The sequence below is a fragment of the Gorilla gorilla genome, chromosome 12 (genome assembly GCF_029281585.2).
Source record: "Gorilla gorilla gorilla isolate KB3781 chromosome 12, NHGRI_mGorGor1-v2.1_pri, whole genome shotgun sequence".
NCBI classification, from domain to species: domain Eukaryota; kingdom Metazoa; phylum Chordata; class Mammalia; order Primates; family Hominidae; genus Gorilla; species Gorilla gorilla.
In genome coordinates this window covers 128,213,708-128,501,197 of record NC_073236.2, presented here as the reverse complement: position 1 = coordinate 128,501,197, position 287,490 = coordinate 128,213,708, and the positions used below count along the sequence as shown (strand labels likewise).

General features: G+C 46.6%; 3 protein-coding genes, 2 non-coding genes and 1 pseudogene across 19 annotated transcripts; 2 read left to right on the top strand and 4 right to left on the bottom strand.

The window, feature by feature from the left end:
• Positions 1 to 1,920: 1,920 nt before the first annotated feature.
• On the bottom strand, positions 1,921 to 48,569 carry E2F6 (E2F transcription factor 6). Of its 5 annotated transcripts, XR_010130057.1 has the most exons (8): positions 48,180 to 48,566; positions 39,509 to 39,563; positions 35,910 to 36,126; positions 33,977 to 34,132; positions 32,339 to 32,453; positions 29,944 to 30,091; positions 8,650 to 8,900; positions 1,921 to 5,108 (listed from the first exon to the last, which is right to left on the bottom strand). XR_010130057.1 is itself a non-coding variant. In XM_063696060.1 (7 exons), the coding sequence occupies exons 1-7, from the start codon at positions 48,285 to 48,287 to the stop codon at positions 8,749 to 8,751; spliced, it is 951 nt and encodes a 316-aa protein (XP_063552130.1). In that variant the 5' UTR covers positions 48,288 to 48,566; the 3' UTR covers positions 5,928 to 8,748. The 5 variants fall into 5 exon arrangements, 4 of the variants coding, with proteins under 4 accessions (XP_063552130.1, XP_063552132.1, XP_063552133.1 ...); XM_063696060.1 differs by lacking the exon at positions 1,921 to 5,108 and having other exon boundaries at positions 5,928 to 8,900; XM_063696062.1 differs by lacking the exons at positions 1,921 to 5,108; positions 48,180 to 48,566 and adding an exon at positions 37,674 to 37,806 and having other exon boundaries at positions 5,928 to 8,900; positions 39,509 to 39,564.
• Positions 48,570 to 65,277: 16,708 nt separating this feature from the next.
• On the top strand, positions 65,278 to 226,666 carry GREB1 (growth regulating estrogen receptor binding 1). Of its 11 annotated transcripts, none has more exons than XM_055377502.2 (33): positions 65,280 to 65,441; positions 139,282 to 139,525; positions 145,233 to 145,352; positions 149,255 to 149,431; positions 159,128 to 159,310; positions 161,070 to 161,204; positions 163,514 to 163,642; positions 167,983 to 168,096; positions 168,584 to 168,727; positions 171,549 to 171,734; positions 175,551 to 175,901; positions 178,033 to 178,161; positions 178,889 to 179,017; positions 181,085 to 181,282; positions 181,984 to 182,164; positions 184,098 to 184,290; positions 185,715 to 185,851; positions 193,848 to 194,187; positions 195,665 to 195,780; positions 198,257 to 198,456; positions 199,796 to 199,885; positions 201,520 to 202,151; positions 204,155 to 204,257; positions 208,386 to 208,544; positions 210,192 to 210,334; positions 213,172 to 213,333; positions 215,133 to 215,337; positions 216,121 to 216,295; positions 217,361 to 217,579; positions 218,499 to 218,634; positions 221,738 to 221,938; positions 222,697 to 222,835; positions 224,318 to 226,666. In XM_055377502.2, exons 2-33 carry the CDS (start codon positions 139,369 to 139,371, stop codon positions 224,479 to 224,481), a joined length of 5,847 nt encoding a protein of 1,948 aa, XP_055233477.2. In that variant the 5' UTR covers positions 65,280 to 65,441; positions 139,282 to 139,368; the 3' UTR covers positions 224,482 to 226,666. The 11 variants fall into 11 exon arrangements, with proteins under 11 accessions (XP_055233480.2, XP_055233481.2, XP_055233477.2 ...); XM_055377499.2 differs by having other exon boundaries at positions 184,095 to 184,290; XM_055377496.2 differs by having other exon boundaries at positions 139,208 to 139,525; positions 184,095 to 184,290.
• On the bottom strand, positions 123,636 to 123,743 carry MIR4429 (microRNA mir-4429). Its single transcript, NR_106461.1, has one exon. It is a non-coding gene; the product is annotated as a microRNA mir-4429 (primary transcript).
• LOC115933675 (uncharacterized) lies at positions 143,965 to 144,138 on the top strand (annotated as a pseudogene).
• On the bottom strand, positions 144,431 to 144,549 carry LOC115933582 (5S ribosomal RNA). Its single transcript, XR_004069460.3, has one exon. It is a non-coding gene; the product is annotated as a 5S ribosomal RNA (ribosomal RNA).
• A 15,554-nt stretch (positions 226,667 to 242,220) lies between the features above and the next one.
• On the bottom strand, positions 242,221 to 254,264 carry NTSR2 (neurotensin receptor 2). The gene is given in 5 exon segments (XM_031006674.3): positions 242,221 to 242,590; positions 242,592 to 242,766; positions 244,089 to 244,179; positions 246,014 to 246,287; positions 253,577 to 254,264. Coding segments are annotated over 5 exon segments (1,233 nt in total). The 5' UTR covers positions 254,201 to 254,264; the 3' UTR covers positions 242,221 to 242,521.
• Between the last annotated feature and the right edge of the window lie 33,226 nt (positions 254,265 to 287,490).

Here is a 287,490-nt window from a genome sequence, read left to right as displayed (position 1 = left end):
CACACCTGTAATTCCAGCTACTCAGGAGGCCGAGGTGGAAGGATCGCTTGAACCTGGGAGGTGGAGGTTGCAATAAGCCAAGATCATGCCATTGAACTCCGGCCTGGGCAACAGAGTGAGACTCTGTCTCAAAAAACAAAACAAAACAAAACAAAAAAAACTAGTGCTTTGGTCCAGAGAGTGAGCTTGGGTGCTTTTCATAAGTCATTAGCTTTCAGTTTGCCTGGCTTCTCTCCTTGAATCTTACTAGCTGTGGTAGGTTAGATTGTTGCGCCTGTTTTTGATTTATAGCCTGGCAGCCTCAAAACCATCCTTTTTGCCTGCTAGTGAAAATGAATCTGGGCCTTTTACATATTTTTTCTTCGCTAGCTGGAGCAATTTTAAGCTTTGTCAGTAGAGGGCGCTAGAGAGATGCTGCAGACGAAAAACTGTTTGCTTTCTGGTTCCCATAGGCTTGACCCGCAGCCTGCTTTAAGGAGTGGCTTCTCCAGCGAACAGCTCCTAGAGCACACACAGCTTCTCAAGCACACAGCTCCTGCACAAACTGTGGTGCATCTATGCAGTGGAAAATTATTCAGCAACAAAAAAAATGAGCTATCAAGCCACAAAAAGACATGGAAGAATCTTAAATGCATATTGCTAAGTTAAAGAAGCCAGTCTGAAAAGGCTACAACTGCATATCATTCTGGAAAAGGCAAAACTAGAGAGACAGTAAAAAGACCAGTGGTTGCCAGGAGTTAGGGGTAGGGAAGGGGAGATCAATAGGTGAAGCACAGGGGATTTTTAGGGTGGTGAAACTATTAGGTGTGATACTGTAGTGGTAGATACAAGACCTCATGCACTCAGCAGAACCTGTAGAGATGTACAACAGAAAGAGTGAATCCGAATGGAAACTATAGACTTAATAATAACGCATTAATGTCAGGTCATCAGTTGTAACAGGTGTACTACATCAATTCAAGATGTCATTAATAGTAGGGGAAACTGTGCACAGAAAGAGGGGGTTATATGGGAATTTTGTACTTTGCATCATTTTTCTGTAAACCTAAAACTGCTCTAAAAACATAATCTATTTTTAAAAGTCATTGAAGGCAAAAATAAAAGGTTCAGCAAACCCTGATTTTAGAATTTTGGGTCCCCCTCCTACAATTCTGCCTAGAGTATTTGATTATTTCTTTTCATATTTACAGTGGCACAAAGGGAAAATAATGGACACTTTACGTTTTACCTAAGACATTTTGCAGTTCTACATAGATACTCACATTTCATTTTCATTTTTATTTATTTATTTTTTTGAGACAGAGTCTTGCTCTGTTACCTAGGCTGGAGTGCAGTGGCGCAATCTTGGCTCACTGCAACCTCTGCCGCCTGGGTTCAGGCGATTTTTGTGCCTCAGCCTCCCGAGTAGCTGGGATTACAGGTGTGCACCTCCATGCCTGGCTAATATTTTGTATTTTTAGTAGAGACAGGGTTTCTCCATGTTGGCCAGGCTGGTCTCAAACTCCTGACCTCAAGTGATCTGCCTGCCTCAGCCTCCCAAAGTGCTGGGATTACAGACATGAGCCATCATTCCTGGCCTTATTTTTATCATATTCAACTCATCCATTCAAAATGCTGATGTATCAGCCAGGCACGGTGGCTCACACCTGTAATCCCAGCACTTTGGGAGGCCAAGGCTGGCGATCACCTGTGGTCAGGAGTTCAAGGCCAGCCTGGCCAACATAGTGAAACCCCATTTCTACTAAAAAACGAACAAACAAAAAATACAAAAAAATTAGCCAGGTGTGGTGGTTCACGCCTGTAGTTCCAGCTACTCGGGAGGCTGAGGCTGGACAATCACTTGAACTTGGGAGGCAGAAGTTACAGTGAGCTGAGATCGGGCCACTGCACTCCAGCCTGGGTGACAGAGCGAGACTCTGCCTCAAAAAACAGAAAAGAAAAAAGAAAGCGATCAATGTTTTTACTTTGTAAGCCATGGTTTTATGTACAGGGTGTACAAAAAATCTTCAAAGGAAAAGGAGAGTCCGTGGAAAAACTAAATTCTCCCTTTCAGATTTGTCCACTGTGTGGTAGTGGCAACAGCAATTTCTGGAAGAAAGGTCTTGGATAGCACTGCCAAGTTGCAGCTTCATAAACTATCAAGTGAGCTGTTTTCCGTGAGGACAACTCACACACTTGCTATCACCATACACAGTGAGCTACTAAAGATACCGCAGCTCTCAGGGCTGACGTCAAGCGGATATGAGAATGCGACACAGCTGATTGCCTGCTCCAAGTCCCAAATTGGAAACATGAGCTTGCCCACATAAGACATTCCAACTAACTCGACAAATGAATCCTCAAATGCTCCTCACAATCATTTGTTTTAAAAAGCTCAAGTGATTTTTCATTGTCTCAGACTGCTGCTGTGGAAGGTTGCCTATTAGAAAAAAAAAAAAAAACAAGGACAGAATCAAATGGAATATTTCCTAAGGCAGGGAGGAAAGAACAAAGTATTAAAAAGGACAAGAAGTCCCACTGCTGTAACAGAGATAGAGATTCCTGATCAAGAAGCCACATTTTTAGGAAAGTGGGATGTGCCGTTTTATTTTTAAAATGAGATGCAATCAATGACACATGCTGTACAGCATGTATTCTGTGTACTAGCCTCTCCCCTGGTTTCATATTCTTTTTCTACCCTTATTTACCCTTTGCCCCAGTTTTCTTAACTCTTTGAGAAAATACTTTATCTTTTCATAAGATGTTGGAAATCCTATTTGATACATTGTGAAGTGAAAATAAGTAGAAAATGCCATATTTTGAGCATTAATGATAACTTTCTAAATTTGCTGCAATGGATTATTTTTGGTAACTCTACTTAAATAACCTCAAATCAAATTCCCTACTTGAGTATAAGCATAAATATTCCAGATTTCTGAAATCAAGATTTAAAGTTATTCCAGCATACATGTATATACATACACATCCATGTAACTTTCATGAGACATGTATTACAAGCTGTTCGAACTACCGTTCCAGAGGTTCACTGACCAACGAAAATAACCTTAGTAGTGAAGTACAAAAAACCAAATCCAGAAAGCAGTCCAGGGGTTTAGTGAGATTGCTTCTTCTCACCGAGCAGCGTCATACAGTATGTATTCCTACCCATGCACACTGGTCAAGGGAAGAAAGAAGTGGTCAGTAGTAGGAGGAATGGGCTTAGGTAGTGATATGGTTTGGATTTGTGTCCCTGCCCAAATCTCGTGTCGAACTGTAATCCCCAGTGTTGGAAGTGGGGCCTGGTGGGAGGTGATGGGATCGTGGGGGCAGATTTTCCCCTTGCTGTTCTCATGATAGTAAGTGAGTGCTTACGAGATCTGGTTGTTTACAAGTGTGTACTGCCTCCTTCGCTCTCTTCCTCTTGCTCCAGCCATGTAAAATGTGCCTCCATCTTCTCATTCTGCCATGATTGTAAGTTTCCTGAGGTCTCCCCAGCCATGCTTCCTGAACAGCCTGTGGAACGGTGAGCCAACTAAACCTCTTTTCTTTATAAATTACCCAGCCTCAGGTCGTTCCTTATAGCAATGCAACAAGGACAAACTAATCCAGGTGGTATGGTCATCATGATTTGATAGTTAATGTTTGCCTGTTTGCCCCAACTGCTGAAGAGCTGTCTGACAATTAATACCATCTCTAGTAACTACAGCACGAGCTGAAAGAATTCCACACCTCAAATTCCATAGCCTGACAAGGGGTCACTTTCATTTTTAAAGGGAATATGGCTTGTGAACCGTACTGTCTGGGGTCCGAATCCTGGCTCTAGTATTTCCCAGTTGTGGAGTTTTGGGCAAGCATGCCCTCATCCTCCCGAGCCTCAGCAACGACACTTATCTGACAAGGTAACACAAATATTAACTGTTTCTCCTAGTCCAGGGGCCGCCACCTGGTATGGGCTCAATAAATGGCAGTCATTATTATGAGTAGATAATTATAACAATAATAAAGTGTTAGAAAATTCATGAAAGTACAAGAGGCTTGAAATTTCTATAAACCACTCCCCAAACATGATATAATGTTTACCTACAACCCGGTTTTTCCTTTTGCACCAACTAAAATCCAGCTGTGCAGCTGAGAGGCAATGAAATTGAGAAGAATGATTCTAAATTGTTGTAAATATATTTTCAAAGGATTGTAAATATACTTTCAAAGTTAAATGTAAAATGAGAGCCTGTTTGTAGACAACTGAGTTGGCTTGTGATGACATTTTTTACTAAAGCTGTCAGAGGATCTGAAAGAATTTTGCAAAGTACTGGACATGATGTTCAGCTTCTTTAGAAAGCTGATGAGCACTAAGCAATATGTTGCCTTGTTGTAAATAGCGAGTCAGTGTCATGGTCTTTACGCTCCTTCACCAGATTATGTGATCGAATAAGTAACCACATGTTAGGTGGAAACAAATTGTAAAAGGCTTTTAACTAAGCAACATTTCAATATTTGTTTGTTTTTTTTTGAGACACGGTCTCTCTCTGTCACCCAGGCTGGAGTGCAGTGGTGCGATTATAGCTCACTGCATTGCAGCCTTGATCTTCTGGGCTCAAGTGATCCTCCCACCTCAGCCACCCGAAGTGCTGGTATTACAGGCGTGAGCCCCCGCGCCCAGCTTCAATATTTCTTTTAAGTCTGGTTTGTTTTTTTCACTGCCAACACATTTTTATCTTAATGTTACCACCCAAGTCAACCAGAAGTCATTTAAGAAATAGCTGGTGTAGAAAATAATTTTGCAAAATCAGAAATCAGTTCAAAGGCTGGATTCCAAACCGGCATGAGCCTGTCCCCAGTGTTGGTGTCTTGTCTCCATATGGTCTTTTGCCAACTCATCTGCTTTTGCCCCCGACCTGCCCTTGGGCAGAATCCAGTGCAGATCCTCATGCATTTAAGGAAGGGTGTCTGAAGGCTTACTCAGCAGCCACCAGTCATCATGTCTTTTCTATTTTCTATTACCACATTCAGTTACAAACAGGTACACAAATATGAAGAGAAATGGAGGGCAAGGGACGTAAGATGATGTTTCTCCTGCCCTGGTAAAATGTCTTCTCTGGCAATATTATCTCCGTTGGTAGAATGGTTGCCTGTGGGGGTAGGGAGAGCAGGGTAAGGTTTTAAACAAATTCTTTTTTGCAATATTCACTGATTATTTTATTTTTTCTCCATTGAAGAGACTCTTTTTTCTTTTTTTGCTCTATTCAGCCATTTTATGCTTTAACTCTGCAGACAATAACAAAAAATACACTAAACTACATTTAGACAGATGGGAAGAAATGGAGAAAAGAACAATTACTCAAAACACTAAGCTGAAGCTGAGTGTTGTGGCATGCACCCACAGTCCCAGCTACTCAGGCAGGAGGATCGCTTGAGCCCAGGAGTTCAAGGCTGCAGTGAGCCATGATTGCACCACAGCACTCCAGCCTGGGCAACAGAGCAAAACCCTGTCTCAAAATCAAAACAAAACAAAACAAAAAACCCCACTAAGTTGATGAAAATGGTCAACTTTTTGGCCTATCGACATCTACATGCGCCCGCATCATTTGTTGAAAAGATTGACCTTTCTCCATTAAATTGTTTTATCAGTTACACATTAAGTTCCTATGAGAGTAAGAAGAACAATAGGTTTGGAAGAAGGTTTGAAGATACAAGTGAAAGTCTGAAAGAGACTTGTTCTAATGTGGAATAACTTATAAGTTTTTCTGACTAAACTGTTAATTTTCATAGAATTATAGACTCACATGTAGTTGTAAGAAATAATACAGAGAACTCCTGTGGATTCTTTACACAGTTTCCCCAATGGTAAACTTGGAAAGTTATAGTAGAATATCACAGCCAGGATATTGACACTGATACAAAGTACAGGACAGTTTCACCATCATAAAGATCTTTTGTGTTGCTCTTCTAGAGATAGCCACACCTACCCCACCCCACCACTGTCCCTGGCCTCCGGCAACCACTAATCTGTTATCCATTCTTTAATTTTGTTACTTCAATAATGTTATATAAATAGGACCATACAGGATACAACCTTTTGCAACTGGCTTTTTTTTTCCCCACTCCATCCCGTTCCCTGGAGATCCATCCAAGTTATGTGTATCAATAGTTTGTTCCTTCTTACACACACTGGGGCCTGTAGGGGTTGGGGAGGGAGAGCATCAGGAAGAATAGCTAATGGATGCTGGGCTTAATACCTAGGTGATGGGATGATCCGTGCAGCAAACCACAATGGCACACGTTTACCTACGTAACAAACCTGCACATATTGCACCTGTATCCCGGAACTTAAAAGTTGAAGAAAAAAAACAGTTTGTTACTTCTTACTGCTGAGTGGTATTCCATGATATGGATGTGCCACAGTGTGTTGAACTGTTCCTCCTTCTCAGGACATCTGGTTGTTTCCAGGTTTTGGCTGTTACAAATACAGCTGTTATGAGCTTTCATGCACAGGCTTTTGTGTGAGCTAAGTTTTCATTTCTCTGGAACAAATGACCCCCAAAAGTGTAATTGTTGGGTCTTACAGTACTTGCCTTTAGTTTTATAAGAAACAAAATTGTTTTCCAGAGTGACTGTATCATTTTACATACCCACCAGCAATGAATGAGTAATCCAGTTTCCCTGCATCCTCACTAGCATTTGGTGTTGTCACTTGTTAAATTTTAGCTGCTTTTTTTTTTTTTTTGAGACGGAGTCTCACTCTGTTGTCCAGGCTGTAGTGCAGTGGTGCGATCTCGGCTCACTGCAACCTCCACCTCCTTAGTTGAAGAATGTGTTGAATCAGGGAAAAGTTATTATAAAGTAAAAAATCTAGGAGTATCTGGCAGTCGTAATGGGGCTATATGCCCCAAAGGGAAGCAGTGGCTTTGCTTCACCAAAATTGGACAATGGGGAGTAAACACTCAAGTGCTAGAGGACATAAAGAGAGAAAAGATGATAGCCAAGGCAAAAGCCAAAGCCAACAACTCCCCTCCACAACCACCCGTAGTATTTCCAACCCTTTATTAAAAACTACAAGCAGACGTATCCCTTCCCAAGCCAGGAAAAAACCTGTTTGTAGATCTAGGAGAACTTACCGCGCTTACCATGAATGTGTCCAATTGCCGGGTATGCGGGAGAGCCCGCATATGAGTGAACAATGGCCATGGTTTGGGATAGACATTCCCCCTCACTTACTAGCATCCCAAAACCCCAGCCTCACTTTCACTCTTCAGGAACGCCCGCAGTCCTGGACACTTACCAACCCAGTAAGAGGGACGGTGTGCATATCCCGCAAGTGGACTGATAAAACCCATCGAGCCATATAGGTGCAAGCCCTTGTCACCAAACCCTAACAGTCAACGCCTCCACAGCCGAGTGGTGGCCAAGGTTACCCCACGGAGCCTGGTCTCCCTCTAACTTAAGCTGCTTCAACTGTGTTCCATCAAAAAGGGCCTGGAACTGTACAAACACCACTAACCCTTATGCCACATACCCCCACCTAAGTGCACGATGGGTCAGTCCTATGAATACCAGCCTACAGTGGACTGCCCCTGATGGATTCTTTTGGATATGTGGAACCCAGGCTTACTAATGGCTACCTTATCACTGGCGAGGTCCTTGCTTCCTAAGCACAATTAAACCTGTATTCTTTTTACTTCCAAAGCAGGCAGGCGACACCCTCGGAGTCCCTGTGTATGATAACTTAAACAGAGAAAAACGATCCTTAAAGGTAGGAGGAAGCCAAAGATGGCGAGAGGACGAGTGGCCTCCGCAACGGATCATCAAATATTATGGTCCTGCCACCTGGGCTGAGGATGGTTCATGGGGTTATCGCACTCCCATATATATGCTAAATAGAATAATTAGACTACAGGCTGTTCTAGAGATAATCACTAACCAAACCGCCTCAGCCCTGGAAATGCTCGCGCAACAACAAAACCAAATGCACGCGGCAATTTATCAAAACAGGCTGGTACTAGACACTTATTAGCAGAAGAGGGTGGGGTCTGTGGTAAGTTTAATATCTCCAATTGTTGTCTTAACATAGACAATAACGGAAAAGCAGTTCTAGAAATCGCTTCGAACATCAGAAAAGTAGCCCATGTACCAGTCCAAACCTGGAAAGGGTGGGACCCGGCAAACCTTCTAGAAGGTGGTTCTGTAATTTAGGAGGATTTAAAACGCTGTTAGGGACAGTAATCTTCATCACTGGGCTCCTCCTGTTTCTCCCCTGGGTTATAATAAAAGGTAACCCCTGGGTTACTCCCCTGGGTAATAATAAAAGCCATTAAAACTCTTACAGTTAATCGCCAGACAATCCAGATGATGCTCCTGCTACGACACAATGATACCAACCCGTCTCTCAAGAACACCCCCAAAAGTTAAGGTTTTCTTTTTCCAAGATGCCCATGCCACCCCCTATGTCACGCCTGAAGTAGTTATTGAGTAAGTTGCCCCTTTTCCTTTTTTTTTAATAACCAAATAGGCAGGAATGAAAGATTCTCCCCAGTGCCTGAAAGCTTGAAGGGATGAATAACTCCTCCCTTCTCAGGCCCAGTCCCAAGGCACAAGGCCACTTATGCCAGCAGCCAGCAGCGTGCATCAGCAAGACAGCAGAAGCAGGAAAACAGCCTGCTGGAAGACACTTACCCTGGCCGGAAGACATGTACCCCTGAAGATGGAGAAAGAGGCCATCCGGGTACTACGTAGCAGTCACGTCAGACTGGGACACTTCCTGTTTAGAGAGGACTATAAAACTCCGGTCCGGTAATCACTTGGGGCTGACGCCATTTTAGGCCTCATCCCGCCTGCACCCAGGCACTCATTAAAACAGCGTGTTGCTCCACACTGCCTTGTGTTGTCTGTTGGTGCGCTCTCGGGGTTCAAACCGATACAAGAACCTTTCAAATGGTAGTAAGATTAAAGGTTTTTATTAATTGAGTTGTTAATAACAAAAAAGGCACAGATCATAAATGTGCAGTTATGAATTTTGGCAACTGTATACATTCATGTAATCACTACCCACAACAAAAATAGAATGTTTCCACCACCACAAAAACTTTGCAACACCCCTGTACCTCTTTCTAGTGCATTTCCAATCATGTCCTCATACCTACCTACCCCACAACCATTTTTTAATTTCTTCCAGAGCTAAGGCTTAATACATTGAATTTTACATAATCTTAGGATAGACTGTCCCACATAAAGGAGACTATCTGCAATAATTTATGTTGGAAGAATAAGATATTGATGTCAATTAATACATTTTGTGTCCTGGTTTAAAAATGCTTCTACTACTAATTAAAATTTTAAAGACATTTTCTTGTGAAAGTATAAAGGGATACTTTTTTCTATTTTCAACATTATGAGTTCAAAAGTTCATTCTGATAGAAAATTTTATTTTGTGTTTCAACTATGTATGGATAGAAATAAAACTAGGAAGAAATATAGATGATTCTTTATACTTCTTTGCATTTTCCAAATTTTATGCTACAACCATGTATTGCTTTTATTGGTACAATAAAGCAATATCATCAGTGTAAAGTGTACTTATTTTTTCATAATTATGTTAAGTCTCTTTATATTTATTTTGATCAAAGTGTCTTAGAGATGTGTTTTCAATTAAGAAGTCCCAGGGTCTCCAAGCTCACTGGCACTGTCCTGTTTTTCCTCACACAAATACTAACTGCTATGGACAATGACACAGTTCTGGGAAAAACCCATGAGAGATCATTAGAGATAAGAGAGAATATTCACCATGTTTGTTTCACTCCCAGGAACAAGCAAAGTTTTGTTTCTCAAGGTTTTATTTTTATTTTTTTGAGACAGAGTCTTGCTCTGTCATCTAGGCTGGAGCAATTCTTCTGCCTCAGCCTCCCAAGTAGCTGTGATTACAGGCGCCAGCCACCACACCCAGCTAATTTTTTGTATTTTTAGTAGAGACGGGGGTTTCGCCATGTTGGCCAGACTGGTCTTGAACTCCTGGCCTCAAGTGATCCGCCCGCCTCAGCCTCCCAAACTGCTGGGATTACAGGTGTGAGCCCACGCCTGGCCTCAAGGTTTTAATTTACACTCTTTCCATCTCATGATACGTAGTACCATAAAATTGTCTTTTTCTTTTTTTGAAGAAAAATGGGTAGCAATTAAAAAAATAATGACAGCTTAGTATCATGACAACTATGATATGACAGACTTATCTGGCCATGTGCTGTTGAGATCTGAACACTCAAAATACCTCCAAAGTGTTATCAATCAATCAATCACACTTCAGACAGCAAGCTAATTGTTGAATTCATATTTGCTTTACACGAATTCCCTATTTGTCATTACCATAAAATTAATTGCTAAAGTGCTTTATTGCTAACCGTGCTTACATAAATAAGCATAACTATTTTAATCGCTTAATGTCTGATTAGAATCACTATCATTAATCTTTGACACCAAAACATTTCTGATTAAATATTTTAAATAAGAAACGTAATTGGTAGAGCTCAGTTACAATGTAGTAACCTTTTTGGAGGGGGCATTATAATGAAAGTTTACAGCAGCACTGTTCACGAGAACTTTCTGTATGACAGAAATGTTCTCTGTGCTGTCCAGTGTGGCAGCCACTAGCCATATGTGGCTACTAGACACTTGAGATGTGGCTAGTGTGACTCAGGAATTGAATTTTACATTTCATTTCATTCTAAATTAATTATAATTTTGATTTAAATAGCCACATGTGGCTAGTGGCCACCATATTAGATGGTGAAGGTTTATAGAATAAGGCTTAAAACCAAAATAAAAGTCTGCTCCTACTATACACAAGGTTTTTTTGCCTTGTATGAATTGGAAATTTAGTGTCTAAGAATCACTGATATTCATAAATTTGTGATAAACAACAGACTTGTTGAGACCAAAGTACTAAAAGGATACTTAAATTCGTTTTCATCTTCAGTGTGATTTATGGGAATATTAGGCCAAAGAAGAATGTTGTCCTTTTCTGATACAAAAGGAAGAGATCAATTCAGCAGAATTCATATTGTTTTAATTCCCATATAGTTAGGAAGTTATTATTACCCTCAAATGGCCTGAACATAATGACTAAGATGAATATTTATGTGTTTTGGTGTCAGACTTATTTCCTTGTAATTACAGTCTTGGGCCACGTCATGACATTTTGGTCAATGGCAGACCACATATACAATGGTGGTCCCATAAGATTGCAATACCATGTTTTTACTCTACCTTTTCTATGTTGAGATACGTTCAGATGCACAAATACTGTTGTTACAACTGTCTCCAGTATTCACTACAGTACAATAGCCTGCGGTACAGCTTCGTAGCCTCGGAGCAATACACTCTACCACACAGCCTAGTGTGTATGGGCTGTACCATCTAGGTGTGGATCAGTGCACCCCATGGTGTTCACACGACAGAACTGGCCAACAATGCATTTCTCAGAACACGTCTCTGACATTAAGCGACACATGACTGTACCTAAAAAACTTGAAGTACGACTTCTCCTTAACATTATTGAGAAAGGGACATTTTCCTTTTGAAAATTACACCAGGTCAAGAGCTGCACCATCCATTCTTTTTCTTTTCTTTTTTTTTTTTTTTTTTTTTTTTGAGACAGAGTCTTGCTCTGTCGCCCAGGCTGGAGTGCAGTGGTGCCATCTTGGCTCACTGCAACCTCCGCCTTCTGGGTTCAAGCGATTTTCCTGTTTCAGCCTCCTGCGTAGCTGGGATTATAGGCACGCCCAGCTAATTTTTATATTTTTAGTAGAGACAAGGTTTCTCCATGTTGGCCTCGACCTCCTGACTTCAGGTAATTTGCCCACCTTGACCTCGCAAAGTGCTGGGATTACAGGTGTGAGCCACTGCGCCCAGCCAGCACCGTCCATTCTTAATGGAAGACTTACTTTCTTACTTTCGTCTTTTTTTTTCTTTTTTTTTTCTTTTTTTTTTTTAGACACAGTCTTGCTCTGTCGCCCAGGCTGGAGTACAGTGGCGCCATCTCGGCTCACTGCAATCTCCGCCTCCTGGGTTCAAGCGATTCTCCTGCCTCAGCCTCCCGAGTAGCTGGGATTACAGGCACCTGCCATCATGCCTGGCTAATTTTTGTATTTTTAGTAGAGACCGGGTTTTGCCATGTTGGCCAGGCTGGTCTTGAACTCCCAACTTCAGGTGATCTGCCCGCCCCGGCCTCCCAAAGTGCTGGAATTACAGGCATGAGCCATCACGCCCGGCCTACTTTTATCATATTCTTCACACACTCTGACCTCTCCTTCCTACATTTTCTGTTGTATTCTCTATTGCAGGGATGGAAACAGCTTCTGGGGAAGGCTCGCTTTGTGTTATTATCAAGATGACAACGTTCTAAGCCTCCAAGTGCAGTTTTGCAGTTGGAAAGGGCCTCAGTCCTGCCACCCCCACCCTGGTTGCTTTGCATTCAGGCCGTTAGGCCTGGACAGCCCCATGGATGCCATTGCTTGGCCTCTGCCACCTTTCAACAGGGACTTGCAGTGAGATGAAGAACAGCCTCAAATCCTCACGTGTCATTCCACATACGGGTTCCTCATTTAGACACACAGAATGAAGAGCATCTGCGTTCACCTTCTCGGCTGCAGGTCTAGGTCTCCTTTGACTGGTAGGTCTAGGTCTCCTTTGACTGGTTGGCTCTCCTTCCCCAGCAGGGGCACATTTCTCAGCAGAGATTTATTTTTTCTTTTCCTTTTATTTTTGGAGATGGAGTCTCGCTCTGTCACCCAGGCTGGAGTGCAGTGGCATGATCTTGGCTCACTGCAAGCTCCGCCTCCTGGGTTCTCACCATTCTCCTGCCTCAGCCTCCTGAGTAGCTGGGACTACAGGCACCCGCCACCATGCCAGGCTAATTTTTTGTATTTTTTAGTAGAGATGGGGTTTCACCGTGTTAGCCAGGATGGTTTCGATCTCCTGACCTCATGATCCACCGGCCTCGGCCTCCCAAAGTGCTGGGATTATAGGTATGAGCCATTGCGCCCGGCCTCAGCAGAGATTTCTAAGGCAATCAACTGAAGACTTCACACCCGAGTAACCTACAAGTCCTTCCGGTTGGCTGCCTCCCAGATCTTGTGGAGCAAGATGCCTGAGCCTTCCCTGCTCCTGGGAATGGCTGGCTAGGAGGGCCTGTGCACCCACATTTTAAGTGTGGTTGAGAAAAGCCTTGGGCATCTTCAGAAGCCTTGACATAGTTTTGCTGCTTTCCTCTCCCTGGCAGGACTACAAGTATAGCCACAGAAAGCTCAGTGCACAAAGTAAAGACACACCCTTGAGGACAGTATAGCCACAGCAAACTGTACTAATTAACCACAAAACCAGCTCTAACATATCCACCTCTTGGGCATAATGTTACTTATACAATGGGCTTAACAAAACTGATATGCAGACAAAGACAGCTTAGGTAGGCCCTTTTGACACTTATTCCTGAAGACAACAGCACTATGGCTGCTTTAGGAAAGTGACAGCAAACGTGTGAAAATTTCTCACCTTCTTAAAACCTGTGAATCACCATCTACTTCTCTGGGAGTGGGAAACTCATTTGGTTTTGGCTGGGGCTTTCGCTGGGACAACAATCTGTTCTTGGAAGGTCCGAATGCTGCAGAGAGCTTGATAGGTCGCCTGTGCTAGCATGCAGATCAGCCAAGGATGCTTTAAAAGAAGAAGTGTGCCCTCCATCATGTAAAAAGACCCTATGGTGGATTAATGTAAGATTCTAAGTAAAAATATTCATTCAGTTACAGCCATAACTAAAACAGAATTCAGACTAGCTTTAATTCTACTAATTAGAATTTTAATCAAATACTTATTGATACAGTTTGAATGCACAATCCTGCCAAATCTCATGTTGAATTGTAATCCCCAGTGTTGGAGGTGGGGCCTGGTAAGAGGTATTTGGATCCTGGGGGCGGATCCCTCATAAATGGCTCGGGTCATCCCCTTGGTAATGAGTGAGCTCTCTGTCTGAGTTCACATGCCATCTGGTCATTTAAAAGGGTGTGGCACCCCCCGCCCCACTCTCTCCCCTACTCCTGCTTTTGCCATGTGATGTGCCTGCTCCTGCTTCACCTTCCACAATGATTGAAAGCTCCCTGAGGCTTCATCAGAAGCCAGGCAGATGCCAGCACCAGGCTTCCTGTAAAGCCTACAGAACTGAGCCAATTAAACCTCGTTTCTTTATAAATTATCCAGCCTCGGTATTTTTTTAATAGCGATGCAGGAACGGCCTAAAACACTTACATAGTACTTACTGTATGCCAGGCTCTGTACATTAAAAATACCTTAAAAATAAGTACTTAAAAATACTAACTCAGCCGGGCACGGTGGCTCATGCCTGTAATCCCAGCACTTTGGGAGGCCGAGGCAGGCGGATCACTTGAGGTCAGGAGTTCATGACCAGCCTGGCCAACCCCTTTTCTACTAAAAAGTACAAAAATTAGCTGGCGTGGTGGTGCATGCCTGTAATCGCAGCTATTTGGGAGGCTGAGGCAGGAGAATCACTTGAACCTGGGAGGTGGAGGTTGCAGTGAGCCAAGATCGTGCCATTGCACTCCAGCCTGGGCGACAGAGCGAGACTCCGTCTCAAAACAAAAACAAAAAAATTAACTCATTCAATCTTCATATAACAACCCTATGTATTTGAGTACTCTTTTGGGCACATGGTAAATAAATCTCCTTTTTATCTCACCAATCCAGTCCAGTTCCTAATGGATGCTAGAGCCAAACCATGAACACAAATCCCATTTGTGCTCCGAAGCAATCCTACACCACGTTTTGAAAATTAATCAGAATATTTGAAAGCAAAACGTCCTAGTCAATATAATCTGTACTTTTTCTAAAATGGCTGAACCAGTAAATAAAAATAATCTTGTTTCCTTGCTACTTGTCACTTCTCTCCTCAAGCGATCTTCAATCCTAGAAGGGACAAAGTTGACATTCACTGAACACTTATTTTAAGCCAGAACATGCCTCCCTGTACCCCCTCCCCACTTAACATTTTAGCGGTAAGCCTGAGGCTCACAGAGGTTCAGCAAAGGAATTATGGTCTTAATGCTGGTAACTGGAAGACGGAGAATCAAGCCCTATCAGTCTGAGGCCTTCTTCACGGTGGGACCTTGGTTGTTTATCTTTGCATATCTAACACTTAGAAAATGTGCAACACATATTTGTTAAAGAAATGAAAGAATGAACAGATTCCCATCTTGGTGACTGTAATTTAACGCTTTCACTAGATTACTCTGCAGCCATCTTTCTTTTTTTATATATTTATATTTATTTAATAAATTCTCTATTTTTGGACATTTAGGGCAGCTAGAGGTATTATTGTAGATATTGCTGAGATGAATGTCCCTCTGACAATTGTCTGATTATTCTTTTTTGAAATTTTACTTTAAGTTCTGGGATACATGTGCTGAACGTGCGGGTTTGTTACATAGGTATACATGTGCCATGGTGGTTTGCTGCACCTATCAACCTGTCATCTAGGTTTTAAGCCCCGAATGCATTAGGTGTCTGTCCTAATGCTCTGCCTCCCCTTGTCCCCCACCCCTTGACAGGCCCCGGTGTGTGATATTCCCCTCCCTGTATCCATGTGTTCTCATTATTCAGCTCCCACTTATGAGTGAGAACATGTGGTGTTTGGTTTTCTATTCCTGTGTTGGTTTGCTGAGAATGATGGTTTCCAGCTTCATCCATGTCTCTGCAAAGGACATGAACTCATCCTTTTTTATGGCTGCATAGTATTCCATGGTGTATATGTGCCACATTTTCTTTATCCAGTCTATCATTGATGGGCATTTGGGTTGGTTCCAAGTCTTTGCTATTGTAAATAGTGCTCTGCAGCCATCTTTCTAAAATACAACTCTGACCCACTAATGACTGGTTAGATAAAAATCATCACCACCACCCCTGAAACGACAACTCTTTATCTTACAGGAATTGCAGAGTTCCGGAAGCCCTAGCACCATGTTTTTCATACTGCAGCTTGTGACTGGTTAGGTCTTTACGTTGTCATTTTTGTAAATAAAATGGAATAAATAGAAAAGTATCTTGCAGGGCAGTTAGGTAATTATTTTGAGAAGTTCTTGTGTGTGCACTGGAAGCCACGGACAATGTCTTCCTCACTGTGGGTCATAGGCAAGTTTGGAAACCACTGCTTTAGCACACTGAGTCCCTCTGGACACTCTTTGACTCCTCTGTTTTTGTATAGCTTTCCTCCTCAACTGGAAGGTTCTTCCCTTTTCTATGCCTGGGGAGCTTCTAGTCATCTTTCAAGTCCTAATTTAAATGTGTTAGTCACTCTCTCACTCATTCTTTCCTCTGGTGGGCATCTGTTCCCATCGCGGGGTAGGTAGGTAGTTTTTCGTTTGCTGGTCTCCTCTCAAGCTGTGGTTAAAGGCAGGGAACATGCCATTTTTATTTTTGTCATTCAAGTGCCCATAACAGAGTTTGATCTATAGAACGGACTCTAAAATGCTTACTATTTTATAGAACCCTGTAATTAATTTTTATTGAACATACATTTAATCCATATGTTTTCTACATTTTTTTTAAGAGACAGTGTCTTGCTCCACTGCCCAGGCTGCAGCACAGTAGCGTGATCACAGCTCACTGCATCCTCGAACTCCTGGGCTCAAGCAATCTTCCCCCCTCAACCTCCCAAAGTGCTGAAATTACAGGTGTGAGCCAACACACCTGGTCCCAATTTCTCATTATTGTCATATTCAGATTTTTAAAAGCAACATCATTCCTATGTTACTAATGCTTAAAAACAGTGAAAAGTTTTAAGACAACTCACGTCCATTGACTGTGATGCTGGGGTCTGTTCTGAACGAGATGAACACTATGCAACATGATTATGATGCAATATCCTCCTAGTTTTTCCCAATGTGGATACAACCTCATTTAAATCAACAATGCCATCAGGAGCAGATTTCAGAAGATCCATACAGACCTGGCAAGGTGGCTCACGCCTGTAAACCCAGCGCTTTGGGAGGCCGAGGCGAGAGGATTGCCTGAGCCCAGGAGATTGAGACCAGCCTGGCCAACATAACAAGATTCCGTTTCAAAAAGAAAGAAGACCCATACACATTTTATTACAAAGAGCAATGCATCAAAAGGAGGCTTATTAACTCCTGGTGGAATAAAGCAGAACACAAAGATTAGTAAAACTTAAATGCTTTGATTTCAACTAAATTTCTGTCTTTATAAACAGGCATCAATGGGGATTTAAAGGAAACAAGCCATATACGACTTGGATTAAATCGGAAAATAATTTTCCCCCATCAATTTTGCTGTGTTCTTTAGATTTTCATTTAGTCATTTAGTTTTCCAGCTGCCTTTGGGAACACCTAGAATTCTAGAAGAAATGTGCAAAGTAGCTCAGTTCCTAATGTGACGGAGGGTGGGTGGTTTTCTTTTCTTTCCACCTACGCCGCACCGTGGGTGCTGCGCCTCATGACTGAAATGCTACAGAAATGCTTGGGAACAGCCCCCAGCCTCGACCACACAACCACTTCATGTGTGAGCTTCGCGGTTCTGTGTTGAGACATGTTCTGCTTCAAGACCAGTGGGTTTGCATTCTTGGCACAAAATTTCAGGACAGTATAAGCACTTGATGTTGCCACCTTTGTAGACACCACTGCCAGGTTTTAACCTGGCAAGTTAAAAGACTGTAAGGTTTTAACTTCTCTCACTATAGTTTCAGGCTATAAATAGAGGAGAACTAGGTAGGTGCTATTCCCTCAGCATGTGTGTGCACTGACTACAGTCGCAAAGAAAACGGAAGGTGACCTTGAGGACGAAAGGGCCATAAATCACGACGGCAAATTATTGTACTAAATAAAGGAGAATGAAGCTGAGGAAAACAGTAGTACATCCAGTGAGGCTGGTCTGTATTTACACAAGTCAAATCATGTGACGAAATGTACTATCTAAGAAACAAATATTCCAGTTATCAACTTGGACTTGCAATCATCTTGGACGCAGATCTCAATTTAGTATCACAGAATATGAAAACTAAAAAGGAATTTGGCCAGGCTCGGTGGCTCATGCCTGTAATCCCAGCACTTTGGGAGGCTGAGGCGGGTGGATCACCTGAGGTCAGGAGTTTGAGACCAGCCTGGCCAACATGGTGAAACCCCGTCTCTACTAAAAACACAAAAAATTAGCTGGGCGTGGTGGCCGGCGCCTGTAATCCCAGCTACTCAGGAGGCTGAGACAGAATTGCTTGAACCCAGGAGGTGGAGGCTGCAGTGAGCTGAGATCACGCCACTGCACTCCAGCCTGGGCAGCAGAGTGAAACTCCATCTCAAATAATAATAATAATAATAATAATAATAATAATAATAATAATAAATAAAAACAAAAAGGAATTTTACAATTATAATTTTATAATTTATATTTGTAAGATGCATCTAACATCATAGCCAGGGACAGAGCTGGGACTCCTACCCCATGGGGCCATGATGGGCAGGAAGCGGATGCTGGGTGTTTATTCTGTCTCAGATCCAAGTCCGCCCTTCTCGTTTCTATTCTGTGATCCTGGGACTGGCTCTCTGCAAACCCATTTCCTGTATTCCCTTGCTAGCTGGTGAGTTCTGACACGAGGAGGCAATGGTAGGAGAGTGGAAAGTGGGAGGAGGAGGAACTTTTCTTCCTTTTTCTAGTTCCCGTCTGTGTCCCTACAGCAGTAGAAGATTGTGATGGCTCCAGTTTCCAGATTGTTTTGGCAGCTCAAGTATGTGGCTGTACCCATCTGGGGTGGCACGCCAGCTGTGCCATCCCTCAATCAGAGGATTGGGCCCCAGACATTTGGTGGGTGTCTCCTTCCCCACTGGAAGTCCAAGCACTGTGGTGGCATCTCCTCCAAGGTCTAAGTGCCAGCCGCTTGGGGACCTCTCCTATGAGCTCCTCCGCGTGGGGACCTCTCCTATGAGCTCCTCCGCATGGGGACCTCTCCTATGAGCTCCTACGTTACGGTATCCCTACTTTTCCTAGGGGTGGTAGTCACTTCCTGAATTTGTTTTTATTTTTTAAATAACTGCTCCTTGAGGAGCAGGGCTAACTCATAAGCAGTGTACCCAGAGTCGGCCCCTGAATGTATTCATATCTGTTACCTCAATATCCCCTTTTTGCTTCTTAGCCTTCCAACATCTGAGTAACCCATTTCCTGTCTTCACTCACCTCTGCTGTAATACCTACAACGGTTTTCTTACTGGACCCTGACTGATACAGACCTTGCTATCAAAAGTGCATTTACTGCCCCCTTGGCACACGTATGTCTTACGAAGACATCTGGGGTACTTGCTCCTTCCTGCTCGACAGGTCCAACGTCACAGAACAGTGTGATGTCCTGAGGAGGCTCAAAAGAATCAAGATCCCTGCAGACCAGATTATGGCAAGAACAGAAAAAATCACATAGCCAGGGTATTACGCTGACTTCTTGAGAGCAAGGACTTCTTTCTCACCAAGTTGATTCATTTAGATTTGATATATAAAAATTACATGAATTCATTTTGTTAACAAGAATGTGATCCAAAAATGTCTTTTTCAAGTCAATGCTATTCTTCAGCAGCATCTGTTTAATTGAAAGCAAGTGAAGAAATCTGAATAATCGTGAATTCTCTGCCAGATGGCAATCATCACCCAAATTTGTGTTAGGCACCCATTATACGAGTAGCAAACAAATGCATTCAGAAGGCCACTTTTCATTGAGCGACTAGTGCTTCAACTTTGCCCATCATAAGCAACTGTCAACAGTTCCGAGTGAGCCGAAGGCATTTATGACACTAGTTTGTGAGGCTATTTTGACTGCATTATTCTTTCCCTCACTGACCTGCGGCAGAGACTGCTAGTTGTCCCCAGACATATTAGTTAAGATGGGCTAAGTCATGTTGCAGTAAAAATTAACTTCAAATAAATCTCAGTGCTTTGATACAGTTCATGTTGCATGTAGATTGGCAGAGGCTCCATTCCCATTCAGTCTCTGAGGGATCCAGGTCAGTGGAGGCTGCAGTGCCTTGTAGCAACATCTGGAACCTGTGGCTTCCTTGGCTGCCTTGGCAGGAGAGAGCTACTGGAGACTATAATCTTGTCACCACGTGTCACCTCCCGTCATAGCCAACTGGCTAGAACAAACCAGATGGCCTCACTAATAGGTTCCATCTTTTGGTTCCCAGAAGGGGAGGGGAACCAGAACTTGATAGACACTTGAGTATCTACCATATCCAGTTCCTATTCTTCCCTTCTTGAATAGCAACAGAATTCTCGGTCGTTAGCTGGGCACGTGGCTGTACCTCCCTCCTCTAAACATGACATTTCTAAGTCTAAGTGGCTAAGCTGTGACCAATGGATGTCAGTTAAAGTGTGGTCACAACCTGCTGGAAGTGTCCTTAAGGACAGGAATTGTACCCTTCTTCTCCTTCTTCATCCTTCCTGCTGGCTAGCATGTAAATAATACGTACTATTATGGGGTGGGCTCCAGCAGCTCCCTTGCATTTTGAAGTGACCTTGGGAATGGAAGCCAAGCATGAAGAACCAATACCTGGAAGGGGCCTTGGTTCCTGACCTCTTGGAGAACAATACCAACTCGGGACTGTCTCCTTCCTAAATGTGTGAGAGAAATAAACTTCTGTCTTGTTTAAGCCACCGTTGTGTGTTGTGTGCAGCTGAATTTAATCCTCACTAATATGGAGCCCCAGTGCAAAGTCTGTTCCGGATTCTTTTCTCAATAAGTAATATCCCTCTTCCCCTTCCATGGTCAGAATCAACTGATAGACATAAAAAGATAGAGGTAAAAATCTCCCTGCTATTACTAATAAAGCTGATGGGGATGTGGCTTTAGATTGGTGAGCAAAACGCTAGTTAGCACTTCCTCTTGAAATGGACAGATTATCTGCCTCTGTTACTGACCTAACTTAGGTCTCTTGGCCTCAGCACCATTGGCACGCTGGACCGGGTGACTGTCGCTGGGTTTATCCTGTACACTAGGTTTAGCAGCATCCCGTCCTCCACTCCTAGATGCCAACAGCACTCCAGTCATGATAATCAAAACTGTCTCCAGACATTGCCCAGTGTCCCCTGGGGAACAAAATGTCCCCAGCTGAGAACAATTGGCATAACTGAACAATTGCAGGAGCCCCCCTCAGGTCAATCCAGATGCGTATCTCCACAGGCAGGAAATTCCCGAACAGAGGAAAGCCAAAGCCACCAAGCCTTTCATGTCCAGTTCCCTTTTCCATACTCAGAGAAGCCACCCGCTTTGCTTCTAAAAGAGCGACTGAGGGAGTAGCAGAGGCCAACAGTGTCACTCTAATCCAGGTTCCTCTACACGGAAGCCTAATGCTAGCGTAGTTCTGAAAATGCTCCCTTCTTTTGTCATCAGCCCTGTGTACAGAGATTCATTTTTCCTGACAGCCTAAATTTTCACAAACATTAGCTAGAAATAATGTGAATGACTGGTTGGATACAATTACCTTCATTCGAAATAAAAGAATGGGAACTAGAAAGGCTCAATGAGCAAGAATAAAGACATTGGGTCCAGCACTATATTTTTTTAAAGGTGGCTGGCCACTGCTTTGAGTCCATGTGTTTATCCTGAGAGTCACTGTGGGTGTTTGGAGAAAGGAGGGAGTGTATTGTGTGGGGGTGTGCACACAGGCCCCTCTTCAGCTCTCTCAAGAGAAGGAGAGCTGCCTGTAGTTACAAGCCCTTGGATCCTTGGATAGAATAAGCTCGGGCCTCAGCACCTCCTTAAACTCTAAAACATTAAACACCCCACAAAGCTTTTGTTTATATATGTATTATACTGACTGATATGTAAAGTATTGCACATTAAAACTAGGAAATTATATAAGTATTGCAAATTAAAACTAAGAAATTATATAAGTATTTAATCCATCTAAAAATAAAAATAGTAAACACAATACATGTTAAATATTTTTATGGAAAAAACTATGTTTTCCAAGACAAAAACAATTTAGTGAAGATGGCACTATTTTACATTTCACAAATCTCTTGAAGTCTGGCCTAATAGAAGACAGATGGATTTTCCTGTCAGCTTGTGTGAATTCTGCTGTGATACGTTTTGGTTTACATACATAAAGAAAAACCCAGCCTCATATAAATATGTAGTTGGAAAATGGAAAGTTGTTTTAATAGCCTCTTCAGATCCCAAAGGCCATCCTTCCTTGAAACTACATCAGAACTTGCCAAGTGGTAGCTTCAAGGTGAGTTGCAACCCTCCACCTCTGGGCATCTCGCCTTCCAGACCTGTGGTCCGGGGCTGCTCCTCCGGCTGCGGTGATGGCCACCTTGCTTGACCCATGCCTTGGCTTTGGAGACTCACATCTCCCAGGCCATACTGTCACTCTTCATCACTTCTCCCACTGCTTCTCCTTTATACTGTGTCCCCCTTTCTTCTCTCCCTATCCTGTCATCCTGGCTCTTTCCTCCTTTTGTTTTTTGCTCCTTTCTTTACCTTCTCTCAGCAGATCTTCCCTTGCTTCTCTGAGCCCTCGCCTCCTGTCCTCCGAAGGCCAGGCTGAAAGCCCCAAATATCATCCCTTTCCCACCTGACTGGAGTGACAGTAGGGCCTAAGGCCAACAAGGCACCAGGTCTGTCTTTAGTAGTCAGAGAAACTACAAAAGCAAAACATAAAGCCAGGAGAAGGCACTGCCTTAATCTGCAGCTAACGCCTGGCAAGGCCGGGTTGCACCGCTTGGAGGGTGGGGTAAGCCAATCCTAATAGAATCAAAAAGCCAACTTTGAAACACTGTAATACAATGGGTTGCTTTTAATGACCCAGGTGGTTTTATTCTGATTTTCATTTTTAATTATGTTAATCGAGTGGCCCATTTCTGAGATATGAAGAAACAGTTTCATGTACGAAAGTGAAACGCTGGTTCTGTCTTAAGCCCCTCAAGCCCTCAGCGGCACCATCATTCACTTGCTAACCTTGGGCATTCACTTGACTCCGCCAATACATGCATCCCTGGGGCCAAAACCATCAAAAGGGAGGCACAAAAGGAGTCATAGCTGTCTCAAGTACAGGGGGGCTCATCTTTTGCTGAGGCAAAGGACAATTAGTTAGATGTGCTTTAACTTTTAGCAAAATGCAAATTTGGCAATCATTTTTTTTTCATTACAAATTCCGTTTGTTAGTTACTGAAGTCGTCTTTTTTATTTATTTATTTATTTATTTTTTTAACTTTAGATGGAGTCTCGCTCTGTTGCCAGGCTGGAACGCAGTGGTGCAATCTTGGCTCATTGCAACCTCTACCTCCTGGGTTCAAGTGATTCTCCTGCCTCAGCCTCCCAAGTAGCTGGAACGACTGGTGCGCGCCACTAGGCCCAGCTAATTTTTGTATTTTTAGTACAGATGGGTTTCACCATGTTGGCTAGGATGGTCTCGATCTCTTGACCTTGTGACCCGCCTGACTCGGCCTCCCAAAGTGCTGGGATTACAGGCGTGAGCCACCACGCTCGGCCTGAAGTCATCTTTTAAAAAAATTTCTCAGGGCCAGGTGTGCTGGCTCATGTCTGTAATCCCAGCACTTTGGGAGGCCGAGGCGGGCAGATCACTTGAGGTCAGGAGTTCGAGACCGGCCTGGCCAACGTGGTGAAATCCCGCCTCTACTAAAAAAATGCAAAAATTAGCCAGCTGTGGTGGCCCATGCCTGAAATCTCAGCTACTCTGGAGGCTGAGGCACGAGAATCACTTGAACCTGGGAGGCAGAGGTTGCAGTGAGCTGAGATCACACCACTGCACTCCAGCCTGTGTGACAGAGCAAGACTTCGTTACAAAAAAAAAAAAAAAAAAAAAAAAAAATTTCTTGGGAGTTGGGTCGAATGATGTAGTCAGGTCAGGTCACTTATCAACCACCAACAACTTACTGAACGTTGTATTACTCCATTCTCATGCTGCTAATAAAGACATACCCAAGACTGGGTAATTTATAAAGGAAAGAGGTTTAATTGACTCACAGTTCAGCATGGCTGAGGCCTCAGGAAACTTACAATCATGGTGGAAGGCGAAGCAAACACGTCCTTCTTCACATAGTGGCAGGAGAGAGAAGAATGAGAGCCGATCCACGGGGGAAGTCCCTTATAAAAGCATCGGATCTTGTGAGAACTTACTATCACGAGAACAGGATGGAGGAAACAGCCCCCATGATTCAATTTTCTCCATCTGGTCCCTCCCACAACACGTGGGGATTATGGGAACTATAATTCAAGATGAGATTGGGGTGGGAACACAGCCAAACCATATCATTCTGTCCCTGGCCCCTCCCAAATCTCCTGTCCTCATAATTCCAAACATAACCCTGCCCTTCCAACAGTCACCCAAAGTCTTAGCTCATTCCAGCATTAACTCAAAACTCTAAGTCCAAAGTCTCATCTCAGACAAGACAAGCCCCTTCTTCCACCTATGGGCCTGTAAAACCAAAAGCAAGTTAGTTACTTCCTAGATACAATGGGGGTACAGGCATTGGGTAAATACACCCGTTCCAAATGGGAGAAATTGGCCAAAACAAAGAGGCTACGGGTGCCATGCAAGTCCAAAATCCAATATGGCAGTCATTAAACCTTAAAGTTCCAAAATGATCTCCTTTGACTCTGTGTCTCCCATCCAGGTGATGTTGATGCAAGAGGTGGGCTCCCACGGCCTTGGGCAGCCCCACCCCTGTGGCTTTGCAGGGTACACCCCCACCCCCATCTTGGTTGCTTTCACAGGCTGGTGTTGAGTGTCTGGGACTCTTCCAGGTGCACAGTGCAAGCTACCATTCTGGGGTCTGGAGGACAGTGGCCCTGTTCTCACAGCTCCACCAGGCAGTGCACCAGTCAGGACTCTGTGTGGGGGATCCAACCCCGTATTTCCCTTCCACACTGCCCTAGCAGAGGTTCTCCAGAGAGCGAACTTCTGCCTGGACATGCAGGTGTTTCCATACATCCTCTGAAATCTAGGCAGAGGTTCCCAGACCTTAATTCTTGACTTCTGTGCACCCATAGGCCCAACACCATGTGTAAGCCACCAAGGCTTGGGGCTTGCACCCTCTGAAGCAACAGCCTGAGCTTTATGTTGGTCCCTTTTAGCCAAGGCTGGAGCTGAAGAAGCTAGGATGCAGGGCACCATGTCCCAATGCAGCATAGAGCAGGGGGGGCCCTCATAGGCCCCCAGGCTTGTGATAGGAGGGGCTGCTGGAAGGTCTCTCACATGCCCTGGAGACATCTTCCCCATTCTCTTGGTGATTAACATTTGACGTTACTTATGCAAATTTCTGCAGCCAGCTTAAATTTCTCCCCAGAAAATGGAGTTTTCTTTTCTATCCCATCATCAGGCTGCAAAATTTTCCAAACTTTTATGCTCTGCTTCCTCTCGAACACTTTGCTGCTTAGAAATTTCTTCTGCCAGATACCCTAACTCATCTCTCTCAAAGTTCCATGCATCTCTAGGGCAGGGGCAAAATGCTACCAGTCTCTTTGCATAGCAAGAGTGACCTTTACTCCCGCTTCCAATAGGTTCTTCATCTCCATCTTGACCACTTCAGCCTGGACTTCACTGTCCATATCACTATCAGCAATTTGTCAAAGCTATTCAACAAGTCTCTAGGAAGTTCTAAATGTTTCCCACATTTTCCTGTCTTCTTCTGAACCCTCCAAACTGTTCCAACCTCTGCCTGTTACTCAGTTCCAAAGTTGCTTCCACATTTTCGGGTATCTTTACAGCAGCGCCCCACTCTCTGTGGTACCAATTTACTGTATTAGTCCATTCTCAAACTGCTAACAAAGACATACCCAAGACTGGGTAATTTATAATGGAAACAGACTTAATTGACTCATAGTTCAGCATGGCTGGCTCAGGAAATTTACAATCATGGTGGAAGAGGAAGCAAATACGTCTTTCTTCATATGGTGGCAGGAGGGAGAATGAGAGCCAAGCAAAGGGAAAAGCCCTCTATTAAACCATTAGATCTCGTGAGAACTTACTATCACGAGAACAGGATGCAGGGAAACAGCTCCCATGATTCAGTTATCTCCACCTGGTCCCTCCCACGACACATGGGGATTATGGGAACTACAATTCGAGATTTGGGTGGGGACACAGCCAACCCCTATCATACACTACATTAATATGAGAAATACATATTAAGACATGACCTTACACTCTGACAACATGGAATGGCAGCTGGGAACTTAGCCACAGCAACTTATGAGGAAGGAAGATGGCCACCTGCGTGCTGTGTATAAACTGCATGCAGGGTAGGAGTAAAGGGGAGGCATGGGTGAAGCCAGGTCCAGAATAGGGATGTGATTTTGAAACACAGAGAACAGGAAGAGGATAGGATAAGAGCAAAGGCAGGGAGATGGGAAAGTTCACTGTGTGCTTCAGGTAGCGATGAGACCAATTTACTGGGGTGAAGGTCTGCAAGGCAGGTACCAAGGCAGGATTGGTAAGCAAGGCTTGGGCCCTTCTATATCCAGAGTCTGCACTTCGGCCTGAAGGAAACACGGATCGCTCAAGGTTTCTGAAGGAAAAAGCGGTGCACACAGAGATGGGACAGTGAGGTTGGAAAGGTTAGGGTTAGTGAGGAGGAAGGGCCCAGAAACGAGTTCATGGGATGCTTATTTTATCCGTTTTAAAAATCAGAGACCCAACGCCAGAAGATGGAGTGACTCGAGAGATACTTCATTTATAAGACACATCTGTAATTTACAAAGGATTTTCGTTTACATGATCTCATTTTACCTTCAGAACAATTTGTAAAGGAGAACATTTGCCACATTCACAAGTTAAGGAACTGCTGCTCAGAAATGATGGTATTACCTTTGGTAAAACCTTTGTTGGTTTTTGGGACACTGCCTTCTCCCTCCCCACCCGCCCCGTTATTCCTTCTCAGGAGACTTCTTCTGTATTTCTCCTTAAATATAGATGCCCTTAGGCCTGCCGTACTCTTTAGATGACCTCTCCTACTCCTGTGGCTTAAACTATCGCATCTAAACTGACATCTGCCTAACGTACTATACAGCTCAGACTTTTCCGCTGAGCACCTGACCTACATACACACAACAACCTGCTCAACTCTTGCTTTCATCAAGCATGTCCCAAACCTAAGTTTTACCCTAGGCTTGCTCTTCCTCCTGTATTCCCTATTCTGTCAAACAGTACGACCCACCGGTCCAGTGATGATCAGCAGTGCCCCCTGCAGCTTTTCTTTGGCTAATTTCAAATAATAAAACAGAGGGAGGAAAAGCATTGAGGCTAACCACTGGGGGAGGAGCACACTTCATCCCCAGGTGCACAGAAACACACCGGCGGGACTGCTGCAGGAAGGGGCTGGTGCTCAGCAGAGGGACAGGACTGGCAAAAGCCACCAGAGCTCAGAGGTATGTGAATCCTAAACACTCAGCATTATTTTTTAATACTTTGATTTTGGATTCCGATTTTAAATCTTTTTAAATACAGTCTGAATTTGAAGTCGCTTCAAATATTTCTTTAAAAGCAATATTCAAACGACACAGGAATCTTGTAAGATAGACAAACCAAATATTATTATTTTGATCTTACAATTCACTCACTCCACTCACTTATTTGTTCAGACATTTATTGAGCACTTCTTAAGGTCCAGGCATGGTGTGAGGCACTGGGATGTAACAGTGATTATGACAAAGTCCCTCAAGGAGCTCACAGTCTAATGGTAAACTACAGAGTAAACTGAGGCACAGAGTGGTAAATGACTTACCCAATGAGGTAGAAATAGCTAGGTATGTGAAAATGTGGGAGCAGAGCTGGAGAGAGGGCAAGGTACAACTTGTCCTAAATAAAACCCCTTGGACTGACTCAACAGCAAGGCTGCATACACAAACATTACAAAATCTACTTGCAAAAACCTGAAAGGAGTTTCCAATTATCACCATGACTGAATTCATGTTTCACAATGAATTCAGCTATTTCCTGATGGCATTTCTATTCTTGCCCCCAAAGCCACTGGGCATGCCACCAATCTGCTGGGAGACAGCAATTAGGTAGACAGCTTAAAACCAAGAAGTATCTGACTCCAATTTTAGCACTGAAAAGCATATTAAAATACTTTAATTAAATCCACAAACATAAATGTGTAGCACATTTATGATACTTCTACATGTAGAAGTTTGGAAAAAGTCTCTTCTAACCCTCATCCAGAGGATTCTAATAAGTTATAGATACCAAAGAGATTAGAGAATTTGTCTGTCACTTTCCATATATACATTATTTTGGCTGTACAAGGGTGAAAAGTGTCACTCAGACATATTTCGTAAGTAATCTAAACATTATACAGATATATACAAAGACATCACATTTAAATTCGCGTGTACATCTATGCAATGTACAACAGTAACTGCAAACATGAACCAGTGTAAGGCAATTTCTTTTGTGATATATGACATACTCCTTGAAGGGAAGGGTAGAGTCCACAAAGAACTGTCCATTTCAGCCTGACTGTCTGTCTTCATGACACTCTGTGATGAAGCTACTTCAGGAGGCAAGATGTCTATTTCACTGACAAAAAGCAGTGAATAATTATAAAAGGAGTTGTTCTCAAATGTGGAAACCACAATTACTCAGTAATCTAAGTGGTGAACTCCTCAAAGACACTACTGGCCATGATGCCGCTACTGAGAACGAGAGCACTTCATGGATAATTTATTGCTCTGAGAATCAAATTTGATGCGTAATTCTCCATGAAGATATTCCCAAAAAACTCAGTGATACATAAATTCTCAAATGCCTTCAGTTGCTTACTTCAAGCAATTCTTCACTTTGCTGAGGATTTTCTTCTGGAAAAGAACACGAGAGAGAAATACACCTAAGTGAATACACCTAAGTGAAGGTCTGATAGGCAAATACGTAAAAGAATACACAATCTGACTACTTCAGAAAACCCTGAAGATGCCTGGTCAAGAACACGTATTCTCAGGTTAATGGCATAAGGCTAATTTTTTCAGCCTCTCAAGAATAAACTGGAACTCTAACTTGTACCTGAAAGCACCCGTCCGAGAATGGAGGAAGCCTTCCCTTATTAGGGCTTTATTAGTTTCTTTTGGAGCCGTCATGACTCCCCCAGTCTTTGTAATCCTTGTGTCTTTGTGCTGTTGTCTGCATGTGGGCAACAGCCCCCTCTTCTGGTCATTACAGGTACTCTTCGTCAGTGAAAGCTTCCTATCGGTCCAGCCTGTGGCTCTGCAAGGGCCAGCTGAAGACCACCCTGGCCCGCAGCGCTTGTCGAGTTCTCCAGTTGGCTGGGTCTTTGTTCGGATGTCGGTGGAGCTGTTGGCTGGGTACTGTGATGGCTTCTGCCCAGGCCGGTCACAGGATGCTGGCCCCCTGCTCAGGCAATTCCACTATTTGGGATCTGCTGTTGGACAGCGCTGCAAGCTCGGTTCCGAGGTTAGATGGAGTCACTGCTCTGGCCAGATGGGTCCAGAGGCGACGTCCTTAGAAATGTGCAACTGAGGACTGACTCTTGTGGAGTGGGCTGTTGGCTGAGTTGAGTGGGTGTTTGACTGCCTGGGTCAAGCAGGTCTAGCCCCTTCCCTTCTCCAAGATGTGCAGAAGGGGAAGTCTCCCGGCCGGGTCATGGGCAGGCTCTTTGGCTGAGTGGAGCTGCTGTTTGACTGAAAGCCTGCCCTATTCAGAGGCCATCGCAAGTTGGTATCACCATGGGACCAAACAGAATTCTAAGTTTTCACTGCTACCAAAACTACAGAAATTTAACTATAATGTTCACAGAAATATTCTAAACTACAGTAAGAGTTATGTTGTAATTTTTTACTCATGTTTTTGTGGCTAGGAAGAGTAAAAATATCTTAAGGCCATAATACACATTAATAAAATTATGCATGCTTAATTAAAATACTGTCAGAATCACTGGTATATTTACCTTCCTCAGGGCCTTCTGGATGAGTGCTCTCAGATGAAGAGGTTCCGACACCTTCAGACCTTTTGTTACTGGTCTGACCCTGCTCCACTTCACACAAATAGACATCGATAGGTCCGTTGGTGCTCCTTATGTGCACTGTGATAGAGTCCTAGCAAAGGACACAGGAATCGTCAAGATGAATGAAATAATAAATCATATTTTTTCACTCACTGGAACTGCAAAAATTTCGAGACATTTGAGAAAATCACCTTAACTGTAGTCACATTAAAGCACTGGCCAATTCCCATGCTGAAGACAGCTACACTTGATCCTGCAGTAATGGCTTCAGAGCTATCATGTGAAAACCTCAGTACTCAAGAGCCTGTCTTTCTCTACTCAGGAGCTGATCCTTCAAGGAGGCCGTATTTCAGTCAAAAATCAGTGTTTTGATAACACAGAACTCTAGAATACCCTAGAGTCTCACAGGATAAATATGTGCTTGGATTTCCAGACCAATGAACAGGTCTTGAGATAATGGAAGGGCCATTCTTTTGTCCAGTTGAAAGAACAGGAAAAGATCAAAATATATCTCAAGTAAAACGTCAAAAAAATCGTTTAGATTATTTATAAAGGACTGTAATTAACTCATTATGATATTCACATTCTTTGATTTCAGATTTCCTCAGGATTAATCAAAATACTTTTTTTCTGTAAGATATCAGGCAACTTGAGTGCTTCTACTGGGAATTATGCTAAATTCTTAAGGAACAGCCCCAGTTATAAATGACTGCTTTAATTGGGAGCTGCTTCAACTATAACAAAGTCTGTTTTCTCCCCTTTAATGCAGTTAGGCCTGGGCTAGACACACATACACCACTGCTCCTTCCCACTCCACACCTCACTGTGATCTTATACCAGGGTGAGTCTGTGGAGATGCAGCCTCTCAGACGGTCTCAGAGCCTCACTTGTCCTTGCTATGACTTCCTGGTGCTACAAGTGGGCTAGAGAACATCTGTGCTCAGCTTCTAGAGTGCCAGGTCACAGCTGGTTTGAATGATAAATCCTGTACAATTTAATAGATATTTCTAAACAGTAACATTCCACTAAATTAGGTGTTGTCAAACTTCCATAAAGGCTGAGATGGTAAATATTTTTGGCTTTGCAAGTCACACTATCCCTGTCACAACCTTTTAACTCTGCCACTATAGTATGAAAGCAGTCAGAGACAATATGTAAACAAATGTGCATGTGGCTGTGTCCTAATCAAATTATTTCTAGGAACAAGGAGCAGGCCGGATCTGACCTGAGGGCCAGTTTGCCACCCATCACACTAGGTCCCCAGATCTTCACGGTCAGGCTCTGGCCAAGAGGGCCCATGTGCAGAGACTTTAAATAGGACTCTAAGAGAAGCCTCAGGTATGATCAAAGGCTCAGCCAGATTTAGCAATTACAGTCTGAAGCAGCTCACAGCATAGGGAAAAGCCAAAAATCCATTAGTCTCTGCAGAATGAATTATTATGCCCCAAAGTAAAGATGCGTTGATTAGCAGTTTCTTACTTAAAAATAAAACAACTAGGAAACATCACCAAGAAATCATAACTTGAGTGTGACTGAGGTAAATGAAAGCCAGCCCTTAACCCATACACTGTGGAGTAATACAGGGCTCACTTGAACAGTGGTCTGCTGGGGACAAAAGGAAAAACGGGTCAAGAAAATATTCTTCGCTAGGCAGGAGGCAAACCCCCAGGGCAATGCAGAGGCCCGCACTATGAGCACCGATGGGTCTATCAAGGCTGTCAGTCTTGAGGATGTGTCCCAAGAATGGCCACATTCCTTGGTTCTGATTCTGTCCTCATCAAGCAGCCTTCTGATGCAATTATCTTTCAATGCAAATTTTTCTGCAAGGGAAAGAACGCACTGAGCAGCTGGCGGCTGACAAAAATAATGTTCATTTACACAGAAATCCTACTTTTCCATTTTAAATTCAGAACCTAGCGTCCTGGTTTATTCATCAGTCTTTCAAGAGTTTGTTAATTCCCCAGTGCCTTGGCTGAGACCAGACCTTACTTTTGGAACTTTAAGACAGGCCAATTCTTGGTGATTCTTCTAAGAAGCACTGCAGTACAATAGTGAAAAGCAAACTATGAAGCCACACTAACTGGGTTTGAATTCTGGCGATCCTGAAAAAATTAACTCATCTTTGTGAGCTTTTGGTTCCTCATCTTTAAGATAATAATGACTACTTGACTTGTTGTGTTAGATGAAGCAAGTTAAAATGTGTGAAGTGCCTTGAGCAGTATCGGATGTACAGTGCATGTGCACACAACGGCTCTTAAGTATGACTGCAATAAATCACAGCCTAAGCAGTCGGCCCTCATCCCTCTTTAAATCTTTTTAAAAATGCAGGGTTACCTACTTCTCTGGGAGCTGGAACATCCAATCTGGTTTCTGCTGGAGCTTTAACTGCAATGACGATCTGTTCATGGAAGGCCTGAATGCTATGAATGTCTTGATAGGTCACATATGCTAGTGTAAAACTCAGTCAAGGATCTCTACACAGAATGCTGTTTACTGGGGAGGTAATTTACCTCTAGTAATTCAGTTAATGCAAGGGTAATGTCAGAAAGTTTTTAGTTTTTATGAGATACAAGTTCACCATTAAGGAAAGCAGTAAAAAAAAAAATAAATTTCCTTGATAATCTTTATTATTCACATAAAATTAAGATTTTTATGAAGGGTTTTACAATATTTACAACTCAACCTAAAGAGTTTCTTTAAGCTCTACTATTATGATTATGATGGCAATTTCTGGAGAAAAATATTAATAAAGTCTGAGTCCCTAACACAAATACACCACACGAAGAAATTCAAATTTTCACCCTATTCCCTTTTCAGGTATAGTAAGCTAGATCTTACTATAACTTTGAGAAAAAACACTCAGGGCTTTGACAAGAATCCCCTAAAATGAAAGATGGAAAAAAATCTATAAAAAGGCATAAATGACTTAGAGATTAAGTTTCTCAAGACTATCATGTATGATGTTACTTCATCCAAAATTATTTTCCATCTCACTACCTGAGTCTTTTTCGTCTTGTTTCACTGTGTTGCCTCAAATTTTACCAATTAAGTCATTTACTGGATTTCTCTAGCACTTTTTTTTTCTGATTGGCTGCAGTAATGTTGGTGCTTATTTTTTCTTTTCCTTCCAGTAACTGTACTGTGGGAATAGAGGTTTTTGACTGCTGAAGAGAGTTTTAAGTAAATATGAGGTATGGGATAGCTCAGAATCAGTGAGCCCCTCAAAGGGTGCCACAGGGAACAGCACAGCATACAGGTTTAAGACACCCAGGAGGTCAGTACCAAAGACAAGGCTCCCCCAGCCCCACCCCCCAGCTCCCTGAGACATTGAGTTTCAAAGCAAAACTGCTACTAAGCAACAACACGCTTCTGTGGACACAAATGGCAGTTTAAGCACCACTTCAATGGCAATTCACTGTTTCAGAAATCAACTTCCATTCACAAATTTCTAGGAAAAACATGAACTTCACAAAAGCCAACAAATATTTTATTATCCTTATAGTATTCAGACTATAAAAATGAATACTCACCATTTTAAGTGGTACCATCAACCTTGGTTTGGTACCGTACCCCTGAGGTCATCATCCAGAATTTAATCTAAGAAATGCCACACAGAAGTTAAAAAACCTACTGTTTGTGTATGTTTGAGGTTATACTACTACCAACTTTTACCTAACTTTTTTTTTTTTTTTTGAGACGGAGTTTCGCTCCTGTTGCCCAGACTGGAGTGCAATGGCGCCATCTCCGCTCACAGCAACCTCGGCCTCCCAGGTTCAAGCGATTCTCCCGCCTCACCCTCCCAAGGAGCTGGGATTAGAGCCATGTGTGCCACCACACCTGGCTAATTTTGTATTTAACTTTCAATGGTCTAATTTTATATCTTAAAGATATAAATTAAGTCCCCAAGCTGACTCTACTACTTCAGTAATCTGTTTTGGAGGCAGAAATTTTAAAAAGGTATAGACTTAAAGGATATCTTTCATTTTCTTTGTCATCTGTTAACTCAAACAGCTGCTGAGCACAATCCTTAATTAACTCATCCAAAGCATCTTCCATTGCTGATAAGTCAGAAAGCTCCTCCTGTAGCTTCTTTTGTTGGGGAACTGCTCCAAAATTGCTAAGATCAGATCCTCTTTAGAAGAAAAAAAATGTCAGCATCAATACCAACTAGGAGATAACAAAGTAATTTCAAGTTAGGTTACTGGAACTTCTCCAAATGTTTACCATAAGTGTTTTCCACAACAACAGAAACTAGGGACTTTTAACTTCTGCAGTCTTTGTTCTAGACAGCCATTATTCCTTCTGTACATAAATTATTTATAGTTCTTCATCTTATACAGTCTTTTTCAAAAAAATACATTACAATCTAACAGAAATTAATAACAGCAGAGGCAGCCTAAGGAAATAAAAAGGGCACTGAACTAAGAGTCAATAACACCCAGCTTCAGCCTCAGTCCTAGTACTTACAACGCAGCTTCTGATAAGTTATAATCTTACAGTACTTGAGTTCCTACACATGAAAACAAAGGGTTGGCTAAATGACAGTGCCTCTGCTAAAATGTGATGAGTCTGTATTTTTCCCTAGTGTACACATTCTGTCTGAATATAATGATTATATTCATCATTTAAAAAAAGACATTATTTTCAGGCCAGGCATGGTGGGTCACGCCTGTAATCCCAGCACTTTGGGAGGCTGAGGCAGGTGAATCAACTGAGGTCAGGAGTTATAGACCAGCCTGGCCAACATGGCGAAACCCCGTCTCTACTAAAAATACAAAAATTAGCCGGGCGTGGTGGTGTATGCCTGTAATCCCAGCTACTGGGGAGGCTGAGGCAGGAGAATCACTTGAACCCAGGAGGTGGAGGTTGCAGTGAGCCGAGATTGTGCCACTATACTCCAGCCTGGGTGACAGAGCAAGACCCCGTCTCAAAAGAAAAAAAAAAAAAAAGACATATTTTCTTTAGTTAGTAGTGCCTACTCCAATATGATATGACCAGGCAACAACTGATTTTCATTTTTTTCTTTCAATCTTAATGGAAAATAAATAGGGAAAGGTCCTTGCCTTTATCTTTTACTTGGTAGTTTTCAAATCTGATTCTAATTAGTGATTCACAATGCATGCCGATATAAACTCCTAAAGTGTTTTTTAGTGTTATTTAGTAAACATGCTCAAATTAGAATTCAACCTGTACTTCTGTACTATTGAAAAAATCACCTCCTTTATGAATCCCTTTCCTCTAATAACTAAGTTAATTATTTAGGGTCATTTTATGGTCTTTGCTGGTAGGTTTTCATTTGCCTGAGATGTCACTATGTACTTATTTGCTGTAACTATTTCTCCCTGTCCCCAAATACTTGCCTATTCTAGGTACAACAGCATTCTTATGTGTGCACACACAGATACCTTTATCTATGTCAATGTCTTAAGCTTCCCTTTCCATTGGATTTCTCCTCATCATGTCAAGTCTTTAGCAACTGTCTTTTAGACACTGTCTGATTTTTTTTTTTTTTTAATATTCAGGGCAGTATTTTAAACACCTCGCTACGTCATAATCTCCTGGGCTGCCTGTTGAGAATGTACTTTCCTGCTTTCCCTCAGACCTACCGAATTACAACTCCAGAGGCAGTAAGCCTCTAGGTGTTTACTACACTTCTGTGTGAAAACCACTGTTTTACAACCTTAACAAATTTTCCCAATATCAATAATCATTTGGAACTGAGGAAATACTTTTTAAAAAATTTATGTACTCTCTAGGATGATGCAAGAAAATTTTATAGAATTCTCTTCTAACAAGAAGTCGTACCTTTGTATTATATTGTCAAAACACTGCCACTATCTAGTTTAAGCATGGAATTGTCACTTGATGAGAAGGAACAAAAGCCACGAAAAAGTTTGAAAGCGACTCACATCCATCTAATATGGTTCTTGGATTTCTTTTCAACGAGGTCGATTCCATCTAAGACATTGGTGATGTCATACACTCTCCGCTTTCGGACTCCCAGTTTCATTGCAACCTTGTTTAAGTCAAGAATACCCCCGGGAGCAGATCTGACAAGATCCATAAATTTTCGAGTTAAATAAACCAGTGATACATCAAAACGAGGTCTCTTCACTTTTAGAGCTTCTGGGAAACAAAATAAACATATTTGTAAAATTTTAAATAACATTTCTCAACTCATTTTTAAAAAATCATCTGTTTCCTCTTGATCAGATAGCAGACATCTACAGAAATTCCTACACATTGACCAAATCAAAGCTGGTTTCTATGAAATAAATCTCTTAAATTGGAGAAAAAATTCACTGGCCTATCCTGGCTCTAAACAAAGGCTTTAGATTTAAATAAAGGAGTATTTGAAATATGCAACCAGTGTCCACCGAACATGTGGACTTTTACAAGTCTACTGTATCTTCTCGGACAAAGCAGTGAGATTAATTTGCATCCATACCACTCTCAGGAATAGAATTACACATGATTTTTAAAATTAAATTTCTCATTTGGTCTTCAAGTTAAGGAATTCTTTACAAAGCAAAGGCAGAGAATTGGCGGCTTTTTTTCCCCTTTTAATGACTCTATCCATGTCATAGTGTAAGTTGTCTGATGAACTTTTTTGAAAGAGCCCAAACTAGTCTTCTATTAAGACAATTATGACATACCTCGAGCAACAGTGGTATCTCTTTTTTTTTTTTTTTTTTTTTGAGAGAGTCTCGCTCTGTTGCCCAGGCTGGAGCTGAAGTGCAGTGGCGCGATCCTGGCTCACTGCAACCTCCGCCTCCAGGGTTCAAGTAATTCTCCTCCGGAGTAGCTGGGATTACAGGCATGCACCACCACGCCTGGCTAATTGTTTTGCATTTTTAGTAGAGACGAGGTTTCACCATATTGGCCAGGCTGGTCTTGAATTCCTTCCTGACCCTGTGATCCACCTGCCTCAGCCTCCCGAAGTACTGGGATTACAGGCGTTAGAGCCACCGCGGCTGGCCCAGTATCTCTATTTTTAAAAATATTCACTACCCTATATTAATTTAACAGATAGACAAAAAAAAAAAATCCCTTAATTCCCTCACTCACCTACTATAATGACTGGGGTTTTCATACACACACACACCTCTAACACATTCACACTTGTGTGCCAATCATATATATAGTTTTTAAAAACAAAAATAGGACCATGCAATTTTGCAACACGTTCTTTTAACTGCATATTGTGAACATCCTGACATGTCAACAAATGTATTTCAACATTATTCTTAATGGCTGCATGCTTAACTGTATGCAGTATTCGCTATTTATCCCAATATTAGAAATTCAGACCATCTCCAACTTTACGATTTTGCTTCATATTTCAATGAAACTTTCTGTTGCGAAACTATTGTATGTCCCCTTAACTGGACATTTTTAAGGAATTTTGATATGTGCTACTAAACTGCTCTGCAGGTTGTGGGTTCTATCCATTCTATGCAGTATACACGGGCCTCATCTCACACGCTCGCCAGAACTAAGTATCTTGTCATCTTTTCCAATTTGATACTAAGAAAAAGTTCTTATGGCTTGGTTTGCAGAAAAAATAATTTCTAAAATAACTTTGTCACTCTGGTGTGGAATATATGACTTTCTTTTTCTCTACTTCCACAGCACACCACAGTCAGTATGCCTCAAAGAAATGTCCATCCTACCTTCAGTCAGAAATGTCCTTACTCAGAACCTCCACAATGTCACATTTAGTTTAAAGACCACTGGCGGTTACTTCAGGAACAAAGGTACATATTTCATAATATAAATGTCTTCTCTCTGGAGCCCATTCCTACACTTAAGATTAAATAGGGGTAAATTAGGAATTTAAAAGGATTTTTAATTGGAAGTAGAAGGTCACAATTCTACAACAAACTCAGGAAGATTACAAATGAGAAATTCTAACTTTAAAAAGCATATATTTAATTATACTAATTATTAACAAGGCATGGTCTTATATGCTCAGGATAAGCATATTTCTATGTTATTTTATAAAGAACATGTACAACGGAACACCAAAAACGTGACAGTTGCTGAGGGGATGTGAATAGGATTACAGAGGTCTTCACACCAAAGCAACTCCGTAGTCTAATAAGGAACTCTATTATATGTCCTGAGGTAAGTGCTAAGAGAGGTATTCAAAGTCACCCGATGGCAAGAAATCAAACCTTCACTGGAGGGGGAAACTGGGAAGGCCTCTCGATGGGAGTACACTGGGCATAGGGAACAGGAAGGCGAATGGGCAGTGTTTGCCCACTCTGACAGAGGGTGAGGGGCTGAAGTGAGGGAGAGGAAACCACACCTCAGAAGACAAAGCAGCCTTAGAGAACCTGGGGTGCTTTGGGGATCACAGGTGGTGTAGCTTGTGCTGTGGAGGAGGGCGGCAGCATGCTGGAGGAAGAGGCTGCGGCATTAAGCAAGAAACAGCCTATAAGGGCCTGGTCTGCTCTGTCTACCCATTCTCTACTGCCTTGTTTCTTTTAATATGAAGTGGCTTATGAATTTAATGCAAACACTTAAAATCAAATATACAAGGAATCAGGGTTTTCTCTACATGTAAAAGAGCGTCACTGAAGAACTTAGGTTGAATGATATCATAATCCCATTTCTGTATTAGACAAATCCCCCTGGATTTTTCCAGCATCCAGGTTGGAAAGCCTGGAAGCTGACTGCCTTCTAAAAAGGAGACCCAGCAACTTCAGCTACAGAGGAAGTTAGACCCTGAACGAGAAGAAGCAATTCAATGTTGTGGTAAAGACTCTGGGCTCCTGCGTCAGAGAGGTAAGAGATTCAACCCTGACTCTGAGCAAGTCACCTCAGCCTCTCTGGGCCTTTATAAAGTAAGAATTCTAATCCATACCTATATTTTGAAAGGTCATTCTGACAATCCATGCAGAGAGCTTAATACAGTGCCAGGCACTGTATGAGCTCAATAAATGTTAGATATTATTATAAATTGGTGGTATGGGACAGATGCAAGAAACACATCAAAGGTGAAGCTGACCAAACTCAGTGACCAACCATGGGTGAGACCGGGGCAGGCACTGAGGCAAAACTAAGGGTGAGTATTTCTAAGATTCACACTGACTTATCGATGCACTATCTATCCACTGAGATTAGGAAGCTGAGGTGGGGCGGTCTATCATGGAAACTTCCAGAAGAGGGAACTAGAGCCATTTACATCCTATCTCCTCTAACAGATACCCTAAACATTAACCTAAGATAAGGGACAAGAAGGAAAGAGTACATTTCTCTCCCAGGAGGAATTCTGAGAAAATAGCCTTAAATACAGACTGTTCTATGGAGAATAAACTGGCATTTGTGCACGATTCAACCCATAACCTCAGGAGTTGTTACTAAAACTTGCAACTTTACATTTCAGTGTACAAATAACAAATTGTATTTCAGTTTCTCATCAACTCATACACTTAAACAAATCATTTTAATCATATGAAGTTCAAACTAACAAAACCTAAAACCTATTCAGGAATCAACTTACTTCTCATGGACACATATTGTACATTATCTTCTAAATTAATCCTTATTTTTGATGGCTGAAAAAAAAAGATAAAAAATTTAACTTAGTGATTTTAAAACAACAATGCAAACAAATAGCATTTTACTCAATAGTATAAAGGTCTGGGAATATGAATGTGATAATCACTGGCTGGGCACAGTGGCTCACGCCTGTAATCCCAGCACTTTGGGAGGCCGAGGCAGGTGCATCACCTGAGGTGAGGAGTTCGAGACCAGCCTGGCCAACATGGTGAAACCCCACCTCCACTAAAAATACAAAAATTAGCTGGGTGTGGTGGCAGGCACCTGTAGTCCCAGCTACTTGGGAGGCTGTGGCAAGAGAATCGCTTGAATCTAGGAGGTGGAGGTTGCAGCGAGCCAAGATCACGCCACTGCACTCCAGCCTGGGCAACACAGCAAGACTCCGTCTCAAAAAACAGAACAAAACAAAAAAACATGCACACACACAAAAAATATACTGAATACATCAGGTACGATCATTACAACACTGTCCCTGACTTGGGAAAGCTTAGTAGAGATAGAAGATCTATCTCAACCAACACATGCTCACTCCTTGCTATTATTAAGTATACACGGTTCCCCAAAATTTGCTCACAAGCTTTCATAGGCAGCTATGCATTCCCATTATAATTAATGTAAAAACAGCAGCATTTCTAACAATGGAAAACAATGCATGCTGTGGATAACTAGAAACTTTTGCATTAGATAAAAAGTTTCTTTTAAATTCCTGAAACAACCAGGAAATTAGTAGAAGCTCCATTATCAATGCTCACCATTTTACCAGCTATTTAGAGGCTCTGAAAGTTTGCATAAAACTGGTAGTAACATTTAGAAACTGTTTTTCTGTAAAAAATAAATAAAATGAAACCAAACCTTAAAATGAAAGCCTATGAACAGAAACTCCTAGTAACATCAATGTTAATGTGCCTCCAGACAGGCTGTCATCAGGTTTAGCTCTTATCTAAGAAAAAACTGGCCATAAAGCAAAACTGGGGCAAGTGAATTCATAGGTACTCTAAGAAGAGAATCAACAGTAGTACCAGGGATGCACCCAGACAGGGAAATCACAGAAGGATTCATGGTGAAGGCAGCCCTCAGTTGAGCCTAGCCCAGCAAGCCAGATTTGCCTGTATAAACAACTGTGGGGAGAGAAGGAAAAAGACAGGATTGTGGTACCGGAAATGAACAAAGGTGTGAAGATGTATATGGCACGGCATGTTTCTGGGAACCCACTGAAGTGGTCAGTGTGTACGTGACTTGACTTTGAAGCTGGGAGGACATGCTGGCACCACATAAAACTAATGCTAAAGAGTTTGGACTTTATGTCATAACCAGTAGAGAATCACCAAAGGGTTCTGAACCAGACTAGGACATAATTAAGTAAATGGTTTAGAATATAAGTATGGCAGCAATATGGCAAAAGGACTGGGAAATGAGGAAGCCTGAAGGCAAGGTGAGCAGTTAAGAAGCTCTTTGTTTATACTGGTGTTAACAATATCCAACAATATCCTTGGCACAATGATTTCCTTATCATCTATGACAAGATGATAGGATCTATTAACAAATCACCCCAATATGGAATACTCCCATCAAGACAGAATCCCACTGTAAAATTAACTTAGTTGTTAGAATTGAACACATAGACCTGCTAGGGCATGCACCACTGGAGCTGGGAATGCTGGCCTTGGGGGTAGGGACTAGGTCTGGCCAGCTCTCTCAAACAGTGCTGACAATGGTGACTTGCAAACATGATATCCAACAGTGAAACTCTGAAGCAGTCCTATCAAAGTCAGACATTAGACAAGTGCGACCAACTGCCATTGCTATTTTTACATTTAACCCCTCTGCTAATAGTATGAGACGGGCCAGCTACTGTAGCAAGATTCTTGAATGGAAAAAAAAAAATCCATCCTTATCACATTGATTTGAAACACACATAAACAAATATCCTAAATCCTTATATATAAGCTCAGAGGGGCCTTGCTGCAGAGGCTCCCATTCTTAATTCAGAGTAGCAGGCCCAGGACTTACATACTCTACTTACTGGCTCCCAAAGAGGCTGCCTCGCTAGCTATGCATTCTAGGGTGTCTTCTCTGCTACACACCTCCCTACCCATCTCATCTAGACAGTGGATCACAGGTTGGTACAGAAATAACACCTCAATTAGGCATAATATGAAAAAAGATGGCTTTGTTTTCCCTACTCTTTGCTATTAATGCAGTTCCATTACATATTGGCTATACTGATGTATGTGAGAAAACAGTCTCCAAGAGCATTCATTTGTTTTTTTTTCCTCTTCAAATACAAAAACACTCTCTTTATCTTGGAGGAATCACAACAGTACCATTGCCCCTCAGGGGCAGACATCATATACAGACATATAGATAGAAAGATAAGGCCAGGGGCGGTGGCTCATGCCTGTAATCCCAGGACTTTGGGAGGCGGGGTAGGGGGAGGAGATCACAAGGTCAGGAGTTCGAGACCAGCCTGGCCAACATAGTGAAATCCCTGTCTCTACCAAAAATACAAAAAATTAGCTGGGAGTGGTGGTGGGCGCCTGTAATACAAGCTACTTGGGAGGCTGAGGCAGGAGAATCACTTTAACCCGGGAGGCAGGGGTTGCAGTGAGCTGAGATCGTGCCATTGCACTCCAGCCCGGATGATGGTGCGAGACTCCGTCTCAAAAAAAAAAGATGATAAACAGGCAGATTGTTTGCATGCTAGCTGCAAAATGAATGGAGAAGTCAGAGGCTTACAAAATGAAAATCACTCAGGCTGATCTTGTGCCCTGACAGAGTATACAGCTCTCTAGGAACCAGCATCTTCTGGGGCAAGTCAGCACATTTTTTCAAATTCCAAGCTATTTCACCACTGCTCCAAGTCCCCTATTTAAAAACCTATACTTTATTGTGTAGCTTTGAAGAGCTGCTTCAAAGGTGGAAAAAAAAATAAAAGATGAAGTTTAGGGATTAAAATGCTAAGCATTGCCTCCAAGCTGGTTAAACCTTTCTCTATACGGATGTTTCTCTATACCAATTCTGTTTTGGGGAGCAATATTCCTTCAAGAGGTCTTCGGAAAGGTTATTGCATTCTCACCCATTCACATTTTCCTTATTTTTCAATATGCAGACCAAGTTCTACCTCCAACCAATGCTATTTTCTCCCTTCTCAAAAGTCCAGATTCTCTGGGACCCTCTTTCCCGTTTGTCCTTGGACAACAACTTCAGATTCTCTGGCCTTTGGACTCTAGGAGTTACACTAGCAGCCTCCCACGTTCTCATGCTATGGACTTGGACTGAGCCATGCTACCAGCATCCCAGGGTCTCCAGCTTGCAGCCAGCCTACTGTGGGGCTTCTCAGCCTCCAAAATCATGAGCCAATTTCCCTAATAAATTCCCTCTCATATACCTACATGTAATCATGCATCTTCTCAGAATCGTCATTAGGCGATTTTGTTGCGTGAACATCATAGAGCGCTTAAACAAACCTAGATGGTACAGCCCACTACACACCTAGGCTACACGGTATAGCCTATTGCTGCTAGGCCACAAACCTGTAGAGCATGTGACTGACTGAATACTGTAGACAACGGTAACTAACACAATGGTATTTGTGCATCTAGACATAGAAAAGGTAATGTTTGGTGCTATGACCATTATGATGGCTACAATGTCACTAGGTGATAGAAATTTTTCAGCTCCATTATAATCTCACAGGACCAGAAACCTAATACAGATTTGGGACCAGAAGTGGAGTGAGTCATACTTTGCACCTCACCTTTAGGGGTCTGCTGGGACTTGGGTCTAGTAATAGGTCTAGAAGCAAAGAGGGGTGGCGGGGTGGGTCCTGATGAGAATCAGCATTGTCTTGCCCGGGAACTGTTTCAGAGGAGGCCATTACTATCTCCACAGGCAATGCAGAATTAATCCCCTTAGACAGGGGTGGAAAGGATGATACCACTGTAGGTGGAAATGCTACTGCCCCTCTGGCAAACAAGACTCATCAGAATTTAGGGGCTCAATGTGTCCAGCCTCATCTTCCCACATGATCCCATCCAAACTTGCAGGACCCCACTCTTTCCCAGCCAATACCCTCACTTTAACAGTAGATGCTCTGTGAGGCTAAGAGAGTTCAACTTTCTATTTTATTTATTTATTTATTTTTGTGATGGAGTTTCGCTCTTGTTGCCCAAGCTGGAGTGCAGTGGTGCGATCTCGGCTCACTGCAACCTCCATCTCCTGGGTTCAAGTGATTCTTCTGCCTCAGCCTCCCGAGTAGCTGGGATTATAGGCGCACGTCACCAAGCCTGGCTAATTTTTTGTATTTTTAGTAGAAACGGGGTTTCACCACATTAGCCAGGCTGGTCTCGAAATCCGGACCTCAGGTGATCCACCCGCCTCAGCCTCCTGAAGTGCTGGGATTACAGGCATGAGCCACCATGACTGGCCAAGAGTTCAACTTCCATTGTAATTTGGCCAGTTGCATGATGAAGGCTTGTGTTTGATTTTCAGCAATTTCAGCCCCATGGCTACAGGATAGAAGATTCTAACCCAGGGCACACTTAGAAACTTTTAGGTCATTTATGTGGAACTCCAGCCATGAAATTGAATCCCTGAGCTCATCCTTTTCTTTCATCACTTTGTCCAAAGACAATAGGAGCAACCAACCAATGTCATTATAATCCTTGTTTTCCCAAAAATATTTGAAAATATCACGTATAGCATCACTAAATTCTTTGCCTCTTATAAGCAGTGAATTAGAATTAAAAGGCATTTATTTTGCATATCTATAAACAGTTTGTGTAATGGACTTCCAGTGCTCTCTCTACTATTAGAAGTAGAGCTCTTGGCATTTTTAGATTCTAATCAGATTAAAGAACCAATTCCAAAAACCCCAATTAAGGAAACTCATCTTCAAAATTCTGTTTCCCAGAACCATTCCTGGTACCAAAATCTGTATTAGTATTGGTCTGTCTCTCTGGAGAGCCCTGACCAATAGAGTAATAAATTCAATTCTGGATATAGAGTAGTCCACCGTTATCCCTGGGAGTTACATTCCAAGACCCCCAGTGGATGCCTAAAACCGCAAACAGTACCAATCTCTATATATACTATTTTTTCGTATACATACATACTTGTGATAACATTTAATTTATAAATCGGGCATAGTAAGAGATTAACAGCTAATAATAAAATACAATTATAGCAATAAACTACAATGAAAGTTATGTGAATGTGGTCTCTCTCTCAAAATATCTTATACTGTAGATCTTAGCGACCTCAGAATAAGATTTTTTTCTTTCCTTACTCAGTCAAGAACTTAGATCTTTTCACTTGAAGCACTTCATCAATTCTCTTCGGCATACTGGAAGCACTACTGGAAGCACACTGGAAGCACTACTCTTGTGCTTCGGGGCTATTACTGAGCAAAATAAGGGCTACTTAACACAAGCACCGTGACAGTTGGTCTGAGAATCAAGAAACAGCTACTAAGCGACTAAGGGCAGGGCGCAATGACAGCATGGGAACTCTGGACAAAGGAAGATTCAGGTGCTGGGTGGTACTGGACAGCTCGAGATTTCATGACACTACTGAGAATGGCAAGCAGTTTAAAAGTAATGAATTATTTCTGGAATTTTCATTTAATAGTTTGGGGGACCACAGGTTAACTTAAATAAAGAAAAGTGAAACCTCAGATGAGAGGGGACTAATAGGAGTTTGAAACCTAAGTAGGAAGGTCTAGTAGACAGCTGGAAAACCGTGAGGGAGATTTATAGATTTGGGAATTAGGACATGGTAACTGAAAATACCAGAAGTGTACGTCTAAGATTTCAAGGGATGTATCTGCTGATACTACATGCAAACTAAGTGGTTTTTCCACAGTGAGCTTAGAGTTTTTATCAAATTCTCAAATATTAAGACCACCAATACAGATGGTACCAATATACAGCTGACCCTCAAACAACACAGGTTTGAATTGTGTGAGTCCACTTAGAGGCCAATTTTCTTTACCCCCTGCCACCCCTTAGAGAGCAAAACCAGCTCCTCCTCTTACCCTTGTTCATCAGCCCACTTAGTGTGAAGACAAGGATGAAGACCTTTACGATGACCTAATTCCCCTGAATGAGTAGGATTTTCTCTTATTTATGATTTTCTTAATAACATTTTCTTTTCTTTAGCTACTTTACTATAAGAAAACAGTAACTAATACATGTAAATACAAAATATGTGTCAATCAACTGTTTACGGTATCAGTAAGGCTTCCAGCAAACAGTAAAGTTTTGGGGGAATCAAAATTATATTCAGATTTTGAATTTCATGGAATTTGGTGCCCCAATCCCTGAGTCGTTCAACGATCAAATGTAGATGGTAACAGAAGTCATGGGAGGAGTGAATGAACTCCCCTAAGAAGAATGTGTAGAGACGGTAGAAGAGAACCCTGAATAATACCAACATGTGGCCAGCTGCGGAGGCTCACGCCTGTAATCCCAGCACTTTGGGGAGCTGAGGTGAGAGGACTGCTTGAGCCCAGGAGTTCAAGACCAGCCTGGGCCCCATAGGAAGACTCCCATCTCTAAAAATAAAAATAATTAGCCAGTTATGGTGGCATGTGCCTGTGGTCTCAGCTGCTTGGGAGGTGGAGGCAGAAGGATCACTTGAGCCTGGGAGGTAAGGCTGCAGTGAGCCATGATGTGCCACTGCACTCTAGCCAGGGTGACAGGGTGAGATCCTGCATCGGGGGGAAGAAAACAAAAACAAAAACAAAAAAACAAATCAGCATGAAGGAATGGGAAGAGGATGAGGACAAGGAGAAGCCAGAGAAGCAGATGGAGCATCAAACGTCAAGGAAACTCAACGGAGGGTTTCTAACATGAGTGTTGTAGTCAAAACTACAACAGCTGCTGGAATTGACGAGATTGTCGGTGACCCTGGTTAGAATGGTCTTACAAGTGTGCTTAGGATAGGGGTCCCCAGCAGTGGGTTGGCTGGTAATAAGAGGCCATCAAGTGGAAACAGTGAGTGTAAATAACTTTTTCAAGAAGTTTAGCTGTGAAAGCACTTTGGGAGGCTGAGGCGGGTGGATCACGAGGTCAGGAGATTGAGACCATCCTGGCTTACACGGTGAAACCCCATCTCTACTAAAAATACAAAAAAAAATTAGCCGTGCGTGGTGGCGGGCGCCTGTAGTCCCAGCCACTCAGGAGGCTGAGGCAGGAGAATGGCGTGAACCCGGGAGGCGGAGCTTGCAGTGAACCGAGATCAGGCCACTGCACTTCAGCCTGGGTGACAGAGCAAGACTCCGTCACTAAAAAAAAAAAAAAAAAAAAAAAGTTTAGCTGTGAAGAGGAAGAGAGACAGTAGATGGGAGGGGACATGGAATCAAGGGAGAGATCTTTTAAGATGGGGATGGATTTAGAATGCGGTTTTAGTAGTCAAGAATTTATCATCTGGAGTTAGACATTTGGAGGTTCAACCCAAGTTTCTACACTTATTATCCAGCCACAGGCAAGCCGGCGTTACATGCATCTCCAAGTCTGTTTTGGCAACCGTGAAACAAGAATAATCTTTTAGTATTATAAAACACTGCTGTGAGAAATGAGAAATTAAATGAGGCAATAATCACAAACTATTTGGTAGGGGGACCAGGCATAATGACTTGGGAAAATGTTTAATTACTACTAGTTATAGAAAGAAAGCAGCAGAGAAATTGAAAATATGGGGAGAGGTCGGGCTCGGTGGCTCACGCTTGTAATCCCAGGACTTTGGGAGGCCAAGGCGGGTGGATCACCTGAGGTCGTCAGGAGTTCGAGACCAGCCTGGCCAACACGGCGAAATCCCGTCTCTACTAAAAATACAAAATTAGCTGGGTGTGGTGGCGCATGCCTGTGATCCCAGCTACATGGGAGGCTGAAGCAGGAGAATCTCTTGAACCTGGGAGGTGGGGGTTGCAGTGAGCTGAGATTGTGCCATTGCACTCCAGCCTGGGGAACAAAAGTAAAACTCAATCTCAAAAAAAAAAAAAAAAGAAAAAGAAAAGAAAAAAAAGAAAGAAAAGAAAAAGAAAATACGGGAGAAATGGGAAAGAATGCATTTGTTGAGGGCCCTGATAACCGCGGGGAATACAGCATCTGGTCCTGAACAAGAGAAGAAATCAGCCTTTGCAGGCAAGGGAGCCAAATTTCCTAACCATTTTCTCCGTCAAACAGGTGGGGAAATAATTTGATGAATGGGAGCTGTGGCGTGGGAAATATAAAGCGTGGACAAGGTTTTAAACGACTGCAGTAGAGCTGAAGGATGGGAGAGGAGGCAGAAGAACAAATGATAGGTTGCAGAGATACAGCTAGAGTCCATAGGAGGAGAAAAACATGGACTCTCTAATGCAAAGTTGAGCAATTTTCTCCAACAGTGCTCTGAAGTTCCAACGTAAAAGCCCAGAAGACTGACACCACGTCTGTGAGCAGATGCTGAAAGCAGAAGGCGGGAGAGCGCAGTTCGCAGCACGTGATGGGCAGCGCCTGGCCCAGGGGGAGCAGACGACCGAGACGACGGCTAGCGGGGTTGGCGGCGGCGCGGGGAGGAGGGGGCCGGATTTGGGAGACCACCGCCCGTCCCCGTCCCGTCCCGGAGCTTACCAGCAGGCCCTCCACGTTGATAGGGTCTCGGCACCGACGGCGAACCGTCTCCTCCGTCGGGTCCAGGAGGAGACTGGGTAACTTCCTCGCCGGCCGCTGCTGACTCATGCTGCCCGGCCGGGCGTCCTGCTCCCCTCGCACCCCACGAGCTCTCCCGCCCTCTCGCACTCAGCTCGAGCACCGCCCCCCACGCGCCGATTTCCAAGGGCCCAGCACCTAAGGGGTCCGCGGCCTCCTCCGAGGCGCCGCCCGGCTAGGCCGTCCCGCCCGCCAGTAAACGCGGCACGGCCTCACGTGCCCGAGAGCTCCAGACGCAGACGGAAAAGGAGGAGGGAGACCCACGGATCTCAAGTCGCCCGGCCCGCCATCTTCCCGCATGCGCAGTGCGCCGCCCCCCTCTGCGCATGCCCGCCGCTGCCGGAGCGCTCCCACGCACCGATCCTCTCCCGGCGGCTGCCGCCCGGGAAACCCGGACCGCGGAATCCACGGAGAGGCTGGCAAAGGAAAAGGAAGAGGTGGAGCCGAATTCCAGAGGAAGGGAACGGGGGTGAGAGAAAAGAGGCAACCGGGAAAACGCAGCGCTCGCCTGGAATTCTCGACGGTGATAACTGAAAGTTCTGAGGTGATAACTGAAAGTTGTGAGCCGCAGAGATGTTCATTTATTCCTTTTTTTAATTTTAATTTTTTTTTTTTGTCGCCCAGGCTGGAGTGCAGTGGCGTGGTCAGGGCTCACTGCAGCCTTGAATTCCCAGGCTCAAGCGATCCTCCCACCTCAGCCTCCCAAGTAGCTGGGACTGCATGCGCGCGCCACTGCGCCTGGCTAATTTTTAATTTTAATTTTAGTAGAGACAGGGTCTCAGTATATTGCCCCGGCTGGTCTTGAACTCTGGGGCTCAAGCCATCCTCCCACCTTGGCCTCTCAAGTGCTGGGATTATAGGCGTGAGCTACCACACCCAGCCTTCATTTATTCGTGAGCTCTGTTAGCGCATCTTACAGGCAGGTCAGTGTTGATGCTTAGTAAATGTGAGCAACCACACCATTGTGGAATCGTTTTACCTCTGCCTGCCCGCCTGCCCGCCTGCCCGCCTGCCCGCCTGCCCGCCCGCCCGCCCGCCTGCCTGCCTGCCTTCCTTCCTTCCTTCCTTCCTTCCTTCCTTCCTTCCTTCCTTCCTTCCTTCCTCCTTCCTGTTTGACGAATGAGTTATCGTTGACCTATAGTGTCAGATATTGGGGTGGGCACAGGTGATACTTATTCATTTGAATATGCCACGGGTTCAACCTCCAATTTCAGTGGGGACAGATAAGTAAACAGAGCATGTTAATTAAGCTGGAGCCAGAAGGTGTGTTTTCAAGTCCTGGCTCCCTCTACGTATAAACTAGAAGACCTTATTAAGCCAGTTACTTAATCTATCTGTGCCTCAGTTTCCTTATTTGGAAAATGCAAACAATGACAATACTTATCTGATAAGGTTGTTGTGAGGATTAAATGGATTAATGGATGCAGGTTGCTGTGATTAGAACAGAGGCCAGCACATGTTTGAAATAAAAAGGCAACACACCGTGGTATGTACAGAGTTGGAGGGAAACAACTGGTTAGACTGGGGGTTTCTACACAGCCTGAGGTGGGCGAGGTGAGGCAGGGAAAAATCCCCGAAGAAGCTGGTTCCCCACTAGACTGTGAGGTCAGAGGCCTTCTCTAATCTTTTTTTTTTTTTCTGTCACCCAGGCTGGAGGGCAGTGTCACGGTCATAATTCACTGTAGCGTCAAACTCCTGGCCTCAAGTGATCTCCCAGCTAAGACTCCCAAGTAGCTGAGAGTACAGGTGCATGCCACCATGCCTGGCTAATTTTTTTTTATGTTTTATTTTATTTTATTTTTTGAACTCCTTACCTTAAGCAATCCTCCTGCCTCAGCCTCCCAAGGTGCTGGAGTTATAGGCATGAGACACCCATGCCTGGCTTCTAATTTTTGTATCTCTATCATCTAGCACAGTGTCTGGCAAATAAAACATGTTCTATTAATGTTTGCTAAATAAACGATGAGAAAAAAAGAGAACGTAGCGGAGGTCTCGAGAAGACTGCATATTGTTGCAGAATGGAGAATTTCCCAGAGACGTTAGAAATGGCCATTTGAAGGCATTTATTCAGCATCTGCTATGTGTTTGGCATTCCACATACATTTGCTTATGTAAATCTCATATCAAAACTGAAAGATAGGTATTTTTCTGCCCAATTTGCAGATCAGCAAAATTAAGATCAGCAGGATTACAAAAATTTACTCAAGGTCCTAGTAGGCAGTGGTAGAGGCAGGCTTTGACCCCACAACTGATTAATTAATTTGGCATTCAGATCTTTAGGAAGATTCTTCAAGGACAACTAGATTCTCTACAACCAGAGATGGGGTTGGGCAAGTAAAAGTGGGGTGTAGATCAGGACGGAGTAGCAAGTGGTCCAGGCTAAAGAAAGAGCATGAGCACAGAGCTGGGGAAATGGCACAATCCTCACACTTATTGTGCCTGTGACCTGGCTTTTCCCCAAGACATAATCTTTTGCACATTTTTTTTTTGAGCATCTCTCATGGGCCGAGCAGTAGGGTAGGTGTTGAGGGAAGAACTGAATCTGATGGGGCCTTACCTTGTGTTCCAGGGGCTACTAGCCTGGGGGAGATACATAAGCAGAAAGCATAAGTACTAAATTAGAGTATGTCTAACACACAATAGCAGCACAGCAGAGGAAGAAAAAATAATAACTGAATTAGTTGTAAACTACAGGTGCTTTTCCACATCTGCCTGTGAGGCAGCTATTTCAAGAATACTTTATAGAAGGCCGGGCATGGTGGCTCACACCTATAATCTCAGCACTTTGGGAGGCTGAGGCAGGAAGCTCGCTTGACTGAGGTCAGGAGTTTGAGACCAGCCTGACCATCATGGCGCAACCCTGTCTCTTCTATAAATACAAAAATTAGCCGGGCGTGGTGGCAGGCAACTGTAATCCCAGCTACTCAGGAGGCTGAGGCAAGAAAATCGCTTGAACTTGGGAGGTAGAGGTTGCAGTGAGGTAAGATCGTGCCACTGCACTCCAGCCTGGGTGACAGAGCGAGACCCTGTCTCAAAAAAAAAAAAAAAAAAAAAAATATATATATATATATATGAGGGTACAGAAGCTCAGAGAAGTTTGTTCCAGGTTGGGGACTCAAATACCAGGACTTTGGCCACTACATCCTAGGCTTTGTCCACCATGGCCTTACATTGGTATACAGTCACAGTTCTGAGCACAGAAATTCTGGTATTTCCCAGTTCCAGCCCTGTTTTTGTGTATGCTTCCTGGGGCAAAATGGTGCTAGGGCAGAATGGGGCATGGGCTTTGGGACTTTCAAGTTAGGGCTGAAGACTATACTTCCCAGGGATCATTTTTAAAGTTAGGGCTGAAATATTAGGCCAACTGCACAGGTGTGCTTGAGCAATCCTGAAAGGCCTCATCTGTCAGAGGATATTTTACTTCCCTTCTACTTGAAAATGTCCTCTCCAGAGGTCCGTGAGGAAATGACCATATCCACTAGGGCTTTCTGTGATGATGGAAATGTTCCACATTGTTCCATATGGTGGCCACTGCCCCATGTGGCCACTGGCACCTGAAATAAGGCTGGTGTGTCTGAGGAAGTGAATTTCAATTTAATTTAATTTAATATAATTTGTAATTTAAATAGCCACATAAGTAGTTGCTACCATATTGGATAGCACAGGCAAAGAAACTAAAATTGTAGACATCATTGAGTCCAGTTGCCATGGTCAGAAGGTTTGTGTTCCCTCAAAATTCACATGTTGAAACCTAATCTCCAATGTGATCATATTCGGACATGGGGCCTTTGGGAGGTGATTAGGTCGTGAGGAAAGATTGCCCAGGAGTGGGATTAGTGCCTAAGCCAAAGGGAAGAGCCAAGCTGAGAACCGCATCATGCAAACCTGCCTCCCATTCTGTTCCTAAATTAGATAGCTACAACGTTAGAAAGCTACATGCTTCCTCCACATTTTCCCCACAGGAAATTCCCTGTGGGCCCCAAGATCTTTACCCTAAAACAGTTCTGTTGAATTTCACCCGGACAATGTAGATTGACAGCTTATCTTCATAGGTATGGACAGGACATAGACAAAGGACAGAACTCAGTCACCCCTCTGCTCACCTGAGACAAATGCATAGCTGATGGCCTCTTCTGCCATGTTTATTTTATCTTATGTAAAAGTGCAGATTCACTGAGCTAGGTGAATGCATAAGTGACTATTCCTCTACCCGCCTCTTCTGTGTGAACGGCTGATCAAAGGCTCAAAAGAATGCAACCACTTAGCTCTTATCTATCAACACCTTTTAAAAATTTCTTCCTCCTTCCCCAATATCTGCCCTTTCCCCTTTAAATATTGAAGCCCTCAAAATCATCTTCAGAGTAAGGTATAGACCTGTCTCTTAGGCATTGTCCTTAACCTTGGCAAAATAAACCTCTAAATTGATTGAGACCCGTCTCAGATACTTTTTGGTTTATGATGACCATCTGTATTAGTCAGGGTTTTCTAGAGGGACAGAACTAATAGGATAGATTTATATATGAGGGGAAGTTTACTAAAGAGTGTTGACTCACACGATCACAAGGTGAAGTCCCACAGTAGGCCGTTTGCAAGCTAAGGAGCAAGGAAGCCAGTCCGAGTCCCAAAACCTCAAAAGTAGGGAAGCCAACAGTGCAGCCTTCAGTCTGTGGTCGAAGATCCAAGAGTCCCAAAGCTGGAGAACTTGGAGTCCGATGTTCAAGGACAGGAAGCATCCAGCATGGGAGAAAGATGGAGGCCAGAACACTCAGCCAGTCTAGTCTTTCCATGTTCTCCTGCCTGCATTTTATTCTGGCCACACTGGCAGCTGATTAGCTGGTGCCCACCCAGATTGAGAGTGGATCTGCCTTTCCGAGTCCACTGACTCAAGTGTTAATCTCCTTTGGCAACACCCTCACAGACACACACCAGGAACAATACTTTGCATACTTTGTGGCTATTTAAATTAATTGCATCCAATTAAGTTGAGGCTCAATATTAACCATCACATTATCTATGAACCAGGAAGCAAAGTGGACCTTCACTGGACACTGAATCTGCCAGTGCCTTGATTTTGGACTTCCCAGCCTCCAGAACTGTGAGTTTCTGTTGTTTATAAGCCCACTCAGTTTACAGTGTTCTGTTATAGCAGCCTGAACAGACTAAGACACCAGTGGTATTCTAAGCGTGGTCTGTGGACCTCAGCATTGCCATCACCTGCAAGCTCGTTAAAAATACAAATTCTCTGGTCCTGTGCAGATCTACTTAATCAGAAACTGAAGGTTTGGGTGTACTCTGCAAGGCACTGGCCCAGTCCAACTCCTTATTTTCCAGATAAGGAAACTGCCCCCTGCCCCCTCTTCTAATACCCCTATATTACAGCCAAGTTAACTTTTCTAATGCAGTGTTTTGGGATTGAGGGCTTAGAACAAATACCAAAGGGCACCACTTGTCTCAGTCATTTTATGCCACTATAATAGAATACATTGGCTCACAGTCTGGAGGCTGAGAAGTTCAAGATCAAGATGCTGGCATCTGGTGAGGACCTTCTTGCTGCATCATCACACTTACTGCTTCATCACATGAACATCTCCCATTGGGCCCCACTTCCCAGCACTGTTGCATTGGAGATTAAGTTTCCAACACATGAATTCTGGGGGGCACATTCAAACTATAGCATCATTGTAACCTAATATTTGCTAGATGTTCCAACTCTCTATCTATACCTCTCGCTCCAGCATAGGCATTCTTAGATCTTACAGATTGTTCTGATAGGTAAAGGTGGATGGGGTGACGGTGCAGAGAATGTAGGAAGAGGAGTCAAACCGGAGGCAAGAAGAACGGTTAGGATGCTGCCATAGTCACCGAACAAATAGCCAAACTGTGTTGGGGCTGTGAAAATGGAGAGGGAATAGACTCAAGAGAGGGAAACATAGAAAGAACAGAGTTTGGAGGCTGTTTGGATTCGAGGGAAGACTTGGCCTGACAATGGCAATTTGGGTGCTTGAAGTTTAGGCATGGATCATTCAGGGAGCGTGAGTGAAGCAACGTGGGGCAAAACCGGAGGATGGAACCCAGAGGAACACCCAAATTTAAAGGCCTAGGCCAGGCGTGGTGGCTCACGCCTGTAATCCCAGCACTTGGGGAATGCTGACAGGGATGAGATGCAGACAGCTAATGGAGGAGGGGATGGGAGATGAGAGAAAGGACCCCACCTCCCAAGTGACGGGAGGAGGGGAGAAAAGTGTGAGGACAGATGCAGGTTAATTTGTAAGGTACTTTGGCAGGAAGTTGAGGGAATTCTTATTCTGTGAGGGAGGAGCAAAGGTCATTGGCTGAGAGTAAGGGGAGAGGGTAGAATTGGAGATTTGAGAGACAGCAGGTGCTCAGCACATATTTATGGATGGGCAGATGGATGGGGAACAGTAGTGGAGACTGACTTGGGAAACATGACAAGATTGTGGGGCCTCACAGGAGATTATCTGTGCCTGTCCGTGGCTATCTCACAGGATCTCTAAGTACACATCCTCCCATGATAACTGGAGTAGGGAGAGGCACTTGTGAAGCATGGCAAAGGAGAAAGAGTGACAGCAAGGATTGTTCCCCATCAGTTTTCTGTAATATGTAATAGTCTGGGTCCTAGAACCTTAGAGCAGGAAGAGATATTGAGTATACCCTCTTACTTTACAGGGGAGGTGTAGTAGTCTGCTCTCACAGTGCTATAAAGAAATACCAGAGACTGGGTAATTTATAAAGAAAGGAGGTTTGATTGGCCCATGGTGGCACAGGCTGTACAGGAAGCATGGTGCTGGCATCTGCTTGGCTTCTGGGGAGACCTCAGAAGACTTACAATCATGGCGGAAGGTGAGGGGAAGCAGGCGCATCACATGACCAGAGCAGGAGAAAGAGAGTGAGTGAGGGGCAAGGTACTATACACTTTTAAACAACCAGATCTTCTGAGAACACACTCACTGTCATGAGAACAGCATGAGAGTCTTATAGCATTTCCCAGGTCAGTCCCCTCTACTGTTCGCCGTCCATTCACCCATCTATAAATCTGTGCTGATTGCCTGCTGTGTCTCCCAAATCTCCAATTCTACCCTCTCCCCTTACTCCCTGCCCATGACCCAAGGGGATGGTGCTAAACCATTCATGAGAAATCCACCCCAATGATTCAGTCATCTCCCCAGGCCCCACCTCTTACATTGGGGATTACAATTCGAGATAAGATTTGGGCAGGGACACAAATCCAAAGCATATTAGGAGGAAACTGAGAACAGCGGTCAAATGACTTGCTTAATGTCCATAAGATGGTCCCTATCAGAGCTGCCACATGAACGCTGGTCTTATTCTTCCCAGATGAGTTCAACTTTTATGAAGGGCCTGGAACAAACACACTTGGCAGGAGAGGAGTGTGGAAGAGATGGGAGGATGCAGAAAGAGGAGGGTGGAGTGGCATGAGCAGATGAGCCCAGGCTGGAGTGTGTCCAGCACCAACTCCAATTATCCCTCATGGCAGGTAACCTCATCTTTAGGACTCTCAGTGTCCGTATTTGTAAACTCAAGGTAAACATACATGCAATTGTGTTGTATGAGAGATAGTAGGTGTCAAGTCCCTAGTGCAAAATCCATCTTCAATGGTCACTCAAGCTTCACAGTTTCACAGGAGCCATTTCTAATCGAGTCTTGAAGCTGTCTACCCCAGTGACTAAGAATGCTTCTAAAATGACATCAAATGGAACAAAGAGAGGTGCGGTGAACGCTTTGTCCTGAGGTTTTGTTCAGAACTTGACAGGTTATCCAGAGGGCTCCCAAGATGGTAGCTCATGGAGGCTTTCATTGGTCCCAGCACATGGATTCAGTCTCTGCACTTAGCAACAGTATCTGCCTCCCGCTTTGGAAAGAAAACAAAAAGGTAACCCTGTAGTCAAAGACACCCACGACAGCAAATCCCCATGACAGCCTGTCCACAAAGAGCTGCGGGAAAGATGAGCTATTGCTGTCCGCCTCAGTGAACTCCAATGAGAGGGTGACAAAGGGAAGGGGGTGGGCATGGGGGCTTGTCAGCTCTGCCTCCAAAAAGCATTTCAGCCTCCTCCTTGCCCTCGATTCCCGCTGCCCGCTACTGCCCTCCTCATCATTGTTCCTGGACTGTCACAGCTGCTTCCTAATTCATCTCCCTGCCTTTGGTCTCTCCACTGGCTCTCCACTGTCACTGTCAAAGAGCTGCTTTTTTCTTCTCTTTTCTTCTTCTTATTTTTTATTTTTACTTTTTGCAGCTGTTGACCTCACATTGCCAGAGAAATCGTCTCAAAATGCAGATCTGACCTCATCCGTCCTCTGACTGAAATCTGTTGTGTACCTTGTTTTATACTCCTTGTTAGTGTTTTCCCCTGTAAACTGGCCGCTTGCCTGCCTGGTGGTCTCCCCATCACGCTGCCGGCTGCTGGAGGGTTGCAGCTGTTTCTGAACACTCAGGAGCCCCTGGCCACCACCTTATCATGGACTACTTGGTGCATTGCACTCTCTCTGGTCCAGTCACACTAATATTCACTCAATTCCTCAAAAGCTTTTCCTCACTACTGAGTCTCCTCATGTTTTCTTTGCCTAAAACGTTATCCCTTTGCTGCTTCCTCTAGCAAACTCCTTATCCTCATTTTGGACATCATTCGCTCAGGGAAACCTTCCCTGGACCCCCAGATGAGGCTAGCACCCCAGCTTCCTCCCTGTAGGTAGCTCGATGACCCCAGCAACCTGGGCAAATGACAATAATGATGTTTCACTGTCAACACGTGCATTACATTATAAATAACTAAATTGAATTTGAAAAAGAGAATCTTAACTATGCTGACTTTGAAATATGAAGCAAAACATGATGACAAAATGTAATGTTTTGTCTTAAATATTCTAAGTAAATATTACAAAGGATTTTGTTTTGATTCAGCCCTATCAAATTATTGGTAAGTTTAGCAACTTCTATTTTCCCTCCTGCTTGAATTATATGCTGAATAATAATTTTTTTAGTATTGCTTAAATACTATTGATTCAAATTAGTTTTGTTTTGTAGAAAAAATAGTAGTTAGCCTTGGGAATCCTCAGAAATGAAAATAGTAAGGAAAACAGGAATACTCGCGCTCAAGTTGTGATAATGATGATAATTTATCTTGTATAAATTTGCAGAGTTCAAATATAATTTGTTAAAGATTTTGTTTTGTTTTGTTTTTGAGACAGAGTCTCACTCTGTCACCAGGCTGGAGTGCAGTGGCGCCATCTCATCTCTCTGCAATCTCCGCCTCCTGGATTCAAGTGATTCTCCTGCCTCAGCCTCCTGAGTAGCTGGGATTACAGGCGTGCACCATCACCCAGCTAATTTTTTTGTATTATTAGTAGAGACAGGGTTTCACCATGTTGGCCTGGATGGTCTCGATCTCCTGACCTTGTGATCTGCCCGCCTCAGCCTCCTGAAGTGCTGGGATTACAGGCATGAGCCACCGCACCCGGCCAATTTGTTAAAGATTTTACCAGGCCGGGTATGGTGGCTCATACCTGTAATCCCAGCACTTTGGGAGGCAGAGACAGGCAGATTGCTTGAGCCCAGGAGTTCAAGACCAGCCTGGGCAACAAAATAAGACTCCCATCTCTACAAAAAATACAAAAATTAACCAGGCATGGTGGCACACACCTGTAGTCCCCAGCTATTTGGGAGGCTGTAAGGTGGGAGGATCACTTGAGCCCAGGAGTTTGAGGCTGCAGTGAGCCGTGATTGCACCACTGCACTCCAGCCTGGGCAACAGAGTGAGATCGTGTCTCAAAAAAAAAAATTACCAAAGTTTCATTGGTAATAATTCAGATGAATCATTTCAATTTTTCTTTTGCATTTTCTGTGGTAGGGGTATATATTACAAAAATTCATTTGAATTAATTGTGTTGAAAGAGGAATATAGTCAACAAGCTTAAAATCTTTTGTTTTGCTAAGTAGTCATGTATCATTTACATAATTTAAAAAATTACAGTACCTTCTCCTAAAATAGAAAGAAAGTAGTCAAATATCAGAGAATTATCACATCATATTGGCTTCAGGCTCATGATACCAAGAAATTTTAAATATCATTAGACCTTGGAGAAATTTTGGTCAAGGCAAATTACACAAACAAAAAAACTTTAAATTTTTTTTTGAAGAGGTATATTTACATGGCTCAAAATTCAAAAGACACAAAAGAGTAACAGTGAAAAATCTCCCTTTCACTCTTGTCTCTCGGCAGTAATGTCCTCTCTTTGGAGACTATCATTGTGTTGGTTTCTCAGATATTCTTGCAGAACATTTATGCAAAAATGTTCATCTATGTTATCCTTCCCCCTTTTAGCGCACTAGTAATGTACTTTTTTCCTTCTTTCAACCTAACAAAATACCTTGCAGATTGCTCTCTGTCAGTGCAATAAATACCTTTCTTACTCTTTTTTTTTTTTTTCTGGAGAAGGAGTTTTATTTTTGTTGCCCAGGCTGGAGTGCAGTGGTGTAATCTTGGCTCACTGCAACCTCCGCCTCCTGGGTTCAAGTGATTCTCCTGCCTCAGCCTCCTGAGTAGATGGGATTACAGGCACCCACCACCACACTCTGCTGTTTTGTATTTTTAGTAGAGGCAGGGTTTCACCATGTTGGCCAGGCTGGTCTCGAACTCTTGACCTCAGGTGATCCGCCTGCCTTGACCTCCCAAAGTGCTGGGATTACAGGCATGAGCCACCACACCCAGCCCTTTCTTACTCTTTTTTATGTCTTCACAGTATTGAATTGTGTGTATACACCATAAATTAACCATGCTGTACCCCAAGACTGGACACTTAGGTTATTTCCAATATTTTGCTACTATAAATAACACTGAATATAGAATAATCTTGTGCAGATGTTACTTCATTTAAGGTTGAGTATTTCTAAAAGATAAATGGCTAGAAGTGAACTACCAGGTCAGAGATACATGCATTGATGATTTTGATCATTGGCAATTGCCAAATTGTCCTCCATAGATTATCCTACCAATTTACCTTAACTCTTTCTAGCAAGAGATAAAGGTGTGGAACTATGATAAAGCAAATAAATTTCCACTCAGCTTTTAAGAAACAGCATTGTTCATTTGTATTAACACATTTCTCCAACAAAAGAATCCTCATTCTTTTGGATAGACAGAAGCTCTATATCAAAGGCTGCTAACCGCCAGAACAGTAGTTTTCTTTGCTGGTGCTATTAAAGGTTTTCAATCATTTTAGCTTAAAGTCTGACGTGGTACTGAAATGTATATATGAATTTTGGGACACATTACAATCATTCAAGTATATTATATATGTATATAGGCTGGGTGTGGTGGCTCATGCCTGTAATCCCAGCTACTTGGGATTACTTTGGGAGGCTGAAGCGGGCCAATCGCTTGAGCCAGGAGTTCGAGACCAGACTGCGCAACAAGGCAAAACCCCATATCTACAAAAAATACAAAAATTAGCTGGATGTGGTGGTGCATGCCTGTACTGCCAGCTACTTGGGAGGCTGAGGTGGCAGGATCAATTGAGCCCAGGGGACCAAGGCCACAGTGAGCCATGATGCCACCACTGCACTCCAGCCTGGGTGACAGAGTGAGGCTCTGTCTCAGAAAACAACAAGCACACAACAAAACATGTATATAATGTACCTCGTGTATATTACACACTATCACGTGCCTTAAAGAATGAACTCCCAAGAGGTGTTCTTTGGAGAAAAAGAGAAATCGGATGATGAGGTTAAGTGTGATGGGTAGAGACATCCACTGTGATATTGTTTTCTACCCTTTGTGTTTTCTTGTCCTATGTAATTTGTTCTGTAACTGCCATTAGAGATCAAGAAGGTGGTCCTTAACTGTTGCTACACACCTGACAGAAAGGTGTATTTCTATGTATGTTATTGGAACAACAGAGTTTCTTCCTATTCAAACGTTTATATAATTTCATCTTCTTTGGTTATTGGGAGCCCAGGTCTAGTGTGCACCCACACTGCACCCAGATTTTTAAAGAAAGTTCCATCAGAGGTGAATTACTACCTTCTATTCTTGAATTCTATGCAAATACTATCTAGTTTGTTAGATAATGTCTTCTTGATTATTAAATGTTCACGTCTCATGCACTACCCCATGAACTATATTGGTTGCATCAAATTCATTTTGCCCCCTGATTCCTTCCTCTGTTTTATCTAATGTTTAATGTCAACCAAGATGCTTTTGGTAGCGCTGCTACCAGCTGGTCAATCATTTGCAAATGTGTAGTGAATTCAAAGTGCTGTCCACCAGGTGGCGCACTTTCACCTTAGGGAGTCCATTGAATGGAGCCCTTGAATTTTGGGTGACCAATATTCCTGATAAGATCCAGGTGAGGATCTTATCCCCTCCCTTACCCCCTCCCTTGGTGGGGAGAGGGGTGCAGTTGGATTTGAGTTCAAGGTTGCTAATGAGGAAGTGCCACATCTAGGCTTCAGATTTACTTCTGATCAAGATGGAGTTTAGTATTTCTGGTCTAAACCTCACTCAGAAACAAGCCAAACCCGAACCTTACTGCTGTGGGTCAGATTGTGTCCTATTTGTGCCAGGACCCTTCCAAAATTCATATGTTGCAGTTCTAACTGGTACCTCAGGATGTGACCTTATTTGGAGAGAGGATCTTTTCAGAGGCAATCAAACTAAAATGAAGTAATTAGGGCAAGTCCTGTCCCAAATGACTGGTGTGTCTTTATAACAAGAGGAAATTTGGACACAGATTTGCATAGAGGGGCCAGGCATGGTGGTTCATGCCTGTAATCCCAGCACTTTGGGAGGCTAAGGCAGGTGGATCACCTGAGGTGAGGAGTTTGAGACCAGCCTGGCCAGCATGGTGAAAGCCCGTCTCTACTAAAAACACAAAAATTAGCTGGGCATGGTGCTGCATGCCTGTAATTCCAGCTACTCAGGAGGCTGAGGCAGGAGAATCACTTGAACCTGGGAGGCGGAGGTTGCAGTGAGCTGAGATCATGCCACTGTACTCCAGCCTCACTGACAGAGTGAAGACTCAGTCTAAAAAAAAAAAAATTTGCATAGAAGGAAGACAATGTGGAGAGACTCAGGGAGAAAGCCATTTACAAGCCAAGAAGAGAAGTCTGGGACAGATCCTCCCTCACAGCCATGAGAAGGAACCAACCTGCTCACATCTCAATGCCGGGCTTCTAGCCTCCAAATGGGAGACAATAGATTTCTATTGTTTAAGCCCCTCCGTCTGGAGCACTTTGTTATAGCAGCCCTAGCAAACGAATGCACCTTCCCATCCACATTTTGGGACAATTTAAGCAAGCTGGGTGGAGGGGTGTGAAAATGTGTGGATGGCAGAAAGAAAAAGGTATGAGAAGTGTTGGGTCTGCACAAAACAGAAATACAGGTGCAAACAGACCGTATGTATCCAGCAGAGAACTGTTTGTGTGACAAGGTGTGTTTGTGGGTGAGAGTATGGATATGTGTGAAAAAGAGCCATGTGTATGCTTGAAGCACGGGTACTGCATGCATTTAAGGAAGTAGATATGTGTATGGAATCAACATGCATAGCACATGCACCGTCACGTAAGACACGTAAGGGGGAAATGTGTGTGAGAATGTGTATGTGTGAGGGAGAGAACAGTGTGTGTGTGTGTGTGTGTGTGTGTGTGTGTGTGTGAGAGAGAGAGAGAGAGATTCTTTAGGATAATGCTGGCAAAGACACAAAGGTCAGAAGAGAGCCGCCTCTAACTGCTTTGCCCACCCCGCCGTTTTTGGGGAAGGCCTCTGCTTATTGAATGGGCTTGGAGAGAGACGGCTCCTTTGCAAGTTACAGGTTGGCCACCAAAGTTTTTTAGCTCGGCCCCATTCTTGTCAACATTTTAAACCGGGCTAATTCAGCTCATTTAAGAAAATATCTTGAAATGACTTCCAAGTTTTGGTTCAAGTTCAATAAAGACATAAAACAAGTGGGTCAGGTTCCAGGAAAAACATAATCATTTGTACTTGTGTGCTTGTATTTAAATCAATGAACTAGGAGCGGGGAGGTGATTCATTAAATAAGAAAATAATAAACAACTTTTTCATCGAATCTCATTTCTTTTCTTAGCTGAGAAAAGAATTACATTAATTAGTTCTACCAAGTAATGAATTCTTAGTTGGTAGGAGTTTATGCATTTCTAAAATTCATTATAGATATTCAAAAATAGGGTTAAATGGTCTCTCTCAAAGTCATTGTATTAACTAGTTAAGGTATGGGACATCTTCCTAGGAATTTTTCCCTCAGTGTAACATCATATTCATTTTGATTCTTCTGTTGAGCCAAATTACACTTTTGTCATGATTGAAAGTGATTGCCTATTTAAAGAAAGAAATTCATTTATGTAATGAATTATTCTATAGCAGGAGTGGGAAATCTAACTATAGCCCAGGGGCCAAATCCATTCAGTTGACTAACTTTTGCTTTTTATTTTTGTTTTACAGTCCAAGAGCCAAGTAAGTATATTTTTACATTCTCAAAAGGTTACATTTAGGTGGGGAGCAGGGGCTCGTGCCTGTAACCCCAGCATTTTGGGAGGCTGAGGCAGGATAATTACTTGAGGCGAGGAGTTCCAGACCAGCCTGGGTGACAGAGTGAGACCCCCTATCTCTAAAAAAAAAAAAAAAGTTACATTTTAAATGGTTTATGTAAGCCTCAACTCTGCCTCCTAGAAGGCAATGCCTAAAATATTGGCCTCTTGCCGTTTAAGAAAAATTTGCTGACTTCTGTTCTATGGGATTTTATCTGCTTGGTAGGACACAGCTGTCAAAACGTAAAGAGGAAAAAATGTAAGGACATTTTTCACAGTGATTATTGGTTTAGCAGTTGCAGTAAGTAACCCAAACCATAGAGCAGACATATGGGCTAATGTTAATTCAACATCATTATTCTGCACGTTTTTACTAGAGTGGCTGAAATGAGCTATACCCTAGAAAGATAAATGCAGTTCAAGAATGCTCACTGCAGTCTTCTTTATAATCTCAACTCAAATGTCTATCAACAGAAGAATGTATATATGACTTGTGCCCTACTCATACAACGGAATACTATTTAATAGTTAAAATGAATAAACTAGAGCTATATGGATGATCAGATGGATCTTATAATCTTGAGCAAAACAAGACAAACCGACCGGGTTACAGAATGAAATAGGAACACACAGGAAGTTGTAAAAATCTTCTGTATGACTTATGAACACACGCATATGCAGTAATAGTATAAAAAACAGGAATGGGATGCTTTGGAAGAGTACTCGGGGTGACATGAGGAAGGCTTCCAGGGGCTTTAACTGTATTGCAATATTCATGTCTTAAACATTTGAAGCAAGTGTGGCCCGATGTTAGGATTGGCTTGTTCTTGAGCACATGGGCTCTTTACATTACTCTCCTAGTTTAGCGTGTGTTTGAAAATTTCACAATGAGAAAAGTCAAATGCGGGTGTTTGAGCTATTTCATGATGAGAAAAGGAAAATGACGGTGCTGCCAATCAGAGTATGGCGAGCTGCAGGGGTTCACTCACGATGCACTTTTACTGAGGACCTGTGTGCTGGCAGGTGCTGGGGGCTATAACCTCACTCCCCGCTTCTTTTATTTAACCGCCGAGATTCGTGAACTGTGACTTTTCAGGGTGTTTTCAAAGACAGTGGCTGTTAGGCCCAAGGCCCCACTGTGGGTCCTGGGGGTGAGTGGCAGGGGGCCCAGGGACGGTTTCCTGACTCCAGTTCTGCTTCTGGCTGCCTCCTGAAAACACAGGGGCCTGTCTTTTTATTAAAAAGAGAGAGAGAGAGAAAGAAAAAAAAAAAGAAATCTCTAGTTCTCTTTGTTTCTTGTCTCAGCTTCCTTCTTCACTGGGGGCCACCTCAGCAGCAGCCGCCAGTGAGGACTGAGGGACTCATTTGAGGTTCGTTCATTTCTTCCTTCCTTCACTCATTTTTTCCGACCTGGCTGTCACCAGGAAAAGCTGGCCGGGTTCCACCCGCAGGGGTCCATCGTTCCAGAATCTTCCTTTTCCTCTCTTGACCTCAGGCTGGGCCCCTCATGGGCCGCTCGCCGACCTCAGCTGTTGGGGACCGGGTCCCCCAATCTCCGCGTCCTGAGCGGTCGGCGGCGGTGGGGAGAGGGCGGCGGGTGCCCGCGGTCACCGCGCTCGGTCGGGCTCAGTCCCGGCGGCCGAGCGTGGGGATCCGGGGGCCCCTGGGGTGGAGTTGTCCGGAAGCCTGGGCTCCACTCCTGCTGCCTCACAGCCTTGCAGTGTCCCGTCTGGGCGCCTGCGTTCCCAAGTGACAAAATGACCTCGCTCCTCCGAGGGGTCTCCCAACCTCTGTCCAGATCTTCTTCCCCGCTAAGTGCCCTGTCACCGGAGGGGATGTCCAGTGTGACCCCGCGGGAATGTCGGGGTGCTTGGGCCCGGGGGTGGGACGGGGCTGCTGCAGGGAGGGCAGCCCCCGTAAGAGGAGGGAGGACGGCGACACCGCTGAGCGCAGACGGCGCACGGAGCCCGGGGCTGGGCGCTCAGGTGCGAGGTTCCTTCCATCTTTCTGAACCCACGCAGGTGGGCGCGGGAAGGGACCCGGCAGCCGCCAGGGCAGGGTCAGCTGGCGGGGCAGCCCCGCACGGTGACCTTCCTTGGGTCGCGGGGAGCCGGGCGCGGGAGTGGGGGAGCGCGTCTTTGCTGGGGAGGAGGGCGGGCGGGACAGGGTAAGACTGGGGTTCCAGGCCCGGGGCGCGAACCCGGGTGGGAGGGCGCGGGGGGCTCCCCTCTGTCCCTGTCACCTCCACCCATCGCCGGACGCCGCTAGGGGTTCCGGCCCCGCGCCCTCCCCCGACCCTTCCCCGGCGGAGGTCCTGGGGCGGCCAAGCCCACCGCCCGGCCCTCCTCCGCGGCCGTCCCGAAGACCCGGAGAAGTGGACCGCAGGGGGCGGCCGGTGTCAGGGGTCGAGTCCTCCGCGCTGGCCGCGGCTCCGGAGATCCGGGCTTTGCCGAGCGCCCCGCGCCGTGGCCGGGGCCGGGGCCAGGTCCGGGTGCGAGGCCTGGCGCTGCGGCCGCAAGCTCAGCCTGGAGGCTGGGCTAGCCTCCGTCGGCGGCGGGCGCTCAGGAGCGGGGCCGCGGCGGCCGGAGGACAAAGGGCCCGAGGTAGGAGCGGTCCCTCCGGGCGGCAGCGGGCGGAGCGGGTCGCGGGGCTGTGCGGGGCTGCTCGGGGCGGGCACTCGGCGCCCGGCGGGGAAGGTGCGCCCCGCCGGACGCGGGCACTTCCTGGCCCTGGTCCCGGGAAGGAGGTGGGAGGTGTCCGGGATCGGCCCTGGCAGCGTGTAGGGACCTGGGTGCTGCCGCTGCCGTGCGCTTGTGCGTGCGTGTGTGCGCGGGTATAGGTGTGCGCGCGCGTGTGTGCACGTGTGTGCGTGTATGAGTGCGCGTGTGCGTGCATGTGTACGCGTGTATCGGTGTGCGCGCGCGTGTGTGTGTGTGTGAGAGAGAGAGAGCACCCGAGGCTCCTGGCGCTTGGCACATGGTGAGCCCTCGGTAGGTGGGAGCCGTGAACAGTGACGGTGATAATCGTATTGCAAGGGTGTGTGTGTGTGTGTATCTGCCTCTGTGTTTAGGGAGACTGTCTGGAGCCCAGAGTGGCAGCCACATGTCCCCAGCACTTGGGACCCGGGAGAAAATTTTGGGGCATCTTTCCTGAGTGGCTCTGGGACGGTGGCTTAGGGGCCCCTGCACTTGAAGAGAATACTTCAGGGGAGGTGGGGACTTCCTAACTGGATCCCAGTTTGGGTCCTGGGAACAAAGGCTGCTTCCCCGAAGTACAAGAAGGTGTGTGTGTATGTGTGGCCCGGCCACCAGGGCGCCGGCAGCTGGAGACTGGGAGAGCCGCCATTCATGCAGAGGGACTCCGGGCCATTTTGCTGTCAACTCTCTTTTGATCCCTGGTCTTGAGGACCTGCAAAAAAGAACTACTTACTTTGTATACTGAAGCTTTTCTTTAATAAACTTTTATTAGAGAGTTAAGTGTTACTTCAGGGCTTGAAAGACTTTTTATTATCCCTTTAAAACAATAAATGTGTAAATTTAGCTTGAATAAACACTCTTTTATTCCCAGTGAAAGCACTTTAATTTCTGCATTTAACCTGGGAGTTAGACATGGGGATTCTGAGCTCCATCTTCTATAAATATTGTTATTGGGAGTTTTAAAGGCCAATTAGAATTCCACTTCTCGATCCTCTTAGGATTTCTTAAATCTCTGGGCAGATTTGCAGAATTGTTCATAAGCAATCCATTGTTTCCAGACCACTGTTTCTGAGTGCTTTCTCAGAAAAGTATGTTTCTAGGAAACAAAAACCAAATTTAAAATATGAAACAATTAAACGGAACATAGGTGAGGAGATCTTTCTACAGGTCTTTTTTCATGCCAAAATCTGGTTCATTTAAAGTTTGCAGTGTTATCTGTGGCATTTCCAGTTCCCAGCTGCAGTTCATGAGGCGTTCTGCTGTTCTTTCAGGGACAAGCATTCTTTCTTGAGTAAGAAGTTAACTCAGGAGGCAGGCACGGCTCACACCTGTAATCCCAGCTACTTGGGAGGTTAAGGCCAGAGGACTGCTTGAGGCCAAGAGTTCCAGACCAGTCTGGGCAACATAGCGAGACTCTCATCTCTAAAAAGATAAAAAAAAAAAAAAAAAGAAAGAAAAAAGTTAGCGAGCTGTGGTGGCACATGCCTGTAGTCCTAGCACTTGGAGCCTAAGCTGGGAGGGTCTCTTGAGCCCAGGAGTTCGAGGCTGCAGTGAGTTATGATCGTGCCACTGCACTTCACTGCACGTAGCAGGGGGTGAAAAAAGCTGAGGCTGAAACTAAATTCCGTCTTAGCCTTTCTTGTTATTGCAGATGTTTTAAATAGTTTTTTTTGTTTGTTTGTTTGTTTGAGACGGAGTGTCGCTCTTTCGCCCAGGCTGGAGTACAGTGGCGCAATCTCGGCCACTGCGAGCTCCGCCTCCCGGGTTCACGCCATTCTCCTGCTTCCTGAGTAGCTGGGACTACAGGCGCCCGCCACGGAGCCCGGTTATTTTTTTGTATTTTTAGTAGAGACGGGGTTTCACCGTGGTCTCCATCTCCTGTCCTCGTGATCTGCCCGCCTCGGCCTCCCAAAGCGCTGGGATTACAGGCTTGAGCCACCGCGCCTGGCCTGCAGATGGTTTAAATGGTTTATTGGTGGTTTAAAATGATTCTGATTCACGAAGATAGCCAATTGGACCAATATCTGAAATCTTTTGCTGGGTAGGTAATTAGAAGCAACATTTTATTTTATTTTATTTTATATATATATATGTATTTTTTTTTTTTTTTTGAGACAGAGTCTTGCTCTTTTACCCAGGTTGGAGTACAGTGGCACAATCTCAGCTCACTGCCAACCTCTGTTTCCTGGGTTCAAGTGATTCTTGTGCCTCAGCCTCCTGAGTAGCTGGGATCCCAGGTGTGCACCTCCATGCCCAGCTAATTTTTGTATTTTTAGTAGAGATAAGGTTTCACCATCTTGTACTCCTGGCCTCAAGTGATCCACCCACCTCAGCCTCCCAAAGTGCTGGGATTACAGGTGAGAGCCACTGCACTAGTCGGGAAGCTACATTTGAAACATCTGTGTTTCTCACTTGTCACTTTCAGTAGGAAAGATTTTGATCTCAAACAGCCTGTCTGAAAGGTTTCTATGCTTGGTACGAAGTTGATCACTGTTTCTTTCATTTAGTAAGCAATTTATTGAATACCTGTGGCATTATAGATGTTCATTCTAGTACTATCATTTTACTTGACATTAGAAACCCCCTTTTAAAGAAAACTGTTCACTTTGGGGATTCAAAATTTGAATTATTTAGAGATTCCAGAGTGTTCTGAGGCTATTTCAAAGTAGAGCTAATGAATGGTTAGAAAATCAGGATGGGAAGAAGATAAGTGTAACATAAAGAGAGAGGTCAAGCCCCCTGCATGCTACCCATGCCCAGGCACCATAATCAGGATTGAGAGTGACCAGGACATTTAAAGGAAAGGCTGTGGGATGGGCTGGTGACAAGAACTTGCTTTCAATAATCTCACCTTTCTCCTTTTAGCATTCTCTGTTCCAGACTTGGAAAGGAAGCAGTTAGGGCTTTCGAGGGGGCAACTAACCATTAGGGCTGACTTTGGGCAGTTCATAGAACTCTGGGCTAGCTATTCCAGAGCGTCCAGGGTGACCTGTAGTTCCTTCATAATGACTCCAGGCAGTTAACCCTCTCAGCTCTTACACTGCCTTAATGGAGAGTCTTGGAATCTATTGGTTCAGTTTCTGGACATACACATATATTGTAGTACTTTTTTAAAAAATTTAGTTTTAATTGTAATTTTTGTAAAGATGAGGTCTCACTATGTTGCCCAGGCTGGTCTTAAAGTCCTGACCTCAAGTAATCCTCCTGTCTCAGTCTCCTAGAGCACTGGGATTATAGGCAACCTCGCCCAGCCTAATTGTAGTACTTTAAAGCTAATTGCACTAAAAAGGCAGGGGAAGGCTCTCATAGAAGTAATATATATTTGTGACGTAAAATTTAAGAAAATACAGAAGAGTTAAAAAAAACAAAAAACAGCCAGGTGTGGTAGCTGATGCCTATAGTCCCAACGCCTATAATCCCAGCACTTTGGGAGGCTGAGGCGGGTGGGTCACCTGAGGTCAGGAGTTCGAGACTAGCCTGGCTAATGTGGTGAAACCCGTCTCTACTGAAAATACAAAAATTAGCCAGGCGTGGTGCTGTGTGCCTGTAATTCCAGCTACTTGGGAGGCTGAGGCAGGAGAATTGCTTGAACCCAGGAAGTGGAAGTTGCAGTGAGCTGAGATCACGCCATTGCACTCCAGCCTGGGCAACGAGATCGAAACTCCATCTCGGAAAAATAAATGAACAAAAAAACAACCACAGAAATCTATGATTTAGATATAGTTACTCTGAACACTTTGGTCTATTTTTTCCTGTTATAAAAATGAAATTCTATATGCTTCTAAAAGTTAGTTGAAATTATATTAGATGATATAATTTTATATCTCATTTTAATGTAATATATTATGGACATTGCTTATTTCAATATCAATATTTCTTTGACATTATTATTTTAAATAACAATTTCATGGTCTATTGTGTTGATAAATTGTCATTTCAGTATTTCTCTAGTGGATGCTTGAGCTTTGCCTATCATTTGTACTTTTAATGTTCTTTCTAATTTGGTAAAACGTCATTGATTGATGGTAGTACACATTTCTCAGACTTGACTGCTCTTAGGAAGTGACAAAAATATTGAATTTCAGGGACATGAAATGAAAAGAGATGAAGCCTTGCCTCAGTCCACTTGATCTCAGTGGGTATAATCTAGCTGACTCTTAACTGTCTCTGATGCCACTGTTCAACCCTGTAGGACAACGCTTGCTTTTTATTTATGCCATCATATTATGGGCTTCTTAGGAACAGATATTTATGTCTTAATTTTGTCTGCATCCCTTGAGTCCCCAGCCAAGGCTTGGCAAGCCATAGATGTTCAAAACACACTGTTTTCCTGAGGGAGAGGGTATATTTTAGGGGTAGTGTGAGAGACTGAGCCCTTCAGAAATGTGCAGTGACAAATCTTGATCCAACTGATTCCGATAACTTCTTTTTGATTATGGAAAATTTCAAACATGTCTAAAACATGTGCAAAAATAGAAAGATTGTGAGCCTCTGTGTTCATCATTCAGCTTCAGCAGTTGTCAAGATTTTGTCAATTTTGTTTCTTGTGTTTCCTCCCTCCCCACACCACAACCCTTTTGGATCCCTTTAAAGTAAATCCAAGACATGATATCATTTCATGCCCCTGGTGTTTTTGACCACGAGTTTACATCAGAATCCAATGAGAAGGGAATGTCTTCTGGGGCTCAACAAAAGGCGGTGGACTGGCTGGGAGGTTGTGGAACAGGAAAACTGGTGACCTGGGAGTTAGGGACCTACCATACTTATTTAGTTTTGACCTCGTCAGAGGTGGTTCTCCTCTCGGGGCTCAGGTTCTCATCTGCTCCTTGAGGAGGTTGGCTTGGGTAACCTAAAAGCTTCCTTTGATGTTGACTTTACTGAAGCATATGCTCTGCCTGTCTACTGTGGTGGTTCTCAAATTCTAGTACCTGGACCAGCATCAGTGTTGTCAGGGAACTTGTACAAAATACAGATTCTCTGGCCCCTCCTTAGACCAACTCGGAAACTCGGGGGGGTGGTGACCAGCAGTCTGTGGTTTAACGAGTCCCTCCAGGGGTCTCTGATGGGTGGTCAACCTTGAGAACCATGAATCCATGAAGGTGGCCGAGGAGTCTGTAAGCTCTTAAAATAAAAACAACAGAGACGAAACCTCCTGGAAAGTGCGCATTTACTTGCTTGCAGCTCTGTAAGTCAACTGAACGTTAGACTTCTTCCCTCTGTGCAGAATGATACTGGCTGTGGAAGGACAGTGAGATCTTTTGTTGATCAGGAACTCTGACTGAAAGTTAAAGTGATTCATAAAGATTTTGGAAAGAGGCTGGGCGCAGTGGCTCATGCCTGTAATCCCAGCACTTTGGGAGGCCGATGTGGGTGGATCATCTGAGGTCAGCAGTTTGAGACCAGCCTGGCCAACATGGTGAAACTCTGTCTCTACTAAAAATGTAAAAATTAGCTGAGTGTAGTGGTGAGCGCCTGTAATCCCAGCTCCTTGGGAGGCTGAGGCAGGAGAGTGGCTTGAATGTGGGACGTGGAGGTTGCAGTAAGCCGAGCCTGTGCCATTGCACTCCAGCCTGGGCAACAAGAGTGAAACTCCGTCTCAAAAAAAAAAAAAAGATTTGGGAAAGGAATTACCAGATAAAATCTATCTGAACTGGGGCATATGTAGGCAGTTTTCATTAAAAAAAAAAAAAAAGATTGAGAAGCCCTTTATATGACACACCGCATTTGCAGTGACATATTTATTTGTCTGATATATTGTCTCCTCCCAGTATGCAACATATGCGATCAGATCACTTTTGGTCGCCCTTGTATCCCAGCACTCAGTACAATGGCTGGCCCATAGGAGGTACTCAGTAAATACCTGATGAATAAATGAGCTTTTGTTCTTTAGGGAACTTACGAAACTCTGGATAGAATGCCAAGCCTCATACTGGTAGGAACAATTAGAGAACAATTAAGAATTCTACTTTGGGCCAGCCGGGCACAGTGGCTCACACCTGTAATCCCAGCACTTTAGGAGGTGGGCAGATCACAAGGTCAGGGGTTCGCAGACCAGCCTGGCCAACCTGGTGAAACCCCGTCTCTACTAAAAATACAAAAATTAGCCACAAAAATTAGCTGGGCGTGGTGGCGCGCGCCTGTAATCCCAGCTACTTGGGAGGCTGAGGCAGGAGAATTGCTTAAACCCCGGGGATGGAGGTTGCAGTGAGCCAAGATCGCACCACTGCCCTCTGACCTGGGCGAGAGAGCCAGACTCCATCTTGGGGGAAAAAAATAAATAAATAAAGAATGCTACTTTGAAGTCTTGCCCCCAAATGTAGGAGAACTTGAGACGAAAGATCATTTAGTTTCATATTTCTCAAATAACAGTATTCTATTTTGTGCTTAGCAATGTCTTAGACTCCGGCAGAGAACTATGGAGGCAAGAAAAGAGAAGAATAAAATAAGGGACTTATGCGTGTAAGAGTAGTTCATTGACTTACCTGTCTTTCATTCCATGGCCTTGCAGACTCAAGAGTTAGTTGAATAATTATTACTATTATAGCCACCACTTCTTGACAATCTACCATGTAAAAGTATTTTAGGTGAATTGCCACTCTCTTTACAACTCAGCAAAGTTGTTATTATCGTTCCCATTTTATAGGTGAGGAACAGGCTCAGAAGTGGCTTGTTAAGGCTGAGTAGTATCTGAATGTCAGAACCATATTATTATATATTATAATTGTAGTACAATAACGTAATATATATTTATGTATTATATTACTAGATATATAACAAATAATATTGTAATTGTATTACAATTATATATTCTATATTATATTACAATTATATATGTTATATATATAATTATAATACAATTTTACAGTTTATGTGCTACAAAAGTTACCTTTTTAGAGAATACAATTCAGTGCTTTTAAATATATTCAGAGTTGTGCAACTGTCACCACGATCTAATTCCAGAACATTTTCGTCACCCCAGAAAGAAGCCCCAGACCCATTACAGTCACTGCCCGCATCCTCTTCTCCCAGTCCCTGACCACCACGACTCTGCCTTTTGCCTCTATGGCAGATTTGCCTATTGTGGATATTTCGTATAAATGGAACCATGTAATATGTGGACTTTTGTGTCGAACTTCTTTTACTCGGCATGTGTTTTCAAGGTTTACCCGTGTTGTAGCATGTATCAGAACTTCGTTTCTTTATATGGCTGAATAATATTCCATTGTATGGATATACCACATTTTATTATCCATTCATCAGTCTGGTGGATGTTTGGGTTATTTCACTTTTTGGCTATTATGAATGATGCTGGTAGGAATCTTCATAAACAAATTTTTGATATGGAAATGTGTTTGTCTTTTTCTTTTTTGAGACAGAGTCTCACTCTGTTGCCCAGGCTGGAGTGCAGTGGTGCCATCTCAGCTCACTGCAACCTCTGCCTCCAAGGTTCAAGTGATTCTCCTGTCTCAGCCTCCTGAGTAGCTGGGATTACAGGCACGCAGCACCACGCCCGGCTAATTTTTGTATTTTTAGTACAGACAGGGTTTTGCCATGTTGGCCAGGCTGGTCTTGAACTCCTGACCTCAGGTGATCTGCCCGCCTTGGCCTCCCAAAGTGTTGGGATTACAGGCGTGAGCCACCACACCCGGCCTTGGAAATGTGTCTTTAATTCTCTTGGGTATGTACTTTAGGAGTAGAATTGCTGGGTCCTATGGGAACTCTAAGTTAACTTTTGGAGGAACTGCCAAGCTGATTTCCAAATTAGCTTCACCATTTTACGTGTCTACCAGCACTGTATAGGGGTTCCTTGGATGGGGGTTCCAGTTTCTCCACGTCCTTGTGCACAGCTGTTACTGTTGGTCTTTTGGTGATACCCATTCTAGTGGGTGGAGAGGTCTCTCACTGTGGCTCTGATTTGCTGTGGTGTGGATTTTCTGTGGTTTAGATCCATTGTTTTTATAGGTTTGCATTTTTCCTACTTACATTATATTCTAAACATTACGAATAAATGGATCAGTGCAGCACTGTCTTAATAATTTCCTTGGCATGGTACAAATTTCTGTATCTACTGTTTTCATGATTTAGAAATCTTAAAATGATATCTGCATATTAGTGTGTTCAAGTTGTGTTTTATTTCTTTTAATACAGCTTCTTTGGTAAAATATCCAAATCCTGACAATGTTATCAGAAGAATGACTTATTAGAAGGCTGAGTTAAAGCTAAAGAAATGGGCTAAATCACTAAAAAGCTTACTAAAGGTTTTTAGAATTAAGTCTGAGAGTAGGGTCAATGACTTAATTCTTACCTTTGGGCTCAGAATGTAATATGATATGATTGAAATCAGAGAGGATTAGAAGCATGTTTTGTCTCTAGCTGAGACTTGGAAGAGCTATTCCACCTTCTTATACCTCCATTTAATCATCTGATAATGACAATAATAATTTCCCAGAATTTTCGTAAGATTGAATATTTTGTTCATGAAAAGTGTTCTTGGCATGTAGTAGGTCTTAAGTAAACATTAGCAGCCTCCCTGTCTGGTTCCCAGGAGTGAGGCTGGAGGCCATAAGTGGCTTAACCTTCTAGTTCCAGGCCCAGCAGCCAGTTTTCTTCAGTTTCTCCTCTTCACCAAGAGCTCATTGACATATTTGGATGCCTGGTTTCTGCCTTGTTCTAATGCTTGGTTCTCTGTGCCCAGTTCTGCTAATTACCCTTCTACCGATTAGTTTAGTGCTCTAATCCACTATGTATGTGAGGCCTGGCCATCTCTGTTCCAACCTCTTTCAGTGACTTCTAGTGTCTGCACCCTGACTCGGTGACTAGTTCCCACTTCTTGGGACAAATGCCCTTGGTGCTGTTGATTTCACGGTCCTCTTCCCTGGATTCCCCATAGCTCTTCCAGCCGTCTGGTTGACTCCCTGCCTGGCTACCATGCATCGTTTCCATGGTCATTTAACGTGGCACTTTACTCTGGGATTGTTCACCTAGCACTGGAGCATCGTCATGGACACGCCAGGCCTGAGTGGGCTCTTTCCTCATGCCCACCCCACTTGCTAGAAGCAATCATGCCACATTTGGCTAAGTCTTAAGTTAGGACAAAAACATCCCTCATTCTTTCTTCTCCAAACCCTCAGTGTGCTCTATCAAGAAATGCTTGTTGGTTGGTTTGTTTCTTGGTCAGCCATTGAAGACTGAGTCAGCTGTACTCCTGGCCATGTGTACAGAATTTCCACAAAAGGAGGACGATAAATTGGGAGCTCAGCTGTGTTATCACAGTCTGTGATCTGCAGCCGGCTTTGCATGGCAGAGGCTCATTCCCTGCTGTGGGAAGTTTGGGATGAGGGGTGGGTTTCTGTGAGACCCTGACCTGGGTCCCCCCTAAGCTGAGTTCCCACTCACTGGGGCCTGTGAGTGCATGAATGGGGGTGGGGACAGTGGGAATAAAGTTTGCCAGAATCAATGTAAGGGAAGAGAAAAGGGTAAAAGTTTGTTTTGAGGAAAACAGTCTTTCGTCTGGACTGTGCCCTAGGGCAGCCCCCTTGAGACTCACACTGGAGGCCTCCTGGGGAGGGAACTGCAATGAGAAGGTGACCCCTAGTGCCTGTGGGGCCAGCAAGAGTCTCCAAGGCAGTTGTGCCAGGCAGTACCCACAGAGGGTGTGCCCTAGGAAAATGGCTCCTTATCTGCTGGGGGCTGGTCACAGCTGGAGCAGAGACCAGACAGGAGTAATGCAAACCAGCAAGACTAGGCTTAAACAATGGGAGCTGAGGCTCAGCAGCTGGAGATATCCTGTCAGGAAGCAGAGCCCAAGTCCCAGGAAGAGCTGATGGCAGCTGTTGGCCTTGAGCAATTGTCCCAAGATGATTGATTGTACAAACCTATCAATGAAGACACCTTGAGTAGCATCCCAACTATATGATTTTCAACTTGGTTAAACAATAAGCCTCCACTTCATGTTGACCATAGGCTTGTGGAAACTGCGACATGAAGGGAAATGAGGTATGTACTGTATGCCATAGGACTTGAACCTTGTTTATATCAATTAGCCCAGCAGCCCCCAACCTTTTTGGCACCAGGATCCAGTTTCATGGAAGACAATTTTTCCACAGACAGGGTGTGGGGGAGGGTGAAACTATTCCACCTCAGATCATCAGGTATTAGATTCTCATAAGGAGCGTGCAACCTGGATCCCTTGTAGGCGCAGTTCACAATAGGGTTCGAGCTCCTATGAGAATCTGATGCTGCCACTGATCTGACAGGAGGTGGAGCTCAGGTGGTAATGACAGCAATGGGGAGCGACTGTAAATACAGATGAAACTTCGCTCGACTGTAAATACAGATGAAACTTCCCTCGACTGTAAATACAGATGAAACTTCTCTTGCCCACCGCTTACCTCCTGCTGTGTGGCCTGCTTCCTAACAGGCCATGGACCAGTACCAGTCTGTGGCCCGGGGACTGGGGACCTCTGAATTAGCCTATGTAAAATTGGTTTCCTTATACAGTATGTTATACTGAGCCAGTATTAATGCAAGCTTATGTTTTTGAAGGTTGCATTTTTTTCCCCAAAATTTTTAGAGAGCAGATTTAGTCAGTTCTTTTGACCAGTATGCCCTTATCGAATGTTTGCTCTGTGCCAGGCATGGTAAGAGGCACACGAGGTATAAGCTGCAAACTCTGACCTCTGGGGGCAATTTGTAAACTCCAGAGATGTAAGGTATTGCTGTTATCCTTACAAATGGCTACAGACATGAGACAGGTTTAGAGAGGGTAGAATTTGAGCTGGTGTGTTTGGGGAGCTTAGGAGAAATGAATCTGATGGAGAAAAGATGAAAGAAGAAATGAACAGTTGCTGACCTTTTCCCGAGTCCAGGTACCTTACACAGTCTCCTTGACCGCTCCTTATGTGGTAAGCCAGAGTGTGGTACCCATTGTAAAGATGGGGAAACGGAGGTGCAGGAAAGCCTAAGGACTTGCCCAGGGTTGCATGGCCAGCAGATGGTAGGGAACCCATTTTTGTCTTACTCCAAAGTGGGAGAGAGGCTGGGCAGAGCCAGGCTGAGAAGATGGGCTACAGGGGCAGTCTGATCCGGGGGTGCCCCCAACACTGAAGCCGTCTTCCCTGACTTGTCACCACAGAGACTCATGAAATTTTGGAGTTATCAGACACCCTCTGGATCCTCTAGTGTGGTTTATAGATGGGCTGTGGCAGCATCACCTGGGAAATCAATGGAAATGTTCATTCTTGGGTCCCCAGACCCTCTGAATGAGAGTCCCTGATGGGGGTGCCCAGTGCCATCCAGGTGCATCTTATGGATGCTGACAGTTGAGAAGCATTGCTGTGGACACTGCTCTAGAGTTGTTGTCGTAAGAGACTGATGGAGGGGAACTTTGGTCTAGAAATCCGGAGTCCATTCCTGATGCAGCTGCTGACTTCTGATTTCCTTATTTGGCCCTGTCTTTCAATGATGATAATCCTACACCTTTTTTAATGGGAGTGATCTGAGTGGTTAAGCTAATGGGTGTGTAGTTAAGAGCTGGTCACCTGGAGTCCTATAGACTTGGGGTCAAATCCAAGCTCAGTGACACTTGGGCAGGCTACTTAATGTTCTCTAGATCTGTTTCTTTATCTGTAAGATGAGGTCAATAATAATCAACACCCATGGGGTGGCTGCCAAAATCCAGCGAGTTTACACAGCAGGTGCTTAGACCATTGCCTCATACATGAAAAGAGCCCCCAACTTGTTATGACTCTTATTATTAGTGTCATCATTACCCATGACCTGTCTTTGGGGCCTGGCCTTAGAGGTGCTCACCATTGGTGGTGTTCAGTTTTCATGGCTGTCCACACCTCCTGCTCTGTTCCCATGGTGGTTGCTCTGTGTCATTCTGTGACCTTTTGGGAGGAGGGTCTCCCCCGCTTGCCCCTGCCCCCGGTGACATTGATTGGTCTTCCTGGGGAATCAGGCCTGTTACATCGTCTGCTTATCTCCATGCCTCTTTCTATAGACATATTGCTCCTGAGCCACGTTGAGCATCTCACTGGGAAGAAGATTGGTGGTTTTACACCACCAGCTGCTGTCATTCACTAAGTCCCTACTTTGTGCCAACATTTTACATTAGCACTAAGCTTCACCGTAGCCTCAGAATGTAAGGACTGGGATACACATTCTACAGATGTGTAAACTGAGGCTCAGAAATTTACTAACTGGGTAGGACTATACGAACCTGCCATTTTTGTAGGTGAAAATTGCAGCATATTGGCAATTTCATTCGGTATTTTTTTCATACAACGTAATTGTTTTTCCACAAAATTTAGAAAAAAATGGCCTCAAGGAAGTTTTCTTATTTCTTCTAACCAAACTGTTATCTAAAAGGATGCATTAAAAAAAAATAAGCTGGGGTCATGCACTGTTCCAAGCACTTCACGTGTAACTCACTCAATCCTCATGACAACCTTACGAGGTAGATGGGATTTTTATTATCCTCGTTTTGCAGAGTGGGAAACTGAGGCACACAGATGTTAAGTAGCTTGTCTGAGGCCACACACCTGGGAGATGGCCGAGACAGAGTTTGGACACACACAGTTTGGGCCCGGGTCCGAGCGCCTAGCCTCCGCGTATACTAGTCCGTTGAATCTTGGTTAGGATAAGCCCCCACCCCCCTTTTTTTTTTTTTTTTTTTTTTGAGTGAACGGGATTTTCGGTGTTGCGGAACTCGGATGAGTGGGGGAAGGAAGGGCCCAGCGTCACTGAGCTCCTCCGTGAGTCTGTGCGTGGCGCTCCTCTTCTGTCTTTGCAGCAGCCTTGGGACGGACGTAACGGCAATCCCGTTTTCCAGGTGAGGATAACCAGACTGGGAGAGGGTAAGGAGGTCACAGCTCCAAAAAGCGGCACGGCTGGGGTTTGAGGCTGTGCCTGACTGTGAAGCTGGCTCTCCTTATCCGTGGTGCTTCCTCCCTCTCCGCAGCAGTGGAGCTGCTGCTGGGACTGTCCTTGAGTCTAGCAGATGCGTCAGCCTCTTTACTTCCTCCCAGAAACTCTCGACCTCCTGTGCTCGCTCTGTGGAGATCAGGCACCGGCCACTGTGCGCTGATCCCAGCTCACAGGGATGCAAATGCCTTTCAGATTTGGGCTGGGGTCACCAACAGGGTCTTCTTTCAATGATTCGATCACCATGGATGGGAACAAAAATGCCTTGTTAGGATGTGAACCCTCTCGGTTTATATTTGTCTCAGGTCATTTACATGAGTGAAAAGGACTGGCTCTGACCTGGCCCTTGGATGCTCCCTTCTAATCCCCATTAATATTGTATAAAGGTTTCTAATACCCAGAGAGATTTCTCACACAGGAGACAATGGCAAGCAGCAGCGACTTATCTTCCCCACCCCGCCCGCCCCCCTCACATGTCTGACGAACAAGGGGGAGGTCTGGATGAAAGGACGCTCTGCTTCTCAGGTCGCACAGCGTTATGGCAAGCTGCTAGCAAGAAGAATATTGTTAAAATGCTGATCTATAGTATTTATTAAATTTTAATTCAAATTTTTATTTCGAGATAGTGGTATATGTACATGCACTCATAAGAAATAATACAGAGGTCTCATGTACCCTATACTCAGTTTCTCCCAATGATAACATTTTGCAAAACTATCATACACTATGGCGACATTGATGCAGTCAAGATACAGAATAGTTCCACCCTGATAAAGACCCCTCATGTTGCTCTTTTATTTATTTTTTGTTTTTTTGAGTTGGGGTCTCATTGTGTTGCCCAGGCTGAAATTCAGTGGCGTGATTATAGCTCACTGCAGCCTCGAACTGTCATGCCTGGCTAATTAAAAACATTATTTTGGTAGCGATGGGGTCTCACTTTGTTGCCCAGGCTGGTCTTAACTCCTGGCCTCAAGTGACCCTCCTGCCTTCGTCTCCCAAAGCACGGGGATTACAGATGTGAGCCACCACGCCTGGCCTGTACTGCCCTTTTATAGCTGTGGTTAATTCTCTTTCCCACCCCTGGCAATTGGTGATCCGTTCTCTATCTCTATAATTTTGTCAGTTCAAAAATATCATATAGATGGAATTATATAGTCTGTGACCTTTTGAGATTGACTTTTCTTTTTTCCTACTCATTGTAATTCTCTGGAACTTCGTCGAGGTTGTTTTAAGTATCAGTGGTTCATTCCTTTTTATTGCTGAATTGTCTTTCATGATATTGATGCGCCACAGTCTGTCGAATCATGAACTTGTTGAAGGATATCTGAGTTGTTTCCAGTTTTTGGCTCTTATGAATAAAGCTAATATGAACACTTGTGTACAGGTTTTTCTGTAAACATATGTTGTAATGTCTATGGGATAAATATCCAAGAGTGCAATTGCTGGGTCTTATTTTAGTTGTATATTTAATTTTGTAAGAAACTATAAAAGAGTTTTCCAAAGTGACTGTACCATTTCACGCTGCCACCAGCAATGTGTGAGGATCCAGCTTCTCTTTGTCCTTGCCAGCATTTGATGGTGTCACTGTTTTTTATTTTAGCTGTTATGATAGATGCATAGTGATGTCATATTGTGGTTTTAATTTGTATTTTTCTATTGACTAATGACACTGAACGTCTTTTCATGACTTATTTGCCATCTGTATATCCTCTTCAGTAAAACATCTCTTCATGTCTTTCGCCCATTTTCTAATTGACTTCTTTTGCTTTGTTATACTATTGAGTGTTGAAAGTTTTAAAATATATATATTCTAAGTACTAGTCCTTTGTTGTATATGTGGTTTGCAAACATTTTCTTCCATTCTTTAGTTTGTCTTTTCATCCTCTTAACAGGGTCTTTTGCAGAGCAAAACTTTTTTTTTTTTTTTAAGACAGAGTCTCACTGTGTCACCCAGGCTGGAATGCAGTGTCATGAACATGGCTCACTGCAGCCTCGACCTCCTGGCAGAGCAAAACATTTTAATTTTTATGAAGTCCAATGTATCCACTTTTTATTTTATGGATTGTACTTTTGATGTCAAATTTTAAAACTCTTTAGGCCTAGATCATAAAAAATTTGTTTTTTCCAGAAGTGTTACAGTTTTATGTTTTATGTGTAGGTCTGTGATCCTTTATGAGTTAATTTTTGTAAAAGGTTTAGGTCAAGGTTCATTTCTTTGCCTGTAGATACCCAGTTGTTCCAGCACCATTTATTGAAAAAGCTGTCTCTCCTACAATGGATTGCCTTTGCATTTATTTATTTTAAGATTTTAAGAATTCCTGCTTTTTATTACCAAGTCAAATATATACGGACACAACAGTACCTAAAGTTTGCATAATAAATTATGATATTCACCGACGTTCACATAGCTAATTCTAGGCTTCAAGAGGACCACAAAGAGTGTTCAGCTTCGGGACACCGTGAGTCAGAACTGGGGGGCAGTGAGGTGGGGACGTGGGTCAGGGGATAGCCAAACTGGCCAGGTGATGGGAGTCGGAGTTCCTACACAGTTTTGCTGCTGGGCAGCTGGGCAGCCTGCCTGCCTGGGGAGAGGGTGGTGACACTTGGCGTCCTGGGCTGATCTGGGGCACGCTGACCCACGGGTGGAGCTGACCTTGTGGTAGGCACGGGCATGACTGGGCTGGGTGCCCATTTTGTCTCCTCTGTCAGCTGCAGACTCACCGAAACTGCTGACTGATTTCAGTTGTCAGCCCCTGTGACATCTCTCCCAGCCCCAAATGTGGCGTGCAGCTGCTGGCTGCTTAAAAACCTATGCAGAGAACATGTGGAACTCAAGTGCTATTTTGGAAGTGTGGGTTTTCATTTTAAAAAATGGTTATGATTTTAAAATGCTTAATTACACAAACATGTTCCTGGTGGGGCGGGGGGTGGAACATAAAAAGCGCAGATAAGCAACATGTATCTGCAGTCCCCATAAACACAGAATTATTATTAATTGTGGAAGGCAGATTGTCTTTTTTTTTTATTTCATTCCAAAACTCCATTCTCACTCCAGTTGGGTCATGAAGACACAAAGCTGGTTTGGAAAAAAGGAAATGTCTTTTCAATGGCTGAATCTGGAGAGAATGTTTGACACTGCTAACCATGCTGCAGATGAGGCCTTTGTGTGTGGGTGCAGGGGTCAGCCTGGGAAACAGCAACAGCAAGGGGTGGGCGCACACAGGCCGGCTGCAGCCAGTGCTACGAGAATGATCTTTTGTTTCCGCTGGTCAGCCGTTCAGGATGAAGGCTGAAAACATCAAAGACATGTCTAAACACTGTTATCTGGCCATGTCCTTTGCCCTGACTGTGTAAGGGGTCTCTCTCCATGGGGAATAGAGCCCTGAGCTTAGCTTCTACTGTGCTGTTAATTTCAGGCAAGAGCAGATCAATAATATTTGCATTAGCTACTTACATCAGTCTCTTTTGTTCTGAGGAAAATTTGTTGATTTATTTATCTGATGAAAGTAATTAAAAATCACTTTCTTCACATCTCAGAAATTACATGTGTTAATTGCAGAAAACTTATAAAGCATGGAAGAATACAAAACAAAAACAAATTCCTCTACCTGGACATGACTGTTGTTAGCATTTTGGGAGATTCTTCATATCCTTTTAATGTAGATATGCACATTTTACAAAAAAGGCTAGCATATTGTACATATAACTTTGCTGTGAGTCTGCTAGGAACCTGTATCCATGTCATGACTGTAAGCATTCTACTACTCAAATTTTAATATCTGCAGATATCAGATATCCTTTTACATAATTTCTTTATATTATAGAATTGTTGCTTTAAAAAAATTGAAATGGTATTGTTGCCCTTTCTGATTAGTAAAGTATACTTTTTTTTTTTTGAGGCGGAGTCTCACTCTGTCACCCAGGCTGGAATGCAGTGGTATCATCTCAGCTCACTGCAACCTCTGCCTCCCGGGTTCAAGCAATTCTCCTGCTTCAGCCTCCTGAGTAGCTGGGATTACAGGCGTGTGCCACTACGCCTGGCTAATTTTTATATTTTTAGTAGAGATGGGGTTTCACCATGTTGGCCAGGCTATTGAACTCCTGACCTCAGGTGATCTGCCCGCCTTGGACTCCCAAAGTGCTGGGATTACCGGCGTAAGCCACTGTGCCTGGCCATTTTTTTTTTTTTTTTGATTTTTGATAGAGACAGGGTTTCACCATGTTGGCTAGGCTGGTCTCGAACTCCTGACCTCAAGTGATCCACTCGCCTTGGCATCCCAGCTGGGATTACACGCATGAGCCATTGGGCTGGCCCTAATTAGTAAAGTATTCTTATTGCAGCAACAAAAATGTTGCAAATAAAATTACCTACTTGATTTACAGGAAAGGCTTAAATGTATCCTTCAAGTAACAGACTGTTACTTACTAGGGAAGATGGTTTCAGCAGTTGGGAAAGCAGAACCACAGAGCTTTACTCAGTTTTCATAAGCAAATAATGGGGACTTTACATATTGACAGCAGGGAATGGTAAGATTCCCAACCAACTGCGGCATTTCTGTGAGAGCAAGTCAGAGTAAGAGGAATGGCAGAAGAAACGAAACAGAAAGTGGAGAGAGTGACGGGCAAACTGCAGTTGGGTTAAATGAGATATGAGAAAGGTTAGCAGTTCAGGAGACACCATTTCACTCCCCAGTTCAAGCTATGATGTGACTTTAATGTGGTACAGAGCCAGGGTCCCTTCTCAGGGTCTTACATGAGGTAGTGACAAGCTCTGTCTTTCCTCCACTGCCCAGTCCCTTGAGGGTAGGAATCAGGGATCCATCATCTGGGCACCCATGGGACCTGAACTGAGTACTGCAGCTTCGGCCAGTGAACACATTCAGTTTTTTTTTCCTGGAGGGACACTCTTTAATCAGCTGTGTTCCCTACTGACTTTGCATTTATCAATGTCATGTCATAGGTATTTTGAGTACATCGAAGCAGTGGTGGTGGGGAGCTGAGAGGCAGAAGGGTGGGCCTGAGAGGGCAGGTGGGATTCTTGATCCTGAAATGTTTTAGACACATTTGCTGCTGATCTCCGAGTTACCATGACCCAGCTCATTAAAGACAGAAGGTGCTGCTTTTTTTTGAGATGGAATCTCTCTCTGTTGCCCTGGCTGGAGTGCAGTGGTGCGATCTTGGCTCACTGTAACCTCTGCCTCCCAGGTTCAAGCGATTGTCCTGCCTCAGCCTCCCAAATAGCTGGGACTGCAGGCACGTGCCACCATGCCCGGCTAATTTTTGTATTTTTAGTAGAGACGGGGTTTTACTTTGTTGGCCAGGCTGGTCTCGAACTCCTAACCTCAGGTGGTACACCTGCCTTGGCCTCCTAAAGTGCTGGTATTACAGACATGAGCCACTGCACCTGGCCAAGGTGCTGTTTTTATATGCTGTTTTGTATCTTTTAGGAAGATAATTTCAAGATGTGTCCAACCTCAAACACATGTAAAGTGCCTACTTCCTGCAAAGTCCTTGCTATGTTTTGTTAATTCTCAAGTATTGTACTCAGAGTTCCCTTTTTATTTATGTTTGTGCGGAACTGATTTCTTACTTATTAGAGCCTGGATTTCCTGGTTTTTTTTTTTTTTTTTTTTGAGATGGAGTTTTGCTCTTGTTGCCCAGGCTGGAGTGCAATGGTGCGATCTCGGCTCACTGCAACCTCCACCTCCCGGGTTCAAGCGGTTCTCCTGCCTCAGCCTCCTGAGTAGCTGGGATTACAGGCATGCACCACCACACCTGGCTAATTTTTGTATTATTAGTAGAGACGGCGTTTCACCATGTTGGCCAGGCTGGTCTCGAACTCTTGACCTCAGGTGATCCGCCTGCCTGGGCCTCCCAAAGTTCTGGGATTGCAGGCATGAACCACCACGCCTGGCCCTCTTTTTTTTTTTTTTTTTTTTTTTTTTTCCTGAGACAGGGTCTCAGTCTGTTGCCTAGGCTGGAGTGCAGTGGTATGGTAACAGCTCACTGCAGCCTCGACTTCCCTGGCTCAGGCAATCCTCTCACCTCTGCCTCCTCAGGAGTTGTTACTACAGGCATGCACCACCAGACCTGGCTAATTTTTTTTTTTTTTTTTTTGTAGAAATAGGGTCTCGCCATGTTGCCCAGGCTGGTCTTGAACTCCTGGGCTTAAGTGATCTGCCTGCTTTGGCCTCCCAAAGTGCTGGGATTCCAGGCATGAGCCACTGTGTCTGGCCGGATTTCTTCTTCAGTTTACAGAACTAGTGCAATTTGGGGTTTTCCTCAGTTCATATATTTGCTCCTTTAGTAGTTTATCTTTATTTGGATAAACTATTAAAGGAGCAAATAACTACAAGACAGTTTAACTTGCAAGGAGGAAGATAAACTTTTATCTTTATTATCTATTTATATACAAATATGATGAAAATATTTATTGACCTCAGATATTGTACCAAGTACTTTATATGTGCCTACATCTATTTTATATGTTATCTGGAGCACTTCATATAGTGATGTCACAGGTGGAAGGATTACATCATTTAACTGTGTTAACAAGTCCAGGAGGTGAGTTTTGTTGCTGTCTCATGGTTGAGGAATGGGAGCTTAGAAAGCCTCAGTGACAAGGCCACATAGACAGGAAGGGGGGGAATTGAGATTCATACGAAGTCCATCCGACTTCCAGGCTGTGTTGTTGCTATGGGGCTTCATGGCTCATGTTGGAAAGGAGAAAGGGAGGCTGCTGCAGAGGTGCCTGGTAAAAGTGACTTTCAGAGGATGAGGAGACCAATGTTCTAGTTGTGTGGGGCTAGCAGAAATCACTCTCATCTTATTTCCCCACCCGGCTTGGCTGTTGTACATGGCCCCAGAGAGTAAAAAGAAAGAAACGTTCCTGATGAGGGGAAGTCCCCTTTTCTCCTCCCTCATCCCAGAGGGACAATTCTCATGAGTGTGGCATGGCTTGTTTCTGCCCAGATTTTCACACGTTTATTACATAAATCTGTATCTATTGCTTCGAGTGCTTACATTTTTTGGGTTGTAAATGGCATTGTTCATATTCACATTATTGATGTAGTTCATTTTAGCTAATCTTTGGTATTTGGTAGTGTGAATATATATCACCGTTTTCTCTTTCTCCCTCTAATGGTAGACATTTTCATTGTTTCCTTTTTTATAATATTATGACAAATGTTGCTCTGATCATCCTTTTGTATCTCTTCGTGTCTCAGTAGGGGAGTTTCTAGGAGCGGAATTGCTAGGTTACGTGGTATGTGCACTTCCACTTTGTGTAGGCACTGCCAAATTGCTCGCTAGCGTGGCCAGACTAATTTACATGTCCAGTGGTGGCAGATGAGTGCTTCTTTCCTCACATTTTTGCCAACACCAAATATTGTTGGGCTTCTTAATTTTGGCCACTTTCCGAGTGTGGAATGATGATTTGAGCTTTGATTGCTGATGAGATTGCTCACGTCTGGTTATCTTAGGGTTAGCAGAGCAAGATAACCTTCCTGTTTATTGCATATTACATATTCTGACTTTAACAGGTTTTCCACAATATTCAGCATTCCAGTAGTTCCCCCTTGTCCATGGGATATATGTTCCAAGATTCCTAGTGGGTGCCTGAAACCATGGCTAGTACTGGACTATATATATATATTGTGTTTCTTCGTATACATACACACCTATGATAAAGTTTAAGTTATAAATTAGGCTCAGTAAAATATTAATAATAATAACTAATAAAATAGAACAATTATAGCAATATACTGTAATAAAAGTTAAGTGAATGTGGTTTCTCTCCTTCTGTCTCTTACTGTACTGTACTCACCCTTCTTCTTGTGATCTGCTGATATGAGAACTAAGATGGGTCATAAGTGACTAGTGGTCATGGGTGGGTGGTGTCCCCACTGTGGACACTCTGGACAAAGGAGATTTACGTCCTGGATGGGATGGAGTGAGAAGGTGGGAGATTTCATCATGCTGCTAAGAATGGCATGCAATTTAAAATTTATGACTTCTTTTTGGAATTTTTCATTTAATAGTTTCAGACCTTGGAAAACTGAAACCATGAAAAGTGAAACTGTGGATGGGGGTCTTCAGAGCAATTTTTTAATAGAGATATAATTCACATAACAGAAAACTCACTATGCTGAAGCGGTTTTTAGTAGATTTACAAAGTTATGCCACCACCTCCATGAATTCCAAAATATTTCCATTACCCAAAAAGAAATCTTGTGTCTATGAGCGGGTAGTCTCCATTCCTTCCTTGCTTGGAAACCACGAATCTACTTTCTGTCTCTATGGATTTTGCTTATTTTGGACATTTTGTATATTTGTGTGTGGGTTCTTTCACCTAGTGTAATGTTTTCAAGTTTCATCCATGTTGTAGCATGTAATAGCACTTTATTCCTTTTACTGGCTGAATAACATTCCATTGTATGGATAGATCACATTTTGTTTATCCAAACATTGCTTGATTGCTTATTTCTACTTGTTGGCCATTATGAATAATTTGACATTACTTTTGGTTTTCATTCCTACACTATTCATTGAGCCCTTTCTTGTGCCAGACACAGCACTTTGGGCCACCTTATTGGCTCTGAGTAACAACTGCCTTGCAAGATAGGTGTGATCACATTCTTTTAATTTAATTTAATTTAATTTTTTGAGATAGAGTCTTGCTCTGTTGCCAGGCTGGAGTGCAGTGACGCCATCTCAGCTCACTGCATCCTCCATCTCCCAGGTTCAAGTGATTCTCCTGCCTCAGCCTCCTAAGTAGTTGGGACTACAGGAGCATGCAACCACGCCCAGCTAATTTTTGCATTTTTAGTAGAGACGGGGTTTCACCATGTTGGCCAGGCTGGTCTTGAACTCCTAACCTCAAGTGATCCACCTGCCTCGGCCTCCCAAAGTGCTGGGATTAAGGCATGAGCCACCGTGCCTGGCAGGTGTCATCACATTCTACCGAGATGGGGACTGCGGCTAGGGGAGTGTAAGTCAGTTTCCCAGCCTGCACTTGATCATGCTTCTCCTTTGCTTAAAATGTCTCCTAATGTGTAATCCCAGCACTTTGGGAGGCCGAGGCGGGCGGATCACGAGGTCAGGAGATCGAGACCATCCTGGCTAACATGGTGAAACCCCGTCTCTACTAAAAATACAAAAAATTAGCCGGGCGTGGTGGCGGGCGCCTGTAGTCCCAGCTACTCGGGAGGCTGAGGCAGGGGAATGGCGTGAACCCGGAAGGCGGAGCTTGCAGTGAGCTGAGATTGCGCCACTGCACTCCAGCCTGGGCGACAGAGCCAGACTCCGTCTCAAAAAAAAAAAAAAAAAAAAAATGTCTCCTAATGGCTCTGCATGCTCTTGTGGTGGAGAGCACATTCTGTCATGGTGCCTGCCAGCTCCTTCCTGTCTCTCCAGCCACTGGTCCTCTGGACAGAGCTAGAGTCTTTCACACAAGCAGTTCTCTCCAGCTCTTCTATACCTCCCTGAGAGTTTGTCCCACATCATCAGGGATGTGAGGAATTCAATAATAATAAATCATTAAATTATAAAAACAATGAAAGTGTTCAGGCTGGGTACAGTGGCTAATGCCTGTAACCCCATGCTTTGGGAGGCCAAGGCAGGAGGATCACCTGAGGTCAGGAGTTTGAGACCAGCCTGGCCAACATAGGGATACCTGGTCTTTACAAAAAATAAAAACAAAAAATTAGCCGGGCGTGGTGATGGGCACTTGTAGTACCAGCTACTGGGGAGGCTGAGATGGGAGGATTGCTTGAGCCCAGGAGAACGAGGGTGCAGTGAGCTGTGATCACACCACTGCACTCCAGCCTGGGAAACAGAGCGAGACCCTGTTTTGGGGAAAAAAAAAGTGTTCAAACTAACTGGTAAACAGACTTTGGAAGTATGGCAGTAGTAAGGCATGCTGTAAATAAGTATTAATTCAGGAAAAAGGATAATGTTTAACATCGGCGAACTCTCAGTGGTGATGCAGGGTGCAGAGAGGCAGAGCAATTTACTAATGGTTCTACAGTGAAGGAGCAACAGGGCCGGGTATCAAAGCCTGGGTATCAAAGCTGGGTATCAAAGTTGTGTTTGTTTATTGCTACAACAGATATTTATTGAGCACCCGCAGTATGTCAGGCACCAAGAACAGACCTGTGAGCCCAGTGCACATGGTCCCTGTGCTCACAGGCCTAACATTCTCTGTGGTCTGGGAGTAATGTTTCTAGTCACAGCAAATCATCTCATGTGTTCTTGGTTGAGTATAGATGCTGGAATTTCCTGTCCTTGAGAAGCGTGGTTTGGTAATGTGTCAACAGGTAGTTACCATGCAGCTGAGCCAGGGTCAAATGGTTTATCTGGGGACTGGGCTTGTGGCCATAGCCTGAGGGGAACCAGTAGCACCTGTTCTTCAGGGAGGCCAATGGTAAGAGCACCTGAGGCCCAGAAATCAGAGCTTCTCTTCCCATGATCTCCTTGGCAGGCCTTAGCATATCCAGACCAGGGGGAATTTTGTTCATTAGGTGATGAGAAACCTAGGTGGCCAGGGGAAAAGAGTGGAGATTTAGTTGGTGTATTTATTATTTTCTATTAGACCATCTGCCTTTGGAGTTGGTTAGGAATTGGAGGTGGATTTCCCCAAATTAGTTAGAAATGATCATACAGTCCCATCTTCCTTTCCTTCATGTCTTGAAAGTTCATTATGCTAAAATGTGATGTGTGCTAGGGATGAGATCATGGAAGCTTGGGGAGGCTTGGGAACTGGCAGAATGACCAGAGTTGGAGCAGCAGAGCAGCGTGGAACCCTAAGCTCTGGACTCTCCATCCTGGGGAGTAGCCAACTTCCAGTCCCTAATACTGCACACACACTGCAGTGTGCAGTGGCAGACTGCACTGTACTGTGGGTATCACACTTTGTTTTTCAGAACTTTCAGGATCAAGGTTCCACCCACGTTAAATACAACATGCGTTACATCCCTTTATATTTTGTGTGAAGCAACGAAAGAATATTGCTGATTTTGATATAGAATTACATGATAATCAATAACTTATTATACAAAGAAATTAAAAAAGAAATAATCCTTCTCTGTATACCAGTTTTCTTGGTAGATGATATCACAAGCATTGGTATTTTCTCATGATTAATTATAGTAATAACAACAGTAACAGGTGGCTCACGCCTGTAATCCCAGCACTCTGGGAGGCCGAGGCGGGCGGATCACCTGAGGTCAGGAGTTTCAGACCAGCCTGGCCAACATGGCGAAACCCCATCTCTACTAAAAATACAGAAGTGAGCCAGGTGTGGTGGCAGGTGCCTATAATCCCAGCTACTCGGGAGGCTGAGGCAGGAGAATTGCTTGAACCCGGGAGGCGGAGGTTATAGTGAGTGGAGATTGCGCTACTGCACTCCAGCCTGGGCGACAGAGCGAGACTCCAGAAAAAAACAAAACAAAACCATAAACCGAAAAACAATAACGGCAACATAATAATAACAGCATCAAAAGTGGCCCTGTAGTGACTGCCTACTCTGGTGCAGGCACTAGATCAGGTAATTTATATTTGGTATCAAGAAACCAAGAGTGAACATGCAAACTGCATTCTGTGTTTTATTAGTTCAGAGACCTTGCCCAGCCCTTGCAGTTCTATCAAATGGGTATTATTTTGACTAACAAGGGAGTCTCCTGGCATGGAGTTGCTGCCTGTCCAGGCGCCAGCCTCCTGCTTCTCAGAGTCCTTCCTGCCCTTGGAGGCTCTGGGTGGAGCTGGTTGCCTGGTGCCCCCAACAGCTGTGTTCATACTGAGTCTGTCCCTCTCTGGTCCCGACTCTACCATGGAGTCCTGAGACCACAGGACTCAGGGGAGCTGTTGCTGCTGTCACCACACAGGCCTTGGAGTGGGTGAGAAGAAAGCTGCCTTTTCCTGAGTTATGTTAACTGAGGATTCTGGACCTTTCTTTAATTCTCTCCATTAACTCATCTAAACAGAGGCTGCAATGTTTACAGTAATATATTGAGGAAATTATCCCAGGAGGGAATTATAGCCCAAAAAACATAAAGACATGTACTAGATATATTGTTTTCAGAGACTTCTAGACAGCTTCTAGTCCATTTCTCCTATGGTAGAGGTCTGCTTTCTTCTTCTTCTGAGAGAAGGAGAAACAGACAGACAGACAGATAGACACTGAGCTCTTCCAGGCCCTTCAGCCTCTCCCCACTGTGGCCCCAGTCCCATGCCACAGGTCTGCACCCTGGTCCAATTTCTATCCCTAGATCTTCCTTCTCCAGGGGCTCATGGCAGTTGGAATTTCTATTTCCTCCAGGAAAACCCTCCACATTTTACATCCAGGGATTGGCCTCACCCTGCAGCCACCCTCACCATCCTCTGCATCTGGGACACACGAGGCTGGCGTTGGAATATTTCCCAGATCCTTCATTTTCCAACAAAGAACAGCGCCCTGCGTGGGTCTTCAGCAGAACGGGCTTTGCACACGCTTTGGCAGCCTCAGGCTGGGCTCCTTTCTGGCCTTCCCCCAGTGTGGCAAAGGTTTGTTTTGCATCCTTCCTGACATCTTTGCCTGGCCACTCCCCTTTTACGTGGCTTGCTGCTTGAACAAGAACGTACATAATCCTCCCAAGAACAAACAGTCATTTTCCAGGACAGTGTAGTCTACACTTGTATTTAGAATGAAACAAAATAAAACAAACATCCTTTTAAAGCCAACATAAACTTTAGAGATTTGGCTTGCACCGTGTTGAAGATTTTTCTTTCTAGATCCACAGCATTTCAAATCATTGTTTGCCAGAATCTCCACCATTATTGCCATTGCCTACCCAAAACGTCCACCGTGGTTGTCTTCCAAAACACAAAGACATCTGAGGCCTAAAGGTGAATCCAAATTTTTCTTTCTTTTCTTTTCTTTTTTTTTTTGAGACAGAGTCTCGCTCTGTCGCCCAGGCTGGAGTGCAGTGGCGCGATCTGGGCTCACTGCAAGCTCCGCCTCCTGGGTTCACGCCATTCTCCTGCCTCAGCCTCCCGAGTAGCTGGGACTACAGGCGCCCGCCACCACGCCTGGCTAATTTTTTTTGTATTTTTAGTAGAGACGGGGTTTCACCATGTTAGCCAGGATGGTCTCGATCTCCTGACCTCGTGATCCACCTGCCTTGGCCTCCCAAAGTGCTGGGATTACAAGCATGAGCCACCGCGCCCGGCCCCAGATTTTTCTTTCTATCAGAATTCCCCCTAAGTCCAAAGTGTGCAGGACCATATTCACTTTTTTCTCCTTTTTAAGGCTTTTATCATGGAAAAATTTAACATACACAAAAGAAAAGAGAATATTTTTATGAGCCCCCGTATATGTATTTCCCAGATTAAAAAAAATTAGCAACATGTGGGCGATTTTGTTTTATTACACTCTGCACACATTTTTTCTTTGTTAGATTATTTGAAGCAAATCCCAGGTATATCCTTTCATCCAAAAATGCTTTTATATGTATCTCTAAAGGTATTCTCTTTAAAAAAAATGTTACCACAATACCGTTATCACACCTAAAAAATATTAACAGTAATTCCTTATTATACCAGTTATCCAGTTAATGTTTGCTACGGTTTGAATGTTGGTGTCCTCCTAAAATTTATATGTTGGAGCCTAATCCCCAGTGTGATAGTATTAAGAGGTGGGCCTTTAGGAGGGGGTTAGATCATGAAGGCTCTGCCTTCACGAATGGGATTGGCACCCTTAGAAAAGAGGTTCTGAGGGAGCCTGTTTGCCCCTTCCACCATGTGAGGACGCAGTGAGAAGGCCCCATCTTTGAAGCAGAGACGGAGGCCTCACCAGACACTGCGTCTGCTGGTGCCATACCCTTGAAATTCCCAGCCTCCAGAACGTGAGAAATGAATTTCTGTTGTTTATAAGTTAGCTGATCTAAGATATTTTGTGAGAGCAGCTTCAATGGGCTAAGACAATTCAATTTCCCCTTATTTCCTTAATGTGTTTTTGCAGTTGGTCTGTTTGCTAGAATCAGGATCCAATAAAAAGTCCATGCATTTTGCTTTTTATTGGTAAGTCTGTTAGGTTTCTTTTGGTTTATAATAGTTTTTTTCTTGCCATTTATTTGTTGAAAACATCCAGTCACTGTTCCCTTGAAATTCCCTACTTGCTGGACTTTGGTGATTGCATCACTGGACTGTTGTTTAATGTATTATCTTTGTCCCTGTATATTCAGTAAATTAGTAATTTGATATAGGGACTGGATCAGATTCAGATTTAATGTCTGGTGAGAAGATGCCAGAGTGATGGTGTGTACCTTATATTGTACCAATGGCAGGATGCAATCTGCTTTTCTCCCTGTGTAATGTTAGTAGTTTCAATAACTATCAGCCTGATCTATCCATCTTAAAATTCCCCCTTCAATCTTTCATCGTTGGATTTAGCCACAATTGCCAGTCACTGCTAAGATCCATGATTTCATTAGGGGTTGTAAAATGATGATACCCTAATTTATAATTCCTTCTTCATATATTTGCTGGAATTCTTTTATAAATACATTTTCCTAATCAACGATTTGGTTACTTGAAAATACAGCTCACACAGGAAAGGTGGGAGGAAGGCTTGGTTCTTTTCCTTTATCCACCAGTTTTCAGGATAATGAGTTCATTTCCTCGCATCCTCCAAAGCTGACCCAGTGTTAGTTTCTTTTTCTTTTTTCAATATTATTATGAACATATAGATTTTTTTTTTTTTGAGACGGAGTCTTACTCTTGTCACCCAGGCTGGAATGCAGTGGTGCTATTGTGGCTCACTGCAACCTCCGCCCCCTGGGTTCAAGCAATCCGAGTAGCTGGGATCACAGGTGCCTGTCATCACGCCCGGCTATTTTTTGTATTTTTGGTAGAGACAGGGTTTCGCCATGTTGGGCAGGCTGGTCTCGAACTCCTGACCTCAGGTGATCTGCCTATCTCTGCCTCCCAGAGTGCTGGGATTACAGGCATGAGCCACCATGCCTGGCCAATTATGAACGTATGGATTTTTAAAAACACAGTCAGTGTGCCTGATCCGACAAAGTAATTATTTGTTTTGATGCTCAAATTGCCCAGCTTTGGCCAGCGCGAACTCTTCACATTGGCTTCTGCAGGGCCAATGGTGAGGGCAGGCATGGGGCGTCAGGCTCACTTCCTCCCAGCAGTCTTCACAAGAATGAAGCTTTTTCCTGGTGAACGGCCATGGGTAGCCAGGCTTGGATGAAAAGATCACTCTGTCCATCATCCAGTAAAGCATTTTTCTAGGGGTCATAGTTTTTCGGGTGCTACACAATCATCCCCATTTTATGGCTGGAGAGCTGGGGCCCAGAGAAGTTACATTTCTCCCCAGATTGCATAGCCAGGAAAGGCAGAACTAGGAAGACAATTTTTGGCTCCACATCTCTGAGAGTGAATGGGGAGTAAGAACAGAGCAGGGGATGGCATTCTAGGTGGGGTAAACTTTGGGCCAAGGCATGGAGACAAGATGGGAGTGTGAGTTCAGGGAAAGACTGGCTGGAACCAAAGCATATTAGGGGTGGGTGGAGAAGGTAACAGGAACTCCATTTTGGAGAACTTGGATGTCTCCAGGTGAGGAAGCAGCGTGCCCTCTGAAGGTGACCCGGTGAGAGGAGAGCGTCTGCACAGGAGAGCAGCATTCATGTCTCACTGCTCCTCATCCTCATCCAGGTACTCGCCTGCTGCTGAGACCCTGAGCTTAGGGGAGTGGGGTTCCTCTATACTGCACAGTGGGCTTTCATATAGCCCAAAGCAAACACTCAGCCTGTTTGCCCTGTATTTTAGATACCTAGTCTCACTGTGAACTGGGGAGAACAGGGGTCCTGCCTCTAGAGTTGATGTGGGGATTAAGTGAGATGACACACCTCGGATGCCTGGCCCAGCGCTGGTCCGTGGAGGAGACCTTGGTGGGTGTGACTGTTATTACCACCCACCGCCCCTTTCCTCTGATTGTTACTTTGCTGTCTGTGTTCCTGAAAAAAATCTCGGTCCAGTCTCATTGCTTTCTGTTACTCAGCGATTTCTAGCCTGTAGCGAGTGGAATTCCCAAGGCACTGGCAATGGAGTTATATTCAGAAACAGTGCTGGAAATATATTAAAACAATTGACATGAAATTCACACAACATAAAATTAACCATTTTAAAGTGAACAATTTAGTGGTGTTTAGTACATTGACAATGTTGTGCCACCATCACCTCTAGCAACGCTGTCTTCAAATTCTTTTATTTTCATTTTAAAAAGTTGACCACTAGCTCTTGGGGAGGAATTTGTGTCTTGGGAATCATCATTTAATTTAGTAAAACCTGAAGAGAGAAATTATAATTCTTATGGGGCTGAAGTAGAAAATTTTTTTAAAAAGCAGCTAAGTGCTTTCCTATTAAGTAAAAATTCACTTAACAAATATTTATTGAGTGCTTACTGTGTGCTATGCCCTGTGTATTTAGTAATGAATGCAACGGGTGTGATTCCTGCAAGGATTTTCCTGGCAACACTGAAGCAAGGGGAAACGTGTGTATTTCCTAAAGCTTTAGAAAAAAATGACTCGTGTGTGTTTAGACCAAGGATTGTTGAAGATTACTCTGTTTTGGTGGAAGGTGCGGTGAGCTTGGCGTGGGTCCCTGGGTTGGGCTGTGTGCTCCACACCCCACCGGCTAGTACAGGAGCTGGTTGCTCAAATCAACCACCAAGCCTCACTTTCCCCGTGTGACAAAGAGGATAAGACCTCTTGTCTCACACGGCTGTTGGAAGGCTCACTGTGCCCGACACATGGCATGTGCTCAGTGACCCTCGTGGGATCTGAAGAATCCTAAGAAAAGAATGAGACTTAGGAGACTTTTTACGCAGCTTAAGTAATTTTATGTTTTACTTAGGCGGATATGGCTTAAGACTTATAGACAAAGATAATCAGGTCAAAATGACCTTCCTTCAGTTGTTGGGGCAGTGAAGGTGGAGGAACCGGTGGGCTGGAAAGAAAGAGTTATGGATTCTTTCAACACACCGTCCGTCCGCCTGGGAATGGAGATTTTGATAAAGATGAAACTTCTCTGTTCTGGAGCTGAAGCGCAAAGCTTAAAAAAATGGACTTAATTGGGTCTGATTGTTTTCCTATTTGTATTCATAACGAAGACTATGTAAGCAAATGGGCTACGGTTCTAGAATGCCCCAAGGATGAATCAAATCTGTCTATCCTCTTTATTTTCCCACATAAGGACATTTTTCAGCTGTCCTGGAAGTCTGTTAGGGACTCGCAGCTCATATCCCTGACAGAGGCGGGTGGGTGTCTCTCCCTTGTCCTTGTGTGGGAACAGTAAGGACCTGTATGTCACCCTTATGGATTTCAATCCCAGAATCAAAGGATGGGCATCTCAGGGAAGGAAGTTCAAAGCAGCTCAGGGTCACGGTAATTAATTTATCCAGGAGCAACACTCAAGATCTTTGCCACAAATTAGATTCTCTTAGTCTAGCCCAGTATGGGGTTTATAGGGAAGCTCTTAGTCATCCTTCAAGGCCTACTTCTTTCAGGAAGCCTTCCCTGATCTCCTTAGCTGGTAGAATTTTCTCCCTTTTCTGAAATTCTATAGTCCTGGCTTGCAGATTTATTTTGACTTGCCAGAAACTTAAATTAGCAGCAACACCCAATTTCCTGATGATTCTAGTTAATTGATGGTTTTCAGTCTTGCTTTAAAAAAAAAAGAACTGTGGCTTCCTTGTAATAACTCACATTTATTTAGTCCCCAGGGTGTATGAAGTGCTCTTCCAGGCCTCGTCCTTCTTGGTACCGATATTGACATATTGGCTGGACATCCTGGCTTGGTAGGATGCACTCACATGGGCTGTAGTAATACTGGTATCACCAGCATAACTTGTGGTTCTTCAGCCAGTAATTTCTGAGTAATAATCTGTGGCAGGTACTGAGCTAGGCTTCCGGGTTGTAGAGCTGCATAAGTCCTGGCTGCTGCCCTTAGGAGCTCACATCCTAAGAGGGGAGGATGAAGATTAATCTCCTACTCACTGCAACAGAATAGGAGCTGGATCAGTGCGGAGAGGATGGGGATGGGTGGAGAAGGAATATTTTTGACTGGGAGACTGGACCAGATGGGATAGAGTTGAATCTACATGACAAAAGGCAATGGAAAAGAAATGGTGTCTCCAAATCCCAGGAAGCAGGAAATAGGCGATTAACATTGAGAGCCAAATGTGTGTGTGCCAGATATGGTGCTGGCTTATTTACATAGAGTTCTTATTCAGTCTTTTAAACAACACTGCTCTGTACGTATTACCATGTTACCTACGTAAATATGGAAAAAGTGAGAGTCAGAGAAAATCAGTTATGTTCCCAAGTTTGCTATTGCATTGTTGAACTTGGGATTTACCAGTTGGAGACTCTGGCTCCAGATCCTACACCCTTTTCACTACACCCCTTTGCCAACATCCACTACCATGCCACACCATGTTTCCACGATCAGATGTCAGTGTTGTGTCCTCAGATGTATGTACTATGTAACTGCTGTCTTGGGGAGAAGTTTGACCCTCAGCAATGTTTGTCAAGCCAAAGAGGAGGGGTGTTGATTACAGAGGACTCTTTAGAGGGAAAGAACTGGAATGAACTTTGGAGGTTTCAGTTGGGCCAAAGGAATGCCACTGCAGGTTTGGGAAGGCACATGCTGAACCCAGTGCCAAGAGATCTTTTGCATCTTTTGGGGCTCAGTCTGCACAACCCCTCTGTGCTCAGTCCATTGCTCTCTCCTCTTTGTTATAGCATTTATCATGTATTGGCTTAGGAATATGGCATTTCCCCCTACTAGGTTGTGAGTCCCTCTGAAGTTGAGAGCAGGCATCAGTCATCTCTGTATGCCAAGTGCTTAGTGCTGTGCTTGGCACAGAGTGGGCACTTAAGAGCTATTAGTTGAATCCATCCATCCACACATGTATCCATCTTCCCATCTCTTCCTCCACTATCCATCCATCCATCCATCCATCCATCCGCACGTGTCCATCCTCTCATCTCTTCCCCCACCTGACCATCTATCCATCCATCCATCCATCCATCCACGCATGTATCCATTCGCTCATCTCTTCCCCCACCTGCCCATCTATCCATCCTTACATCCGTCCGTCCGTCCGTCCATCCATCCATCCATCCATCCACCCATCCGTCCATCTATCCATCCATCCATCCATCCATCCATCCATCCATCCATCCATCCATCCATCCGCGCATGTGTCCATCCTCTCATCTCTTCCCCCACCTGACCATCTATCTATCCATCCATCCATCCATCCATCCACGCATGTATCCATCCTCTCATCTCTTCCCCCACCTGCTCATCTATCCATCCTTCCATCCGTCCGTCCGTCCATCCATCCATCCATCCATCCACCCACCCACCCACCCACCCACCCATCCGTCCATCCATCCAGCCATCCATCCATCCATCCATTCATGCACGCACCCACTCACTCATTCAGTCTTTCAGTAGGTGTTCTCTGAACAGTACAACATACCAGGTATTATGGCCAGTGCAGAGGGAACAGAGATTGAATTGGATAGAGATGATGTGCTCAAAGAACAGAGTCTAGGCGTAGTGAGAGGTAAATGTGCTAAGTAGGAAAGAATGAATGAATGAAGATGTCATTATCTGCAAGCCTGAGACTCTCCAAGAAGAAATTAGGTTGTTATTGTTGTGTTTTTTAAAAGTCTTGAATAATGTAGATGTGAGTGAGGCAACCTCTCACTCTGTCTTTTTCCATTGTGTTTCTGCCCCTCCGAGGTTTTCTCTGGCACCATCTGGCTGCTTCCTCTGCTGGAAGCCCTGTGAGATGTGAGGCTCTCCCTGGGAGCCTGAGGGCGGGGGGAGGGCAGGGGCACTGACCTGGTGGCTTCAAGGTGGTCACAACCCCGTCCCCTCCTGTGTCTCCCAGGAGGAATGCTGCCTAAAAGGGCAGAGCAGATGTTCTCAGGCCAGAGTGATCCTTCATCAGCCCCTCCTCCGGGAACAGGAGGTGACAGCATATTTCTCTGAGAGCAAAGGCTAAAATCCTCTGGCATTCTTCTTAATTCAGCCTAGTAGGGTTTTGTGAAACACTTCAGACTCCTAGGGGTAGAGTAAATTCTTTCACCTACTCCAGGCTTTGTGCTTAGAGGCCCATGTGGAGCTCCTTAGGGAGGCAGATTGAGCCAGGCAAGACAGCACTTCGGGCATGCCGCAGAAACACAGCCAGAGAAAAGCTCATTAGAGCTCAGTGGCTTATTTTCAAACTGGCTTGGCAAATCCAGAATCTGGGCATTGAAAGTGAAAATGTGTAGATGGCCTCTGTGGCGGGACATGGTGGATGTCACATGAACCGTAGGAACAAGTGCTGTCTGTCTCACACCCGATCTTTGGACTTGGACATCACTCTGCTTGCTGGAGGTCCTCCCAGAGCATCACGTCCAAAATGAACCCAGCTTTTTCTCCTTAGTCCAGTTTCTCCTCAACTCTTTGATGCCATCTACCAAGACTTGGGTATCTTTCACTGCCTCCAAAACCAGGTAACTACCAAGTGCTGTAGATTTTCCTGCAGGGGTGTGTGTGTGTGTGTGTGTGTGTGTGTGTGCGCGCACAATCCGTTCTCTTCTATCTTGCCCTGATTGCTCTGGTGCCGTCCTCAGCTGGACTGTCATAACTGACTTCTCCCAGGTCTCCACACAGACCAGATTCCCACCAGTGCATCCTCGAATGTCTTCTACAACATAGTCACATCACCCAGGGGCTTCAAACCCTGCAGTGTTTCCGTTTGGCCTCGGGAGCTAATAAGTGACTCTCCTCTTCCCCACCCCAAGTCCCAGCTGTAGTTGACGTAGGAGTCAGGCAGATGGAGACCAGAATCTCACCTTTCTTACTAAGGCTGTGGGCCCATGCGGTTGAGGCGTGAGGGCCAAACGGCCTTACCCAAGCTCCCCGCCCCAATTCCTGACTCCCTCCCTGCAGGATAGACCTTGGCGCCGTCCATCTAAGGGAAAGACCTGCACCCAAATTACCTAGGAAGCTGCCACACGCAAGCAAGGAAGAGAGACAAAGTCTCTGTGCTAACAGGCTCTCACTGGATTCATTCTACCTAGTGGAGGAAGGAGGAGCAGCTTCTGTCTCCTACTGAGACAGACTTTTCTCTTCCATGGGCAATGGGTTGGCGAGGGCTGTGAGGCGGGGAGCATTGTTTTGGGGAAGCCCTTCCAGGAGCAGAGCAGGGGATTAGGATCCAGTCCAAGCTCCTTAATATGGGACATGGATGATGTGACCACTGCTTATTATTCCAGTGGCTGTCTTTGCCGCTGTGTCCGGAAGGTTCCCTGGTGTGAGCAGTGGCCCCAGGGTCACTTGGATGAGTGAGATTTTGGGTGTAGGCTGGGGTCATGTCCTGTGGACCCCTCCAAGGCCAGGCTGGCCCTCTTCCCTGCTGCCCCCGGCCTCCCTGCCCTTTGCCTTCCAGCAGCACCATCCTGTGTGCCTTGTCTGAGTCGGTGTTGCGCAGTCGCTGCCTGAAGGTGCTGATCCTGCCTTGTGCCATTCGGCTTCCTCCGCTCCAACCCAGGCACCTGCTCTTTGGACTGCCTTTTGTGACCACCTCCCTCCCAGCTGGCTCAGGTGCTTTTCCTTACAAAGAGAAAGGGATCGATGGCTGGACCGACCTGAATGTGCCTGGTCTCAGAAGCTAAGCAGGGTTGGCTTGGTCAGTACTTGGATGGGAGACCACTGGGGAGACCCGGTGCTGTAGACTTGAAAAAAAAGGAGGAAGGGGCTTGATCTGAAGGTAGATTGATGTTAGCTGTGGGAACAGGGTCTTGGCTATGAGGTGTGGGAGCCAGAGTGACTTTGTGCTAATGAAATTCTTGTTTGTTACATTTCACAACTAGTAGTGAAGCATTTTTTAAATTTTTTTTTTGAGACAGAGTCTCACTCTGTCGCCCAGGCTGGAGTGCAGTGGTGCGATCTCGGCTCACTGCAAGCTCCGCCTCCCGGGTTCACGCCATTCTCCTGCCTCCCGGGTTCACGCCATTCTCCTGCCTCAGCCTCCCAAGTAGCTGGGACTACAGGCGCCTGCCACCATGCCCAGCTAATTTTTTTTGTATTTTTAGTAGAGACGGGGTTTCACCGTGTTAGCCAGGATGGTCTCGATCTCCTGACCTCGTGATCCACCTGCCTTGGCCTCCCAAAGTGCTGGGATTACAGCAGTGAAGCATCTTTAACAGCAGTTTAAAGATGCTGGTAACTTCACAATACCCGGAGAGTTTTCCAAGGAGTGAGTTTGTTTTTTGTTTCCCCTTGACTGTGGGCATTTTGCTACAGAGGGTAATTTAGTGCTATTCCTTAAGAGCAAAGGAATAAACGATACAATAACTAACAAAATGGAATATGCATGCTAATTTTTAGGCAATAGTTTTCTTTTGTGGTCTGCAATGGAGTGGACAACCTGCTGAGAGAACTGAGGCCTCCTTCCAGTTGTTTGACGTCAAGGTCAGGAGGAGCATGGAGATCCATTTGGGTGGAATTTATGACTTTGCAATCATTGAAAGTTGAACACATTAAAAAAATTCGTGTATAGGAGAAAGTAGTCGTGCTCATTTAAAGGTATTTTGGGCTGTTTGGGTAAGGTGACTGTGTTTTCCTTTCTTTTCAGTAGGAAAAAGTTGCTATTTTTCTCTCTGGAGCTTGTCATTGTATCTCAGACACTGAGTTTTGAGTTCCAGAAACCTAGAGTCAGGGCATCGAATGAGAATGCGGCTTTATCTGTGCACAGGGCTGCTGCTGCTGCAGTGGGCAGGGGGCGGGTAGGGGGTGGGGGTGTGTGGCATGGGCCTGGTTAATGCAGACAGATCCATCCAGTCCTGGCCTCCAGATGCATTTGCAGCATCTCCTTTAATCAAGGTTCAAACCTGCTAAAATGATTTACATTAGATTCTGATGATATTTTGATGTCAATTTGAATAGAACTTGGGCAAGTTCTCCAGGTCTGTAGAGCAGTAGATAGGGCAGTAAAGTGAAATACAAAAAAAAAAAAGAAAAAGAAAAAGCGCATATGCGTAAAATATAAGCATGTGTCTTTTTAAATGAAAAAATCCCGCCAGGCGCGGTGGCTCACTTCTGTAATCCCAGCACTTTGGGAGGCCGAGGCGGGTGGATCACGAGGTCAGGAGACTGAGACCATCTTGGCTAACACACGGTGAAACTCTGTCTCTACTAAAAATATAAAAAATTAGTTGGGCGTGGTGGTAGGTGCCTGTAAGCCCAGCTACTTGGGAGGCTGAGGCAGGAGAATGGCGTGAACCCAGGAGGCGGAGCTTGCAGTGAGCCGAGATCGCGCCACTGCACTCCAGCCTGGGCGAAAGAATGAGACTCCGTCTCAGAAAAAAAAAAAAAAAAAGGAAAAATCCCCTCGAAAGTCTTATCTTTTTCCTTGGCAGATATCTTCCAAAAATTGTTTTGACAGAAAGGTACCAATTACTTTCTCTTTTAATCAGACTAGTAGTTTAATAAAATTTAGATAGACATCGTTACCTATACTGTCGGTAATAAGGGCTATCTGGATGTTACTGCTTGTTGGATTATTAAAGGCTGGCATTTTGAACATACGAAATGACCATCTGTGAGGGTCTTTATTAGGTCTCTGTGAAGTTAGTAAGTCCCCCAGGTATTCTCTGATTATCCTGTAATTTCCTGGTCTTAGCCTTTTCACATCTTATGATTACTTGTTTTTTTGTTTTTTTTTTTTGTTTTTTTTTTTGAGGCAGAGTTTCACTCTTGTCGCCCAGGCTGGAGTACAATGGCACGATCTCGGCTCACTGCAACCTCTACCTCCCGGATTCATGAGATTCTCCTCCCTCAGTCTCCTGAGTAGCTTGGATTACAGGCACCTGCCATCACGCCTGGCTAATTTTTGTGTTTCTTAGTAGAGATGGGGTTTCACCATGTTGCCAGGCTGGTCTCGACCTCTTGACCTCAGGTGATCCACCTGCCTTGGCCTCCCAAAGTGCTGTGATTACAGGCGTGAACCACTGTGCCCGGCCTGATTACTTGTTTAATTATTTAGCCTCTCACCCTCAAGACTAAAGTTCTGTGAGAACATGAAGTGTACTTATCTTGTTCACCATTAAAAAATTAAATGAGGCCAAGCGTGTTGGCTCACGTCTATAATCCCAGCACTTTGGGAGGCTGAACGGGGGTGGACTGCTTGAGCCCAGGAGTTCAAGAGCAGCCTGGGCAACATGGCCAAACCCCATCTCTACAGAAAATACAAAAATTAGCCAGGCATGGTGCCTTGGGTTTGTGGTCCCAGCTACGCAAGAGGCTGAGATGGGAGGATCACTTGAGCCCAGGAGATCGAGGCTGCAGTGAGCCGTGATTGTACCATGGCACCCCAATCTGGGAGACAGAGTGAGACCCTGTCCCCTGCCACCAAAAAGTTAAATGATTAATTAAGTACTTACCATAATACTCAGCCTTGTTTTAAGCTCTTTTTATAGATTAAGCTCATTTCATCTTTATAGCAACCCTTTGAGATAGAGTATTAGCTTCCTATTGCTGCTGTAACAAATTATCATAGATCTATTGGCTTAAAACAGCACGCATTTATTATCTATCTTCCAGTTCTGGAGGCCAGAAGATCGGTTTTGGTCTCACTGGGCTAGATTCACGATGTCAGCAAGGCGGCATTCTTTTCCTGTGGCTCCAGGAGGAATCTGTTTCCTTATTTGGGTTGTTGGCATAATTCAGTTCCCTGTAGGGAAGGCCTATCAGCTGTTGGCCATTCCTAGCTTCTAGAGGCCACTCACATTTCTTGGCTGGAGCTTCCTTTCTTCTACCTTCAAAGCCAACAGGGTTGGTCAAGTCTCTCTCATGCTTTGAATTTCTTCTCCACCCTTTCTCTCCTCTTTCCTTTTCCTCCTTCTTCTTGTATTATCCCTGATTACAGATGGCAAAATCTCTTTCTTTTTAAAGACTCACGTGATTAGATTGTGCTCCCCAGGTAGTCCAGCATTATCTCCGCATCTCAAAGTCTGGAACCTGAATCACATCTGAATCACATCTGCAAAGTGCCATTTCCCACTAAGGTCACATATTGACAGGTTCCGGGCCTTAGGGTGTGGCTGTGTTTGGGGAGCCATTATCCTGCTTTCCATAGGTAGTTACTACCATTCTCTTCCTCTTACAGATGAGGCAGCTGAGTTGCAGAGAGATTAACTAATGTTTTCAAGGTCACACAGTTAGCAGGGGGCATCTGGGATCCCACTGCGGGCAGTGCTAGAATTCTTATGCCCTCTGCTGCGTGGGCTCCATGGTCTATCAGGACCTGAGCCAGGCATGTATAGGCAACTCAGCACTCACCCAGGGAGGGATGAATTTATGCTGGTCTTTTCTCTTCTTTGTCTTTTTCTTTGAGCGAGGGTCTTACTCTGTTGCCCAGGCTGGAGTGCTCTGGTGCGACCACAGTTCACTGCAGCCTTGACCTCCCTGGGCTCAGGTGATGCCTCCTGCCTCAGCCTCCTGAGTAGCTGGGACCACAGGCATGTGCCACCATACCAAGCTAATTTTTGTATTTTTAGTAGAGATGGGGTGTCACAATGTTGCCCGGGCTGGTCTTGAACTCCTGGGCCCAAGCAATTGGCCTACCCTGGTCTCCTAAAATGCCGAGAGTACAGGCATGAACCATTGTGCCCGGCCTAGTCTCTTTTCTTAGAACAGAAGTGATTGATATTCAAGGATATTAAAAAAATTGGCATGTGTGAATTTCTAGAACTTTTAAAGGATAAAACAATTTGTGTCCCATGTAGATGAGTTGCTTTTTAACTTTGCAACTTCTCTTGATTTGGGAAGCTCCCTTGCTATAAACTCAGCTGTTTCACTTCCACTCATCTTGTGCTCCTTAACCCCAGTGAGAGTTCTCTGTCAAATATGAGGCCCAAAAAATCAGCTATGGAGCCTCTCCTTTGTCATCAAAGAACTCATTCCGATTCAAAATAAATTTTAACGTGTAAATAAATCTACTTGAAAATCTTGCAAAATGCTAATAACGCAAACCATTTCTGGTTGGCTACTTTGTGCCGTATTTAGAAATATTCTGAGCCAGTTTTCACCACACTGTAGTTATTGCCACAAAAGACTTTAGTGGGTGGCACTGATGCTCTTCATCTTTGTACAATGTACTCCATTGTACCAGGCCCTGTTCCCACACGTGTCCTGCAGCGATCTGTGGCCTACACGTTGTGATCTCTGCTTTTCTCCCGCTGGGTGTAGTTAATCTCGGCTCTTTAAACTCAAAATACGGAGTTGTCTGCAGGAAGTCTCTGCTTTGTGCCTGGTAGACGAAGAGGAGCACAGATCATCCCCCAGGGGCATCTGTCTATCTGTCTGGCTTTGTCAGGCATTCTGCACAACTCCCAAGTTCCAGGGTTTTGCACATTTGCATTATAAGATTTTCAAGTAGATTTTTTTTGGGTGTTAACATTAATTCTAAATATGAATGAGTCCCAGGAGAACAATTAAACCCATTTATGCCTAGTGTTCCATTATTGGAACACTAAGTATGTAGGAATTATTTATATCCTACTGCTCAATGTCATTGCCAAGGTCTGATTTTTCACACACGTCTGCAATTCAAAAAATTGCAACCGACAGCATAAATGGGTTAAAGTAGAGTGTTTTTGCAGCTAATGCTTTTTAAGCCTCTGTATTTGAAAGAGGCTTACTTAGGAAGTTGAACTTGGCTGGGTCTGTCACAACTGTCGCCTGAATACTGGTTTTTGTGCTGGACCCTGCACACTGCTGCAGGACTCTCAGCAGGAACCTACAAATCATGGTCCCTGCCCTCCCGGAGCTTTTGGCGTTGAAGAGGACAGCCATTGAACATGTGGTTCTTACACCCGTGGCAGGTGTGGTTCAACTCCTGCTTTAGGGAGTTCAAGTCCATAGACACATCCGCTCTGTCTGATAAAACACTTCTGATGGGACACAGAATGACACAAGCAGAGGGACCTGGGGAGGCTTCCGCTGGGGAGCATCTTAGCTGTGCAGACTCAGGGATAGCAATGTCATGGGATGTCTGATATATAGATCCCCTTTGCCTGTGCAGGCTTGAAACAAAGGTTTTGTTGTTTTCAGCACATCTCACCAGGATTCCCAAAGTGCCTGTCATCCATCGTGTGCACCTTGTTTGACATCTTCCAGTTAGAAAAATATCATCTTCTTGCAGCACTATTCACAATAGCAAAGATATGGAATCAACCTAGATGCCCATCAGTGGTAGACAGGATGGATAAAGACAGTGTGGTACAGATACACCATGGAATACTATGCAGCCATAAAAAAGAATGAGATCATGTCTTTTGCAGGGACATGGATAGAGCTGGAGGCCATTATCGTTAGCAAACTAACACAGGAACAGAAAACCAAACACTGCAATGTTCTCACTTATAAATGGGAGCTAAATGATGAGAACCAATGGACACACAGGGAGGAACAACAGACACTGGGGCCTACTTGAGAATGGAGAGTGGGAGGAGGGGGAGGATCAGAAAAAATAACTATTGGGTACTAGACTTTGTACCTGGGTGATGAAACAATCTGTGCAAATCGCCCCCCGTGACATAAGTTTATCTGTATAACAAACCTGCACACGCACCCCAAACCTAAAATAAAAGTTGAAAAAAGAAAAAATATCATGTTCAGTGGATTCTATGTTTTAATGTCACTTTTTTTTGGAAGCTAATTGCTATTGGTCTTGGGGTGCCATGGTAGATGGTCCATAAAACTCTGTTGATTGGAACGGCTTCTGTAATGTGTGTCTTTCCTTGGACGCAGTAAATGGGCATCCTGTCCTCGACACAGAGATCTGCAGAGCTCTTAACTGTCCTTGAGTTCTAAGCTATATTTTGGATAGATGTCTGGTATGCCGAGCAGAAGTCTTAATGTTGTGATTCAAATGAAAACCAGAAAGACGGGAGGACCTGCAAACAACCCTGGTTTTCAGTCTTTCTGATCAGTCTCCTTCCTGTTTTCTTTTCCAGTGACCATAGACAGGCCATGGGAGGCTTTAGCTTCTTTGCCCCCGGCTTACTGTGTTCACAGCCTGTGCAGCTCATGATTTGGGGGTCTCCATCAGTTACCATGGTCTTTGCTCTCTAGATTGGTTCAAAGTGTCTGGCACAGAATGGAACTGCTTTCTAAGCAGATGGTACCTATGAATTCATACTGGGACAGGTCTTTTCTCAGGCTCATTCAGGCTCAGCCCAAGGACTCTTTATTTACAGGAAAGGGATCACAGTTTATCATGTCTGAAGAAATGCACACACACGCATGCACACTCACACACACACACACACAGAGTACACATTGCATTTAAATTTGCCAGTGCAAATTTGTACTCCTCGTAATGAAATTATTAAGCACTTCAATATAAAATTCATCTTTTTTCTCCCTCCTCTCAGTAGAAGGTGTTAGTTGTAGAAGACAAGTTGGACATTATTGATAAGGCTTGGTGAAGAGGAAAGAGCTTGTTCAACAGTCTGAAGGAGGTGGGCTGGGGCTCCTCATGGCCAGGCCCAGGAGACAGGTTGTAATGCTAAACAGGTTGCAGTGCAGTTGCTAGTTGACAGCCATTAGGTTGGGTGACATGACAGAGGGAGGGGACATGTCCATGACTCTTGAGGACAGGGCCAAGAGTCATAGGACTGTTTGAGGGTGAAATGAAGTGGCATGTGAAATGCTGACAAGAGTACCCTCTAAGGGAAATCTGTGTGCCATACTTAGGTGGAAATAGCCACCTCTGCAGGATTGTAAAATAACACTTTGATATTTTTGTGTTTCCCTTGCAGTACCAAGTCCTGTCTGAACATCCTCTTCTTCTCAAAAGGTCATCATGACCTTATTGTCTGGGACATATTTGGCCTTGCTCTGTTTTGTTCTTTCGTTACTTTTCATACTGTGCTTTCCAAAACACATCAGTCATCTTCTCTTCACTGGTTGCATGGATGCTGGAGTCTGTGTGGCCTGTGGCAGACAACCCTGTCCATCCCCCCACTTCCTGGCTAGCAGAACTCTGATTTTGTTAGGGATAGCAGAGTACCTGGCTAAAAGCTTGATTTCCTAGGGTCTTTTGGAGTTAAGGTGGCCAAAAAACTAAGTCCTGGCCAATGTTTTGTAAGCAGACATCTATGGGCAGGTCTTCTAGAAACGCTGTTGTTTTTCTGGTAAAGTGGCCATGTTCTTTTCATCCCTCATGTTTCTCTCTTCTGGTTTGGAAAGCGGACTACACTTGCTGCCTTCCAAAAGGCAGAAGGAGCTTTGATCTTGAAGTCATTGCAGACTTGCTGTTCCATGGGAAGAACAGACCTCTACTGGGTTAAGCCATTGTGGTTGGCTGTGTTACATGCAGCCAAATATGATTATTGATACGTGAGGTGCTTCTCTGAACTCATACTGATATGAGCCAATCAATTTAAACATGTTTAATGGGGCCTTTAAAATGGCATCCGGGCTGGGCACGGTGGCTCACGCCTGTAATCTCAGCACTTCAGGAGGCCGAAGGGGGTGGATCACTTGAGGTCAGGAGTTCAAGACCAACCTGGCCAACATGGTGAAACCCCATCTCTACTAAAAATATAAAAATTAGCTGGGTATGTGCCTGTAGTCCCAGCTACTTGGAAGTCTGAGGCAGGAGGATCGCTTGAACCTAGGAAGTGGAGGTTGCCATGAGCTGAAATTGTACCACTGCACTCCAGCCTGGGTGACAGAGGGAACTCCATCTCAAAAAAAAAAAGGGATTCAGGTCATATTCTCTTTCCTTTTGCCTGTTTTCTTTTGGAATGACCTACTCTGTTGATTGACTTGGGCCTCAGTTGGCCAAGACATGGGAGGCTATTCTCACACAGAAATTCTACCACTTTTGGTGATAGGGAAGCACCAACTGCAGGGTGTAAGACACCACTCTCCAGGCCAGGACGGCCCTACCCAGAGACAGACCAGCCTGGCAGGATGGAGCATGAGGTGGGGGCTCCAGCAGTCAGAACTTCATATGCCTGGTTCTGAACGACCCATCTAGATTCTCCTGGCCCCGGCTCCATCCTGCTGTGAACTCAACTCCTGCCTGGACTCTCAGCATCATTGCTTTCCCCATGCTCTGCCGTGCCCTGATGGATCCTTTGTTGTAAAGCTTCGGGCTGCGTGGAGTCAAGTGCCTTCTGAGTTTAACTTTGCCCGGAGAGTAACTCTGCTGTCATCTGTGGGTGGTGCTTCTAAGGCGTATTTCAGCTTGGCATAGAAGCATCAGACATTTGAGAGGGTTTCATCAAAGGCTTTCTTTTATCAATGCTAACTTAGCTTGTTCTAGTGCAAGAAAAATCCATAGAGGGCTTGAGTTCACGCAGGTTAATTATGGATAGAGCACTAGTTTTATGAATGGTCTTAAACATTGTCCTTCGTTCTTCCGCACTCATCTTTGCCACATTTCTTTCTATTTTACATCATACGGCACTTCATGAGACTCTGTGGCTCTAAGCTTTCTTCCTTTATATCACTAGTCCTCTTGGAGAATAAGAGAGGAGCAGAATGTAGTAGAAAGATTATGAGCTTTGGATTTCAGTAAAGCTGTATTAAAATCTCAGCTTAACTACTTAGTAGCTATGTGATCTTGGTTACTTAATATCTATAAACCTTAGTTTTCTCATTAGTAAAACAAGAATTTTAGTGAAGATTAAATAACATTATGTATTCGGTACTAATTGTGATCTTATTCTCTATAGCTACTCATGCCTTCTTCCCTTATCTTGTTCTCTGGGGGCAAAAAGTTTAAATCCTTTTTTTTTTTTTTTTTTTTTTTAAGAGACAGAGTCTCACCCTGTCGCCCAGGCTGGAGTGCAGTGCCGCCATCTCGGCTCACTGCAACCTCTGCCTCCCAGGTTCAAGTGATTCTCCTGCCTTAGCCTCTCGAGCAGCTGGGATTATAGGCACCGGCCACCACGACTGGCCAATTTTTGTATTTTTTTAGTAGAGATGGAGTTTCCCCATGTTGGCCAGGCTGGTTTCAAACTCCTGACCTCAAGTGATCCACCCACCTCCGCCTCTCAAAGCGCTGGGATTATAGGCATGAGCCACCGCTCCCGGCTTCAATCCTTGTAACTGATTCTTTTGGTAATTATCTTGATATTTCTAAATAACATATTTTGCTACTTCTTGATTTTTGAATTTTAGGTAATATTCTTAAACTTTCTAATATGGAAGATAAGGATGTTGCTCTTTTTCACACATGCCTCATCCTCCCTATGCAGACACCCACATCCTGCCCTCCATCCTTCCACTACAGTTATTTATGATTTAGATAGCCCAATTCAATGTATACATCACTATAGTCATGTAAACACTTGGACAGCAGAGCCATGTAGTGTACTACTATTAGTTTTTTGTCCTGAATAGTTTTTTGCTTTCCCTGAAATTAGTCATTGTTTATTTTTTTAATGCACCTATTGCTATCATGTGGTCAAAAAAAATGGGGAAGTGATAAGTGCTACTAGTCATATCATTAGAAAGAAAGAGGCATGTCACTTCTTCAAGGGAAAAGATGTTTTCTCATGGCATTAAATTCTCAAAGTAACTTTGGTTGTGGGACCTCATATAAATGATACAGTGGACTTAATTTGTTAGGAAATGCCAAAGCCAATTCCATATGGCTGTTTTCTGTAATGGTTTCAGAAAATAACCAAGGTAATAACATTTCAGTGCAACTTTGGAAAGATAACTTCACGAGGGACCAAGCTGCTCAGCCTAAAAATGCTTTGTGGGGAAGCTTAGTCCCAGAGTGGGACCTGGGCATCTGGTGGATTGGCTGGACAGCCCATCCCCTGGACAGCCTTTCCTGAAGGCCAGCCTCTCCAAATAGCAAGACTGCACTCATTCATTCAACCAGGAGCTATTCAGTGACGCAGCCAGGCACTGCCTAGACTCCAGAGATTCTATAGTAAAACAGATGTGGACTTAGCTCTCATGTAGTTCAGGGTCCTATGGGAAGACAGACACCGAAGCATGAAGAGCTGGTGTGACGGGTGCTCCAAAGGAAAAGTGCAGGAGGCCTGGGAGGGTGCCACACTTGACCCTAATCCCAGAAGCATTCTAACAAAGTCCGCCACATTTGTTGTTCTGCTGATACAGATCCTCAAACTGCTTTAAGACCTATCAATATCCCTAAGTCCCTTAATTTCCTTTCCCTTTAACTTTTTTGAAGGCTTATCTTCTTTCTGCACTGACAATCAAATAACTGCAGAATAAACACACAATATCTCAGAATCAGCCTTTCTCAGGTTGTAAAACCAAATTCCACCAAACCCAAAACATCCTGAGGAAAACAGTACACCAGGGATTATGTCAGACCTTCCTGGTCCTAGCTGTTCACACCAGGAAAGGGCCCTGAATTCATAGGCTTGTGACTGTCTGAGGAACTGATCACAAAAATCTAGAGATCACTGGTGAAACAGAAGAATGATGACTTTTCTATCACTTCACATCTACTCCAAATCCACATTTATGTGAAAGCTCATTTGTGGCAGAAAGATCTTTCAAATCTATCCATACAAGGCAAGAATTTATACAGTGCAAATACCCTCGTTGAAAGTAGCAGAATTATTTACTCCGATCAAATGTTCTTCTATTCCTTGTCTTTAAAATGATATAACAGTTTCTTATTATGAGTCAGAGGGTTAGACTAGGTGAGAGATTTGAGTCCCCTCTGAGTTGTAAAATCTATGGTTATAGAATTTTCTTTTTTGAGATTGAGTCTCGCTATGTTGCCCAGGCTGGAGTGCAGTGGCTATTCATAATCACAATTATAGTTCTCTGCAGTCTTGAACTCCCAGGCTTAAGCAACCCTCCTGCCTCAGCCTCCCAAGTAGAATATTTTATAAAGTCCTTTACCAAGTTATGCTTCATCTGTAAGCATTAATTGGTACCAAGTCTGTATTTCCTGGGCAAACTCCTTAATACCAATACTCCTATGAAATAATGTATGTTTGTGAAATGTTTCCTTTTTTTTTGCTACCTATAGATGTTTATTCTAAAAGAATAACCAGACAATATTTTTTAGAAGTCATTCATTAATTAAATTGAATAAAGAATGAGCCCTTGGCAATTTTTTCAACTAGCTTTGGCAGTTCTCTACATTATTAAAATGTGACTTTGATTACTTGAAGTGCAGAGTTGCATTGCAGCAGTTATTATCTTCAAAAAAGAGAAGACTTTATTTTCTCCTGGTTTATATATATTTTTTGCCCACAGTGACTTTGAAAGTTCCCATTCACCAGAATTCAGAGAATCTGCCTCATTTGAAAATAATGGGAAGAGTAATCTAAAGAATATTTAAGGTAGTGAAATTGACAAATCTGTATTAAACCTGTAAAGATGGAAGAGTACCCCTCACCCCCATGAGAGAAAAGAGCCTGTAAAACAGTAAAAAGACACATTGGAATCTATTGTAGGGCAGGGATGAAAACTAATTAAGAGCAAGATATGACTATCCACAGAAGGTTCTTTTGGTTTGCTAAGATAAACTGAGGTGCTGGCTTAGGAATTGGAAAGAAACGAGAAACAGATAGTTAATACCCATAGGACAAGATGCGCAACTTCACTAGTAACAAGGGAAGTGCAAATTAAAACCACAATGAGATACCGTTTTACACCCACCAGACTGCCAAAAATTCAAAAGTCTGACGGTGACAAGCATGGATGAGGTTGTGGAACAGCCAGAACACTTACTTACCTGATGATGGGGGTGTAAGTGGGTACCACCCCCTTGCTCTAGGGGAGCGATTTATGTAGCCCATAGTGTGAGCCCCCTGGAGTTCCCTGGCAGCTTTGTGACTTGTGTGTGTTAACAGGAGACAAATAGTAATGTTGATTGATACAAGTTATATGTGTACCCTCCTGACACACAAATGCTAGAAATACCACAAATAGACATAATATGTAGATTGGGAAGAGAAAGTGGTATATTTATATCATAAAATACTATACAGCATTGAATGTGAATGACTCACAGGTACAGGCAACATTGTAGATGAGCTTCAGGAACATTGTATGAGGCAGAAAAGCAAGTCTTAGAAAATTCATACAGCATGAGCCCATTCATACACAGTTAAGAAATGTAAAACTAAACAAAACTAAATGTAAAATGAAACAATATGTTTCTTAGTTTAAAAGTTAAATGAAAATTAAGTTAAATTGGCTTGTCAGAAATGCTAAATTTGTAGGCTGTAGCCCAGAGGTACTGAAATAGAATCTGCATTTTAATAAGACCCCTAGGTGATTTTTTATTTTATTTTATTTTATTTTATTTTATTTTATTTTATTTTTTTCTGAGACAGACTCTCGCTCTGTTGTCTAGGCTGGATGGAGGACAGGGGCACCATCTTGGCTCACTGCAATCTCGACCTCCTGGGCTCAAACTATTCTCCCACCTCAGTCTCCCTAGTAGCTAGGACTACAGGTGCAAGCCACCACACCCAGCTAATTTTTGCACTTTTTGTAGAGATGGGGTTTCACCAGTTTGCCCAGGCTGGTCTCCAACTCCTGGCCTCAAGTGATCCACCCACTTTGGCCTCCCAAAGTGTTGGGATTACAGGTGTGATCCAGTGCGCCCGGCCCTAGGTGATTCTTATGCACACTAAAGTTGATCTTTGCCAAATAGGAAAAAAAAAAGTAAAATCTATGTTAAAATTTAGGTTAAAAGTTAAGTTACCAGGAGGTTGAGGCAGGGGAATCACTTGAACCGGGAGGCGGAGGCTGCAGTGAGCTGAGATTGCACCACTGCTCTCCAGCCTGAGGACAGAGCGAGACTCTGTCTCAAAAAAAAAAAAAAAAAAATTAAGTTACAATTAAATGATCATGTTGTTAAAATCATGAAGAGCAAGGGAAAAATAAACATAAAATTCAGGATGTGAGTTATGGGGGGCAGGGATGGAGGATGAGAAGGGGGCTTCAAAGACGATGATGAAGTGCACCTTCACCAGAACCTGCACGTGGTGCGTGGTGTTCATTATATCATGAGTCTGTGCGACATACATACCAATATTCTTTTGTATCTACTTAAGTTTAATACACACAATTTTTAAAAAGGGGTTAGAGTGAGTGTTGGCCAATGTGGGAAGGCTGTGTGGGGGAAATAGGATCTGAGGCTGGCCAGGAAGGGTGGGGAAGTTTGGTGTTTGTGGAGCAGACACCGGCTCTCTCTGGCCAGAGAAGCCCTTTGTACAAGGCTGCCCATCCCAGTCCATAACTCCATTAACCCCCCCAAAACTAGCCTAGTGCCAGGGAGAAAGAGTTCCCTAGGTAGGTGGGCCTGTTTGGAGGGTGTGGGCAGGTGCCCTGGCTGCTTCCTGAGTGGCCTCAGGCCCTGTACTGGAGGTCAGCTCAGTCAGTGTCACCCAGGCCTGAGGATATTTGCTTCTATTTAGCTCCCAGTAGGTTCCCAGTTTACTGTGGGAGTGTAGTTGCTTGACGCATACAAGCAGATGTTGAGCTAGAGCCTAGGCTGCCAAGGAGCTGGTTTAGTTCAGACCACTAATTGTATAGAGGTTAAGTGACTTGCCTGCTGGAGATTGGCAGAGCCAGGTTGGTGCGACTCCAGCATTTGGTTCCTTTCATCTCTTCCACTTGTGCAGCCTACAGAGAGATTCAAGCTTGACGGAATTTCATGATTATAATTTACCCCCAAAAAGCTGTTTATAAAAAATGCATGTGATCATTTGTAAAAAGTTTAGAAAATACAGATGATTAGAAACAAGAAAAAAAAATTGCGTATAATTCTTGTTTTTATTTTATTTTTAAAAATTTAATTAATTAATTATTATTATTATTATTATTTTGAGATAGAGTCTTGCTCTGCCATCCAGGCTGGAGTACAGTGGCACCATCTTGGCTCACTGCAACCTCGGCATCTCGGGTTCAGGCGATTCTCCTGCATCAGCCTCCCAAGTAGCTGGGATTATAGGCACCTGCCACCATGACCAGCTAATTTTTGTATTTTTAGTAGAGACAGGGTTTTGCCCTGTTGGCCGGGCTGGTCTTGATCTCCTGACCTGAAGTGATCCACCCGCCTCGGCCTCCTAAAGTGCTGGGATTACCGCGTGAACCACCGTGCCTGGCCTAATTCTTGTTTTAAAATACCCACTGTTAGCATTTTAGTGTATTTCCTCCCAGTCTTTTTTCTGTGCATTTAAGAAAATTACAATTAGATTAGGTGTTAAAGATGTGAATGATACCGCTTTCTCTCTTTATATATACTTTTCTCTGCTTTCTACTATTATTTCGTACTTTCTGTCATTTGAATATGCCATATTAAATATGTTGAAATTATCTTTGCTAAGGAGTCAACATTAGCAAGAATAAAGTGGGAAATGTTCATTTATTCCTGAAGAGTTTAGCAAAGATCATATATTCGAGTCATTAATTCTTGCTTCTTAACTGCTTGAAAATCAACCCGCGTATAGGAGCACTTCATCAGTCAACACTCTCATGGCACTTATTTCTGGTAGGGGCCGGGAAACAGATGGGAAAGACAACTTCCTAGGAGCTCTGGTCTTGGAGCGAGGGAGGTTCATGAAAATTATACGTATGTTCAATTGTGGCCAATAAAATAAAGAAAATCAAGTGTGAATGGTTTCCTTGATCAGGGCTTGCTTCTGAAGGGCAGAGCTGATAACGTCCTCACTTTGAGCAAAAGCCACAAAGTAGTTATCTTTCCTTACGCCTTTAGTTTTTGTTTAAAGGTTCATTACGAACTTTAGCAGTGAAAAAAAGTGTGGCAACTGGGTCATTCTGACCTAGAAGCAACCAAAATACTTCTGATTGCCGCAGCAGACAATGATGAATCATACCTAAACAAGTTTGCTGCCTTTTCATTTCTGTGGGTCGTAATCAGACTCATTGTTTTGTAGCCAGTGAAACATTTGCAGCAGCATGTTTGGGTCTGTGGGAGGAGGGAGGCTTGCAGATCTTCCCAGCGATGTGTGTGCTTGTCCCCACTAGCGCAGTGGAAACAGTGTTCTTGTTATCCAGGTTTAAGCCCTGTTAGGGATATGGCTTGTCCATTGTCATCGTGATGATACTGCTTAAAGATATCCTTTGTTGAGCACCTGCCATATGGCAGACGGTGTAAAAGGTGCTTTACGGTCCTGGTGTCATGGAAAGCCTTCCAACAACCTTATGACAGAGGTATTATTATCTTCATTTTGCCAAGAAAACTGAGGCTCTGGGAAGTTAAGTCAGTCACATAGCCAGTAGATACCAGGCACCCATAAATGTTTGTTGAGTGAATGAATAAATGAAGGAATGAATGGCAACTCCAAACTAATGGGAGAGAAATGCAGGAAGAGAGAGACTGATCAACATGAGACAAAAAACTTGGTGCCACAAGTTAAGGGGTTTTGCACATCCCAATTATTCATTTTTGCAATTTTTAAGCTCCACTTTCAAATAGAGATGGGGATTGGGATGGGATTTCAATGCAGGCGAATAACACAAGACAAATGGAGGAATATGTTTATGATTAGCAAAGAGATCACTCATCTTGAAAAAAACAGATAAATGGGAAAACACTGAAGTGCCAGCCACTGTACTAAATACTCTACTACATTATCTCATTTAATCCTCACAAAGTCAGCTTTGAAGTCAGCACTGTTATCTCTGTTTATGGCTGAGGAAACTGGAGCTCAGGGAATGAGGGAGGCTGTCCAAGGTCACACAGCTCCGGTGGGTGAGGGGGCAGGGACTGGACCCAGGCACACCCAGCTCCACAGCATCCCTGAGACTCTGTAAACAGAAGCCGGGAACAACAATTTCATTATTTATGCTTGAATTTAATTTTGTGTTTGATGGAGGAAAAAATGGATGATACACAGATTGCTACCAACAAAACCCAACAATTGGTTCTTTCCTGGGAAGAGATTCTAGCTTAGTGCAGGGAGAAAGGCAAGCAGGTGATGAACGTTTTGGGGTAGCCAGAAACAATGAACTAGGGGTGACTGGTGTGAAATTCACTTGTGTGGACCATATTTTCTAAACTAGAATCTGCGCACCATGCTCTCCCGCCCTGTTCTCCCCTAGGAGAAAGTTGTAGCTTGCAGGCAGAAATGTAAACACATAATCAATTCTACTATAACTTGATATATGTGTTCCTAAAAATTATTGCACCATGCAAGATTGGGCAATAAAAACCGCAGGGTTTATGACGAATACAGGCTTAGGGCAACAGCTCTCAAAAACTTCATCAATGACACATTTTTTAAAAAGATAAAAACCTAATAAAAAGGGCAGCACCATTTTACACATGCTAAATGGTTAAGAGATACATAAATACTGTGGTAGAGATGGGATTTTACCTCGAGGTGCAAAGGTAAATGAAATAAAGTTTTTTCAATGGAAGGCTTGCAGCTCGTGAGGACCTGCCAAATGGAGGAAGGACAGAGACCTGGAGTCCTATGGAAAGTTCTGACACCATGTGTGGAAGGACATGGCTTTTAACACGTGTGGTGACTGGAGGTAGGTGGTAGGTGCTTGAGGCTGGTGTGTATGCGCCTTTTGTATATTCTCAAGCAGCTGGGTTCAGTTGGGCACCATTTTTCTGAACTTACTTTTGTGTTTCTTGCAGAGGAGATCACCAGGCACACACAAAACCCACAGGGTATTCAAATTGTTCTGTAATATGTCAGTCTGTCTGTACAAATTTGCAGTTTCAAAACAAGCGTTATAGCTGAACTGGCTGTATATGGGAACATCACTGCAACTCTTGCTGATCCTGTGTGCTGAAGTGGGGAGCGGGCGGCTTTCATACCCCCAGCCTTTCTGCACAGCTCTTCAGTTTACCCGGGGGCCCCTCAGCGGTAAAGCCAGATCAACAGGCTCACCCGTGAGAGCTCCTCTTGTGTGATTTTTGAGTGGCTCAGTGATTGGGTTGGTTGGGAAACAGAGTGTGGCCCTCAGTCTTCCTGAGGATGGTAATTAGAGGGGGATATGTGTTTCTTCTTCACATATCCCTGGTTGTTCTCTGATTGCTTTGGTGTCTTTTCTTCTGTTTCTTCTCCTGGATGTTGTTTTCATGTTTCCTTCCTTAAGTGCTACATGACCCTTGGATTTTCATGTGTGTTTAAGAATGAGGCAGAGAAGGGTGACTGGGAGTGTTGTGTCCACAGGGGGCGCTGGTGTCTGGCAGGCATCACTTTTGGGGTGCTCAGGACAGAATCAGCTGGCATTCTGGAGGCCTCTGAATGCCAGACTGTGTGTTAGTGGTTCTAGTTCTTGTTGGTTGATTCAATTTGTATCAGAAGAGCTTTCGGTATTTTTTGCCTGGGGTGAACGCCTGGCTCCTGGGAGATCTGCATATGGCCCTGGGGTGGGAGGTAGAGGAGCTACCTGCCCTGTAGACAGGATTTCACAGAAGACCCCCGGTCCCAGCGCTGCTGTGCACTCCTCCCAACACTTGTCTGGTGTATCTGAGTCTCTGCATTTCCTCAGAGCCAGTTGGTCCTCCCAGGTATGCATCCTTCTCCTGTGTCAGCTCCACATTCCCTCTCTAGTCTGGCTTCTGGAAGTTTATGAAACCTGAACCTCTAGTTAGCTAATGGCATCCCTTCCATCTTTTCATCACCGTGGCTTAAAATACATCACCCCACTTATTTATTTATTTATTTTTAATTCAGTATCTTTTGAAGGTCATCTCAGGAAGGGTCAGGTACCATGTTGAATTAGAAGTTAATTCTCATACCATAATCTAAATGTCTGTTTCCATTAAACAGCATTTTTACAAGGAAAGGACTTTTCCTCTACTCTTTGAGTTTCCAGTGCCTAGCACACAGGATGACACTTAAAAAATAATAATAAATAAATAATAGAGAAATAAGGTGTGTGTTGATTGAAATACATTGATTGAGTTCTTTGGTTACTTCTAGGTCTGAGAGTCTAGGATTCGGTGATTCAAGGGGAGAGGCTGAGGAAAGTCTTTAACTAAATGGGAAGGCTTGGGTCCTTGGGTTTTCACGAGTATAGAAAAAGGTTGCATTAGCCCCACTTACATGATTTGTTTTATCTTCCCCACTTCCTGACCGTGCCCACTAAATCTCTGAAATCTCTGGGCTGTCTACATTTTGCCTGGATATGGATGTCGGAATTGTTCATCTTCTTTCTTCTTGCTGCCCTGAACTCTTTTTTTTTTCCCCTGTAAAATGCAAACACTACCTTGTAAATAAACTCTTATCAGATACCTTCTATTTCCTAGGCACTGTGATTGGCCAAGGGCGTACATCTCCATGTTCTCTGCTCTCCTGGGGATCCCAGGCAGCAGGGGAGAGAGGGAAGCACACAGATTAACCATGGTCCTGGGAGACCACCGCAAGCCTGGAGCATACACAGGAGTGGTGGGGACACAAAGAGAATGCCCAGCTCAGTTTCGGGAGGCCAGGACCACCACACAATAGAAGAGATGCTTGAACTGGGTCTTGAGGGATGAGGCAGCGGGAACACAGCATGTGCAAAGAGTCGGAGGTGTGACAGGATACGGAGGCACTGCTTGTGCCCCAGGCAGTCAGCAACCAGGCAGTGCCAGCAGCACCAACCCCGCATGATTTGTCCCAGTAAAGCTTTGTCTTCTCTAGTGATCTGGAAACCTCTCAGGGAAACATTTTGTAAAAGCCAAGCCATATTTATTTATTAATGGTGGTTATATAGTTTCTAGAGCATTTTGTTGGATAGGTAGAGACTTTTCTGCTTTTTGAAAGTAATCACTCCTAGCCATTGTGGCCAAAAAGAGAAAAATGCCAAAAAGTGCCAAACTGTGGCTATGATTGTCATGTTTAATGTGGAGAGGATTTGGCCAGGGGTAGAAGAGCATTATGTATACAATAGAACAAAGAGATTTATGGCAAGAAGAGATACTGGCATTAAGCAAAGAATTGCAGATTTAAACTGAGAAGAGAGCCGCACAGCAGATGGAGTTAACACTGGAGGTGAGCTCTCTCCTCTTTAGGTACCTCATTGCTATTTTCACATCAAAAGCCTGTTTTTGACAGTAATTAGAAAGCATAGTTGGTTCAAAGTCATTGCAATTCACACCTAATGAAGGCAAACTTTGCTAATTTTCTCCTCATAATAGTAAGTTACATCAATTTTAAAAGTTAGCAATTTACAGCACAGTTGAAAGAAGCATGTTTTAAAAAACCTTGAATTCTTTCACTTAGAGGCAAGTACCATAGATATTTTCTTTTTTTTAAATTTTTCTTTGAGATGGAGTTTCACTCTTGTCTCCCAGGCTGGAGTGCAGTGTTGGAATTGTGGCTCATTGCAACCTCCTCCTCCTGGGTTCAAGAGATTCTCCTGCCTCATCCTCCCAAGTAACTGAGATTACAGGCACCCGCCACTGCGCCTGGCTGATTTTTGCATTTTTTAGTAGACATGGGGTTTTACCATGTTGGCTAGGCTGGGATTGAACTCCTGACCACAGGTGATTTGCCTGCCTTGGCTTCCCAAAGTCCTGGGATAACAGTCGTGAGCCACTGCGCCCGGCCAGCATTTTCTTTCAGTCCCTTTTACACATTGAATTTATTTATTCACAGGTTGCAAGCTTAGTATTGGTAAGAATTGTTACTATTATCCTGGCATGTATAATATTATATATGTGCCAGGTACCATGCTAAGCACCGTATACATACTAATTATTAAATCCACACAACTCTAAGAAGCAAGTACTTTTCTCCCATTTTTCAGTTGGGGAAACTGAGGCACATAAAGGTTAAGTAACTTGCTCAAGGTCTAATATCCAGTAAGTGAAGATTCAAACCCAAACCTGGCTCCAGAGCCCATCATCTTAAAAACTCTACTGCTTAAACTTTCTCCCCTTCTCTAAAAATATAATAAATAATATATACTATTTTAACATATTATAAGTTTATATATTATATAAAAATATAAAAATATTATACATATTATATAAAAATATAAAAATATTTTATATATTATATAAAATATAAAAATATTTTATATATTATATAAAATATAAAAATATTTTATATATTATATAAAATATAAAAATATTTTATATATTATATAATAAAAATATTTTATATATTATATATTACATATATATAAATATATGATATTTATATAATATATAATAATATATATTTATATGTATATTTTATATATTTATAAATAAAATATACTATTTTAACATAAAATACATATATGTATCTTAATATATATGATCTCATATATAAGAATTTAAAATTATCCGCAGGATCTACCTATCTTTCTATACAGTAAATGTATCTTGCTGAATGTTATATCCTAAGTGTGTCTGCATCATTGACAAACTCTTCATGCACATAGCTTTTATGCATTTATTGCAGGCTGTGTTAAGTATGCATTTCTTGCTGGGTATTTTGTTAGTTTCCAGTTTCCCACCGTCACACACGGTGCCCTGAGTCGCAGAAGGCACGGGGCACTCCACGTATAGACCGCGTACAGTGTGCCTCCCCGACGAGTAAAGTCCTGGCACTAGGGATGCTTCAGAGCTGCAGATGCTCGCTCGGGCAGAACCTCCAGCGGGTGCCGCCCCTGCCTGGCGATGAAGGTGCAGGGATGGGTGGGGTCTCCACTGCCCTTTCTAGGGAGGCACTGCCCAGCCTGGGAACGAAGAAGCCCACCACAAAAGTTCTACCCTTTAGCGCCTGGCAATTTTGGGGACTGAGCCCAGGAACAGCTGGGAACTCTCCTCGCTGACTCGGGCACCAAGAGGAGTAATCCACCTCTTCAACCTTTGTTACAAAAGATAAATGACCTTGAACCCTCTGGGTCATATTCAAGTCACTTTTGCAGGAAGTTAGTGATCCTGGCAAGAAGAGAAAAAGCAAAGTTAAAGGTATTTGCACAATTGGAGTGGGCTCTCATGATTTATTTTCTTTCCTTTTTGAATTAGGATTTGATCAGGAGTCCTGGATTCGTTAAGAGTCAATTGCAACAGGGATGTAAAGAGAGAGCTCTGGACAGGAGCTTGTGTTTCTTTCTTTCTTTCCTTCCTTCCTCCCTCCCTCCCTCCCTTTCTCCCTCCCTCTCTCTCTCACTTTCCCTTACTTCTTTCCTTCCTTTCTTCCTTCCTTCCTTCCTCCCTTCCTTCCTTCCTCCCTCCCTCCTTCCCTTTCTCCCTCCCTCTCTCTCTCATTTTTCCTTCCTTTCTTCCTTCCTTCCCTTCTTCCTTCCTTCCTTCCCTTCTTCCTTCCTTCCTCCCTTCCCTTCTTCCTTCCTCCCTTCCCTTCTTCCTTCCTTCTTTACTTCCTTCCTTCCTCCCTCCCTTTCTCCCTCCCTCCCTCCATCCCTTCCTTCCTCCCTTCCTCCCTCCCTCCCTCCCTTCCTCCCTCCCTTCGTCCCTCCCTTTTTCCCTCCCTCTCTTTCTTTTCCTTCCTTCCTTCCCCCTCCCCTCCCCTCCTGTCCCCTCCCCTCCCCTCCCCTCCCTTCCCCTCCTCTCCTCTCTTCTCCTCCTTTCTCCTCCTTTCTCCCTTCTCCTCCCTTTTCCTCCCTTCTCTTCTCTTCTCTTATGATAGGGTCTCACTTTGTCATCCAGGCTGGAGTGCAGTGGTGCGATCACAGCTCACTGCACCCTCTGCCTCCTGGGCTCAAGCGATCCTCCCATCTGAACCTTCTAAGTAGCTGGGACTTCAGGTGTGCACCACCACAGCCAGTTAATTTTTATTTTTTGTAGAGATGTGGTCTCACTATGTTGCCCAGGCTGGTTTCCCACTCCTGGGCTCAAGCAACCCTCCCATCTCGGCCTCCCACAGTGCTGGGATTACAGGTGTGAACCATTGTGCCCAGCCAATAGCTGGTGTTTTCTTGAAGATTTCTATAGTGGTAGAAATGGTTTACATGAAAGAAGTGTAAGAGTATGCATCCTGGGCCTCTCCAGTGGGTTTTTGTTGTTGGGGCATGTTCCATGGTATTCACAGCAGAGTTGTTTGAAGGGGCACGTGCTTGCTTATGTGGCTTAGGTCCATGCTACCTGTAGTCCTTCGGAGGCAAGCCAGGCTGCCAGCTGACTGTCTTCCACCACAAAGCCCGTGTTCTTCTCCTGACCCTTTGTTCTCTGCACAGCGTACTGTGGCTCCAGTCCAAGTACACGAACTTCCATGTAGTTTAAAAAGAATCAGTTTAACTGTTGGTGGTTAGACGGATTGGTATGTACCTGTGTGGAGAGCACTGTGACCCAGCAAAACACTTCAGGGCTAAGAAGACATGAAACGGTGGCATTTGCCATCTGACCCGGCAGGCGCTGGGGCAGATGAAGCTCCAGTTGGAAGGGCTACTGCTGATTTTTTTTTTTTTGGTTGTTGTTGTATCTCTGGGAGCAGATACTAGCTCTGAAACTTTTCCCCTGGCTGGCTTGGCTGCCTCTCCCTGCCGGGCAGGGGCCAGGAAGCCTGGGTGTCAGGCAGACCCGAGCCAGGCTCTGCACAGCAGGGCATTACGCGCCCCACGCATCCTCTTCCATCCCCAGGCACAGATCAAAGGCGCAGCCCAGGAGGCGGGAGCCCCTGCACGCTTTCCACCTCTGCTGGGCTTAGCCTCTTGGCTGGTTGGTCTGTGGAGTGCCTGAAATGACCAGCTTTTTGTAAGGTACGGTTTATTTGACTTTGCAAGCGAGCACCTGCTTTGGGGGTTGGAGAGGTTTGTGTTGACTTATGAAGACAGCTGTGGCCTGTGTTCAGCAGAATAATGGCAAAGCATTGGCCCCTCTAATAAGGTGCAGGGGAGCAGTAAACCGAGACAAGTCCACTTAATGAACGGGTGTCCTTATTTTTATTGTTTGAAATGATATCCAGAGGGGTTGCAGATAATTAGTTTGTGTTCTTATGAATGATAGGCTAAGGAGATTCAAAACACTGCTTGGGCCCTGCCTGGTTGGTTCCAGAGAGAAGGTTTTCAGTGGTTTCTGCTTCCCTGGCTTTATTCTGAAGGTCCTTCTCTTCCATTCAGTTCTTACTGCAATCGGAGGGGACATAGCTGATGGCTCTGTAGTTCCATTTGAGAGCACTTAAAGATATTCTCCAAAGATACACTCTCTGACATTCTGTGCACAGATGTAGAGCAGCTCGGGGCTGAGCTGTGGCTGTGGGCCAGGCAGTCTGAGTTGGAGAGACAGATTAGACACCAGTCGCCTCTCAGCCCAGCTTTTCTCCCTTCAGTAACACCTGTGGAGTTTATGAGTTCCTCTAGGGAAAATCGGAGAAATCTACATGAGAATGATGTCTTGTTTCCTGCTAGGAGGACCGTCAAAGAGTTTATAGGAGACCATCCTGCAGTCTCAATGCGTTTATTGCCGTGTCATATATTGGGGGCCGACTATTGCCACATTACTGGAGCACCCCATTCCCATCCTTCCTCAGCTGTTGAAAATGAGACAGGTTGAGGACGCAGTCCTGAGAGTGTTGCTTTTTTCAAGTCTTGTTTTCTCAAACTTTGGACTCACCAGAAGTAAGTCACCATGCTTCTGTGTTGGCTGGGGAATTCTTCCAGTTAGAATTTAGTTGTAGGGAAGTTAGAAGAGGAGGGAGCATGGGTCAGTGATGTCTGGAATTTGGGGTGTTCTAGTGAGATTTGGGGTGGGGTCATGTCCCTGTGGCTGGCCAGGGTAGTGGCCCTGAAGGGCCAGGTTGGCAGGGCTTCTAGGAGAAGGCCATCTCCCAGAAGGAGATGGAACCCCAGGTTGGAGGGTATGTGGTGTATTTTGGATGTGATTCAGAATGGAGGCAGTGAGGCAGAAAGGGAAGGGAAAGGGAGGCCGGGCAGGAAGCCAGGGTTGGGGTTTTGTTCTTGTAGACTTGACTCCAGACCATGGCCCTTCCTTCTCTGCCATGGATCCTTCTGGAGGAGAGGGTATCACACCACTTGAGGCTCTGTGCACAGGCGGGTTCTGTGGGCATCCACGAGTGAGTGGATGGCAAGCGAGGAGGGGGGCCATGGGGATCGGAACACTTGGCATCGTGACCTCGCAGCTCTCTCTTCAGACCCCCATGCACTGCTCTTCTCTATGACAGTGAGACCACCACTGCCTCCGACTCTTTCCAAAGCCCGAGGTCAGCTAGGCTTCTCGTGCTACTCACCCTGCACAGAGGCAGTCTTTAGTCCTCCTTGAGTCTTGGTCTATTGCAGTATCCTCCTAGAAGCCTTCCTTAGGAAGCCGCAGGAATCTCTCAAACACAGCCTCATCAGCCCTGCCTAACTCCTTTGGTGGCTTGACATGGTTAATTTCAAACACCTTAGCAGGGCTTGGGCTGAACGGGCCCCTCGTTGCCCTCCTACCCCGTGTCCCTGCATACACCTCATGCTGGAAGGACCTGTGTTGCCCAGGCACACAATAGGTGTCTCGCCCTTGGGTCAAGCCGATGCCTTGTATACGTTCTGCCTGGAAAGCCCCTTCTTTTCAGACAGCAAACCTGTACTCAACTTTGTTGACTGAGCCTTCATGAGGCCCACCAAGACTCACCTGATATAATTTTCCATTCCCTTCTCTGTTTCCCTCCAGGCCTTCTTGCCTGCATCTCTTCTATTTTGTATTACACTGCTGACCTGCACTTCCTGTGTCTCGGTGAGGTTCTTCAGGGCAGGAACTGTGTCTAGTTCAGTTTCACCCTTAGCAACAAGTGGTAATGAAATATTTCTGCCAAGGATCCAATTTAGATTATGTAAGCATTTACCTTTGTTTAAGGCAAAATCCTGATTCTGGAAGAGGAAAGTTCTTTGCTTCTCACAGTGCAGGCATAGAACAGGCCAGAAGCTGTCCATATGTGGCTTGGGAGAGACCTGGCTATCTGTACTTGAGCCCTGAGACCCCGAAGGCCCCTGGCTGCATCTGCTCTTGGAGCTTGGGGTGGCCTGGGTGGTGGTGGAGTAGGATCTGTAGCCTGGGATCATCGGCAGAGTCAATGCCATTCCCTTGCAGATCCGCTCTCCAGTAAGAAACTGTTCTGGGCTCTGAGGGGAAGGAGGGGAAGAGGGGAGATGGGTGAGCCTCCTTGCTGCATTTAGCAACTCAGTCCCTGGGGGAGGTGTAGACACTGACACACTCCCTGTGGCCCCAGGGAGAACAAACCCAGAGCCCAGTGAGGGTGCAGTATGAGCAAAGTGCTGGGGCGGGGGGAGGGCAGAAGAGGGAGCAGTTGATTTTGGCTTAAGTGTAAACTGAAGAGAGAACAGACACGGGGCGGCCGAGCAGCAGTGTGTTCATGGAGAAAGAATCAAAGCGCACATCTTGTACTTTGATGCCCATAGGAAGGGCTCTCCTCTGGCCCCTCTGGCTTTGTTTGGAGCAGAAAACAACAAAGTGAGTTCAGGTAATACCTGGGGCAGTGGGAATTAGCTAATTAGTTTTCTGGAATTCTAACAGCGGTGGCATCCCAGGGGCCTAAATTAAAGCCTCAGATGTGTTTATTTGGTACACCTGGGGCTTTAAATGCTAATCCAAATGCTTTCAGACAGGACCTCAGTCTATTTCTTTACAATCCTCTCTGTAACCTTAAGCATATGGTCTTCCTTTTCCTCGTCTACTGTCTCTTTTTAGGGGTTGTTTTCTGGGGACCTGCAGTGTTCCGGGCACCATGGGAAGTAAAGAGGTGACTGGAATAGTCCCTGCTGTCAAAGCCCTTCAAGTTTAGTTGGGAAGCTGGCAGAAGGGGGGATAAGAGACTAAATGATATATTATCTACTCAGAGAGGCACGTTTCAATAGGTGTACTCCTAAGGAAGCCAGAAGTTTAATTAATTCGATTGGATAAACTACTCTGTGATAGTGAATAAAATTAAGTCAAGCTTAAGACTTAAAATTAAGTCTCTAGTTAACATCTAGAAATTAGAATTATGGGCAGTTAATTCCAATTTTAGAGAGGAAACTGGAACTTATTAACATCTATTTTATGCCAACTGCCCTACATGTTAATTTAGTCCTCACTACAGCCGTGTAAGGTGGTTCTTAGTATCTCCATTTTATAAAAGAGGAAATGGAGGTTAAGAGAGGTTAGGTAACTTGCCCAAGGTCACACAGCTTGAAAGCAGCATAACCATGAATCAAGCCCCTGGTGGTCTTATTGAAAAGTGAATGCTTTTACCACTATAGCAGACAGATTATGAACACTTTGCGAAGCCCAAGTTTGAGAACTTTTTTGACATTGGTGAAGTTCAATGATAATGAGAAGTTTATTATCTCATAACTTGAAGAGACCTGTAAAACCTTCTCTATCTCCAGTCCTGCTGGTTTTGATCTAGCTGGATGTTGCAACTGGGAACCCAAGAGCGCTGTGTTCTCAGCACCTCGTGGGCCTCAGTGTCCATGTTCGTGTGCAGGGGTGTTGAACCCCTGATGTGTGCTGCTGGGTGGTGTGAAGAAATGGGTATTGACGCCCGTCTGTGAATGGACCGGGGAGTGGGGAGGAGTTGGGTCTGAAGGGTAGGCAGTACAGGGAAGCTGTGGCTTTATTTTTCTGAGCAAAATGATGAGTGTGCAGCACCCAGGAGCACCCAGAGCCAAGTGTTATCTTAGGAAGTGAGTTCCAGCCCATTCTGGGACTCAGCGCTGTTGTTGACAGATGGAGGCTTCATTTAGACAGAGGTGCCTCATTGCACGACTGGTAACAGGTGGAGTGAAGGGACCTCAGAGAGGAGTAGGAAAATCATTCAGACCCCGATTTTAGTTGGATGCTTAACCCTTCTAGTCTGAGAGACTTTTATTTATTTGTTTGTTTGTTTATTTTGAGAGGAAGTCTTGCTCAAGTTGCCCAGGCTGGAGTGCGGTGGTGCGATCTCGGGTCACTGCAAGCTCCGCCTCACAGGTTCACGCCATTCTCCTGCCTCAGTATACCGAGTAGCTGGGACTACAGGCTCCCATCACACCATGCCTGGCTAATTTTTTGTATTTTTTTGTAGAGGCAGGGTTTCACCATGCTAGCCAGGATGGTCTCGATCTCCTGACTTTGTGATCTGCCCACCTCGGCCTCCCAAAGTGCTGGGATTACAGCCGTGAGCCACTGCGCCCAGCCCAGCCGAGCCTTTTAAGAGAAATCCATTTTTCGCCTGTGGGCAAACCTTTGGTTGTTCTATTCTAAGGAGGGAAGAGGAGGGGAGGGGTTGCTCTAAGGAGAGGCCAGGGCAAGATGTTTTCCTTGGAATGGGCTGGAGTCAGAAGGCTCCTGCTCTCATCCCCAGGGAAGGGCCCATGGTGCTGAGGGTGCAGGTGGAGGAGCCAACGCTGGCCGCCTGTCTGTCCTGCCCCCCTGTTTGCCTGCTCACCTCCACGCAGGGGACGGGTCTGCAGGCCACATTCTTAGAATGCTTTTGGGTTTTTTTTTTTTTTTTAATTGAGACAAAGTCTCACTCTGTTGCCCAGGCTGGAGTGCAGTAGTGCGTTCTCAGCTCACTGCAACCTCCGCCTCCCGGGGTCAAGCAATTCTTGTGCCTCAGCCTCCCGAGTAGTGAGGATTACAGGCGCCTGCCACCATGCCCAGCTAACTTTTGTATTTTTGGTAGAGACAGAGTTTCACCATGTTGGCCAGGCTGGTCTCGAACTCCTGACCTCAGGTGATCCACTCGCCTCGGCCTCCCAAAGTGTTGGGATTACAGGTGTGAGCCACCACACCCGGCCTGCTCTCGGTTTTCTTTGTTTGGCTAGAAGTGTGTCTTTTTAGATGAGGCTAAAAAATGTGTCCCGGGCTAGAAGGCAATGGCACGATCTCGCTCACTGCAACCTTCGCCTCCCAGGTTCAAGCGATTCTCCTGCCTCAGCCTCCGAGTAGCTAGGATTACAGGCACCCGCCACCTCACCTGGCTAATTTTTGTATTTTAGCAGAGACGGGTTGCATCATGTTGGCCAGGCTGGTCTTGAATCTCCTGACTCAGGTGATCCACCTGCCTCAGCCTCCCAAAGTGCTGGGACTACAGGCATGAGCCACCGCACCCGGCCAATCAGCAACTTTCTATGGCAGCTCCCCTTTTGGCAAAGCACCATGACAAAAGAACCCAAGGCAATCCTTTTCCTAACCCAAAGTTTGGAGCATGGCTGGACAAGTGAACACCATTTTTAAAAAGCAACTTAAAAAAAATGCATCCTTTTCTGAAGGAAAAGGGATTAATCTTTCCAATGAATCTCTGCTTTCAGTAAAGCATACTGAGGGCCATCATTGGACATTCTAAAATTGTTCCAAATGTGTGACCTTGGACAAGTCACTTGAATGTCACCCAGCCTCAATTTCCTAATGTGTAAAATGAGAAACATGTTACCTAAGTTTTAGGACTGTGATGAAGATGAAGTAAGGTTACAAATGGAAAGCAAGAAAAATCTCTGCACAAAGTCGTCCTGACAGATAGCAGCTATTGATTATTACTTAAAATGTTTGGGGTTTGTGTTGCTAAAGAAAATAACAAAGATAGCCAGGCGCGGTGGCTCACGCCTGTAATCCCAGCACTTTGGGAGGCCGAGGCGGGCGGATCACTTGAGGTCGGGAGTTCAAGACCAGCCTGACCAACATGGAGAAACCCCATCTCTACTAAAAATACAAAATTAGCCGGGCATAGTGGTGCATGTCTGTAGTCCCAGCTACTCGGGAGGCTGAGGGAGGAGAATCGTTTGAACCCAGGAGGTGGAGGTTGCGGTGAGCTGAGATCGTGCCACTGAACTCAAGCCTGGGTGACAGAGCGAGATTCCGTCTCAAAAAATAAAAATAAAAAAAAATTAACAAAGATGTGAAGACAAAGAATGCTTTTACATCCCACGCCCCCTCCCTTCATCTGCAAAACCAAGACAATAATACTTTTGTCATTGAGCTGTTGGAAGAAAATTTCCTGGCACATAGTATACAGGAAAGAAATATTGGTTTTCTTATTCCATTCATACTCTCTTTCAGTAAATAAATACACACATATATATGTATACAACATATGTCCTTACTGATTTATAAGAACATGGACCACATGTTTTTATATGCTTATATGTGGTTTATGCATGCATGGACCACAGTATATATTATTTGCCTTATAAAATATATACATACATACTTGAAGTGAATAGGTAAATTAGCTATAAACTGAAGTTTTGGTATTTTTTATGTGCTCACTTGGAATACAACGTTGTAACATACAAGCTCTGTAACAGGGACTTTACAAACTTTCTCAGGTGGTTCTGGGAGAATAGGTAGCACCTGTTCTTGAAATAATTGCAGGACTTTCTTGGCTCCCAGCATGATGAAAACCCTGCTCTGCTCAGGAGCGCATCTCACTTTTTGTGTGAATGCAGGCTTAGTCTCCTTAGGCCGAGTCTCTAGTGCTGTCCTTTAGAACTTTAGAGGAATGCCTTAACTTTCTATAAAATCAGGAAGTGTCTTGTCACTACTAGAAAAGGCACCAGAAAGTAATGATAATACAGATTTATAACTCTGAAAATGAAGATGTCTGAGAATTTTACATTCTGCTAGTTTAAACTTTTTTTTTTTTTTTTTTTTTTTTGAGATGGCTTCTCGCCCTGTTGCCCAGGCTGGATTGCAATGGCGCAATCTCGGCTCACGCAATCTCTGCCTCCTGGGCTCAAGTGATTCTCCTGCCTCGGCCTCCCGAGTAGCTGGGATTACAGGTGTGCCACCACGCCCAGCTATGTTTTGTATTTTTAGTACAGATGGGGTTTCACCATGTTGGCCAGGGCGATGTCGAACTCCTGACCTCAAGTGATCCGCCTGCCTCGGCCTCCCAAAGTGCTGGGATTACAGGCATGAGCCACCGTGCTCGGCTGTGCTAGTTTAAATTTCTTAACACTACTTTTCATGGAAGAGATTCTTTGGAGATTGGCTTTTAATTCCAGACCAGGCACTAGCTGTGTGTCTTCAGACAGGTCCAACCTTTCCAAGCCTTATTTTCTTAGTTTCTTCATATGGGATAAAAGTAGAGAGAGAAATATCTAGAAGACAGGGTTGTTGGCAGGATGAAATTAGATAATTCTTCACACGTGTCCTTCCTTTAATACTGGGCTGCAGTCTACCATGATCTTCAGCTGCTCTTCTACTGAGAGTCCTTATAATGCCTGTCATTCTATTCTTCCCTGCCTTTCATTTATTTTTAAAATGTAATCATCGTTTTTCAAAAAATATAAATATACACACAGTCTAAAAGTTAAATTATAAGCTTTAAAATGAAAAATGAAAATGAAAAACCTATTTCTATCCCAATTCCTGCTTCCTAGAGACAGCCATTTTTAAATTGACGAAATTTAAAACCATTTTTAAATTATTTCCTTTTTTTCTTCTTCTCTGGAATTACCTCTTTATTTCCAAATAACAACTGGTGTTGCAATTTATTGTTTGTGTCTAGGCCATCTTTTCATTCTTACTGTAGAATATGAGAATTTAGCTTTCTTATACCTCTTTCCTTCTACCCCAAGAACATACTGTTAGCTGGGTGCAGTGGCTCACTCCTGTAATCCAAGTGCTTTGGGAGGCCGAGGCGGTAGAATTTCTTGAGCCGAGGAGTTTGAGACCAGCCTGGGCAACCTAGCAAGACCTCCGTCCTTACCAAAAAAAGCTATCTGGGCATGGTGGCATGTTCCTATAGTCCTAGCTACTCAGGAGGCTGAGGTGGGAGGATTACTTGAGCCCAGGAGTTGAAGCTACAGTGAGATGTGACTGCACCACTGCACTACAGCTGGGCAACAGAGCAAGACCCTGTCTCCAAAAAAAAAAAAAAAAACCCACCACATATTCTCACATGCACACAGCCAGACATGTGCACACATGTGCATATACCCAAACATATGTGCACACACATGCACAGCCAGACACATATGCACGCACATGCACACACCCAGACACGTGCACACATGCATATACCCCAACACAGATGCACACACATGCACACACCCACATACATACACATACACATGCCTTTCCCTTTTCTCATTCTTCCAAAATAGTTATATCAAAACTTTGTTTGAATCAGCACTCACCATAGACTTACAGTGTGCGTAACTAAAATTTCAGGCATTGTACATCTTATTCTTCCTGCACCTGTCAATAATACATCCCCATATTCTGATAGAACTTGCAAACTCCTTTCAATATTATTGAACACATCAGATAATTAAATCTGTTACCCTGTTTTCTTCTTGGAGACCTCCTTCCTGGAGCCTCCTGTCCCTGCTCCAGTGTGGATCATTTAGCTGTTCTCATCATCACCTTGTGAGTCCCTTCTCCTTCTACCCTCTGTTGGATCCCCCATCCTGGCCCCCTGGCTTCACAATTGTTAATTTACACCACTCCCCAGTAGTTTCTTGAGAAAGTGAACTTGGGAGATAAATTGCTTTGAGATTTCGCATTTCAGAAAATGGTTTTACTCTACTCTCACTTCGATTATTATTTTTGTTGAGTATTCTAGGTAGGGAAAATTTTCCCTTAAAATTTTCCGGGCATTATTTCATTATTTCCAATGTCCAGTACTGCTGTTGAGAAATCCAAAGTCATCCTGATTATTTTAAGCCCTTGAATGTGACCTGTTGTTTCTTTACCTGTTTATCTCCAGGGTTCTAAAATTTCATGGATGTGCCTCCATGTGTATCCTTTTCATTTGTTGTGCTGGGCTCTTCATTGGTCCTTTACATCTGGAAATCTATGTTTTTCAGCTCTGAAAAATATTCTTTGGGAATATCATTTTCTCCTTTTTCTTTATTTATTCTTCTAGAACTCCTTCTGGGCCTCATGGATTGATCTTCCAGTTGTCTTTTTTTCCCCCATGAACACCCAAAGAGTTTATTTTCTAATAGAATAAACACATTAAAAGGAAACATTAAAATGTTTTCTCTTTGTGGGTATTCGGTGTCTGATAAGTCCTTTCCTCGGTAACGTCTCAGTTGTCCTACTTTAAGACGAAAAAAAGAGAACGGTTAATGTATAAATAGGAGCCACATTAATGAAATGTTTCAGAATAGCCTTCAGTGTGGCCAAGAGTAGCTATTTTTGTCTCATTTTGGAAATAATATGGTAGGAAAATGACATTGAAAACTACTGAAAAAACTTCAGCTTAATGCTATAGTTGTCCTGTTATGCAATAACAAAATCATTTCAATGTTCTTCTCTTTTCCATTCTTTGTATCTTGATCTTCAACTTTGCCTTCTAGCCCTTCTAGTAAAGTTTAAAGTTCTGTTATTGTTTAAACAGTTTTTAAGAATTCCTTCTCGTTTTCTCCATGTTTACTTTTTATAGCATTCTGTTCTTGTTTTGTGGATACGTCATCCCTCTGAAGATATTAACTGTGGCAGATGTGTTTCCTTTGTGGTTTTTGTTTGCTCTCTTTTGTCTCTTTGTTTCTTTTAGTGTCTACCTTTTATGTTTAAGGATTTTTCTCAAAAGCCTTGTGATGCTGATGATCTTTGGATGTCTGCTTATTTTTAAGTCAAGCATAGAAAGTTGCTGATTGGCCGGCTGTGGTGGCTTATGCCTGTAATCCCAGCACTTTGGGAGGCTGAGGCAGGTGGATCACCTGAGTCAGGAGATTCAAGACCAGCCTGGCCAACATAATGCAACCCCATTTCTGCTAAAAGTACAAAAATTAGCCAGGTGAGGTGGCGGGCGCCTGTAATCCCAGCTACTCGGAGGCTGAGGCAGGAGAATCGCTTGAACCTGGGAGGCGAAGGTTGCAGTGAGTGAGATTGTGCCATTGCACTCCAGTCTGGGAAACAAGAGCGAAACTCTGTCTCAAAAATAATAATAATAAATAAATAATAAAAGAAAGCTGCTGGTTGACTGCTGGGCCTCACAGAAGGTGATTAGATATGGATCTGTTATACTGAGTACCCCCAATTTTCAACATCTGTCCATCCTTAAGCATGATTGCATTTTAGGGGAGCCAAATGGGAGAAAAGGAATGAGAGAAGGGACATTGCATCATTTGAGTCAATTTCCCTGTTTTCACCCTTGCATCTCATATCTGTTGCCAGCTATGTCCAAGAGTCCAGATTCTCTTTGGTTTAATTTGTCCTGAGTAAACTTCCAGACTTCTGCAGAGAAGGGGAAAGGGCTGCTCGGGAAGGGAGAGGGAGTCCTCCCACTCTTCAGCCCTACTTTTCACCTTGTTGCCTGGAATTCCCAAGCCTTCTCTGGGTTCTGTGCATTTGAATCAGTTTGCTCCTCAGGAGGCCTCACCCAGTTCAGGACTGGGCTTGGAAAGGACACTTTCCAAATCTAGCCCTACTTCTCGTCTGCTTTGAATATGCTAACTTTTGTTGGCATATCTTGTCTGCTGTGATTTTCTCTCCTGTCTCTTTGTCTTTGGGTCCTTATACCTGCACATTCCTTCACTGCCCTTCTAGTGAGGTTTTGAAGGGACTAGAGACAATGCATGTTCTCCATCTGTCCCATTTCACCAGAAGCCTCCTCTCCTTTCTTTGTCCCTGCCTTTAATAGTTCCTTATCTTCCTTGAAGCTTCTGCCCTGCACTTATTCTAGTTGAACTTCAACTCAACCTAAAAATTCTCATTCTACCCGAGTCCTCTAAAGGACACAGATTTACCGGTACCATGGGAAGAGAATAGCTCAGGTCAATGTCCCAGCCACCTAGAGCATGTTGAGATAGCTCACCGTTGCCGCTTCAAACTGACCTGGGTCAGTTGGCTTCATCTGGTCAAGCCCATGGGTGCTTCTGGGATCAGAAGGGCCAGTGGAAGTTAGATACTGGTGCTGGGATTTGAGCTGACATGGAGCTATGTTTGAGGTTGATATGGTGAAACAAACCCACATCTGATCACCTCCCATGAAGCCCACCAGGCAACCAGTTGAATCTCCACGTAGAGAGTTTCCAAGCAACTTTTTGTGCCTCACTCTTAAAGATAAGCAGATATCAAAGGTCCTATTGAAAGAGTGTCTGCCCGGCCTCCTGCCTGCAGGTCTTCCCTCCAGTTTTATCCCAATCGTTTCTGTCTGATTGACCGGCATTATCTTTACTATCATCGGTCTCTAGCCCTGCGGGTCCAGGGGGTGTCTGTCGCCTATACAATGTCTGATTTTCACCCTTGGGTTTGTTTTTGTTATTCTATCACTGTGTCATCTTGTAAACCATTTACTCTTAGGCAAATGAACTTACTTCTTTTTCTAGAGTATGTCTGTTCCCTTGGAGTTTTCGTACCTTTGTACGCTCCTGTCCCTTCCTCAAATGCTGTTCTTAGTTTTTTCCAAAAACATCGTACTCAGAGTTCCCAGTGGTCTAGTGGTTAGGATTCAGTGCTGTCATCGCCGCAGCCTGGGTTTGATTCCTGGTCATGGGACCAAGAAGTGGAACAGGACGAACCGTGGCCAAAAATATCCTACTCAGCCCTCCTGGCCTGCTTCCAGTACCAGCCCCATTGTAAACCAAGTTCTCACTGATTTCTCCCCTCTTTTAAGTTGTAGCGCTTATGGACAATAGTGCTTTTTTGTCACTTGTCGTTTATAATCTGAAATTCTTTTCCTGTGAATGCTCAGATTTAACTAGAAATTAATGATTACGCACTGACTATACTCCGTCTCTCTTACTCTCCGTAACGAGCAATCAGTTTTTCTAAGTGCCCATTTTACAGTTGAGAACACCAAGGCCCAGTGATTAAATCACTTTGTGTGGGGTTGCGCATGCTCTTTACAGACTAGTACAGCCAGGCTTTTGTGCATTAAGGTGAAGGCTGTTGTTCAGCCATCATCACTGCCCTGATGGGCACTGCTTCAGATTCTGTAGTTGAAGAGCATCACACACCAGCCTGGAGAGAAGCTGGTCCAGGCCTTGGAATGCAGGCGTTGGATGTGATGTGTTAGGGCGTGGAAGAAATCCCACAGGCAGTTTGCAGAGTTGAATAACTGCAGCAGGGGTCTAGCAAAGAGACCACGGACAGAGAACGAGTGGTCAGGGCCAGGCCAGGGAAAGAAGGACCATCCCAAGGAGGCCTTTGATAGGTGTTGTCTCCACTCCATGCGGCATTTGGGAGGATTGAAGCTTTAGTGTTTGACCTTGAACTAGGCTCTTCCCTGTCTGGGTCTTTAGTTCTCCACTGGTCAAATGAAGGATTCCAGTGGGTCAGAGAGCTCCAGATGTACCTCCACGGCAGGACTTGTCTGGCCCAAACCTTCCTCACCCAGCAGGTGTGGCTTTGCAGTCAGGGTCTGTCTGTAAGATAGAGCACTGCCATGGTATCTAGAAAGTCCCCACACTGTTTGGTTGTGGCCACAATGGAATAACAAAAAGAGCCGCAGATTTGAATACTGTTGCAATGCCTCCTCATTCTTCTTTAGTGGTATGTACTTATTGTTCTGATGTCAAATGCGTCATTTGGGATAGGGAGTGGTATTTATTTTTTCTTTCACTATTTGCTTACAGACATTAAAACTTTGATGTTTGTTTAGGGCTATAAAATAAAGTTTTAATTTTGTGAGTATGAAAACTTTACTGGGCGGGCATGGTGGCTCATGCCTGTGGTCTCAGCACTTCGGGAGCTCTCTTGAGCCCAGGAGTTCGAGACCAGCCTGGGCAACATGGTGAAACCCCATCTCTACAAAGAATGTGAAAATTAGCTGGGCATGGTGGCATGTTCCTGTAGTGCCAGCCACTTGGGGAGGCTGAGGTGGGAGGATCAGAGGTTGCAGAATCGAGATCATGCCACTGCACTCACTCCAGCCTGGGCAACAAAGTGAGATCCTGTCTCAAAAAACAAACAAACAAAAAACCCCACTTTTCTATGCTGTCTTGTTTTTTGCTTCTCTGTCTCTTTCTCCATCTTTCTCTCCTCCATTCTATTTCTTTTTTTTTAGTAAGCGTTTCTGCCGGCTATGTATCGCTAGATTCAAATGTATCATTTATAAAATGGGCTTCATCATACCTCTTCCATGGGCTACCATGTGTGTGAAGCAGGGAGCGTGCCCAGTGTCTTGCACGCAGTGGCTGGACAGTGGATATTATTTTTCCTTCTTCGTTTTTATTGCCCCGTCTACATCAGGCCTACATGTCCCTTCGCTGCTGGAGTCTCCTGGGTGCCAATCAGCTGTGAGGTCAGCTGAACAGGACCTTGGGCAGGGAGGGTCTGGATGCCCCGATGTGTTCTTTCCGTCAGAGGACACAATTCTTCAAGGGCTCCATGTAAAACGAGTCCACCTTAAAGCTTCTTCCTGTGTGCCTTAAGCTCTGTAGACAAAGATGCTATGGAAACAGAGGGCATTTGGGATGTTATTCGTTGGTGGCAGCTTTAAACACACCACCCTGAGTTGAGAATAATGCAGGTGTCCCCAAATGTGGCTGGCAACCCCTCAGTCACATATTAAAGTCTGTCACAGATCGAGAAAAAAGGCAGACGAGAGGACCCTGCAACCTCTTCCGCTCTCCTGTTAGGTTACTCCGGCTGCTGACCTCTGTCTCTCAGGAGCACTTTCTTTTTGTTGGGGCTAATTCCTGAAGCAATCCTCCCACAGCTCATTTCCCCAGGCTGTAAGCAGAGGCTGACCAAGGGGCTCTGTGGTCAGAAGTTATTGCCACAAGCAGGAAGTGGTTAATGCCTTCCATTTACTTTTAGTTGGAAGAGGAAAGGCTGAATCTTCCTTACAATAGGGGCGGGAAATCAACGTGACTCTACCAGTTATTATACCTTCGGGAGGGAAAGCAGAGCTCTTTCAGGGCATGAAGGATGACATCTTGAAGCTACTCTGCCACCAACAGAACAAGGACGAGGGGAATTTATTACACATGGCTTGAGTTAGAGTGAATGGGAGATCTCGCTTGGCTGGTGAAGCCAGTTTCATAACTGGTCTGTGTGCAGTAATTGTAGATGAAGGCAGGAAACTGCTATTCTGTGGTCATTTCAGTGCAGGCATCTGGTGCCATTTTGTAAGTCAAATGTTACTATAAAGATGAACAGGATAGTAGACAAGAGACATACAAGGATATAGAACAGTTGAATAATCTGATCGATTTCCTTGCATCCCTTGTAGAGTTTACGAATGTCTTTTCTCATATCTGTAAAACTCCAGCAGGTATATGTCAAAAAGACACCCTTAACAAGTTTCAAAAGTAGAGTTTCTAAAGACCACAGTCTTGATTATAATCTATTAAAAACTGGAAATAAATAATATGAAGCTGAACTCACCCCCCCATCACTGTCTTGACTGTTTAAAAATTAAACACACACTCCTGTATAATTAACGGATCAAAGAGGGAATCAAAGGGAAATGATAAACTGTCTAGAAAGAGATGAAAAGGAGAACACTTCATACTAAACCTTGTACCATAGCAAAGGAGGTGCCCAGAGAGTAACGTATAGCCTTAAATGTCTTCGTTGTTAATGAAGATGAAAACTAAAGGTGACAATAAAGTAACTATTTTGAAAAGTTTGGAAAAAGTACAAGTTAAACCAAAAGGAAATAAAGAGAAATATAACAAATAGCTAAATGTAATGAAATAGAAAATAAATGGAAAACATTAGGGACATATACACATTTAAATGCCTGTTCTTGGGAAGGACTGAAAATTGAAATTTAACCCTATGTATAATCAGGGAGAAATGTCAGAACAAATATCAGCATTTTCACTCAATGGAAGCAGCCATTAAAATTGTTCTAAAAACATTTGCAAGAGGGTTGAGCGAAATGCTTATGTCAAGGAAAAAAAAACAATAGAAATGTGTATTATAGTATGATTATAATTATGTGAATACAATCTCCCATCCCTTCCCACCCGCAAGTTCTGAAGAGAATTAAGTCTAAAACAATACATCAAAATACGTGAGTGGGAATGAAGTACTGATTCATGCTAAACAGATGAATCTTGAGACATTGTGCTAACGTTAGATAGAAGCCAGTCACAAAAGACCTCGTACTGAACAATTCCATTTATACAAAGTATCCAGAATGAGCAAATCTATAGAGACAGAAAATAAATTAATTGTTGCCTCCAGCTGGAGGGGTTGGAGGGTTGCAGAGTGATAGGTCTGGGGTTTCCTCTTGGGGTGATGAAAGCATTCTAAAATTGATCGTATGATAGTTGCACAACACTGTGAATATATGAAAAACCATTGAGTTGTCTACTTTAAGTGGTAAGGTATGTGAATTATATCTCAGTTAAGCTGCTACAGAAAAAAAATCACAGTGGTTCTCTGTGATTTTTGGGGGGATAGAAAATAAATCCCTTGGGGGATAGAAATGTCAGTGATTTTCCTCGTTTTCCCACTCCTCTGTGATTTCCAGGTTTTCCAGATATAATTCTGTATTACATGAATCATGGAAACATTTAGTAGATTAAAAAACATTTTAAAGGAAGAATGAGAATAATCAGCCTTTTACCAGCAAAGACAATGATGGGAGACCTGCTAGCCTATCTTCTGGGAAGGTGAGGGAGGCCGGCTCCTCTAATCCTCAAATCTGGGACTGGTTTTGGTGGATTGCTCAGTTGCCGTCACTTACAAGAGTGTTGGAGGGCCATTCGTCTGCAGGTCATGGAAAATGAAACGTCATTCGTCTGGGAACTCTCAGGGGCAGGACCACATCTCTGGGAAAAGTGGGAGTCCTGTGAAACCTGGGGATGGCAAAAGAGGCAGCTCCTAGTGAAACAGTCTAAGAGGTGTCAGGCTCTGCTGAGTGCCAAATTAGAGAAAGCTGTTACTTATATAACTTCCTGTAATTGCCCGGCAGTAGCTGCAGCTGAGGACAGCCACCCTCTCTTCGTCTCTGCTGAGCGAAGGCTACACGGCCCTTCTTCCTTGCAGCTGTTTCACCTTCTACCTTGCGTGGAGCCAGGCTTTTGCACCGAATCTGAGATGCCATTTTAAACAGAAGACTCCATCCTCTTGAAGATGGGAAATTCTTACGCTGGACAGCTGAAGACGACACGCTTTGAAGAGGTCTTGCACAATTCCATCGAGGCATCCCTGCGGTCCAACAACCTGGTGCCCAGGCCCATCTTTTCCCAGCTGTACCTGGAAGCTGAGCAGCAGCTTGCCGCTCTAGAAGGTGGGAGACGCACGTTGCTTTTATCTGTGTATTTCTTTTATTGTGCGCAGTTAATGTTAGCACCAGAACTTGAAACTCTTTTCTTTATGTAGATAACGTTGAATCTAGCAGAAAAGAATTATTAGAAAAAGAAAACTGGGTACAAGTTCTTACTTTGGCTAAAATGTAAATAAGTTTCAGCCATAAAATTGCAAGAAGTAAAATTATTCATTGAATCAGTAGGAGAAAGGAAGAGGACAAATTGTTCTCAATCGGTTGTTACTTATGCTCTTATTAGAAGGTTTGACATTTTCACTTGGAAAAGCAAGAAATTTTAACATGCTTTTGACCCTCAGCAATATATTCCTTTTCTTTGTCCTGTGATTTGTGGCTATATCTTTGCAAAGTAATAGTAGGTACGAGAACTCTCAGAAACTTTTAAAAACCAAAAGCGAATATTATAAATTTAATATATGCCAAGAATAAACAACTAAATTCTCTTCGGGCATAGGGATGACTTTTTAGAGTTTATTTAATTATGCAGAGATTGAAATGATTGTTTTTTATAGCTGTGTGTTTTCATTTCAGAAGTAACCCCTCACTGATCCATAGTATGAGATAGCTCTGTTGTGGAAGTTCTTTTTGTAAGTTGATATCTTTGACTTGAAGTTACCCGCAGACTTCTCTTAGTTATTGAAGTGAAAAGGGGCTGTACTTTAAAACAAAAATTAATAAACTAGAATTAAAGAAGAAAGCACTGAGTGAGCCAGGTCTTGTGCTGGGGTGGTCTTGCTGTGCGTGAGTGTGTATGTGGAAGGGGATGGTTGGGTTGGAGAGAATTGCACCTAGAGAAGAACAAGGTGTGGAGGTGCTTGTCTTCAAGGGGCCCCACACTGAGCTTGTGTGAGATCTGATAGTTCCTTATTCTAGCAGGGAGGCATTTCTGTGTCATTGTTTAAAACATCCTTACTAAATTAACCTTGCAAATGGCCCTTCTAAACCCCTGGAAGGACTGGATGTGGGTCTGAGAGAAACTAGACTGTGGTCAAAACCATGCATTAGGAAAACCGAGAATTCGCTGGCATTCACATCAAAAGCACTGATGTTTTCTGGCATGGGAGACGTCACTGTGATTTTATGGGGAGCCGAGAAATGGCTGGAGAGTATTTTATGGACTGTTTTTGGCCAGTTGAAAGACTTTGGTGGAATATGAATTACCTGGTCATCCTCTACATCTACAGTATTGAAGAGCTTTGTGGCTAATTATGGATTAATACTAGTGATATTGATGGTAATGTTTATTTGAATGATACCTTAAAATCCACAAAGTGCTTTCACCTCACAAGCTGAAGTCATTGAATTCTGTGATTTGGGAAGATGGAAGGGTGGCTTGCTGGAAGCTTGAGTGACTGAGCAGCCGTTGCATACTCAGCTTTGGCCAAGCTCTGAGATAAAAAGGGGACAGACAAGGGGTTGAGTAGACTCAGGGCTGCCCACAGGGGGAGAGAGGAGTAGAAAGCCCTTTGAGGATTCCAAATTAGCTTTCCCTCCTGTTGAAAGATCTTGATAGTTGCTTTCTGCCCACCTTTAACTGGGAGGCTGTGTCTGACATTCCGACAGCTCAGGGTGCCCTTATCTGCTGTTGGACATGTGGCACTGTCCAGGGACAGCGCTGAGGCTTAAGCCTTCATTCCTCCGGTGCTGCGGTTGAAGGTTCCCTGCCAGCTGTCAGCCGGCTTGTCCAGCTCCACGTTGGTAGGAAAACTGGAACAAGCCCTATGATTTTCCCATTTGTCCGACAAACAGAAGAGAGAAGTCCTCTGAGAGTTTGGTTTTCTAGTGCAGGAAAACAAGGGGGCTGATGGGGCTGGTGGGAAGAGACAGACTCTTTTTGGTTTGCTAAATGTTACCCTAAACCAAGCACTCAGCTAGAGGCCCTGCTTTCTGCATAGTCAAACCTGGTGCAGACAGGCTTATCCAGGCCACATCTCGCTGTGTCTGTTTGTCGGGGTTTCTTATCTCATTGCTGGCCTTCTTCAGACAATGACATTAAAGATGGTTTTTATGACCAGAGTGCTGGTATACTGAACACCCCTTGATCTGTTAACATTTTATGTATTTGTGAGGGGGATTTAACAGGAGTCTTACTACTTTGTTCTTTGAATTAGGGCTGTTAACCTACCACCTCCTTTAGGGGAAAAACCCTTATACATTCTTGATTTTTTTAAAAAAAGAGAGATCAACAAAACAGACACTGTCCAGCATTTTGGGATAAGTATTTATTCATTAAACAGGATGTAGGTAAAATCCTGTAGTCCCACCCACTTAGAATGCCATAGAGTTTCTGCTCATGGAAAGAAAACACAATTGCATGTCAACATTAAAAGCGGTAGCCTTGCACAGAAAGGAGGGAAGCGGCGCTCCAGGCCCCTGAGTTCCTGTGTTTTGTTATTAGGATTCTAAGCTCCCAATCCAGTTGGTTTTGTCTAAAGCCATTTTAGAGCTCTCATCCTGCCAGGAGACCTGGGTAAACATGGCTGGTTTAGTCTGCTCCCAGGCAGGAATGTCCCCTCGAGCTTGTTGCTGGCGGATCTTCCCATCACAGCCCCTGGAATATCTGATGTAGACCTTTGACCTTTAATCCTGCTTTCTTACTGACTGGATTTTGAGCTCTTTCTTTGACCTTTTGAGGCTTACGACCCTTTTCTTTCATGCCTTCTGAGAGTCTTAATTGCCGTTCTTAGCAACTTGGCAGAATCACATGCAGGCATTCCCGGGTGTGCCCTTGGCTGCGACGGTGCGGGCCTTGGGGGCTGCTGGTTTTAGTTTTCCTGGGATGTGTCTCCCTTATTTCACTGATAGTTGGCATCTGTGCCATCCCCTCTGAGCCTCTGTGGTGCTAGCTTAGAGACCAGAGTCGATTTTGCAGAGTCTTCTGTGTCCCCGACATGGAGACCTGTACTGCCTTGCTGGCGCCTGGGGTCTGGGCATGACTCTTTACACCTTCTGCTAAAACCACGCCTGCTGTATGTAATGGCAGGAAGAAAGCATCCGAAGCAGGCTCAAGAGTGTATCTCCCTCCCCACCCCCACTCTGGGTAATCTCTTCACACCTTTCCTACCACCTCTGTGTCCTCTAAGCCCAGGAAGTCTGAGAGATCAGGAGTTCTTGAGTCACCTCCTGCTATGACCTTCCCAAAGTCACGGTTCCCACCTGCTGGAAACGTTCAGCTTCTTCTGCCTCTTGTGCCACAAGCCCGTTTGAAATGGTAGCCATTGTGAGGCCATGTTTCCAGTATGCTCTACCGTTTAATCACATCTGGAACTCCCGTGCAGCTCTGAGGGCCACGTTTTTCCACACAGACCATCAGAACTCCAGGTGACCTTAGGGTTTGTCTGGATTAACCACCTCATTTTAAAGATGCAGGATCAGATGCACAGAGAGGTTAAGCAATTTTCCTGCGTCCACATAGGCAGTGGCCCAGGCTAGTACGGAAACTTGAGCTCCCTGATTTCCAGTCCAATCTCTTTCTACTACACATGATTTCATCATTAACCTAGGTTGCTTAGCCCTCTGGATGGATGGACGGTGTTAGAGCCAAGTTAAGTGAGAGTTTGAGACTTGACAGCAAATAAACCAACACTGGAGGAGAAGACAAAGAAATAAGAAGCGGGCCGGGCCCGGTGGCTCGTGCCTATAATCTCAGCACTTTGGGAGGCCGAGGCGGGTGGATCACCTGAGATCAGGAGTTTGAGACCAGCCTGGCCAACATGGTGAAACCCCATCTCTACTAAAAATACAAAAATTCGTTGGACGTAGTGGTAGGTGCCTGTAATTCCAGCTACTTGGGAGGCTGAGGCAGGAGAATTGCTTGAACCCGGGAGGCGGAGATTGCAGTGAGCCGAGATCGCACCATTTTACTCCAGTGTGGGTGACAAGAAAGAAACTCCATCTCAAAAAAAAAAAAAAAACAAAAGAAAGAAGAAGCAAAGAGTGCCTGTATCCTGGCCCAGTGTGTTTAAGGATGTTCATAATGACCCTGTTCCCTGAAGAACTCTGTATGCTATTTATTAAATGACATTTAAAGATAGAGAAGTTGAGAAAGATTTTTACCCCAAATGTCTAACTTACAAGAAGTTGGCAGGACTAAATTTCAACAGACTGAGATCCTGCCTTCTCCAGCAGTGCTTAGTGAATAAGGTACGATTCTGTGTACCCAGAGCCCCTGGGCTGCCCAACACACAGTCATACTTAGCTTCCTTGTGGGGTGCCTAGAATACAGGGATGAGTGAGGGCACAGATCCTGCCTGCCGGAGCTGAGAGAATTTCATTTCCCTGTAGTGACAGAGCATGTGTCCAGGGAGTTGCAGGATTTCCATGGCCACCCCTAGGCTCTCCTGACCCGTTCAACAGTGACTATTCCTTCTGAAATATTATTTCACTTATAAAAAGCTTCCTACATCGCTTCTCGGCCTTTTGGCTAAGACCAAGTGTAGTATCTGTTCTTATCAGTTTAAAAAAAGCTTCCTACATCCATACCATACCTGACCCTGTTATAGAATGGCTATTTGTATGTGTGTGTGTTTGTGTGTCTAGTAGTGTTTACATGCATTCTTCCCTTGGGGATAATTTTTTTTTTTTTTTTGAAACGGAGTTTTTGCTCTTGTTGCCCAGGCTGGAGTGCAGTGGCGTGATCTCGGCTCACTGCAACCTCCACCTCCCAGGTTCAAGCGATTCTCCTGCCTCAGCCTCCTGGGTAGCTGGGATTACAGGCACACACTACCACGCCCAACTAATTTTTTGTATTTTCAGTAGAGACAGGGTTTCATCATGTTGGCCAGGCTGGTCTCGAACTCCTGACCTCAGGTGATCCACCTGCCTCGGCGTCCCAAAGTGCTGGGATTACAGGCTTGAGCCACCGTGCCTGGCCTACAGCTCCTGGTATTCCCAGGAGGTCTCCCATCCAAGTGCTAACCGGGCCCGACCCTGCTTAGCTTCTGAGATCAGACGAGATCAGGTGCGTTCAGGGTGGTATGGCCATAGACAATGTGCCGTTTGACAGCTGTCTTGTATTGTGTAAAGCTGTTCATACTACCTATATTTTGTGTCCCAAATGAAGCAGTGCAGGTTAGGGGCAAGAGCATCAGCTTGGGCATCACACAGGACTGGGAACGTGTGGGCCATGCTACTAGCACATAGTTGAATAGCTGTGGGCCAATTGCTGGATCTCTCTGAGCCTCCATTTCCTGTTTTGTAAAATGGTCTTCATATGACACTATGGTACCATCTACACAAATATCTTTGGAACGCTACTATGTCCAGGCATTGCGCTCAGTCCTTATCAACCAATTTGATACATATTAAACCTCTAGTGTATGCACAGCTGTGACAGATGGAAGAGAAGTTAACCTGAATTTGGAGTCATGAGGCCCAGGTCTGTGTGCCGTGTGACCTTGGGCGAGTCATCCAACCCGAGCAAGCCTCAGCTTTTCCCTCCAGTAAAGAAGGTTGATAAAACCCGACTGACAGACTGTTTGTAAGGACAAGTTAATTTCCAACTAGCTAGACGTGCTGAGTGCTTGTTAGGGATGGGTGGAACCCATTCTGGATTAGTTCCGTAGGTCCTGGGCTTGTTGAGCCTGAGAATGCAGGCAGAGGAAAGCCCCTGGGGGAAGCTCTGAGGCCAGACAGCAGCTGCCTTGCTCATCACTCTTCTTCCCCCATCTAGGTGGTAGCCGAGTGGACAATGAGGAAGAGGAAGAAGAGGGAGAAGGAGGGCTGGAAACAAACGGCCCCCCAAACCCTTTCCAGCTGCACCCTCTGCCTGAAGGATGCTGTACCACAGACGGTGAGCCTCTGCCAGCTCCTGGCCAGGCAGTGCCTGTCATGCTGCCCGGAGGCAGTGGCCAGGCGGGTGACTGGGCCTGTGACTGTGTGCTGCAGGGGTCCTCTTTGCTCTTCCTCTTTGCTTTCCCTGAGGTGTGAGCCATGCCCTTGGGCCCGCAGCAGGTGCTGGCCCGGCCTGCCCTCCTGAAACAGGAGCTCCAGAGACACCATCCTGGGATGCTAAGGCAGGCCTCTGTGCCACTCCTTGGACAGCCTCAACTTTACCAGTGGCTTGGGAGCCAGACATTCATTTTTCTGTGTTGGTTGCTTGGAACCTAGAATACATTTTCCCTGCTCAGGCCTGTTTGCACAGCATATTGAACTCAGAAGTGATGAGGAGGAATAATCTTTCTTTTTTTTTTTTTTTTTTTTTTTGACAGAATCTCACTCTGTTGCCCAGGCTGGAGTGCAGTGGTGCAGTCTCAGATCACTGCAACCTCCACCTCCCGGGTTCAAGCAATTCTCCTGCCTCAGCCTCCCGAGTAGCTGGGATTATAGGCACATGCCACCATGCCTGGCTAATTTTTGTATTTTTAGTAGAGATGGGGTTTCACCATGTTGACCAGGCTGGTCTCGAACGCCTGACCTCAGGTGATCCACCCACCTCAGCCTCCCAAAGTGCTGGGATTACAGGCGTGAGCCCCTGTGCCTGGCTGGAATAATCTTTCATACCCATCAGTACGTCAATGTTGAACAGGCAGATACACATAATCTCAGGGACCCTGTACAGTCAGTAATGGTACAGTTTCACTGTTGAGGAACAGAGGCCTGGAGATGCTGGGTGGGTGGCAGCTTAGTCCTGTGCTGAGAGCTTGTGCTGTGCACTCAGGCTTGGTGTACACCCCTGACTCTGCCACCCATGAGCCACACGACCTCTTTGCTAGTGAGTTCATCTGTCTGACACCATGTCAGTCAAGTGGGGAGGCCAGTTAGTGGCGAGAACATCAGCTTGGGCATCAGACACAACTGGAACGTGCAGGCCATGCTGCTTAGCAGATAGTTGAATAGCTGCGGGCCAATCACTGCATCTCGCTGAGCCTCTGCTTCCTTATTTGTAAAATGGTTTACATATGACACTATGTTACCCCCATACAAATATTTCTGGAATGCCTACTATGTCCAGGCATTGTGCTCAGTCCTTAGTTATTTAAGATAACTAACTGGGTATTATTAAATTAAGCAGTAATTGAAGTAATTATTGAACTCTTTGCTCTGGAAATATGGAGATAAATGGGATGAGAGATCCCTGTTTGATGGGAGCTATACAGGGAATTGGATACTTTGCACACAGTTGGGAGCAAGCAGGGGTGCATCGAGCAGAGGAGGGGCTCTAACGCAGGTAGAGAGTTTTGGGAAGGCTTCCTGGAGGAGGTGGCCCTTTGGGTTTTGGAGGATTAGTACGAGTCAGCCAGGAGACTGTGGAGGGGTTAGAGGAAGCTGGGAAGTTCCAGACAGAGGGAACAGCATGTGCAAAGGCTTAGTGGGTAAAATTACAGCTCATTTGGAGGAACTGCTAGCAGATTATTTACGTAGGGGCCTGAGGTGTGGCAGAGCCAGGCTTGGAGGAGTGATGAGACGTGGTGTGAAGGCCCCATGTGTTCTGCCTTGGGGACTGGACTTGACCCTGAGCATGATGACTGGGAGGGGAGGGACTCGGCCCTCGCTGGGCTGCTCTTCCAGGCAAGGGGAAGGCAATATGGTGGCTCTTAGTGAGGTGGGACTTCCAGTGTCCAAGTATTTAAAAGGCCGCTGAATTAAATGGTAAGAGGTGAACTCTTCAGCCAGGCATGGTGGCACAAGTAGTCAAGTCCCAGCTACCGGGAGGCTGAGGCAGGAGGATTGCTTGAGCCCAGACTTTGAGGCCAGCCTGGGCATCATAGCAAGACCCTATCTCTTAAAAAAATAAATGTTAAGAGGTAAACTCTCCAATGGTCATTATATTTTCACATAATTTCCAAATAAATACAGTAAACACTGTGACTACTCATGGCCTACATCCCTCCAGCTCTTCAGAAGGCATGGACCACACTGGGCTGGGAGGGACCTAGGTCAGAGAGTTAGGGGACCCCCTGGGGATTGACCTTGACCTCAGGGAATTGACCTCCCTTTCCCAAGCCAATGCAAGGAACTGCCCTGTATTAGTCCATTTTCACACTGCTGATAAAGACATACCCAAGATTGGGCAATTTTCAAAAGAAACTGGTTTCCTAGACCCACGGTTCCACGTGGCTGGGGAGGCCTCACAATCGTGGTGGAAGGTGAAAGGCACATCACATGGCAGCAGACAAGACAGGAGAGCTGGTGTGGGGAAACTCCCCTTTTTAAAACCATCAGATCTCACGAGACATACTCACTATCACGAGAATAGTGTGGGAAAGACCCACCCCCATGATTCAGTTACCTCCCACTGTATCCCTCCCACAATATGTGGGAATTGTGGGAATTACAGTTTAAGATGAGCTGTGGATGGGGGCACAGCCAGACCATATCATGCCCCAGACCTGGGAGTCAGCTTGGCCTCCCTTCCTGGTCCACCTCTCTGTAGCTTGCAGCAAATCACTCAGCCTCTCTGAGCCTCAGTTTCCCTATCTTCAAAATGGGAACAGCCACACTTTGCTGCAGGTGATGACATGAGAGTTTTGCAGAGCCTGCCTCACTGGTGCCTGGCGTGTGGTGGTGCTGGCCCCATGCCTGCCAGCATCTCCCCCACAGGTGTTGCTTTCTCCTGCCCCCGCCCAGGGGCACATGGAAAACCACAGAGCAAATGATGGTGAGTGGGGAAGCACTGCACTCAGGAGGAAAGTCTTCATGACGTCCTGTAGAGCTCTGCTGGGAAGGCCTTGGCTTGTCAGGGCTCCCAGAGAGGTCTCAGTCGGGAGCTAAAGCTACAGGAAGCACAGGAGATGGGGCTGGGTGTGCCCTTACCTGGGACAAGACCCTGGAAAAGGCTTATCCAAATTAGTTTCAGCTGGCTCTCTATTTTACCTTTCCCCCCCAGATGTTTGTAGAAATGTATTATTTGAACAGGAAATGTATTTACAATCTCTAACACGCAAAAGGTTCTGAAGGGCATGGAATGAGAATCCCTGTGCTCTCGGCCTGCTCAGTGCCTGTGTCCTGGCCGCCAGTCCTCCCCATGACCCCCTAGAGGAAACTGACACTATCAGATTCTCAGCCTTCATTTTTCATGATGGCCTCTTTCTCATCCCCATAAAATGCAGCATGTAAAAAACATCAGAGGACCCTCAGTTTCTTATGGATTTATCTTGTTTATGTTTCCGTTTGCCATCATGTGTTTAAAGTTTCTTCCTGTTGAGCTTCATTTGCACATTAATGTGGCACCGATAGACAAATAACGTGTGATCTGTGTCGTGGATAACTATGATTATATATATATATATATATATATATATATATATTTGAGATGGAGTCTCACTTTGTCACTTAGGCTGGAGTGCAGGGGCACAATCTCAGCTCACTGCAACCTCTGCCTTACGGGTTCAAATGATTCTCCTGCCCCAGCCTGACGAGTAGCTGGGATTGCAGGTGTGTGCCACTACGCCTGGCTAATTTTTGTATTTTTAGTAGATGGGGTTTCACTACATTGGCCAGGCTGGTCTTGAACTCCTGACCTCAAGTGATCCTCCCGCCTTGGCTTCCCAAAGCGCTGGGATTACAGGCGTGAGCTACCATGCCCGGCCAACTAAGATTATAGTTTTATCTCTCAGGATTAATTTTGAGGTCAAGCACACCCAGAGGTAAGGGTTTCTCCTGAGCAGACCCAGAACATTTCCTCCCTTTGCCCCTGTGACCCCGCTTCTGGGAAGCCCTGGGCAGCGTGTGAACCCTGTCCACCCCTCCTAGGGTTCTGCCAGGCCGGGAAGGACCTGCGCCTCGTCTCCATTTCCAACGAGCCCATGGACGTCCCTGCCGGCTTTCTCCTCGTGGGGGCCAAGTCCCCCAGCCTGCCAGACCATCTCCTGGTGTGCGCCGTTGACAAGAGGTTCTTGCCGGATGACAATGGCCACAATGCTCTTCTTGGTAAGTACTGCTTTGTCATCCTCTGTGGCTCCTTCTGCATGGGGTAGAGCAGGGTCAAGGGAGGTCACGGTGGGGGGTGGTGGCAACAGAGGGACCATCTTTGGGACCCCAGGCGCAGCATGCAGCCCTGTTTCTGTTTTTTGGTAGACGAGTTCTTTGTGGAATGGAATGCAAATGAGATGCATTTACAGTATGACTGCATCCCTGCAGAAAGCTCATCATTTAGCATTCATTTTTCATACATTTATTCTTCAAACCTCCTTAAGTGCCTGCTTGTGTCAAGAATGGGTGACAAACCCTGTCCTAGACAGTCTCAGAAACAGCCTACAGAGGCAGAGGAGAATGAGGCCGAGTGTGTTGCTGCTTCCAGAATGTTCTGTCCTGAAGGACTGCCAGGCACCCTGTATCTGTTTTCCCTTTGGTTTATCACTCATCTCTCAAGACATGGTCTGTTTGTTTGCTTGTTTATCTTGAGACAGAGTCTCTCTCTGTCGCCCAGGCTGGAGTGCAGTGTTACTGTCTCAGCTCACTGCGACCCCCACCTCCTGGGTTCAAGTGATTCTCCTGCCTCAGCCACCCAAATAGCTGGTATTACAGGTATGCGCCACCACACCCGGCTAATTTTTGTATTTTTAGTGGAGATGGGGTTTCACCATGTTGGCCAGGCTGGTCTCAAACTCCTGGCCTCAAATGATCTGCCCACCTTGGCCTCCCAAAGTCCTGGGATTACAAGCATGAGCCACCACGCCCAGCCAAGAGGTGATCTTTATTACCCCAGTTTTATAGGTGGGCTTGGATCTGTTAAGTTGCTCAAGGCCGCGTGAGTAAAGAGGACAGAGCCGGGATTCAAACCCAAGTCTTCCTGGCTCCAGATTCTACCCGGTACCATCCCACGTGGTCTTGACCATGTTGTGGTCAAGGTCAAGGTGGGGGAGCCACCGTTTTCCCTTCCAGCCACCGGCACCACTAGCCTTTGATCTTTCCAACAACCGCTGGCCCACTAAGGCTCTGAGTGCAGAGCTGAGGCCAGGCCTTGCCAAGCCTGGCTGCCTTTGCTCATATGATGTAATTGAGTTCTTACTGTGTGCCGGGCCATCACTCAGCAGGCTCCCCCATTGTGGAGTAAAATGTAGGGACACCCGAGGTGTGGACTGAGAGCCCGGGGATCTGGGTTCCGGCCCTGCATCTGCCCACAGGTCGCTGTGTATCCCCCTGGGCTTCTGCGTCCTCATCCATGAAGCGGGGAGGTGACTTGCACATGTGCCCTGGCCCTTTGGCAGTCTGTTCTCATCCCGTGACTGTGGGTCCGGCCCCTCCGTCTGGCCTGGCATCTTCTTTGGAGGAAATCTGGGCAGGAGGCAGGATTGGTAATAATCCACTTCAGATGTAGCCTCAGGAACAGTCTTCATGCAGAAGCAAATTTGATTGTGAGAATTTATGGGAAAAACTTCTAAGTTGAAAACCCCCACAATTTCTTACATATTTTCCATGAGTATAGACGTTGAAGCCTCCAGTTTTGCGCTTGATACAGTTCCAAAAGCTGGGAGGATAAACTCACTCCACGGGTAGTTACTGAGCACACTGTATGTCTGAGGAGCTGTGCAAAGGATGAAGAATGGAGAGAGGGGAGAAGAAAACGCAATAGTTCCTGCCACAAAGGCGCTGGGGACACACACGTGTGTGAACTCTGACACGAGGCAGGTGAATGCTCACTCGAGGGACAGCACCACTAGACAGTGATGAAGGAGAGAAAACATTTTGGCCAACTCTTTTGAGGCAGGCTCATGGAGTCACTGTAACTAGTTCTCTAAAACAGAACCATTCCAGAAAACCCACTCTAGCAAAGAAGCTGATGGAATAATTCAATGACAGACTGAACGCTTACGACAGTCGCCCAGGATGAAAGTGAGTACGCAAGGCCATGCCTGGTGGCCGCCTTAGCGTTTGATCTGGCGGTGGCCGGGAATTCATCTGGATCCCACCACTTTGTGACTGTAAAGGAATTGCCAGGGTAGTAAATCAAGGAGGCTCTGCCTCTTGGCCCGCAGAGAGGAGGATCTTCCAGTTCCTTCACCACCAGCCCAGTAACAGAGCCAGCTCATCGAGGAGAGGAAGTGTAGGAGCTTTGTTAATTGCTTGCCAAAGCCATCTGAAATGGGTGACAAGGCCTGGTTGGTAATAACCATTGCTTTCTTCTTTTAATAAAATAACTTTATGCTCTCAGCTTGCATACTTAACACTGTTTAGGTTTCCTGCAATTAAGTCTGATGGCTATACAGGACAAGGTGGTCCGCTCCAGCCCTGCAGCGGCAGGGCTCAGTGCTTTTTAGTGATCTATAAAATACAGGCTGGGTAATACCTTGAGGGAAGCAGCAGTATTAGGAGACTTGTTTTCGTGACTTTTAATCAACTCAGGTATTTTATCTGAAAAAGCTGAAAGACTAAAATCTAGGTGTGTGTTTCAGTTTATTGCCCGGTAATTTATCTAAGTGGGTTGACAGCTCAGACATAAAAAAGGAAAACATATTCTGCTAGATTGTTTTTTCTTAGATGGGAGTAAACAAATCCTTTGTTCATTCAGCAGGCAAAGAATTCAGCATGCATTTACGGAATATATAACGTGAAATGAAAGCCTGGACCTTCAGTTACGTCTAGGGGCAGGGTGGGGAGATGCAGGCACACCAAGAATCAGCCTAGAAGTCCACAACCAACGACTCTGTCAATAAATCTTACAATACATCCATGTGCGACATGGTCCAGCAGAGACGGTAAGGTGCTCCGGCAATCGGAGGAGCACACCGGCTCCCAGTGAGGATGGGAATGGGAGGATGTGGTATCTGAGTTGGGCCCTGAAAAATGAGTGGAATTCTGCCAATTGGAGAATAACAGCAACAGAAACCAAGCACTAATAGCAGTCGGCACTTTTTGAGCATTTATCGTATGCCAGAAACTGCACGAAATAAGTTAAAATAGCCAATGCAGTGGGTCTATTATTATCTAGAGTTATATACAGAAATGAAGGCACAGAGAGGCTAACTGACTTGCTCAGGGCCACCCTGCTGTTTGAACCCCGAGGGTCTGGCCCTGGTGCCCAGGTCCTGGAGGATGAAGGGCATCTCAGCAGAGGGACCTCCCTGTACATGACAGCGTGGCACACTGGAGAGGTGGCGAGAGTGCTCTGTGGCTGGAGCGGAGGCTGGTGGAGAGCGTGGCGGGGTGGGGTGCCCAGCTGGGTTCTGCTTGGAAAAGGAGCTATTTTCAAACTACGGAAGTACAGAGTCTCATGGTATGAGGTGATCTAGCCTTCTTTAAAGTTTATCAACACGTGGCCAGTCTTGTTTCATTGATAATGTCCGCCTCTTCTCCCTTTCTGGGATTATTTTGAAACAAATCCCAGACATTGTATCACTTCATCTGTAAATATAGCGGCAGGGCATTATCTCTAAAAGATAATGGGACCAGGTGCGGTGGCTCATGCCTGTAATCCCAGTACTTTGGGAGGCTGGGGGGAGTGGATCACCTGAGGCCAGGAGTTTGAGACTAGCCTGGCCAACGTGGTGAAACCCCGTCTCTACTAAAAATACAAAAATTAGCTGGCCGTGGTGGCACATGCCTGTAATCCCAGCTACTCGGGAGGCTGAGACAGGAAAATCACTTGAACCTGGGAGGCGGAGGTTGCAGTGAGCTGAGATGAAGCCATTCCACTCCAGTCTAGGCGACAAGAGTGAAACTCCATTAAAAAAAAAAAAAAAAAAAGATAACGGCTTTTCATTAGAAATCCAATACCATTATCATATCTAAAAGATTTAACAGGTATTTAATATTATCAAATATTCAGGGTGTTCAAATCGTATCTTACGCTTTTTTTTTTTTTTTAAAAGCAATTGGTGCATTTGTATCAAGATCCAGACAAGGGTGTTCTAAAGCATTTGGTTGCTGTATCTCTTCAATTTTTCTTTATGTGTAGGTCCTTCCTCCCTAGTTTTACCCTTATAATTGATATTTTTAAGGATATTTAGCGTGTTAGATGTTAAATTTAGATGACTGTTTTAATTTGTGTTTTAGGAAGATCTCTTAGAAGTCAGATACACAATTGATTTTTATGCAAAGGGAGAAACTGAGGCAGAAGAACTAGTTATGAACTTATTGCAGGATTCTAGAGGAGTACGATGGCCTGAGAATTATATGTTTCAAACCTCCCAACATCATACAATTTACCACCCCTGAGTGCTTCATCTTCCGCGGGAACACCTGGGACCCCTGCCCCACTTCCTGTCTCACCTGGAATCCTGGTACGGCTCCTTAGGCTTCCCCAACACAAGGAGGTCATTTCTACACTTGAGCTGGGATTTGGCCAAAATACCAAGGCAGGGGCTCTGGATATATATATATATATATAACGTTGTTTTCCTTTCCCATGGTCTTTTCCTTTCTCCATCCAGGTGGGGATTTAAAATAATGTTTCCCAGATTTTGTTTTTTCTTTTTTCAATTAATATGGCACACAATGAGCCAAAGATGATCTTATTTTTGCCCCAAGTAACTGTTTATTTTCAGGCACGGGGAGGGTGGTCATTAGTTGCTAGGTATAGTGTGTGCTCATCTGAGCTCATGAGCTTTCAAGGCTCATTATTTGGAAGGAACATAGAGTTGCTGTTCAGGCCCAATTTAAATCCCACTTGCCAGGATGTCTTCCTGGAATTGCCTTCCTAAATTACTCCTGCTGTTTCCTCATTCTTCTCTGCAGCACACTGTGCTGGAACAGCCAGTCCCATCTTGGCAGAGAAGTACTTCCTGCCTTGGGGCTGCAGGTTTGCCATCTATAAAGGGGATAAAGATGTACGTGGTACCTGACTGCGGTTTTGAGGATAACTCCGCTCTTTATATGATGATCTTTATAAACTCGAAAATGCTGCCCAAATTTGAGGAACTACTGTCGTTGCTACCGGTACTTCTGCCTCAATCATGGGATTATTTAATTGTGTCTGTTCCTTCTTCCTAACAGGGACCATTTCTTTTTTTAACCAAAAACAATACCCAATTAATGAACCATGCATTTTTTTTTTCTTTTTTAGACGGAGTCTCGCTCTGTCTCCCAGGCTGGAGTGCAGTGGCGCGATCTCGGCTCACTGCAAGCTCCACCTCCTGGGTTCACGCCATTCTCCTGCCTCAGCCTCCTGAGTAGCTGGGACTACAGGCGCCCACCACCACACCCAGCTAATTTTTTTGTATTTTTAGTAGAGACAGGGTTTCACTGTGTTAGCCAGGATGGTCTGGATCTCCTGACCTCCTGCTCCGCCCGCCTCCGCCTCCCAAAGTGCTGGGATTACAGGCGTGAGCCACCGCGCCCAGCCGAACCATGCATTTTTAATCTATGTCTTGCCCAGAGCATGTGGTTTGTTTCCTATCAGATTTTCTTTCTAACCATATTTGTGCATAAAAGTATTTGTCAGATTTGCATTTTTTCATGGAGTGTTGATGACTAGGGCCAAGTGGCCCTCTGCGCAGGGACAGTGGTCTAGAGTAAGGCCCTTCTGAGCATCCACTCTCCTGGGAAGGCACTGGATGGAGGCATCAGGCCTGGGGCACAGGTTTGTGGCTCCCAGCTCTGGTGCAGTGGCTGTCAGCGAGATCTCCTTGGACTGTGGTTCTAGAAGAAAGGTCAGGTGCAGGTGGGCTTCTAGAGGCATCCCTGAGGTTTTGTGGGAGGACTCCTCTCTGCACAGGGAGTGGCCCCAGCAGTAAACCTGGGCCATCTCCAGCCTGCTATGAGCCAAGTGCTCAGAGACCACTGGGTCTGAAGGAAGCCACCTACGGATGCTTCCAAGAAGAATCATGTCACTTTGGTCCTAGAAGGAGGCATAGGGCCGATTTAGTCATAGCCTTCCCTTTGATGGTTGGAACATGGAAACCCAGAGAAATGGAGCTGCTTCCTGCACATCTCACACTGTTGTGGGGGGCTATATATTTGCTCCCCTAGGGCCACATGTGAGTGTCATGACCCCCACTGTGCTCTCTCCTTCCTAATACACTTAGTCCAGGGTAGAGGAAGGAGGGATGCTTGCAGAGTGCCCCTGACATGTTAGATATCTCGTAGGCACTTAGCCCGCATAGTGCTCCTACAAGGTGGGTTTTTGGGAGGAGATGGGTTCAAATCCTAACTCCAGCACTTTCTACCCTGTAGCCGTGGCTTGGTCACCCTGTACCATGGATGGGTTTCTGTTTCTCCCTCTGCCTTGCTGCTTTCATCTGTAAACTGGGACACTGCTACCGATTGTTTTGTTGGGCTTCATGAGGTTTAAATGAGAACATTTATAATGTGCTTGGCACAGTGCCTGGCCCATGATAGGTGCACTACGAAGCCGCTGTTGTCAGCTTGTTGACAGATGGGGAAAGCAAAGCTCAGAGGTGTTAGTTACCTGCCTCACATCACCTAACTGTAGTTAGGATTTGAACCCAGGCCCCTCAGACATCCAGGCTTATGCACACTCCCTTGCAGGGGCTGGGGGAGTGGATGTAGTTGTCCTCTCAGCAGAAGGGGAGAGGCTTGCTCAGTGGCCAGCACACATAGCTGCCCAGGACGTGCTTGTTAAACAAATGCTACCTGCAGCTGCTGAACTAGACGCGGGAAAATCACAGGGTGTGGCTGTGCGTGGTGACAAGAGTCGTGTTTAAGATGGACTGTTTTCCATGGTGAGGACACTGAAGGAAGAATTTCTATTCTGGATATCCACACCCGGCAGGAATTTGAGATTTCAGGCAGGATCCCATGCTTTCTAAGCCTATCATGTAAAGAAAACTTTCTAGACTTTCAAGTCCTAAGGTAGATTTCTGAAGAGAACGGCTCATTATTTTCCTCTTTCTCATGAACATTTTTGTTGCCTTTCCCATACCTTCTTGGAGTGTTGGCATTTCCGGTCTCTCCCAGGGCCGGTTGGGAAGCTGTCTGTGGTTTTCTTGGTTGGCCTCTGTGGCTATCTCTCCAAGACACCTCACAGAAGAGCAGCTGGGTCTCCTGACCAGAAAGTTTTTGCCAAAGCAGAAAAGCAGTTTGCTTGCTGAGTCCCTAAATGTTTCCTGTACCAGCAAGACCCAGGGTGTCCACCCTCATTTCTGAATCACAAAGGGCTCCCTGTGCTTCCCATCCCAGCGGAGGAGATGGAGACGGCCTCTGCAGCACAGCGACGGTCCCCAGCCCGTGTTTCTTATGGGACAGAGGCCTGTAACCTGCTTAGCTGTCTCTGGAGAGGTTTGACAGCCTGGCCTTGGCAAGTTGCTCTTAGTTTCTTGCAGTTCTGTTCCCTGTTCATCCATCTTTTTAACACCAGGCTTAGAAGCCCTTCCAGGGAGCTCTGAAGGTTTCTTCGGGCCTCGTTCTTAGGCAGCAGTTGAGCTGGGTTTATCTCAAGCGTCCCTAAGTTGGAGGTGAAGGAATAAACAAAGACATGAGGTTATTCCTTCAGAGTGCTTACAGAAACCCTAACAGGCTGTGTTTACAGTTACCCTGTTTCCTCTCTTCTTTCTTCCCTCTCGATGTTAACCGGCTGCCTGCCACGTGTTGGGTATTAGTCAGTACCTGTATACTTGCACACACACAGCTCACACGTGCAGTCATGCTGCGAGCTTAGAGGAATAATGATGGGAAAAAGACACAAATTTCAGTCACTGGGATGTTCAGAGGCCCCTGAGCCACAGGAAGAGTCTGGAGGAAAGTGCCAGCCAGCCTTTGGGTCACAGAAGGCTCTTGGGAGTAGGCATCGGAGCAGGATGTTGAGTGAGGGCTGGAGGTGTACAGGTGGGGCCCCCAGAGGAAAGGATGAGCCTGTGGGTGGAGGGCAGTGGGAGCGGCCTGGGTTGAAAGGCAGGGGAGTCCAGCTGGGAATTAGCATATCAGAGGAAGGACAGGAATAAAGCTGGAGATGAAGGCTAGGGGGCATTGGGGCAGCCTCGGATGCCAGGCCTGTGGGTGAGAACATCATCCTCAGGCTGGAGTTGAATGCCACACTTTCTGTACCTATGGACTGGAACAGTTGGCCTCTCTGGTTCTTTGATTTCACAAAGAAGGACTTGCCCTCCAGGTTGACTGGCTCCTGTGTCACTTGTGGGTTGAGATGAATGACAAGAATGGCCCTGGTTCCCTGTGAGTGTTAGTTCCCTGCCTGTCCCATGGAAAGCGAGCACATGGAGAGGACAGTGTTTCACGCCAGGACCTTACTGTTTGTGCTGGCACAGAGGGAATAGGACTGTGGAAGGTAAATTATCCTGTAACTGTCCTATGGCGAGGCCAGGAGATCTGTCCTTATTTCTAATGCCTTTTGAGGAAGACTAGATGTGCTCAAAGTAGATCAGGGAGTCCAGTAGGCCTCTGTAATGTAGATGTCTTATTTATCTGTGGAGATGTTTTTAACCTTCACTAACTGGAGTTATTCTGAACACTAGCCAGAGACCTTAGGGAGACTGTTTTAGAGCAGAGTTACACACAGAGCCGGGTGGCCCTCACGGCCTAAGGCACAATGACCTTTGTAGACTTATCAAATGGAGAATATGATACATGAGTCTTAGCTTCAGGATCTCCCCAGCCAAAGACCTTTGAACCCAAAGAAACCAGACATACCAGTGGGTGAAACAAGGCCGTCTTAAGATCGTTTAAATAAAGCAGTCAGCCCGGGCAGAAGCCCAGTCTTCACATTTCTCATCTTAACCAACACTCCCAATCCCTATGGTCTGAATAGGCTTTACAGTGTATGAAGGTCTTTTCAAGCACATTCTCTGGATTTTAATAGCTTCCAGGAGGTGGTTTGGTCGTTGCCACTGCGTAGGAAGCCTGCTTAGAGTCTCACAGCTGATGGAAGCCTCCATCACCTCCCAGAAAGTCAGTTGTAGGCCTGGTGCAGAGGCCAGCAGCAGCAAGATAGTCACATTCTAGCAGAGTGTCTCCATCCACTGGCTGCTAAGCCACGGAATTCACTCACCAGCATGCTGGCCAGATATTGCGGAGCGCTCCTGATTTCTTTTCAGAAACTCACGGGATCAACTTGATAGCAGGATGGAATTTTGGACTCTTAGGAGGTCTCCCAGTGTAGCCCATCTCACTAGTCACATTGCTTTGAGAGTCTGTAACTAACCCACCCCCACGGAAATAAGAGCCTGTCGCATCATTTCAGGTGCCTGATCCGTGTAGACAGTGGAATGGGATGGCTCTTGTCTTGCAAAGTTTGCTCTCTACATAGGTGTTTAAGTGGGCCCTCAAGCACGTTAAATCTTCCAAGTTTGCCCGGGCCCATCTCTATCACTAAGTCTTCTTGGTCCTCTTTTATTCGAGTTGAGGCCGTCTTCACCTCTGGGCTAGTCTAAGAGGGTGGGGTGCTTGCCTTGTGGCATTCTCTGGCTGGTGGTGCAGGAAGTGAACCTTCAGAGTTTGGATGAACTCTGTCTTATTTGAAAAGGACCAGCCTGGCCAACATGGTGAAACCCCGTCTCTACTAAAAAATACGAAACAATCAGCTAGGCATGGTGGCAGATGCCTGTAATCCCAGCTATTCAGGAGGCTGAGGCAGGAGAATCACTTGAACCTGGGAGGTAGAGGTTGCAGCGAGCCGAGATCGCACCATTGCATTCCAGCCTAGATGACAAGAACGAGACTTCATCTCAAAACAAAAAAAAAAGAAAGATGTTTATGGTTTACTTCCTTCTCCAGGTTTCTCTGGGAATTGTGTTGGCTGTGGAAAGAAAGGCTTCTGTTACTTCACGGAATTCTCCAATCATATAAATCTGAAACTGACCACTCAACCCAAGAAGCAGAAACACTTGAAGTATTACCTGGTCCGTAATGCACAAGGGACTCTAACCAAAGGACCTTTAATCTGTTGGAAAGGCTCAGGTGAGCAGGTTGGCTGTGGAGGAGGTGTGGGAGTGCTGGGCCCCCAAGTGGGCCGTGGCGCCTGTTGGTGTGATGCTGGGGAGAGGCCCCTGCATAGCAGCACACATCACAGGCAAAAGGCCAGGCCTATGAAATGGAAAATGCTCCTTTGCGTTACGGGCGTTAAGCTGGTTGACAGTGACAGTCTAATTGGATGGGATGTTTAAAAGTCGACAGAGGGCCAGTTGTGGTGGCTCACGCCTGTAATCCCAGCACTTTGGGAGGCTGAGGTGAGGGGATCACTTGAGGTCAGGAGTTCAAGACCAGCCTGGCCAACACAGTGACACCCTTCTTTACTGAAAATACAAAAGTTAGCCGGCCATGGTGGTGCCCGCCTGTAATCCCAGCTACTCGGGAGGCTGAGGCAGGAGAATCACTTGAACCTGGGAGGTGGAGGTTGCAGTGAGCTGAGATGGTGCCACTGCACTCCAGCCTGGGCAGCAGAGCACGACTCCATCTCAAAACAAACAAACAAACGAACAAAAAAAAACGTTGACAGAGGGCCAGACTGTGCATTACCTCCTATGGCAAGTATTTGGGGCAGTGGTTCTCATCTCCCCAAATTGAGTGGTTCATCCAAGTGGTCCTCAACCATGGGTGACTTTTGTCCCCTAGGGAACGTGTGGCCATAACTCAAGACAAGTTTGATTGTCATGACTGGATGGTGCCACCAGCATCTGGGGTAGGGACCAGGGTATGGCCGAATATTCTGCAGTGCACAGGGTGGCCCCCAGCACAAAGAAGCCCCCCCTGCAAATGTCACTGGTGCCAAGGCTGAGAACCTGACTTAAGACAGCTTGGCTTGAACAATGCCCCACCCAAGCCCCTGAACCCTGAACTATGGCCAGAAAGACCAGCTTCACGTTGCTGGTCTCTGAAGAAGTGATTGGGATGCAGCTTTCAGAAATGTTGGGAGCAGGCTGCCCTCCCACCCTTCTTTGTCTCAGCTTTGCCCTTCATGGCCACAGTCAGCAACGCAGGGTGAGGAGGAGGCTGGATCCTCAGCGGCCTGCCATGGGTGGAGGGCAAGTCTGGGGTGTGAGGTGTCCCTCCCTTGTCTGTGTTTGTTCCCATCTTGTCTTCCGGACGCTCCCGGGCAGGTCCTGGGAGTAGAAGGAAGAGGCCTTAGGCTGGGTGGCTCTGGGCACGCCCCGCTCACACCCTACTCTTCCTTCCTCTCTTGCTTTTCTTGTTTTGTTCAGTAAATGCCTCCTGAGCCCCTACTACTTGCCAGTCATTTCTCAGGCCCAGAGGATGCAGTGGTTCTGCCCCGTGTGGGACCAGTTCACCGTCTTTGATCACCTGCTGGGTCCAAGCACCTCAGAGGTTCCCCACCTCACTGGCCGCTGGGGATGGCCTTTCCCAGAGGAGGAAATAAGGGTGGAAGATGGTATCATTTCTTTATCTTCAAGTAACACTCTCGTCTATGGCTACGGGTAGCTGTAGGGTGACTTATTTGTGTAATTTTTCCCTTTCTTCTAAATACTCACCATTGCTCCCACTCTTGACAACCAGAGCTGCCCCTTGGCACATAGCCACAAGTAGAGAGTCGCACCCCTGCCCTGGCTTCACGCTGAAACAAAGACCAGGATGTGGTGGCAGCTTGTGTGGCTGTCTCCATAGCTCACTGTCCTGTAGGACACGTTCCACTCCAGGAACTCATTTTGTAGTTGTTGGAGAAGAGCGAGTTGGTTTTCACGTGTGCACCTTGCCCCCTTAGAGTTTAGAAGCCGGCAGATCCCCGCCAGTACTTGTTCCAGTTCCCTCTTCCCAGCCCTGGAGAGCGCGGCTGCCTTCCCCAGCGAGCCTGTTCCTGGGACGAACCCCAGCATCCTGATGGGAGCTCAGCAGGCAGGTGAGGTGGTGGAGACACGCCAGAGCTGCTAAATCCACAGAGCTGGCACTGTCTCCGAAGTGTCTGGTTGACTATGCAGTCAAGCATTCTTCAAAATAAATCAGGGGGCTGTTATCTTTTTCTATAACACCTTTACTTTCATCTTGAATTTGTAATACTTTTCAACAAAGAATGCTAGGTTTTTCATTGGGAGTTTCTTTCTTCCTGTTTGATATGAAGTGGGATCCCCTGGTGGGGACATATGCAGGGTCCCTCTGCACCACCCCCCACCCCAACCCCCGCACAGCATAGAGCTCTCTATGTAAAGATGCTGAGTCAGGGTTTGAATGATTTGCTCTGTATGTAAAGGTGCTGAGTCAGGGTTTGAATGAATTGCTAGAAGGAGTGGAAAAGACCAGATTGCTGCCATTCACCCCGTGCTCAGCACTCCCCAGCTCCATGAATGCCTTGAAGTCCAACAACCACGCTGTGAGCAGGCGTCAGTTTCCACATTTTACTGATGGGGAAGGTGAGGCTCATTGAGGCTGGGTCCTTGCCCTCGTGGGCAGGAGGAGGTGGAGGCAAGAGGTGACATTAGATGTGAACCCTGACGTACATGCTTGGCACTTCACCATGTTGCACAGACTTCCTAAGCATGGCGATTGTTATCACGGTGGACACCAGCCTTCCCGTGGACGCAGGAAGGTCGCTGGTTGTTTTCATGCCTCCTGCCCAGAGGGTCTGTAGAGGCACATTGGCCCTGGGAGGGAGCCAGTGCCCTTGTACCCACCTGGCCCATCCATCGCCTGGGCAGGGGACTGGGATGTACTCTCCTCCAGAGGCCCAGAGCTCCTTGCTGCTTCCCCATGCCCAGGCCCCCAGCGCCTCTGCCATCATGGCCTGGAGAGCCTGCTGTTTTTGCTGTCGGGGTGCCTGGGTGTAAGCTCCAGTGCTGCTACCTTTTAGCTGAGTGATTTGGGGCAACTCAAAACCTCTGAACCTCCATTTCCTCATCTGTAAAGTTGGGCAAATCTCTTCTGTCTAATTTGTAGGACAATTGTAAGAATTAAATAAGATGATAGTATGAGCAAGTACTCGAAGCGTGTTACACACCAGGCACTGTTCCAGGCACTTTCTTCTGCTAACTCATGTCGTTCTCACAGTGGCTCTGAGTTGCTACAGTGACCACCCCCATTTTCTAGATGAGAACACTGAGGCATAGGGAGGTTAAGTAAGTGTCCAGGGTTACACAGCTGGGAGGTGGTGGAACTGGCTCAAACACATGTCATCTGGCTTCAGAGCCAGCCTCTTAAACCCACAGGAAACATTCAGTGCTACTCCTGACCCGAGCTCTTTCCAGACCATTCTGGCTGACATGGGCAACTTAAGCAGTTCCGTCAGCCCCAGGAGACCAGAAGCCATGATTGTCCCCAGAATTACCCTTAGACCTGGGGAGCCCTGGGCCCTATGAACAGCCTGCACCCAGGTAGCTGCAAACCCGACTGCTCTCCTGGACTCCAGATGTATTAGTCCATTTTCATACTGCTATGAAGACATTCCCAAGACTGAGTAATTTATGAAGAAAGTGGTTTAATGGACTCACAGTTCTACATGGCTGTGGAGGCCTCACAATCATGGTGAAAGGCAAAGGAGAAGCAAAGGCACGTCTTATATGATGGCAGGCAAGAGAGCATGTGCAGGGGAACTGCCCTTTATAAAACCATCAGGTCTCGTGAGACTTCTTCACTGTCACGAGAACAGTATGGGGGAAACCACCCCCATGATTCAATTACCTCCCGCCAGGTCCCTCCCACGACACAGGGGGATTATGGGAGCTGCAATTCAAAGTGGAGTTTGGGTGGGGACACAGCCAAACCATATCAACCACAGGTCTTGAGAGAGAAGGTAGAAGGAAGCAGAACAGTTTCAGGTGTGGTCCTGGAATTCAGGAAGTCCCCCGGTCCTTCTTTAACTCAGGCTGTGTGTCCAATGTGGTGTGAGCAGGAGGGTGCATGTTCCTGGGAGTGCATGTATATAGGCATGTGTTTGTGCATGTGTGTGTGTGTACATGTTTGTGCATGTGTATCCTTGTGTGTAGGCAGAAGTGTGTATGTGTGTACACGTGCATGGGTGTGTGTGTGTGTGTATGCATGTGTCTGCATCTATCTTCTCAGTGTAGCAGAATCACTGTTGGGCATTCTGACCTCCTGATGAGACTTGCTGGGGAAAAGCTAGTTTGTGAAACTGCAAGGAAAATGATTTCCTCCTTGCCTGGCTCCCAGGGCATTCTTGTGAGCTGACCCTCCTCTTTGCCTTCTATCTGTTTTCAGGACCAGCTTCTGATCACCCCTCACTAAACGCAGCAATGGGTCCGGCTGTTTTCAACGGCAAAGATTCCCCGAAGTGCCAACAACTGGCAAAGAATAACCTGTTGGCCCTGCCGCGACCATCAGCTTTAGGTAGCTCTGCCTGTCCTGGCCGTCCTGGGGATCCTGCTCTTCTTTGGGCCAAGGCCAGAGGGGGCATGGGAGCTGCTGGGCTGGGGCCGCTGAGCCTCCTGGAGTCTGGTGTGGCTTCCATGAGAGTCAGGCCAGGACCACAGGTGCCTCCTGAGTCCGTGGGTCTGGGCCCAGGCCCTGGTGCTCTATGAGTGACACTTGGGAGTTACCATATGTGCCAAGGAGCAGTGAGACACCTGTGGTAATGGCGAGTGACCTGTCCTATGGGCTGCACAGCTGGAGGATGGTAGAATTTTGGAGCAATAGTGGGCAGTGTGTTGTTGGGGAAGAACATGGGCTTCTGAATCAGAAAAATATGAATTCAAAACCTACCGCTGTCTCTTGTTAGTCAGGGGACCTTGGCCAAGTCTCAGTAAATGTTTCTTCATCTGGAGATGAGAATTCTGCTCCAAGGGTTGTTAAGAGGGATGAGGTGCTGTATGAAAGGTCAGAGCACATCTGGCAGCTCACTAATCGGTACCGGCTGTTCTCATCCAAATCAGCCTCATTGCTGAGGCTCGTCTGCTCAGGGAAGGCTTCCTGGAGGAGGTGATAACTGAGCTGCAACTTAGAAGCTGGGGAAGCATCATGTAGAGATGGAAAGGGACAAAGGGAGCAAAGAGGGATGAGGAGGTGAGGATATGGATGAGAGGGGTGAGTGAAGGGGCTGAGCAGACCTCCTGCCAGAGGAGGGTTTGAGGGAGCTGTGAACGGGCGGAGCAACCTGGGGACCTGCTCGTGGACTCCCAGTCCAGTGCTCTCCCCACCATGCTCATCTGGAGCCACATCATAAGCCATTCTCGTCTTTCTTTCCTCCATCATGCACTCAGCTAAATTGGATTTGAAGATCTAAGACATCAAACTGGAGGAGCCCTTAGAAACCATCTAGGCCAGTGCTGTTTTACAGAGGAGGAGACAGAGGTCCAGAGAGGCAAGGCAGGTCTCCATGCTCCCACTCCACTGTGCTGGTGGAGGACCTCCCTGGTGAAAATCTTGTGAATTGTCTAACTCTTCACTGAAGGAGCAAAGGTAGTTTCTGAACAGAATCCGAGGCCTCCCAACCAGCGCCTCCATCCTGGAGTCCGAAACCCACAGCAGCGAAGTCCCAGGCAGTAGCTGAGTCCCGTCCTCCGCAGCAGCCTAGCCCCAGGCAGCCTCCTGCTTTCATCCAGGGACTGCTGCTTCTCTGCCGGGTGCTGCATTTGGGGGCAACCCTGTGGCTGCAGAGCTGGACCTCTGGGGATGAGGATGCTGGGGATGCCACGCTGCTGCGGCCTCCCTTCTGGGCTGTCTGTGGACCCCCAGCCTCCGCCCTGAACAGCAGGGAGATGAGGGCCTCCCTCAGCCCGGGAACCTGGGAAGGTGGCCTTGGGAAGCCTTCTGTGAGGGACTGACTGTATTTTCCTTGCCATGCTCCGTGGAGGGGTGTGGGAGATGGAGCTCCTCCAAATTGCCTAGGGGAACACTCGAGCCGTTCCAGAATCTGGCTCCAGCCCACCTGCCGAACCTCATTCCCTGCTATTTTGGCTGCCCTGGGCAGTTGAGCTCCCCCACCCCCATGGCCCCATCCTCCTGTCTCCATGCTCTGTGCCTGCGTCCCGGCTCTGGGCTGCTCTCTCCACCCGCCTATTAAATCGCATTTCTGAGGTTAGTTCAGGGGACACCTGCTCTGTGCAGGAGGGCCCCCTGTGAGCTCACGGGGCTCCCAGCCGTCCCAGGCTCAGTCCCGCAGCCACATGTGGCCATCGGGGCCTCGGCGCTGTGCAGTTCCCGAGGGCAGCGCCGTGGTCATGTGCATCTTGGAGCCGCTGGTACCAGCTGCTGGGGAGCTCCGCCAGAGGGCATGACGCTGGCTGGGTTGAGTTGCGTTGAGCACAGCTGAAGTGTCGGAGTTCCTGGGCCTTCTCCTCTGCTCTGGGGAGAGAGCTCAAAATCAATTTTTAAGAAACTGCGTCTAATACCACATGGAGTTTACTGAAGCCTAGAGTCCTGTCACTCACTGGTTCGCAATGGAGAAGTGCTGCCCCCTGGGGGCGGGGGTAGGAAATGTTCTGGTAAAGGATGGATTTGTTGTCCCAGGCCCAGGGTCTTACCGGCATTTGGTGCTGGGACAGAGCGGGCAGGATGCAGAATGTCCCGCACCAAACAGGCTACATAATGAGTCATCTCCAAAAAATGCCAAATAGTACCTCCCCAGGAGACATTTTGAGAAATAGTTGATCCACATTGGTACCATGGGAGCAGCTCCTGGTGACATCATTTGGGAAGAGCTCACGGGCTTAGGGTCTATTTAGAACTATTTATAGGATTATCTTCCCAAAGTGAGAAAACATCTGCGTCTCTTCAATCCTTACTGAGATCCAATTCCAAGCCCTGTTCCCTTTGGTCAGGGCTTTTAGAGGAGCTGGCTGCTTAGCCTCTGTGGGGGGTCTCCCATCGCAATTGGGGACAGATGTTTGCAGAGTCTAAGGCCTCATCCCTGCAAACAGGAAGGAGGAAAGCAGCAGCTGCGTCAGTGGTTGTTGGGAGGGCCAAAGGAGCCCACGGGTTTGAAAGCTCTTTGTAAACAAAGTACTTTATGCTTTTAACTTTTTGTTTACTTTCAGTCAGTCAAATGAAGTGATAATTTTTTTTGTTTACTCTTGAGAGACTCTAAAGCAATGATTCTCACCCTGCAGCGTGCTTAAAAATTACCAGGCTGGTCGGGTGCATTGGCTCACACCTATAATCTGGGCGCTTTGGGAGGCTGAGAAGGCGGATCACCTGAGGTCAGGAGTTCGAGACCAGCCTGACCAACACGGTGAAACCCTGTCTCTACTAACAATACAAAAATTGGCCGGGTGTGGTGGTGCGCGCTTGTAATCCCAGCTACTCGGGAGACTGAGGCAGGGGAATCGCTTGAACTCAGGAGGCAGAGGTTGCAGTGAGCTGAGGCCGCGCCACTGCACTCCAGCCTGGGCAACAAGAGCGAGACTCTGTCTCGAAAAAAAAAAAAAAAAAATCACCAGGCTGGCTTACAAAGGATGGTGTTTTTTTACTGTCGTTTCCAGAGATGTGATTCTGGAGGTCAAGGCAGGGCCCAGGGACACACAGGTTTAGTAGGCACAGATTTAATAGGCCCTTGCGGGTTCTGTGCAGTGCCTCGGGTCACACCTGGAGAACCGTTGCTCTGATTGGTGTTTCTCCACCCGGGCTGTGCGTTAGAATCAAGAAGAAGCGTTGAGATATTGGGATGCCTGGGTCCTGCTCCCATGCTGGGCTTCTGGTTTACCTGGGATGAGACTGCATCCAGACAGAGTTTTAAGTTTCCCGGTTGAGTTTAATGTACAGTTGAAGTTGAGACATGAATCTCTGCATGTAGGGGAAATTTTGTGTCTGGTTAGTCAAGAAACTATGGAAACCAATTCTTGATATTTTGAACCATTCACGAAGATAGTTTGAGTCATGAGCATGCTGTTGTGTAGAGTGGGCGGGGATGACTCACTGGAGTGGGTGCGCTGCTCTGTACTTGATTTTTTTGAGTCTGAAATTAGCTTTCCAGGCTGGGGCAGGGAGGGGAGCACAGGTGGATCAGTACTGCCCCCAAGCGGTGGAGCTGTGGTGGTGGATCAAATACTGCTGCCGCCTGTCGGCACGAACATATTTCTCTCTTCCAGCCCTTCAGAAGTGTATTGGAATATGTCGATAACAATAACGATGGTGGTGAAGATGATGATGATGTGGGTAATTCTGGCTACCTTATTGGGTCCAAGCTCCCCACAATTCATTGCACAAAGCACTCTGCATACATTCTCTTTAGTCCTGATCAAACCACCTTTCAGAGTAGGGTTTAGTGTCCTATTTTAAAGATGAAGGAGCTCGGGCTCAGAGAGAGATCGTTTAGACACACACACAACTTTGGAATGAAACATTTACAGCCGGGCGCGGTGGCGCGTGCCTGTAGTCTCAGTTACTCGGGAGGCTGAGGCTGGAGGATCGCTTGAGTCCAGGAGTTCTTGGCTGTAGTGCGCTATGCCGATCAGGTGTCCGTACTAAGTTTGGCATCAATATGGTGACCTCCCAGGAGCGGAGGACCACCAGGTTGCCTAAGGAGGGGTGAACCGGTCCAGATCGGAATGAAATATTTACAAAAACTGACATTTCCTTATGCCTAGATATTTCACTAGGTCCTTAAAACCCATGTGAATCTGTGATTAGAAAAACAACAAAACAAAACAGATCATTGTTCTCCAAACCAAGGGTAAATTTTATTGGAGCCCTGTCCTGGTGATAGCCTAATCCACACTCTGAATATTGTCTAGGTGTCTTGTCAAACTCCGGGCCCCCCAAAAAACGCCACAAAGGGTGGTCTCCAGAATCTCCATCAGCTCCAGATGGTGGCTGCCCCCAAGGTGGTGGGAACAGAGCTAAGTATGGTAAGTGATGGCAGCCTTGCCCAGAATTCCAGACTTGGGTACTGGTGGTAGTGCTGCTGCCAGTTGTGTGTATGTGTGCGTGTGTGCGTGCGCACGAGTGTGAATGTGCGTGTGTACTGATGAGGGAGTTCTAAGGAGGCAGAGTTTGGTGTAACAAAAGACCTCTTTCTCACATGTTAAAATTGCTTTGCAAGGTCTAGGATCCGTGTATGATAGTGAGTTCTCTGATCCTTGAGAAATTTTAAAAGGGGCTATTTATGACTTGGCAGGGATATCGAAGAGGAGACTGAACTACTGGGGGAAGGATGGGCGGAATGAACTTAAAGGTGCCGTTGACCTTAGGAATCTGTGACTCTAAGAGTTTGGTGCTCCTGTAATCGGGGACGTTGGTCAGGGGGTAGCAGATTTGCTGGCTGGCCTGATGTCAGGTGTGTGAGAGATGGATGCCTTGTCTGATGTTTTTACTAATATTCTTGGGTGTTCCTAGAGAGCGCAGGCATGTCCTCCGTGCCACAGGTTGGCTTGGTGGGACCAGCTTCAGTCACCTTTCCAGTGGTGGCCTCTGGAGAACCAGTGTCTGTTCCTGACAACTTGCTGAAAATATGCAAGGCCAAGCCAGTGATATTTAAAGGCAAGTACAGCAGTGCACCGAGTCGTGGGGATGGGACAACCTAAAGGAAGGCATGAGAAACAGGCAAAAGCGAGACCTCATCCCGGTCTGACTCCAAGGGTATCCTCCTGAGACAAACCTAAAATGCTTTCCAGGGCAAGGAAAGAACAAGGCAGATCCAGTCACTAGTTCAGCCCCTGATCAGATGCCAAGAATAATGGAGCTTGTCACAGCTTTCCACAGTGGGTCCAGGTGAAATGATTCCCTGCCATGAAGTCTATTTGCCTGTTCACTCATTCTTTCCTTTGTCTGCTCAGCTTCATTGAGCTTCTGCCGTGGTGCCAGACCCGGTGCTGAGTGCCGAAGATTAGGAAAAAACAAATCACTCCCTGGCTGCAGGAGCCCTGCTCTGGTGGGTTGTCTACTGTTGTCACCCACGCCACTAGTATTTTTTGACTATGAAATCTACTTTGGTTGGGCAAAGATAGCCATGGTCACCACTGTAGAAGCATCAAACAAAATTAGATTTGATCTGTTTTGTGCAGTGGGCTAACGTATGCTACGTGGGGGTAGACTTTTGGCTCAGCTGAAGGAATCTCTTTGATGAAGCTGGGGATGTTGCAATGGGAAACCCTGGGGGGATTCAGCAGGGCTTGGCTGGTGATGTGTAGGCACTAGAATGGCTGGCACATGGCAACACACACATACATACACACGTGGGCACGGCACACACACACCGTGCATGCAGGCCCCTCTTAAATACGTTATTATTGCATTTGGTATCATGCTTGTAGATAGAGTAGAGAGGATTGTAGGAAAGTGGGAGAAGCACCCTACTGTTAATTAAGAAATAAGAAAGAGCATGTCTTTTTCCTAAAAAAACAAAAACTGGACAGGGTATTCAGGAAGTAGAGTGCAACTCTGAGTTTTGACCTTAGCATGACGCAGGACCAATGACCGAGGCAGTTCCACTGGGCCCCACTGTCTACCTCAAATGAAGACCAACATTCTTTCAGTCATGTTGTGTGTGTTTTTTTATGTGGCCATGATGTGTCTGTGGTAGGCCCGAAGACCACGGTGCTCAGGAAACAGAGCTAGGACAGAGTGCAAGGCTTGGAGATGCAGGCAGGGCTTCACCTGCTTCTGCTTTGAGCCAGGAACCTCAGAAAAGAAAGCCCAGCAAGTCTACGTTTCACACGAACAATCTCAGAATAGAGACTGTCCTCTCGGTTCTCAGGTGTGCTCTGTTCCCTCCACTGCCTCTCTGTTTACACTGCACCCCTCGCTGTAAAGCCCTTGTCTCCCTGACTCCTGTTGCCCACAGCCATATGTCCAAACCCTCCTGAGGCCTTAAGACTCAGCTCTGTGCCTTCTCCATGAAGTTGTCTTAGATTCCCTTTCCTCTGCCCCCCTTGTCACTTCTCTGTCCCTCTTTTATGACAAATGTCACATGCTTGCTTTTATAGTAACTCTTTACCTTGCCTCTTGCCCACTGCAATATTTGTAAGTGGTGCTACCCAAATGGTAGCCCTTGGTCCCGCAGAACCTGCATCGCCCCGGAGCTTATGAGAGGCGTGAATTCACGGACCCATCCCGGAATCAGAATCGGGCCCCAATTCTGCATCAGAAGCCCTGGGTGGCACCAGCAAGTGTTTGGCAAGCCCTTGAGAAGCAATGTCTTTGAGAACATGACCTATGCCCCAGGCACCAGCTTTACTCCCCGAGCCTAGCAGGACATCTGCATATAACACACAGCCGAAGTCAGAAAATATATTTTTGGTGACTAAATGGAGTACCTGGAGTACAAGATAACACACACACACACACAGACACACACATGCCACCTTTGGGAGCTCAGCAGCCCCGAGAGGATTTGATAGCTTCACCGCTTCACCTGGTTTTACAAATGCGGAGACTGAGGTTTAGGGCAGTTAAGCTTCTTGCTTAGCATCATGTAGCTAAAGAATGGTGGAAAGATATTTGAACCCGACCTGGGCAATTCCACCTCTGAGGGCTGTCCTCAGAATGAATCTTCTAATGGGCTGGGCATGGTGGCTCACGCCTGTAATCCCAGAACTTTGAGAGGCCGAGGCGGGTAGATCACTTTAGGTCAGAAGTTCAAGATCAGCCTGGGCAACATGGTGAAACCTTGTCTCTACTAAAAATACAAAAATTGGCCGGGTGTGGTGGTGATGTGCACCTGTAATCCCAGCTACTCAGGAGGCTGAGGTGGGAGAATCGCTTGAACATGGGAGGCAGAGGTTGTGGTGAGCCGAGATCACGCCACTGCACTCCAGCCCGGGGACAGAGCAAGACACTATCTCAAAAAAAAAAAAAGAATGACTCAGTCTTCTGGTCTCTGTGGTGATACATTGTCGCAACTCACCTTGCCAGACAGCCCTGGGAGGATGCAGGGCAGAATCCTCCCTGCTTGGAGTCAGGGAGGCAAGACCTGGCAGGCAGCACCCAGTGAAGCTCTGGAAGGTGCTCTGCCCACAAGGTGTCCCATTGGTGGTGCTGGAGGAGTGACGGGTGGCGGCTGCTTGGCTCTGGGCAAGTCCCTCCCTTCAGCTCCCTCACTTGTAAAAAATAAGAGGATTGGATGAAATGAACCAGAAAGTGGCACAGCCCCATTGGTTAGAAAAGGTGACTCCTCTCATCCTAGGCTCCAGGAGGGTGAGCAGGTGCACTCAATGAGCAAGGCTTCCCAGGACAGGGCACTCGAGGGACCTGGTGCAGCTCACCTATCTCCTTCAGTGCCCTCACCCCCAGAGAACCCACATGTAGGGGACCGTAAGCTGTGCACAAGACCGGGTGCCAAGTCGCTGCTGTTCCTCTGCAGGCCACGGGAACTTCCCTTACCTCTGTGGGAACCTGAATGACGTCGTGGTCAGTCCCCTCCTGTACACGTGCTACCAGAATTCCCAGTCTGTCTCACGGGCATATGAGCAGTACGGCACCTCTGCCATCCAGCCCATCTCCGAGGAGATGCAGCTCCTGCTTACCGTCTACTACCTGGTCCAGCTGGGTGAGTCACCTCCACCTCCCGGCCCAGTGGCGGGGAGTGGCCACAGCCCGAGCACAGACCTGGCCTCGGCCCTCGTGGGGGCTGACTTGGGCTGCTGGAATTGAAATACATGGGGAGAGCTTATGGCTTCACTGGCAGGATGTCATGAGGTCACTGTGGGCGTCCCCACACTAGGGGGCTGAAAGTAGGTTGAGGTTGATGGAGACATTTCCAGAACTCTTTATCTGCCATTCTAGGCACAGGGATACAGCAGGGAATTGAGCAAAGACCCTGTCCTTGAGGCGATTCTAGTCTTAGTGGGAGAGAGAAGCAGTAAACCAGTGGAAAACAGGCAGGTAAAGATGGGTGCATGCATTAATGTGTGTTTGTGTGGGGTCAGTTTAGGGTCATGAAGAAAGGCCTCTGTGAATAGAGACCTGGACCCTGAGAAGGATTCAGCCTTGTGATGATCTGAGGAATGAGGACAGGTGGGGCCCTGGGGAGAGAGGGAGGCCAGGTGAGGGCTGTGAGGTGGAGGAGCAGTGAGTGTCCCAGGTCGCTGGAGAGGCCAGCGTAGCTGTAGCAAAGAGAGGGTGTGAGTGAGAGGTGTGGTCAGAGGGGGCCGGCTCCGGTCAAGAGTGTGATTCTATGTAGACACACTGAGAAGCCACCGGAGTATTTTTAGACAGGGGATGGAGGTGATCTGATTTTCACTTTAAAAACGCCACCCTGGCGGCTATGTGGAGTCAGATGGGGCAGACGCAGTGGCGGAAATGGAGAAAGAGTCAGTCGTTGCCTATTAAAGGCACACAGTGGCTTGGGCCACTGAGGGTGGCAGCAGTGAGCTGGAGGGGCTATTCTGAAGGTAAGGCCCGCTGGAAATCCCTTTGAAGGGCGTGGGAGCAGATGGGGCCTGGGTTTCAGCCTGAGCAGCCAGGTGAATGGTGGCAATGAACCTGAGTTCTGTCTTGGCGTGAGTTTGTACAAGATGCCCACGAGACAGTCAAGTCACCTGTGTTTATTTGCATGGACAGGCCTTGAGTCCCAGGAGAGGTGGAGGCTCTAGGTATACATTTAAGACACATTGGCTTACAGATGACTTATATTAAAGGCGTGAGACCAGCTGCGGGTGGCTACGAGGAGAGGAAAGTGCCAAGGTTTGGGCCTGGGGACCTCCAATCTTCAGAGATCCAGAGGAGGCAACTGAGATGGAATGGGTGGGAAGGAAGGAAAGGACAGTGGAGAATCTGGGAAACCCAGCATTATCGCCCTTTCTCATAGTCCCCACCTGTCCGTCAGTAAGCACGGCTTCATCCTGAATCCAGCCTCGCTCACCCTCTCTGTGGCTGCCGCCTCACTGGGGCACCATTCTTGCCCTGTTTCCCACATCCCTGAGAACTGGGAATCCGATTGCATCTCTTCCCTGCTCAGAGCCCTGCCGCGGCTTCCCATCAGTCGCTCACTCCACCCCTTCCCCAGGGCCCAGCCTGCCTCCTGGTCCCACCTGCTTGCTCTCTCCCAGCCCACTGTCCCCCTCAGCAATCTTGGTCCCACCTGGGCATCCCACACTTGCTGTTCCTTCCCTGTGACATGCTCTTGCCAAAGACATTTGTGTGGCTTGCTCCCTCATGTCCTTCAGGTTTCGGGTCACTCATCATCTCCTCAGCAAGACCTTCTTGTTACTGTGTGTAAGACAGCTCCCGCCCTCCGGGCCCCTATCCTATGCCCTTTATCTTTAGGCACCAGGAATTAGGGTCTGTGATTGTTCCCTTTAAGTGTGTCTCCCCCAGCTAGGGTGTAAGCTCCATGAGGCCAGGCATGGTGAGTCCTTTTCCAGATGCCCCATAGCATCTGAAGCTGAAGTCGACAGTCTGCCAACCTATATTGAGGGAATAGTTGAGGAATGGGTGAATGTTGATAAGAAGCAGTGAAAAAAAGCATTCCCAAGGAGAGGGGCTGATCAACTGTGCCAGTGTGGCCGGGAGTTGAGTGGAGGGAAGACTGGACCCTGACCATTGGGTTTGGCCATGGGAAGCGGTTGGCAACCTTGATGATGATGTATGCGAAGATTGGAGATAAAAGTCATATTGGAGTGGGTTAGAGAGATTGGGGGCGAAGAGACAGTATGGCCCGTGCAGACAGCTCTGGGTAGGGGTTAGTTCTGGAAGGAGATGTGGACTCAAAGGAAAGTTTTTAAAGATGAGAGAGATAACGGCTAATCTAATTAAATTCTAATTTGATTAGCTAATTCAAGTAGTGAATTCTGATTAAATGCATCCAATCAAAGAGGGAGATATAAGCTAATTTAATCAAATTCTGGCATGGCCCACAGAGCAGGTGGCATGAACCCCGTGTTATGCATCAGGAAACCGTGGGAGATAGCTCAGGGCTGCACAGCTGGTGCTGGGTAGAGCTGGGCTGGAACCCACCTTCTAAATGGAAGCCTGACACACTTTCTTCCAGCACATCAAATACGAAATCCGGACGTATAAACCAGACAATTCATAAAAGAGAAAATACCAGAAGGAAACAAATATTGAAAAGTATTCAGTCTCACTCATCATCAAAGACATGCAAATCACAAATCAAGTCATCTTTTTCTGAATTAATAACCCAAATGATGGTACCCAGTGATGCTTAGGTGCGGTAAAACCAGCGCTTGTCCAGTGCACCGTTGGCGTGGTAAACTGACGCATTCAGGCTGTTGGGAAGCAAGCTGATGATATGTAGTAGCTGGTTCTGTAAATCCACCTTTGAGAATTTAGGCAAAGGAAGTAATGTTCTATACGTCAAGATGTGCATTGCAGAGGTATTTATAAAGGTGAATATTTGGAAGAAATAAGAGAATCCACAATAGAGACCTTGCTAAGTAAACGGTGGTGCTTACCTATGATGGGACATGATGGACACACTAACAGCACTCTTTATGATGGCTGAAAATGGCACTGAAACTGATGATAGGGTCATGGTTAAGGAAAGAATGCAAGACCCAAAGTTTATACTGACAATCATTGCAGCTATTTGTAAGGACAGTTTTAATACTAATTCCAGCAACACATGTTTTTATTCCCTGTCCTGGAGTAGGAGAAAGCCTATATTCCCAGGCTGAATGTTCTACACATTTACCACTGTATATGCACATAGGGACAGTGTAACCTGTCTATACCACCGTAGTTCCAGTCCTAACTTTCTGAATTCTTATTAAAGACCTTCTCTAATAAGCTATGGGAATTTGGCTTCTTACTTTTTTTCTTTTTTTTTTTTTTTTTTTTACAACAGCAGTGTTTTGGGTGATAATTCTGGATTGATACTTATCCTTTTTCTGGGTTTTGTTGGCTTTTTGAAAAATTGTCTTTCCAACTTATAATTGGTGAGTGGCTTGATAGCAAAGTAAGATTTTTTTTTTTTTTTAAAGAGGACAGAAAAATTGAACTGCAGCTTGAGGACATATTCTTTTTTCCTACTTTGTCATTGAAAATTGAGGAATCACGTTTAACTGTTTTAGGTGTGTGTGGCCAAAGAGTGAGCAAGGACTGTTTCTGGATTGTCAAAGAGGATGCTTAATCTTAAAAATAAAAATAAATGTACAAATCATCTTATAATTAAAAAAAAACTTTCATATGGAAAAAAAAGACTGAGAAATACACGTAAATAGCGTGGCTCTGTTAGGACGGTGGTGAGATTGTGGCGGATTTTATGCCCTCCTCTCGTGCTCCAGCCGTCTGTGATACGATTTCACAGTAATAACTTAGGTGGGTACTTTCACATCACTGCACCCGTGCGTCCCCGGATGCCGCTGGCATTTGTGGCAGGCCCTCCGCCCGCATTGTGTTGCAGCCGCGGACCAGGTGCCCTTGATGGAGGACCTGGAGCAGATCTTCCTGCGCTCTTGGCGCGAGTCGCACCTGACCGAGATCCGGCAGTACCAGCAGGCGCCGCCGCAGCCCTTCCCGCCCGCGCCCAGCGCCGCGGCACCCGTGACCTCCGCGCAGCTTCCCTGGCTGGCCAGCCTGGCCGCCAGCTCCTGCAACGACAGCGTGCACGTCATCGAGTGTGCTTACTCCCTGGCCGAGGGCCTCTCCGAGATGTTCCGTCTGTTGGTCGAGGGCAAGCTTGCCAAGACCAACTACGTGGTCATCATCTGCGCCTGCCGCAGCGCGGCCATCGACTCCTGCATCGCCGTCACCGGTGAGCGCTGGGCCGCGCGGCTGCGGGAAAGCCCCCTGAACGGCGTTCCCGGTCCCCTCCTTTGGTAGTTCTCTCCCTTTCTGTCTAGGGTGGCCCGGGTTTGCAGCAGCAGTTAGCACCTGCGGTTTGTGCTCAGTAGCTGGCTTCAGAAGGCAGCCTTGACTAATGACTTAGTTACAATCTCATCCCTGCTCTGAGTGGCTGGTGAGGTTAGCCCTGGGGTCAGCTTGGGAATGTGGAAAGACCCTGTTGAAAACCTGGCTCCACCACGTGGGTGGTCACTCACACCAGGAACTCTGGCCCTGTTTCTTCACTGATCTATTGGAGATAAGAAACAATGCCCTTGTTGTGTTGTCTGTGTTCAGGAGCCAATTAATTTTTTGAGACAAGGTCTCACTCTGTTGCCCAGGCTGGAGTGCAGTGGCCTGATCTTGGCTCATTATAACCTCTACCTCCTAGGTTCAAGAGATTCTCCCACCTCAGCCTCCCAAGTAGCTGGGACACGCCCAGCTAATTTGTATTTTTTTATAGAGATGGGGTTTCACCATGTCACCCAGGCTGGTCTCAAACTCCTGAGCTCAGGTGATCCACCTGCCTAGGCCTCCCAAAGTGCTGGGATTACAGGAATGAGCCACCGTGCCCGGCCAATTGATTTAATTTTAAAAACACCCATTGAGGCCCCACATGTACAGCCACTGTTCTAGAGGCTGGGGGCCCACAGGGAGCAGAGCAGTCTCTACTTGCCTGGAGTGTTCTTTTAGGTGGGGGAGGCAGACACCAAACACGTGAGCTTTCCTGGCCTGCTTAAATCTTCACAAGTGTTGTGCATTTTCAGCCGGAATTTTTTGTACCTTGTAAAATTTACTTTAAAAGTGCAGAATTTAATGCACTTTTTTTTTGAGACAGGGTCTTGCTCTGTCACCTGGGCTGAAGTGCAGTGGCGAGATCTTGGCTCATTGCAGTATCGAGCTCCTGGGCTCAAGTGATTCTGTTGCCTCAGCCTCCGTCCGGAGTAGCTGGAACTACTACAGGTGTGCACCACCACACCCAGCTCAGTTTTGTACTTTGGTAGAGACAACGTTTTGCCATGTTGCCCAGGCTGGTCTCAAACTTTTGGGCTCAAGCAATCCACCCGCCTCAGTCTCCCTAAGTGCTGGGATTACAGGCATGAGCCACTGTGCCTGGCATTTAATGTACTTTTTAAGTATAATGTCTGAGTTGTCTTTTAGCATTTTTTTTCTTTTTTTTTTTGAGATCGAGTCTTGCTCTGTTGCCCAGGCTGGAATGCAGTGGTACAGTCTCGGCTCACTGCAACCTCCGTCTCCCAAGTTCAAGCAATTCTTTTGCCTCAGCCTCCTGAGTAGCTGGGACTACAGGCGTGCAACACCACGCCCAGGTAATTTTTGTATTTTTAGTAGAGATGGGGTTTCACCATGTTGGCCAGGCTGGTCTCAAACTCCTGACCTCAGATGATCCACCTACTTCAGCCTCCCACAGTGCTGAAATTACAGGCAAGAGCCACCGTGCCCGACCAGCGTTCTTTAATCTTAAACCCATTCTGTATTTTTTGTTGTTGTTGTTTGTTTGTTTTTGAGACAGAGTCTCACTCTGTCGCCCAGGCTGGAGTGTAGTGACGCTTTGTAGGCTCACTGCAAGCTCCGCCTCCTGGGTTCACACCATTCTCCTGCCTCAGCCTCCTGAGTAGCTGGGACTACAGGCATCCGCCACCACACCCGGCTAATTTTTTTGTATTTTTAGTAGAGACGGGGTTTCACCGTGTTAGCTAGGATGGTCTCGATCTCCTGACCTTGTGATCTGCCTGCCTCGGCCTCCCAAAGTGCTGGGATGGCAGGTGTGAGCCACTGTGCCCGGACTTTTTTTTTTTTTTTTTAATAAATTATTTACCTTGATGTGAGTGGGACTTGCAGTAGTAGACCCTGAGCCTCTGCCATGTGTCAGGCACCATTGTCTTGTGTCACCTGACAGCAGGCCTGGGAGGTAGATCCAGCTGTTAGCCACAGATTTCACATGGGAAATGTCAGTCTAGAAGGGTTAAGGGACTAGTCTAGGGCTACACAGCCAGTAAGCAGAGAAGATACAATGGGTACTGTGAAATCTGTTTGCTTTCCAGGAAAATACCAAGCCCGGATTCTTTCCGAGAGCCTTCTCACCCCTGCAGAGTACCAGAAGGAAGTCAATTACGAGCTGGTTACGGGGAAGGTAGACTCGCTGGGGGCCTTCTTTAGCACCCTCTGTCCAGGTAGGCTTATCGCAAGACAGGTGCACATGCGTATGTTAATAGGACAGTAATCAGTGCCAGGGGAGGTCATCTCTGCCTCACCCTGCCTGTGACCCGCTAAGGCTGGCCTCCACTGCAGAGTGCCCCTCATTCTGTGCACTTGCATTTCTGTCCCTTTCTTTTCTTGAGTGACAGCCACGGGTTCTGGCTGGCCATCTCTTCCTGCTTGAGCTGTAGCGTTCTCCTGAGGGGTGGAGGGCACCTTGTGGGTTCTTCTTCATGGGGTACACAAGGCCCTTGTGCCTGTTCCTCTCCACCTTTCCAGCCTTGGTGGCCTCTCTTCCCTGTCTCCCCTTTTGCTGGAGAGTTCCGCATCCCTCATGCTCTGGGCTGTGAGCATCCTTCTCCCTTGCTGGCCTAGCTACCCACCCCTCAAGACTCATCTCATGTCCCCCTAGAAAGCTTCTCAGACCCTTCGTTTTCCAGATGGGCTTGGGACCTTCCCCTTCATCCTTTACCATGTTGTTCTTCCTTCTGCCCTAGCACCTGCTGTGTCTGTGTAGGGGGAGCTCACTCTGGCAGTGTGTCTTCATCCTGACTAGGCTGAGACCCCTTGACAGGATGGGCCATGTCCTCTTTACCTTCATGACTCCAGGCCTCAGGACAGTACCTGACACTAACTGCTCTGTAGATGTTTGCTGAATTTCACTGACATCAAAAACCCATTTGTTTATTCTGTCTTGGGCAGAGGGTGACATTGACATTTTGCTGGACAAATTTCACCAGGAAAATCAAGGCCATATTTCTTCCTCACTCACTGCCTCTTCTGTCACTAAAGCAGCATCCCTGGATGTCAGTGGGACACCGGTGTGCACAAGTGAGTGGTGAAAAGGAATCTCCCAGGGTGGAGAGGGTACAAAGTAGTGATAAGGGGCAGGGTCAGTGGGCGCAGGTGTGCACAGTGAGAGGGGCCATGGCGCAAGTGTGCACAGTGAGGGGGCAGGGGCACAGGTGTGTATAGTGAGGGGGGACAGGGGCACAGGTGTGTACAGTGAGAGGTGGCAGGGGCGCAGGTGTGCACAGTGAGGAGGGGCGGGGGCACAGGTATGCACAGTGAAGGGGGCGGGGGCACAGGTGTGCACAGTGAGGGGGCGGGGGCACAGGTGTGCACAGTGAGGGGCAGGGGCACAGGTGTGCACAGTGAGGGGGCGGGGCACAGGTGTGCACAGTCGGGGGGCGGGGGCACAGGTGTGTACAGTGAGGGGGGCGGGGGTGCAGGTGTGCACAATGAGGGGTGTGGGGGCGCAGGTGTGTATAGTGGGGGGTGGGGGCACAGGTGTGTACAGTAAGGGGGTGGGGGTGCAGGTGTGCACAGTGAGGTGGGCGGGGGCACAGGTGTGCACAGTGAGGGGGCGGGGGCACAGGTGTGCACAGTGAGGGGGGCGGGGGTGCAGGTGTGCACAATGAGGGGTGTGGGGGTGCAGGTGTGTATAGTGGGGGGTGGGGGCACAGGTGTGTACAGTAAGGGGGTGGGGGTGCAGGTGTGCACAGTGAGGTGGGCGGGGGCACAGGTGTGCACAGTGAGGGGGCGGGGGCACAGGTGTGCACAGTGAGGGGGCGGGGGCACAGGTGTGCACAGTGAGGGGGCGGGGGCACAGGTGTGCACAGTGAGGGGGCGGGGCACAGGTGTGCACAGTCGGGGGGCGGGGGCACAGGTGTGTACAGTGAGGGGGGCGGGGGTGCAGGTGTGCACAATGAGGGGTGTGGGGGCGCAGGTGTGTATAGTGGGGGGTGGGGGCACCGGTGTGTACAGTGAGAGAGGGTGGGGCACAGGTGTATACAGTGAGAGGGGGTGGGGCACTGGTGTGTAAAGTGACGAGGGCAGGGCTGCAGGTGTATACAGTGAGAGGGGGCAGGGTCACTGGTGTGTACAGTGAGAGGGGTGGGGGCACCGGTGTGTACAGTGAGAAGGGGTGGGGTCACCAGTGTGTACAGTGAGAGGGGTGGGGGCACCGGTGTGTACAGTGAGAGGGGTGGGGGCACCGGTGTGTACAGTGAGAGGGGGCGGGGTCACCAGTGTGTACAGTGAGAGGGGGCGGGGGCGCAGGTGTGCACCGTGAGAGTGGGCAGGGGCACAGATATGCTCAGTGACATGGGGCAGTGGGCATAGCTGTGTGCAGTGAGAGGTGCCACTGGGCACAGGTGTGCACTGTGAGAGAGGGCAGTGGGCACAGGTGTGCTAAGTGGGTGCTGAGGGGACAGAGGGCTCATGTGTGCTCGGTGGGCGATGAGAGGGCACTGGTGAGGGCCTGGGTCTGGCCTGGGAGGCAGCATCCAAGGACTCAGATTGGAGGTAGCAATGTCAGAGGCACATCCACAAGACAGGACATCTTTTAGTGTCACAGTAGACCTGATACCTAATTTAAAATTCAGTCTTTAATTATGACAATCTCATTTAATCTTGAATTGCACATCCATCACTGTCTCTGAGGTGATAGATTTTTCTATGCCAATTTCCTGCCTCTGAGTCTGTTGCTGATGTTTTTTATTCATACGGAGTTCCTAAATGACTGTCGTGTTAGTTTTCTTTTCTGGAGAGTTTGCAGTCCTCTTCCAGAGTCCAGTCTCAGCATCACCTCCCCTGGGATAGGCTCCTTGTCCCCTCTAAGCAGAAGAGACCACTGCCTCCACTGTGCTCCCCAAGTGCTTGGTTCTTATTTTTATTATTAAGTGAAAGATGGTGCATACAATGATCGCTACCCCCACACCCGCCACTGCTTAGCTGAGAGCAGGGACTTGATAAACGTGAGTTATTCCCCTTTCCCTCATCGCTTTGTGCATGGGGCCGTCTCCCCTGGACAGGTCTCACTGATTCTGTGGCCAAGGGCCTGGCAGTAGCCGTGTGCCCTGGAGCTCACCTGGCATCCTGGGGCTCTGGTTCCAGGTTACCATCTGGAGCCACACAGCATCCGGCCCTTCCAGCTGGCAGTAGCGCAGAAGCTCCTCTCCCATGTGTGTTCCATTGCGGATTCCAGCACCCAAAATCTGGACCTGGGATCCTTTGAGAAGGTGGACTTTCTCATTTGCATTCCACCCTCAGAAGTGACCTACCAGCAGACTCTGTTCCACGTGTGGCATTCAGGTATGGGGCATTTTGGGGAGAAGTCATGTGTGGAGAAGCTTTGATCTGCCGAAATCCATGTGTGGGTGTTGACACTGTTCTTTGCTATAGAGTGAATAGGGCAAGTATTGCTGCTCTTGTTTTATAGATTGTGAAACCGATGTTCAGAGACAGTGACTTGCCCAAGATTTTAGGATCTGTTGAAGATAGAGCCAAAACTTGAACTTTCACCATGTGCCACTCAGGCTAGTGACCTAACCACATGTTGCTATCTAGCGTCATTGATGTCCTTGTACTTTCAAGGATATCATATTTAACCACAGAGTACACAGATGTCCAGTGTCTTCACTGAAAGGACTCACTCTTTAGTGGCGTCATGTATAGCCCTGTGGCATTCAGACTGAGAGAGGGATTTTGCTGCTGCCAGGACCTTTCGGTTCCCTCTGTCTTACCACGCTTGGGATCAGCTGCTTCATGAAGCTGGTGCCCCTCGGGAGGGCTGCTGTACACACAGCCAAGGCTTGCCTGCGCCCCAGCTCCTGTGCAGGACAGTTATGCAGCTGTAACCTGTGTGGGAGTTTTTTCCCTTCCTTTCCCTACTCTCGCATCTCTGAGCCTAGCTCAGGACCTGCTGTATAGGAGTCGCTCATCAGGTGTCTGTTGAGTGAATGAAACCCAGTGAGCATGTTTGGAGTTACTGATGTATTTTCTTTGTGTTGCAGGGGTTTTGCTGGAGCTTGGTCTGGAGAAAGAGCACATGACGAAGCAGAGGGTGGAACAGTATGTTCTGAAGCTAGACGCGGAGGCACAGACAAAATTTAAGGCTTTTCTGCAAAACTCCTTCCAGAACCCGCATACACTTTTTGTCCTAATCCATGACCATGCGCACTGGGATCTTGTGAGGTTAGATCGACTTGATATATGACAAGTTGACATTTTCCTTCTTTGAAATGATATATGTGGATGTTCCCGGGGGCTGAGGGTACAAATCCTGAAAAGATGGATGATGTTTGGGCTTGGTGTTTCTAAGCAGATGCCATGGATGTTTCCCACAATCTTGAGCTGGAAGTTATCTCAGGGATTATCTAGTGCGACCTCTGAAATTTACCATGGTGGAATTTAAGGGCTGGAGAAGGGAAGCGTGTCTCCCAGAGTCACAGGGTGGGGTGGAGTGGGAGGGTGTTAGTGGCAGAGCTAAGACCCCGAATCACAGCCTGATGCCTGATGTGTTTCTTTCATAGTCCACTCAGCAACGAGCCATGCTGATGTGGGGTGCGGAGGGTCCTAGCAGGAGTAGCTCAGCTTAGCCCTTCCCTGAAAGAGGCTCCGTAGGGGCTCTGGTACCGTGGGTCACCACTGATGCCTGCCCTTCTTTTTTTTTTTTTTCTTTTTTTGAGACGGAGTCTCACTCTGTTGCCCAGGCTGGAGTGCAGTGGTGCGATCTCGGCTCACTGCAGGCTCAGCCTCCTGGGTTCATGCCATTCTCCCACCTCACCCTCCCGAATAGCTGGGACTACAGGCGCCCGTCTCCATGCCCAGCTAATTTCGTTTTTGTATTTTTTTTTTTTTTTTGAGACAGAGTCTCACTCTGTCGCCCAGGCTTGGAGTGCAGTGGCACGATCTCCGCTCACTGCAAACTCTGCCTCCCGGGTTCACACCATTCTCCTGCCTCAGCCTCCTGAGTAGCTGGGACTACAGGCGCCCGCCACCACACCTGGCTAATTTTTTGTATTTTTAGTAGAGACAGGGTTTCACCGTGTTACCCAGGATGGTCTCAATCTCCTCACCTCGTGATCCGCCCGCCTCAGCCTCCCAAAGTGCTGGGATTACAGGTGTGAGCCACCGCACCTGGCTAATGCCTGCCCTTCTTAAGGGGCGATTTGACTCATTCAGTTAAATTGAACATAAACCCAGATGAATTTCAGATGGGCCAAGCCAAGTGCCTGGCAGGATTTCTGGTGGTTTACCGGGATTGGTCATCCCTGTGAGACTGGCCTAGGGGTTGTACCTTCAGACACTTCCACTGATGTAGATGAGGAAGGAGGGGGCTCCTGGGCCAGGTCGTGGAGAAAGCCTTTGATTGTCACAGATCCACAGACAGCTAGTTAGGCTGGTCAGGACATGAAGGACCTCGTAAAGGGTTTACAATCCAGAATCCATGTGTGGGCTTGGGGGAAATCGGAACATTCCGAAATTATAGAAAGAGCTGTATTGTGAATATTCATTTTGGGAATAGGTTTCTCAGAGTGGCCTCCTGCCATCCAAAGGGTTAAGCACTGACTTTTTTTTTAATCCCCTAAACTTACAGGAGAGAATGCAAAGGCCTTTGCCCCACAGAAGAGTGCAGAGCTGGGCCTGTCTCCTAGACCCCTTGTCCAAAATGCTTCCCAATCCTTTCCTGCTGCCTTTTAAACTGACTATAGAATTTACTCTTTTACATCTTTTCTGGATCATTTCAAGGTCAGAAGGACTGTGTAAGGAGATAAGTACACAATCAGATGGGGCCAAAGAGGAACAAATGATTCATGGAACATCCCCAGGGTCATATCACTGTCTGACTGGGGTAGAAGGAGTGTGTGTCTTGTAAGAAATCCTCTCTGACTACCGTCCCACGCCAGACACATTTTTCCTAAGTAACGAATCTCGGGAGAGCCCCTGACAGCTACCTGAAGTCCAACCTTTTTTTTTTTCTCTATTCCTAGTCAGGGGCAGAGCCATAATCTTTAGTTGTTGGTAAAGTCAGGGGTTAGTTATAAATTTATTCAACTGCTTCACCTTGCAAAATTAGAAAACAATATAGTAATTCCACTGATTGTGTCTTCTCCTCCCTCAGTAGCACTGTTCATAACCTCTATTCTCAAAGTGACCCATCGGTGGGATTGGTGGACCGATTGCTCAACTGCAGGGAGGTGAAGGAGGCCCCCAACATTGTGACACTTCACGTGACCTCCTTCCCGTACGCACTGCAGACACAGCACACCCTCATCAGCCCCTACAACGAGATCCACTGGCCCGCCTCCTGCAGTAATGTGAGTGCCACAGGGCTGCTGGGCCCTTGTGTAGCAATGACACTTGGGTAGCAATGACACTTGGGTTTGCAGAAATTACATTTAGTAAAAGCCTTGACCAGTGTGGTTGAGGATAATGGATTCCAGCTCCTTGGATCTTTGGTTCAACCCAGAGTTAGGTGTAAACCCTTCTTGGTCTTTTTGGTAACCTTCCTGCAGTACGCCAGTTGGCTTCCTCATCTCGGAAGATGTAATGCAGTTTGTGGGACATTTTCTCTGGTGACTGCAGCTTTCTGAGCAGCATGTGGAAATGTTTGTTCTATGGCATCGAATGGAGATATTGAAGGTAGAGCCCTTAGGCGCTGGGGGGCTTTGGGCTGTATACAGAGCAACGCTCAGTGTCTCCAGAAGCCCTAGGAAGGTTCCTGTTTTCCCTATCCCTGCATCCTTAAGTAGTGAGATTCAGAATCTCCTTCCTCAAACTAAACACGTATCCTCAAAACTTGGTGAGTTTTTAGCTTATCACCTGGCATTTTCTCATCAAAATAGAAGACTAAAACAATCCTGGTAATTTGAGAATTCTGGGTGGTTTGCAGTTAGTTACACAAGAATAAGTAAACATAAGAGATAAGACTTCTTTGGAGTGTCTCACAATCCTCTGAGAAACTTTAAAAAATACCTGGCTTCCGTCCTGTGAGCTGAGAATCCATGGTGGGGATAGCCATTGTTCGTAAGGCACTTCCCATGAGCCAGGGAGGCCCTGCCCAAAGTGCTTCCTGCTGTGAGCTCATGCAAGAGGCAGGTGCTAGGATGAGTTCTCATCTACAAATGGGGAACATGAGACAAAGTGGCCAACAAGAGTTGGGCCACTTGCCTCAGGCCAGGCAGCTAGAAAGTCGTGGAGCTAGGATATGACCCGGGCCACAGGCTCCATGGCTCGGCCCTTAACCACTGTGCTATTTAGGGGTAGAGTTTTCATGCCTTAATATTTTCAACAAACTCCCCCAACTTTGGAATTTTATGTCTGTGTGAGTAAAATTGGCTAGATAAATGTTTTGTCTATTGATTTTTAGTAGCAACTGAATGCAAAATAATTGATTTGCCTATTCCTAAAACCAGCTTAACATTGTAGAAAGAAGCAAATTTAACAGAGAAATGTATATGTTAAAATAAGATAAGGCTGATTTTCTTCTTGGTAAAAACATTGGGACCAAATGAATGGAAAACTCCTGAGCAATGGGGACACACCATTTTTAAAGTATGGGAGGTACTTTGCTCTGCTTCTGCAGATGGAAGAAGTTTATAAAATGCCATCCAAGCCACTGCACAGTGGGCACGACTTAGATGAAGTTGCCAACCCAGGTCATCCGCAGGCCTGGCTCACGAACCTCTGACCGTCCCTGCGAATGCAATGTTGGAGTGACCGACGCTCTTCTTTGTTTTAGGGAGTGGACTTATATCATGAAAATAAGAAGTACTTCGGGCTGTCGGAGTTTATTGAATCCACCCTCTCAGGACACAGCCTCCCCTTGCTCAGATACGATAGCTCCTTTGAGGCCATGGTCACTGCATTAGGAAAAAGGTACTTGTTTCTCTTCTAAGTTACTAGAAGTGCTCAGTAGCTTAAAGGGCAACTTGAGGTGTGTTTAGCCAGCCAGGGAATTCCAGGAAGGGAGGCCTTTCCTTCCTGAGCAACTCCGTTTCTCCACTAAATGTACCCTGGTTTTTTCCTTCTCCTGTATTTGAATCCCTTTGGGTCAGTGATATCTTTGTCATGCTGTTGCTCTAGAAAATTTTAGAGATGACAATGAGCAGAAATATGCTGGAATGTGGAATTATGTTTTTGAGCCAATGGAGGGTAGGAAAATGGGAGGAAGATAACAAAACTTTAAAAGAAACTGGAGTGATGATCATAGTCAGCTTTATTTTTATTTCCGATGCATATCATGTATTGAATGTTTATTTTGTGCCGTTCACTCTTCCATGGACTTTACTTTCATTATCTGATTTGATCCTCACTGCCTCTCTGAGCCACTTGCTACTTTGCAAATGAAGAGGCTGAGGCTTGGAGAGGCCCCATAGCTTTCTCAGGCTACGTGTCTAGCAAGTGACAGAACTGGGTGAGAACCCAGAATCAATCTGACTGCACAGCCAGCCCCTTTAACCCTGTCGCAACAGACCTCATTTTATAGATGAAATTGAGGCTCAGACAGGCTAAGTGATTGCCAGGGACCACATGGTTTATTCGTGGTAAAGCCAGGCCAAGTTTTATAGACGATCTAATGCAAAGCAAAATGCCACTGAACAAAATACCACTGATTGTCAGCATGAGCTGGTTTCTACCCGCTTTTCTTATTGAACCTCATTCTTCTCATTTGCAGACCAAGGGATGAAGTTAGACATATCCTTCTCAAGCTGTGTTCCAAGGTATACTGCTTTGGCTGGATACTGATAGCTATTAAGCATAAAGGGGTTCCATGGTCAAACGTGTCTGAGAAACATTTAAGGAAAGGACTTCTTTTCCATGAGAGTTCTTGGAGCCTTCAGCACATCCATGCATGCTATAATTCTCCAGAAGGCTAGAGATGTGTCCAGTAGCTCGTGGGACTAGAATTTCCCAGAACACTCTTGCAGAAACTAAATCTCTTAGATACTGTTCGGTTCTGTGATACTGATAGAAATTAATCAGGTCAGTTCTCCAGCGCATGGATCGACAGCTGAGCTCTCATCAACTGGCTGCATGAAGTAGCCCTCCAAGATTTCACATTGAGGCAAGAAAACCGGCCTTTGCCTTTCCTCTGCTTCTCCTCAGACAGTGAGCACACATGATGTGTTTAGTATGTTGTAGACACTGGGCTCAGCACTCTATATTTATTACCTAAAATAATCCTCACAGTGACACAGTGAGATAGGAAATACTGTTATCTCCCTTTTTCAGTCGAAGAAACTGAGACTTAGAGAACTTAGGCTACTTGTCCAGAGTCACATGGGGGGTTTACAGTGAAACTGGATCCCAACCCTGCTTGCTTGGCTCCAAAACCACGTAGCCACCAAGCCACATTGACCAAAGTCTCACAGCTAGTAAAGGGTGGGCTGTGACCACCATGCCAATACATCTTGGTTTACCCTCTATTAGTTTTAACCTTGGCAAATCATCTAACCTGTCTAAACTTCTGTACCCTGACCTGTAGAAATCCACCTTCCTAGTGGCTTCTTAGAGTTTCATGAGCTAATGTACGTATGCACATTCAGTAACAGTTGCATGCTGAGAGCTCAGGCTCCAAAATCATCCTTCCTGGGTTTGAATCCTGAATCTGCCATTAACCAGCTGTGAGACTTTGAGAAAGTTTCTCGATTTTCTTTGGGGATGATAACACCTACATCATAGAGGTACTATAAGGATTAAATGGATTCATACACGTAAAGCGTTGGAAACAGGGCCTGGCACACATTACATGCTTCTGTTGGCTGCTAGCACCACCACCTCCACCACTATTCACCATCATCATCCTCTCTTCTCTCTCCCTCTCTGCTAAACTAGAAGTGTTGCAGAGATTAAATCTTATGTCTCACTGGGCAAAAAGAGAATTTCAAACCCTGGATTGTTGAAGTATGGAGAATCATAGGAACTTCTAGGAATTATTTGGCCCAACCACCTCATTTTATAATTGTGGGAACTGAAGCCGAGTGGGAGAGTGATTTGCCTGAGTTCATGCAGCCTGTTGGTGGCAACATGGACTGCAGACAGGTTTGACATCTTTCCACCATACCGCACTGCCTTTACTAGGAATCATTTGTCTGGAGAACTCTCTTGAAACTGGTAATTTGAACAGAAGGAGATAAAGGTTAGAACACGGGGTTACTGCCTCTTGCCACCATGTGTGCGGCCAGACTGTTAGTCCTCCATGTGCCATAAACGCCAGCATACGGCTGGGAAAACTGCTTATAGGACTGTCAGTTGGACACAAACCTACTGTGACTTAAAAACAAAAGATCTAGACCTTTGACAGCTCCTATTTTTATTCTAATATATTGTCTATGGAACTTTTTTCCTTTAGTACCTACCACAGAGGCTTAAGGGTGGGCATAGTTCTCTGCTGAGCCACAGCTAGGGTACATTTCTGTGCCTGACCTGGGGGTACTGTCTGGAGCTGGACACCAGAGCCTGCTTCTTTTTTTTTTTTTTTACACAGCAGCTTTAATGGGGAATAACTGACAGCCAGTAGACGGTATATCTTTTTTTTTCTTTTTTTTGAGACAGAGTCTCACTCTGTCGCCCAGGCTGAAGTGCAACGGCACGATCTCAGCTCACTGCAACCTCTGCCTCCCAGGTTCAAGCAATTCTCCTACCTCAGCCTCCCAAGTAGCTGGAATTACAGGCGCTTGCCACCACGGCCAGCTAATTTTTGTAGTTTTAGTAGAGACGGGGTTTCACCACGTTGGTCAGGCTGGTCTCAAACTCCTGACTTCATGATCCGCCCACCTCAGCTTCCCAAAGTGTTGGGATTACAGGCGTGAGCCACCGTGCCCGGCTGTGCATATTTAAAGTATTCAATTTACATTTTGATCCACGTGTAGACTGGTCACCAAAAGGTAATGAAAAACAGTTTTCTCCTGCCCCTTTGTAATTCCTTCCTCCTGTCCTTTCCCACAGTAGAAATGTAGTTTGCATTTTCTAGAGTTTTATATAAATGGAATTGTACAATAGGCACTCTGTTTTTGGCCTGGCATCTTTCACTCTGTATAATTATATTGAAATTCATCCATGTTGTTTTATGTATCAATAGTTTGTTCCTTTTTACTGCTGGTATTCTAGAATAGAATACTATCGTATGGCCATACTAGTTTGTTTATTTACTGGTTAAGAGGCAGTTAGGTTGTTTTTTGGTTTTGGCTATTACAGATAAAGGTGCTATGAACATTCATGTACAAAGCTTTGTATAGACATATACTTTCCCTTTTCATGGGTAAACACCTAGTTGTGAAATGGCTGGGTTATTTGATAGGTGTATGTTTAACTTTTTCACAAGCTGCCAAATTGTTTTCCAAAGCGTAGTTGTCCCTTGGTATACACGGGGGGTTAACTCCAGAACTGTCCCCGCCATACCAAAATCCATGCATACTCAAGTCCCATGGTCAGCCCTCTGGAACCCACATGTAAGCAAAAGTCAGCTTTCCATGTACATGGGTTTCACGTCTAGAAAATACTGTATTTTTGATTTGCATTTGGTTAAAAATCCACATACAAGTGGACCCTTGAAGTTCAAGCCCGTGTTATTCAAGGGTCAGCTGTCGTTCATTTTACATTCCCATCAGAATTTCAGTGGCTCCACATCTTTGTCAGCACTTGGTATGGTCAGTATTTTAAATTTTATTCATTCTAATAGGTATGAGGTGGTAGTTCGTAATTTTAATTTTAATTTCTCCAATGACTAATGATGTCGAACATCTTTTCCTATGTTTATCTGCCATTTGTGTATCATCTTTGGTGAAGTGTCTCTTGATAAGTTGACTCCTTTATTATTTCCAAATGACCCAAAGAATATTATTTATAGCTTTATAATCTCTTCTGATATTAATATCGTTATTCTAGTTTTCTTTTGACTAGTGTTACTATAGATTATAATTTTTTATCCTTTTACTTTGAGCATGTTTCTCTTTTTGTGTTTAAACTTCATTTCTTGTAGGCAGCTTATAGTTGAGTCTTGCTTTTTAATCAAATGTGACAATCTCTGCCTTTTAATTGATTGCTATTTGATTTTAGTTTCATTATTATTATTATTATTTGAGACGGAGTCTCACTCTGTTGCCAGGCTGGAGTGCAGAGGCACGATCTTGGCTCACTGCAACCTCCGCCTCCCGGGTTCAAGTGATTCTCCTGCCTCAGCCTCCTGAGTAGCTGGGATTACAGGCACACACCACCACGCCCAGCTAATTTTTGTATTTTTAGTAGAGACAGGGTTTCACCATGTTGGCCAGGATGGTCTCGATCTCCTGACCTCATGATCTGCTTGCCATGGCCTCCCAAAGTGCTGGAATTACAGGCGTGAGCCACCATGCCTAGCCTATTATTATTATTTTTTAGAGAAAGAATATTTTAGGGCTGTTGCCCAGGCTGAAGTGCAGTGGCATGATCATAGCTCGTTGTAACCTCAAACTCCTGGGCTCAAGCCATCCCCCTATCTCAGCTTCCCAAACAGCTGGGACTACAGGTGCATGCCACCATGCCTGGCCAATTTTTAAAAATTTTTCTTGCTATATTGCCAAGGTCTTGAACTCCTTGCCTCAAGTGATTCTCCTGCCTTGGCCTCCCAAAGTGCTGGAACATTTTAGTTTCTATTGCTGTGTTTTCAAGTTTATTAATCTTATTTTCTATGTTATGTAATCTGCTGCCAATTTCATCCAGTATATGTGTGTGTGTGTGTGTGTGTGTGTGTATATACACACATACATATATATACACACATATATACACACATATATACATATATATATACATATATACATATATGTACATATACATATACATATATTTATCTTATAAAAGCATAGTTTTATGACAGGATTCCTAAGAGAAAAAAGACAATTTCAGGTGTCACGTGCATTGATGTACATACATATTGATGATACATAGTTACTGTGTTTATTAATCAGGACTCTTTGTTGCAAGTGACAGAAACTCAACTTGAACTCTTTTCAGAAAAAGAGAGGGATGTATTGACTCGTAAAATAATAGGAAAGGTTGAACAAATAAACCATAGAACAGCAGAGATACCTAACAACTTAAGTATTCAAACACCGCCAAGACTGTGTTGTTTTGTCTTTGGTATCTGTATGATGGTTTTATTGTATCTCACTGCACAGTGTCTTCCTCCGTGCACTGAAAAACATTACCACTGCTTGATGCTGAGCCTCACGGTCTCTAGATTCCAGAGGGGGACTTATTCTTTCTTATTGTTTGAAAAATCCCAAGAGAAGACTGGCTCAGCCTGAGTTGGGTTTCCATACCTGAACCACTCTATTGTGGCTGGCAGGGCAAGGTCACATACAAAGATCATAGCTCCCATGAGAATTCAGGGTCTAGTTTATTTTCTATCTACGACATTGAAGATTTCATCTCTAGAATTTAATTTGTGATTTTTATATCTTCACTCAACAAGTTCAGTCTTTCCTCTAGATTTTTAACCATACAGAATATAGTTACAATAATTGTTTTAATTTTGCTGTCTGCAAATTCTGTCATCTGTGTCATTCCTAGGTCAGTTTCTACTGATGAATTGGTTCCCCCCCTTTATTATGGATCATATTTGCCTGCTTATTTACATGTCTGGTAATTTTTGAGAGAATACCAGATGTTGTTAATTTTACCTTGTTGGGTGCTAGATATATTTGTATGTCTATAAATACTGAGGTGTTTTTGTGATATAACTAAGTTACTTGCACACAGTTTAATCCTTCCAGGTCTTGGTTTTAAACTTTGTTAGGCAGGACCAGAGCAGTATTTAATGTAGCGCTAACTTTGCCCATTACTGAGACAAAATCCTCTGAGTAAGTACTCTACAATGTTTCATGACTCCGAGGTGTTCCATATTGGCTGTGGAAACAGGAACTATTCCCAGCCCTACATGAACTTGAGACATTGTTCCCTTTAATTCGTTTGCAACCAAAGGATTCTTGTTTTGGCTTTGGGTCATTTCCTTACATATGTGCACTGCTCATATCAACTGAAGACTTTAGGGAGACCCTCTGCAGATCTCTCCTCTTTGGTATTTTGCCCTGTGATCTCTAGCTGCCTTGGCTTTCCTGGAATCTGATACCTCTCCTCAACTCAGGGAGACCACCGAGCTTTGGCCGGCTTCCTTCTTCCTGAGTACATCCCAGAAACTGTAGGCAGAAGCTGGGGGACTCACCTAATTTGTCTCACGTTGTTAGGATCACTGTCTTTCACTGCCTGATGTCCCATGTATTGAAATGCAGTTGTTTCATTTATGTGTTCAGTTTTTCAGCTGTTTCAGATGGGAGGATAAACCTGATCCCGTTGCTCCATCTTGTCAGAAGCAGAAATCTCTGTCCTTTGAGCAGAGCCCATTTTCCCTACTGCACTTTCTTTCTTTCTTCCTGGGCATTATTTTATTTATTTATTTATTTATTTATTTATTTATTTATTTATTTAGAGATGGAGTCTCGCTCTGTGGCCCAGGCTGGAGTGCAGTGGTGATCATGATCTTGGCTTGCCGCAACCTCCACCTCCTGAGTTCAAGCGATTCTCCTGCCTCAGCCTCCCAAGTAGCTGGGATTACAGGCGTGTGCCACCATGCCTGACTAACTTTTGTATTTTTAGTAGAGGCAGGGTTTCATCATGTTGGCCAGGGTGGCCTCAAACTCCTGACCTCAGGCAATCCGTTTCCTGGGCATTATTTGACAGGTGCACCAGGGGTAGGTAGAGCAGTCCCTGGGCTGCTGAGTCCCCTTCATGCCAGAGTCTGTGGACCAGTTATACCTTCCTAGACAGCCCTGGTAATGGCAAGCTTGCCAGGCCAGCTTCCAGCTTAGGTGACCTGCGTAGTGGATGAAGTGCTGAAGGAAACATGAAGAAAAGGAGGAGGATGGTCAGGAAGAAGGAGCAGGGATGTCATCGCAATGTCAGAAATGCTATCAAGTGCTGTAGGAAGGCGAGCTGGCTGCCCTGATAGAACTCACAGGGTGGCATGGCCACGGTATGGTACTCATTTTTGTAGGTGGAGAAACTACCTTACCTTTGCTACAAAAAGCCAGAGTCAGGAGGACCCATTCCAGCTCAATCAACCCAGAAGAACATTGTGCATAAACTGGATACCAATTTATTTATTCCTGTTGAGAAACACCATCATCTGCAGGGACCTGGGCTTTTCCATTGATGCCCTGGGGTCTGTTTGACTAACGGGTCAGAGCCACTCTAGGAGAGCAGGTGGTTGCGGGAGCAGCCACCACCTTTGTGTGGGGACACATATAGTAACCACAGTTTCTGAAGCAAAAACTGGGATTCTTGATTTGGCTGGATATGTTCTGATTTGTAATTCGTCTGTCAAAATACGTTTAGTTATATTTCTAATAATTCACTGTGATCGAAGTGAACACAGAGATGGGCCTTTAGAACTCGGGCCTCCGGTAGCTGCATTTCCATATTGATTGCTGGTGGTTCTCCTGTTTCTAGTAGGAACCAGAGGCAACTTAGTCCCCTCCTCAGAGAGCTGCACATTGTGCTGATAGAGACAAAATAGGCATTTATACCATTTATTCATCTGCTCATTCATTGGACAAATATTTATTGAGCAGCTACTGAGTGCCAAATGCTGGAAAAACATAATAACAACAAACCTATGTTTTTGTTTTCCAGCTGGAAAAAACAAAGGACTGTATAATTTGGTTTCTAAAGAAGGCTTCTCATTCAGGTTCCCACAACCACCTTCCAGAGGCAACACAACTGTGTATAATGCCGGAGTTGCCTGTGCTAGAGTGACGGATGTCTTGGGTGACTTGGCAGCAGCAGGCCGGCGGGCGCGGCCGTCACAGGCATGGTCTCTCTGTGTTCCTTGCAGGTTCCCCCGCCTGCACAGCGCGGTGATCAGGACCTTTGTTCTCGTGCAGCACTACGCGGCCGCCCTGATGGCCGTGAGCGGCCTCCCGCAGATGAAGAACTACACGTCGGTGGAGACGCTGGAGATCACGCAGAACCTCCTCAACTCCCCGAAGCAGTGCCCCTGCGGCCACGGGCTCATGGTCCTGCTGCGGGTGCCCTGTTCGCCCCTGGCGGCCGTGGCCTATGAGCGGCTGGCCCACGTACGGGCCCGGCTGGCGCTGGAGGAGCACTTTGAGATCATCCTGGGCAGTCCCAGCTCAGGCGTCACCGTGGGGAAGCACTTCGTAAAGCAGCTCAGGGTAGGTGCTGTGCGCAGGGAGGGGCGGAGGGCCTGGGGGTACCTGGGAGAGCTGAGGGGCCCACCAGAGGCAGGGAGTGTCACAAACCCCACGGCGTGGCCAACGTGGCTTCCCTAGACCCAGCCACCCCTCAGCCTCCTCTCTGTGCTTCCCCACCTCTGCCCTCTGCCCTCTGCCCCAGCAGCACCCCCACAGCCCTGCAGCATTGCCTTATGACTTTAGACCTCTGGGCAGCCTGCTTTCTTTTTTCCTGGGCATCCATTTCCTCTCTTCTTTGTTTAGCTGATGCTTCTTTATTTTCCCCTTTGAGACAGGGTCTCGCTCTGTGGCCCAGGCTGGAGTGTGGTGGCGTGATCACAGCTCACTGCAGCCTTGAGCTCCTGGGCTCCAGGGATCCTCCCACCTCAGGCTCCTGGGTAGCTGGAACCACCAGCATGTGCCACCACACTTGGCTAATTTTTAAAATTTTTAAAATTTTCTCCATGTTGCCCCGGCTGATCTCAAACTCCTGAGTTCAAGCGATCCTCCTGCCTCAGCCTCCCAAAGTGCTGGGTTCCAGGTGTGAGCTGCCCTGCTTATTTTCTGCAGCACTTAGGTTGGTGTCTTTCCTCTTTCAGGAAGCCACCCTCCCCCTCTGCCATGCCCAGGGCAGTGCCATGCTCCCTGCCTGTCATCCAGCCCCTCTCCCAGATGGTGGGGGGCAATGGCCATCCCCACAGAACTCAACCCCCAAAGCCTAGCACAGCGCCTGGCCCATAGTAGGTTCTCACTCAATCTGCAGGTGACACAAAATGCAAAAGGTTTAGGGAAAGAACAAATGAGTGGAAAACAGGAATGAAAGGGAGGACACTGTCAGGAGAGAGCACAGGCAAGACATAAGGAACAGCTGGTTGGGCGCGGTGGCTTACGCCTGTAATTCCAGCACTTTAGGAGGCTGAGGCGGGCGGATCACTTGAGGTCAGGAGTTCGAGATAAGCCTGGCCAGCATGGAGAAACCCTGTCTCTACTAAAAATACAACAATTAGCCAGATGGGGTGGCGTGCGCCTGTAGTCCCAGCTACTCGGGAGGCTGAGGCAGGAGAATCACTTGAACCCTGGTGGTGGAGGTTGCAGTGAGCTGAGATTGCGCCACTGCACTCCAGCCTGGGTGACTCAGCGAGACTCTGTCTCAAAAAAAAAAAAAAAAAAAAAAGACTTAAGGAGCAGCTGACAACATAGACTTCCTTTCACGGAGCTGGTCAGCTGACAGAGATGTCTTGAACATGCTCTGGCTGGCTAGTCTACATGTTCTAGATGACTGAAAATACGGTGGCCAAGTGGATGGTGTGCTTATTTGCAGTCTAAAGAAATTTCCTTTTGGTCAGAAGATATAGTTCAAGGAGTTTAAATTGGTGTGGGAGGCCATCAGGGTTCCTCTGAGCTGGGCTGGTTGGGAAGGGAGGCGTCTGTGGCTTTATTTCTTTTTCGTTATCTGCAGATGTGGCAGAAAATCGAGGATGTGGAGTGGAGACCCCAGACTTACTTGGAGCTGGAGGGTCTGCCTTGCATCCTGATCTTCAGCGGGATGGACCCGCACGGGGAGTCCTTGCCGAGGTGAGTGGAGGGGTTATGCCCCTGGGGGTCTCTGAGGAGCTGGCTGCCTGGGCCCCCTCAGGGAACATGTTAGGGGGGCTGCTGTGCCCTGACGGTAGGCAGCACCACTCGCATTCACAGGCACCGTGGTTGGGGCCTTCATTGTGGCTTTCCCAGCAGGGGCCTGAGTGCGTCTGAGGCCCGTGCCCCTTTTCCTGATTCTCAGAAATGCACTGTTTGGGCTCGTGGTGACGGCTGTTGCCAGGCTCTGCGGGTGGAGGCTCTGCAGGTGGAGTCAGGATTTCATGCCTCCTGAGTTCAGTGTCTCCCCATGGGGCACTCTGTGTGCGCTGGGGATGGCAGTTCTGCTTGCGACAGTACGGCATCCTCTCCAGGACTTGCAGCCACAGTTCCTGCTGGTACCTAGGCTGCCGCAATGCCTGGGCCCTCCTGGCTTAGGAGGCGTTCTGGGAGTGGGGGCAACTGACGCTGCTCGGGAAGAGCTGGTTCTTCCAGCACAGAGTGGACTGTCTCAAAAGATGTGTCCCCCTGAATCCATCACAGCCTGGAAAGTCTCAGCCACACAGCCACTCGATGTCCCCTGGTGTGGGGGGTCTCTAGGCCACCACACAGACATGCAGACACTCGAGACTCAGGTCACTGCGCCTCCTGTAAGGCAGTTTCTTGGATTGGTAGTGACAGATTGGGTTTTAGAGACTTCATACCCGTGGAGAAGAGCAGACGGCCAGCAAAAGATAGCAAAAGCCGACATCAGTGGAATTCCTGTTATGTTCTGGGAACTGTCCTAGATTCTTCTTTTAGGTTTTATTTCATTTTACTCTCACCTTAATCCTGGGGAAAAGGTGCTATTTCAGTAGTCCCATTTTACGGATGAAGAAACTGAGGCTTACTGAGATTAAGCCAGTCTGGCCAGCAGTGGGCCTGGCTTCTTCCCCCACGAGCACCCCACACTTCAGCAAACGGCCCTGTGCATGCTGCATACTCATGGGCCAGGGGAAGGGGGCTCCAGAACATTTGACCGTGCTTGTTGCTATTTCACATGGATTAATTCTTTTCTTCTTCAATTCCTTAAGGACTGAGACAATGTCTTAATCTGTTTTAAATTTTAGCAAGCATTTGCTGAGTACCAGGTACCTTCTGGTACCTTCTTTGTACCAGGCATCATGATAGACTTTTCATATGAAACTTACTCCTTGCTGCAGTAGTATTACCATCCTGTTTCATGGTTGAGTCAATGAACGATCATTTGCCTGAGGTCACGAGCAGTAAGTTTCAGAGCCCCACGGGAACCCTCACGTACCCTTCTCTAAGCCCTTTGCCTTGGTTGTGTTTCTGCTGCGCAAGTCTGAGCACGGGGTTGGCCTTTCCTCTGCTGCTCACAGATAGCATTGCTTGTTGGTGTCCGACTTGATTGACATCATATTTCTAGCGTCTAGTACCCTGGCCTGTGTTCACTTGGATTGAATAATTAAATGCTTACTGATTACATTTAATCTTTATCACAGCGGACTTAGATTTTTTTTTTTTTTTGAGATGGAGTCTCACTCTGTTGCCCAGGCTGGAGTGCAGTGGTGCGATCTCAACTCACTGCAGACTCCGCCTCCTGGGTTCAAGTGATTCTCCTGCCTCAGCCTCCCGAGGAGCTGGGATTATAGGCACCTGCCTCCACACCCAGCTAATTTTTGTATTTTTAGTAGAGATGGGGTTTTGCCATGTTGGTTAGGCTGGTCTCGAACTCCTGACCTCAAGTGATCGGCCCACCTTCGCCTCTCAAAGTGCTGGGATTACAGGCATGAGCCACCACACCCAGCCAGATGGTTATTAATATTCATTCCCATCTTTCAGATGAAAAAATCAGAGCCTCAGAGAAGTTGTGCAGCTTGTCACAGCTTCTGTCGCTAGGAAGTAGCAGAGCTCAGGTTCAAGCCCCCCCTTTTTGTTGTTGTTGTTGTTGTCTGTTCTGTTTTGAGATGGAGTCTCGCTCTGTCGCCCTGGCTGGAGTGCAGTGACACAATCTCTGCTCACGGCAAGCTCTGCCTCCCGAGTTCACTCCATTCTCCTGCCTCAGCCTCCTGAGTAGCTGGGACTACAGGTGCCCGCCACCATGCGTGGCTCATTTTTTGTATTTTTAGTAGAGACGGGGTTTCACCGTGTTAGCCAGGATGGTCTCGATCTCCTGACCTTGTGATCCGCCCGCCTCGGCCTCCCAAAGTGCTGCAAGCCCCTTTTTTATCTGACCCAAAAGTTAGTGCAGCACAGAGCTAAATGCATAGTGGGTGTCCCCAAAGATTTACTATTATACTGAATTTGTTGCTGCAAGCTCCCAGTAACACTGTTGGCTTTTCCACTTGTACGAGTCCTTGGGTCCTCACCAGGAAGGTGGGGTGTGGTCCTGATCAGTGCTGCCTGCAGCAGTGGGAACAGCACTCCACTTGTGGAAGGCACTAAACAGACACCTTCTTCTGTGTCTTGCTAGGTCTTTGAGGTACTGTGACCTGCGACTGATAAACTCCTCCTGCTTGGTGAGAACAGCCTTGGAGCAGGAGCTGGGCCTGGCTGCCTACTTTGTGAGCAACGAGGTTCCCTTGGAGAAGGGGGCTAGGAATGAGGCCTTGGAGAGTGATGCCGAGAAGCTGAGCAGCACGGACAACGAGGATGAGGAGCTGGGGACAGAAGGTGAGGGATGGCTGCCCTCCGCCTACACGTCCCTGTCTGCATGTCTTTCTTGGCTTCTGAGCTTTGAGGCTGCCTGTGCTTACGGAGACAGCTGTCTCCAGTTCAGCAGGGTCCTGGGACCTGTCTGCTGGACAGCGGCTCTGGATGAGAGGTCTCCAGTGTTGGATGAAACGGCAGAGCCCTCACTGAATTCAGATTTTGTTTGTTTTCTCCCCATCTCTTTTGGTGGTGTGAGAAAATGGAAATCCCTATAGGTTTTTCCTAGTTCTAGAATTCTTAAAGAATGGGAAGAAAAATTAAGATTTCTTAGAGTTCAAGTTCAAAATTTCTTAGAGTTCCTCGTTCCACTCACTGGTGGAATTCCCACCTAGTGTGATTTGCTTGTTTATTTCCTCTGTGAATCAACCCAACAGCGTGCTGTCCATTTTTAAGATTTGTGAAAACAGGCTCATTTGCAGACTCTTCAAATCTGATGCCATCTTTTTAATAGGACACATAAATGATAACATCGCAAGGCATTGACTATAGTCAACAATGTGATGAGAAAGACGTAGACAATCATACAAAAACTAGAAAGCATTTGTGGAGTGTGTGGAATGGAAGGAGGTGGGTGTGGGCACCAGCGCGGGTATGTGCTCTGCCTTGTCTGTCTTGACTGTGGGACCGCTCTTAGCCTCAGCTTGCTCGTCTGTAATATGTAGATGGAAAGGCCTGCCCGCCTGTAGCCATCTTTTCAAAGCACGGCAGAGACTCTGATTTAATTCTTTCACTTGTGAGTATCTGCTGCACGTCTCCGTGCTCCCTGGCATCTCAGGACCCCCTTCTTTAGTTTCACCATCTGCTCCTCTCTACCCACAGCCCCCACTGCACCAGGCACTGGCCCACGTTAAACTTGCAGTGGCCGGGCTGTGCTCTGCCCTTCTGGCCTCTGCGCTGCACGGCTGCCCTTCCTGCTGCTCAAAGTTTTTCTTTCTCTACTTTACCTGCAAAACCCTGAGGTCCTTCAGGGCGACGGCCAGATGCCCCCTCTTCCAGGAGATGCCCTGCTTTTCCCCCAGGCTCCCCGACCCCTCTCTCTTTGCATCTCCTCCACCAGCTTGCAGCTGTGCCTCATGGGCAGGAGCCTTTGCTGCACCCAGAGTGCCTCTCTGCACTGCAGCCCACTCCCTCCTGTCTCCTCAGTGCCCTGTCCATGGTGGGGGCCTGGAAGATGGCAGTGAATGAGTAAATGGATGGGGAGAGGTGATGCATGGGAACACACTTTACACACTGTGAAGTGCTGGGCAAATGTCAGGAATGGTGATTTCGGTGCATTCTCAGCGTGTGTGTTTTGGAACAGGCTCTACCTCGGAGAAGAGAAGCCCCATGAAAAGGGAGAGGTCCCGCTCCCACGACTCAGCATCCTCATCCCTCTCCTCCAAGGCTTCCGGTGAGTCTTCCCCCACGGGAAGGACCAGACCAGCAGACTGATTTTTGAGGTTTCAGAGAATGAAAAGAAACCTATAGAGGGCTATTTGCTGCTCCTTTATTTTCCATCAGAACTGGAAAGATAAGGAAATCTTTGAAGTGCTGGACTCTAGAGAGTAAATGTTCTGGTCAACTTCGGATCGGAGAACTTGAAGACTGAGCAAGACTGTAGGGTTCTGCTGCCCCTGTCTTCAGGGGAAGACTGTGGACCCTGCCCCTCACTGTGGCTGGGGCCTCAGGCTGAGTCCTGGCCGTGTTAGGGGCGGGTCCCCGGGTGTTCTCCCTGCCGTTGTTGGTTTGGGAAAACCCTGTGCCCTGTGGGGAGAGGAGCTGAGCACAAGGAGAGAAGTAGACATGGAGACTTCACTGGGGGAAGAGCAACAAAAGGCAACACAAGCTCATGAGCCTTCCGTGTAGCCACAGCCGCAGCGGGTGGGCAGTGCCAACCCCAGGCTCCACACGGTCTCTGCCCTAAGGGGTTCCTCTGTCTCCGAGAGTAGTCAGGATCCCGCAGAGGAGGGCAGAGCCCCTGGTGAGAAACAGAGGCCCCGGGCAAGTCAGGGGCCACCGTCGGCCATCAGCACGCACAGTCCCTGTCTTTCCGCCAAAAGCATTCTGAGGGCCTACTTGCTATCTGGATCAGCACTGAAGGATAAATGAGATGTAGACCTGACCTCAGGGAACAAACTCATTGTTCTCATAAAAGACGTGTTATTTTGCAGTAGTTTTTGCACACATTTTCACTTCACATATGAAGAAGTCTATAATTTTGTCCCAAGGCAGAGGGCAGATTTCAGGGTAGGTGAGGTTACCACAGGTTTGAGAGAGCAGCTGACCCTCAGTCGTGCCTTGCGGAAGGTGTTGCAAGTGCAGGAAGCCTTAAGGGCCGAGAGGCTCAGGGGCGAGATGCACAGGGCCTGGGTGCGGGGACGGGTGTGTGCGGTGGCCGCAGGCTCCTGTTGTTGGGGGCGGGGGGGTGCCTAGCTGTGGCTGAGGGAGCGGCTGAGAGTCACTGCTGTTTGGTCTGGGTCGGGGAAAAGTCAGAGGTCAGAGCCCACCAGGAGACTGGCTAGGGGGCATCTGGGGCCGCCCTTCTTTTCCCCTCACCTCCCGCGCCTGAGCACAACAGTGAGCTGGTGGTTGGGGTCTCCCTCCCAGAAGTCCCCGATGGAGTCAGCACTGAGCCTCTTCACCCTCAGCCCAGAGCTCGGGGACTGAAAGAAGCCCTGCCTCATAGGCAGGAGCTCAGTCAGAAAAGCCAGCACCGCAACCACTGGGTCTGTTTGCCTGAAACAGTACAGGGGGCCTGGGGCAGAAACAGGAGCCGCCGGCAAGTTCTGGGACAGCTCACTCCTGGGACAAGTCACCCCTGAGATGGGCCACTCCTGGGACGAGTCGCCCCTGAGATGGGCCACTCCTGGGACGAGTCGCCCCTGAGATGGGCCACTCCGGGGACAGGTCACTCCTGGGATGGGCCACTCCTGGGACAGGTCACTCCTGGGATGGGCCACTCCTGGGACAGGTCACTCCTGGGATGGGTCACTCCTGGGACAGGTACCTTCTAGGACGTCCCTGACCAGGTTCATCTCTCCTCAGGTTCAGCGCTCGGTGGCGAGTCCTCGGCTCAGCCCACAGCACTCCCCCAGGGAGAGCATGCCAGGTCGCCCCAGCCCTGTGGCCCTGCAGAGGAGGGCGGAGCCCCTGGTGAGAAACAGAGGCCCCGGGCAAGTCAGGGGCCACCATTGGCCATCAGCAGGCACAGTCCCGGGCTGACGCCCCAGCCCGACTGTGGCCTCAGGACCGGCCAGAGGAGCGTCCAGGTGTCGGTCACCTCGTCGTGCTCCCAACTGTCCTCCTCCTCAGGCTCATCCTCCTCGTCCGTGGCGCCCGCTGCCGGCACGTGGGTCCTGCAGGCCTCCCAGTGCTCCTTGACCAAGGCCTGCCGCCAGCCGCCCATCGTCTTCTTGCCCAAGCTCGTGTATGACATGGTCGTGTCCACTGACAGCAGCGGCCTGCCCAAGGCCGCCTCCCTCCTGCCCTCCCCCTCGGTCATGTGGGCCAGCTCTTTCCGCCCCCTGCTCAGCAAGACCATGACATCCACTGAGCAGTCCCTCTACTACCGGCAGTGGACGGTGCCCCGGCCCAGCCACATGGACTACGGCAACCGGGCCGAGGGCCGCGTGGACGGCTTCCACCCCCGCAGGCTGCTGCTCAGCGGCCCCCCTCAGGTGAGTGTTACTCGCTGCCCCAGCACAGCCCCGGACTGGGGGGGTCCTCACACTCCCATCTGAAGGGCAGGCCTGGGGGTGACCGCACCCACGTCTTCACTTTTCACCATTCCCGTGGTGGAATCTTCTCCGATGGCCTGGGGTGGACCGGAGGGAGGAGGGCAGGACTCATCTGCCACTCAGGGCTGGTGGCTTCCATTCCTCCCCTGTGTGATGTGGGGGGCGGACAGGAGACCTTTCTGGGTGTATCAGATTACGGTTCCTCAACCCACGTCATCTCACTCGGCCACTGCACGTGTTCTCTGACAAATAGAAACAAAACTCTGGGTTCTCCACTGGAAGGTTTCGGTGAACCATGAACGGAGAACTAGGGGTTCTGTTTCCCTGTCTCAGCCTTCCTGCAATGCATGGTGTTTCCTTAACAAGAAAAGTCCATTTCACCTCTCAATGGCAGAATCTCCTGCGCGTGAGCCTGTGGGGAGGAGGAGGGCTGGGGACTGGAATCTGCTCTTTGGAACAGAGCTGGGCTTTGGGGCTGGGATGCGGTTCAGTATCCTTTTGTTTCTTAAACTTGTAGAATGAACAATATTACTTTTTCTGATTTAAAAAGGACAAAAGAAAATGTTTCTTACCAAGGAGTCTCCCTTCTTCCATACCCTCACGCTATTGGATATTATTAGTTTAAAATCGTTGTCTCTTTGATGGGTGAAAAATAATACATTACAGTTTTACTAGTAAGATTGACATATTCTTGTATTTTTACTGGTCATTGATACTTCTTTTTCAGTGATTTTCTGGTTTTTCTTATTTGTTTTTCCTTTAGGCCATTTGACTTTTTCTTGTTGATTTGTGGAAGTGCTTTAGATATTACAGATTTTTGTCCTTTGTCTATCATCTGTATTGCAGATATTTTCTCTGAAGCTTCCCTGTGGTTGGGTGTCATATTTTCCTCTGTAAAGTTAGTTATTTCCATTCATTGGCATTTGCTGAGTTGTAGCATGAACCAAGCATTGGGCTCGGTGCTTGGAAAGCACATCCCTGGAGTGGCTCTTTTATTTATTATTATTGTTATTATTTATTATTATTGTTATTTTTCAGACGGAGTCTCGCTCTGTCGCCAGGCTTGAGTGCAGTGGCATGATCTCAGCTCACTGCAGCCTCCGCCTCCCGGGTTCAAGCGATTCTCTTGCCTCAGCCTCCCGAGTAGCTGGGACTACAGACGGATGCTATCATGCCCGGCTAATTTTTGTATTTTTAGTAGAGATGGGGTTTCACCATGTTGGCCAGGATGGTCTGGATCTCTTGACCTCGTGATCTGCCTGCCTCAGCCTCCCAAAGTGCTGGGATTACAAGTGTGAGCCAGGAATCCCACGCCTGTAGTGGCTCTTTATACAGTGGTACAGGGAGGGTACTGGGCCAGACCATAGGTACTTCTCAATCAGTAATAACCAAAATGGACTAAGATTAATAGGAGGTATGCTAGCCTGAAGCTGGGCTGGGGAAGCAGGGAACTCTATGTTACAGGAAGCAGGAGAAGGAAGAAGAAGAAAGTTGTTCTTTTCCTGGGTTTAGAAGGAGAAATACGAGAAGCACTTTTTTTTATGTCTTATACAATGAATTTTGCTGTCTTGTACAGACATATTGATTAAGACAAGCAATTTGCAAGATTCATAAGGCATGTTTATAGTATCCTATTTTTTTGAAGCAGCTTTCTTTGGCTTATGATAAACTTCTATTTCTAACAGCTTAAAAATGCGGCTGGTTAAAATCTAGAGATGCGTTTGCAACGATATTTAAGCAGGAAGGCCTTATGCTCGTGGGAGTCCATTTGTCCACCTGCCACGCTTCTTCCCTTCAAATATCTTTGCATCCACGGGGTTCTCATTTTAAAGACAGGATCTTTAAGTGAGGCAGATGTCAGGAGCCATGCCAGGTGTTCAGCCAGTGCCTGGCACGCAGATGGGGCTTCCTCACTAGGGGTTTTAACTCCTATACCTTTACAGATCGGGAAGACAGGTGCCTACCTGCAGTTCCTCAGTGTCCTGTCCAGGATGCTTGTTCGGCTCACAGAAGTGGATGTCTATGACGAGGAGGAGATCAATATCAGTGAGTTATCTGTTTGGGGATATGTGGGCTTGGAGCCACCTTCATCACTTTCTCAAGTGACTTTAATTTTATATTTCACTTTCTAGATGGAATTCTCAGATTCATGATCAGACTCATCCCAAGGACCCTGTAGGGGGTGCTATTTATCTTGTAGTCATTTTTCTCAGTATCAGGCCTTTGCTGTAGTGATACAATTATGATTATTAGCTGACTGTTTACTGAGTACCTTCCACATGTGGAGCACTGACCTAGATACTTTGCACAAGTTACCATGTTAATTTCTTAGGCCCAGGGTGAGATAGATGTTCCATTCTCCTGATAAATCACATGCTTGGGAGCCCAGCTGAGTAGTGGCAGGGCTGGCTGGAATTAGATTTGACTGCTGCCTCTGCAAAGCAGACTTACCCCTCAGGAGAGGTTTCCTGCTCAGGCAGCTGAGCAGGGAGGTCAGTGTCTTGGGGCAAAATAGAAATACGTGAAATGTGGGGAAAATCCTGTTCTCATTTCCAGAACAGAGTTTACCCTGATTAAGTTCAGCTTCTTTTTGAGCACCCCTTTTGTGCTCATGTAAAATAACCTCCCTTGTTTCCTCCTCATCCCTCCTCCCAGTGGCTCATAAACTTGGTCTGGTCAATGAATCTGCTGTGCTGGGAGAGAGAGCTTGTCAGACGAGTCCTGTCTGTGTTGTGGAGAGGTTGCCAGCCAGCTGCACCAGTGTCTGAAGGGCACTTGGTGAGATGCTGTCGACTGTGCTTCAGTTTTGACTTGGAGAAAATTTGGAGCCAAGGAAGCCAGTCCAGCCCTCGGCCTTCCCTCCCAGGAAAGGAGAGGCTCATCAGCTGGCTCTGAGTTTTCTAAGGTTTCCCCACGGTTTGGAACCACATTTCAGATGAAGTCTGCAGCCGTGCTGAATTTGTCTCCTTGCTTTCTTGGACATACCAGTGATAAAGACAGGATTTGAACCCAGTTTGTTCAGTGTTAAACCCCATTCTTTAAATTTTATCTCTTTTGTTGAATAGGGATAATTTCTCTTTTATAGGGTTTTATGGGGATTAAATGTGACACACACAGAGCACCAAGACTGTTTTTTTTTTAGACAAAGTCTAGCTGTGTTGCCCGGGCTGGAGTGCAGTGGCACCATCTCGGTTCATTGCAACCTCCACCTCCCAGGTTCAAGTGATTCTCTTGTCTCAGCCTCTGGAGCAGCTGGATTTATAGGCATGTGCCACCACGCCTGGCTAATTTTTGTATTTTTAGTATAGACAGGGTTTCACCATGTTGGCCAGGCTGGTCTCAAACTCCTGACCTCAAGTGATCCACCCGCCTCAGCCTCCCAAAGTTCTGGGATTACAGGTGTGAGCCACCGTGCTTGGCCAAAACCTATTAAATACTCATAGGCATTTCTCCCCTGCCTTCCTATGGACATGCACTCTGCCCATGTGTGTACTATAGTAGGACATGTATTTAATATAATCAACATGTTTTATAATTTGAATTGGGCCATCTAGATTTTTCTACCTTAGACACTTAGTAAGCACCATAGACTACAATGATCACCATGTGAGATGAGACTTGGCAAATGGAAGAGTGTGGTTTGGGCTACAAATGTTGTTGGCATCAGAAGGGAGAAGCCCCTGGGCTGGAGCACTCCGAGAGGCTTTCTATAGGTGGAGTGACAGGAGCTGAGCCGTATTGGCTGGGGGGCATTTAGATAGAGGCAAGAAAGGAAGCTATGCAGGTTTTGCTGGCATTGGCCACCAGTGTGGTCACCTGGGGGGATGGTACTGGGGTGAAGCACAGGGCTGAGGTCCTCTGGGTCAGGACTCTGGCCGGAGTGGAAGTCAGACTTAGGGACAGGAGAGCAAAGCCATTCTCACAGCAAACAGCACAAGGCTGTTGCTCTGGATGGAGATAGCTCTGAATGCACATTCTTGCCTCATTAGAACATTCCTGAAAATCGAATATGTGTCAAGAGCCTTGCAGATACAATGGGGTTTCCCAGCAGCCCACGGACTCAATAACAATTCCACTCCAAGCATCATCCTCTGTGCGCATTTAAAATTTAGTCGTGCGCCACATAATGACGTTTTGGTCAACGGACTGCATCTGTGATGTTGGTCCCATGAGATTCTAGGGGAACTGAAAAATTCCTATCACCTAGTGATATCGTAGTCATCGGAATCTGTGGCAAGAGGCATTACGCAAGTGTTTGTAGCGATTTGGGTGTAAATTAACCTGCACTGCCAGTACTATCAAAAGTCTAGCACATGCAATTATGTACAACACATAGCACTTGATAATTATAAACAACTGTTACTGGTTTATGTATTTACCATACTTTTATTATAGTATACGCCTTCTACTTATTAAAAAGCAGTTAACTGTAGAACAGCCTCGGGCAGGTCCTTCAGGAGATGCTTCAGAAGAAGGCATTGTTCTCATAGGAGATGACAGCTCCATGAGTGTTGCTGCCCCTGAAGACCTTCTAGTGGGACAAGATGTGGAGGTGGAAGACAGTGATATTGATGATCCTGATGCTGTAAAGGCTGGGCGAGTGTGTGTGTGTCTGTCTTAGTTTTAACAAAAAGTTTTAAAAGTAGGGCCAGGCGTGGTGGCTCACGCCTGTAATCCCAGAACTTTGTGGGGCCGAGGTGGGTGGATCACTTGAGGCCAGGAGTTTGAGACCAGTCGGGCGAACATGGTGAAACCCCATCTCTACTAAAAGTGCAAAAATTAGCTGGATGTGGTGGCACACACCTGTAATTTCAGCTACTCTGGAGCCTGAGGCAGGAGAGTCGCTTGAACCCGGGAGGCGGAGATTGCAGTGAGCTGAGATGGTGCCACTCCAGCCTGGGTGACAGAGCAAGACTCTATCTCAAGAAAAAAAAACAACAACAAAAACAAATAAAAGTAGAAAAATTATTAAGCTCATAGAATAAGGATATCAAGAAAGAAGACATTTTTGATCAGTTGTACAATGTGTTTGTTTTAAGCTAAGTGTTATTACAAAAGAGTCAAAGAGTTTAAAAGGTTATAAAGTGAAAAAGTTATAGTAAGCTAAGGTTAACTTATTAATGAAGAAAGAAAAATATCGTTTATAAATCGAGTGTATCCTAAAAGGAGAGTGTCAAGTCTCCAGTAGTGCACGGCCACGTCCCAGGCCTTCACATTTGCTCACCGCTTACTCACTGACTCACCCAGAACAACTGCCAGTCCTGCAAGCCCCATGCATGGTGGGTGCCCGGTACAGTGCACCATTTTACATTTTTTATGCCATATTTCCCCCATGCCTTTTCTATGTTTAGATACACAAATTCTTTTTTTTTTTTTTTTGGGGGGGGATGGAGTTTTGCTCTTGTCGCCCAGGCTGGAGTGCAATGGCGAGATCTCAGCTCACTGCAACCTTCGCCTCCTGGGTTCAAGTCATTCTCCTGCCTCAGCCTCCCGAGTAGCTGGGATTACAGACACCCACCACCATCCCTGGCTGATTTTTGTATTTTTAGTAGATACGGGGTTTTACCGTGTTGGCCAGACTGGTCTCGAACTCCTGACCCTAGGTGATCCACCTGCCTCGGCCTCCCAAAGTGCTGGGATTACAGGCATGAGCCACCACGCCTGGCCAAGATACACAAATGCTTCACATTGTGTTACAATTACCTGCAGTATTTAGTGCAATAATGTGCTGTATAGCAAGCTTGTCCAACCCACGGGCTGCATGTGGCCCAGGACAGCTTTGAATGTGGCCCAACATAAATTTGTAAACTTTCTGAAAACATTATGAGATTTTTTTTGCAATTTTTTTTTTAAGCTCAACAGCTGTCATTAGTGTTAGTGTATTTTATGTGTGGCCCAAGACAATTCTTCCAAAGTGGCCCAGGGAATCCAAAAGATTGGACACCCGTGCTCACAGGTTTGTAGCCCAAGACCAGTAGGCTACACCACACATCCTAGTGTGTAGCACGCTGTGCCGTGTAGGTGTGTGTAAGTGCACTCTAGGATGTTAGCACAGTGACAGAATCGCCTGTTGTCACGTTTCTCAGAACGTATTCTGCGTTGTTTAACGACGCATGACTGTAAATCATTTTCACTTCCTATTTTGTCACATCTGTGTTTCTACCAATCTTGTAGACCTCAGAGAAGAATCTGACTGGCATTATCTCCAGCTTAGCGACCCCTGGCCAGACCTGGAGCTGTTCAAGAAGTTGCCCTTTGACTACATCATTCACGACCCGAAGTATGAAGATGCCAGCCTGATTTGTTCACACTATCAGAGTATAAAGAGTGAAGGTCAGACTTTGAATCTCTTGTTTCACCTTCCAGAGTGCCTGGGCACAGCCTCTTAAAGGGATGAGCTGGATTTTGTTAGGTATGAAATCAGGTGGTGATGAATTAACCTGCCATACCTAGTACAGAACTGAGGTCACCACCTCCCTGTATAAGGAAGGGAGGAATGCGAAACTTGTGAATTGAAGAGTGTTGCTCAGGAAGTGCTAAGTGACAATGACGACACCCTTGCTGATTTGTCACCATTGGAATATTCTGAAGGCTGTGGTTAATAGAGGATAAAAGATGTGTATGTTTATTAATTTGGAATTGTCAAAATGAGTACACGTGTTCACCTCTCCTCCCCCGGTGTCTTGATTTTTCCCTCCCCCTTAGGGATCACCAACATCCATGGTGTGCTGACGCTGCAGTGTACCGGGGCCATTGCAATTATAAACTTAGACTAGAGAAGTTTGGTAAATGTCGTGAGAAAGGAAATGACTGTATTAGTCCTTTTCACGCTGCTGATAAAGACATACCCGAGACTGGGTAATTTATAAAGAAAAAGAGGCTTAATTGACTCACAGTTCCACGTGGCTGGGGAGGCTTCACAATCGTGGTGGAAGGTGAAAGGCACATCTTACATAGCAGCAGCAAGAGAGAATGAGAGCCCAGCAAAAGGGGAAACCCCTTAGAAAACCATTGCATCTCGTGAGACTTACTCAGTACCATGAGAACAGTATTAGGGAAACTGCCCCCATGATTCAGTTATCTCCCATCAGGTCCCTCCCACAACATGTAAGAATTATGGGAGCTACAATTCAAGGTAGATTTGGGTGGGGACACAGACAAACCATATCAATGACCCACCAGTCTCCATTTCAAACCAACAACCTTATTGTCCTTGCTCTCAGAATAGATCCCTTGCGCTGAGGATCCTTCTCATAGGCCAGTCTCTAAAAAAGGCTGAGTGTTAAAATCTTAATCGGTGAGGTCATTTGAAAAACAAGCAGGGGCCGGGTGTGGTGGCTCACGCCTGTAATCTCAGCACTTTGGGAGGCTGAGGTGGGTGGATCACCTGAGGTCAGGAGTTCAAGACCAGCCTGGCTAACATGGCAAAACCCCGTCTCTACAAAAAATGCAAAAATTAGCCAGGTGTGGTGGCGTGCACCTGTAATCCCAGCTACTCAGGAGACTGAGGCAGGAGAATCACTTGAACCTGCGAGGCGGAGGTTGCAGTGAGCTGAGATTGTGCCACTGTACTCCAGCCTGAGCGACAGAGCAAGACCTTGTCTCCAAAAAACAAACAAAAACAGAAAAACAAGGGGCAGTTCATCTGCATTCAGAGCTGGCATGTTAAGTTGGCAATCAATTTAAATTGTTGTATAGCGGATCTTTACATAGGTGCTGATGAAATATTTTTAGTCTACAGTAAGACATGGTATGGACAGTGCCTTAATTAGTTTATTCCACTGACACTTTGTGGTCCTTCGTTGTCTCCTTTGACCAGCTGTCATGTCAGGGCCCAGGGAGGTGAGAGGCAGTCCTCCCCAACCAGACAGAATCCTGTTGTCTGGTAATTTTGAGCATTTTTGGTTTCTGTTTGAGCAGGCAGGGGATAATGTTTGCTTTGCTCCCTGCTGCTTTTTAATCCTGGGGAATTTGGTGCAGACAGAGGGATGTCCCGGAAGCCGGAGGACCTTTATGTGCGGCGTCAGACGGCACGGATGAGACTGTCCAAGTACGCAGCGTACAACACTTACCACCACTGTGAGCAGTGCCACCAGTACATGGGCTTCCATCCCCGCTACCAGGTAGGCCCCAGCAGCTCCCCACCAGGCATTTCACCTTGGCTCACATTGTCCGTTCCCCTGCTCTCTCACGCGTTCATTCCAGAGTGGGAGATAGAGTTCTGGAAGGCCTGGCTTCCTGGTCTGCTTGCATCCTCTGTTCCCTTCAACTGTCTGTGAAATGATTGCTGCAACTAGAGCACCACGGTTCTCCGGGGGTTGTGTGTTTATCAGTGGCCAAGTTACCCGACCATGGAGGTGGTCGTCATCTTTAGGTCCCAATGCTTTCAGAAGTTAGTCCAATGCAGCAGATGCTCACCAGGTGCTTATTCTGTACCAGGCACTGGGGGTGCAGAGCTGAATCAACTCTGTCCCCATCCTCTACGCTCAGTCTAGAAGGGAGATGTGCACATAAGCAAAACCTAACAATATGAAGCAGGCAAAAGGAGTACTATGGTTGAGGCACAGAAATCCATTGATAAGAGGAGGAATTTGCATTTATTGAGCACCTACTGCATGCCAGGCAATGTGCCTAGGCACTTTTTATATATCAGTCTCTCCCAACCTTTTATGCAATAGAAAATATTTATCCTGGACACATAGAAATGGATAAGGCTCCTGACCCAGGGCTCTGGCTGCCTCAGGCCCTGGTGGGTCACCTGAAGCCACATCTGCAAGCCACCCAAGGTGCGCTGGATGGGAGCTGTCCTGTCTAGTGTCCTATTTACTTCACACTAAAATTTCATTGTCCCTGTTTTATAAATGAGGATCCTGTTTGGGTTGGGAGTGGAAGAGAGAAGATTTGGAAGAATTAATAAGAATTTGCCAAGGCGCCAAGAATTAATAAGATGAAGGGAGAGGGACAGCATGTGTGGGAGAGGGGAGGTGGGGTTTCCGGGGCATGGGAAGTGATGTGGGTTGGGTGTTTCTGGAACCCAGACTTTGGGGTGGGTACACTCAGCCATGAAACTCGGAGGGCAGGCAGAGGCCAGACCACAAAATGCCTGGTGGGCACTGTGGGGAGGAACGAGGACTCTCTCAGCGGGAACTCCAAGTGGAGCCCAGTGTGGGCAGAGCTGTGTTTAGACTGGTCTCTTAGTCCCATAGAGGTGTATGGAGGGCCTGTGAGGCTGGTTATTTATAAACAGGGCAGAGGATTTATTTTACATTGAATATTTCTTTTCATTTCAGACCCGAGCAAGGGAGAGAGGGGTGGAGGGAGAGAGCCAGAGTTGGTGGGAGCTAGTCAGATGCCTGGCTGGGGAGCAGAGGCATGTAGGGTAGCTGATGTCCTGGGCTGCTTTCAGAAAGGCCTGAGGCAAGAGCACTGGCCTCTCTTTCCATCCCTTTTACAGAGGGAAACAGCCCCTGTCTGCCTGGCCTTGAGCTTGGCTGCCGGGGGCGCAGCACTCATTGTTTGAGTGTGCCATTGTACTGTAGATGAAAGAAAGAACATATGAGCAATTTTTTAAGGGTCAAAATAATCAGTAATCCCATTTGTTCCAGATAAACTCTCCTAACATTTTGTTTCTTGGAGATGTAGTTTTTCTTTCAAGGCAAACAAAAACATACGTGAAAACACGTCCTTGATTTTGAAATGTAGGGAACTGCAAGGGACTGAAGGGTGTCAGTCCCTACTCATCCTTGTCAGTGTCAGGAGTGGGTGGTGCCATCAGGACCTCAGGCTGCATCAACAGACACCAGAGTGCAGAGGAGGAGGAGAGGCAGCCGGCTGGGCTGCGCCTGGCCTGTGTTCTCAGGGGTGCGCAGGTCTGGGGGCCACAGTGGAAGAGGAGCATGCCTGGGACGGTGAGGGGGCTTGAAACCAGCTGGTGCAGGTGCAGAGGCCGCGTGGCCCCCTGGCTGCCCTCTCCATGTGGCCTGCGCCTGCTCGTTCTGTTTTCTCTTCCTTTGCCTCCCAAGGCTCCCTTGACCTTTTTTATGAAACTGCCTCAGTGTGTCCTCCTTAACTGCCTCCCCCAGTCAAAATCCCTTTCTCCCTCATCTCTGCTCCCAAAGAAAGAGCTCTGTGGGTCTAGAAGAGCCGTGGCAGAGATTAAAGCAGTGTGTGCTCGTCTGCCTCCTTCCCTGCAGACCCTGGGATGCATGCATAGCACATGCTAGGAGGGGATGTCAGTAGGAAGGGCCGTGGGTCGGTGGGGTCCTAAGAGGACGTTCAAGCTGAGGGCAAAGCTGCACTGGAGGTCACACCCAGAGCAGCACGTGCACAGATGTGGGGTGTGAGGCTCCTGGGAAGTGGAGGCTGGAGGAGGTGACTAAGGGCGCAGCCAGACTTGGTGACTTGGTGACAGAGCCCAAGGTCTCTGAATGTCAGTTTTCACATCTGTAAAATGGGGATGATGACAGTACTGCTTTGTAGGATTGTTAATCGCAGCACACAGGACAGAACGGTGCCCGGCGAGCCGTGTTATAGGAGTGTCCAAGCATATGTCGCTAGTGTTAATATGCGATTGCATGTAACTGTGATGGAGAAATACATTTATTAGAATTAAAAATGAGCTCTGTAGCATGAATGCTTGAGTTGGTGACCCAGAACAGGGCTCTGGTTCAAAGCCACGGGGACCAGAAAGCTTGATGCCTGCGTGGCACAGCTGGGTGAGGCCCCATGCGGACTGAGGATGGGAGCAGGCTCTCGTCGTGGGTGTGTGGCCTTGGGCGTGCTTGCCCTGTCAACAGACCTGGGTGTCTGCACTTTGCACTGGAGTCACCCCGTGGATTTCTTGTGCTGTAGGGAAGTGGTGACTGTGAGCTGCACATTGTCACAGCAGAGTGGGCCTGGGGTCTTCTGGGAAGCAGGCCGGACTCTGACGGCAAGCTCTGTCCTTTCCCCCACACCCCAGCTGTATGAGTCCACCCTGCACGCCTTTGCCTTCTCTTACTCCATGCTAGGAGAGGAGATCCAGCTGCACTTCATCATCCCCAAGTCCAAGGAGCACCACTTTGTCTTCAGCCAACCTGGAGGCCAGCTGGAGAGCATGCGACTGCCCCTCGTGACAGACAAGGTACTGGCTCAGAGACCTAGTGGGACAGATCCAAGTGGCTTCAACTGGGGACTGAGCTGGGGACTAGAGACAGAGCTTCCTGTGAGGGAGTGCAGACACCGATACAGGGACTGAACTTGGAGGAGGCTGGTGTCACACACGGGCTCTGGAGTCACTCCAATTTAAGCCTCAGCCTTGCTCTACCATTTACTAGTTTTGTTATTTGAACATGTCACTTAACATCTGCAAGCCTTGGTTTCCTCATTGTAACGTTGGACAGTAGCAACTTGCAAAAGCTTGTGGTGAGAACAGTTTGGAATAACTGATGAAAGGCCCTATCTTCTGTGCCCGGAAGATAGCAGGAGCTGGGTAGATGTTCATCCCCTCCCTGTCTTTTCTTGAATGCTCTGCCAGGTAACATTTTGTGTAGGCTTAGGTAGATAGGACAGCACAGTGAATCCCTAGGGCCCATTACCAACTCCAGCAATTGCTAACTCATGGCCAGCCTTGTTTCATCCGTCCCTCTCTCCTCTTCTGCCTTCCTGTTTTGTTTGGAAGTAAATCCCAGACCTCAAATCATGTCATCTATCTATACATATTTATACCTATAGATATAGATATTTCAGTGTGTCTCTCTAAAAGACACATTTCCTTTATCTTTTGAAGAGGTCGTTCTGAATGTTCCATTGTCTCTCACCATTCTTACAGAGATGCTCCTTGTAGAGCTTTTGGTTTGACAGTGCTCACCTGATCACCTCAGAGTCAGTTGGCTGCTCTTTAACCAGCCCCGCTCAAGGCAGGCCATGTGGAGAAGCTGCTTTTCCTTCTCCAGAGTGCTAGGCACCTGTGGAGTTGCCCCTGGCCTTTCAGACCTGGCAGCCTGTTATTAAGCAATGAAAATATTTGTAATGTACCCAAGAGGACTTCATTGTTAGGTACCTCCTACCCCACGGGCTGGGGTTGGGTGTTGCGGTGAAATTCCAGGGGTGAAATATGAGAGCTGGGGTTTCTCCACCACTCCACTCACCTTCCAGCCTTCCTGGCGGAGCTGGCCATGAGCACCAGCTGCATGCACAGTGTTGTGGCAGGTGCTCTGAGGAATTCAGAGGGAGCAGAAGGCCTAGCTCTGCCAGTTGAACTTATTGTTAAAGAAGGAGTTGAAGAAAACAGTTATTTACATAAAAGATATAACAACCCGAGTGGATAGCTAAGCTCTGTGGGGCAGTGATTGGGGGGTGTTGTGTGTTCATTTGCATGGAAAATTAAAGACATACAAGAATAATGTGTGCTCTGGGCACCATATTAGATTCTAATATGAGAGGGTAATGAATTTGGTTAATTGCTATATGCCAGTTAATTTCCGTTGCCTAACTATTCCCAAATAAGCATTAGCTTTGGGATCTGTGGGCTAGCAGTTTGGGCTTGGTTCAGCCGGATGATTTTCTGGGCTCCATTGTACTCACTGACTCGTGTCGATAGTGAGCCAGCAGGTTGTCTGCAGGCTGGCTGGTGGCCTCAGCTGGGCTGTTCAGCAATCCTCCATGTGGTCTCTCATCGTCCAGCAGGCTAGCCCGGGCTTGTGCATGGGAGAGTTCTGAGAGGGAGTGGAACATGTAAGTCCTCTTGAGGCTATGCCCAGGACTGGCACAAGGCCATTTTTCCTCCCTTTTACTGGTAAAAGCAAGTCACAAGGCTGAAAATTCCAGCAGTATGGGAATGGTCATCATTCTTTGACGGAAAATGCTGCAAAGTCACATATCAAGGGAATAATTGCAGCCACATTTACAAACACTCTACCTCATGATACCTGTACTTTGCAGAGCCATGAATATATAAAAAGTCCGACATTTACTCCAACCACCGGCCGTCATGAACATGGGCTCTTTAATCTGTACCATGCAATGGACGGTGCCAGCCATTTGCACGTGCTGGTTGTCAAGGAATACGAGATGGCAATTTATAAGAAATATTGGCCCAACCACATCATGCTGGTGCTCCCCAGTATCTTCAACAGCGCTGGAGTTGGTGAGTGTCCTTTAACATCATCTACTCAGTCAAACTCCTGTGAACGAACACTTGAGAGAGTATTCCAGAGACAAAAGTTAAACATGTGACATCAGGCCTTTTACTTTTGGACTTTTAAAGCTATTTTCATTTTGTTTGACTTTTTTATGCAGTCTTCCCCCGCTACCCGCACCCAGTGTTTGGTTATCCATTTAATCGATATTTTCTTTCTTTCTTTCTTTCTCTCTCTTTTTTTTTTTTTTTTTTTTTTTGAGATGGAGTCTCGTTCTGTCATCCAGGCTGGAGTGCAACGGCATGATCTCGACTCACTGCAGCCTTTGTCTTACGGGTTCAAGAGATTCTCCTGCCTCAGCTGCCCGAGTAGCTGGAGTTACAGGCACCAGCCATGACGCCTGGCTAATTTTTGCGTTTTTGTAGAGATGGGGTTTCACCATGTTGGCCAGGCTCGTCTTAAACTCCTGACCTCAGGTGACTGGCCTGCCTCGGCCCCCCAAACTGCTGGGATTATAGGCGTGAGCCACTGCGCCTGGCCAAATTGATATTTTCAATGGTTAGAGAAGAAAGCATAAGAAAGCAAATTTGTGTTCCACCTGGAGAGGAGTGTTTTCCTCTCTGTAGTCTTCTCTCCCTAGCCCATGGGCCGTGTTTTGTGACAGGTGATTCATGTCGGGAAGGTTGGAGCTGGCTTGTCTGTGCGGCCCCGACAGCAGGTCTGCCTGGGGTCTGTCTGCTGTGGATGTGGGTGCAGGTCAGCCCTGAGTCCAGTTGCTTTGCCCACTGCAGGTGCCGCTCATTTCCTCATCAAGGAGCTGTCCTACCATAACCTGGAGCTCGAGCGGAACCGGCAGGAGGAGCTGGGAATCAAGCCGCAGGACATCTGGCCTTTCATTGTGATCTCTGATGACTCCTGCGTGATGTGGAACGTGGTGGATGTCAACTCTGCTGGGGAGAGAAGCAGGTGAGGTAACCTGAGAGCACCACCTCCTGCCACCCTACGAATGATGACCGAGTGAGTGTGCCCTCTTTGTATGGGGAATGCGCCCACCCCTGGAAGACCGGAGGGCCTCTCATAGTAGAGGGGGTGGTTGTGGTTCCCAGAGTCCTGGGTGTGGTAAAAGTGAGCTCATGTGCCAAGCCTGGCTTGCTTTTAATTTTAAAAAATTGTTATTGGGCCGGGCGCGGTGGCTCTTGCCTGTAATCCCAGCACTTTGGGAGGCCGAGGCGGGCGGATCACGAGGTCAGGAGATCGAGACCATCCTGGCTAACACGGTGAAACCCTGTCTCTACTAAAAATACAAAAAAAATTAGCCGGGCGTGGTGGCGGGCGCCTGTAGTCCCAGCTACTTGGGAAGCTGAGGCAGAAGCATGGCGTGAACCCGGGAGGCGGAGCTTGTAGTAAGTGGAGATGGCGCCACTGCACTCCAGCCTGGGAGACAGAGTGAGACTCCGTCTCAAAAAAAAAAAAAAAAAAAAGAAAAAAATTGTTATTGAAGTATAATGCAGAAAATCACACTATCCATTTAGTATAACATATAGACAAAAAGGAAAGTATAATACATATACAGAACTTTTCCCAAGCTGAGCACATTCATTTAACCTACTCCGATATTAAGAAAGGGACATTGCTGCCCCCCCAGAAACTCCCTTCCTGCTGCCCCAGCCCCACCCCTCCTCACTAGCCTGACTGCTGACTCCTAGCTTTATTTTTATTTGCTGTGTGGCTTTAGGCAAATGGCTAAATCATGTTGGGTTCTAGTTTCCTCATCTGTGATTAATACCTATGCCATGGGGTTGTTGTCGGAATTGACTAAATTATGGTCTGCAAATGTGTTCAGCACATAGCAGAAATGAGCGCCCGTGGGAAGCGCCCAGCAGGGTGCCTGGCCCCGGGGGGACTGTGCGGGGCACCGGCCCGTCCAGATGTTCATGGCAGTCTGAGAGCCGGTGCCACACTGCCTGGTCCCAAGGACCTTGCTGCTGCTCGTGTGTCATCCTGGGGACTCACTCTCCCTCCTTGGAGCAGGGAGTTCTCCTGGTCGGAAAGGAACGTGTCTTTGAAGCACATCATGCAGCACATCGAGGCGGCCCCCAACATCATGCACTACGCCCTGCTGGGCCTGCGGAAGTGGTCCAGCAAGACCCGGGCCGGCGAGGTGCGAGAGCCCTTCTCCCGCTGCCACGTGCACAACTTCATCATCCTGAACGTGGACCTGACCCAGAACGTGCAGTACAACCAGAACCGGTGAGCTCCTGCACCTGGGGCAGAGGAGGCGGCAGCCCTGGGGGCGCAGAGTCCTGAGTGAGGGCAGCCTGGGGCTGCAGAGGCGTCCTGGCTGTGAGCACTGACCTGGCCTTGCTCTCCGTTGTCCCAGTTTTTTAGTGCTGAATAATTTTGAGTATTCGCAGATCATTCAGCTTCATTCACCAATTCTCATGATGCTTTATTGAGTGAGTTATATTGGACTGTGTGTTTTTCTTGCCTTTTTGGTTCATTCTCCCAATACATTGCTTTTTAGGAGCTTTAGCACCGAAGAAAATGATAATTTCCGTAGGTTTCTGTACATATCTAGTCACAGAAGTGCTCACATCTCCAGAGGATTCAATTGCTCAGTGTTCATGGAGTACCTCTCTACTGGGCAGTGGGCCACGGCCTGCGTCAGCCTCTCAAAGAGAGTGGGTTTTGGAGCCAGACTGACTGCGCCTCCAGGAACCGGGGTTCTGCTGCGTATTAGCTTTGCAGCGCAGGCAGGCCACTCACCTCCAAGCCCTATTCTTCTTAGCTGTAAAAAGCAGCTCATGTTTTTACCCTGGGAGGTTTTTTGTTGCTTTCTTTTTCACCGATGCGTGAGGTCGTGTTGGTAACGTTTCTCACGTGCACTTGGCCCTTGGCCTCTGGTCACCACGGGCAGTGCTTTTGTGGTTTAAGCATGAGGTACACACTGCCTTTCCTGTGCAGAGATGGCCCCGTCTGTCCTGTGGGTTTTCCTTGTCTGTGTTGCCTCATATTTCCCCTAGAGTAAGGAAGGTCTTGAGGCAAGAATGAAGCCCAGTCCACCTTCATAGCCCCCTACGATGGGGACCCACACTCTAGGTGCTGGGGGCAGTGACGGAGGGTGTGAGCTGTGCCCCATCAGACCCACCCCTCCTCTGGCCCTGAGTAGGTTCCTGTGTGACGATGTAGACTTCAACCTGCGGGTGCACAGCGCCGGCCTCCTGCTCTGCCGGTTCAACCGCTTCAGCGTGATGAAGAAGCAGATCGTGGTGGGCGGCCACAGGTCCTTCCACATCACATCCAAGGTGAGCTCCTCGCTGCTGGGCAGGCCTCTATGTCCACCGCCTGGGCCGCCCTGGCACGCACACTGAGGGTAGGAGCCATCGAGGGAGGCCATGTCTCTTTCAAGCGCATGGGGCAGGGCCCTACTGGGTGGGGTCAGTAAAGGTTTTTAATCGGCATTGAGCCCTGGGAAATGACAGGGTCCATGGGGTCTCTCTTCTACCTCTGACATTAACCAGTATCCTGCAAGCTTCCTCTGGGTGCAAGGCTACAACCAAGCCTTCCTGTGTGTTCTCACCTGCCCCAGCTGGGTGAGGTCTCAGGCCACGCTCTTCCTTGGGCCCCCGGGATGGTGCCTGGTTGCATAACTATTTGAATGGCTCTGCAGGCTGGCCACATAGTCATACTGTGTGTCCACTGGGCAGCCTTGGGGTGGGGAGAGACCTGGTATGATTATGTGTGTTCCAGCTGAGCAGGCCTGGGGAATTAAGACGTAAAATCACAGCAAGTCTTGATAGCTCTGTGTCTTCCAGGAAGCAATGCAGCAGGTGTGTCTCTGCCCAAAGTTCTCCCCAGTCCCGTGGGCCAGAGCCCCTTTCTCTGTCACTTCTGTCTGTCTTGATCCTGCCCTAATGCCACCAGCTGCCTTTCCCAGCCTCTATTCCTGCTTGTCTCTGTAAACTCCTGATGGAGTTAGCCACGCTGAGGTTGGCTGGGTCTGAATTGGGACACCAGCTCCATCTCCACTGACCCCCCGAGTCAGGGATTGCCCCTTTTCCGGGAGTTGGGGGCCTCTCCTCGTTGCTCTTGCAAAGTAACAAGACCTTTAAATAAAGGCCCCCACTTACAGCATCATTGAGATCTTACGATTGTGTGAGGTTTGTTGTTTAATCAGGGAGAACAGACACCTTTACCAGGTCTCCACCAAAGGGCCAGATGTGGCTTTAAAACGAACTTTTCTTTTATGTCCTTCAGTGTCATTTTTAAACTCTTAGGTATTTTATCTTTATTATTGGAACATAATCTTAATTTTCTATTATGTTTGATTGCATATTGGTTATGCATAAGAAAGCTAGTCATGTCTTATAATCTTTCATGTGAGTGAAATCACTGCATTGTTTTCATTTATTCACTAAATATTTAGTGAGCAGCCAATCCCCATGCTCAGGAGTACACAGCCCAGCAGCTGGGGCAGATGTTAGACACATGGCTAGTTAAGGACCATCGGGAGAAGCACCACAAAGGTGAAGTGTGTGTCGCGGGGAGACCTGAGTCTGTGGGAGTCCCCGGGGAAGTGATGGTAAAGCAGACATGGAGGAAGAGAGTGAGCCACGTGCCCAGGCAGGGGCAAGGGCAGGGGTAAGGGCATGGGCAGGGGCACGGGCATGGGCAGGGGCAGGGGCAGAGGCAGGGACATGGGCAGAGGCAGGGGCAGAGGCAAGGACAGAGGGAGGGGCAGGGACAGAGGCAGGGACATAGGTAGAGGCAGGGGCAGGGACAGAGGCAGGGACATAGGTAGAGGCAGAGGCAGAGGCAGGGGCAGAGGCAGGGGCAGGGACAGAGGCAGGGGTATGGGCAGGGGCAGGGACAGAGGCAGGGGCAGAGGCAGGGACAGAGGCAGGGGCAGGGACAGGGGCAGGGGCATGGGCAGAGGTAGGGACAGAGGCAGGGGCAGGGACAGAGGGAGGGGCAGGGGCAGGGGCAGAGGCAGGGGCAGGGGCAGGGGCAGAGGCAGGGGCAGAGGCAGGGGCGGGGCAGAGGCAGGGGCAGGGGCAGAGGCAGGGACATGGGCAGAGGCACGGGCAGGGGCATGGACAGGGACTTGGGCAGGGGCAGAGGCAGGGGCAGGGACAGAGGCAGGGGCACGGGCAAGAGCAGGGGCAGGGGCAGAGGCAGGGACAGAGGCAGGGGCAGGGACATAAGCAGGGACAGAGGCAAGGGCAGAGGCAGGGACAGAGGCAGGGGCAGAGGCAGAGGCAGGGACAGAGGCAGGGGCAGAGGCAGGGGCAGGGACATGGGCAGGGACAGAGGCAGAGGCAGGGACATGGGCAGGGACAGAGGCAGGGGCAGGGACATGGGCAGGGACAGAGGCAGAGGCAGGGACATGGGCAGGGACAGAGGCAGGGGCAGGGACATGGGCAGGGACAGAGGCAGGCGCAGGGACATGGGCAGGGACAGAGGCAGGGGCAGGGACATGGGCAGGGACAGAGGCAGGGGCACGGGCAGGGGCACGGGCAGGGGCAGGGGCAGGGGCACGGGCAGAGGCAGGGGCAGGGACAGAGGCAGGCGCAGGGACATGGGCATGGGCAGGGACAGAGGCAGGGTCAGGGACATGGGCAGGGGCAGGGACATGGGCAGGGACAGGGGCAGGGACATGGGCAGGGACAGAGGCAGGGGCAGAGGCAGGGGCAGGGACATGGGCAGGGGCAGAGGCAGGGGCACGGGCAGGGACAGAGGCAGGGGCAGGGACATGGGCAGGGACAGAGGCAGGAGCATGGGCAGGGGCAGGGACAGGATGCCTTCAGTGGGTGAAGGTGCAGAAGGGTAGGAGCGAGGAGGTCGGTATGGAGGAAGGGGAGGAGGGTGGCGGAGAGGAGCTGAGGAAGTAGGCAGGCCTTCCCAGCTATGGGAAAGTTCCAGACTTTTCTCTAGGACTCACGGGAGGGAAGCAGCGAGAGTCTGATTTACGTAGATGTAAACGTGTTGGTGATGGAGCAAGAGCCTGGGGCTGGGATGCTGACTGTGGGTGGGAAGAGCCCCGGGGCTGGGCGGGACGGGGACAGGACCTTTGGTGGGGAGCTGGCCACTCCCAGAGGCTTGCATCCCCCAGACCCACGGGTTCTCTTGTTTTCTCTAGACCAGAAAGCTGGTTTCCTGCATGGAATGATCAGTGTCTATAATTCTTACTGATTAGGGTGGTTCGTTTTGACATGTCTGTTTCATGTTTCCTTTGAGTAAAACCTAATCTTTCTCAACAGAGAAGTTTATTCTTGAAGTATGTGTTCTCAGTTCATTCCCCTGAGCGACACAAGCTCCCATGCCTGGTCCACCCGTGCAGCCCAGAAGCCATGGGAAGGTCCTCGCCCCTCAGGGCAGTAGTGGCCTGACACCCCCCTTCCTGTGCAGGTGTCTGATAACTCTGCCGCGGTCGTGCCGGCCCAGTACATCTGTGCCCCGGACAGCAAGCACACGTTCCTCGCAGCGCCCGCCCAGCTCCTGCTGGAGAAGTTCCTGCAGCACCACAGCCACCTCTTCTTCCCGCTGTCCCTGAAGAACCGTGACCACCCAGTGCTGTCTGTCGACTGTTACCTGAACCTGGGATCTCAGGTGACTTTCAGAGGGGGTGCTGTCGAATCCCTAATTCAGAGAAATCTCTAGAACCGATGGGCTGGAATCTGGGACTCTGAATCCTAAGTCCTCAACTCCTTCGTCTCGGGGTTGACCCCACTTTGTAGGTTTTGCCATTCAGCTGAGAGAGCTGAGATGCTTTGCCTGGAAATAAGACGATAGGAAGCCAGCCCAATTCTGATGCCCAAACTTTTGTTTGTTTGTTTGTTGTTTGTTTGTTTTTGAGATGGAGTTTCACTTTTGTCGCCCAGGCTGGAGTGCAATGGCACGATCTCAGCTCACTGCAGTCTCCGCCTCCCGGGTTCAAGTGATTCTCCTGCCTCAGCCTCCCAAGTAGCTGGGATATCAGGCACATGCCACCACGCCTGGCTAATTTTTGTATTTTTAGTAGAGACAGGGTTTCACTATGTTGTCCAGGCTGGTCTCCAACTCCTGACCTCAGGGGATCCACCCGCCTCGGCCTCCCAAAATGCTGGGATTACAAGAGTGAGCCACCGCACTCGGCCTAAATATTCTGATTCTCAGATGAACTCATGACTAGATAAATCTGGATAAAACTTCCAGAATTTATTTTTCAGATACAGATTTGGAAATAACATGAAAATATTGTCTCTGGCCCCCGCAAAAATCTTGAGCTGGACCAAGCAGTTGGTATTTACTAGGTGCAAACCTGTAGTATAATGTTACTGAGCATTTCATAGAAAACGGTGCCCTCTCTTGGATTTCTTCTTTTTCAGATTTCTGTTTGCTATGTGAGCTCCAGGCCCCACTCTTTAAACATCAGCTGCTCGGACTTGCTGTTCAGTGGGCTGCTGCTGTACCTCTGTGACTCTTTTGTGGGAGCTAGCTTTTTGAAAAAGTTTCATTTTCTGAAAGGTAACTTTTGTACTCTTAACTCTGCACCTTGTCTTCAATGGCTATAGTCACCGGGTACCCTGAGGAGGGGACCTTTGGTCCTAGTCCTTATTTGCCCATGGGTAAACTGAGGATCAGAGAGGGAAGTGGCTGCCTCAGCCACCCAGGGAAGTGCAAGAGAGCTGGGATTTGATCCCCGGGGGCTCTCTTTCCCCTATACCTGTTTGGGTAGAGGCAAGACACATCCCCCTTTCTTTTAGATGAATTGCAGACATTTTTTAGCCTTTGTGTTTCTTTTCTTTCTTTCTTTCTGGTTTTTGAGATGGAGTCTCGCTCTGTCACCTTGGCTGGAGTGCAGTGGCACGATCTTAGCTCACTGCAACTTCTGCCTCCTGGGTTCAAGTGATTCTCGTGCCTCAGCCTCCCGAGTATCTGGGATTACAGGTGCCCGCCACCACACCCAGCTAATTTTTTATTTTTAGTAGAGACAGCGTTTCGCCATGTTGGCCAGGCTGGTCTCGAACTCCTGACCTCAGGTGATCCACCTGCCTCGGCCTCCCAAAGTGTTGGGATTACCGGCATGAGCCACCGCACCAGCCATGCGTGTTATTTTCCAACCCAAATCCTTCACATCGGTGTCCCAGTCGTTGCTGACACTCTTCCTCCTGGTAGACGAGTCTTTCTCCTCGTCCTGGGAGGTGCCACACCACCTTGGCTTTTACGCCAGTCTTCCTCCTGTCTGCACCAGCTTGGTTGAGAATGACAAGCACTTGTTCTGCATGACTTGAAAACACGATTTCCAGTCTGCATTTCCAGTCCTGCTCAGATCCCTAGCTGACCTTCGCTTTCCTTGGTGGCCCTTGGCTCTGACCTTCCCCTCTAGCAGGCACTGAATGAGCACCAGCAGCATCTAAGGCCTTGGGAAAGATCAAGAGGTTTCTACAGCAGTCTCTGCCTTGGGAAACATTTCATCTAAAGGGAGGACTGGACACAAAGGTGGGGAGGGAGCAGAGAGGGAAAGTGTGGAGGAGACCGGGTTGAGGTGTCGCCAGGTGCTGGGAGTTGAGAGGAAGGGGAATTCCTGTGGCTGGCACGTGGGACAGTGGGGGCTGCCCCAGGCCTGGATGGGTGGCAGAAGAGGGGGATGAAGCTGTAAGGTGGGGTAGGTAGGGTGGGGTATGTGAGCTACCGGCTGGGGCTGAGGATGCTTAGTTTGCGATTCCACCAGCCTCTCTCCTTCCTCTCCGCACCTCGGTTCAGTCCCTGCTCAGCTTTCCTTCTGCCTCCGTGTTTTCTCCCCCGCACACCTGCCACATCCCAACCACACTCCTGTCTCGCTAAGATTGTACATCATCCCGAAAGAAGCAAGAGGCCGACTTGGATGCCGCCTCTGCCCTTCCCAACAGCTCCCTGTCTTGTCATTGCAAGTAGAATCTGGGTAGCCGCTTTCCTCTGGATAAAGTCACCCTTTCCCTTCCCACACCTCTGCCGTTGTCCACGCAGGTGCGACGTTGTGTGTCATCTGTCAGGACCGGAGCTCACTGCGCCAGACGGTCGTCCGCCTGGAGCTCGAGGACGAGTGGCAGTTCCGGCTGCGCGATGAGTTCCAGACCGCCAATGCCAGGGAAGACCGGCCGCTCTTTTTTCTGACGGGACGACACATCTGAGGAAGACAGCGGCGAGTTTTCTGGAAGAGATGAGTGCTCAGAGCCCTCATGCTGTTGAGGCTAAAGGGAGGCCTGGAACTGTGGGGCGTTTGACTGGAATGGACCCCAGGGACCGTCCAGGTACAGCTCCTCCTAGTACACATGGGCCCCCGAGGCCGTGGTCCTGGAAGCCAGGAAGACTCCGCAGTGGGTGAGAATGAAAACTTGAGACTCCCAAGTTCTGGGCCAGCCCATTGCTCTGGGCTGTTTTAAAGCCTATTTCACGAGGAGCAAAGATTTACTTCCTGTCCTGCCATTCGTGTGCTTCCATGGACAAACCTGATTTTTTTCTCTTAGTTCTAAAGAATCTTGGGTTATTTTGTAGCGGTGCCAGTATTTCAGTAGATGGGATTTCAGCCAAGTAGGTTCCCCTGTAACCTCCTACAAAGCAATATTCCAAAGGAACATTTTAACTGTAAAGGCTGGAGACAAGAAGAAATAAGTAGATCGTTTTAATAACAATTATTTAATTGCCTATAAGTTTGCTGTTTCAGAGGCTAGCCCAAAGGCATCAAATTTAATAAAGTTAAACAAATTGATTTACTTCAGAGCAAACATGATCCTATTAAAATAATATAGGGTAAATACCCTACCTCTTAGAAAGGGCAAAAATGCAAAGAAGCTTTCTTTAAAACTAAAAGGGTTTTTTTGGGGGGGAGTTGGAGGGGAGGAAATAAGGCTAACAGAGGTTGACCTAAAATTAGCCTTACAAAGGAGAAAGGACCACATTGCTTACTTGAAACAAACAATGAAAACAACCAAAGTGATATATAAAATAGTTGATGAGAACTAGACTTATGACTGTAGTTTACTAGAGTTTAGTTTTCGGTTCCTGAAGTAGCTCATTTTCTCTTACTAATGTTTGGTTCCTCAGGGAAGCATCTCACTTGACTAGAGAGGAGGTAGGAACAGAAGAGAGAAGGAGGCAGGGAGATGTATTTCTTAGGGCTCACCCCTTCACAGACTGACTGAATGGTTTTGTTTTGTTTTGTTTTGTTTTTGAGATGGACTCTAGCTCTGTCACCCAGGCTGGAGTGCAGTGGTGCGATCTCGGCTCACTGCAAGCTCCGCCTCCCGGGTTCTCACCATTCTCCTGCCTCAGCCTTCCGAGTGGCTGGGACTACAGGCGCCCACCACCACGCCCAGCTAATTTTTTGTATTTTTTAGTAGAGACGGGGTTTCACCATGTTAGCCAGGATGGTCTCGATCTCCTGACCTCGTGATCCGCCCGCCTTGGCCTCCCAAAATGCTGGGATTACAGGCGTGAGCCACCGTGCCTGCCCCAGAATGGTTTTTAAAGCCACAGTTGAGAGGCCACCCATTGCCCGGCACTGGACAGTGATCATCTTGTTCATCTTGTTCAGTCCTTTCTTGTGTGATTGGAATTATTCATCCCCTTTGAAAGATGAGAAGGTTGAGATGCAAAGAGTCTACCTTTCCAAGTTCTCACTGCTGGAAAGAGCTGGAAGCACAGTTCAAAGTTCTGGCTTCTGGACTCTGCAGTCCAGGTCTCCCTTCTCCCACTCGCCTACCCTCAATGCCACACTGTTTTTGAAGTGGCACATAACTTGAAGTTTAAAGGCAGTTCAATTTAATCATCAGAATGCATTCTTTTTTTTTTTTCTGAGACGGAGTTTCACTCTTGCTGCCCAGGCTGGAGTGCAATGGTGCAATGATCTCGGCTCACTGCAACCTCTGCCTCCTGGGTTCAAGTGATTCTCCAGCCTCAGCCTCCCGAGTAGCTGGGATTATGGGCGCCCACCACCATGCCCAGCTAATTTTTGTATATTTTTTTTAGTAGAGATGGGGTTTCGCCAGGTTGGCCAGGCTGGTCTTGTGAACTCCTGGCCTCAGGTGATCTGCCCACCTCATCCTCCAAAAGTGCTGGGATTACAGGCATGAGCCACTGCGCCTGGCCTCAGAATGCATTCTTACACATCTATCCTAGACATTTATAAGCACTCTAATGGATAACAATCCAAGAATAAATGATTGTAAAAGATGATGCCGAAGAGTCGATGTCAATCTTTTTTTCCTAAGAAAAAAAGTCCGCGAGTATTAAATATTTAGATCAATGTTTATAAAATGATTACTTTGTATATCTCATTATTCCTATTTTGGAATAAAAACTGACCTTCTTTAATCATATACTTGTCTTTTGTAAATAGCAGCTTTTGTGTCATTCTCCCCACTTTATTAGTTAATTTAAATTGGAAAAAACCCTCAAACTAATATTCTTGTCTGTTCCAGTCTTATAAATAAAACTTATAATGCATGTATTGTTTTGTTGGTGAGTATTCATAGCACTGTTTCGAGATAAGGTAGTGTGGCTAGTCATCTCTGGGGACTAGCGCTTAAAATGGATAGTTTTGGAAAAGAAATAAGAATAAAACCGTAAAAGTGGAATATATTAACATGTTGCAGAATTCCTGAGGATAAAAAGGCAGACTGCATTGGACGTGCAGGAGAACAAATATGGAGGAAACCAGCTCAGAATGTGCAGAGAAGCCTGCCACCAAGGGAAGAAAGTCTGGGGGGACTCTGAGCTTCACAGTGGCTGCAAAGGGCGGAAGGGACCTGGGGCATTTGTCTGGATGATCACCAGGGGGAGCGGTTTGGAGCAGCCAGCCTGGTTGATTCCCTGCAGCGCTTCCCGCCACGCTTCCAATACTCTACTGACCTGGGCTAAGCATGCGGCCATGGCTAAGGCCAGTGGCCCCCTTGCTCACTGCCCATCAGCTCCCTGGACCCTGCCAGGCAAGTGCCCACTCAGGCCTGCTGCCTCTCATGCCAGGAGTGCTCATCCCTTGGACTCTCCCACACTCTGATGTTCTCTTGCTACTCGTAAGTCACCTTCCCAATGAGGCCATCCCATATTGGGGAACTACTAACATAGAATATATTTTTGCTAATTTTGTCTCCTTCTGTGAAGGTAGGAATTCTGTAAGAAACATTCAGTGCTGCATGCCCAGAGCTTTGAATTTGCCCAGCTCCTGGTATGTGCTCATTCATTGCCCACTCAGTGAATGAATGAATCTCTCATACCCGCAATGATCTCAACATGGGAGCAGGGGTGGGAGTGATCAGTGATGGAGAAACTAAGAAAATAGTGAAGTCGCGCTGAAATATTTTATTTAGGGGGTCAGCACTGATTAATATGCTGGTAGAAAATGAACATTTAAATATGCATGTTAAGCATTTCGGATGACCACTGGGAGAAAAGAAAGGATGTCCAACATCTAAAACATTAAAGGGAAGACAGCAAACACCAAATCAATGAAATCCAACATAAGGAAAGAACAGTTGGGGATGGGGAGAACAACAGGAAATCTTGGCAAATAAGAAACAAAATTAGATGGCACATGTGTGTGTCCATTTGTGTGTTACTATAAAGGAATACCTGAGACTGGGTAATTTATAAGAGGTTTATTGGCTCACGGTTCTGCAGGCTGTATAGGAAACATGGTGCTGGCATCTGCTCCTGGTGAAGGCTTCAGGAAGCTTCCAATCACTGTGGAAGGTGAAGGGGGGCAGACACATTGTGAGAGCAGGAGCAAGAGAGAGGTGGGGAGGTGCCGCACACTTTTAAACAACCAGATCTCGTGTGAACTCACAGGGAGAACCCACTCATCCTGAGGACAGCACCAAGCAATCTAAGCACGATGGAATCTGCCCCCCATGACCTAAACACCTCCCACCAGGCCCCACCTCCAACATTGGGGATCACATTTCAACATGAGATTTGGAGGGGACAAACATCCAAACATATCAACAGTCAAAAGAAATATAAGTGGATTAAATTTACCTAAAAATAGATTGAGGTGCTCAGATTGGATTGAGAAAGCTAATCAGAATAGAATTTAATATTTTGATCACAAACTTATGTAGACATGCCCACATGCTATGAAATATATAAAGTGAGAACTGTTAGAAATATGAGAAGAGGGGCGGGCATGGTGGCTCAATGTCTGTAATCCCAACACTTTGGGAGGCCAAGGTGGGAGGAGTGCCTGAGCTCGGGAGTTAGAGACCAGCCTGGGCAACATGGCAAGACCCCACCTCTATAAAAAATATACATATGAGAAGAATGCATAAATTCCGTAGTCATAAATGGAGACCACTCCATCTCTCTCAGAAACAGAGGAAGGAGACCAATAGAAATGAAATCTGATGGGCATAGAAAGTGTTGGACATAAAGTTACCTTCAAATGAGAGAGTTCTGTGTTACACAAATCATTCCAGAAAATCAGAAAATGTTCTGGAACTAGAGAGTAGTGATTGTTACACAACGTTGTGAATATGCTAGATGTCAATAATAGTAAATTTTTTGGTATATTTTACTACCATAAAATAAAACTTCCAGAGCATTGGAAAATATAGACATCTGTACTTCTGCAAGGCCAGAAATAACACTAATCCCAAACCAGTTAAGAATAGTAAAGACATTAAAAAGAATTATGGTTCCAGTTTCTTTTTTTTCTTTAAGAAAGAGGGTTTTTTTAAACTACTCGTACAATTTATGTATTTTTAACTTTTGCAGGTACATAGTAGGTGTATATACTTATGGGGTACATGAGATCTTTTGCTACAGGCATAAAATGCATAATAATCACATCAGGGTAAATGCGGTATCCAGCACCTCAAGCATTTCCTGTTTCTATATGTTATAAACAACTATACTCTTATTTTTAAATGTTTAATAAATTATTGACTATAGTCATCCTGTTGTGCTATCAAATACTAGATCTTATTCATTCTCTCTAACTATATTTTTGTACCCATTACCCATCCCTACACCCCTTTCCCCAACTGCTATTCCCAGCCTTTGCTAACCATCATTCTACTCTCTGTGAGTTCAATTGTTTTGATTTTCTTAGCTCACACAAATAAGTGAGAACATTCAGTTTGTCCTGTGGCTGGCTTATTTCACTTAACATAATGACCTCCAGTTCCAGCCATGTTGTTGCAGATGACAGGACCTCGTTCTTTTTTTTTTTTTTTTTTTTTTTTGAGACGGAGTCTTGCTCTGTCGCCAGGCTGGAGTGCAGTGGTGTGATCTCAGCTCACTGCAACCTTAGCCTCCAGGGTTCAATTGATTCTCCTGCCTCAGACTCCCGAGTAGCTGGGACTATAAGCACCCGCCACCACGCCCAGCTAATTTTCGTATTTTTAGTAGAGACAGGGTTTCACCATGTTGGCCAGGATGGTCTCGATCTCTTGACCTCGTGATACGCCCGCCTCAGCCTCCCAAACTCATTCTTTTTTTTTTTAATGGCTGAATAGTACCCTATTGTGTATATGTATCCCATTTTCTTTATCCATTCGTTTGTTGACAGACAGGTTGCTCCAAATCTTGGCTTTTTTGAATAGTGCTGCAATAAACATAGAGCGTGTTGCAGAATTTATTTCACAGTTATTTGTATATTTAGATTTTATCCAATGTTCTAAAATGTACATTCTGGGAAATTATCTGTTTCATAAAAACCATGAAGTTTTCTGGCATAAATTTAAACATTATGTATTTGTGTGGTAATTTTAAGAATCTCTTTACTATCTTCATTTCTCTTTTTTAGTGTATCTCTGTCTTCTCATTTTTCTAGTTAGGTCTTGCCAAAAACTTATTTATTTTTAAGTCTTATTTATTTTTAAAGTTTTATTTTTAAGGATTTAGGAGGTACAAGTGCAGGCTTCTTACATGTATGTATTGTGTAGTGGTGAAATCTGGGCTTCTAGTGAACCCATCACCTGAAGAGTGAACATTGTATCCAATAGGTAGAAAATGTGTAAGACCTCTGTGAAGATAGTTATAAAACATCCATGAAAGAAATAAAAGAAGATAGATAAAATTAAATATAGAGAAAACTATGTCCTAATGGAAAGATTCAGTATTATCAAACTACCAATTTCTCCCCCAACCCTACCCCAAATTAACTTATAAGTTCAATACAAAGCTAATCCAAATCCCAACCAGATTGTTTCTGGAAGCTGCCTATTGAGATTGACATTCTCACTCTGAATCCAGATGTAAGACAAAAGAGTAGTTAAACAAATGAAGACCAAAATGTCCCCTGTTGTATCAATAAGGCAGATGTAGGCATATCAGTATCAACAAGGATTCCAGTGCTGAAGCTGGAATTAGGCCTTCCTACCTGGCCGCAAGCAGCAGACACCATGTGGGGTCTCGTCCGTACAAATGTATAGCTCGGAAGAGCAGGCAGGATCCTGTGCTCCACAGGCAGGCTGGGTCCAGGGGCAGACGGAAGGAGTAGATTGCTGAGTTATGCAGGCCAGCTCCTTCCCTGAACCTATAACACAGGTTACTTCTTTGCCCATGGCGAAGGGTAAGTGAGGAGGTAGACAGAAGCTAGAAATGTTACATTAATGGTGTTCCCTGCATGTAGGAGGAAATATCAGAAGTGGGGAACAAATGTTTCCTGTTAGTTTACCTCAGTTTTTGATTCCCTAACCCACTGGGCTTGACCATTAAGCCTACAGTCAGTATAGGCTGACCCCTAGGGGGATGAACAGTCCTTGGGGGAAGCTCTGCTCTCATTTTTAAGACCACCTTCCCAAAAACAATGTTTGCTTTTTCTGAATCTTCCTTGAAGCCCTTGATGGTGCCGTAGACTTGACCCCAGGAGGTGGCCGTGTGTTTCGGAGGGAGGTGTCCTGAGATGAAGGGACCGGGACCCTGCACAGACCCTCGCCCTCATAATGATGTTCTATGACAAGAACCAGTGACCATTTTTTACACTGTTAAGCTACTGCAATTTCAGGGTTCATTTGTGATGTTGGCATTACTTAACCTGTCTTGATGAGGAATGTGAATTGTGCCTGCTAGGATTATGCAATTTGATGGCCCTGAGAGATGTTCCAATAACCATCTGCTAACAAAATGGAGATGTCCCTGTGATGTGGTTTGACTGTGTCCCCGCCCAAATCTTATCTTGAATTATAGCTCCCATAATTTCCGCATGTCGTGGGAGGGACCTGGTGGGAGACAACTGAATCATGGGGGCAGTTTTCCCCATACTGTTCTTGTGGTCATGAATAAGTCTCATGAGATCTGATGGTTTTATAAGGGAAAAGCCATTTCACTTGGTTCTCATTCTCTCTTGTCTGCCACCACGTAAGACGTGGCTTTTGCCTTCTGCCATGATTGTGAGGCCTCCCCAGCCACGTGGAACTATGTGTCCATTAAACCTCTTTTTCTTTATAAATTACCCAGTCTCTGGTATGTCTTTATCACCAGCATGAAAATGGATTAATACACCCCACATTTGAATATTAATCCTCTCCTATTGTATATTTTGGGGGCAAAATCAAAGTCCCTCATCAGTTGATGTTCAAAGACATTGAAACACAAAGGAATCAAATGTAAAGCAGAATTGGATGAAAAATCCAAAGAAATTATATGTATTCTTTAAGGTAAAGTCCCAATCCATCTTCCCTTACTTGTTATTCAGCTTCTTCTCATCCAGGAATGTTCTAGATGCCTGGTACAGTCGGGGTTCCCTCTGCAGCTGCAGCCTGGGAATGCTCACTGTACTGGATTCCTCCAGGTTCTCTGAAGGTTGTGTTAGCACATTGGTAATTATTTGATGTTCCTCAGTTTTTAGATCCAGCGATTCAAGGAATCAATGCAATTATTAAAGTACTGGGCTTTCCCTCATAACATTTAGAGAACAAGGAAATTTTCTCAGGCAAAATTATGTTGAAGTACACTGTTTAATGCTTCCAAAAGCCACAGAGGACCCTCAGTGATATCTGAGTGAAGGAGGAGCATGGGAAAATCCTTTCGGTTTTAGTCATTCCAGGAAGCCAGTCTGTGCCTGTGGGTCTGGAATCCACAACGTCTGCACTTGAATTCAACTGAGTAACTCCCCCATCCACGTTAAGGATGGTGCTGTTTCCACTACCCAGGGGAAACACCATCTCTGCCTGCTCTTTCCTATCTCAAACAATGAGACTTGGAGGCATCACTGCCTTCCTGTGAAGTTGAGAAACCTGCTTAGTGTGATCACCCTGCCACAGCAGTAACATTCAAGGGCCCACCCTCTTGGTTGACCAGCTGTCCCCAGACACTCTCACCCGTGTGCAGGTGTTTGCAGTCCTGCCATGGGGCAGAACCTGCTTGGAGCTATGGAGCCTGCTTCTTGGAAAAGCTTACCCCTCCCCCTCACATTTGTTTCTGCTGGAGAATCAATCACCTTCCCAAACCCTGGTGAAGGCCAGCACTGCTCATATGCAGTGAAGGCCAGTACTGCTCATATGTTTCTTGACATACCCTCCTCCCTCATTTTGGAGTGCTCCTGGCTTTCAATCCCCTTTCTTTCTGCTATATTTTTTCTATTTAGAAGGATGTGCCACTCCTGTCTCCTTTTTTCCTGCTAAGAGCTGCCTCTATCCTGCTTCCTGAGTTGATCTCCCTCGTCTCTAACACTTGTAGGGCTAGGCCGTGAATAGATAATGGTGAATGGGACTGCCTTTTACAATTTCTTTTATTTTCTGCACAGACATTTGTTTTCCTAATGTGCTTCTCTAGATTTTGTCTTGTTGGGCTTCCCACAGTGAGACGGGTGAAATCGATGAGTCCGGGATCTGCCAATTCTATCTACTATGCAAATAAAAATGTTCATTTTAACGTATTTTAGCACAAACATATTTATCCCTTACCACATACATATCACTTTTGACTCCCTGTTCTAAGTGTGTCACAAATATTAACTTATCTCCCTGCATAGAACCATCAGGAGCTATTTTGTCAGGCCAGCATCTAACCCAGGCTGGGGCTTGATCCACCCACGTGCTGTCTGGCTCCTCTCCAATAGATCTCATCTTGACTGGGCCTTCCCTAGATCCCATATTCTATACATTTCTCAGGGATGCTCCTTAAGGACCCAGCAATTTCTGTATTTCCACCTACAGAGAACTTGAAACTCAGTTAATAGCATTTTGAGTATTTACATTGCTATCTCTAGCCTTCCCCTCTCAAACATACCCAGATTTTCTGTAACCACTTGGCACTGTGGTCATATTTTAAGGGATTGTTCCCCAATTACTCCTACTCCAAAACGTGTCTGTGGCTTTAAAAGTCGCATCTCCAGAGTTTCCTGGGTCCTCGGTCCCTTTGCTGTCACATGCCAGGCTGCTGTTCTTGTCAGATGAGCAGTATGTGCTTCCCCTCATCACTTCTGATCTCACACAACTAAGACATCACCCCCTTTTCTAATACCTTCCTTAAGAACAGTTGGATCTAGGCCTCTCTCCAGTTCCTCGTTGTATGTCTCACTGGCCTTCAACATCTCATTTTTCATTTCATATCAGTCTAGTCTCTCTCCTCAGTTCTCAGCCTTTCTGCTAAGAAAATATCTCCATCTCTCTAACTCATCTTCCCTGCTTTTGTCCTTACTCTTCTATAGTCCAATGATGATGGGGGCACACACTTTCTAAACCACTCTAGCTCCTCCTAGGCAGACTTGATTTTCTAGAACAGTGTTCCAAACACAAAAGCAAAAAATAACACTTTTATGTTAGCAGTTTTATGTATACTGACATGGAGATATTGATCAGAGAAAGAAACACAAAGTTTAGTTTACATATAAAAATACATAGGCATAATTTATGCATGTATTTTTGCATATGTGTAGAAAGAAACTGGAATAATGAACACCAAACTGTTGACAATGGCCACATTGGGGAAGGGGCAGGGAGTGGGGTGTGTTGAGGGGGCTTCCACATTTTTCTCTCTGGCCTTCCAGATGCTTTACTTTTGTGTAAGGTAAGAGGACTTATGTATAAATTGTACACTTTTTCTTAAACAGGAAATTCCCCACTACTCAAATGTCACCCACACACACACACACACACACAATTTGATATGTTCCTTCTCTGTTTCAATGATTGATTGTGTCACTCCTCTGGTTAAAACTTTTCAGTAAATCCCTCCTATTTGGCGGCATTTTTTTCCTCTGAGCTCCCACGCTTTCCCGTTAGCTCTGGTGATCTGCTGCTCTGTGGTTTTCATCTACCATCAGGGCCTGTCTTGTCTTCATCTCCTCATGCCTTTCCACTCCCTTCCAGAAGGGCTTCTCAAGTGTGTCACCAAACCCCAGATTGAATTCCTACGCTGTCGTTCCCTCTCTACTGCCTGCAGGGCATCGCCATGCTCCCTTTTGTCACAACTTGTCCTTTCCTTGATGGCCTTTTGCATATGATGGCAAGGAGCCATGCTTTCTTGCAAGCTATGAAGGGAAGAAATCATTGTCTAGGATAGTAAATCCATTGCCAGGGTGTGCTCCTGACCTATTGCACATTTTATCCTGCAGAATTCCTCACCCTCAATTTGGTCCTGTGTGTGTGTGTGTGTATGTGTCTTTACTTTTCTTCATGGAATGAAGAAAAATCAAATTCAATTTTTTTCAGTTGGTAAGGCTTGCCCTTGGCCTTGCTTCCTAACTGTTTTGGAGTTGGTGGATTCTCCTTCTCTGTGCCATGGATCAGGGCTGGTTAGGATGCAATGCCCCTGACCTATCTCTAGACATGATCCAAATCAGGACATTTGGGTTGATGTCAGTGTTATTACCAGGTTCTTTCTAAACTAATGTAGAAGAGGGAACTGATGGGGAGGTATAAAATGGAGGTGCAGGTTTCCAATGACTTCAAAGTCTTCATCTACACTTCTGGCAGTGGGAAGCTAAGCAAATTCCGACTTATTTTAAACCTAGAGGTGTGCTGTTTTAGGCAATAGAGCATTTTCTTTAACCAGTGGTTGAAAATTCCAGCAGTTTGATAGCTACTAGAAGTTATGAGATTTTTTGCTTCCATTCCTTGCTTTTCCTAATGTCATGAGCCCTTCCCCGTTGTATATTTACATTTGTTCTAATGGAAATGGCTGTGTCAGGGGACTCTTAGCCAGATGTCATTTTGAACAGGAAGCCCCATTCATGCGCCTCTAACAGTCCATACACAACCAACTGTTAAAACCTCCTATTTCTTCATTTAGGGGGCACTCCAAGACCTGCAAGAATCTTTTCTAGGACACTCTGAAAGTTAAGACCCTCACTTACCCCAGGACTCTGCTTTATAGTCTCAAGTCCAACCAAATAGCCCTCAAAACCCAAACCAAGCAGCAAAACCCAACCTTACTATAAGGTTTCACAGTGGCCTGGGGTTGTAGGTCAGTGTTTAATGGGTCTTCATGACTATGTGCTATGCACCACTAACTTAGTGCCTACTAGGCCTAGCTTTAGAGCTGTTTTCTCTGTTCCTTGCCATCTGGGCTCAGAGATGCTTTTATGACCTGCCTAGTAGTCAGGGTCAGAGATAGTTCCCAAAGAAAAAAATCACCTGGATGCTTTTAGCAAACTAAGAGCTGCTACAATAACAGAGGAGGAATCATGCTGCAAGAAGCAACATTTATTATTTAGGAGTTGGAGTTCCCATGGCAGGATGTGGCAGTGGAGAGGGCTTGGCATTTCAAATCAGAAGACTTGGGTTCGTGCTTCTATTCCTTGGCCAAGTCACCCAGCTCCCCAGAGAGTGTGTTAGCTACAAAATGAACATAGTGAGTAGCAAACATTTGTGAGCACCCACTCTGTGCCAGGCGTTTTACTAGATGACTAAATATTCATTATTTCATTGAATCAACACAATACTCTGAGATGGATATTATTGGGAGCATCTTATGGAAGAAGAAACTGGGGCTCCGAGAGGTAAAATGACTTGTCTAAGATGACACAGCTATTAAGTGATAGAACAAACCTAGATTCATGCCTGCATGTGTAATAATATTTCCACTAACATCACAGCTGCTTCCTGTTCTGAGCAATTTACTGCCACTGAATGCCATATATTAGAAGGCAATGTTGGCTCGCAAGGTTCTGTGTACAATCAAGGTACAGATCCAATCTTTTCTCACTGGGAAACCCAGTTCTCGGGTTTCCTGGAGGTAATCCTGGGTGTGGGCATTTATGAAACATACCACATTATGTGCCATCCAGAGTCTGGGACAGCCCAGTATTAAGGTTTAGAAATCACTTTTAATCTTAAAAATTGCATGAAACCTCCTAGATCTGGCTTAAGATTCTGCAGACAGCTTTTGTTGAAGGGAAGACTGTGAACCAAGGGTGCATCCAGTGTTGACAGCTTTCATTTCTTTTTCAGTCTACTTGCTTGGGCAGATTTCCCAGCCCAGAGGGAATTAGCATTTTATTTCACAAAACAGTTGGAAAGGCCAGTGCAGCTTTTTAAAGGCCTTCACGTCTAGAGAAGAAACAAGAATTCTTCTATGACTGCATTTGTCATTCGCCAAATATGCTGTCCCAGTTCTCCTTCTCCTTTCTTTCTAAAACTTTGGCAAGGACTCGTTCTTCTCATTTGAGACCATGGGCTACTCCAACTCTAATTCTTGCTCTATCCAAGGGTCTTTCCCAGGGTGGGAGTCCACCCTGCTGGAGGGAGGAGTTTGGGTGGTATTACAGGTCGAATCATGTCCTGAAAAAAGATGTGTTGAACTCTTAAGCCCCAGGACCTCAGAATGGGATCTTATTTGGAAATAGGGTCGTTACTGATATAATTACTGATATAACTAGCTAAGATGAGGTCCTAGTGGAGTGAAGGGGTCCCATATGGTCATAATCCAGTATGACTGGTGTCCTTCTAAGATGGGAGAGAGAGACGTGGAGGCAGACAGACTATCATGTGACAATGGAGGCAGAGATTAGAGTGATAAATTTACAAGCCAAGGAACGCCAAGGTTTGCTAAGAACCATCGGAAGCTGGAAGAAGCAAGCAAGTTTCCTCCCCTAGAGTCTTGTGCCCTGCCAACACCTGGATTTCAGATCTGTAGCCTCCGGGATTGTGAGAGAATAGATTTCTGTTGTTTTAAGACACGCAGTTTGTGTTACTTTGTTATGGCAGCCATAAGAAACTAACACAGGTGCGTAGTGCATACTTCATCTTTCAATGTTTAGCGAAAGCCTCCTAGGATTCTGATACTGATAAAGTCATGGCTCAGAGATGGAAGCTTGATGAAATAAACACTTCTGGGGTCTCTCTCTTGATCTTGGCAAGGCAAGCAGGCAAGCAAGCAAGCAAGCAGGTATGCAGCCAAACCAACCAACCACACAAAGAAATACACAATTTAAAAATTTTAAATATAGAATTATAATAATAATCTGCATTCAGGTGCCCATAGAGTCCCTTTATAATCATGACAGCTACTGTTGTTTTATTTTATTTTTATTTTTATTTTTTGCCCCAGAAGATGTAAATCAAAAATTTGAAATTTGATAGTGGTTATCTGCATGGTGGGACTATGACTGACCCTCTTCTTTCTTCCTTTTTAAAATGTTGAGATAATTATAGATTCACTCGCAGTTTTAAGGAAGAATACAAGATTCTGTGCACCTTACTAGCATTTTGACATTGATAGGTTTAAGATACAGTACAATTCCATCACTGTAAGAATCCTTCATATCACATGTTTAAAACAACACCCACCTCTCTCCAGGGCCCCCTCCCCACATCCCAGACACTTGGCAATCACTAATATCTTCCCCATTTCTATAATTTTGACGGCTACTATTTATTGAGTTGTTTTGGGTGCTAGGTAATACAGTAAGGATTTTTTTCATATTCCTGATACCAGTTGATTCTTAAAACCCAGCAGATAGTTGGCTGGGCGCAGTGGCTCATGCCTGTAATCCCAGCACTTTGGGAGGCCAAGGCGGGCGGATCACAAGGTCGGGAGATCGAGACCATTCTGGCTGACACAGTGAAACCCCGTCTCTGCTAAAAATACAAAAAATTAGCTGGGCGTGGCAGCAGGCACCTGTAGTCCCAGCTACTTGGGAGGCTGAGGCGGGAGAATGGTGTGAACCCGGGAGGTGGAGCTTGCAGTGAGCCGAGATCGCGCCACTGCACTCCAGCCTGGGCAACACAGTGAGACTCCGTCTCAAACAACAACAACAACAACAACAAAACAAAACCAAAAAAAACCCCAGCAGGTTGTTGTGATGACGCCTACTTTACAGAAGTGGAAACAAGGCCCAAGGAAGTCAAGGGATTTGTTTAAGTACTCATCCCTGGGCCCGGCTGACCCCAGGCTCCTGTCTCTTTAATCAAGGCTCAGTGTTACCACCTGGGACAACATCAGGGGAATGAAATTCCTATCTGCAATTTGTTATCTCAAGATTATACAAACAATATTATGTCAACACATGAAAGAAAACTGGTTTAGTGGTTCTTTTTTCTCCATATGTTTCTGCGTCTGCTGCGTGCCCCCAAATTATTGTGCCTGGATGGTGTGATGAAGAGGACAGCCACTAGTACTGTTCTGGGGTCACTCATACCTCTTTAGCAAAGCCCCCACTTTTATTTTTAAGTGCTTCATTCTGACCTTTTCTCTGTATCTGTGTGATGTGTACATAATATCTTAATTTGTCTTGTTTTCTTTCCTAGTCATATAATCAGAATATGCTTATGTTGCTAAATAAACTTTATAATTTATATTTGTTAAGGATGACCTAATAATTGGGATTTGATTGAACAAGGGCACTGTGATTCACTCAGCTCCATAATGTTGGTCCTCGAATCTCTTGTCGTCTTTCTTTTTTGAGATAGGATCTCACTCTGTCGCCCAGGCTGGAGTGCAGCAGTGCAATTACAGCTTGCTGCAGCCTCAACCTCCCAGGCTCAGGTGATTCTCCCACCTCAGCCTATGGAGTAGCTGGGACTGCAGGTGTGCACCACCACGCCTGGCTAATTTTTTGTATTTTTTATACAGGCAGGGTCTCGCCACGTTGCGCAGGCTGGTCTTAAACTCCTGGCCTCAAGTGATCCACCTGCTTCATCCTCCCAAATTGCTGAGATTTCAGGCATGAGCCATGGCATCCAGCCTGTTGACATCTTTTGCCATCCAGCTCCTGGGCAGCAGCATGATGTAGAGGCTGAGCACTGGCTCCCAACTCCCAAGCCTGGGCTCTACTCCTCGAGTTACCAAGTAGCAGGAGAAGAACCTTGCTTAGCTTGTCTTTGCTTCCGTTGCCCCATATGTGAAATGGTGATGGTAAGAACAGTTTTTACTGTAGTGGCTGCTGTGAAGATTAGGCAGCATAAGAGATTTATGTTGTTGAACCAGTGCCTGCTCGTAAAGGCCCAAATGAAGAATGTTGCAATAACTCTGTGTGCACACAGAGAGGCCTTTTCTTCTTTAGCAAATTTTATCAAAGTAAATATCCAGGAGTTGAATTACAGGGTCTAAGTTTCTGAGCACTTTATGGCTTTCAAAATATATTGCCAATTTGCTTTCCAAGAAGGTTATTCAGTTTCTTCTCCCTCTAAGACAGGCGCACACTGAGGTCACCCAATATTTGTTCTGGTCATCGACATTTTTTGTTAATACATTGCCCATAAAATGTCACGTATTATTGTTTGGGCTGCCATTTCTCCAGGAACTATTGAGGCTGAGCATTTTCCTCTTGTGTGTTTCTTGGCCTTTGGGGTCCTGGTGTTTTGCCTAATGATTTGCATGAAAATTTTGGATAATATATAAAGTAGCTCATCTATGTTTCTCAGTCTATTCTTTACATTTTGTTTCTCTTGCTTCTTACTATACTTTGGTAACATGTAGCAGAAAAAGTGTCCCTCATTCATATAATCTTTTCGAAGGGACACTACCAGGTTTTACCCAGTTTGGGGTCTAGGATGATGATGACGACAATAATGACAACTAGCATTTATTGAGCATTTACTATATGCCAGGCACTGTGGTAGGAGCTTAACATTCCTTATCTTATTTAATTATTATAAACTTATTATTAGGTACTACAGATCCACAGTCCCTTATCTGAAACCCTTGGGGCCAGATGTATTTTTCAATTTGGGTTTTCCATGTTTGAGAAAAGTAACATGGGATATATGCCATACATTACATAACACCCTTAGCAGGGTCTTGGGAGAATACCCCAAATCAAGCGCATTAACATTTCTGTAGACACACACACACACATACACACACACACTCACACACACAAGCAAAAGAGATAAATGAAGATTACAAATTGCTTCAAATTCAGATCCATTCTTGCTGACCTGAATTACTGTTTTTAAATAGCTTAAGAACTTTCTGCCCCCACCAGTTTCGCGGATGAAGACACAGACTCAGGCAGTTGAACCTGCCCAGGGTTCCCCTGCTCCCAGTGATGAGGTCGAGGAACCTGCTCTCCCGGCCCACGCCCCGGACCTCGCCCGAGCCTGCTTCCGGCGCCGTCTTATCTGCGTTTGGACTGGGAGCTGCTTCTTGGCTTTCCTGCTTCCTGGACCTCTCTGGAGCGTTGGCTGGGGAGCCGCAGCCACAGCCTTGACCCAGGGCCTCCGAAGCCGCGGCTTAAACGGAGGTTGCACCATCACCGGCTGCGGGGCCGGGCGTGTTGGGCCTCACCCTTCCCGGTGCGGGTCTGAAGCTCCTTCTTCCTCCATGAACACAGTGAGTCCGTGGCCTGCCCGTCAGAGCCGCCCTCTCTAGGGGTCCCCACGCCAGAGCTGCTGTCGCTCCTCCTTTCCAGGTGGCATGTCCTCGCCCGACGAGGCCCACGTGTGGGTACCCGTGGTGTTCCTAGCCCGGGATGGCTTCGTGAAGGGGGTATGGTCGTCACCTCTGGCCTCTTCTCAGGGGTTCTGGGGCTGGGGTCTGGAGAACAGTCACCTCCGAGTTGTGCAGAAGCCACTGCCGGCTCGTCTCAGTGTACCAGCCCAGGAGTGTGTGCATATGACACGTATGCATGTGATGAGTTTACATGTGGTGTGTGTGAGGTGCATCTGATATGTGCTGTAGGTGTAATGAGTGTGTATGTGACATGTGTGCACGTGAGGTGTGACAAGAGTGCATGTGCCGTGTGTTTGTGGTATGTCTGCATGTGATGAGTCTGTGCATACTTGTGTGATGGATGCCTGTGTGATGTGTGTGTGATGAGTGTGTGTAGCGTTCATCATGGGAGTAGGGGGTGGTGGACGGGTCAGGAGGTGAACAGAGTCTAGGGAAGCGTTGACGCAGTTCATCAAAACGAACCTCTCCTTGGTGCTGTGTCCTGCACCCATCTCTCTCCTCCTCCCCTCACAGGCCGGTACCCTCCCCTGTCTTTTGCCACTGCGTCCTCTGCACTCAGGGAAAAGCACCATTGCTCCCCTGGCCTCAGCCTTACCGCCTCCAGGTGCAAGGCTGGCGGTAGAAAGTGGGCCTGGCCTGTGCGGGCAGTGCAGGGACTGAGGCCTGCTGTCAAATGGGCAGAGCCTGCCCTGATGAAGAGAATTAAGATTCAACTCTTGTCCAGCATTGTGCTGGCCAGAGCATAACTGGGCTGCATGTGCCTCGTGGCAGAGTGTGCATGGCCGTTTCCCGGCAAGCCACATGGGCTGGCTTGGCCAGAGGCAGGAGGGGACGCCAGCAGCCCACTGGCTTTCCAGAGTCTGCAGAAGCTGCTGTCAGTGTCAACAGCTGCTCCCTGCCTGGGAGAGAATGGAGAATCTTACTACAGCTCATGTGAGGCACCGATTTGGTCAGCTTTTGGGGCACTGCTGATTTGTCATTTGAGGAAATTTATAGGACACCTGAGCATAAAACTACAGAAGAGTGTTGTGGGCTTTCAGGACAGCAGGAAAGCAATGATGATAGCCGTGCAACAACAGTAACAACAGAAATCGTGCCAGCAAAAATTTATTGAGCATCTACTACGCACCAGGCTCTGTGCTAAGCACTTTAGTCTCAGACAACACTAAGAGATGGGTGCTGCTCTTTATCTCCACTACAGAGATGAGGGAGCCTGAGGCTAGGAGGGGTCACGTGGCTTCCCTGCGCTTGATGGTTCTCAGCAGAGCTGGGGTTGATAGAAGTCGCCCTGGCTGCGAAGCTTGAATGATTAGTGATAAGGTTGCTCACCTGCTTTGCCAGGTGACTAAGCAGCTGGTCATTTTGCTTGTTCTGTTCATTCTTGCATTACATTCAGGTCCGGGTTTCTGGGGGATCCCCAAAGCCTGAAGCTGTATCCATTAGGGTGGGACTCTGGGGCTTCAGGGGGTAACCGCTTCATGGGGTGGTGCTCTCCACACAGGGAGCTGACGGCTTCCAGGAAGAGTTTTCTGAAGGAGGAGGACACGGCGTTGTAGAGAAGAGGAGTCACAGCTGAGCTGACGTAGAAAAGTGTGTTGGTCACCATGTAGAAGTAGTGGTAGAAATTGTACAGTGGGCTGCAAGAGAAACCCGGAAGCCTGGTTAGAGGACGTGTCACCTCCTCACAGTGTCCACTTCCCACTGGAGAATGCCTCTCCTCCAGAGGGCTGCATGACAAAGCCTATTTTCTGCTATCAGGAAGCACAGTGTTTTTGTTTGTTTGTTTGTTTGTTTTTGAGACAGAGTCTTGCTCTGTCTCCCAGGCTGGAGTGCAATGGCATGGCTCACTGCAACCTCCACCTTCTGGGCTCAAGCAATTCTCCTGCCTACAGTCCTGAATAGCTGGGACTACAGGCGCACACCACCATGCCCAGCCAATTTTTGTATTTTTAGTAGAGATGCGGTTTCACCATGTTGGCCAGACTGGTCTTGAACTCCTGACCTCAGGTGATCCACCTGCCTTAGCCTCCCAAAGTGCTGAGATTACAGGCATGAGCCACCGTGCCCAGCCAGGAAGCACAATGTAAATTCCATAAATGTTTCGTCACCAGCAGCTGACGCCCTCCACCCAGCCTCTATGATCTGCCATCCCTGGCTGTGGTTCCTGGTCACCTCATGGTAAGGTGACACTGCTGACTGACAGGGGGCCATCTGTCCAGCCACTGAGGCCCCGGGTGCCCCGGGCTGCTGCGTGTGGTCAGGAGATGTGGCTGCACTAAGAGCCGAAGGTCCTTCTGAGGAGCCGCACTCCTTGCAGGTTCTCTGCAGTGGGAAGCGCTTGGCACGAGCTCATGTTGCCCGCGCAAGTGTAAGGGGTGCTGGTGGCTCCTGAGGAGGAGGCATCTGTCACATGGGTCTTTCTGTGGATGCTTCCTGGGACCTCGATTCTTTTGGATGTTTGATTCCCACTTATGATTGGGGCACAGTGATTTCTGAAAGGCAGATTATGAATTCTCTCATCTTCTCCAACCATGTCATAAAAGGGGGTGCATGTCTTGGTCTCTGCCGAGGGGACCTTTGTTAGCTCCTGGGGTGGCAGCTTTGTGTCTTCCTCACACTCTCCTTGGAATAGGAGAGGAAGGAGAGAGAGAGGAAGCCTCAGAAGCATGGCCCGTGCTCCCTCTTCTCAGGCTGAGGCTTCTCTTTCTCCTGTAGTGAGAATCCCACAGTCTTGGCTAGGCCTCTCACGCACACGGCCTTACCAGGTCAGATACAATGTTCTGTTCCCCATCCCTGGCTGGGAGATTTCAAGGCACAGACTGCACGGGACCAGGTGGAATGCGGTCCAGGATTCCAGAGGACCCAGCAATGGAGGGTCCCTCTGGAGAGCAATGGAGACCCCAGGCCCAGCCCAGTTGGGCCCCCTCCCTGTGTGCTAGGGTCCTTCTGCCACACTCACTCAGTCCATGCATCATCAGGTACGTAGCAGTACATGAGCCTGCGGGCGTGGTACGGCAGCCAGCAGATGACATACATGACAACGATGGCTCCTGCAGAGCATTGGAAAGGGAGAGACAGCGCCAGGAGAAAGCAAACACATTCTCAGTTACACCATTGCAAAGGGAGGCTGATGCCCGAGGGGATAGCAGCATTTCCCTCTAACTTGGTCCTGGAGTCAAGGGTTGGAAGGAGGCGTTGAGGTTATCTGATATATCCCAACCTGAATCTCTTCTCAAACCTCATGTGATCCTGTTCTCTGGGTAAATGTCCACTCTGGCCATGACCAGGACACAGCATGCTTCTAGGACCTCCTGGCCACTAGAATATATTCCCAACCCAGGGCTAGATATCCCTACCAGGTTATCTATCTGCATGTACAACAGAACTGTGTCTTTCTTGGGCCAGGCACGGTGGCTCATGCCTGTAATCCCAGCACTTTGGGAAGCGGAGGCAGGTGGATCAGTTGAGGTCAGGTGTTTGAGACCAGCCTGGCTAACAGGATGAAAATTAGCCAGGCATGGTGGCAGGTGCCTGTAATCCCAGCTACTTGGGAGGCTGAGGCAGGAGAATTGCTTGAACCTGGAAGGAGGAGGTTGCAGTGAGCTGAGACCACGCCATTGCACTTCAGCCTGGGTGACAGAGCAAGACTCCATCTCAAAAAGAAAAAAAAATGAACTTGTGTCTTTCTTGTCTTAGAAAGCCTCTTGCTCCTTTACTCCTTTCTCTGGTTAATTTACAGCACTGCCATTCATCTGGCACTCAAGCCATAAGCCAGAGACTCCTATTTTTCTGTTCCTTTCTATATCCAGTCTATTGAAAAGTTCCTTCTTAGCATCTCTCCTCTGTGTGCTTTCCCTGCTCTCACTGCTACCTCCCTAAGAGACTCTTACCGCCTCTGCACTGGACTATGACGAGTTTCCCAACCTCCCACCCCTTCCCTCTCCTGCTTCTACTCTGCTCTGACTGGCAAAGCCATCATCTAGCCCAGGGTAGCCCCTGGACCAGCAGTGTCAACATCAGTGAGAAGCCTGGTAGAAATGCAGAATCTTGGGCCCGGCGGCTTGCATTTTACAACTCTCCAGATCATTCTTAACGCACACTGAAGTTTGAGAGGCACCGTTTAGCCCATTCTCCAAAGAGCTGAGCGCAATAGGTCTCAAAAGCAAATCTCCCGTCACTCATGGACATCAACTTTTTCAATGACTGACCATCATCCATAAAATGAAGTCTGACACCTTCATGTGCTGACTTTGTGTTACTTATCACATCACATTGCACTTAGCTCTTGCATCTCTGTCCATACACAAGACTGTGACATTGATGACAGCAGAGGCCCTGTCTTGTACTTCATCCTTCCATACCCTAGCTAGTGCCTGGGTTATTGTGGGTGCTTGGAGAGACCTCTGCTCTCCTGTGCCTTTTGGAGTTTCTCTTACAAGGCCAAATTTTCCCAGAGACTTACAAAACAAGAAAGCAAACAGATCAGTGTTGTAGGAGGGAAAATGGAGTTTGAAGGGAACTGGATTTAGGTACTCAGCCCATCTGAGAGTCCACAATTTGCAGCCGCAGTCTTTAACCATGACTGCTCCTCATGTTCATCCACACCGCCAGACTCACTGAAAAGTGGTCAGGTCTCTGTTTGCCTGTGTGTGCTATTCCCTGGAGCAGATCGGAGGCTTCATGTACAGAATTCCTATTCTTTCTTTTAATTATTGCACCGAACCCTACAGGAAGTCTGTTGGTTATACAGTTCCCCTGGGGCATAGGGTAAAGGAAGCCTTGAGAGAGGTAGTGACTTGCTGAGGTCACCCGGCCAGGGATTGGTGGAGGCAGCCCTGGAACCTGGGCCCCTATCTTCTGGGGTGATGTTACAGAGGACTTAACTGAGAACCTGGACGCTGCGCTGGAGGCTGCGGATCCGGCGCACGTCTTTATGTCTCACCAGGCTGACCTGGCCTCCCTGGATAAAGGTCTTCTTCCATACGATGAAGCTGAGGAGACCCTCCTCACTCAGCAGCTCCAGGCGGCTGGGGGTGGAGCTGCCCGGGGTAGAAGTGGACGGCACTTGGGAGCAGAGGGCCAGCAGGTGGCTCACTGTGACCCCATTCAGGAAAGCAGTTAGTGCCAAGGGGAGCACGAAGGACACCAGCACATTCACCTGTGGAGGTAATGCCAAGGGCTATGGGGCAGCGCCAGGGCCCTGCGGCCCTCGCCATCTGGCTGTGCCCCAGGCCCGGAATCTGCATCAGCAGAAGGAGCAGCAGAAGGGTTAGAAGATAAGGTTGAGAAAGTTCTCAAAAAGTGAGGAGAGAGAAAATAAAATTTTGGATTAGTGTAGGATGTTCATAATAGGGGTTCCAGGAAGAAAAAAAATAGAGAAAACAGAGGGGAGGAAATTTTATTTAAAAATGCATTCAAGCCGGGCATGGTGGCTCACGCCTGTAATCCCAGCACTTTGGGAGGCCGAGGCGGGCGGATCACGAGGTCAGGAGATCGAGACCATCCTGGCTAACATGGTGAAACCCTGTCTCTACTAAAAATACAAAAAATTAGCTGGGTGTGGTGGTGGGCGCCTGTAGTCCCAGCTACTCGGGAGGCTGAGGCAGGAGAATGGTGTGAACCCAGGAGGCGGAGCTTGCAGTGAGCGGAGATCGTGCCACTGCACTCCAGCCTGGGCGACAGAGCGAGACTCCATCTCAAAAAAAAAAAATGCACTCAAGAAAATTTTCCCAAAGTTGAGGAATCTGAGCTTCTAGACTGAAAGGCTGCCCGGGTGCCCAGAAGAATGGATGGAAATAGAGTCATAGCAAGTCTCATTCTTATGACATTTAGCATCTTAGGTATAAAGAGAAGATCTTGAAAGCTTCCAGACAGATAAAACAGGTCACATAGATAGGATGGAAAACCAGAATGACATTCACTTCTTAAAAGCAATGGTGGAAGCTAGAAAATCATGAGCAGTGCTTTACAATTTGTGAGAAAAATGGCTTCCATCTTAGAATTTATAACCAGCCATATTATGACAAACATAAGGATAAAAGAAAACAATTTTTGACATGCAAATTCTCAATTTTTTTTTACCCTCTATGGACCCTTCCTCAGGTCTCAGGAGATTAAAAGAATATGTTCTAGACAAATAAGGTTATGAGCCAATAAAGAAGAAGACCTGTCATTCAAAATGGGGTATCCTACAGAGGACCCACTGAGTGATGGAAGGGAGCTCCCAGGGGGCCCCCGTGCAGATGAGACTTCCCTATGGTCCCCCTGTGCACCAGAGAGCAACCAGTGGGACTGGAGCAGGAGACCAGAGAGCTCCAGGGAGAACTGAAAAATAAAAGATGAAACTGGTAGATTATCTAATGGATCAGAACATATTGAAAGGGCATTTACGCTTGTGATGGAGAAGATGAAAATGAACTACAAATAGGTACTTAAAAAACTATGCAAATGAAAAAAAAGGCCATACATTATTAACTGCAAAGAAAACAAAAGTCCTTGGATTAGAAAGAAAATACAGCACATGGGTCATCTTTGAAGAATGTTTACATAGTCACAATTCCATAAATACTGAACATAAATTTAACCCAGCACAGGGATAGAATTACACTGGAAGGAGGATGGGGCCAGTGTGTGTTGAGGTGATGGTGACAGAAGGCAGGGATAGGAATGTGGGAGAGTGAAATGCTCGTTTTCTGTAGATATAAGACAGTGGATACAATTTAAAACAGAAAGCTAGTATGCTCTTTAGAAATATGGAGGCAAAGAGGACAAGCGACAAGAACACATGGTATTTGCCTCTCAACTAGAGAAACAGAGAAATGAATCAGAGTATGGAGAATGATGGGACTGCTGTTTTTCATCACACACCTTGGGTTATCATCATTGATACTATGTGACTTAGAAAAATGAATTTATTTATATAATACCCTGTGTTTTAAATGTTTACTTTTAAAAATTCAAAATCAATGTGTTCTAGGGTTTCCCCTCATCAGTTCTAAGGCTCCCTTCCACCTTTCCCTTAGCAAACATTTTAAACACTGAGCATTTTTTTTTTTTTTTTGAGACGAGGTCGCCCAGACTAGAGTGTGGTAGTGCAATCACAACTTACTGCAACCTCTGCCTCCTGGGCTCAAGTGATCCTCCCACCTCAGCCTCCCGAGTAGCTGGGACTACATGCATGTGCCACGACGCCTGGCTAATTTTTGTATTTTTTGTAGAGATGGGGTTCTCACTATGCTGCCCAGGCTGGTCCTGAACTCCTGAGCTCAAGCAATCTGCCCACCTTGGCTTTGCAAAGTGCTGGGATTACAGGTGTGAGCCACTGTGCCTGGACTAACTGAATGATATTTAATACCACTTTAAAATCAGTATGAACTATCTGAATTGGACCCTGTGCCTTTTTATGGAGTTATCATTCATGCCTTTTTATCTTAATGCTTGCTCACAAATCAGCAACACTGAGGGAAAAATCAAACACTACCTGTGACCATCAATTTAGTTTGTTGGGGAACCAAACAGGTTTATATCAGTAATGACATACTTAATTACTCTCAATTTGTAGCTTTAATACCAGTCAAGACAAAGATCAAAATTAAAAATATATTTATACATTAGTAATTAATCTCTGGGAGTTTTAAAATCTTTCTGGGAAAACTATAGTTTTTCGTACTTTCAAAAACTGTAAGCAATTTTCTTGGACCAAAAAAACACTGGTTAATATGAACAGTGAATCAACTCACTGATAAAATATTAGAATCAAAATAATCCTAATTTGAGTCTGGTTATTTTGTTGTGTTAACATACACTGTATGTTTCAAGTGAAACATTTTTAAATGCACTATTTGTCAAAAGATGCTGTTAGTTAGACTGACAGAATTCATTTCACAGCTTCATTGCCCTGGCCAGGTTGAACCATGTCAAGGAAACTATGTGAGCAGCATATTCAAAACACAGACATTGCTTGGCACTTTGGCACTGGTTTTCGTTTTTTTTTTTTTCAAGCTTGTCTCCCAGTTAGGAACAGCCTGGAAGTCACTACTCCGGACTGTGACAAGTGATGGAACCCGGCTCCCAGGCATTGTGGAAATATGGTTCATTGTCACAGCCACGCCAGGCCTCAGCAGAGAACTGCACAGCCAGGTCTGAGCAGCAATGCGCTGGCTCTTCTGCTGCAGCTGGGGACCACGTGCAGGCAGCTGGGAGGTAGATTCCTGTACCTGCTGCTCTGTGCTTAGTGCTGGCTTGTCATGGGGCTAAAGGTTACTAGTGTGGATGATAAAAAATATTGGTTCTGACATTAGTAGTTCTGCAAATACACACACTATAGCCCATGTATCAGCAGCTCTGGAATAATGTCTTGCCTCAATAAGTAGCTCTGGGACTCGGAATGTTGCAGCTGCTAGATCCAGATCTGCCCAAGGCTTCAAAGGTGAACAAAAAAATAGAGTGCCACTCATATCAGTGATTTTGACTCGTCTTTACTCAGGATCTTTACTCATAGTTAAAATATTGGCAGGTTCTACATAACCTATGCAACTCCCAGTGGTCATGCAGGCAGCAAACTGCATGTAGGATGGGAGGTGATGATGACTTCACTATCCCCCAAGGTAACTGAGCTGGCTTCTTGTTTGTTAGTAGCTCTGCACCACTAGATTATAAGTCAGAGGTCACACAGAAGCCCTACTTCCATGTCAGCATGAGACAGAAAGACTTTCCGAAGAGGGAGGGCCTGTGGGTGCTCAAGCTTGTGAAGGAACCACCTTTCCTCTTGGCTTTGTAGACACGACCCCAAGTGCCTCAGCCTACTTTGCAGTCCTCAGATTCAAACAGGTCCTCGAGCGGCTCCCACTTGCTGGACAGCTTCAGTTTAAAGTCACAGTCCATGGTCACAGCCTCTGAGGCCAAGAAACCAGGTCAAGACTGCAGGAAGGCACACAGGCGCTTTAGCCCTTGGAATCCTGCTACCCAGCAGCAACAGCAGGACCTGAATCGATGTGGCAAAAGGAGGATGATACCCCTTGGTAGAGCTGAGGTACCAAGTGGCAGTGGGCCAAAGTGGTGGGGAGGCCTGGGAAGATCTCCTGGGCAAAGAGAGCAGAGAGATGAGGTTGTGGGTCTCCAGCTGATCCTCCCCTTGCCGGTCCTTCCAGCTGCTGCCCCAGAGGCCACAGGGACAGCTACTGTGGGGTTCCTCATCCTAGCAAACTCTCACACCCCTTTGCTTACTCATGCTCAAATTTTAAAAAAATGTACGTATATAACTTTGTTTAAATAGTAAAGATGTTTTCAAAGCAAAAAATAAAATAAAAATAAAATAAAAAACAACAAACAAAAAGTGAATCTAGGCCGGGCGCAGTGGCTCATGGCTATAATCCCAGCACTTTGGGAGGCTGAGATGGGCGGATCACGAGGTCAGGAGATCAAGACTATCCTGGCCAACATGGTGAAACCCCATTTCTACTAAAAATACAAAAATTAGCTGGGCGTGGTGGCACGTGCCTTTAGTCTCAGCTACTCGGGAGGCTGAGGCAGGAGAATCACTTGAACCCAGGAGGCTGAGGTTGCAGTAAGCCGAGAATGTGCCACTGCACTCCAGCCTGGTGACAGAGTGAGACTCCATATCAAAAAAAAAAAAAAAAAAGAAAACAAAACAAAAAGTAAATCCAGAGAAGGCAAATGGAGCTGAGTTATTAAGGAGAGGCCAGGGATGGAGGAAGGAGGGAGCTTGATGATGAGTGAGGAGAGGGAGGGAAGGAGAAGGGCAGAGCAGGCAGGGAGGGAGAGAAGACGGGACAGGTGGAAGGCCCTGATTCTGATTCCTGTGAGCCAGGCACTGTACCAGGTTGGGAAGGGAGAGCTGGAGTTAAACCCTCAGGTGGGAAGAAAAGGCAGGAAAGGAAAGAAGGTGAATGTTTGTTGAGGACCTGCAATATTCTGGGCAATTCCACATGATCTCATTGAATTATCACAGAGGATGCCAGCAGCCATGTTCTTGCCCTGTGGACAGACCTGGGCATGTGAACCCTACCCACAGACACCCAGAGGCCTCTTTCTGAGTCTGGGAAGAGCAGGAGAGAGAGGGGCTCCTGGGAGCCCTGAGCCCCTGACTCTGACCTGAGATCTCGTCTGCCCCAACATCCTTGCTTCAATTTTTTATTTTGGCTGAAGTTGCCTCCAGTTCTGTTTCCATCATTTGCAACATAGAGTTCTGACTACACCCCTCTCCAGCCTCTTTCCCCTTCCACAACGGCTAGATTTTTTATTCAGAAACAGATTATGAACTTTTAATGTTTAATTTTTATTTTTTGAGACAGGGTCTTGCTCTGTCACCCCTGCTGGAGTGCAGTGATGCAATCATGACTCAATGTAACCTCAAACTCCTGGGTTCAAGGGATCTTCCTGCCTCAGGCTCCTCAACAGCTAGGACTACAGGCATGCCACCATGCCCAGCTAACTATTTTATTTTTAGGAGAGACAGGGTTTCACTATGTTGCCCAGGCTGGTCTCGAACTCCTGGCCTCAACTGATCCTCCTGCCTTAGCCTCCCAAAGTGCTGAGATTACAGGCTTGAGCTACTGCACCGAGCCTTATAAACTTTTAAATGCGAAGTTCCATGTAAAATAAACAAGAAACAAATAAATACATTTTCCTTAGGCATTTGGTCCCTCCATCCTTCTCTCCCTCTCTCCAGGCCAGATCCCACCCTCCATACTCCACATCCACGGGAGACCTGTGTCCTGCTTCCAGGTGCGCATTGGAGCCCCCAGACCCACGGGAAAATCACTGCAGACAGTTGCTCATGGCAGATTCCATGTGATGAGCAAGGGATCTCTGGGCTGAGCCTGTCAGAAAGGAACTAGGGGAGGAAGATGTTGTTTAAAGAAATAAGAGGTGACAAGTTCAGTGGAGAGAAGGCCCTGTTGCCAGGACAGCCACTCCACAGAGGTACACTTCTGAGGATGACTCGGTGGCCTCTGTGGATTCCGGGGGCGGGACTGTGGGGCATGCTCAAGATCTGGAAGGATTCTGGCCATGGAGAGTCCCTCTCCCCTCCACAATGTTTAGATTGAATGGAAACAAAGCGGCTCCACTGAACACCCACGAAATCTTAAGACGTTGCCTGCTCCATGGATTTCTCTTGGTCATGAGTGAAAAGCAGGTTGGTGAGTGAACACCTTCCCTGAGGCCCTTCAGTCTTCTACCCCTGCCCAGGGGATGGATGAGCAGACACGAACAAAGATGGGATCTTCAGGAACGAGGAGAGGGTATAGGAAGAGAGAGGGGACTTTAGCGAGGGCCCTTTGACTGTGTAGGCAGGCGGGGCTTCCATCTGCAGGAGGCAGCTTAACATGAGAGGGAGCCTCACCTGGGGACGTTCCACTAAGAAGCCGCTTAGGAGACTGCTTAGGACGAGTCCCCTAAGCAGCCTCTGCACCATCCATGTGCCCTGATGAATTCACACAGTAAACTCTCCCACATACCCTCGTGTGCCAGTGTGCAGAGAAGGGGTCCTGGCTCCACCCTGCTTTGTTCCTTTAGGTTTCCTGGAGGCCCAGCAGGGCCTGGAGGGGCCTGTGCTTTCTCAGCCTTTCCCACTTCCCCAAATGTGCTGGATACATGAGATCATGGTCTAATGTGACTAGAGCAAGCGACCAGAGGACACTGGCTTGTAGAATGATGCGGAAATGGAGACAGACACTTAGGTGAGCATCACTTTCAGAAAATGCATTGTGAAGTGCTGCAAATACATCACATGCTGAGAGAATTCAGATGACAGGGGAGAGTCCCTGGAGTTGGGGAGGAGGTGAGATCAGAGCTGCACTTTGGGGAATAAGAAGTGTTGGAATCAAAAGCAGAAGAATGAGCTTTTGACTTAAAAGCCAGAGGCTGGGCATGGTGTGGGGTTCGGGGAAAGTGGGAGCAAGAGGTGTGGGGGGACAAGTGGCCTGGGGGAGGCAAGGCTGCCAGGGAGAAGGTAACAGCAAATGAGGTTAGAAGCCTGATCAGGCCTCTGGAAGAGAGGCTGGGGGTGCCTTCCCCGTCCCCACCCTACCTCCAGGGAGGTCCTCTCCAGAGCCGTCTGGGGAACTCGTTGGAACACAGACTTCGGGCTACTGAGGCAGGAACCTGGGTAGGTCATGGACTCCGTATTTTCACAGGCTCTGCAGGCAACTTTACGCCCAGTAATGTCTGAGCACCACTCTCGCAAGAGTGGGAACATTGACTTTGGAGTTAATTTTGAATTGAAATCGGGACTTCTCTCAATGCTTCACTTTGGCCACGCCTCCCTCCTTCTAGTAAAATGGGACGGAGCAACGAGACCCAACTTGCTGGGTGGTGGCGAGCATTAGAGTCGAAAATGTCTGTTCCCCGGGGAGAGAGGGTTCCCTCCTCCCAGCACCGCCCCCCCACCCCCCCTCCCCCGACTCCCGCTCTCCACGCCCTTACCTGGATAAAGACTTGGAGCGCGGTGCGGCTCACCAGCACCGTGCACACTCGCGAGGCAGGCTCCGGCTCCCCGTCCGCCGTCTCGAGTTCGTGCTTCTGCCCCATGATGACGGCCATGGGCAGGGCGAGGCCGAGCGAGGCGGCCCACAAGAGCGCCACCAGCCGCCGGGTCCGGCGCGGCGTCAGCAGGCTGCGGGCACGCAGGGGCTGGCACACAGCTAGGCAGCGCTCGGCGCTCAGGCCTGCCACGCTCAGCACCGTGGCGTAGGCGCACAGCTCGCGCACGAAGTAGTAGCCGCGGCAGCCTAGGTCGCCGAAGACCCAGGGGTAGTGGAACCACACGAAGCTGTAGAGCTCCACCGGCACGCCGACCAGCAGCAGCAGCAGGCCCGCGAGCGCCAGGCTGAGCACGTGGTGGCGCAGGCGCCCCGCGCGCCCGGCCCGCGCCTTCAGCACCACGTGCACGGACAGCGCATTGCCCGCCGCGCCCAGCGCCCAGATTAGTGCGTAGAGCGCGGTGAACAGCACCTTGGCCCAGAGGCGAGTGTCCACGCCCAGCCGGGCGTCCAGGCTTAGCCCCGGGTTGGAGCTGGGCCGCGGGGGCCGCGGGCTGCTGGTTTCCATCCCGCTCCCGCGGCCGGCGCTCCCTCCCTCTCACTGCCCGGAGTCTGGGCGAGCTGCCTGGTTAGTGAGCACCTCCTCTTCTCTGGGAACCTCTAGAACTGGGAGGACACGCCCCCGAAAGGGTGTCCCTGAGCCAACGTGGGACCGCGAGTGCCAGCCCGTTAGCGTCGGTCACACGTCTGGGTTCAGTTCAACCCAGGGAAGCGCGTGCTGGTGGAAAGGGGGTTCCTTTAGGGGCTGATAGTCCCAAGTTGGGCCGAACTCCACCACTTTTGAACTTTGTGAACTTGGACAAGTTTTTTAACCTCTCTGAATCTGGTTTTGCAACTTTATTATCGACACTGCAGAATTTCTGGGAAGATGAAATGAGCGAACGTGTGTGTGGAAGTTTCTACCTGCAGCATAAATAGACATGGTGCTTTTGTCTTGCGCCTTGGCCCTTGTGTTGCTTTGTGTGTGTGTGCAGCTCGGGAGAGATCTTGGGAAAGCCTTTGCCAGCACTTCAGCATTTTGTTATTGTTCTTGCTAAAGGGCTGTTTCAATGCCATCCTAAGAGCCCCAGGAAGCTCCTTTGTCACTGAGAATACATCCTCATGGTGCCACACTTTCCCAGTCCTTTGAGAGTGTCGTTCTCGTGGAGCTAGAGGATGAAGTGAGAAGTGTTTTTAGCGTGTTTAAAAACCTTTCACTTTTCTAAATTCATGCAGAACACCCGAACTTTAGAGCTGAAAAGCCCAGAGGCCTTCTCATTTCATCCAAGAACCCCTGGTATTTACTGGGGGCCAGAATTGAAATTGGAACCCAGGGATCCTGACTTTTTTGTCTTCAGCAAAGTTATTATGGCCCGGTGATAATCAGTTTAATCTTCCATGTGGGCATATAACCATATCTACATTGAAATTGAGATTATGTAAATATACTTTTACTCTGCACAATAAATTTATTGAAATTATAAGCATTTATTGAACGACAAGAATCACTAACAACCAGGGCTGGATTCTTAGGCATGTGACTGTGTTTTTGCACAGGGTCCCATGCTTGAAAAGGCCTTGTCCTGAGTCAAATGCTGTTGTCATCTGGGAATTCTGCATCATTTTTGAACAAGGAACCCTGCAATTTCATTTTGTATAGAGTCTTGCAAATTATGTTGCCAGTTGTAACTACAAATGAGAACATCCCACAAAGAAAGTAAATTGAGCAGAAGTGGTTAGACATATATTCAGTCTGATGTGTTTTGCAATTGAGGAACAAAGAAAGGAAGAGGGCTTTCTTTGTCAGAATGTGTGATTTTTTTTTAATGGTTTATAGCTCCTTCCTAAATGGTATTTTGAAGTTTTAATTGTATTTATTTATTATTTATTTTGAGACAGAGTCTTGCTGTGCTGCCCAGGCTGGAGTGCAGTGGCACAATTTCTGTTCATGGCAACCTCTGCCTTGAGGGTTCAAGCGATTCTCGTGTCTCAGCCATTCAAGTAGCTGGGATTACAGGTGTACACCACCATGACTGGCTATTTTTTTGTTATTTTTAGTAGAGACAGGGTTTCACCATGTTGGCCAGGCTGGTCTCAAGCTCCTGGCCTCAAGCAATCCACCCGCCTTAGCCTCCCAAAGTGCTGGGATTACAAGTGTGAGCCACTGTGCCTGGCCCTGAAGTTTTAATTTTAAAAGAAAGGTCGTGTCCACTTAATTTCTTGTGATCTCAAGGAAATTAAGAGATGAATCAAGGCCCTAAAACCGTAGGAGAGATGATGAAATTGCTGGGCAGTGGAGAGGCTGTGGTGACGCACAGTGCTCGCTTCTCTGAAATCATTGTTTAGAATAATTTTATATGGGCCGGGCGCGGTGGCTCACGCCTGTAATCCCAGCACTTTGGGAGGCTGAGGCGGGTGGATCATGAGGTCAGGGGTTCGAGACCAGCCTGGCCAACATGGTGAACCTCTGTCTCTACTAAAAATACAAAAATTAGCCAAGTGTGGTGGTGCATGCCTGTAATCCCAGCCTCTCGGGAGACTGAGGCAGGAGAATTGCTTGAACCCAGGAGGCGGAGGTTGCAGTGAGCTGAGATCGTGCCACTGCACTCCAGCCTGGGCAATAGGGCAAGACTCTGTCTCAAAAAAAAAAAAAGAATAATTTTATATGGTATCTTACAGGTTGAAAAGCTTTTAATGAGTTAATAAACTGCTACAGACCCAACTGTCTTTTCTATATAGAAGTCTCAGTATATGATGTGAAATCTGAGACAAAATAAAAAACGTTTGTCACGACCACTGCCCAGCTCTGTCCCTGTTTCAGCTCTGATTGTGTTCCACCCAAAGACTCCTTGGAGGAGAGAGGGAAGCCCATGTGAACAGGCAGCAGAGAAGTTTGTGTACAATATATGATGTTTGGGGTCGAGAAATTATTTCAGAATAATTTATTTAATATCAAGCAATATATGCCTTTCCTGTCTGCTTCCTCTTTTCTGTTACTCTAAGCGATGAAGTGTATCATGCTTCTCCTTTTGCTTTTGTGCCAGCAACTCAAAATTAAATGTAATATTTACCCTGGTATCCTAAAGGTTAACATTTGTGCTTTTTCTTCTTCACATGCATAAAATCACTTCTGCTGCATATGGAAGTACAATGGTCATTTCAAAGGAAAGCATTACACTTGTCCAAGTCACAAGATGAACTTGCTGCTTTTTCCTTGGAATACTATTTTTACTTGAAAGTATGACTGCCAAACTATGGTTATTTAGGCCTGAGTATTTGGCAGATATTTTCTTAAAAATGAATGAAGTAAGCTGGCACTCAGGGAAAATAACAGAACATATTTTGGTAAATAAATTTATAACATTTGAGCTTGCAAAAAAGAAATTAGAATTTTGGACCATTGTATCTGCCATTATGAACTTGACAGTTTCCCAGCATCCAAAGACTTTATTAATGATATCAATGGTGATAGGAAATAATGTGATTTTTATATAATGAAATGTGTCAACAGTTGGATGATCTGCATGGCTACTAGATGAGCTGGTATTTTACAAATAACCAATGTGTGAGGGTGTAAAATTGCGCATGAGTAAAAGATCCATTCAAAAGGGGAAGTAGACCAGTGGATTTTAATGTAACTGATTATGAAATATTCATCAGTATAGTTTCAGTTTCCATGTTGTAACAACCTTTAAGAAACCACTACTTGTCAAATTTGATGTAATATCAGAGAATAATATCCACAAGTATCTGAAAGATTATTAAAATATCCCCCCAGTTTTTCAAGTATATGTCTGTGTGAAATTGACTTTTCTTTATATACAAATTGACTTTTCTTTATATACAAATTGACTTTTCTTCATATACAAATTGACTTTTCTTCATATACGTCAACCAGTGCATAATATCGAACAGATCGAATGCAGAAGCAGGGAATCAGTTGTCTTCAGTTTAGCCAGCCATTAATGAGATTTGCAAAAATATGAAGCAATACAATGCAATTTTTTCTAACTTGGAAACATGGTTATTTCTAATAAAAATGCATTGTTAGCATGTAATGGTTTTTTTTAATGAATTAAAAATATATACTTTAAAATTCTCAGTTTTAATTTTAGAAAGTATAACATTTTTGTCTCAGGACCCTTTTATACTCTTAAAAGTGACTGAGGACCCCAGAGAACTTGTGTTTATGTGGGTTATATCTATCAATATTTACGGTATTAAAAGTAAAACTGAAAACTAAAACTAAAAAATTTGAAAACTGTGAGATTAAACTTAAGTTTCCACATCAAGTTTAAGGATTCCATATGGATGAATGTTAAACAAATTTTTTGAACAAAATAACCAGTACCAATACATTCTTAACTTTTTAATGGGTGTATTAGTTTGTTTTCATGCTGCTGATAAAGACATACCCGAGACTGGGTAATTTATAAAGAAAAGAAGTTTAATGGACTCACAGTTCCACATGGCTGGGGAGACCACACAATCATGGTGGAAGAGCAAGGGATGCCTTACATGGCAGCAGACAAGAGAGAATGAGAGCCAAGTGAAAGGGGAAACCCCTTATAAAACCATCAGACCTCTTGAGACTTACTCACTATCACAAGAACAGTATGGGGGAAATGACCTCCATGATTCAATTATCTCCCGCCAGGTCCCTCCCACAACACATGGGAATTATGGGAGCTACAGTTCAAGATGAGATTTGGGTGAGGACACAGCCAAACTATGTCAATGGGTTTCATGTAGCTCATTAAGGCCTGTAGGGAAGAGGTAGGTTTCTGCTTCTCTTTGGAAGAATCCTCCAAGTGCTTAGCCTCCCAAGGTCTAGGTTGATGTGATGCTGGGCTTGCAGTCAGAAGAGGCGAGGACAGGTCTTGGCTCCTGCTGCTCATTTGTCTTATGGCTTGTCCAAGTCATGCAGCTTTTCTCAGCTTTGGTTTACTCATCTGAAATGGAGGGGTGATAAGACTACTATCTGCTTTTCCTACCTCATTGAGTTAGGGCAATGAGCAGATAAGAATCACAGGGATTGCTATAATCCCAGCACTTCGGGAGGCCAAGGCAGGCGGATCACCTGAGGTCAGGAGTTCGAGACCAGGCTGGCCAATATGGCAAAACCCTGTCTCTACTAAAAAATACAAAAATTAGCCAGGCACGGTGGTGCACACCTGTAATCCCAGCTACTCACGAGGCTGAGGCACAAGAATCGCTTGAACCCGGGAGGCAGAGATTTCAGTGAGCCAAGATCAAGTCACTCACTCCAGTCTGGGCGACAGAGCAAGACTGTCAAAAAAAAAAAAAAAATCACAGGAACTGAAGCTCCTTGGCTCCTTGGCTGTTACTTACTTCAGAGAGTTAAACCTTTAATGCCTACACAGGGGGGAAGCCCAAAGATGAAGGGGACAGTCTCTAGTCTTTCATGTGTGGCACTGTTAGGGGTGGCTGTGTTTTCCAGAGGGAGCATCAAAGACGTGTATTGATGCCTTCTCAGGACAGCTCTAGGTAAGCATTCTCTATCATGTAGAAAGAGGAGAATTTTCTTTGTATTTTCTGCAAGTGGGCGTCTCCAGACAGGTCAGGGGAGGACTGGAAAACACAGTGAACGTGGAAGTGAGGGAATTTAGCACCATCGAATTGCCGAGGGGGTCCCCTCAACAGGCTTGAGCAGAAGGCTGAGAATTTCTGTCTTCACTAGGGGATCAGGGCACAATGACTGCTCTGCTCCCTGTTTGTAAATCTCATTCATGGTCACAAGAACTTGAAGCCCTTCACAGAGAGTATATCTATGCACAGGTGCTCTGGGACTGGCTCTTGCTTCTACAATACTCATCAGAGCCTAATGTTGCCTCTGAATAAGAATAAAACATCATTTGTGTTTGCACTGATTTCAGCCTGTATTGGAAGACTGACCCTTGATATTTGCCACTTTGTGTGCAGAATCAAAGCCTTGGCTTTCCTGTTCAACTGCTGAGCAAGCAGCTACCTTCCTCTGTTTCTAATTCAGCAGAGAATAATTAGAACTACTCAGTGCCAGAGGACTCTAACAGGTGTGGGAAGTTATGGAGAGCGGCAGTTCTGAGTCCAGGGATGTGAGAGCTGCTCTATTTTGGGCAATAGCGTCAAGTATTACGAGGCTTTCTGGCTGGCCAGGGGGTGTCTGGGGCCAGGACCCTGGGTTTCCTATTTGCTTTGTGTGCTCTGGGTCCTGGCCTTCTTGTATTTTGCATGCAACCTTTCATTAAAATAACCTGTTCTATAGATTGAGTTGTGTTCCCCAAATTAGTATGTTAAAGCCCAAACTCCCAGTGTGACTGTATTTGGAGTAAGGGAGTAATTAAGGTTAAATGATGTTGTAAGGGTGGGGCCCTGATCCCATAGGATTAGTGTTCTTAAAGAGGAGACACCAGAGAGCATTCTCTTCCTCTCCTGTCCCCTCTTCACCATGTGAGGACATGGTGAGGAGTCAGCCCCAGGGAGAGGGCCCTCCCCAGCACCACACCATGCCAGCACCTTGTCCCTGGACTTCCAGCCTCTAGTACAGTGAGAAAATAAATTCCTGTTGCTAACCAGTCTATGGTATTTTGTTATGGCAGCCTAAATTGTCTTTGACAGTTACGAATCCCTATGCAGCTTTTGGTCTGATGCCAACACGTGGACTAGAGAGAATATTTAAAAATGCAGAGGTAATTCCCTCTTTTCCTCACTCCAGGATTGAGTCACAGGAGGATTTTCTGACTCAGAGAAGCAGAGTTTACCTTCATAGGAGCAACAGAGATGTGTGTGTGTGTGTGTGTGTGTGTGTGTGTGTGTGTGTGTGTCAGAGAGAGAGAGAGAGAGAGCGTTCTTGATGAGCTCTGGCCTCCACAGAGCTTGGCCGGTGGTGGAAGGTGAGTGAAAGGAGAGAGAGTTCCAGTGTTTGTTCCTCTGACTGGGTCCCTCTGGGCTGATTGCCATGGGTCAGCTGACACCCTTGACACCCAAGGGCTGCAGGGTGATCCTCTCCTCCAGCCACTCTTTGGTGTGTTAGTTTTCTAGGGCTGCTGTAACAAATTGCTGGAAACTTAGTGGCTTAAAACAATACACGTTTATCACCTGATAGTTGAGTAGGGTAGAAGTGCAACCCGGGTTTCACTAGGCTAAAATACAGATGCTGGAAGGATGCGTTCCCTTCTGGGGGCTCTAGGGGAGAATTCATTTCTTGCCTTCTCTGCTTCCTAGAGGCCACCTGCTGGGATTACAGGCGTGAGCATCCGCACCTGGCATGCATCTGCAATGTCTAGCACAGGTCCTGATATGTGAGAGGTATTCACCCGGAGAGCTGTCGTGATGATGGATGGGGCTGAGTGCCTGCAGGTGGCCTTGGGGACCGCTGGGAAAGAGGGTCCAGAGTGGCGTGCCGTGCTCAGGGCCATGTGGGGAGTGCAGCATCGCGCTGGACCCGGCTCTCCTGATGCTATGCGGGGTGCTGAGGCGATGCAGAGGAACAGAGAGGACTCCAGAACCTTTCACGCGAGACAGTGGTAGAGTACAAAGTGGAGGAATTATTGTCTAGAAAGCACCATTTCCAGCACTCAGCACGAGAGGTGGTCTTTCCCTCCACACCTGCCACCAATCTCCTCTGGAGACAGAACATCCCAAGACAAAGAGAGGATAAATCTGGAAACAAGTAGAGCAGGAGAAAAGCATCCTGGGAACTGCGTGGCCTTGGGGAAGTTATTCAATCTCCGAGCCCTACTGCCTCTGAGGAGCTGGAGTGGGGAGGGCAGGGTACACAGTGCCCCGCGGCTGGCCGGCAGGGGTCATTCCCCCCTCTCTAGTTTCCCCTTCACAAAGTTGACAGAAACTGGCATCTTCTGGAAGCTTTGCATCCTGGATGTTGTTTGTCAGCTGGTCCGCAGGTAGGAGAGGATTTGCAATTCAACACTTTGCTCTTTTGCTGAGCCTTGTGACTTGGCCGGGGCTCCCGGGACTGGTGCAAAGGGAAGCACCGCCTGCCCAGGCTCCGGTGTCGCCCAGCCCAGCCTCCCAGCTTCTGAGCCGGTGTTGCCGGGGGACATTTATCTCCTGATGCTGGGTGAGGAGGCAGACAGCACCCCACAGTGTGGGCCATGGGGGAACAGGACGGCATTCGCAGCTCCAGCTGGGAGGCCTCGCAGGGCAAGAGCTCCCCAGACTCGGCTTGGTCATGGGTAAGGGCCGGCCATGTGGCCATCTGCAAACACAGCCCCTGCTCTTCCTCCTTCCATCCACAGGTGCCCGCGTACTGATGGGACCCGGGAACATTTGTGCCCAGAGAGCCTTGTTTGGGATGGGTTTGTGCATTCACGCTTCCCCAGATAGGTGACCGGCCCAGCTTGCTCCTCACAGGCTCCTATTCAGAAGGCTGCATTTATAGAGGAGGCTGTAGAACTTATTCAAGAATTAAAGGCTTTTTTCTTTTCCTTGGATGGAAAATGCATAGTGATTGCTTAATCTTCAAAATGGGACTTCAGAGCTTCGTGAGTGCCTCCAGCCCATCAGGCACTGTGCTGGAACGCCCTTGTCTGTCCAGTTTGTGTGCAGGCCAGGAAGCAAGGTGTGGAGAGTTGAAGGGACCCCTCCAATGTGGTCATTTAACCAGTGCTGTCTCCAATAATATGTTGTGTGTGCTGTGGGGCTCCTGCAGACCCCAAAGCCAGCGGCTGTCCCTACTGCCCTTTTCAGATCTCATCCTAGCAGCCAAGGCTTTTTTGCTGTTGTTGCACAAAAGTAGTTGTTTTCACAAAAAAGCCCAAAGCAGGAGTGGAGGGCGTTCAAATAACCCTGAGTGGCAGTGAGTCCCGAGGGTAGGGCCTGGGCTGGAATTCAGAACCCTGCTGTTTCTTCCAGAGGCCAGGGGGTTGGGCTGCAGTGAGGATAATGTGTCAAACCACTGCTCCAAATGGTACGTCGGGGACACCTGCTGTGGTCCTCAGCTGCAGAGGCTGAGATGGCAGTGAGAGAGGGTTCAGCATGCTTAGGGGGCAGGGAGCCCCGGGGTTTTCTGCATCCTGGGGGGATAGAGTGGCGAGGCAGGCCAACCTCCCGCTGCTGGACCCCAAGCACTTGTCGCCTGTCACTTCAGTCAGCTCCATCCTCAGGGCAGTGCCTTCCTGCAGGGACAAGAGGTCCTTCTGGGGCTGGTGTCCAGGCGGCAATGCAGTGAGGGCTGTCTAGGGAGAAAGGAGGCGTGGATCCTGCTCCCACCTCTGCACTGTTTTGCAGCTTGGCCCTTTGGGCAAGTATTTCCTGAATGGACCAGAGGCCTGCAGGGGAGAGACATCAGGCTGGTCCACAACATCCCTCTACATGATGGGGACAGGAGCAGGACCTTCTCTCGGGAGCCCAGTGCAGGCGAATGACACCCACACTCAGATTAAGTAGACCATTTTTGTGGTTAGTCAGGGATTATAATGGCTTTGTCTTGTTTCCTTTGCTAGAATGTCTCTCAAGTTTGCCTGGTGCTGACTGAGAATGGCACTCGCATCTTCCCAGTGGGCAGGTGGGGCTCTTATGAAGCTCTGCCTCATGCCCTGCAGGACTGACTCTCTCGCCAGCCTGAGACGCAGGTGTTATTATCATGGCATCTCTCTCACACAAGCCTGGCAGGTGGGGAGCACAGCATTGCTATTCCCATTTGACAGCTGAGAAAACTGAGGCCATGAAGTTGGGACTTTTGCACAGCACCTTGGGAGGGGAGTGGTGGAAGACGGGGAGAGGAACCCAGGCCTCCTGGGGCCCAGCCCAACCCTCGTTCTCTCCTGCGCCACCCTACAAATGTGGAAGTTTGGATTTAATACTGATTTAATATTATGTCTGTTTTCTGCTTATGTTTTATTGGATATTAATTATTTTTCTGATTATAAAAGCATGTTCATTGTAGAATATGTAGCATATACAGGAAAGTTTAAATAACATAAAAGCCTTGGGACTTTGTAAACAGAGGTGGTGCTTCCTTCACCGAAGGCTCCTTGTAATGAAGCTGCAGAGAGGATGTCAAACCCGCCACGTGTCCCCTTGTATTCCATCGCTCTTCCAACCCCACAACCTTCCTGTGTGTTTGATAAACGCTTGTGACAGATGGACGGGATACTAAGCCCCAGGCTAAAACCCTCAGCAGGCCCCTTGGCTGATCCACCGTGGTCTAGATTCCCCCAACCCCTGCCCCGGCAGTCTCTGTGTGGTGCCCATGGCCTTTTGCCTTGGGGGAGGCAGGCCTCCATGGCTCTGAAGGGTGATGGGGGCCGGGGGAGTCTGGCCTGCTTCCTCTCAGGCTGCAGAGCTGGCTTCCTGCAAGGCTCTGCTTCTGAAGGGGCCTGGTGGCCTTGGCCTTGGCTCAGGCTGGTGCTGCACCTGGAGGAATCTGGCCTGCTTGCTGAAGGGTGGCTGCAGAGCCATGAAACTGGGAGCGTCACTGGGAGTTGCTGCTGGGGACTGAGTCTGGGACTAGTCCTTGGATGGCAGGGAGGGCTGGGCCCAGAGTTGGGGCTTCAGCAAAGAAGAGGAACTGGGACCTAGATCAGGCAGGCCCCCGATGGACTGACAGCAGTCCAGGAATGCTGAAGGGGGATGCAGGAGATGTGGGTGGGAGAGGCGGGAGCTGCGACTGCCCTGGCCAGAAGCCCAGGCAGGGCTGGCTGGCTTCTGGGAAGCGTAAAAGTGGCTCAGCCACCATAGGGCTGTTTTCATTCCTGGGGCTGGAAAATGGCAGCTGGCAGCAGCGTGAGCCCTCGGAGGCACCTGCTAAGTTGGCAGCATCACCTGTGCTGTTGGCCATGGCCATTCCCAGAGACTCTGGGCTTGGTCTCTGTGCCACAAGTATTTCTGGGCCCTGAGTGTGTGCAGAGCTCTGTGGTGGGGTAACGGGGGGATCTGGGGGCGGTGCGTGTAAGGCCTGGTCTCTCCCTCCTCTGCAGGAGGTCAAGGTGGAATGGGAATGGGTGGGGCTGCAGCTGGCAAGCCACAGAGTTCACAGGGCACAGGTCAAGAGTGATTCAGCCTGGCAGGGCCAGAGGAGGCCTCTCTGAGAAGCTGGCCTTGGAGGAGGGATAGGATTTCAACAAACAGAGCTGACGGGGGTGGAGCTTTCCAGCTGTGGGGTCAGCTGGAGCAAAGGCTGGGGAATGAGTACAGTGTGTTCCCCTAAAGCTAAGTCTGCAGGGGTTGTTCCTTGGGCCGTTGGGACTTTATTTTTTTCTCAGTTAGGGTGTGTGTGGTGACATTCGTCTTGGTCAGGCACCCTGCCTATGAAAGATAGGCAGTCACGGGCCGAATATGTAAGACCCAGAGTGAAGGCCAAGGTTCGGGGGCCACGAGGCCTGGACTCACACCCTAGCATTGTCAGTTACAACTTTTGATTTGCTGAAAATGTAGTCTCATCTATAAAATGAAGCTTATAATACCTAACTATATACTACTCACAGGTACTTGATAAACGGTAGCTATTATTAATACCAGCGCTACACCTGAAAGCAGATGGCCTGTGGTGACAGGCTGGATTGCAAATACAATGGTGCCAAGACACTGAATCCCTCTACACTGGCCCAGTGGACTCAGAGAGCACTGTAGGGGAAAATGCATGGAGCCAGGTCCTGCATTTGTCTCTGTATGAAGAACTCTGAGTTCAGTCTTCCTTTAGTCACTTAGCTTGGCATTCAAGGCCCCTCAAAGGCTGGTCCCACCTCTCCCCCGATACGGTTTGGATGTGTGTCCCCCACCCAAAGCTCCTGTTGAATTATAATCCCCAGTGTTGGAGGAGAGGTTTGCTGGGAGGTGATTGGATCATGGTGGCCGACTTTCTCTTTGCTGTTCTCATGAGAGATCTGGTTGGTTAAAAGTATGTAGCACCTCCTTCTATTGTCTTCCTCTTCCTCCTGCTCCGGCCATATAGGACGTGCTGGCTTCCCCTTCGCCTTCTGCCATGATTGTAAGTTTCCCGAGGTCTCCCCAGCTATGCTTCCTGTACAGCCCGTGGAACCGTGAGCCAATTAAACCTCTTTTCTTTATAAATTACCCAGGTTCGGGTATTTCTTTATAGCAGTGCGAGAACGGGCTAGTACACCCCCGTCGGCTCTGTTCTTTCCTTCTACCACGTCCCCGTGCTGCCCCTGGGACGTGCTGAGCCAGGCGTGTTAGTTGGGTCTCCAGGGAGGTGACCATTCAGGGCCCTGGACCCATTTTGTCACCTCCAGTCCATGTAGGCTTGGGGGTTGGACTTGGGGCCCCATCTACTCAGAGCTTTTGTTTGCCACCTGGGTTCATTTGGCTTCACCAACCAGAGGCCTGAACAGAGGCTGGGCGACGTCCTCTGGGGCCCCTTTCTACAGGGACCTTTGGAGCGCACGCCCCTGACGGTGGCCGGGTGTGGAGACAAACCCAGGGAAAGGGTCCACTTCTCCCATACCACGAACCCCCTGAAATGCCTGTGTGGGCTGCCCCCTGGTCCTGGGAGGGCTCTCGGGAGGCTGCTACCTCAGGCCGGCCTGAAGGCACTGGCGCCTGGGGTGTTCGTTGTGGGTGAGATGGAAACAGAGAAGAAAGCTACAGGCCTCCGTGGGGAGCGGGGCTTTGGGCCTCTCTGTCCTCTCAGAGTCCTGGGCTTGCCCCACTCCTCCTGCAGGTGAGCCCTGGGGAGGCCTTGAGCGCCCCCTGGAGGTGACACTCTGCCACTACACATAGGAAACCACCTGGAAACCCAACCAGTGTCTGATGTGACTTTTCTTAGTGACAAGAAATTAGGATGAGCACGAGCAAAGTCGGTGGTCACAAGGGAGCAGCCAGGCCAGTCCTGCTTAAACTCCTGCTGTTACATGTTTGCGATTGAACTCGTAGCAAGCTGCCGATGGAACACATCCTGCCTCCAGCACAGACGCCGATCTTCAATCCCTTCTCCCCAGCACCGGTCACAGCCCTAGTCATCCTTCAAGGCCCAGTTCAAATGCCTCCATCTCCATACCATTTCAGTTCGTGGTTGGGGATAGGAGCTCCCGTCGCGATCGTCATCTTTCTGCTGCAGACAGATTTTGTTTCCCTCTGTAAAGTTGGCGTGCAGGGGACAAGGCTGTGAACATAGCATTTAAGTGACAGAGATGGTTGTGGTCATGTCCCAGTATGTATTTATCTATCTCCTGCTCCAGTAAATGTCACACTCCCCGGGGCAGCGAGGGTGTCACCATCTCGGTGTCCCCACAGCACCTAGCACAGTCTCCCAGACTGCCCGATCCAGGGCAGACCCTTAGCATGGGAACGCAAGTCCTTGTTTGTCCGGGTCACTCAGGTTTATGCCTATTGTCCTGTAATTATTTATGCACCCTCTTTTGCTGTCATAGGTGTTGGGTTGGAACAGTCACCCTATTTAGCACACACCTATTAAGCCAAAGCACCTCAGTGTGTAGGCTTCCCTCACCCAAACCTGTTCCCAAAGGTCCTTTCTTACCGGCTACTTGGGGGGCCCCAGTAATCTTCCCGACCCCTCTGGTCAGGGCCAGAGTGGGGAGCAAGTGTCTAAAGCAAGGCCTTCAACAAGGTCCCTTCCCTGAGAGACTCGGTTTGTGACGCTTGTGATTGTGAAGCTCAAATGGGTTATGTGACTCCACATAACTCTGCAAACTGTGGTGCGCCCTATTATTGCCGCTTAACTTGTCAGTGTCGGTTCTGCACCGCTGCAGGCTCTGTAGGGGCTGGAGAAGAACACTTGATTTGGAATTTCAGTAATAGCCAGCGAGCTAAGGACCACATAAAATAATGCAGATCATATAAAATGCATCATGTGTCATTTTGTCTTCTGATATTTAAACATGCTCAAGTGTATGGTAGAGAGTGTGAGAGAATGGGCTGAGCTGGGCTGGGTATACTTGAAATGATGACTCCAGACATGGGGAGATGGGAGCGGTTGAAGGGAGGCAGCCCATGAGTTGGCTTTTGGGAGCAGATGGCCTGGAGTTGAACGTGAGGGATGGGGATGAGGGACTGAGAAGGAAGAAGAGAAACAGGGAGGTCTGAGATGGCTTTTACTCTGGGAAGTAACGGGTCCACCCTTCTTTGTCCCTGCCTCCTGCCTCCTCCTGGACTCTATGCAGAGGAGAGAAGATGGGGTGTGGCTTCCCCCCAATGCTGTGGTCATCGAGGTAAGCAGATTTGCCCTGCCCTGCCCTGCACTGCCGCTCTGTTCCTCCAGGACGGCTGGTGTTTATGTGAACATCCTGCTGCACCTGAGGAAGGGACAGGTGTGGTGAAAGCCAGGCTTTGTCATCCAGGTGCCCTGGCTTGGAATCCTGGCTCTGCTGCTTCTAAACTGAGCTGTGACCTTGCCCAAGTCGCCTTGAGCCTCTCCCAGCCCTGGGGCTGATGACGCTGCTTTACCAGCCCAGCATGGGGGTGAGTGAGGTGAGCTCGGAAGAATCTTCTTACTTTTCTCATAGCAGCTGCATGAAAGGTGGATTAGAAGAAGCTGCCAGGCAAAGTATCCATTTACTGAAAATTCAGTGTGAACTGTACAGTCTGTGAACCTCTGGCAGGTATCACGCTGGCTCTTGTGATCCGAATGGCAGCTCTGGGTCTGAGCTGGCTTCTGGAGCTGGAGCCCCCACCCTTCCCAGTGCCAAGGCTGCTTCTGACGTAGTAAGCAGGTGTGTCTGCTAGAGCAAGGGCCAGCCAGGGTGATGGACTCTCTTGTCTCCTGGGCTCAACCAATCCTCCCACCTCATCCTCTGAGGTAGCTGGGACTATAGGTGTGTGCCACTGCAACCAGCTAATTTTTTTTTTAAGTTTTTGTAAAAACAAGGTTTCTCTATGTTGCCCAAACTGATCTTGAACTCCTAGCCTCAAATGATCCTCCTGCTTTGGCCTCTCATAGTTCTGGAATTACAGGCATGAGCCACTGTGCCCAACTCTCTTGTTTTTGAAGGAAGAACCAGAGTAACACAGAGCTGGAGGGTGGTTGGCATGGAGTATTGGTGCCAAAGTTTTCACTGACCCGTGGCGAACAAAGAAAATAAGACAATGTTGTGGGGTAGATATGTTCATGTGACTTGGCCCATTCAAATTCCCTGGGGAAGACTATTATTTATCCTGGGAGAAGGCATTTTCTATTTTGGGGAGGTTAAAGTATCTTTTATGAAAAGAAAAATACTTTCCCTCCCTCCCTCCCTCCCTCCCTTCCTTCCATTGTTTTTCATTTTTTAAGATTAAAAGTTGACAACCTTATGTCAGTTACCATGCATGCTCCCTGAAATGAAAATTATAAAAGATTATTGTCTTTTCACTCATTTGCTTATTCTAGTAATAAATATTCACTAGGTGACACTGTGGCCGGCACTCTTCTAAGCACTGGAAATGAGCCATGAATAAAATAAATATCCTTCCCTCCTGGAGCTTACAGTCCAGGTGGGGGAGAAAAGAATAAGCGAGTGTCTAAGTAACATGCATGTCAGATGGGGAGGGGGGTTGTGGAGAAAAAGAAAATGGGGAAAGGCAACGGGGAGCCCGAGACGGGAGGATGACGTAATTTTCAATGGGGAAGTTGGGGAGGTCACAGAGAAGGTGACATGTGAGCAAAGACTTGAAGGAGCTGAGGAGTGAGCAGAGGCCTCAGGAGTTGTCAAGAGTCCTGAAGCTGAAGCATCTTGGCAGGTTTGAGGAACGCCAAGAGGCCAGTGTGGCCAGAGCTGAGAGGACGGGAAAAGTGGGAGGAGATGGTGTGAGAGCGGTGTGGAGGCTGGCGGAGCACAGGCCAGCATGGAGGCATTGGCCTCGACCCCACCTTGGAGTGTCATGTTAAGGGGACCCATCTCCTGGGCTTTCGGGGCAGGGCAGACATGATGGACCTGTTGGGAGGCTGTTGCAATAATCCAAGCGGGAGGGGATGGTGGTTTGAACCAGATGGTAGCAGAGAAGGGTTTTGAACCATTTACTCAAATAAACTCTTTAGAATTTTATTGTGCCTCAGTTTACCTCTTAACAGAATTCAGATGAGAAATCTAGGCTGGAGATACAACTTCAGTCCCTGAAATACAGAGTTTAAAAACTCCAGATCTGGTGCATCCTTTTGTTTTAGAGATGGGTTACCGAGTCCCCCAGAGGGTAGCAGGTGTCTTTTCTAGGCATGCCTATGGCAGAGCTAAGACTAACAGTCACTTCCTGATTTCCCATCGAGGAATGTGTGTAAACTCAGGTACCATTTTGAACTTCCCTTTGCATTTAGATTTGGAATACACTTGGTCTTGTTTTTCTTTCCAGAGATTTCCCTCTGTTTCTCTTTTCTCAGCCCTTTACATTCTCCCCGTGCCTCTGCTTATCCAACCCCATTTCTTCTTTTGGGGTTGCACTCAATTGATAGAGCACTTGGACATCCTGGGAGACAGACTGCCACCACCAATGTGCAGTGACCCTTCCAGGCCTTGTGTAAGTGCAGCCTTCTCCAGCCGCCTGGAAACCCCCCAGCTGGTGGGATGCCTACATTCTCAACCACCCAGCAGCTCGCTTTTACAATTTGGCCCCTACTTTCTATTGTGGTTATGTTGGGATGGGCCACTGGCACATAGCAAGCGCCTGGAACTTGCTGAAGAAACAGATGCAGGAATGAAATGACCAGGTGAGCGTGCCCAGGTCTTTGGTGAGCTTTGGCCTGTTCTGGGCTTCATCAATGTGCTGAGGATCCCCGACCCCGCTTTTGGCACTTACCATGTGATCATCCACAGCCCCTGGGCTGTCCCTTTGAGAAAGCCCTGCCCAGCGTGGGTGGGATGTGCCTGGAGAAGGGGGAACCAGAAAGTGGGTGGGCCCAAGAGCAATCAAGAGGTGCTCTGTAGTTAGCCCCCAGGCTGAAACGGGAGAGGAGGGCTAGAACGCTGGGTTGGACGGACTCCGGGAAAGATGGAGGCTGGTGGGGAAGGACGGTACTGGAGAGTCTGGCACACCTGAGGCCTGTGTGTATTGGCCCTGGACAGAGGTTGTGTGGTGACTTTTGTGGATGGGTTGTCCTGGTTTAAAGGGACAGGAACAGGGTGGGTAGCCATGGCCTGGGCACCACGGGCAGAACACACGCCCACGGGAAAGAGCACTCTCCTTCTCATGTGAGCGAGCAACGAGATGCCTGTGGCCGTGTTCCGAGGGGGTCTGATGCTCACCTTCTGCTCTCATCACCCCTATGTGAGGACCCATGAATACGCCCCTCACAGTGTTTGCAGTTGGAATGTGTGTTCATTAGTGATTAATCGATATGGGTCCTTTTGTGGGTAAGCAGAGCCCAGGCACTCACCTTTCCTCTTCTGCCCCAGCTGCTGGGGGCAGAGTTTTTTTTGGTGCTCAAAGGCAGGATTATCTGTGGTCTAGATTTCAGGAATCATTCTCTCCACTCCCTCCCAGCATTCTGAATCCTGCTCCATGTCATAGCTTTTGATCTTTTTTTTTTTTTTTTTTGAGATGAGGTCTTGGTGCGTTGCTGAGGGTGGAGTGCAGCGTGATCACAGCTCACTGCAGCCTCGAATTCCTGGGCTCAAGTGGTCCTCCCACCTCAGCCTCCTAAGTAGCTGGGACAACAGGTACACACCACCATGCCCAGCTAAGTTTTAATTTTTTTGTAGAAATGGGGTCTTGCTCTGTTGTCCAGGCTGGTCTTGAACTACTGTCTTCAAGTGATCACCCCAAAGTGCGTGAGCCACTGGGCCTGGTCCTGATCCTGATCTGTTTTTAAACAATTCTATTACCCAGTTTTGTTTTTCATCATATGCTTCTTGAGATCCTTCTAGGCCTTGAATAAGTATATAAGAAAATAATACTGAAAGTTTGAGATAAATACGACTGTGAGACTCTTGTAAGCTGCTCTGCGGCTGGGCTCAGGGAGGGGCGGGGGGATGTGATATCTCCTGTAGCATGGACAGCAAGGCAGGGACAGGGGGCTTTGTCTCTGAACTTGGGAAGAGTTTGTTATTACTAGGAGGAAGAGAATGAGACTCTGTAGAGGGGAGAATTGCATTTAGTAGGAGAGAAATACAGAGAATCTGAACAGTTCAGAGAATCTGGCTCTATCCCTGACCATGTGGTTTTGACCAGGCCTGCAATACATTTGTAGCAATGACACCTTCCCCATAGGGCTGTCCATAGACTGCGTGAGACCCTGTGTGGACCCTGTGTGGACGCTGCAAGCACAGGGGTGCCCTCAAAAGTAGCCAAGCTCACCAAAACTCACGGGGGAGGCAGCATTGGAGACCAGCCTTATCAGGTGGGTGGCTTGTGACATGCACTTTTATTAAATGAGGCCATGGCAGGGCCGCAGCTAAGTCTCTGCAGTTTATGGTCTGCATGGAGTGCTGGCCGAGAGGACACTGGGGGCTGAAACCCAACCTGTGCTTGACTCATCACGCCCTCCGGGCTCTGGGACTGAAGCTGGCTGGGACAGTGAAGGGGAAAGGACACCTTGTTGAAATTTGTCCACCCAGAGGTCCTCTTTGTTAATTCTGCTTGGAGGGACTCTGAGTGTCAGTGGTGGCACAGGGAGTTGAGCCTTTCCATAGTTCTCAATGCTTCACTCTCCGACGCGGAATTCTTGTTATAGCTGAAAATATCTGCAGGTCCCTGTCTATAAATGGAATAAGAATGGAGCAACTGCTGGAGATAAAAGGATGGAGAGCTTGGAGCCCTCCCTTCTCAAGCTTCCTTTCTTTTTCCTACATTAACCCTGCCACCTCCTTGCCAGCTCCACCCTCCCTCTCCCCACAGTCACCCCAGGGCTCCTTGCAACATCCTTTGAAACTCCTAGAGGAAGTAACCTCCCAGAGCTACCACTCTGGAGTTGCAGGCTAGAATTCTTTTTAGAGCAGCGCGGAGTGACAGTCTACAGACTTCAGGACTGGGACTTTCTGCGTGGCAGTGGCTGGGAGGATCCAGTTTCCACGCCCTGCTATATTTTTCAGGCCCCGCCTGTTCCTCATTTACCCCGTAAAAGTGCAGCCCTTCGCAGAAACATCTTGCGGTCGCTCGGGTCCCGGTGTCCTGGCCCAGAAATACCCTCTAGAGGGCGCTGTCACGCTGAGACCCGGGACAGGACGCACCGGCGCGAATCAGGGCCCCTCGCCACAGGGGAGTGTTGACAAATGGAAAATGAGCTAATACATACAACATTTTCAGCCAATAATAAGAGAGTTTTGTTGAAATTCTTGAGTGAATTCTCTTTATCTAAGGATAAGGTGATTTGAGTTTCAAAACAGTTCAAAATAAAGGAGAAAGGGACTTGGCTAGTCGGTTTCTTCACCTGATTTGACCCAGGCAGAAACTGAGTTATTAATAGCCATCTGATAGGCACTTCGCAGTTAATGGTGAAGCAAGACGGGATCAAGTTCTAGTTTTTACCCAATTAGAAATGCCCACTGGGTGAGAGGTCAGCAGATAGAAAGAAAAGGAACAGTAAGTCTTCTATGCTGAACACTGAATTTGAGCAGCCGACTTGTATAATGGTATTTTGCAAACACGACTTATTCCAAATTTATGGATAATTCAAAGTGCTTCGAAAATGAACAATGTCCAGGTTGATTATTGTTTTTGTTTACTGAGTGCTCTCTCTCCATTCCAGGGCCCTATGAGACATTTTCCATATTTTGTCCTACCGATCCTTGTAAGAAACACACAGGTGATTCTTAGCCTCAGTTTACACATGGAGGAGCTTTGAGAGATTAATGAACTGCTCTGGTCGTTTCAAAGTATTCTGATTTTTTCGCATGAATTGCTGATGGCTAAGGCTTTGCCATCTGGAAGTTCTACAATGGACTTTTGAGGCGTAGTATATTTGTCTTCAATGTCATCTTGTTGGTTTTAGACCTGACAAGGTCCTTTCAGATTTTGATTTTGTTATCCAACATACTGATTTTGTGACTTTTAAAAATCTGACTGACTTGCTTTCTTTTCTTGACTTCTGTTGAATTTATAATTTAAAAATATAATTTTTCTATCCTCTTTTCTGTTTTTGCTCAGTTAATTCCATAATCACAGAACAAAATTATATTCTTTTAGTGGTTCTCCTTAGCTTTTGAAAACATACCTATAGGCTGGGCATGGGGGCTCATGCCTGTAATCCTAGCACTTTGAGCCGAGGCAGGCAGATTGAGGTCAGGAGTTCAAGATCAGCCTGGTCAACATGGCGAAACCCCATCTCTACTAAAAATACAAAAAAATAGCTGAGTGTTGTGGTGGGTGCCTGTACTCCCAGCTACTTGGGAGGCTGAGGAGGGAGAATCTCTTGAACCCGGGAGGTGGAGGTTGCAGTGAGCCAAGATCGTGCCATTGCACTCCAGCCTGGGTGACAGGGTGAGACTCTGTCTCAAAAAGAAAAGAAAAGAAAAGAAAACATACCTGTATAACAAATATTGTCTAACACAGTTTAAATTTATTTATTACTTCTATACTCCTGCCAAACAGGGCCTAGGCCTCAGCTCACTTTGAAAACCATTGGGTACACCCCTATTTTATTAGTCTTGTCCAGAGTTTTAGTTTTTGTTTTAAAGAAAACCTAAAAATTTCAGTTATTGTTTTCAGTAAAAAAAAGAAAAATGTTAATTCTAATATGTCCAACCCCTTGTATCTTTATTTATACTCTTTGCATCCCAAACCTTTTGTCTCAGTTCATGATTTGATGGTTCTTCTAGGGACGGTCTATGGAAGACAAATTCCTTTAGTTTTTGTTTATCTGAAAATGTATTTTTTTTTTCGCACTTTCTTTTCTTGAATGGTGGTTTAGCTCATTATAAAATTCTAGGTCAACATTTGCTTTCCCTCAATATTTAAAAAAGCATTAGTCTTCCATGAGACATTTAAATATTATCCTTTGCCATGTGTGCTCTGTGTTTCACTGTAATGTGTAGGTGTAGATTTATTTTTATTTACTCTTCTTAGTGTTCAGAGTCTGCTTTTTTACTCATCACTTGTTCATCAATTTTGGAAGATTCTCAAACATCTTTTCAACAACTTCTTTTTTGTGATCTCCTTAATTCTCCTTTCTGGCACGATTAGACACAAATTTGAACCTCACTGTATCCTCCGTGCCTCCTAGCTGCTGTTTTACTTCTTTCTTAATCTCTTTGACTTGCTGTGCCTGCTGGATGCTTCCTTACTATATTTTACTTCATTAATTCTCTCTTTTATGTTTCCTGTTAGGTTTTATCTACTATATTGATATTTATGTTTTAATTTCAATGACTATGTTTTTCATTTCCAGTATTTCTAATAGATTCTTTTCCTTTATTTCATTGTTTAATTTTTTATATGTTTCTGTTTCATAATTTCTCTTTTTAATGGAGGTTATTCCTTAATCTGTGTCTTTAAGTATCTCAATTATTTTCATTTAATAGTCATTATTAGATTGTTCAATAACCTGATAATGACTGTTAAATGAAAATAGGATACATCATGATGTAAGTCTATATTCCAAATATTTATTTTGTGTGCTGTCCTTAGCATTAGACATTTTGCTTGAGGGCTCATTTTCAGTGGATTTAAAAATCTTGTTGTGGTTTTTTTTTTCTCTCCTTTAATACCCCTCACACCAGCTCCTAGTCCTTTGTTCTCTAGCAACAAGGCTGGGTGATTTGAGGGTCCACCCTCAGTCCTGTGGTTTGTAGTTTCCTCCCCAGGTCCCGGGGCACGGTCCAGAGCCAGGCCTTATAACAGCACTTCCAAGCTCCCGTCTTATAGTGATATGGGAAAATCTGGGCTCTGAATGAAGCAGCCTTTGGTTTCCTTCCTGCTTGAAAGGTTGGGTCACTTCCCTCTATCGCCTTGGCCCTAAGCAGTAGGACTGCAGACATGTTTAAGCCTCTTTTCACCAGCATAGGAAATCCCTTCCCAGGATTACCTTCAGTGTGAAGCCTGGCTCCCGTGTCCCATCTATGCTTTCCTCCTCAGGTGCTGACCTCCAGCCATTACCTCTTTCCGGGCCAGAGACTGTGCCCGGCCTGTGGCTTCAGCTACATTCACCATGCACACTTCTAATCTGTCTTTGGTTCTTGCACACTGATTGCTGTTGGAGCCCTGCTATGTCGTATTTGCTTATTCATTGATATACTGTGGGCTTGGATCAGAGGGGGTGATTCAAAATACAAGTTCACTATACCATCTTGACCATGAGCCACAAGCATGCTTTCTCTCCCACTTCAATATTGATCAAATGTCTAAGAAGGAAAAAAAGAATAGAGCCAGTGGCCTGGCATGAGAAGCCTCCATCCAAGTTGATTTCCATATTTCTTAGAAATAAGAATGTCTAAATGCTGTGCTTGATACACTATTACCCAACCCAGGTTATCCAACTATCCTTTAGAGCATCATGAAAGATCTTATCAAATGCTTCTCTGAAACCCTGACCTACAATGCGCGTGTGTGTGTGATTCCCTTGATTTGCCAATCTAACTATTCTATGAAAATGGAAAGCCTTTTCCTTAGCAGAGTTGTTACTGTGAGTTCTGGGTGCTGTCACTTTCTTACAGGCTGTTACCCTAACCCTAACCCTTGTTTTCTGATCTGAAGAATGACTCACTTGGGGGAACCCAGGATGAAGTCCACACACTGAACATACCTTGCTGTGCATCCTAAGGAAATTCTGGCATATGTAAAGCAAAAAGGCATCTGTCCTTACTCCCCGAGGGATTTTGAATATTTTTGCTTTCTGTGAAAATGCCACTAGAAAGTTTGGTCCCCTTTCCTTCGTGCCTTGGCTCTGGCACATACTGGCTGTGTGGCTTCAGTAAGTCACTCTGCACTTGGGTGGCGTCATCTGTAAAATGGGTTGCTGTGCAGATTAAACAAGGCAGTGCAGTGGTTCCCAAATACTAGAAACTCCTGGGAGCTTTGCAATGTTCCGGGTTCTACGCCTGTTGATGTTGACTCAGTAGATTTGAGTGGGGCCTGGGAATATGTAACGCTAGTGAATTCTTCAGTCGAATCTGATCTTGTGGCATAAGTTTCTAAAGTGCTTAGCAAATAGTGCTTAGCAATAAGGAGCACGATACGTGCCCTACACATGCGTCCACCTCCTTCTTTCCTCCCCCACCTGCTGTCTCCTTCTCTGCTTTCCTCCCAGGTACATGGTGCTCTGGGTGTTCCCAGTTTGTGTCACAGGAGAAAACCATAGGACAAAAATCATTTAAATTGCCCTTCTCCAGATGTTTTTGATAAAAATAGTCAGAAAAAAGGACAATGCTTACCTCAAAGTTTTCATTTAAATTCTACCTCCAGATATCAGGCCTATCCTCTTCCCTTTGTTAAGCCCCATGATACAGAGATAAATAGGATTCTGGCTCTGCCCCTGAGATCTTAGGAATATATTTTCAGCCTGAGAAATTTAAGGCATTGATGCCAGCTGAAGTTGGAGAGAAATATTATTTTTGGGTAGGGACTGGCCAAATCCTACCCTAGAGGCTTTCTCTAGACTTGGGCCCAGTTTTGATTGGAAGGAAGATTCAGGGTCATTGTGACAGACAAGATGGGTCCGATAGGTGGAGCTAGAGAGTCGGAGAAATAGAAAAGGCAGGGCACTCGTCCTCAGGGTCCCAGCAAGGCCAGGTACAGTTGTGGTCCAAAGGGCTGTCAGAATCACCTGAACAACATATTTTTTTTTTTGTTTTTTGAGATGATGGAATCCTAGGTCCAATTGAAATTTCTGGCATTGAGCCTTGGGCATGTTTAGCAAATTGCCCATGTGATTCTGATGTGCAGCCAGGCTTGGGAAACACTGATCTAGAGATCCCAGAATTTTCTAACGTGACCCGGGCACTCTGCTGAAAGATCTGGTCAGCAGTCTGAGCTGGTCTAAATCTAGAGCCCTGCACTATTCGGAGGAGCTAATGAGAAATGCTGACTCCCAGGCCCCACCTTGGACCAGCTGAATCAGAATCTGCATTCTCAACAAGCACCCCCTTCGGTGGTTCGTAGTTTCCTCTTGGTGTGAGTGGTCACCTGGCACAGAGCTTCTTGTTTATATCTGAAACTATCCCTACCATGGGCACTCCCTGAGACAGGGATCACATTTTGCCCTTGGCACCTCTCTGAGCCTCGATTTCCTCATCTTCAATGGGGATGGCAATGATATTTGCTGTACCTCCCTCTCAAAGTTCGTAGGGGCACTAATGTCTGACTCCCACATTAGATTGTGAATTCTTGGGGGCAAGAGCCATATATGTGTGTGTGTGTGTGTGTGTGTATATATATATATATATATTTTTTTTTTTTTTTTTGAGATGGAGTCTCGCTCAGTTGCCCAGGCTGGAGTGCAATAGCAAGATCCCGGCTCACTGGAACTTCCGCCTCCTGGGTTCAAGTGATTCTCCTGCCTCAGCCTCCCGAATAGCTGGGATTACAGGCCTGAGCCACCACATCTGGCTAATTTTTGTATTTTAGTAGAGGCGGGGTTTCACCATCTTGGCCAGGCTGGTCTTGAACTCCTGACCTCAGGTGATCCACCTGCCTTGGCCTCCCAAAGTGCTGGGATTACATGCGTGAGCCACCATGCCCGACCAAGAGCCATATATTTTTAAAATTTCTGCATGCCCAATGCCTAGCATTGCATGAATTAGTCATTTTGGCACAGAATGATAGAACCCTTGAAACAGAAAAGACTTCGTAGATTGTACAGAATAATCCACTCCAAGAATGCGTGAAGAAACTAAGGTGAGGTTTAGGTTGTTGTTGTTACTCGAGCCTATCTGAGAGGCTCATGCAAGGATTCAAAGAGCACGCCACCGTGGCTTCTAGTCTCCATGATGTCCTTCTTCTTCCTTGACTCTTCAGAGCTCAGCTCTGCTCCAGCATCTTGGTAAAGCTCCTCCGACCCCTCTGGCAACTGCCACTTCCGTGCCGTCTGAACTTCTGCAGCACTGAGTGTCTGTGTCACGTGTTTGCCTGCAAATCCTGGGCTGGTTTCCTTGTACCTTCTGTCCTTGTGTATGTATCTGAAGCTTGCAGTGCTATCTCATAATGCACCTACCAAGCTCTCTGAAGATGAGTCCATGGTCCTTGGTGTACCCCCATCTGCTTCCCAGCCCAGCACCTAGCACAGGGCTGAGCACATGATAGGCATGGCTAAGTTTTAAAATATCTGTTAATTTTATACTCTGGGTTCTCTTCAGATTGCATGCATCTTTTGCCTTTTACTAAACATCTGTTAATTTTGTTAAAATATAAAATCTCTCACACATACAAAAGTTATAAGACATAATATAAAAAATTCCTGAATCCTCACCACTACGTTAAGAAATATACAAGCAGTATTACAGCCGAGGTTCTCTATGAACCCACTTTCTCCACCTGTTTTTCTCAGCATCCATGAATCTCGATGATCATCCATCATCTGGGCTGTCACATGGCTTCTTTGGTGCTCCTGCCCATGAAATAAATACCTGAAAACCAAGGCCCCAGGTGGTCATGAGGCTACAGTTCATTCAATTCAGTCACTGCAGAATATTTATTGAGAGCCTATGATGTGCTGATGACTGTGTTGGGAACTTGGAATACTTTGGTGAACAAATCTGACAAACGTAATATATCAAACAAAACAACTCAAAAGTAAACACCACCTTCATGGAGTTCACATGGTGGGCAGTTCATAAACAATTAATATGATAAATATGTAAATGATAGAACATGCCCAAGGCTAAAAGTGCAATGGAAAAAAATGAAGCAAGGTACAAGGACCAGGGATTCGGACAGGGAAGGGCCAACCATGGTCGGCAGCTTCACTGAGCAGATGAGATCTGAATGAGACTTGGGGATGAGGGAGCTGGCCATTTGATTTTGGAGGAAAGGAGTTGCAGGGGGAGGAAAAGCCAGTGCAGAGGCCCTAAGGTGGAGTATTTGAGGAATATGAGGAGCTCAGCATGGCTGGAATGGAGGCAAGAGAAGGCATCTGGAGATGTAGTCAGGGTAAGAGGGGCAGGGGAGGAGCAGATTGGTTAACTTCAGGTTCTTTCCTCACATGGGTTAAAGCAGAGGGGATCTCCCTATTACGCCAGCTTAGGGTAGCTGGGCCCCTTTTGATTGATTGCTGTGAAATTCTGTTTTTTTGTTTTATTTTTGTTTTTGCGGGTGGCCAGAGGGAAGCTGGCCTGTTTAAGGATTTGGCTATCATCTCTGTCTTGATTTATTGGCAGTTCAGATCTCACAAGGAAACAGCTTAGGTTTTGGTTTGGTGAGTGGAACCTTAGCATGAGTGACTCCATTTTGGGTTGGTCTGTTGGGACCTAGTGCAGGAGCTCAGTCCAAATCAATATCCTCCCATAGATTTTATTGACCACTATAAATGTGGTCTGAGTTTTGAAGTTTAACTGATAAAACATGTTTCTCCTCTCTACCCAGTGGCCAGGCCCCTTCCCACTGCTGTGAGGTTGGCAGCATCCTTCACCATCCTATGGCTCTGACAGTTGCTGACTCTCTTTTTTTTTTTTTTTTTTTTTTTAATTTTACTTTAAGTTCCGGGATCCATGTGGAGAACATGCAGGTTTGTTACATAGATATATGTGTGCCATGGGGGTTTGCTGCACCTATTGACCCGTCCTCCAAGTTCCCTCCCCTTACCCCCCCCAAACAAGCCCCAGTGTGTGATGTTCCCCTCCCTGTGTCCATGTGTTTTCATTGTTCAATTCCCACTTATGAGTGAGAACATGTGGTGTTTGGTTTTCTGATGGGGTTGCTGACTCTCGAATGAGCTGCTCGAGGGAAGGATAAGGTGCAGTTCATGCCAGAATCCCCAGCTTCCCATGCAGGCTGGGGACATAGTGGGTGCTCCTGAAATACTGGGTCACTTGAATTTGATATGATGTATATATATTCACCTCTAGTCCATAGGTACATATAGTCTATATATTAAAAAGACATTGGATTTTGACTTAAACTAGATGTTTCTCAAGCAGCACCAAGACGGTGCTAGAGCCTGGGATTGGCCAGAGAATTGGGTCCCGGTCAGAAGTGAGTGGGGATGGCTGGCGAGCAAGGTGTCTGTAGGGCAGCACAGGGTGTCTGATGAGCAGACAGCAAGCTTCTGTCCTGCCCCGAGTGCTGAGGAGCGAGGTGACTGCCTACATGGTGATGCAAAGATTTGGGCACGCTTCCGGCTTTCAGGCCAAACAACTCCTCGCTTCCTCCATGGCACCACTGATCCCAGCAGTGGCCCGAGGGAGCTCCTTCCTGCTGCTTCATGCTCTGACACCTTTGGGGGGGGGGGGTCCTTTCCCCACCACGTGGGTCTCCTCTCAGCCTCGAAGTGTCCTGCGCCCCTCCCTGGCTACGCCCAGGTGTGCCTCCCCTGGCCGCACCTCCTCTGCGCTCCTGCCTCTCTCTGTTCTTCTTTAGAGTGGTTTTGCATGTCAGCAGCATCTGTGGTGTGGGCCTGGGACCCTTCAGAACAGGGGCTCCTGCCCAGCCTCTGGGTCCCCCACCTCTGGCCCAGAGAAGGCTCTTTGTTCCTCAGCCCCAAGCTGTATCTGGTGAGAACAGATGCGTAGTCCCAGAGCTCAAGTTCTGGGAAGGGCAGTGCCCTTTTCTGTGGGGCCCTGGGCTTGTTCTGCATTGTTTCTAAGAGGAGCTGCCACTCAAATAGGCAGCCCTGCAATCGGAGGGCTGCGTGCTCCCCCTGATCAGCCCCCAGCTGCTTCTGGATACAACCGTACTACCCAGATGCTTCCTGGCCTCGCCCAGCTCTTGTGCTCCTGGCAGCCCTGAGCTGTCTTTGCTCCAGGCTGGAACAGCAAGCAAGCAGCTCCTGGTGGCCTGTGGCCAGTGCAGGAGGAACAGGAAGCAGCCCCCATGGGCCACTGTGGGGCTGCACCAGGAGCTGTGCTCGACTCCTGCTTCTCCCTGGTTTGGCCTAGAAGCTGGAAGCCTGCCCGAATCTGTGTGTCGTGTCTTGGGAATTCATCCCTTCCTCCCTAGCACTTGGGTGCCCAGTGCTTGCTGAACCGTGGTGACCTGCTGACTCCTTCCCTTGCCTGCCACTGGTAGTGACCTGGCCTGGGGACAGGGAAAGGATGCCCATTCATTGGCAGGGTGAGTGGAGAACTGCTTGGTGGGCTGGTTTTGCAGCCACTGAAAACCTGAATCACACCAAGTCATCCTGTTGGCCTTGCTGGTGTGTGAGTGCTGGCAGAGTCTGGGTACCAAATGCCCCGGGGCCTTGTGTCCTTCCCCATTTACAACCCCCTCCTCCCCATCTCACCAGGCCAGGGAACAAGCCCTACCACACATTACATGGAAGCGAACGTGCTCAGAAATGCAGGTTCTCCCGAGGGGCAGCCCTCAGTCACAAGCCAGACTAGTCATGCACCCCCGGCTGTGGGTGGCTTCCTGACCCAGAAGTGCCCAGTTTTGCCTACAGTCCTGGTGGAGCCAGTGGTGGTCAGAGAGTTTCACTGTCTCCAGCGCTGTGTTGTTGTTTCTGCCGAGCGATGGGCCCATTTCTGTCTAGAGCCCCTCTCTCAGGTCCTGATCCTGCTGGGATGTTGCTGTCTGTGACCCAGAATAGCTCAGTCGGGGTGTGCGGGGCGGCTCCGGTGGCCATCCTCACTTGATGTCCTGGCAAGCCCTGACTCAGTCTGTCTGCTCTCCCCTGGCCGGGCCCAGATGAGCCGCATGTGGCCCTCATTCCTGACAGCTTTGCTGCAGGTTGCAGCTGTCTCAGGAGACCAGATGCTTTGGGAGAAGGCACTGGATGTACTCGAAGTCAAGGGGCTGTGTCCGAGTTCTGTATTTAAAAATCCTCTTTAGAGTCAACGCTTGTGACTGGCTGCCACGTCCCACGCCTCTTCTGGGAAACGCGGGAACAGCACACAGTAGCAGGGACAACACCACGTGGCTCCAACAGTTTCAGAAACAGCTGTGTCTTCATGTTCCTGGTGCTATTTCTGCAGAAGCACCCACTCACGCGTGAGCTGGTGGATCAGGCCCAGGTTGTTAAAAGCTGGTCTTCCAGATGGCCCCACGCCATGCCTCTGAACACGGAGTGAATTCCTTTCCTCCGCGTTATGAAATACACAGTGTTTTTATCGGGACTCCCGCTGCTGGGCACTTCTATTTAAACAGAATAAGCTTTGTTGATTAGGGTCCTTCTCATGTGGAATCTCTGGTATTTTGGACAAGGTCGGGGCTTTGCACATTTTGTGAGCAGAAGGTGGGTCAGGGAACTTAGGAGTCTAAATGATGCCTATCAGCTGTCTCTCTGGTGTGTCAGCCTGAGCCAGTGGTTGGCCTTGGGCCCACTGCCTGAGCTCACACCCTGCCTGTAGAACTTGTGCCTCCTTCAAATCAGCGTCCCCTTTGGGGAAAATATATGGAGGCCATGAATCAAGCTTGGCCAACCAATGGTCCATGGGCCGTATGCAGCCAGGGATAGCTTTGAATGTGGCCCAACACAAATTCGTAAACGTTCTTAAAATATTATGAGATTTTTTGCAAAGAAACTCAGTTTCTTCAATTAAAAAAATGCTATTTTATTTTGTTTGTTTAGCTCATCAGCTATTGTTAGTGCATCTTATGTATGGCCCAAGACAATTCTTCTTCCAATGTAGCCCAGGGAAACCAAAAGATGGGACACTCCTGCTATAAATCAGTAATGGGTCCTCAGGAACTATTGAACCCCCATTTACATGCAAAATGTTTGTATCTGTTAAAATAAATCCACATAAGGACCTTTCTAGGGAACACTTTCTTGCTGAGGATAAGTCCTTACATGTAGTTGAAAACAGTGAGATATGTCATAAGTTGATGTCAGGGTCAGCCCACAGCTTAGACTTGACCGGCGCCCTGATGTCAGCGGGTATGGGTATGGAGTCCCTGGGGGGAAGAAAGAGCAGAACAGGGAGGAAACAGACACCAGAACGCTCACCTTTTACGGTGCTAGTGTGAGTCATGGGAGCACCTTTCCTTCTCGGTATGGCTTCGACACCTGTTAGATGCGGCCCCTCTGGTGAAGCCATGTCGCCGAGGAAGCATGAAGATGGTCTTGGGTATCGGTTGACTGTGTGCAGGCACGCCAGCCACTCACTGTTTCCTTAGACATTCACCATCGGACGAAGGGTCACTGAGTGACCACCGTGTGCTGGGCTCTGAAGAACAAGAAGCCTGAATCTGGGGCTGCTCTTAAGGAGCTCCCAGCCTAATGGGGCACAGGCAAGCAAAGTGATATAAGCGAGGGCAATAGAAATGATTGATTCCGCCTGCAGGAGATGGGCTGGGAGAGGAAGAGGAGCCGGTTGGCTGGACAAACGGTAAGCTGTGTGGCTTTGGGAAAATTACTCAACCTTTCTGAAACTCAGTTTCTTCAATTAAAAAAAAATGGGATGTAATACCCACAGCGTTTGGAGAACTAAATGAATTGACTCTGGGAAGCACCTGGCACAGCCCCTGGCACACGGTAGGTGTGTCTTTCTGTGATTGTTATTTTAGGCAGAGGAAGCTGCCTGGTGACCATCTGTCTGCCTTGGTGCACAGGGTGAAGTCCCTGCAAGTGAGCCCAATGGCCTCTGATAGCCATCCACGTGTCAGGTGTGACTCAGGTTCTGGAAGGCTTGTGTCCATTGTTCATAGTCACCTGCAATCCAATAACCCACTCTTTCCCAGGTGAAGCCTCAAGAGTCTGCCCAAGTACAGAAACATAGCTTTGCATCCCAGGGTACTCTTAGACTTAAACAACCTCAGTCAGGTGGTGCAATGCCCAGTGCCTATGGGGCATCTCCCATCTGGTGTGAGCTGTGTATTAAGGCTGCCCAGAACACTGGTTTATGTGACCCTCACAACCTGTCTCATCCTGACCTCTGGTCCATTGCACTATTTCTCATTTTCTCTCTCTCTCTCTCCTCTCAGCTCTCTCTCTCTCTCTCGCTCTTATTCTCTCTCTCTCCCTCTCCCACTCTCCAGCCCTATGGGCCTTAGTGCCAGCCCCAGCGCAGGCCTCCCTGCCTCTCTGGAGGCAGTATCACAGACAAGGAAGGGTGAGGGCCTTGGGGCTGGACAGGCCTGGATTCATTCTCCACTTGGCCACTTCCACAGTGTGTGGATAGGCTGTATGAAGCCGCTCTGAGCCTCAGCATCTTCATTTCCAAGCTGATGCTAATTAAACGTCCCCCTGGGGAGAGAGAGAGGCTGAAGGAAGGTATAAGTATACATGCCCAGCACAGCACGGAGCACACGATTCGTCCTCGCTCTGTGGCAGCTGTTGTTACCCACATCCCTCCACCTCCCCAGAGCCACTCCATACGCCTAGGCTCCCAGACAGCTCCTCTGCAACCAAGACTTGGGTCCTTTGTCACTGTCCTGGGCGGGATACCTCAGTGGAGCCCTCAGTTCTCAGCTCTTCTCCTGAATCGCAGAGTCTAATCTCTGCGCAGCCTCTCCCTTCCTTGGCCCTGCTCCCACTCACTCTGTGTTCTCACTGTGTTCTCACTCTGTGTTCTCACTGGCTATAAGGCCAAGGTTATTCTTGTCTCCTTGAAGCCTTTGCTTCTTGCCACATGCTCCCTTGTCCTCCTGGTCAACTCCTACCTGAGCTCTTCCCAGGTGTCTTCCCTGACCCCTCCCCATCTTTCTCTAGGAGGTTTTTCCCCTCCTGGGTACCTGGCCCTTTGTTTGTGCCTGCATGCAGCACGCATCATGTTGGATTACAGATATTAGTTTCTGCATCTGTTTTTCCTGCTTGGCTATGAGTAACTCAAGTGATCCTGTCTTAGTTATCTTCGTAATTGCCCCACTGATGAACTCAGTGCCTAGCACAGGTCATGACACCTGATAGATGCTCAATGAATGTGTGACTGGACTTGCCTAATCCGGTCCCTGCTGGTCTCTCTGCTCTGAACCGTGACAAACACTCATGCTTGTCACAGCGCCGGCCCAGGTGGCACACACAGTAGACTCTCAATATAAACGAGTTAATGCATCATACTGTTGCAATTTAGTTCTATGTTTCAGTAGTAGTAGTAATAAAAATATGACATTACTGAATGCATACTATGTACTAGTTTCTATACTAAGTACTTTACCCTCATTCTCACTTAATCCTCGCGATAACAGTACATCATCATCCCCATTCATGAAAAATGTGAAGCAAAGAAAAGTTAAATGACTAGGTCGAGGTCACACAGATAGTGCCTAGTGGGCCTAGGATTTGAGCTTAACCAGTCCGATTCTAAAGCCTGTGGGTTTAGATTACAGAAAGCTGCTGGTATTATCCGTGGCTGTAGCCAGGGCTGACATGTCCTTTCCTACTGGCTGAGTGTCTGTTTGGTTTGGTCTGTACCTGTGCTAAAACTCTTCCTGAACTATTCTGTCTAATCCCTCCTGCATATATCAACTTTCTGACGTCATTGTGCTTGTCTCTGCTGAGTTCTGCCCTCTGGTCTTGTGGCTGCCGGATGCCAAGTGTCTTAAGAGTACTAGAGATTTGTTTTAATTGGGTATGGGAAGACAGACAGGAAAATGACTTTCACGAAGGAGGAAGTTTGTGGTGCTCACAGGTCCCTAAAGACAGGAGGCACGCCATGTCACACAAGGCCACGTGGGGAAGCACTGGGTTGGTCACGAGGCAGAGAGAGCAAAGGGAAAATGTGGACAAGAGTCTTTATTGTGGTTTCTGTGGAAAGGAACAGGTGAGGCAGGGTAAACGGGCTTAGGGCCGGCTAGTCTGAATATTTTCAGTGGGTTCCGGAGTACACAGGCTGTCCCTAGTTGTCTGATCCCAGGCCCTGGGGTGAACAGCACAGGTGACGTCCTGACAAAAGAGGTGATTGGGGTCTGCGCTCTGGACTGGTTGGTTTGCACGTGAAAGGTGCACTCACAGACAAGGCCTGGCCCTGGGAAGGTCTGCAGGCCAGCCACACCCTGGATAGCAAAGCATCAAAATACGGGAGGTAAAAAGACACAGGTAATATGCGAGACAACGCGGATGCTTGAGAAAGGGAAACCTTGACTGACTTGTCATGGCCTAGCTAAGAAGGAAATCTTCCTGCATGCCCAGGGGTCTTTTTGCAATAAGGACTGCACAAAGAGTATGCACTATGCTAACAGTAATGTTAGCAGGGCAGGCTGGCTCAACCTCCCCTTGCTCTGACCTCAGGTCACTCTCAGTCTCTATCTCTCTGTCTCTGCTTCTCTGTCTCTCTCTGTCTCTCTGCCTCTCCCTGTCTCTCTGTCTCTCCTCACTATGGCACAAGCTACTCTTGTTTGCCAATCATTTTTATTGCCCTTCTTCTCTCCTAACTCTCACATGGATCCTTTTCTGAGTCTCGCCATAGACTTGAATATCTCGCAACTACCTTATCTTCCCCAGGGAGACAGATGGAGATGGAAGTGTGGATGACTGCCTCCCAGGCTTGGATATTTCTGCAGCAGGATTTCTCCAAAATGAGTTACCTGACATGCAAATACCACTATTTGCTCAGTAAGAAAGGGGTTTCAAGATTAGAGGTTTTGGCAAATGCTTCATTCTACATTCCCTGTTAGAGACTGACAATGTAGTGATGTAATAAAGGCGTTGAAAAACTACTAGGGAAAAGTCATCTTTATCTCTGTTTTATCTAGTGTTTCCAAATGTATCTGACCCACCATGGAACTGGTTTTTGCATAACACTTACTTCTAACCCATGAGAAATCCTCTGGGAGCTGCTGCCTGCTGGGGGGATTGGAGTAGGGATAGCGTGGATCTGAGTTGCCCACTGCCTGGCTCATAGTGACCAATCCTAGGCTTAGAGGGCAGAGGTTCAGGGTGCCCAAGGAGCCTGACGCAACTGCCCTGAGAACTCTGGGGTCCAATCTTAACCTGTTCCTCAGTCATACTTT

What these genes read in the sequence shown, in the direction of transcription:
- GREB1 (XM_055377499.2), top strand. Translation starts at nt 139,369, where the DNA reads ATGGGAAATTCTTACGCTGGACAGCTGAAGACGACACGCTTTGAAGAG. An exon ending in GCAGCTTGCCGCTCTAGAAG is followed by an intron (nt 139,526 to 145,232) that starts GTGGGAGACGCA and finishes TCCCCCATCTAG; the next exon opens with GTGGTAGCCGAGTGGACAAT. An exon ending in TCTGCTGGGGAGAGAAGCAG is followed by an intron (nt 216,296 to 217,360) that starts GTGAGGTAACCT and finishes TCCTTGGAGCAG; the next exon opens with GGAGTTCTCCTGGTCGGAAA.
- E2F6 (XM_063696060.1), bottom strand. Translation starts at nt 48,287, where the DNA reads ATGAGTCAGCAGCGGCCGGCGAGGAAGTTACCCAGTCTCCTCCTGGAC. An exon ending in TCAACGTGGAGGGCCTGCTG is followed by an intron (nt 39,564 to 48,179) that starts GTAAGCTCCGGG and finishes TTTTTTTTTCAG; the next exon opens with CCATCAAAAATAAGGATTAA. An exon ending in GATGACAAAGAAAATGAAAG is followed by an intron (nt 32,454 to 33,976) that starts ATATCCTTTAAG and finishes ACTGAGTTTTAC; the next exon opens with ACTAGCATATGTGACCTATC.